The 269,703-nt window shown below is 35.8% G+C and overlaps 47 protein-coding genes, 2 non-coding genes and 3 pseudogenes across 72 annotated transcripts in view; 25 read left to right on the forward strand and 27 right to left on the reverse strand.

Annotated features, from left to right (window-relative positions):
• LOC18614284 (AT-hook motif nuclear-localized protein 22) lies at window positions 2,576-3,569 on the reverse strand. Its single transcript, XM_018120657.1, has one exon. The coding sequence runs from the start codon at window positions 3,567-3,569 to the stop codon at window positions 2,655-2,657; it is 915 nt and encodes a 304-aa protein (XP_017976146.1). The 3' UTR covers window positions 2,576-2,654.
• LOC18614285 (calmodulin) lies at window positions 12,282-13,793 on the reverse strand. Its single transcript, XM_007051971.2, has one exon. It carries the CDS (start codon window positions 13,498-13,500, stop codon window positions 12,910-12,912), a length of 591 nt encoding a protein of 196 aa, XP_007052033.2. The 5' UTR covers window positions 13,501-13,793; the 3' UTR covers window positions 12,282-12,909.
• Window positions 14,444-23,102, reverse strand: LOC18614286 (brefeldin A-inhibited guanine nucleotide-exchange protein 2). Its single transcript, XM_007051972.2, has 11 exons — window positions 21,922-23,102; window positions 20,772-21,089; window positions 20,319-20,664; window positions 19,802-20,224; window positions 19,424-19,713; window positions 18,810-19,083; window positions 17,858-18,363; window positions 17,444-17,765; window positions 16,971-17,349; window positions 16,165-16,850; window positions 14,444-15,374 (listed from the first exon to the last, which is right to left on the reverse strand). The coding sequence occupies exons 1-11, from the start codon at window positions 23,100-23,102 to the stop codon at window positions 14,763-14,765; spliced, it is 5,337 nt and encodes a 1,778-aa protein (XP_007052034.1). The 3' UTR covers window positions 14,444-14,762.
• LOC18614287 (pentatricopeptide repeat-containing protein At1g01970) lies at window positions 24,799-27,356 on the forward strand. The gene is made up of 2 exons (XM_007051973.2): window positions 24,799-25,513; window positions 26,137-27,356. The coding sequence occupies exons 1-2, from the start codon at window positions 25,043-25,045 to the stop codon at window positions 26,926-26,928; spliced, it is 1,263 nt and encodes a 420-aa protein (XP_007052035.2). The 5' UTR covers window positions 24,799-25,042; the 3' UTR covers window positions 26,929-27,356.
• LOC18614288 (LOB domain-containing protein 18) lies at window positions 27,514-30,016 on the reverse strand. Its single transcript, XM_018114356.1, has 2 exons — window positions 29,357-30,016; window positions 27,514-28,036 (listed from the first exon to the last, which is right to left on the reverse strand). The coding sequence occupies exons 1-2, from the start codon at window positions 29,690-29,692 to the stop codon at window positions 27,656-27,658; spliced, it is 717 nt and encodes a 238-aa protein (XP_017969845.1). The 5' UTR covers window positions 29,693-30,016; the 3' UTR covers window positions 27,514-27,655.
• LOC18614289 (LOB domain-containing protein 31) lies at window positions 39,977-43,349 on the forward strand. Its single transcript, XM_007051975.2, has 2 exons — window positions 39,977-40,492; window positions 42,754-43,349. The coding sequence occupies exons 1-2, from the start codon at window positions 40,208-40,210 to the stop codon at window positions 43,078-43,080; spliced, it is 612 nt and encodes a 203-aa protein (XP_007052037.2). The 5' UTR covers window positions 39,977-40,207; the 3' UTR covers window positions 43,081-43,349.
• On the reverse strand, window positions 55,466-57,999 carry LOC18614291. Its single transcript, XM_007051977.2, has one exon. It carries the CDS (start codon window positions 57,828-57,830, stop codon window positions 55,896-55,898), a length of 1,935 nt encoding a protein of 644 aa, XP_007052039.2. The 5' UTR covers window positions 57,831-57,999; the 3' UTR covers window positions 55,466-55,895.
• On the forward strand, window positions 63,436-68,229 carry LOC18614292 (65-kDa microtubule-associated protein 4). Of its 2 annotated transcripts, none has more exons than XM_007051979.2 (13): window positions 63,436-63,774; window positions 64,139-64,225; window positions 64,318-64,515; window positions 64,640-64,894; window positions 65,087-65,296; window positions 65,399-65,554; window positions 65,663-65,822; window positions 66,096-66,247; window positions 66,339-66,426; window positions 66,635-66,708; window positions 66,952-67,026; window positions 67,118-67,385; window positions 67,497-68,229. In XM_007051979.2, the coding sequence occupies exons 2-13, from the start codon at window positions 64,154-64,156 to the stop codon at window positions 67,937-67,939; spliced, it is 2,151 nt and encodes a 716-aa protein (XP_007052041.2). In that variant the 5' UTR covers window positions 63,436-63,774; window positions 64,139-64,153; the 3' UTR covers window positions 67,940-68,229. The 2 variants fall into 2 exon arrangements, with proteins under 2 accessions (XP_007052041.2, XP_017969854.1); XM_018114365.1 differs by having other exon boundaries at window positions 63,436-63,763.
• LOC18614293 (AT-hook motif nuclear-localized protein 1) lies at window positions 69,636-74,505 on the forward strand. Its single transcript, XM_007051981.2, has 6 exons — window positions 69,636-69,944; window positions 70,673-71,081; window positions 71,889-71,956; window positions 72,454-72,585; window positions 73,438-73,599; window positions 73,969-74,505. The coding sequence occupies exons 2-6, from the start codon at window positions 70,739-70,741 to the stop codon at window positions 74,248-74,250; spliced, it is 987 nt and encodes a 328-aa protein (XP_007052043.2). The 5' UTR covers window positions 69,636-69,944; window positions 70,673-70,738; the 3' UTR covers window positions 74,251-74,505.
• On the reverse strand, window positions 75,354-79,384 carry LOC18614295 (protein cornichon homolog 4). Of its 8 annotated transcripts, none has more exons than XR_001926789.1 (7): window positions 79,280-79,384; window positions 78,980-79,161; window positions 78,698-78,820; window positions 78,529-78,585; window positions 77,429-77,502; window positions 76,063-76,069; window positions 75,354-75,949 (listed from the first exon to the last, which is right to left on the reverse strand). XR_001926789.1 is itself a non-coding variant. In XM_018116202.1 (5 exons), the coding sequence occupies exons 1-4, from the start codon at window positions 79,349-79,351 to the stop codon at window positions 78,552-78,554; spliced, it is 411 nt and encodes a 136-aa protein (XP_017971691.1). In that variant the 5' UTR covers window positions 79,352-79,384; the 3' UTR covers window positions 77,222-77,502; window positions 78,529-78,551. The 8 variants fall into 8 exon arrangements, 1 of the variants encoding a protein (XP_017971691.1); XR_001926788.1 differs by having other exon boundaries at window positions 76,063-76,074; XR_001926785.1 differs by having other exon boundaries at window positions 76,063-76,112.
• LOC18614296 (proteasome subunit beta type-1) lies at window positions 79,522-82,462 on the forward strand. The gene is made up of 7 exons (XM_007051984.2): window positions 79,522-79,676; window positions 79,776-79,883; window positions 80,660-80,741; window positions 80,969-81,098; window positions 81,174-81,316; window positions 81,401-81,487; window positions 82,122-82,462. The coding sequence occupies exons 1-7, from the start codon at window positions 79,630-79,632 to the stop codon at window positions 82,194-82,196; spliced, it is 672 nt and encodes a 223-aa protein (XP_007052046.2). The 5' UTR covers window positions 79,522-79,629; the 3' UTR covers window positions 82,197-82,462.
• Window positions 82,533-84,240, reverse strand: LOC18614297. The gene is made up of 7 exons (XM_007051985.2): window positions 83,819-84,240; window positions 83,674-83,730; window positions 83,458-83,583; window positions 83,268-83,340; window positions 83,079-83,171; window positions 82,878-82,991; window positions 82,533-82,799 (listed from the first exon to the last, which is right to left on the reverse strand). Exons 1-7 carry the CDS (start codon window positions 83,971-83,973, stop codon window positions 82,746-82,748), a joined length of 672 nt encoding a protein of 223 aa, XP_007052047.2. The 5' UTR covers window positions 83,974-84,240; the 3' UTR covers window positions 82,533-82,745.
• Window positions 85,919-91,374, forward strand: LOC18614298 (ATP-dependent DNA helicase 2 subunit KU80). Its single transcript, XM_018121950.1, has 12 exons — window positions 85,919-86,108; window positions 86,348-86,440; window positions 86,581-86,632; window positions 86,766-86,897; window positions 87,300-87,703; window positions 88,512-88,798; window positions 88,915-89,110; window positions 89,225-89,431; window positions 89,958-90,125; window positions 90,208-90,534; window positions 90,930-91,060; window positions 91,156-91,374. Exons 1-12 carry the CDS (start codon window positions 86,094-86,096, stop codon window positions 91,217-91,219), a joined length of 2,076 nt encoding a protein of 691 aa, XP_017977439.1. The 5' UTR covers window positions 85,919-86,093; the 3' UTR covers window positions 91,220-91,374.
• Window positions 91,613-94,792, forward strand: LOC18614299 (glutathione S-transferase zeta class). Of its 6 annotated transcripts, none has more exons than XM_018122024.1 (10): window positions 91,613-91,755; window positions 91,876-91,969; window positions 92,195-92,251; window positions 92,338-92,423; window positions 92,699-92,770; window positions 92,855-92,923; window positions 93,006-93,081; window positions 93,380-93,441; window positions 93,900-93,976; window positions 94,379-94,792. In XM_018122024.1, exons 1-10 carry the CDS (start codon window positions 91,747-91,749, stop codon window positions 94,395-94,397), a joined length of 621 nt encoding a protein of 206 aa, XP_017977513.1. In that variant the 5' UTR covers window positions 91,613-91,746; the 3' UTR covers window positions 94,398-94,792. The 6 variants fall into 6 exon arrangements, with proteins under 6 accessions (XP_017977513.1, XP_017977520.1, XP_007052054.2 ...); XM_007051992.2 differs by having other exon boundaries at window positions 91,620-91,755; window positions 92,870-92,923; XM_018122014.1 differs by having other exon boundaries at window positions 91,628-91,755; window positions 93,917-93,976.
• LOC18614300 (methylsterol monooxygenase 1-1) lies at window positions 94,925-96,836 on the forward strand. The gene is made up of 5 exons (XM_007051994.2): window positions 94,925-95,569; window positions 95,685-96,007; window positions 96,202-96,349; window positions 96,450-96,482; window positions 96,676-96,836. Exons 1-5 carry the CDS (start codon window positions 95,090-95,092, stop codon window positions 96,688-96,690), a joined length of 999 nt encoding a protein of 332 aa, XP_007052056.2. The 5' UTR covers window positions 94,925-95,089; the 3' UTR covers window positions 96,691-96,836.
• On the forward strand, window positions 98,995-107,251 carry LOC18614301 (methylsterol monooxygenase 1-1). The gene is made up of 5 exons (XM_018122002.1): window positions 98,995-99,324; window positions 99,453-99,778; window positions 100,661-100,808; window positions 100,909-100,941; window positions 106,992-107,251. The coding sequence occupies exons 1-5, from the start codon at window positions 98,995-98,997 to the stop codon at window positions 107,052-107,054; spliced, it is 900 nt and encodes a 299-aa protein (XP_017977491.1). The 3' UTR covers window positions 107,055-107,251.
• Window positions 102,800-102,872, forward strand: TRNAK-CUU. Its single transcript has one exon. It is a non-coding gene; the product is annotated as a tRNA-Lys (tRNA).
• LOC18614302 (transducin beta-like protein 2) lies at window positions 103,053-107,664 on the reverse strand. Its single transcript, XM_007051996.2, has 10 exons — window positions 107,265-107,664; window positions 106,784-106,889; window positions 106,156-106,216; window positions 105,754-106,049; window positions 105,516-105,655; window positions 105,026-105,100; window positions 104,485-104,575; window positions 103,870-104,073; window positions 103,504-103,548; window positions 103,053-103,429 (listed from the first exon to the last, which is right to left on the reverse strand). Exons 1-10 carry the CDS (start codon window positions 107,463-107,465, stop codon window positions 103,344-103,346), a joined length of 1,305 nt encoding a protein of 434 aa, XP_007052058.1. The 5' UTR covers window positions 107,466-107,664; the 3' UTR covers window positions 103,053-103,343.
• On the reverse strand, window positions 108,109-115,813 carry LOC18614303 (protein transport Sec1a). Its single transcript, XM_018121956.1, has 21 exons — window positions 115,679-115,813; window positions 115,426-115,484; window positions 115,107-115,188; window positions 114,900-114,978; window positions 114,686-114,736; window positions 114,495-114,591; window positions 114,349-114,381; window positions 113,782-113,910; window positions 113,386-113,571; window positions 113,213-113,296; window positions 113,002-113,100; window positions 112,849-112,922; window positions 112,291-112,387; window positions 111,328-111,453; window positions 111,128-111,223; window positions 110,278-110,394; window positions 110,085-110,162; window positions 109,429-109,646; window positions 109,157-109,247; window positions 108,943-109,032; window positions 108,109-108,546 (listed from the first exon to the last, which is right to left on the reverse strand). Exons 1-21 carry the CDS (start codon window positions 115,755-115,757, stop codon window positions 108,484-108,486), a joined length of 2,028 nt encoding a protein of 675 aa, XP_017977445.1. The 5' UTR covers window positions 115,758-115,813; the 3' UTR covers window positions 108,109-108,483.
• LOC18614304 (vestitone reductase) lies at window positions 116,881-119,778 on the reverse strand. The gene is made up of 5 exons (XM_007051998.2): window positions 119,579-119,778; window positions 117,827-118,354; window positions 117,417-117,612; window positions 117,184-117,324; window positions 116,881-117,088 (listed from the first exon to the last, which is right to left on the reverse strand). Coding segments are annotated over exons 1-5 (987 nt in total). The 5' UTR covers window positions 119,700-119,778; the 3' UTR covers window positions 116,881-117,087.
• On the reverse strand, window positions 120,547-122,487 carry LOC18614305 (vestitone reductase). The gene is made up of 5 exons (XM_018121988.1): window positions 122,206-122,487; window positions 121,567-122,094; window positions 121,214-121,409; window positions 120,959-121,099; window positions 120,547-120,859 (listed from the first exon to the last, which is right to left on the reverse strand). Coding segments are annotated over exons 1-5 (987 nt in total). The 5' UTR covers window positions 122,327-122,487; the 3' UTR covers window positions 120,547-120,858.
• LOC108662311 lies at window positions 122,814-124,171 on the reverse strand (annotated as a pseudogene).
• LOC18614306 lies at window positions 126,722-128,247 on the reverse strand (annotated as a pseudogene).
• Window positions 129,780-133,481, reverse strand: LOC108661435 (annotated as a pseudogene).
• Window positions 131,233-132,731, reverse strand: LOC18614307 (plant UBX domain-containing protein 7). The gene has a single exon (XM_007052002.2). It carries the CDS (start codon window positions 132,715-132,717, stop codon window positions 131,422-131,424), a length of 1,296 nt encoding a protein of 431 aa, XP_007052064.2. The 5' UTR covers window positions 132,718-132,731; the 3' UTR covers window positions 131,233-131,421.
• Window positions 134,348-136,067, reverse strand: LOC18614308 (protein BRI1-5 ENHANCED 1). The gene is made up of 4 exons (XM_018118413.1): window positions 135,944-136,067; window positions 134,870-135,394; window positions 134,569-134,767; window positions 134,348-134,489 (listed from the first exon to the last, which is right to left on the reverse strand). Exons 1-4 carry the CDS (start codon window positions 136,062-136,064, stop codon window positions 134,348-134,350), a joined length of 987 nt encoding a protein of 328 aa, XP_017973902.1. The 5' UTR covers window positions 136,065-136,067.
• LOC18614309 (probable protein S-acyltransferase 14) lies at window positions 138,914-142,167 on the forward strand. The gene is made up of 7 exons (XM_018121994.1): window positions 138,914-139,535; window positions 140,076-140,295; window positions 140,396-140,487; window positions 140,760-140,883; window positions 140,966-141,051; window positions 141,174-141,239; window positions 141,623-142,167. Exons 1-7 carry the CDS (start codon window positions 139,326-139,328, stop codon window positions 141,746-141,748), a joined length of 924 nt encoding a protein of 307 aa, XP_017977483.1. The 5' UTR covers window positions 138,914-139,325; the 3' UTR covers window positions 141,749-142,167.
• LOC18614310 lies at window positions 142,757-146,092 on the forward strand. Of its 2 annotated transcripts, none has more exons than XM_007052006.2 (7): window positions 142,757-142,873; window positions 143,737-144,114; window positions 144,206-144,372; window positions 144,450-144,530; window positions 145,087-145,162; window positions 145,252-145,344; window positions 145,662-146,092. In XM_007052006.2, the coding sequence occupies exons 2-7, from the start codon at window positions 143,757-143,759 to the stop codon at window positions 145,829-145,831; spliced, it is 945 nt and encodes a 314-aa protein (XP_007052068.2). In that variant the 5' UTR covers window positions 142,757-142,873; window positions 143,737-143,756; the 3' UTR covers window positions 145,832-146,092. The 2 variants fall into 2 exon arrangements, with proteins under 2 accessions (XP_007052068.2, XP_017981095.1); XM_018125606.1 differs by having other exon boundaries at window positions 144,209-144,372.
• On the forward strand, window positions 148,167-149,298 carry LOC18614311. The gene is made up of 2 exons (XM_007052007.2): window positions 148,167-148,346; window positions 148,443-149,298. Exons 1-2 carry the CDS (start codon window positions 148,290-148,292, stop codon window positions 149,043-149,045), a joined length of 660 nt encoding a protein of 219 aa, XP_007052069.2. The 5' UTR covers window positions 148,167-148,289; the 3' UTR covers window positions 149,046-149,298.
• Window positions 150,509-151,565, reverse strand: LOC18614312. The gene is made up of 2 exons (XM_007052008.2): window positions 151,340-151,565; window positions 150,509-151,247 (listed from the first exon to the last, which is right to left on the reverse strand). The coding sequence occupies exons 1-2, from the start codon at window positions 151,397-151,399 to the stop codon at window positions 150,657-150,659; spliced, it is 651 nt and encodes a 216-aa protein (XP_007052070.1). The 5' UTR covers window positions 151,400-151,565; the 3' UTR covers window positions 150,509-150,656.
• Window positions 154,758-156,959, forward strand: LOC18614313 (pentatricopeptide repeat-containing protein At2g45350, chloroplastic). Its single transcript, XM_007052009.2, has one exon. The coding sequence runs from the start codon at window positions 154,817-154,819 to the stop codon at window positions 156,728-156,730; it is 1,914 nt and encodes a 637-aa protein (XP_007052071.1). The 5' UTR covers window positions 154,758-154,816; the 3' UTR covers window positions 156,731-156,959.
• Window positions 157,951-161,365, reverse strand: LOC18614314 (leucine-rich repeat receptor protein kinase EMS1). Its single transcript, XM_007052010.2, has 4 exons — window positions 160,778-161,365; window positions 160,015-160,275; window positions 159,009-159,878; window positions 157,951-158,702 (listed from the first exon to the last, which is right to left on the reverse strand). Exons 1-4 carry the CDS (start codon window positions 161,196-161,198, stop codon window positions 158,221-158,223), a joined length of 2,034 nt encoding a protein of 677 aa, XP_007052072.2. The 5' UTR covers window positions 161,199-161,365; the 3' UTR covers window positions 157,951-158,220.
• On the forward strand, window positions 165,616-167,667 carry LOC18614315 (40S ribosomal protein S13). The gene is made up of 5 exons (XM_007052011.2): window positions 165,616-165,740; window positions 165,847-165,919; window positions 166,835-166,973; window positions 167,060-167,246; window positions 167,388-167,667. Exons 1-5 carry the CDS (start codon window positions 165,718-165,720, stop codon window positions 167,419-167,421), a joined length of 456 nt encoding a protein of 151 aa, XP_007052073.1. The 5' UTR covers window positions 165,616-165,717; the 3' UTR covers window positions 167,422-167,667.
• LOC18614316 (tRNA 2'-phosphotransferase 1) lies at window positions 167,950-170,763 on the forward strand. 3 transcript variants are annotated; one of them, XM_007052012.2, is made up of 8 exons: window positions 167,950-168,424; window positions 168,513-168,620; window positions 168,721-168,868; window positions 169,239-169,328; window positions 169,460-169,514; window positions 169,619-169,741; window positions 170,168-170,224; window positions 170,442-170,763. In XM_007052012.2, the coding sequence occupies exons 1-8, from the start codon at window positions 168,252-168,254 to the stop codon at window positions 170,570-170,572; spliced, it is 885 nt and encodes a 294-aa protein (XP_007052074.2). In that variant the 5' UTR covers window positions 167,950-168,251; the 3' UTR covers window positions 170,573-170,763. The 3 variants fall into 3 exon arrangements, with proteins under 3 accessions (XP_007052074.2, XP_017969384.1, XP_007052076.2); XM_018113895.1 differs by having other exon boundaries at window positions 170,211-170,224; window positions 170,442-170,544; XM_007052014.2 differs by lacking the exon at window positions 169,239-169,328.
• Window positions 171,111-175,051, forward strand: LOC18614317. Of its 4 annotated transcripts, none has more exons than XM_007052021.2 (9): window positions 171,111-171,488; window positions 171,660-171,696; window positions 171,895-172,085; window positions 172,190-172,366; window positions 172,489-172,706; window positions 172,984-173,127; window positions 173,598-173,815; window positions 174,089-174,347; window positions 174,480-175,051. In XM_007052021.2, the coding sequence occupies exons 3-9, from the start codon at window positions 172,010-172,012 to the stop codon at window positions 174,606-174,608; spliced, it is 1,221 nt and encodes a 406-aa protein (XP_007052083.2). In that variant the 5' UTR covers window positions 171,111-171,488; window positions 171,660-171,696; window positions 171,895-172,009; the 3' UTR covers window positions 174,609-175,051. The 4 variants fall into 4 exon arrangements, with proteins under 4 accessions (XP_007052083.2, XP_007052082.2, XP_017969847.1 ...); XM_007052020.2 differs by having other exon boundaries at window positions 171,955-172,085; XM_018114358.1 differs by lacking the exon at window positions 171,660-171,696.
• On the reverse strand, window positions 176,858-179,072 carry LOC18614318 (UDP-glucuronate 4-epimerase 3). Its single transcript, XM_018126672.1, has one exon. It carries the CDS (start codon window positions 178,547-178,549, stop codon window positions 177,236-177,238), a length of 1,314 nt encoding a protein of 437 aa, XP_017982161.1. The 5' UTR covers window positions 178,550-179,072; the 3' UTR covers window positions 176,858-177,235.
• Window positions 180,996-184,843, reverse strand: LOC18614319 (3-phosphoshikimate 1-carboxyvinyltransferase 2). Its single transcript, XM_007052025.2, has 8 exons — window positions 184,318-184,843; window positions 183,991-184,235; window positions 183,597-183,750; window positions 182,637-182,851; window positions 182,428-182,545; window positions 181,924-182,134; window positions 181,546-181,607; window positions 180,996-181,449 (listed from the first exon to the last, which is right to left on the reverse strand). The coding sequence occupies exons 1-8, from the start codon at window positions 184,657-184,659 to the stop codon at window positions 181,231-181,233; spliced, it is 1,566 nt and encodes a 521-aa protein (XP_007052087.2). The 5' UTR covers window positions 184,660-184,843; the 3' UTR covers window positions 180,996-181,230.
• LOC18614321 (transketolase, chloroplastic) lies at window positions 188,824-192,541 on the reverse strand. Its single transcript, XM_007052028.2, has 7 exons — window positions 191,907-192,541; window positions 191,626-191,716; window positions 191,428-191,533; window positions 191,057-191,339; window positions 190,562-190,710; window positions 190,322-190,475; window positions 188,824-190,181 (listed from the first exon to the last, which is right to left on the reverse strand). Exons 1-7 carry the CDS (start codon window positions 192,399-192,401, stop codon window positions 189,222-189,224), a joined length of 2,238 nt encoding a protein of 745 aa, XP_007052090.2. The 5' UTR covers window positions 192,402-192,541; the 3' UTR covers window positions 188,824-189,221.
• Window positions 194,609-197,350, reverse strand: LOC18614322 (DNA repair protein RAD51 homolog 3). The gene is made up of 9 exons (XM_007052029.2): window positions 197,122-197,350; window positions 196,759-196,863; window positions 196,293-196,415; window positions 196,148-196,181; window positions 195,994-196,064; window positions 195,682-195,908; window positions 195,414-195,545; window positions 195,117-195,183; window positions 194,609-194,959 (listed from the first exon to the last, which is right to left on the reverse strand). Exons 1-9 carry the CDS (start codon window positions 197,231-197,233, stop codon window positions 194,784-194,786), a joined length of 1,047 nt encoding a protein of 348 aa, XP_007052091.2. The 5' UTR covers window positions 197,234-197,350; the 3' UTR covers window positions 194,609-194,783.
• On the reverse strand, window positions 197,440-201,233 carry LOC18614323 (probable tRNA N6-adenosine threonylcarbamoyltransferase, mitochondrial). The gene is made up of 13 exons (XM_007052033.2): window positions 200,782-201,233; window positions 200,672-200,716; window positions 200,501-200,575; window positions 200,328-200,424; window positions 200,112-200,202; window positions 199,888-199,937; window positions 199,290-199,480; window positions 199,059-199,144; window positions 198,888-198,963; window positions 198,678-198,761; window positions 198,459-198,573; window positions 198,139-198,227; window positions 197,440-198,029 (listed from the first exon to the last, which is right to left on the reverse strand). Exons 1-13 carry the CDS (start codon window positions 201,055-201,057, stop codon window positions 197,898-197,900), a joined length of 1,407 nt encoding a protein of 468 aa, XP_007052095.2. The 5' UTR covers window positions 201,058-201,233; the 3' UTR covers window positions 197,440-197,897.
• LOC18614324 (protein NRT1/ PTR FAMILY 7.2) lies at window positions 201,531-205,047 on the forward strand. Of its 2 annotated transcripts, none has more exons than XM_018116467.1 (6): window positions 201,531-201,879; window positions 201,990-202,046; window positions 202,199-202,322; window positions 203,065-203,282; window positions 203,433-203,995; window positions 204,076-205,047. In XM_018116467.1, the coding sequence occupies exons 1-6, from the start codon at window positions 201,823-201,825 to the stop codon at window positions 204,950-204,952; spliced, it is 1,896 nt and encodes a 631-aa protein (XP_017971956.1). In that variant the 5' UTR covers window positions 201,531-201,822; the 3' UTR covers window positions 204,953-205,047. The 2 variants fall into 2 exon arrangements, with proteins under 2 accessions (XP_017971956.1, XP_017971962.1); XM_018116473.1 differs by having other exon boundaries at window positions 203,065-203,267.
• On the forward strand, window positions 206,189-209,429 carry LOC18614325 (IRK-interacting protein). 2 transcript variants are annotated; one of them, XM_007052035.2, is made up of 3 exons: window positions 206,189-206,326; window positions 206,860-206,916; window positions 207,850-209,429. In XM_007052035.2, the coding sequence occupies exon 3, from the start codon at window positions 207,916-207,918 to the stop codon at window positions 209,182-209,184; it is 1,269 nt and encodes a 422-aa protein (XP_007052097.2). In that variant the 5' UTR covers window positions 206,189-206,326; window positions 206,860-206,916; window positions 207,850-207,915; the 3' UTR covers window positions 209,185-209,429. The 2 variants fall into 2 exon arrangements, with proteins under 2 accessions (XP_007052097.2, XP_007052098.2); XM_007052036.2 differs by having other exon boundaries at window positions 206,325-206,402.
• On the forward strand, window positions 210,638-211,288 carry LOC18614326 (21 kDa protein). Its single transcript, XM_007052039.2, has one exon. The coding sequence runs from the start codon at window positions 210,638-210,640 to the stop codon at window positions 211,286-211,288; it is 651 nt and encodes a 216-aa protein (XP_007052101.2).
• On the forward strand, window positions 212,238-212,310 carry TRNAE-CUC. Its single transcript has one exon. It is a non-coding gene; the product is annotated as a tRNA-Glu (tRNA).
• Window positions 212,345-221,255, forward strand: LOC18614327 (tubulin-folding cofactor D). Its single transcript, XM_007052040.2, has 17 exons — window positions 212,345-212,774; window positions 212,859-213,412; window positions 213,527-213,629; window positions 213,940-214,116; window positions 214,475-214,666; window positions 215,196-215,312; window positions 215,481-215,585; window positions 215,801-215,971; window positions 216,081-216,296; window positions 217,192-217,390; window positions 218,048-218,253; window positions 218,352-218,576; window positions 218,671-219,237; window positions 219,323-219,583; window positions 219,742-219,786; window positions 220,197-220,382; window positions 220,542-221,255. The coding sequence occupies exons 1-17, from the start codon at window positions 212,568-212,570 to the stop codon at window positions 220,824-220,826; spliced, it is 3,816 nt and encodes a 1,271-aa protein (XP_007052102.2). The 5' UTR covers window positions 212,345-212,567; the 3' UTR covers window positions 220,827-221,255.
• On the reverse strand, window positions 222,040-227,461 carry LOC18614328 (methionine aminopeptidase 1A). 2 transcript variants are annotated; one of them, XM_018125338.1, is made up of 17 exons: window positions 227,321-227,461; window positions 227,058-227,148; window positions 226,681-226,731; window positions 226,156-226,341; window positions 225,902-225,977; window positions 225,671-225,718; window positions 225,497-225,541; window positions 224,732-224,831; window positions 224,583-224,634; window positions 224,456-224,497; window positions 224,240-224,301; window positions 224,052-224,150; window positions 223,380-223,453; window positions 223,209-223,278; window positions 222,947-223,012; window positions 222,770-222,858; window positions 222,040-222,463 (listed from the first exon to the last, which is right to left on the reverse strand). In XM_018125338.1, the coding sequence occupies exons 2-17, from the start codon at window positions 227,123-227,125 to the stop codon at window positions 222,386-222,388; spliced, it is 1,206 nt and encodes a 401-aa protein (XP_017980827.1). In that variant the 5' UTR covers window positions 227,126-227,148; window positions 227,321-227,461; the 3' UTR covers window positions 222,040-222,385. The 2 variants fall into 2 exon arrangements, with proteins under 2 accessions (XP_017980827.1, XP_007052103.1); XM_007052041.2 differs by having other exon boundaries at window positions 227,058-227,151.
• Window positions 228,176-229,998, reverse strand: LOC18614329 (probable pectinesterase/pectinesterase inhibitor 36). The gene is given in 4 exon segments (XM_018118429.1): window positions 228,176-228,867; window positions 228,981-229,310; window positions 229,562-229,739; window positions 229,741-229,998. Coding segments are annotated over 4 exon segments (1,458 nt in total).
• Window positions 237,252-240,706, forward strand: LOC18614330 (pectinesterase 2). Its single transcript, XM_007052044.2, has 2 exons — window positions 237,252-238,231; window positions 239,876-240,706. The coding sequence occupies exons 1-2, from the start codon at window positions 237,367-237,369 to the stop codon at window positions 240,562-240,564; spliced, it is 1,554 nt and encodes a 517-aa protein (XP_007052106.2). The 5' UTR covers window positions 237,252-237,366; the 3' UTR covers window positions 240,565-240,706.
• On the reverse strand, window positions 241,705-243,866 carry LOC18614331 (cysteine-rich repeat secretory protein 15). The gene is made up of 3 exons (XM_007052046.2): window positions 243,015-243,866; window positions 242,037-242,144; window positions 241,705-241,937 (listed from the first exon to the last, which is right to left on the reverse strand). Exons 1-3 carry the CDS (start codon window positions 243,769-243,771, stop codon window positions 241,927-241,929), a joined length of 876 nt encoding a protein of 291 aa, XP_007052108.1. The 5' UTR covers window positions 243,772-243,866; the 3' UTR covers window positions 241,705-241,926.
• On the reverse strand, window positions 248,627-249,966 carry LOC18614332 (auxin-responsive protein SAUR36). The gene has a single exon (XM_018122230.1). It carries the CDS (start codon window positions 249,376-249,378, stop codon window positions 248,875-248,877), a length of 504 nt encoding a protein of 167 aa, XP_017977719.1. The 5' UTR covers window positions 249,379-249,966; the 3' UTR covers window positions 248,627-248,874.
• On the forward strand, window positions 260,253-263,757 carry LOC18614334 (Golgi SNAP receptor complex member 1-2). Of its 2 annotated transcripts, none has more exons than XM_007052049.2 (6): window positions 260,253-260,659; window positions 260,948-261,144; window positions 261,892-261,981; window positions 262,072-262,143; window positions 263,265-263,394; window positions 263,474-263,757. In XM_007052049.2, the coding sequence occupies exons 1-6, from the start codon at window positions 260,527-260,529 to the stop codon at window positions 263,569-263,571; spliced, it is 720 nt and encodes a 239-aa protein (XP_007052111.1). In that variant the 5' UTR covers window positions 260,253-260,526; the 3' UTR covers window positions 263,572-263,757. The 2 variants fall into 2 exon arrangements, with proteins under 2 accessions (XP_007052111.1, XP_007052112.1); XM_007052050.2 differs by having other exon boundaries at window positions 260,265-260,659; window positions 260,957-261,144.
• Window positions 267,969-269,703, forward strand: part of LOC18614335 (axial regulator YABBY 1) — a 3,037-nt gene continuing 1,302 nt past the window's right edge. The window contains exons 1-3 of the mRNA XM_007052051.2: window positions 267,969-268,347; window positions 268,488-268,640; window positions 268,797-268,917. Coding sequence (XP_007052113.2) covers window positions 268,252-268,347; window positions 268,488-268,640; window positions 268,797-268,917 — 370 coding nt within the window. The 5' untranslated portion in view covers window positions 267,969-268,251. The remainder of the gene's footprint in view (window positions 268,348-268,487; window positions 268,641-268,796; window positions 268,918-269,703) is intronic.

Genomic DNA, 269,703 nt, shown 5'->3' on the forward strand with positions numbered 1-269,703 from the left:
TTATTTCAGGACTAACCTATTATTTCATTCAAACTATGATATAAATTTTGGATCTTTTTTATTTAAAGAAAATATAGATGATAAAATTAATAAATACAGTTATTAGAACTAACTGTTACTAAATGAAAGTAATTTTTAATAAATATAAATTTGAATTTTTTAATTCTATCAATAATAATTTACTAATTTTTCTTAAATGAATAAGATAATAAAACAGCATCCTAATTTAAACGAAATATTAAGATGAATCCTAATATGAAAATTTTAACCAACATTAAATTCTAAACAGCGTATTTAGTCGTAAAAGAAAAAAATTAGCAATATAATATATACATATCTATATATATATTAGATAAACTCCATGTCATGACAAATGAAGCACATGTCAAATCGCAGGGATACCCTCCCAAGCCCGACTCACCAAATGTTGCTTTTGAACATCAACTCATTAGTGAATGGTTTGGCAAAAGCAGGGATCCTAGTCCTACCACTAAAAAACCTTTTTGTTATTGGGTTAAGTCCAATCTCTTACCCCTCTCTACCTCTTCTCAACCTCGCAGTAAGGTGGGGTGATGGATGGATGGATGTGTTAATGGCTAGTCTACAAAATGGCCATTATTATGCTTTGCTATTTGAGTTTCATGAGATATATGGCTACCAAAAAGGGAAAAGCAGAAGGTAAAAAATAACGGAATCTTAATATTTTATGCAGTGATAATCATTGAAGTGTAGTTCAAAGAATCAAAGAGATCGATGTTAATCATGAAGAACCGGAATGGCATTGTCTCAAAGCACATTAGACAGATACATGGTCCACCAAAATTATTACTTCCAACTTGTAACAAACTCTCAAGCTGATATATTCATTTTATATTGGCAGTTCGGATTAAAAACCTTGTACTCTGCAAACTTTGCAAACAAAATCATCCCCTAGGGTGACACCAAAAAATGTCAAATGGTTTTCTATCTCGATTAATTTATGAATTCAAAGAGCTGAAAAGATGAAGATAACTAGCTTTAAGATCCATCCAATGTTCTGGAATAATTTTCATCGGTCTTACAAGATTAAGCAAAACCCAAATTTAAGATCGGTTGGCTAGCTAGGAAAAAAACATACGTGAAAGATCAAATTTAGGGTTAATGAGAAAACCCAGAAAGCAGGGTTGATACATAATGCGCGTGTGGGAAACAAAAATGCATGCATTGTTAAGAGCTCTAGCAAATATTCAGATTAAGAAAAATTAGAACTGCAAGAGAACTCTCAGAAAATTATTTATAGATAAATATATCGTACATGCAATGCAACTGATGATGATGACCTCTGATAATGAGAAGAAATGGGGAAGTCTAAAAGATATAAAAGAACCCAAGGAGGAACTGGTGAAGTTTCAGGTTGGAGAACTTGCAGAGAGAGCTAGGGTTTAAAAGCTCTAAGAAAGCATAGCTCTAAGAAAGTATATCCATTACAGAATCAAGACAAACTCTTTGCTTTGCATAAGCAAAGAACTTACCTCCTACCCCTTTTGCTTGTATGGTGGCAGTGACAGTTTTTTTCAAGAGAAAGAGAGAGAGAGAGAGAGAGAGAGGAGGAGAAGGAAATNAAGAAGAAGAGAGAGAGAGAGAGAGAGAGAGAGGGAGAGAAGGGAAAACTTTAACGCTTGAGATCAGTTTGTCCTGGTTATCCGTATGTAAAATGGTCACCTCGAGAAGGAGCTTTTTTTTTTTTAACAGAGCAGCGCACGTGTAACCCAGTACCCAATGTTCATCTCTGATTCCATAATGAACCCTAGGCAGTCAGAAAGAGAAAAAAAAAAAGATACTTACAAAGAAAAAAGACAGCAAAACCCTAAGCCCATAACCTCCCATCACCTTGCTTTCTTCTAGTCATGATTTGCCATCTCCCCCCCGACCAACCTTCAAACAGCCACTAGATTAAATAAACCATATATTTTCATGTCCATATTCATCCAAATATTAGAATTTCTTCCATCATAATGTAAAAATAAAAACCCTTAATTAATTAATACTAATAAATCAGTTCTATAATCAGTAGTAGTAGTAGTAGTTTGTGTTTAGAGTGGAAGAAGGTAACTGCTAAAGCAAGGAAGAAAAAATACATTATGTTGTATAGAGTATAGTATTAATGAGAATTGCACCACATAAACTGATAGAATTTTATTCTAGTAGTATTATTTAAGGATTTGGATGGTGTAACAGAATCTGAAACTTAAAAGTATATTATGCACCAGAAAAGGAACCCTAATAAAAAGGTGGTTTTTTTTTTATTTGTCGGAAGAACAATTCTCATCAGACAAGGTGAAAAGGAATGGAGAGAGAGAGCCCTCAACTGGAGCTTCTTCATCGTTAAGCTACTATAATGAGGACAATTGGAAAAAGGCTATTCTTATAAAAATACTAGGAAAAGAGAAAATCACATCAGAGAGAAATCCATGAAATTTGTACATCCTTCTTCAAATCAAAGCCAGATGAATCCCATGATCAACAAATTTAAGACTTAATTAAAACATGAAACTGCTATCTTATAAAAGAAGAAGAATGAAAGGCGATCAAAAGGTCAAACTAACAAGAGGTGAAAAGGGAAAAATTAAGGAGAAATAAAAAAAGAAAAAAGAACCCGAAACTGTCTGTTTTTGTTAATAAGGGGGACGACCTGTGCCCCAGTAGGCCTCAGCTGGCAATTGGACTGAGTTTAGAAGATTTGGTGGCAACCCTTGAACAAACGATCCGTTGGGATCTTGCAATAGTTGCTGCTGCTGTGGTGGCTGCTGCTGCTGTTGTTGTTGCCCGACCATGCTACTAGGTGAGCCTAAGGGTCCACTTCCAGGAATCGGCGCCACCGGCTGCTCCTCTTCCTCCAATGGAAGCCTTTCATACGCCGCATTACCAAAAGAAGCTGCCATGATCACCACCGGACCTGAAGCAACAAGTGGACCCACCACGCTTCCTCCAACTACCTGACCTTGACCACCGGCTAAATATATGGTCAACCCTGATGCAGCCGGTGGTGCTGGAGGAGGTAAAAATGACCCAGAAAGTGATAAAATTTCGAATCTTCCATGTAAAGTCACGACTGCACCAGGAGCTCCAGGTTGCCTTAAGGTTACGTTCGTCACAGTTCCGCTCCCACTCAAAATGCAAACCCCTCTTTGTCTTCGTCTAGCAAAAGTAGAAACACTCTCCATAATATCACAGCCGTTGGCAATTTCCATAACATGGGATCGGAGGGCATTGGCACTATCACGGGTTATGATGATCGGTGGCTTAGGCTTGTTCTTGGAACCCGAGGGTCTGCCTCGTGGTCTTCTCGTGATTTCACCTTCCGTTCCAGGGATTATGGCTAGTTCTTTGCCTTCACTTGTGTCGGTAGTGGCAGTGGCCGTCGTGGTGGTGGCCGTTTCTTCTCGATCTCGTTTCTGGCCACGGTTCTGTTCCTCTTCAGAGTTTTCTTGTTGGTGGTGATGTTGAAATTGATGGTGTGGATTTAGATGAAGATCTCTTGTGAGGAAAGGAGGAGGAAGAGGGCGTCCATGAGCTGTTACTGGGTCCATTTCTTTTCTTCCCTTCAAAGTTCAAACCTAATTAACAATTAGCTAACACATACAAGAACCAGGTGAATTCAGATGCAGAAAGAGAAAACGAAGGATGATAGTTGTTTCCTTTGTGGCTTTGGGTTTCTTTTTTGGCTGGGTATTTTGAGTTTTGACCGGTTGAATATCAGCAGGTTTCACCAAAAAAGGGCAAGAGAAGGGCTATGAAGCATCTGCCACCAAATTTTCAGCTGAATCAAGCCATCTTTCTTCTCTCCACTCTTCATGTGAGTTGAGACAGTTTGTTTTTCTTAGGTAGCTTTTGGAAGTGACCTCTTTCTTTCTCTTGTATGAAGATAAGTTGTTGGTTAAGGGTTTGGGAGGAAATGAGGAAGAAAAGGGGTAAGAACATAGCCAAAAAAAATTTTGCTAGAGGGGGGAGGTGGTTTATGGGTTTGGGTTTGGGGCGTACCGGATCCTTTTGTGCTTTCTGGGGGTGTAGTGTTGTTGGGTTAGGGTTAGGTCAAGGCATCGGATCGATGATGGGTTTGGTTTTGGTAAGACAGCGTGCGCATGGGCGGTGTGTGGGCCCTCCCCCCTTTCTCTCTCTTTTGTCTCTCCCCACCATGGGGCCCCAACACCCCACGTTCTCTCTCTCTCTCTCTCTTCTCTCTCTCTGTCAGCGTCACTCTCTCTTAAATGTCTACATTACAGGATCATATTGTCCTTCATTTGGAGTTTACTAGCTCAAAGCCTCCGACTCTTTCTTTCTTTCCTCTTCGTGTCTTCTCTTCTATTCTCTTCTTTTCTTCGCCTTCCCCTTTCACTCTCTTAAGCCTTGACTACTATTCGTAGCACTAAAATTCTTTCTTCAGGTCCCCAAAAAGTTGTGTACTTCCACATACTCGAAACAGCTCGATGATGATGATGATGACAAGACTACTCCCCTGTGGCCTTCACAAATCTTGGAAATGAAAGCCAAAAAGTATAGAATGTTTGTCCATCATAAGGTCTCTTTCATGGGATTCTTTGTTTCATTGTCCCGACATAACAGTCGAAAAAAAAAACATAACCATGCAGTTCTCCAGGAGAGTCCATTGTCAAGAATAACACTACTACTATATAACAAAACCGGACCTGGAAAGAGTTTAATGTTACATGCAACACTCTTGGCTTGTTACAGGATTGAAAAACTGCAGAGATTCTTCTTCATGAATATATAATTCGGGACAATTCTGAGAGAGAAAAGTGAGAATATGTGGTGTGAAAAGAGGCGTTATCCTGGTTGGAAAATGACAGGAGAGAGAGAGAGAGAGGGGAAATCCCAAATAGAAACTGAAAGAGGCTAAGCTAGCGTTACAAAAAATATGGTTTGCTGTTGAGAGGAGTGAGTGTACTGTCATTAAAACTGAAGGAGAGAAAGAGAGAGAGAATGGCTGCCTAGTGGGGAATGAGGTAATTTTGGTGGAAGGAAAGAGGGCATTGATGGGGAGAGGGGGTGGTGCATGTGGGTCATGGGAAATTGGAGTTGGACCCACCCGAACAAATTGGGTCAGGGAGAGTCAGGGCGTGTCTTAAGGGGGACTCTCGTTTCTAGGAATGAATCAGTCTCTCTCTCTCTCTCTCTTCTTCTATCCTCGATCCCTCTCTCTGCCCCTTTGTCTCTACAATTTGATGTTGATGTTTGTATTGGGGCTTTTGCTCTCATCACATAAATTAGACGTCTCACCCTTCCCCTCCCCCCCCCCCCCCCACCCCCTACCCCAAGTTCCCTTTGTTTAACTCTTCTTCCCTCTCTCTTATCACTAAAATGGTGCAAGTCCCACACCTTGTTTTTGTCTTTCAACTTCTGTCTTAAACCAACTTGGAGGGAAATGTTCATATTTTATCTGTATTTTATTAGTGTTTGATTCTTCTATTAAAGTTTAAATCGAGTTGTAGCATGTCTTCTTGTCTATAAATTAAGTTAAATCATATAAGAAAAGATCTATTTGATGACATCTTTCCATTGCCATATATATCCTGTTTGTCATATTAAAGCTTTATTAATCCTTGTCTTAGTATCATTTATTCCCTAATTACATATTAAATAAGCACACTTGACTCACATTTAATTAACCTTCTATTAAGGGCCAACAATTGTCAAAAAAACCAAAAATAGAACTATTAAAACCGACAATACCTTTTCCTTGTGTGGTGGAAACAGAGAATTATATCAATGAGATCTTAAATATGCTAGCTATTTAATTAACAAGCATGCTGTCTATTTAATTACTTTCACTCTGAATTTTCTGTCATCCAGAGGGAGGAAACTGATCCGCTTCCTCATCATAGCTAGTTAGATTATAGACAAACCCGAATATAGAGTATATGTATCCGTATCTTATATAATTGGATTGAATACCTATTGTCATTTTTAAGCAATAAAAGCAAATATAATTGACAATTTTCATGCTAAAGTACCTGTGAATCACTAGCATTATTAATTGAACTGATTCGGATTTCGGCTAGTCACGGTAATGATATGACTTATGAGAGTATCAGTACAAAAGTATGAACAAGGAAGAGAAAGAAGGGGTCAGCAAATATTTATAACAGGGACGTCAGGAACCGTTGGATTTTGTCCCCAAGTTGCGATGCTTTTTTCACGTAAGCTGCCTACTCATGGCTGCACGTGCATAACCCCAACACGCACTCTCATGCCTTCCCTTCCCTTCCCCTCCTCACGGTTGAAAAGGGTTTCACAGTGTGGAATATTCCCTTCCCCCACCCCCCACCTCCCCCGGTGACCATATCTATCTTCTGCCATTCCTCTTCCTTCTCCTTGCCTTTTAATTCAAGCACAGACTTGCACAGTTCCTCTACAATATATACCCCATTATGCAAGGAAAGCACTGTAGCCTTGCAGCTGAAGCGAAGTGATCCAATGCTTCAACATTCACGTTTCCCTCTCTGCTGTATTCCCACATGCAATCTTGGAAAGTTATTAAACTTTGAATCATTGGATTTCATCTCTTTTTGTTGAAAATTGTATCTCAACAACCCTAAGTAAATAAATGGATTATATTGATTATGTGAGTGAATTTGAGAATTATTTTGAACAAAAAAAAAAGAAATTTACTAGTTGATTTGTTTATTAATTGATCGAGTGAATATCGAATTGAATAATTTTCTACTTCATATAAGTAATTAATAAACTTACGTGTCACATGCTTATCGATGATTTTCAATTAAATTGAAATGAATCTAATAATGCAACCAAAATTAATAAAAATAAGTTGGAACATATTTGTCACACAAAGGGTTCTTTCAAACCTTTTTAGATCTTGACGTACTCATTTTGACTTATCCTGCCATATTGCCAACAAGTAGTGGAATTAGCCATGGAAAATTAAGTCAAGCACGAAATTGGCATGATATTTTATTCTAATATTCTACTGTTTAATTTCATTTAGAATAAGAAGATGATGATCACTTGGTAAGTGGTCCTTTCCTACATCACTTCACTGAAAATATTGTCACTTGTTACAAAATTTTCGTCCTTATATATATATATAGTGTAATTTTACTGATGACGATGCCTCATCAACTAAATTGATTCCATGTTGATTCAATTGGTGAAGCTATAGTTAAATAACAAATAAAACCTAATGGTGATGAGAATAGAATGAATTTTCATTATGTAATTAGCAAAGAATAAGGTGCTTAATCTCTTATTTTTGGACCGTTTAAACACCCAGGGAATCAATAATGGACTACCCTTCACTAATAGGACAACGGGATGATTAGAATTAAAATGTTCGTGACCTAGTGCTGATTAAATGTGTTGATTTTTGAAATTATTTACTGATAAACTGAAGTCAAACTTAGTATTATACGTATTCTATAATTTACATGTTTTTAGGTACTTCAGCTACTATTGTGTACCAACCGGTGAATACTTATACGGTAATTTGATGTCAGGGCTTCAGAAGTATGAGCAGTTTAATTGTTGATCAAATTTTGTATTGTTATTCATTTCAATATATCTATTTAGTTAAAAAAAAATACTCTCTTGAGGAGTATTATTATTATGAATGTTACTATTTAATTACAAATTTCATATGTGCTGTTTTTTTTTTCAAAAAAAAAGGCATTCATATTTTCTGTTTAATCAGTGAAATTATAGTAAGAATGAAATAAGGGGCTGTTTAAATCACTTTTTTAATCATAATAATGTAAAAATAAATGTAAATCCTAATATCAGTTGTGGTGGCAGGTAAGAAAGTAGAATGAAACTTGCAAAGAAGAGGGTAGCTCTAGGTAAAGAAATCGACAAGGGTAGCTAGGGAGGGTGTTTAGGAGTGGAAACAAATCAAGCATTTGAAATCGACAATGGGATTTGACTGCATCGTCAATGGTGCTGTATGTTGAATCAGAAACTAGGGCGTGTGGGCGTGTGGGCGTGAATGAGATGAAAGAGGAGAGATAGCTAGCGTGGGAGGCGCTGACAATGCCCAGATGCCACCAACAAAGACTGACTCCCACAACTCACACCCTCAGAAAAGAGAATTGCAAATGAATCACCCCAAAACCAAAACCAAAACCAAAAAAATTAAAAAATAGGTAGCTGCACAGGCGGTCCTTCCATTCGCTCTACTCGGGTCCAATAAGAAGCAGGTGTCTGTATTTATGGCTAATGTGAAGAGATATTAGGTGTTTCTTTGTCCCTACGCCACACCCGTATTCTAAGACTCTACTCACTTACATCCTACATAGCCCACACCCTAAATCCTATGAACCCATTTGATGCTCTTCTGTCGGGTTTTCCAATTTCTCTTTTGCCATGTTTCGTTCCAACAGAACCTGTCTGGTTCCAAGACTAACTGGATAATCTAAAACCATGGTTTTGATGATTAATGTCACTCTACTTTACAAGCTTGTCTTACTTTTTCCGTGGAACGGAGTCCTTGACACATTTATTTATGGTCACTTGGATGATAAATTAGGAAAAGGTTTTCATTATCGTTGCAGTAATAGATTAGAAGTATCCTTGAATAATTCTGATTTAATAAAAGCTTAGTTATGTCTAATCTTATCCAAGCCGCACTTGGATATTGGAATAAATCACATGTGCTATACTACTATTAGTTGGTATCTACTGCTAAAAGGTCTTTTATTGACATATCATAAGCTGGAATTTTGCTCACATATTAATAAATTATTTCTTTAATTTTGCTTATTTAAAATAAGTATTGGATTGGGAGATTCAGAGAGATTAAACGAGTCTTGAACTCTTCATTATAGAACAAGTCTTGATCTCAAGACCAAGCATTGAATTTGGAGGTAAAAGGAACAAAGAGGATAAGTAGCAAGAAAGAATCCAATGAGATTTTGGATATGAATATATATAACATTACAAAGTATAAAAACAACTCTCCCTACTTGTGTATATATATAAATTCAATACATTATTAATAAACAAATGTTATCATCTCGCTATAAAAAAATTTAAATATTCAAAATGTTAACAAATAAATATTCATAGTTTTATATATACATTGTTTTAAATAGCTTTTACTATGATTTGACAGGCCGGGAATTGAATCTTCAAGCTATACCCGTACTCATTTGAAATTTTGATATTGCCACACATAGATTTATAGCTATAGCTAGTAAATTAATTCATTGGGTGCAAGGAAAGAAGTCAAAACTCACTCTAATTAATCCCTTTAGCTTATCATGTTCGTGAGGATTTAAATTAAGCTATTTTATATACAAAATAATTAATTTATAGGAACAAAATTAAAAGGTTTGGTGATTGGATGAAGGAGAATCTAAATGGGAATGGGTCCTTTCCGGAATGACCGGTCCGCCTTATCCTCGTCTTCACGTTACTTTCGTCCCTCTCATCGAGTTTAGCCAAACCCTTCTCTCTCTCTCTCTCTTACAAACAACCCAACAAATGAAAACTACCTTAATATTAAAAACATGAGGTTCATTGTCCCCCCCTTTAATCAATATAAGCCAGCAAACTAAGAGATATCATTGTATATATAAAACTAGAAAATTTGCACGGTTGTAGTAAAACGAACCATCGTTTTCTTAAGCGGTCATCGTGCCCTTTGATCATCTCCTTCACCTAGGTAAGGAAACCCAGGTTTTGTTCAACAACAACAGCTTTTCTTTGTGATATCTGAGCCTTTTTACCACCTCTTCATTCCATCAATTTTTCAATCATATATAGTTCATTTCATATTGTACTTTCACATGTGTGTATGTAATATTAAAATTACATTGACGCATATTTAATCGATGCAATCTTTGAGGATTTTAATTGATTGATTTATATTTTAAATTGTCGGTAACATTTGATTGATTCGTAATTTCATGTCAATGGTTTTATGATTAATTTATTTGAAATCGTTTTACCGTCAATTTTATCAAATCTAAAACAGCGTAGAGTTCACGGAGTTTACGGAGACAATTTCATTTAAAAAAATGAACCAACCAGTTGAATCTTGTGAAGAGAAGAAGAAGTTTAAGTCTTCAAAAAATTGAGACATAGTCTTCCCTTTAGAAAGAAGATGAAACGAATGAAAGAACTTAGAAAAACTGATGGAGCTTTGGTCTAAATGCAACACTAATACTATTTTAATCAAACCCCTTTTTATTAAACAAATCAAAACCCATTATCTTGTCCAAAATTAACAATTGTTTAAGTAAAGCTAATCCATCAAGAGAGTGGACCACCTCAACGGGAGAAAAAAAAAATGGGGGCTTTCACTTCCATGTGAGGGGCACCTATTGCTTCGAATCTAGCATTTGTGTTTGCATGTTCTCACTCTCTAAGAAGCCGCTTTATAGCCAAAGTGGCTTGAGATTGTTGCACCCATTTTCTTTGTCCTCCATGGGACGGCCAATTGAAAGCTTTCATTCTTTAGTTAATTAATCGAACCACATCGAGCACTGGGAATTTTTTAGGGGCTAATCTGCCGACCAAAACTGAGGTCGCCATGTGATTTTGATGGCGATTGTTTTGGAATCATTGTTGTCATCTCTTCACCTGCTTGTATGACCTCTTTCAATTCAAATAACTAAGTGCATATGGTATAGCATAATGTCAACGGCTTCATTTCCACATTGATTGCCAAATCCAGGGTTTTTTCATTTCAACCTATTGCTTCTCTTTGAGCAATCATTTTCAAATGAAATTTTTGTTCAAGGCTGGAAGTGACCCTTTTTCAGAATTCATTGTCTTTCCATTTCTCCATCTTAAATCTTTGAGTTTTTCAAACCTTTTTAACATAGTTTTCGACGATCTAGCTACCTTCGGAACCCATAAAAAATGGGTAGGGCAATCAATTAATTATGATTTTAGCATCCTAGAAACCTTTTTGGTCTTAATAATTTGTGCTAGGACAAGGTATCTGAAGTTCCTTTTGATTAATTTACAGGACAATAGGTTTGCAAGTGAGCCTTTTTAAATCACTAAAATGGTAATAAAAACATTATCCATACCTAGAAAATCAACTCTTTTATAAGGCAACGAAGTACAACTGAGAGGGGGGTCGGGATTCTTATATAAAATTTGGTTCCAACATATAGGGGAGTGCTGATTATTGTTAGGAACCTTCTGCAAGTAATATTTTGATTTCGATTGGAACAATTTTGGTAGATGGGCACTTGGAAAAATGTAGTTTTAATATTAAGAAAAAGATGGTTATAACATGCACATTGATGTGTGATGCTCACGCTAAGAGAAAAATTGTCTCTCCAACGACAAAGTATAATGATAACTTTGAGAGAAGTCACCTTTTTTTTTTTTCTGCTGTCTTTTGCATTCTTAAAAGGCTATAGAGAGAGCATTTCTTTTGCATTCTATCGCTGTTTGACAAGGAAACTGAATATTTAAACAAAAGAGAAACAGCATGATTGCTTTCAACATGGCTATTGCTAAAACAGTAGAGAAAAAGTACAGTTTTCGTGCCATGGCTTTCGACAACTCATTAAAATATGGGTTGAAACCAGCTTGGAGGACACTGAAATGATGGGATATTTTAAGGTAGCAAATCTACCCAAAAAGAGGGCTTTTGCCTAATGTTCTCAAAACAATGCCCAACGTCTCAAGTGTGTACCTTGGGTTTGAACAAGACTTCAGGGGGGAGAGCAAAATTAATTGGCAGCAAAGTCTGCAAGGGATCTTATGGTTTTTAGCAGAAATACTTAATTAGTTAAGCATTGAAATGTATAATTACTCAAGGCTAGGCCGGTTTAGCCCAAATGTTCATTTTAGGCTTTAAGGCTAGGCCTAGTTGGTTATGAGCTACAACTAGGAATAAACTTTTTGGCTCTGTAATTGCAAAACCTATGTCAAAAAAGCACTTCTTACAAAATTTTATTTTGTAACCAAATCAATCGAGCTCAGACTTAGAAGTGTTGCTGAGTCCTATCTCTGTCTTAATACCCTTTTGGGCTTATGGAGTCTGGCGCTTGGCTCAATTGGATTGGGTTAATGGCATCTGACCCTTGCTCAAGAGCTAGAAAAGGTGCTTCGAGTCAGGCCTACAGCATGGGATATATAGATCAAGCGATGAGCTCCAAATTCAGAGGTTTCATCCACAAGCAACATTCATGCAAAAATATCTAGTCGGCATTTTTGAATTGGAATGGATAAGATGCTGAATTTGGTTAATAGAAGAAGGTTCCAATTTCCAACTGTTTATGAGCTTAGCAAGGAAAGCGAAAGTGGGGTGATGAGAAAACCAATCATATATTAACAAATGGAGATAGAAAACGTGAACATTTCAAACTCATGTCTTTGTATTTTTGCCAATGATAGTGTCAAGAATTCTTGGGGTTGTCACAAAAGCTGCTGTTTCTGGTGGCATTGCTACTGTGCAATGTAGCTTTGAAAATTAACCCAATGACAAAACTTCCGAAGAGGCTATGTATGGACGAGACAAAGGATGGAGGACCCATACCCAAAAACTTGTCTTAGGCTTCTTGTGAGCAGTGTGGGCGTCGATGTGGATGTGAGGATGACAGAAAGGACGGAAGACAGGGACCAGCATTGATACCGGTAGAAGGAACAATCCAAAAAAACTTCTTACAAACTTGGAACTTAAGGGTCTACTTCAGTTTAAATTCTGCCCCATTGCTCACACAATCTGCTTCAATTCTGCTTTAATCATATGGCTATGGTGTTATAGAAAGCTCTATCAGGGACTAAAGCTAAATTACAGAGCTGTACTTTCAACTCATTACATTTAGACCAAGCTTCGAATGATAAGGTTGTAGTTCTAGACAGAACATTAAAGAAAAAGAATTATGGGTACCTGGAGAATATTCATGATTAAGCTTTATTGACTTTTCTCCAGCTTCAAGTTGTACCTGCGGCCATCATTGATCGAAATTCTTTGAAGTCCACAAACCCATCTCCATCCTTATCAACACCTCTGATCATGCGTTTGCACTCTTGAAGGCTACACTTTCTGAATCCAAGGCTAATCAGAACCTTACTCAACTCTTTGGCAGAGATTAACCCGTTCTTGTCAGTATCAAAGATGTGAAAAGCATCCATGAGGTAATCTTCCTCGCTATTGCTACAGATTGCTCCTTCCGTGTTAACTGCATGCATAAACTCATCCAGGTCGATGAAACCATCTCCATTGAAATCCATTTCTCTGATCATTCCTTCAGCTGCTTTGAAGGCTGTAGACTTTTCATGTCCAAGGCACAAAAGCACTTCACGGAGCTCTAAGGAAGATATCTTCCCATCCCCATTTGCGTCGATGACTTTGAATACTTGTCTAAACTGACCAGACAGTTCCATGGCCCCAAATGACGATGTTGTCAAATCAAAACTTGACGACAACCTGCGAAGGTTTCTTCTCTTGCATCGTTTGACATGAAGAAACAGTTTCGCTCTCTTGTACAGAGAGATCCAACAGGCTTTGCAAGAACTTAGCATAATCCAAAGAGAGAAACAAAGAAAATAACTGGTAAAAAATGAAAGGCAAGTTATGTTGGAGCTGAAAGTTATGGCTGTTTTCAAGAAGCTTAGTAATTTGTCACATAGCAATCATTTTATGGGGTACAATACCATGCACAAAGACCAAATGATCCCCTTCTGGAAAGGATAATCTCTTTGCCTTTTATCTTGAAAATTCGATAGAGAGCAAGGGCATGGATGGAGGATCAAGGATTATGACAGTCTCCTTTTAACGTTGAGTTGATCAAGTCTTGTCTGGTGGATGCCAGCTGAATTCATAATATAGCACAACCGAAAGGGGCCGGCATATTTCTTTTTCAACTACCCTTGTGTTTGTTTTTACACGTCGTGGCCTCCGCAGCAAGGGGAGCGATTGGCTCCAGTTCTTTTTTGGAAGGCAGGCTGTTATGAGTTCCCGTTTGTGTCCCAAAACTCGAATCCATTTGGTGAGGAGGAATAATGGTAACCGCTGTTTCTCTCTTTTCTTGATGATTTGGGATTTCACTAATCCCAAATAAAGCAAAGACAAAGCTCAGATTACCCCTAGTTTCTACACAACAGTAGGCAATCAATCTTGGAGAAATTTTGTTTGTTCGATTTGTAAAGAAGCTGGGATCATTGGTTCCGAAACAGAACTCCTAATTCTGTTCCCTAGTACCAACAACGGACGACAACATTTTTCTAAAAGTACATTTCCTTTTCCTAGTCTCTATCTGTCCAAAGATAAAATCTAGAAAGTTTAAGTTAAACAGAAATCATCTTTTTTACCTGTCTCCCACATTCAAGATAGGAGTTGCCTGGAAAGGCAGAAACTGTCCAATTGCTTTCTGAACTTTCGGGGCTACCAACCTCAAAATTGAATTGAAGTTTCTATACAACAAGAGGAGGTCTTCAATCTCACGTATTTAATAAGATAATTTTCTTACAGAAAAAATCATGTTCTGAAACTCATTTGACAGGAAAAAAAATTATTTTTTGACTACCATACAACACAAAATTCCCCCGATGATGATATCTATAAAATTCTGAAGAGAGTGGCTGTTCTCTCACATAAACTACAGCATGTTCAGAAGCACTAGCCAATTCAAAACCAACTCTAACTCTTCATACACTGAAAACTATACTTCCGGTAAACAATTATTATAAACTAAAGAAGAAAATGGAAAACTATGGAGTTAGATAAGAGGAAAAGAGAAACATATATATCATACATCCAAAACAGAGTCCATATTTCGCCAAGATCAACATGATCGAAGCAAAACGGGACCCACAGAGGAGCTCAGCATATCACTGAGAGCTACCTGGACCTCATTCGAACCATGCTCACAACTTATCAAGCTTGAAAGAAGTGGGAAGAACAGAGGTAAGTTCTTCTCGAACAAAGTGTCTCCCAAGCTACAAATGGCCTGGAGAGTAGCCACAATAAGAGGTGCACGGGCAGCCAATTCCCTTCGTTTTCCAGAACCTAAAGGAACCAACCATTGGGTTTGCCCATTGAGAGATGTTTCAGAAGTCTGTCCAGAGCGAGCAGTTTCCAAATAAAACAGTAACACCTCCCGGCAAAGATCAACAAGATGTGACTCAACTTCATCCTCCTCATACCTAGGAGGCCTATCCAATATCAGATTCTGCAAGAAAGTTAGGCAAAATTGATACGACTCATTCTCCAGACGTAATAGTGGAGGATCCTGCATTTGGGTCATGGGACCAAACTCTTGAAGCTTGGAACGTAGTGTAGTATTGTTGTTGATCCTGTGAGCATGGGATGCAACATCATGCATAGCATCAAAGAGGACTAAGGTGTTCTTAGCTGAAAGGTGAGTTCGATACATGTTATAAATTTCCATCACCGCCTGTCAAGAAAATAAGAACAGCAAAATCACACCCAAGAGTCGAATTAGACCATTTCAAACTCAAAATAAACATATTTTTTAGTTAGATATTCGGGCAAATATAAAGGAAATGAAAAAATGTAGGGTCAATTAATACTTGCTAATTTTGAAAATTTGCAATTTTAAATACAATCTTCAGAAAAATCAGCCTACGTTCTATAACTCTGACAATTTCATTAAACCTTTATAAAGTCCAAACGCTTGGGAGGAGGACTTAACTCCAGGAAGTTAAATCAGACAAATCATACTAGATCCAAAGCCATAGTCTAAGATATGGAAAGCAATCCATAGTTGCACTACTTCACTTTCCATCAGCATAGGATACACCCATAAATTAATTCCAACAGCAAATTGTCTTAAAAGGACTAAAAAGATTTAAATTCAGACAGTTTCAAATATCTTTACACAATAACTTAGCACTCTAATTTTAAAAATTTCAAAGAAAGAAAGACAAATACTATTCCCAGCACATCCATTTTTACTGACCCTGAAAAAACTCGTCTAAGTCCAGAGGTGTCAAAAAGCACTAGAAGAGACAAGTGCCCAAAGGCTTATTGTTTATATCACAAATGCCATTAAGCATTAGCAATACCTTTTGCAAGTCTGAACCCTCCCTCAACTCCAAAATGATATTAAATTAATTAAAGAAACAAAGAACTGAAAGACTGTATTTCCATTCTATTTCTTTACTAGTTTATGATATGAGAAAAGGTTTTCTAATCATTATTCAAAATTAAGATGAAAAGTCTACCTGTATCAATAAAAGCTGAACAGCAGCTCGGCACTTAGCATCAGATAAAGAAGCATAAAGACGCTGTGTTCTCAGGCTCTCTGAATCATCATGAGGTGTGTCAGAACCAGCAGACACCTCATTACTTTCGCCGTTCAAAGCATGTTCATTGCTTCCAACCATGCTATCTCCACTAACAATGTAGGAAAAATCAGGAAGTGTTGCATTAGCTGCTTCTTTTAAAGAAGAAACTACTTCCAGCCACTTTTCCTCAGAAAAAAGATCACCCGCATTGCTCATCAAACGGACAAATGCAGCAATACCAATACCAGCTAGGCTTTGGTGGGGACGCTTGATGAAACTTACAAGTAAAGAGAGAACCTTTCTCAAAAGTGGATTGACAGTATTATAAAAATTCACAAAAAGATCTACAACTAATTGGAGTGCCAATGTACATGTCTCATAGAGCCATGCATCTTGATCGAGTTCACCCACATCATTAACAATTCCCTGCTCAGGTGAGTCACCACCTGATGGATCAATAGCATGACGCACATAGTCAAATATTGGAAAAAGGACAGATTCGAACACCCTTTCCCACAAAGGCAGTGAGAAGAGGTGACCATGGTTGCGCAAAGTTTCAAACAGCACTTGCAAAGCACTCTTCCTAATTTCTGGCCTAGGGTCAAAGCTAAGTTCTGATAAACCTGCACAGCAAAATGTGATGTAGGTTTAGAACAGAATGCATTTCTAAAGTTTGAAGATAAAAAACTCAAGCAAATCCAAATGCCTTGTAACATTAAAACAACTAGTTCATTTTTCCTTACCAGCCAACAAAGGAAACCAGAAATAGAGATGACCATCCTTATCCATTAGCTCTCCATTATCTTGTCTTCCATCTTTTCCCTTGTGGGGTGAAGACGGAGAAATCTTCCCAGATTCCTTATCCTTACTCTTTGATGAAGAGCCAAGATCCCCTTCTGCAAGTTTCGTGGCACAGAAACGTAGAAAAGCAATTGCATTGAGGCTGATGTCTTTGTTGAATCTACTATTGGTGAATGCAATTAAGCAGTTCACACAATCTGTGAATGTGGTTGTTTCAGTTTCAGTAATGTATGGGAAATAGTCTCGAATAATCTTCTCCATTATTTCAAAGGCTAACAGTACAATGTTTTTGTGATCGTCATAAGCTGCAGTAGTGAAAACCTGAAAAAGATTTATCAGTTCAGTAATAAATTGATCAAAGATTAAGGTGTCAAAAGCTAGGGGATCAATATGATAGTTATTAAAAATTCAATACCATGAACATGCTCTTCCACCCTGATTTGACATGATTGACACGAGATAATACCATCTGTGAGACACATCTGATGATTAATTCTCGGATTTCAACAGCACTACTCTTACGCATAACAATGACAAAAGGCTTCATAAATTCATTCTGAAAATTGTAATTAGCCAACTCTTCTCGCTCCAAAAATTTCATCGATAGCTGCCGTAAAGAGTCCATAGCAAAAATTGCAATTGACAGGTTTTCAGAACAGCCAATGGTCACAAAGAAATCAGAGAGTACAAGCCAGATGCTTGACCATACAAGCCTGATCCGGTTCATGTTATAGTGCCTGTCAATTGATCACAAAATTTACAGTTAGAAACTATACACAAATATACTGCACTAAGTACACCAAAGAAAGAGAAGTGGAATGATTCTTACGCAATCTCAACAATCTTTGTAAGGCTAAAAACCCGAGGATCAGATGTAGATCGCAACTCCTCCATGGACACCTTGCATAAAGCCTTAACAAAATCTATGATAGCCTCACTATTCAATTTTTGACTACGTGTGAATATACGATTCATTTCAGAGCTTCCAACTTGCTCTAACATGTTGAGATTAGAGACTAAATTGTTCATCTGTTCAGATGTGACTGCCCCAGCAGTATTGCCTCCAATACCAGCACTATCATATGAGCCCCTCATCACAGCAGCAGCAGCATACTGAATTCTTCCTGGTCCCTTCTTCTTTAAAACAGGAAGGACAGCTGACTTAGCTTGCTTAGATTTTTCTGACTCATTCTGAGGAAAAGCAAAGAAAGTGGCATCTGGAGGAGCACCCTCTCCCAAGAGATGTAAATGCTCAAACCGGGACACACATGTCAAAATATGCTCCCAAGCTTCTTGTAAATAATTTCCATCTTCATCTGCAATTGTAACTATTGCCTATTAACAATGTAAATAGCAAATTCCATGTTAGATCCACAAGCAAATGGAAGTTTGCTTAGAGTTCAAAAATAAACTGTTCAGAAATTTTAAAGTAAATGGATCTCGTTAACGAGTGCATTAAGGCCACTTCTTAAATTCTCTATTCAAAGAATAACTTCATTTAATACATGAAGAATAATTGCATTCAGTTTGGGCTAGCCAACCATTCATTTTCATCTCTATACCAAAGGTTACAATGAATATCAGCAATGGCTAAAACAAAATAAAGTGTTCTTACTGATGTGAATATACTGCGTCACATAGTTTGCCAGATTACAAGCATTAGAAAGGGGTATAATAAAAAAGAAAAAATCACACAAATTAAAACAATATAGACTTTTTTAGAATACGAATAAAAAAAGATTACTAACAACATATTCAGGGCAGATGAGCAAATTACCAACCTTGATTGCATCTATATTTTTCTGCTTGATATCTGCAGGAGAGTGCAGCGAAGTAAACTTTGCTAATGAAGTCACAAAAGCATCTCTATGAGTCTTCATGGACATCACAGCAGTCACATGGATTGCATAACGGAAGCCTTCAAGACACAATGCTATCACTACTTCATCATCACTTTGGTCAAGAGGCACACTGAAGGCAGCCAACATAGGAGCCCAGCATACCTCAACCATGAATCTGAGAATCACCACATCTGTGGCTGCATAATAAACTGACCTACATATTGCCAATAGAATGGAAATCAAGGGGTTATCAAAAACAAAGTTTCTTCTTCAAACAGGAAATGCCACATTTCAGGAAATGTGTTGCTAACTGGGGAGGGGGGGGGGGGGGGGAAGAGAAGAGAGAAATCCCATTAAAGTACCACAAGGTTAAAGTGAAAAATATCTAAATTAGAATAGAATATAATACTTGTAACATCTCAACACATTAATGAAGCTTAAACCATTAAAATATTGAATGAAAATACCATCAAAATTTCAGCCAATTCTAGAGACAAAGATAGGATGGGTTAGTAGAGCATCAATATAAAAGCTTAAAAACCAGTTGATCTTACTCAGATTTGCGAGCTTTCTCTTTAAATTGTTCTTGCATGTGCCTGATAAGATCATCACTGGTCTCCATATGCTGGTCTTCATCACGCTTACGTATTACAATATTCAAGATACTGTCCAAACCTAATATTTTGGAGTTCACTGACTGCTTCTGTTGCACAGACAAATCATCTTCTTTCATTTTGATCTCATTTCTTGATATCCGTTCAAATAATGATCTCAAGTACTCTTCTGGCAAATCTTTTCCATCATCTATGCCACGATTGTTTCTTATGAAATCATCAGCTGACATCTGCATATTTCAATTTAGGAAAAGGGGGAACTTCATCAATATTCTTGCACTAAATGTCAATAGAATCAGATAGAGAATATATATGCACCTTGTTCTTGACCATAGGGTTATGAGCATCGGTATTGAGCATTATGACAGAGTAAGCAAGAACATAAGCTGTATCAGCACTGATGAAAGCCTTCGGGTTACATTTGCAGTACCGTTCAGCAAACTTTTCCATGATTCGATCAATCTTTTGTGCCTCACCAGGCAATCTAAAACCTTGCAAAAAGGCTCGGATTGCCTCATCAAACTCCATGCCTTGAAAGTCAAAGGAGTCAACATAGGCATGCATCACTTTAAGTGATAAATCCTCCCTTTCTCCAAGATAATCACCAATCAATGTTTTGTTCAGACCAGAAGCATTTTTTAGAAAAGCAGCTATCTCCTCGGGGGAGTCACCAACCTTATTTGCTTTAATTAGAAATTCAATCCCTTTCTTAGGTTTCCGATTAAAAAGAGATATACCTTCCTGCCACAAATTTTAAATTGGATGTCATGAATGATGATCAGCTAAATGATGACAAAGTTAGACCAGTTTACCATACATCATCTATGTAACATACCTGAAGTTCAAGCTTGTAAGCTCGACGTTGCTCAATTGTCAAAACATCAGACGCTTCACTAGAGGCTTCAGAATGAGAATCTGATCCTTCAACAGGCTCATCCCCATTCCCATTTGCCATGAGGACATTTCCAGGATCAGGACTATTCTCAACTACTTCAAATCTCTTGGTAGAATGAGAATCTGGAATACGCAACTGTTTGTTCATCCAGTCTCCCATTGATTTTAAAATAGCCACTAAACACTTCATAGCTTCAAGTTTCATGGTTGCTTCCTGGGGTGGCAACAGTGTTGTAGCTGTGCCAGGAGGAACACCTTGAGCTGTTTTCAGAAGTCCATTGACCATTCTGGAAAGAACCATAATGACAAAATGAGAAATATGCAAAAGTTATTAACTTCTACCAAAAAAATATGGTGTTATTGTTGATAACATAATAAGAGTACAGAACATTACCTCTCAAATATGTTTGACGAATTGACATCACAATCATAGTTGATAAAGATATCTACCAAGATCTGTGAATCAACACAAAGCTTGTCGAGAAAACGAAGAACTATCATCTTTTGCTGAAAATTAGGTTGAGCAACATTTTCCAAGACCCGGAGAACAATCATAGGAAAAAATACTCCAATCTCTGCTTTCAGTCCAGCTCGAAACCTTGACACCAGACTAATAAAAATGGAGCAAGAAAGCTGGAAAACAATCATAAGAGTAGAAGCACTGTTTTTCAATAGTGACAGACACAAGTATTGCTTTATGGCACCTAAAAACCTGTACCACCACAAGCATATCCACAAGAAGAAAATTTCAATATCAGGACAGGTGCTGAGCAAACAAAAAACTGAAATGTGTAATAAGCAATAAAATATTATGTCATTTTCAATCAAGGAAATTAAAAACATTATATGTACTCTCCCCACATGTTAAGGCATGGAATTTATCATTCAAAAATAAAAATAAAAATAAATAAAAGCAATCTCAGCATAAAAATAAAATTAAATCTTCCACAGGAATCAAGAACTAAAGGTGCTGCTGCAATACAAATGCAAACAAAAATGTAACTGAAAAACTGCCAACAGGCAAATACACCACAACTTTTCAAAGTAAACAGAGGTGAGGGAACTAAGTTGGTGAATAAAAAGACACATCAATAAAACACCCAGAGCAATTTGCCAAATGTTCAAGGGTCCATGCCCACAAAGATTACCTCACAAGAGGGTTTAAAATATCCAGTGAAATTCTACACCACTGAGATTTACTTCAATGTCACCTTCTCAGTAGAAGCCACCTCAGATGTTTTAAAATGCTATTATGTTTTTGCCAATCCTCCAAGATCACTACCTAAGTGCCTACACCTTACTATTGTTTCAGGATGTAACCTATAGCCAGCACATATTTATCCTCTAGTGCATACTAAATGCCTACATATGTAGCAAACTAATATTAAGAGGGCATATCAAAAGTTACATATCACATTTTCCATGAACACAAAGTAAAGCAAATGAACAATTAAAGCCCTAACCTGAAGGAACTTTTCAAAATGCAAATTAGAATAATCAAATAAAATCAGAGAAATATGTGCAAAAAGGAAACACTAAGATACCTTTCACTTGTTCTGAAAACAGCTCCAGCATTCTCCAACAAAATCTTCAACAACTCAAGTGCCACAATCTTCCCTCTCATCAACTGGGGATCTGCCAAAGCCTCTTTAGGCGGTGTCTTCATTGACAACTTGCAAAGTGCTCTAAACACCAAAAACGCATCCCTTCTCAACTTATTCCCAATCTGAACCTCCAAATCATCATCTCTCTCTACTTCCCCATCTGCCAACTCTCCTTTCCTCCCTTCCAGTGCTGTCTTATACATGCTAATCTCCCAATATTTCGCATCCAACATATCCTTATCAGTCGAATCCAGCAAATCAGCCGGATTCGTGGTTTCAACAGTGGTTGTTTCAAATGCACCATCATGGCCACCTAAAGAAACCTTACTTGGCGCCACTGGATTCAACACTCCATCAATGTCCTGCATAATCTTAGTTATAAACCCTTGAACAAACTGAGTCATTGATCCATCAGCATCTGATTTCTCAACCGGCTCCATCAATTCAGCCACTACAATAGGCTGAATTGGGACTGTTGATGAATCAGCCTCCATTCTCCTAAAAACAATCACTAACATTTGAATCAAAGAGGCTTTTGCCGTTGTTTGATTTACCACATTTTTACTCCCTAAGTAAATATCATAGCAAGTCCTCACAATTTGCAACAAACAGTCACCGTGAATTCGCAGTGAGATGGAAGTTACCGCGGACAAAAGCGTTTTCAAAACCAATAATTCAACGGCATCGTCGCCTAAATCGTGGCATTTACAGACGGATTCAATCAATTTGGATAAGAGCTGAGCCTCAGGGCCTCCGGTGGGGTCCGCTTCGCCACGTAGGTAGCCATAGGCGATTAACTTCTGGATGCAATCAACGGCTGGATCGACGATCTTATTGAAGGCAGTGGCGCAAGCGTTAATCAGAGGGCTGAGGATGGTCTCTGATTCAGCGAGGGAATATTCTACTGGGCCGCCGTCGTGGAGCGGTCCAGGGATCGAGCTGTCGGGCTCCGAATCTGACGGAGACACAGGCGACTTCGTCGGAGAAGTGAGTCTCTCGAGAAGAGATTTGCATTGGTGAGCGAGTTTCGAGTGCTTCCGCCACGAAGCGTTCTTGATGATCTTCTCTAGGGCTGGGGCTACCACTTGGCTCATGCGGGAATCGGCTTCCGAAGAAGCCATTCCCGAGTCGGATATAACACCTCACTCACCAACTCAGATCTAGGAAATGGACAACGAAATGCTAGGGTTCGTTTTATCTCTCTTTACTTGGGAGCTGAGTGAATTATCTGAGTAAGAAATGGAGTCGAGTCGACTCGGTGAGTCTACACGGTTGCTGTGGTTCGAATTGCATAAGAAATGGAGAAAAAGAGTAAAGGGTGCAAGGAGGAGAAGAGTGAACTGTTTTGATACACAGAGGCAGAGGGCTCGAGATTCAGATCGAGTTTTAGTTTGGTTTGTTTTTTTTTTTTTATCAAAGTCCAAGTTTGAAAGCCAAAAGACTTAAACGCCCTTTCTTGGCAACGGGCGTGAGCTGCAATAAGTGGAGTTAAACTTAAACATGTTCAATGGTGAACAGTGATATTACGACATGAAGGAGGGTAATTCGGGTATTAAAAGATTGAGTACATCATAATCTTTCTGGTGATCGGCTGGGGACTCTTGGACTAGCTTCCCGGCTGCTTCCTACGAACAAATGTCAATTAAACTCATAAAACAATATAAATAATAGCAATTAAAGTAATGAATAATTAATTAAAATGTAACATTAATTGTATTGTAATTCAATGTATTTATATGAAAGTAACATTAAAAAACTTATTACAATTATTTAAAAATATTGTTTCCTTTAATGTTAAAATATGTTTGTTTTTTTAGTATCATTTTAATTATTTTTAGTATTTTTACATTAATATATATGTTAAATAATAAATTATTCTTCTTGTAGTTAGTTAATTTTTGTTATTAGTTATTCACTCTTTCATGTATTAAGTTTGTTATTATATTATATAGCTCAAACCTTATAAAACTTCTAATAATCATTACATTTAAATATTATTTCAACTTAACAAATTATTTTTAATCAAACCACTTCTCAGACTCATATAACCTATCCACAATCCTACATAAATGCCAACCATGAACACATAGAAAATATCCAAATGATACATTACATAGATATATTAATAATGTATGATACAAGATAATTGATGAAATATATTGTTTACAAAATTATGAAACAAGACTCTCTTTTGTTGAATTCATGTCCTTTTAAATTGTTTTTTATCAAACTACTTTTTCAAATTCATATAACTAATAACCGATCCACAATCTTATCAATTTACAATTTTAGTAAAACATCAATCTTGAACCTTTTTAATAAGGAAAACTTACAATAATAATAACTAAAAGGGTATTAGAAATATACAAATATATGACTAATGCATGATACGAGGTAATTGATGAAAATGTACATGAAAATTTGATTCATTAATTGATGTATAATATACTTGCTTAAAAGAGGTGAGTTTGAATTTTTTTCTCTTAATTTAAAAAAAAGAAGATAATTGCTGAAAATAACAAAGACACCCTTTTGTTGAATTCATGGCTTTGGGAAAAGTCTTTTCCTTCAAAGGTTCAAAGGTTACAATAATAATTTTGTCTATGACTCGAGGGTTTATCCTAGGAATAGTATATTGTCATGTCACTTTGCACTTTCTTTTCATTGCAATATATATGCTTTGCTTCAACATATTGGATAAGCATATGCCTTATGAATATGACGACATTTTTATGAAATTGGGAAGGGGTTTCCATCTTTCGACCTGTTGTTTTACCATGAGTTTCGTTTTTTCTTTCTTTTCCCTGTGGAATGAAAACAAAATGGATAGCGATATCTTTAATTACCACCTTGTCCAATCCATTGAAAATCCAATGCTCAATGTTGATGGAGCCTTTGGGTTTTACTCTGGGCTTTAGCCCAAAGTGTCGTTCTTCCCCTGAAAATCCCAGAACTCATATAACATCCGTTCATCCCAATTACTTGTTTTTTTTTTTCAGGAAACTGTGAAGCTTTCTATTTGGTATTTGCTTTTGAATTTTCTTTGGTTTTGGTTGTACTGATGGTCACCTCTGCTTGTAATATACCTTATTGTTCTTACTCAACATACCCATTTATCAACAAAACCAAGAGGCAAATTCACCCGCAATCTCGGGGAAACAGAAACCCATTATTATTCCAAAAAAAAGGGGCAAAATTCAGTTCTTGTAAAGTCAACAACCAGCCGGAAATCGCCTCCAGCAATGTAGAAGAAAAGGGAAAACCAGAAACAAACGAAGAAAAGAGAAGGTATAAGTGGGTTGAGATTGGTCCCGACATTGCAGAAGAACAGAAACAAGCAATTACCGAACTTCCATTTAAGATGACCAAGCGATGTAAGGCTTTGATGAAACAGATTATTTGTTTTTGTCCTGAAAAGGGGAGCTTGGCGGATTTGTTGGCTGCTTGGGTTAAGATTATGAAGCCCAGGAGAGCTGACTGGCTTGTGGTTCTTAAAGAATTGAAGATAATGGAACATCCTCTTTATTTTGAGGTATGGATTACATCTATTAATCAGTTCATTCTCTTTTAGTATGATATTAGTGAGAACAATTGCTTGAGATTTATGTGAATTAGTTGTGTTGTACTGATTTATCAGCTTCCTTGAAGTAATAGGAAGTATAATGTTAGAAAACTGTACTTTCCATCGAAATTGTCAGTCCCAACTCTATTCATTACATAATGCTGAAATGAAATGGTGGTCCCCTTCGCCTTACTTGCTTGTTGCTCTGCTCAATCCTTAATTGAGGGAAGTGGAGAAGGGGGCATTACGTGAGCATTGCAGGTGTAATGTTTCTATGCATGTATGGTTAGTGGACTGGAATAATCCCTTGTATATACAGTACTAGGACTGGTTATTGGTCTTTACTGGTTCATTGACCTCTCTAGAATGATGGTAGTATAACTTCTGCCGGTGAACTTAATTAGAGATTATAAATTCAAATTGAATCTCAATGGCATGTTTATGAGAAATAAAAGCTACTTGTATCCCGTTACTGGTTTGTTACTTTGTTTGGTTCTGAATTCAAAGATCCTTATGTGCACATGCCAGTTAGAAGAAGGAAATGATGTTTGTGAAGCCTATGCTTAATCCATGTCTCATCGTTCTTTGTCTAGGTGGCAGAGCTTGCCCTACTTGAAGAATCTTTTGAAGCCAACATTCGGGATTTCACTAAGATAATCCATGGTTATGGGAAGCAAAAACGGCTGCAAGAAGCTGAAAACATTCTTGTTGCCATGAAGAGAAGAGGTTTCATCTGTGATCAGGTAACTCTAACAACCATGGTTCACATGTACAGCAAGGCTGGAAATCTTAAGTTGGCTGAAGAAACCTTTGAAGAGATTAAGCTGCTTGGCCAACAACTGGATAAAAGATCATATGGCTCAATGATCATGGCTTACATCAGATCTGGAACGCCTGAACAAGGAGAGGCTTTGCTTAGGGAAATGGATTCTCAAGAAATTTATGCTGGAAGTGAGGTTTACAAGGCACTACTGAGAGCATACTCCATGCTTGGTGATGCCAATGGTGCACAAAGAGTGTTTGACACCATTCAGCTTGCTGGTATTTCTCCTGATGCTAGGATGTGTGGACTCCTAATAAATGCCTATCAATCGGCGGGTCAAAGTGACAAGGCACATATTGCTTTTGAAAATATGAGGAGAGCTGGTCTTGAGCCTAGTGATAAATGTGTAGCTCTGGTGGTAGCTGCTTATGAAAAGCAGAACAAGCTTAATAAGGCCTTGGACTTCCTGATGGAATTGGAGAGAGATGGAATTGTGGTTGGGAAAGAAGCTTCAGGTATACTCGCTCAATGGTTTAAAAAGCTTGGGGTAGTCGAACAGGTTGAACTTGTCTTGAGAGAATTTGCTGCTAAAGAAACCAATAGCAAAGTTCCTGCCTCCTAATTATCTTGTTGCCAAGTTCTAAGAACTGGATACACCCTGAAATTTTCCTGACCCTTGGCATCTTTTAACGGTGATGGTTTATTGCCTGATTTTTGCTAAAGAGATTTGTCCATGTGCATATGACTATTTCGAACTTGGTTAATGTCTCGGTCCGAAACATCTGGACCAGTTGTGATCACTGTTAAGAACTTGGGCCTAATCTACATGGCATTTTTGGTCCATGGTTCTGGACATTTGGGTCCGGCTAAAAACTCTTCAAGGGTTCGAACGTCTCTTTCTACTCAGATCGACTGGCTGGAGAGCTGAAATGGGTTCGGTCTGATTTGGGCCCATATATCTGTGTTTAAAGCGTTAAACCTAAGATCGAAAATATATAACTTGTAATTATTACATTATTCAATCACAATACCGAAGTTTATACTTAGAAATGTGAATTTTAACTTTTTTTGTTGTCATTATATGATTATCATACTATAATTAAAAGAATTGCTGTTGAAATGTTTTCGTAATGGATATAATTTAGGCCTCCATAAATAAGACTAAATTTTGAATTTCACTGATATCTCAAAAAAGGAAGAAAAGGAGGAAAAAAAAATATAACCAGATTAGTTATTAAGGTTACTTGCCCAATGAAATATAACAGGAAAATAAAAGCTCCCTTGCTAGCCAGTTTTGGGTCAAGAGAGATTTTTCAAGGCAAGTAGACACTAAGGAAAAGGCTCAGTCTTCACTTTGAGAGAGATTGTGATGGTGAAGCATCGGTGCATGGCAAACAACCATGCTGTGGAGACCCTTGTCTGTGGAGGAGCTCACGAGCCAACGCTTGAAGATCGCCGCTACCGGTTAATGATGATGAGCCGCTCCCTCCAAATTGGCGTGGATCGATTTGCCTCTGCTGCATGCCCCATGAATGTTGCACCACGGGATCAAAAAGTGACGATAAGTCGTACGTGGCAGGCACGGACGTGGCTGATGGGAGGTCCGATATGGAGAGAGGAGGTGGTGCCATCAGCGTTGTTGACGGCGGGGGCGGCGGCGGCGGTGATGGAAGCTCTAGCGTAGCTAAATGGGCTTGTAAGTACGATAGCTCTGCTTGCAAATTCACCACCTGCCAAAACAGTCCCCCCCAAAAAAAAAAAGAACGGAAACAATGGGAATTAAACAATAATTTTGAGATAAATTAAATCAAGGCTTGGAGTCTTTGTTTACACTAAAAGGACGCTCGGGTTATGTGCACGAGAACATGGGGTTGCGAACAAACAAAGCTTTCTCATGGCAAAGGAACAAGAATGCTGACTGCACAGAATTTCAATGGCATAATTGCCGAGCTAGGCAGCAAAATGATGATTAGTCATTGCTAATCCACCATTAATTACACTTAATATTTTATCGGTCCAATTAAGATATTAAATTAGATTTGGAAACAATATGCTTCGTACGTGACAAAATATAATAGAAGTTTTTATGAACAGTTTCATCTATATATCAATTAATTAAACAATTAAGCTACAGCATCCGAGTCATCCCATTTTTTTTGGTCATCGATCGCTGTTGAAGAAAGAAGCAACTCCATCTTTTCGGGGAAGCCAGAGGGTTTATATTTGCATTAATTGATCTATTTACTGTACTGGAATTGGGAAGATAACAAATTCTTTAATGGGGAAGAGGAAACAACTTTTTGGCCCTTGACATAAACACAAGCTTGCTAGAACAAGAACTGTAGCTATGAAATGAACCCCAAACAAAATAAAAAGGAAAAGGAAAAGAAAACCGACCATTTCCTTAATACCTGCAAAATCCAGAATTTGCACAAAAACAAAAGAAAAAAATATATATGACTGGCTATATTCCTTTGAGGTAACCGCCGACCAAATGATTTGTTAATAAGGAAACGTATCTAGATTTCAGCAAAGTGTGCAAAAAACCTGCACCCGACGCAGCATGCACCCCATACATTTTTTCTTCTTTACCGTAAGTACCATTTCTTATCCCATCAAGTCCTTCTGAGCTGGTGTGAAAAGGATAAGGGTGTTTCGAGACTCCCTTACGATGGTCTATATCGGGTACTGCTTCCTGGTTTAGGTCAGATCAAAGCCAATGCTCTGCTAAAGCTATGTATAAACTGAGTCAACCTGATCATCCTTTGGGAAGATACAGTACAAGAAGAGGCTTAAACTAGATTGATTCTAATCAAAACGAAGAGAGTCAATGCCCTCAATGCCCATTTCACTACAAAGACAAAGTTTTAACTGAAAATGGAAGTTCTCAAAAGAAGAAAAGATTCCGGGATTTACTTGAAAAAGCAGAGGGTAAAATTAGACAGAAGACAAATAAGAGAAACAAACAAAACTAAACTGCCCTGCTAAAGGTGCCAAAGATGACAATCCTTATCAAAAGATTAAAAAAGGAAAACAAGACTGGTATTTACCTGTTGTTGAAGGGCAAAGATGTGAGCAACACAGCCATAAACAGGATCTCTAAGCCGAGCCTGAGCCTCGTAACATATGGTAACCACCGCATCAAGCCGTTTGTGAACAGGGATATGAAGAAGCAGCTTCGACACATTGCTCGCCCCAAAAACCTTATGAACCGCTGCAAAATGGGCTGCACCTTGCTCCGAGTCAAAATAAGGGGCAAAGATACAACCAGGCACACATTTCCTTCTCAAAAACTTGCACGCGCCACAAGGTCCACCACCACCACTACTGCAACTGCCAGCACCACCGCCTACACTACCACCGCTGCTGCTAGGGTTTGCACTCATGATTAGGAACTCTTTTAATTTGTTCTTCCTTTCCCTTTTAAAGTAGTATAGGTCCCATCATTAGGGTTTGTGGGGTTCTTCTAGAAGTCGAAATAGGTGAAGAAGAAGAATAAGGAGAGGAGATGTTTTTTTTAGGGTTTGGTTTGGTGGGTGTTGGTCTTTTTGGCATTTGGGGGTGGTGATGGGTATTTTAATGGGGGATTTAAAACGCTAGAAGAAGTCTTTAAAGCCACGCGAGAGAGCAAACCCTCCCCCCATTTAGCTGCTTGCGTGAAGCAAACATGCGATAAGCCTAGCTATATTCTCAACTGCCTTTTTTATTTTTATCTTTTTTTCTCCATATATCTTCCTTTATCTCGTGAATTTTCTAACAAAACACATGCTCTTCTTCCTCTTCTCTTTTAAAAGCTCCCTCCCTCTCTCTCTCTCTTAGTTTCTATTTCTATTGTGTCTATATATATATATATATATATATATATATAAAACTATTATNATTTTTTGGTTACAACTTTGCTTTCGCCTACATCTGAATCTGTCTTGCAATCAAAAGAGAATAGATTTTAGATGTCGAAACGTGTCATTGGAGTCTGTCTATTTTTGCCACTGCGTGTTTTAAGCTGCGTAGAGGGCAAAAGACGCCAACTCTCTCCCCCCCCCCCCCCCCCTCCTTCTCTCTCTCTACGTTGAAAATGACTCAGCCATTGCTTTCCTTTTCCATATAATAAGCCAAAATAAATCCATTGGATTTTTGAGAATGACCCACAGGTTTATTTTTCATTTAATTTCGTCTTAACTATTTATAGCAGTTCCTAATAAATGATGGGAGGGGTGTTTTTTCCAACTCAAAAAGAATATAGAACTTTTTCTTTAATGGATGAGGAAAATTACCAATAAAGTGATTAAACTTGGGGAACTGGATTTGTCTAATCCATTATATCCCTGTCAATTCTGAATAGGCTTGTGTTAAGGTTACTTTTACAAAGGGAAAGACATGATCACCCATCTCAAGCTAGCAAATTTCTTACGGCATAGATTTCAGTATCTTTGGCTTTCGATGTCAGGTAAGCTCGCATCAGGAAAACCTCGAAATGGAAGTGTTGATGAGAGCGTAATGAGTTTGATGATGACAAACAACAACAACAACAACAGTGATTTTGTGGTGTTGGCCATCATCATTCTCTTTTTTTCATTTTGTTCTTGCGTGACACCCTTTATATTATACGGCTAAAAGGAACCAAAGAAAATGGAAAAGGAAAAGCCTCCTATTTTTTGTTTAATTAAATTTCATTAGCATTATTTACTTAAAATGGAAGATGCAAGTTTAAAGTTTTTAAATCACGTATTACTTTCTTTCTATTCTGAACTTTACCAATTAAGCTCGGTAGACACTTTTGTAGATAATATTTATACGTAACTCTTAAATAATTCGTTGTTACTTGTATATATAATTTTTTAAAATCAAAATATAACTGATCAATAACCAATCTCATCTTGTAATTTAAATTATATATAATATATCAATAATGTGTAAATCATCTAACGTCATTGGTATTCAATTTGATTTTTTTATATAATTTAATATCACGTGTTTAATTATATACTATTTAACTCTTTTCAAAAGATTTGATAGATAATGTAGAATTATGTAAAATAAATAAATATTTTACCTTTCAAATAAAAAGTTGTAGTAACTTTTTTTTCATTCTTGGTATGTTTGACTCAAGAACTTATTTTTCCTTTTAAAAAGGTATATATGTAGCAGTAAATTATATGGTCTTTGGGTGATATTAAACCTTTGATAACTTTTACTTTATAAACAGGATAAAAAAGAAAAATGAAAATTTATGGTTATTGTCATCCTGGTTGATGTAAGGGATGGGAGCCAAAAAGCCAATGAAAAGGTCAAAACTCAATTTCGGCGTTCAAAGCAGCTGCATGAGCCATTCGAATGTGTGACCGCCACGTGTGAGTCCGTGACAAAGAACGTAACGGCTTGGTAAAAGTATGACCTCATTTTTTTGCAAGTGGGACCCATCCGCCGTTCACTTGAATGTAAAGTAACGTTCGTCTTTCTTCCCCTATTTCTCAAATTCTAATTTAAAAATAAACAGTTTTTCATTTTGTTTTTTTACACCTTTGAAAGTATTTCAAGTGACTGCAAATTCAAAAAATATAGGAAAAAATTAAGATTGAAAAGGAAAGAAGTAACACAGTAAATATCAACTAACAGTCCGTAACGGCGTGTCACCGCGCCGTCCGGCTCTTGTCCAATCTGTGTGTTGTGAAGAGGAAGCATTGACAGAAATCCTCTTCCAACCAGTAAAACAAAGACACTTGTCGTGAAAGTACGACATTGATGACCGACAAATGACGTTCAAACAGTTCCACATGATACATCTCCTGCACCTCCTACGATGGGCACTCCCCGCTGTTCAGAAGAACGACATCTACAGCATTCAATCCTAGGAGTATAGCTCGTGTTGTCTCATGTCTACTACCAAATTGTCCTTTCATATTCCCCCCTTCATTCAAGGTTTTTCACGATCAATTTAAAAGATTCTTAATAGATTCAAATGGAATCATAACTCAATAGTTTAATCTGTTCCTTTTAATAGTGGTAGATTTGGATTCGAACCTTATGTCTTCCCTGTGACATCATTTTTCTTCTGCAAATAGCAATAGTGCAAGTTAATGGCCTGTTTTTTTTTTGTTGTTGTAAATGGATTGGGTATTGTATTGTGATGGGATGATTCTCATTTACTGTTTTTTCAAACTTTTTTTATTATACAACGAGTACAGAAAGGTAAATACATTAATTAGTTTCATCTCAATTACAATTAGAATAAGTAAATTTATGTTCATATACGTAGACAAACGTAGGAAAGAGTTGCCTTGCCCCTCTGTGTGGTAGTCTTGGATAATTAAATCAAGTAATGAAATCAATATTTATGTTTTGTTTTAAATATTTTGACTAACAAATCAATATTTTTTTAAAAATTAACTATTCAAGCACACATATTTCAACGAAAACAAATGATAATCAACATGTTATAATAAACAAGTGGTTTATGATTATGATTTAACATGTAGGAAGTTCAAGTAACAAAGTTCCCACAAATTTCGGGAAAGCCCTCCCCTGTCCAAGTAATCAAACACACATTAACGTTAAATTTCTTTAATAAATTGTCTGTCAAAAGTGTTAATAATCAGGAGTTGTCTTGTAATTAGGCTCTGCCTGAACTTTAACTAACAGAAACAGTCTCATCAAAGCTCAATAATGTTAATTTATATTATTCTAATTAAGACCCCACAGGTTTTCCCACTCGTGCGGTCAAACACCTAGCGGAGGTAGGATTTATCTGATTTAATTATGATTTGCTTTTACGAATTTTATGATCATGGAAATGCATTATTAATTACAGGATGTCACCTTAAGATACGGCAAAGCCGCTGTCAAGTTTAATATATTAGTTTTAGACTTTATTATAGGATCAAAATTTCACATTATTAAATGAGAAAAAATGTTTGGATTAAAACTTAAAAAAGGAAAAGAAAAAAGTGTTTGGACCAGGCTAATCATGAAATCTAAGGAGTACTTTTGCTTTTGATCTTTAGAAGTCAGGCTGGTCAAACTAATTAATGAAACCATGCAAGCTGATTTTTATATTGAGAATAAATTTATTATAATTTTTAAAAAGTGGGTTTTTTGGCATTCATTATAAAAAAGGTTACTTCATTATTTTTTATAATTTTGTTACTTGATAACATATGCTTACTCATATCAAATTGATTCTCATTCTTAAAAAAAATATGTATAAGAATTGATTTCATTACATAAATTACTTACAAAATCTACCATAGAACAGTAGTATGCAGAATAGCACACAGGGGGCAAAGCCTCCTCTTGCACTTATCTACGTAAAAGAAACATAAAATTGTCTATTCTGATTGTCACCGAGATCAAACTAATCAAAATATCAGCAATCCCTACTCTCTGCACAATCAAACAAAGACCTTAAGAAGCACTAAAGCAAATTCATACCATCACAACCAGCTTAAGTATATCCCGTAAATCGATCCTTCGTAACTCAATTTAACCCTAGTTAAATTATCTAAAATTAGTAATTAAGTAAAATAAAAAACTAAAATGGAAAAACTTTTAGAGTAACTTTGAGTTAATTATCTAATTTTTATTAAATTAATTTGGGTTAGATGAGTTTATGCTATCAATCCTAAGTTTTAGAAAAAATTATGAGGTGGAAATTATTTTATTTTATGATTCCAAAAATATCAGTGTTCTAATTTCTTGCTACAAACATGAAGAACCATGCCAACTGTACTTGTACTGTAACCATAAAGAATTTGCATGACAACGAGGGGGTGGCCCCTTCAGCCTCCCGATTTCCAGAGAGATTTGAAGATTTTTCATCTTCTCTCCTTTTAAGTAAATGGAAAATTTTGACAGATCACTAGGTCTCAAATCTCGATAATCAACTCGTTCTTGAGCAGTTCTTGCAAATACAAAAGTAAAAGATTAAGGATTATTGGTTCATCTTATTTTGGAGCAGAGTTAACCGATTTTTATTGAGAGAGTTAAAGATAAAGAAAAATTCAAATTAAAAATTTTTAAAATAAATATATTATATTTAAATAATTATAAAAAAATTTATAATAGATAATAATTTTATATAACATGTAAATAAAAAAATTAATAAAAAAATTATACTCGATAATATTTTTTAGACTCATAAAATATAACATATAAAATATAAATATACTCGAACATTTGACTCAGTAATTGGTACATGATCTCCTCATTTAAATAATAGAGTTTGAATATCTTTCTTAATTTCAATAAAAAAAAAGAGAAAGAGAGAAAAAAATAAAAGGAGAGAAGCATGAATAAATTTAAGAATTAAGGTCAAATTGATTAAAATTTGAAGATTATTTTATTATTTATATTAATTATTAAATAAAATTTATTTTAAAGATATTAAAAATATATAATAAATAAAATATTTTAAAGTTTTTGAAGAATTATTAAAAATATATATATTATAACTAAAATTATTTCCCTGGGAAGAAAGCTTGAGCCCTGCAGGTTAAAAGATATATTTTCGTGTTGGATCCCTAACATGAAAAAGTACATCGGATTCCTGTATGTGCCGGTTCATTTCCCATCACGAAGCCGATCAGTTTACAGTGAACATGAATTTTCGGGGCAATGATGCCTTGATAACATGTCATTCCTGCAGCTGGAAAAGCAGCAATCATTCTATCATTTTGCACCAATTTCCAGACTACTTGCCACAGCAGTCACTCTCATGCACACATCTACTACTCCACGAGCTTGTTCCGACGGAAATTAATCATTATCAAGCTGCAAATTCCAGTGCAACTTTGGTCGAGGAAGACAAGGATTTATGTCACTTAATTAATCTATCATATATAATTAATAAGTAAGTATGTATAAATCCGATTAATGGGTGTTTATAGTTACTTGTTAAGATTAATTAAAATTTTCATTTAATAGTATTTTCACCAATCCAAATCAAGAAAAGACAATATATTAATAAATGAAATGAATCAAATGATCCTAGCTACCTCCATCATATATTCTCTTTCCCAATTGGCTGATTATCACATGCTTGAGATTGTAATCAATTTTTTTTTTCTAAAAAAACTTGATCTTTGATTAATTTAGCATCCTCTTGCTAGTCTCAATTGGGTGACTAAGCAACTTTCTTTTTATTCTTTTTTAATTATCTTATGTCCTTTTTTAATTAGATATTGGTCAATGTAAATCCATTCATTTAGAAGATAACCTTCATTCTGCGATAAGGATATGAATTCATTATCTTTACAAATACCCAAGACCGCTTCTTAATTTTGTAATCATAGACAAAGCCTTCCAATGCACTCAAAAAGGTTGAATATTAATAGAATTTATTTGTCCCTGCTGCTGCTGATCAATACCCTTCAATGGCAGCTTCTGCTATAGATCGTTTCAGCCTTAGTACTTCTTAAACTATTTTAGCAAAGTACAAATATATTCAATTATGATGACCATAAATAAAGAATTTCACATGTTAATTACGACTTACTGCAACAATCTCAAACAAGTAAAGTTTTTTTGATATCAAACACTCATATAAGTTAAAAATCATACTATGAAATACAAAAAAATAAACTGAAATAATCAGTCATCAAAAAAATTGAAAAGCTCAAATTTCAAACTATAATAATATATTACTGTGTTTGTATTTGAACATTTAATTTATTAATTAGTACATAATTTTTTCATTTAAAAGACAGATTTCAAATCCTTTTTGGGTATTACATCACCAATACTTTTTTTCAAATCGTGAATTTCACTTAGATTTCTCAATTATACACCCAAGCCATAGCAACTTATGAATCTGATTTGACAATAAGAGTGTTCCTCTCAAATTAAACAGTCTTTCCCTGGGAGCATCCTCATTGACACGAAGGAAAGCACATTCAAATCAAACAGGTTACCATTAGAATGTTATTGGGCTAGATTACTGGCCCAGCTGCTATCGTTGTCTTTTTTATTATTATTCCTATTATTATCATTCGTCCTTTAATCTTCCACTTTACTGTCTATATATATCCATACATTTGATGATAATAAACCTTTCTGCATATTAATGTTTCAGATTTGGGTTTAATTCATGCATCTGAAATGTTTTGTAATTTATGATCAAAATCTAGAGATATATTTGTATGTAAACTACTGAATATTATAATAAGCTAACTAAGGTCAATATATACTCCAAAATTTCTCCTAGTTAATTAATTAATTGAATAACTTTAATTAATAACTTCTTGGTATAAATTTTGTCCACGTAGCCAAAAACTCTAATCGAAGAGAGGCATGCTGAAAACTGGTAAACGTAACATAACAATAACATGATACATGCATTACACCACTTTGGTTACAAGATTCGATGAACACTTGTAGCAGAAGAAAAACAGCTCAAAAAGCAAAATTGAAAAAATATATAAGAAGTGAACATACCTAATTAAAATACAACTTGGGTAAAATTTATGCTTTGGTAAGGTTAAGGTGAATTGGAAAAATACATAGTAGGCGTACCAAGAATTGTAGATGGACAGAGCGAGTAAATTATATACTAAGGAGAAGGCCAGTTTTTCTTCCCTACTTACTTCAGCGTCTCATGCACGCACCAGACAAGCGGCGAACGGCGCGGCTCTACTTTGCCAATTTTTCAAACACTACACTTTCTCTTGGCCTCTTGTATTTATTTCTCCTTTTTAATTACGTTACCTATGTGCCTTTTTGTAATCAACTACCGATTACCATATAATTAGACACAACCTCTCTTAATACAATATGAGAATGATTAATATTATATAAATTTGGGTTTAGAGTATTTGTACTATGTGCCTTAAATGTGTCAACACATTTAAGTTTAACTCGCATATGACATGTTTAATCTATTTAATTAATTATGTGATAATGTAAATTTGTATAATATGACTTATTTAACTTATGTATTATATTAATTTAAATATGTTAATCATGTTTAAAAAGATTTATCATGTCATAATCGTGTAATGTCATGTAAAATAAACATGTTAATTGTGTTACACTATATATCAATTATAATAAATGTATTTATGTATATATTTAAATTTTAAACTCATTTATTTAAAAAGGTTATGTTCTATTTATTTATATAATATTAATATTAATATTAATATTTTATCTAAGTACGATAGCATAAAATTTATATATAATTATACAAAGGAAATGAAGAATAAATTATTTTGATTGATAGTGATGGTTAGGTTTTGGAATTGGAGGTCGATGATCAATGTCAAAAGTTAAATAATCTTTCAATCATATATACCTATTCTTTCATCAAATTCTGAAAAATCCAATAATATATTGTAGTAGAAAATTTACGCCCTTTCTCCTACCGAGTTGTGAGTACTTTATTTATCAAAAGGAAATTCCCTTTAACTTTTCTTCAAAAACAACCTAAAAAAAGGGTGGGAGGAAAGAGGGGTAAAGGTGAAAGGCTGTTTGACGTCAGGAAGTGAACTGTTTGACTGAGTTTTGCTGACCATAGTCTTCCTTAAGAGAGACGGCAGAGGGAACACTGTTTCAGAATGCCTTTGAAGTTATGGTAATTTAAGTGAAGCGCATGGATTTTCGTGCGAGTCAGTGTGGGCTTGACTGCTTAGCTTGGCCTTCCTTGACTATTGATCTCGTTCATGTTGAGGTGTTGACCGTACTTTTTTATTTTAATTTCGCAAATGAAAATCCTTCTATAAATAAATCGTCATAGCATCTTAAAAGGTAGTACTCCATCTCTTTATTGTAGCATATATAGTAATTAAGTTCTAACATTGGCTACTAAGATAAAATAACATTGACTTTGGTACTTTCCCTTGATAATTTTGTGACTATTTATTGCTATCCATGCATGAATTTTTGTTCCTTGAATTTACAGAATTAATGTACTGGACTTTGAAGTTTGCAGAGTAAGCCTTTGAACAAGTCCTAATAATAATAATACTAGTGACAGGAATAATTGAATTCCGAATGCGGAAATGATGTGCGTATGTCATTTTCTGATGAGTGGCATGCCACCATGTCGCCACATGAATTAGAGGGCAAGTGACATCAAACCGTAAAGCTGGACAAATCATTGCCAAAAAAGGAAGAAAAAAAAGTGAAAAGTACGTGAGGTGAGAGACGGAGAGAGACACGTTTGGTTTGGACATATGAACACGATATCTCTCATTGAAATTGCTGGCCAGAGTGACCATCAGCTCAAAGCTATAATAAACAAGTAAAAACTCACCCTCCTCCATGTGACCCTTGGGACCTTGATCATTCCCCAAATTCTAACTCATTTTTGTTCTATGAAAATTACTTCAATTTCATGTACCAAAAAAAAAAAAACTCCATACGATGTCTTTGATAAATTAATATGAAAGAATGTGTAACGTTCTTATTTATAAATATGAAATTGAAATACTTTATCTGCAGTTAGATCAGTTTGGCTTGACGTAATTGTACTCTTGCCTTGTGAAGGGGTGAGTAAATAGCTGCCAGCAGCAGGTAACATAGACAAAAGGTGAAAAGAAAACCCAAGGGGAGGGCAATGGTGAAAAACGAGCTGTGGTCTATTTTCAGTGAGTTTTTTCGCTGATGGGGGAAGGCTGAGAAAAGCTGAAGTTGGAGGTGACAAGAGGCAGAGATGATTGGATGGGATGTTTGTCCCACGTGGGGTTCGCACGTGGCCTCAACTGCGGCGGTTGGGAGTTGAGGACTTGAGACCGCCACTCACCCGCATGTGTGTGTTTGCTTCACGCAAGCTGCTCCCACTACTACTACTGCTGCTTTGCCGTGGCTTTAAAGCTTGAAACAAAACCAATACACCCTCTCTCTCTCTCTCTCTCTCTCTTACTTATTAGTACTACTACTATTTACTTNCCCTCTCTCTCTCTCTCTCTCTCTCGTTTAATGTATACTCATATTTCTAATTAATTTTAAGTATGTGTAAATTGAATCTCAACATTAATCAAGTATTTAATAAGAATAATCTATTTCAAGCATGACATATACATGAATATTAAATCAAGGGATTCTATATAAACATCTTCAAATGACCTGTTTATCTTACAAAATTCTCATATTAATATAATTTATCATACATGTATATTACATTGCAAATGTAAAGTCATCTTAAATTTATATTTGATATATGACAAAGTATACTTATTAATTACTATGAATGAGTAAATTCTATTTATCATATCGGGAATTTTAATTTTTCTCACATAACATTTTATATTTTATTTTATTCAATTAGTATTTTATGATTAAGTAGAGGTTACACTGCTAAATTTTTTAGTAAAATTATTCAAATATTTTCAAATGTAAAGTAAAATTTACTGTGTAACCTTTTGTAAGAACAAAATTTATCCACAAAGGATTAATTAGGAAAAAGACACAATCAAGTAAAGTGAAGTTTACCTTAATTAAAATGTTATAGAAAAAGATGGGTGAGCTATTTTTCATAGAATATAATAATGGTGAGTTATATAGTGGTTAAGAATATTAGCAATATAAACTAAGTTTAAGGTTCCCTGGTTTTAGAAAAAGAGAATATGATTTGTATTTGATCACAATGGAAATATATAGATTTAAAAAGGATGGAACTACCAGTCTATTTTTTGCGCAATGACCCACCACCAGAGAGAGCAGGGCTTTCAACATGTTTCTTGTCTAAGACCAGGAAACAAACAAAACCCTCTCTGTTTGCTCTCTAAATACCCACAAATCCTCCTCTTTGTTTTTCTCTTCTCTTCTTTCTTTCTTTAGACGCCGCATATTAGCTCTATACTTGTCTGGTTCTGATCAAAAGCAGAGATAATCTCTGTAGAGAGAGAGAGAGAGAGAGAGAGAGAGATCATAGAGAAAACCATCAGAGACAGAGATAGATAGGAAGAGAGATGAGTGCAAACAACGGAGGTGGGCCTTGCGGTGCTTGCAAATTCCTGCGGAGGAAGTGCGTGAAAGGGTGCATTTTTGCACCATATTTTGACTCGGACCAAGGCACGGCTCACTTTGCTGCGGTGCACAAGGTTTTTGGTGCGAGCAATGCTTCCAAGATGCTGCTGCGGATACCGGCTCACAGGCGCGTCGATGCTGTTGTTACACTCTGTTACGAGGCTTTGGCTAGGGTTAGGGACCCTGTTTATGGCTGTGTTGGCCACATCTTTACCCTCCAACAACAGGTCAGCTCCTGTTCTCAAACTTTTCTTTTCTTTATTTTCTTTCTTTCATGTCATTCTTCGCTGATTAATGAGCATGTCACTATTTTCAGATGGGGAAACAGAGAATCCCTAAATTCATTAAATATGATAGAAAATTTTTCCTCAATTAGAGATTTTTGATTTTCAGTCTCAAGTCTTAGGGTTTTTCTTTCCTTCCTTCTCTCTCGTGGGCTTCAATATTTCTTTGAAGCCTTGGCAAACATGCTGGCATGCACGCACCTAACCATTTTAGAGTTTGTAAATTTTCTTCAAAAATTTCTTCCATTGAAGATATTGAATTGCTAAACTTAATCTTAGATTTTCCCTTTCTGTATATTTTCTTCTATTATTTTATGTCTTTTCTGTTAAGCTTCTTCTTCTGCTAATTATTAGGAAGGATTCCCTTAATAAATAGTGGTACTTGTTACTACTACATGTAGATTGTAGGTAAACTAGTAACTTTGTTGTTGGTACATTTAGGTACAACTAGTAATTGCATGCACCAGCGGGCTACAAGTTTTCTCAAATAGAGCGGTGGAAGTAATCTAGAGTTTATAGTTTATAGCCCAGTCCTAGCTAACTTAGAGTAAAATCTTATACCCAGATTTGGCATAAGAAACCAGCTGTTTTCACAGCATTGGCCTAGTAAAGCTCGGAATAAAATAAACGAGACATGAGGTAGATAATTTCTAGGCCTAAAACTTGAAAGTTCAGTGTTCATGCAAACGTGTGTCTTGGAGGCTGTAGCCGTTCGGTAAAAGTTTGACAACCGAATCATATTTTTTAGCAAAAGCAATCTAAATAGTCAAGGTTTTCACATTTGTTTACCCTGTTTATTTCATTAACACCCAAAAAAAAAAAAAAGAAAGTTTGTGATCAATCGCTAATGACATTGCACTTTCCTAGCGACACAGCCATGCCGAGGAGCGCCCTGGGTACGGTTCTCTTGGCTTCTGTGATTATTAAACGTTAAAACTGCGGCTGATCACGTAGGTTTTAAGCCTACTTAAATTTGAACAAATTTGTTTTTTATTACCCAAGGTAATATTGTTCACTATAGTTTCTCTTTTGGGGGTAAAATAACAGATGGTGAAACTCAGTCTAAAGTTTTGTACTTGGAAAGGTGGTGTGTTTTGGTTTGGGTAACTCGTTTTGGAAATTTTTAAGTTGAAATTGAACAAAATTCATGCTAAATTCCGTTTCAGAGAGAGAGAGAGGGAGGGAGAGCTGGCGGCTGTCAGTGGAGAGGTGAATATGGCTAAGTGGGTCTGGTTACTTGCCGGAGCCAACAAGCAAACTTAGCAACTCGAGAAATATTCAAATAGTTTTGGCTTTGACTTTGTTAGTTTTAGCAATATATTTTTTTTCTTCTTTATGATAAGAGATTAAGAAAATGTAGTAATCATATACCTAAAAGATATATGAATTGTTACAATACTGAGGATTGATGGTGTTTCTTCTTGCATAGACCCTCGTGGGTCCTACCATGTGTAGGTTCGATCATGGTGAACTTCCTTCACCAAAGTCAGTCTCTCGATTTACTTGTAAGGATTTTCTCCTTCATCAATTGCCGTTCGGGAAACTCAATCATGCCATAGGGATAACTATTTTCTTTCACCTCTTCATGAATTATGGTCCTCCTTGCTTTCTATGGGTTCAAGAAAGGAAGGGTAGGCGCAAAAAATTCACAGCCAAAGTGAGCATAAATGCTCTTCTTTTCTTTTCTTTTTTTAGTGGAAGATGGTCTACTTTCTACTTTGATGGGAGGAAGGTGGTCGGTCTACTTATGTAAACCATTTTGTTTACGGATTTAACCATACTGTTTCAAGAATTAGGACACCCTTCCTTCTTTTCTGCCCACCACGTCCATTTGTTGGGCAGATGAACACAAAATAGAGATATGGTATGAGCTTTAATTAGGTAGGATACCATTATCTTCTTACTTTTGACTACTTTAAACTCTTCTTTCAGAGAGATAAGACATAAAATTAATTTCTTCGGGTTAGGAAAAGATTACATTATAATTGAACATAATGCATGTTTTAATATATGTTATATATTGATATTTAACAGACGTTGAGGTTCATTTTGACTTTGTTCTGTCTGCTATCTGTTCTACCCGGTTTCTCCGTTCCACTGTCGGCTGCCTCTTGCTCTTTCGATTTGTGAACTTAAAATCATAGTTTATGTTATACTAGAAAACAGAGATAAGAGTTGAATTTGGATTTATGTTATGATTGTAGGTAGTGAATTTACAGGCGGAGTTAGCCTACATTCAGGGCCGTCTTTCGACGTTGCAGCGTCTCCCTCTACTGCCGCCATCTCAAGCCCAATACACTTCGCCAACGAGCCTTCATTCCTCATCAGAAGTAGGATCTGACTTGGTGTCTTCTTCTAACATGTCCATGAGCTTTGATCGGCCGCAACCACAACTGGCTTCTGTCGAATTGACAAGTTTTCCGAATCCTTTTGATCAAGAACCGGAGAATGAGGAACTTCAAGCTTTGGCCAGGGAGTTTGTCTCGAGATATCTCCCCGGCGTTCGATTCCGGCCTTCGACTTCCAGTTAAAACTTCTGATTGTTGTTAACTTTGCATAACCTTTGTCCTGGATAACTACTATTCATTCTGGAATCTAATCATGAAACCGTAGGTTTTTATTTTTCTATAAAAGAATATGATTCCGTCCAACGTCAGCGATAATGGTTCGTGTTTTCGGGCTTGTTTAATTGTTGCTGTGCTTCGGATTTATGTATATTTTAACGACTTACTTTTACATCACCAATGCAATTAAATTCATAATTCTTGAGTACAAATACAGTTAGTGACTTCGAGTTCTACCAGGATAAGAAAAGTCATAGCCAAAATCATTAATTAACTCTTGTACAAAGAAAGAAATAAAACCTTGCTCTTCGTCTACTTCATCATGACTCCCATGCAAGAAGACTTGAGGTTGGTTGGGGTAATATTGCAGGTGATCTTTTAAGATGCATTGCTGATAAGTTTCACAGATTGTGTTCAAATGGGCGTAGTTTGTTGATCATGGCTAGATTCGCTCAAAGATAAAAAAAATCAATTTCACTATTTGTTTAATGCTTATAGTCTATAGAGAAAGAGAGTAGTGACAAACGTTGTTTTAACATTAATAGAGAAGAAATCATTGTTGAGCTTGATTTGCCGGAGATCTGAGGAAGGAGATGTTGTACCACTCTTTTTGGTTAGTTGGTCACTTTCGGCCTTGATTTCAAAATTCGATTATTTAATCTTTTTTCGACAGCCAGCCTTTCCTTTCTTTACTGCACTCCTTCAATAATTTTCGATAATGATATTGATTATCTCCAAAAAATTTGCATTTATATTTTATAAAGAAAATGTTATTATCCTCAAGTCCAACTTCCACCGATTGCATTATTATGGTAATTTGTGGACTCAAATTTTTTTTATCTTTTCAATGGATGACGTAACTTGTTTCAATGGTAATTTCTTTGCAGTTCTTATTACAGGAAACTTCTTATATGTAAGTACTTAAATGGATCATTTCAAAAAATCGTTGAATTTGTTGTACCACCATCCAATGTTCATCTTGGTCATAAGAAATATGTTGTTGATTTAGGTGACGATCTTTGTACAATTACTCACGGTGTTGGTCGATACGAAATCAATTATGAAAGTGGAAGAGTTGAAAAAACTGACATAATGGACAAGTTTGAGATTTTCAAACTTGACATGCACACAAAAAATTGGGAAAAAATATTATCATTGGATGATCGCTCATTGTTTCTTAAAAATTGCTGAGTTGCAGGTCTAATTGCATTTATTTTACCGATGACAATTCTCATTATTATCCCAAGCTCGCGCCTTTAACGTAGGCATCTATAATTGTGATAATAAAAAGGATGTGAACTATATCGATGATGATAAAGTGCCAGATTTGCATTCTACGTTCTCCTCGCCGCTTTGGATCAAATTATGCTCTCATTAACAACACATTTATAAACTATAAGAGATTTTTTTATGATGTTTTATTTATCAAATTTCTCAATTTTGTGATCAACATGATTAAACTAGTGATTTAGGAAAAATTTTACACTTTGATTTTTTTTTTTCAAAAAAAAAAAATTAGTTGTGAGTTTACAAGGAGCATAACTTCTTGCATTCAAGAATCGAAGCCTAATCCGTGTTGTTCTTGCCATTTATGCACTTGTGTATTTAGATTTCAGACTTGGAATTTTCATGTTATCTAAGCATGTTTCTATGTTTGTTGTATTGAATGAAATTGTTCCAACAGTAGTTTGGCTCCTTCTGCCTCCTCTGATTGTTCTTTCTGGGGACTGCTTCGGGATCTTTAAGAGTTCTAATTTTGTAGAGATTCTATTTGTGGTTATTAGGCCCCTTGTACTCTTTGCTTCCAGAGGAAAAACAGTCTAATAAACCAAACTAAAAACTTTTTTGGTTCCGGCATACGGAAGGATTTGATTTAGTATCCCTGCTTGGTGGGGTTGGATTGGGGCTTTTACAAAACAAAGAAGAAAACTTAATTGTCTGCAAGTAGCTGCTGTTTGCAGCGTCTCCCTCTACTGCCGCCATCTCAAGCCCGATGCCCTTCCCCAACGAGCCCTCATTCCTCATCAGAAGTAGGATCTGACTTGCTGTCTTCTTCTAACATGCCCCTGAGCTTTGATCCGCCGCAACCACAACAGGTTTCAATTGAACTAACAAGTTTTCCGAATCGTTTCGATCAAGAACTGGAGAATGAGGAACTTCAAGCTTTGGCCAGGGAGTTTGTCTCGAGATATCTCCCTGGCGTTCGATTCCGGCCTTCGACTTCCAGTTAAAACTTCTGATTGTTGTTAACTTTGCATAAACTTTGTCCTGATAACTACTATTCATTCTGGAATCTAATCATGGAATAGTAGGTTTTTTTTTTTCTATAGAAGTATATGGTTCCATCCAACGTCAGTGATACTGGTTCGTGTTTTCGGGCTTGTTTAAGTGTTGCTGGGCTTCGGATTTATGTATATTTTAACAAGTTATTCAAGTCGTGCCATTTTTATCCCAGACTGAGAATAATTTAATTAAGCGATGCGCCCAAACGGTAGTAACTATTCTTGTTGGAAATCAATGACCTGAAACCAATTATGTAAATCAATGACACTAAGTGAATGCCCTGCCAAATGTTGGATGCAACAGCATAAGGGAGTTCCATCTCATTTAATCTGCTCCATTGAGCCAACATCCTGCGCAAAAATATTCTCAGCTGACCTGGAAAAAACTCCTGATAAACCAGCCATAGCGCACATTGCCCTGATTCTCATACAGGCTCGTAATATAACAAGCATGCCTCTAACCACCTGTGTCCTGGCGGACATGAGAATGTCACTATCTCATTCCCAGGGACGCTAATGAATAAGCTTGCCTGTCACGATTGCAGCCTGAGAGTTTAGCATCACACTGAGAGGATTGTTGTCCTCGTCCTCTTCAAAACTTTCAACTCCACCCATTGTGGCAATAAGTGAATCAAAAGCCAAGAAAGGAATGCTCTCCATATCCTCCCCACTTCCAAAAGTCTCAGCCCCACTTACAATATTCTTCAGCTTGTCCAAGCTTTCAGGCATCCTCATAATGGCAGAATACACTAATTGCAATAACTCAGGAGACGCATTCGGCATAGCAGCTTTTGGCTTAGGCTTTATTGGTGAACCAAGGGGAAAGTATCCAGAATCTGCATGAAAGGCAGAATCAAGACTAGTTACCGAGCTTGACTGCTTAATGGTATAATCTGTTTGTCTTTCAGGTCCAGTGCTTGAAGTAGAACGATCAGGCCGCGGCTCAGGCATTGAGGAAGAATCATACTGCATCCAATATGTCCTTGTTAGATGCTGGGAGTATTCCTCAAACCCGCCAGATGAGCGTCTCTCATAGTCTGAATTTGAGGATCGATTCAGATCTACCTGACCACCATGAGTGTTGAGAAATTACGAAATTGTCTCTAAAAAATTGTCCAATATCTAACTCAATCAATAGAATAAAGAAAGAAAGAAATCAAACACACTTACAAGAACACAAAAATTAACGTGGTTCGGTTTTTTGATGACCTACGTCTACGGACACAGCAACAGAGAAAAAATCTACTAAGAGAAAAATCAAGAGATTACAAAAACAGCCTCAAATTCACCACCTTTATCCTACGTAGACCTAAATCACTCTCTCTAAATCTAAGTGATGATTATTCTTTAACCCCATAGGGTCCTTTTATACTACCAAATACAATAACCTTATCCTAATATAATTAGGAATTGTTATTCTAGTCTAACTAGATTTAAAGACTAATTTAATGAGATATACTAATTTAATTAGAATTAAACAATCTTAATTAAATCACAATTTAAGACTATCCTAACAAATCTCCATCTTAAGCTTGAATTCACCAAGCTCCACCTTACGAACCAATCTCTGTCGACACCGCCACTGCCCCAATGGGCCTCAAGCACTACGAACACCGATCAAGTCCAAGCAATGCTTGAACTTTATCCCAGAAACTGACTTAGTTAGCATATTTACCGGATTTTCTTCTGTAGCTATTTTCTTTACTATAATGTCACCTTTTGAAATAATCTCTTGAACAAAGTTACACTTGACTTGGATGTGTTTGGTTCTCTCATGAAACATCTGATTTTTAGTCAAATGTATAGCACTTTGACTATCACAAAACACAACTGTATGTGCTTGTCCAAAACCAAGATCACTAACCAAGCCTTTAAGCCACAAAGCCTCCTTCACTGCCTCGGTCACAACCATATATTCAGCTTCAGTTGTAGACAAAGCAACGGTTGATTGAAGAATTGCTTTCCAATTGATTGCAGACCTTGAGAGAGTGAACACATACCCTATTCGAGATCTTTTACTATCTAGATCACTAACAAAATCTGATTTGGAGAAGCCAACCACATTACGACTAATGTTTTCACCTTCTTCACACACTAAGCCAACTTCAATAGTACCTTTNTTTGGAGAAGCCAACCACATTACGACTAATGTTTTCACCTTCTTCACACACTAAGCCAACTTCAATAGTACCTTTAGGTGTTTTCATAAGCTCCCATGTTTGATCCTAGTGTAGAGACTCAATCTTCTTGGAAGACTCGACATATGTAATTTCCTCATGATAAAAGTAAGGCTCATCAATCTTTACTTCCACAGATAAAACATAAGAATCAGAATCATCATCAATACAAGTAATGCTTCGTTGAGATACCAATTCTTGTACCTCTTGCAATTCATTCTGGATTTCACTATCATCCCGCATTGTCACAAGAGCATTGATTTCAAGCTCCACCTGCTTGCCAACTTATTGGTCTGATGTGTTTGCAATTCTAGACTTTATCCCACAAAGTAATGCAGACTTGTCAAAGGTAACATCCCGACTCACTATAAACTTGGGGAACTTACAATCAATACACCACAACCGATAACCCTTCACCCCATATACATAGCCTAGGAATATGCACTCCATCGCCCTCAACTCAAGTTTACCATCACTCACATGAGCATGAACAAGACAACTAAATACTCTCAATATAGAGTAATCAGCGGGCTTACCAGACCAAACTTCCTTGGGAGTCTTTAATTCAATTGTAGTTGATGGAGGCCGATTTACCAAGTAGTAAGCCTTGTTGATAGCTTTTGTCCAAAATACTTTGGTTAGGCCAACATTAAAGAACACGTATTTTGCTCTCTCTAGAAGTGTTTTCTTCACCCATTCTACCATACCGTTTTGATGTGGTGTTTTGACGATAGTGCGATGTCTAACGATTTCCTCATTCTTGTAGAATAGATCAAACTCACATTTGCAAAATTCCAAACCTTTGTTTGTTCGAAAGCTCTCGATCATTTTTTTAGTTTGCTTTTCGATCAATACCTTCCAATGCAAAAAGGTAGTTAACACTTCACTTATAACCTTCAGAAGATACGTCCACACCTTTCTTGAAAAATAATCAATAAAGGTCCACATGTATAATAATCCACCTTTTGATGCCATCGAAGAAGGACCCCACAAATCTGAATGGATGTAGTTTACTACACTCTTAGTTCGATGAGTTGTAGTGCTAAATTTTACTATATGTTGCTCATAAAAATCTAGCTTTTCAATCTTTTGACCACATAGAAAACTACGCTTACATAGTTTTCTAATCCTTCTCTCGCTCATATGACCCAATCTCATATGCCATAAATGTGTTGCATCATCTTCAGGATCATTAGATGAGATCACAGAAACAGTTTCAATGACTGTGTTTCCCACTAGACAATAAAGGTCATCAGATAACTTGCCCTTCATGATAGTTAAGGCTTCTTTAGATACATTCAAGACACCATCTTGGCCACTATATTTGTAGCCCTTCTTATCTAACAAACTCAAGGATATCAAATTCTTTTTTATGTCAAGGACATGCTTTACCTCAAGTGTTCTTACCATACCATCAAACATCCTGATTCGAATTGTGCCAATCTCAACAACTGAAAGAGAGAAATCATCTCCTAGTTGTATAGTGCCTATATCAACAGATTGATAAGTTGTAAGCCAATCACGCCTAGGACATATATGAAAGCAACAAGCCGAATCCAAGATCCATGTATCCATTAGGTTACCGTTGGTAATTGCAAGAACATTATCAGATTCTTCAAAAGTATCAAAGTCATCTCTAACCACATTTGCAGTATTCACAGATTTGTTGATATTTTCATCATCTTTGAATTTGGTACAGTCCTGACGAAAGTGCCCTTTTTAACCACAATTCCAGCAAGTTTTCCCTTTTGATGTAGATTTGCCTTTGCTGTCTATACCTTTTTCTCTATCTTTTCCTTTATTAACAACCAAACCTTCTGCTTGATTCTCATTCTGAATACCACCAACTTTCTTCTTCAATTCCTTGGAGTTTACAAATACCCTTACATCCTCGAAAGTGAGAGTGTCTCGATCATATAACATGGTATCCACGAAGTTTTCATACGATGGAGGCAAAAAACATAAAAGAATTAAGGCTAGGTCTTCATCCTCAATTTTAACATCGATATTCTTTAAATCAAGAATAACTCTATTAAATTCATCAATGTGGGTATTAACGGACGTAGCTTCACTCATATTGAGAGTATACAATCGTTGCTTCATATAAAGCCAATTCGTTAGGGATTTGATCATATAAATACTTTCGAGTTTAAGCCACACTGCAGCAGCAGATTCTTCATCCGTGACTTCTCTTAGCACCTCATCAGACAAAGCTAAAAGAATAGCACTATATACTTTTTTCATAAGGTCATCTTTTTTACCATCAGATAAATTCGAGAGAAGATGCTCTTTTCTCTTCAGTGCCTTCAACAGCCCTTATTGCATTAGCAATGCGCGTATTTTAACACGCCATAGGCTGAAATTGTTTCTTCCATTAAACTTTTCAATCTCATACTTGGTCTACGAAGTTGTCATAGCGAGATTCAGATTGACTCAAGACCTTGAAGCTCTGATACCAGTTTGTTGAGAAATTACGAAATTGTCTCTAAAGAATTGTCCAAGATCTAACCCAATTAATAGAATAAAGAAAGAAATAAATCAAGCACACCTACAAGAACAAAAGAATTTACGTGGTTCGGTCTTTTAATAACCTACGTCCATGGGGACAGCAACAGAGAAAAAATCCACTAAGAGAAAAATCAGGAGATTACAAGAACAGTCTCAAACTCACCACCCTTATCTGATGTACACCTAATAACTCTCTCTAAATCTATGTGATGATTATTCCTAATATAATTAGAAATTATTATTCTAGTCTAATTAGATTTAAAGATTAATTTAATAAGATATACTAATTTAATTAGAATTAAACAATTCTAATTAAATCACAATTCAAGACTATCCTAACAATGAGACTCTCTGATAGCTTTATCTTGACTTTCTAAAGATACAGGCTCAAATTGGTCCTCATCCCCAACCAGAGATGCAGAATGAGCCCCCTGTGAAACTGCATTATCATTTCTTAATATAGCTTCCACACCATCAATAACATTAACATTCTCCTGATAAGATTTTCCTATCCTATCCTCCATAGCAGGAGCTACTTCAGGAGTATCTGAACCCCTTACAGAAGCTTCATCAAACTTCTTTTCTTTCTTCTTCTTCTTCCATTGTATTATAACTTTAAAGGCTTAGCAAATAATCGTTTGAATTATTTACACTAAAATCACCTGCAAAAATGAAAAATCAAGCAGAATGATGAGAACAAATAGCCACTCCAATCAATTCTTAAACCACTATGAATCTCACAATTAAAAGATGGACAACCATCAACCAAGCTCGTCTAGTTTGTTAACCACTATGAATCTCACTATGAATTATTTGAGAATGACATTGCTTAAACTTTCTTCCCTCTGCTGAGGTTTCTTGGTTTCCTTTTTTTTTAGTGATTTGGTCAATGTTTGTAACTTAGTCAATTTCAAGTGAAATATCTAGGCAGAATCTGGCAGTGTTATACAAACGTAACAACTCATTGCTTTGTTGGGATTGTGCCAAAATCAAGGTCAAATATGTTGGATTGGGAAAATATGACCTTATACTGGGTGGATTCATGTTATTGCACTCTGTTTTTGGCTTTCCTGAATAATCCTTTTGTATGTTTCCTGTTTGAGCATCCACACGCATGCATTACATGTTGGTTAATCAAAACTTTGGGAAAATTGGTGTGCTTTGCTTTTGATAATGAGGCCAGACCATAATTTGCAAGATGTGAGGACCAAAATCTTCCCTCTTAAAACAAGAAAAGTGAATCCAATTACAGTGCCAACTAGAAGAAAAAAGAGATCACTTTGTTCCTTAGTGGTTAATGCCCCAAAAGGCTCAACACAAACTTCTATGACTGGAAGGAGAATGAAAGTTGTTGCTTTAGAGGTTCTAGTTTTTCAATAGAGAAACATGTTAATAAAGAGAGATTAATTGTTTCATAAAAGTTCTCAACATAAAAATTGGAGAAAGAAATGTAAAAGTGAAATTTTTTTTACATGATTTATTATACCACGTGGCAATCTTGTATTGGTGGAAAAAAATGCACTAAGTTGGGACAGGAAATGGAGGCAAGTGATTTTCATTTTTTTACATTTTTTTTACTTGATTGTTTTTTCAATTAGACCAAACATGGTTTGTATGAAACTCTAAAAAAATAATTTTTTAAAAAATAAAATAAAAAAAAGCTTAAAGAAAAGTTCTAGAAAAAGCTTTCCCTTCTTTTTTTAAAAACATGTCAGTTTTTCAAAAACATATATCTCTCAATCATTTTTCCCCTCCTCTCATTTCTTTTGCAAATCACACTTCTCCAATGCAAATTATTGTCTCCATTCTTTTACTTTTCTCTACAAAGACTATTAAAAAATAAAAATAGCAGACTCAACAACAAAATAGTAAAATCTAAATTTTTTTTCTTACAAGATTAAGAAGAAAATCCTAAATTTCAAAATTGCATTTAAATACTATTCAAAGGATTTCTCTTTTCTTCATCAAAAAGGATTTTAATGTCAAATACATTGTTTCCTTTTCTTGTTTTTTCTTTCTTGAAAAATTGATACATCATAATCTGATTACTTGTTAGATCAACAAAAATATAATATTATTACTACACAAGTTTGAGAATTGTTTCGTTTTTTTATGAATTTTTTTACTTTAATATTTGAAATTGTATATAAATTTCAAACAGACTTATTCCATTTTGATTTATTAGATGATTAAAAATGATATAAATATCAAAATTTAAGTTTATATGATTTATTTTGTTAACCAACTTACCAAACAGTTTTAAGTTAATTTTAAAAATTATTATTTTTTACAAAAGTTTCGTAATAATTTTTAAGCTAAAAAATTTAAACTAACCAAATTTTTACTTTTTTTTTCTTTCCTCTTTTTTCTTCATTTTTCTTTTCTTCTTAATTCAAGTTGATTACTCTCTTCACCCAAACAGTTTTAACTTAATTTAAAATTTAATATTTTTCGCAAAAACTCCGTAATAATTTTTACGTATAAAAATTAAACTAACCAAACTTTTTTTTTCTCCTCTCCTCTTTTTTCTTCGCTTTTCTTTTCTTCCTAATTCAAGTTGATTACTCTCTTCACCCATCAACCAGGTTAGCTATTATACATTTCTTTGGCTTTCTTAGACTTTCTTTTTTTGCAATTTAATAAATCTTTTTTAATTTTAGCAGTGGGGAAAAGAAGCAAGAACGAAAGATTGAAGAGAAAGAAAATTATCTTTGCACCTTGTGCAAGAAGAGCTTTGACTATTTCAATGGGATCTTATCACACAAAAGATAAGGATAAAACAGGCGTTCTGGAGAATTCTATTTTCTTTACCTTTTCATGTCTTCGTTTTGGTTTTTTTCTTTGAAGAGGAACAAATGAAGATGAATACAGAACTCATTTCAGCCCCAAAGCATTCTCAACGCCTGCTACATTATGTCCTCCAACCAAAAAACAGAGCACTTCAAGAAATGTGTATTCAACAGAATCAATGCTAAGATCATATCGTCAAATCATTCTTTTATTTTTCCTTTTGTTTTACCATTTTTTTCATTTTTCTCTTTTTTTTCTCTCACTAAAGTATCTCTTTTTGATTCAATACTCCAAGCATTGATCTGGCCAGACAACATCTCTGCCATCTATAAATGTTTAAGTGGTCTTATTATATCTGCTGTTTTTGTTCATTCTGTGTTGAGTTGCAGTGATGTTAATTTTTGAACAATGCATTGCTGAGCTATTGCAATAAAAGGGTTGTGTATTTTTTTTTTATTTTCTTCGAAAGCATGATTGGATTTTCATTTCATTGATCCTTTTACAAAAATACCCTGTATTTGGTAGTACGGCACTACTTCTCTGGACATAAAAGATCATTCCAAAGTGGTTGCCTATTGGATCAAATATCAAGTTTTATCACACGGCAACCAAACTCATTTCCTGTACAAATAACAATAATATTCCCCCAGCCGTGGTATTTCATACAACCACTTCACAGTATATATACCCCCGCTGCCCTTCACATGAAAATATATTGTGAGTCCAGCAATCAAGCCTTCCTAGCTGACCGGCATTATCAAATTCGCCACAATAGTTGGGAGCGGACAATATTGTAACTGGCTGTGATGTGTCAGGAAAGCAGTCTTGTCCATGATGGGCAAGGCAAACAGGGTCCACATCATAGTTTGTTAAGAAGTCAGAGACTCTATCTGGCCCAAAGGTAAATGGTCAGAGTACTCGATCATTCATACCCCAGCCTTGGCTCCAAAGATGGCCCAATCACCATCCCATCGAGCCGAACCAGAGACTTGTTCTCTTTTTGGCATTATATGTATCAGGAATTATGAATCCTAATTAAATACTGCATGGGAATTTGGATTAGGATTTGCACACTTGATATGCTGTTATGAATGGATTTTTACTTTTTATCAACTGCGCCGCTCCTTATTCTTAAAAAAAAAAAGAAAGAAAAATCATGCATTTTTTTCCTTTTTCACATGAAAGTTAGGCCTTGGCTTTAGAACCAAAAAAGGGAAAGAAAAAATTTCAAGCAACAACAAACATGAATTAACAAATTCACCCGCCTGCGTCCAAGAGCAAGCCATGCATATACTGGTACCGCTGAATTCTCTCCAAGGGAATTTTCCATTCAGACTCTTGGATTATACAGCAAATGATTTTGAAGTGTTCCTTTTCAAAAATTACTAGAGTATGATCCTTGTGCAATGCACGGGCCTCTTTGCAATACCTCTCTTTTCTTCAACATCTGTTCTCCACGTGGTAAACTCTGATCTCTTTGCACCACTCTCTTTCTCTCTCTTTGCTTCAACATCTTTTCTTTTTTACTCTCTCTGCCCTCCACGTGAGGTTCCTTTTAAATATGTTATAAATGTCTGTGACGAAGGTTGGGTCAAGGAACTTTGCCACAATAGCGCACAACTTATTATAGACATCACATGATTCACATCCTCAAAATTAATCAGAAGGCCCAAAGATGCTGTAACGACCTCAGATCTTATGAACGCCTTCGCCCATTTTCCATCAGTCTGCACAGGGTAGTATCTTCGAGATTCAAAGCCCCTCGTTGCTATCATGGGCTATCTAATATACCTATGTGACTGAGGAAACCGATACCGAGAGAGATACCAGAGATTTCACCCAACTTCCGTACATTCTCTGAAATATTGAGGCCCCTGTTTTATCCCTCACATTGAAAGCCACGGCTGCACCCCCTTCATTTTTTATCATTCGGTCCTAAATGTGAACAAGATTCACTCTCTCCATCTAAACTAGGTAATTTAAGCTGCAGTAATGAGGTTACAAGCCAATTAATCAAATACCGTAATCTAAGAAGGCTTTTATTGAGTCCCAACATACTAACATGATCTAGATGCCGGCATATTATCTCCGGCTCCCTCCTGTAACCAATCTTGTCCGTCTTCGTATTCTCTATCACTGGTGTAGTCTTCATCATCAAGACTGGCCATAGACACCTCTCCTGGTTCCAAAGTATGACTCGCGCTCTTTACGGCCATCCTCCATGCTAAAGGATACCCTTCTTTCTCTACTTTGATGTTCATCTTCTAACCCAAAAAATCTACCACCATCTATTCCCTTCCCACTTCCACAACTGCAACAACCTAAATTCACCTTTACACAGCAAAAAAGAGCCATCGAATGCATGATGCACCTAAAGCAATCACAGATCATCCCTTCTAAAATTCATAATACACATTTATAAAATAATAACAAAACAAAAAGCAAAGGAAGGAAGGATGAAGAAACATACAAATTAGAAGCCCCTAGATATCATCCACACAATTTGACCCATAATTCAGGCGAATGATTAAAACCACCAGTATCATCAAACCAACTAGTAGATTAACCAAACTCTTTGAAATTAGTAAAGAGACGTGAACCTTGTAATGTACTAATGAGTTTTCAAACAAGAGAAGATACAAATGAATATGAAAGAGAACATAACGGAACATAAATGTTATAACGACGGCCAGACCAGAAAGATTGGACATACAATACATTATACATACAAGAATCTAAAAGAAAGGTGATGAAAGAGTCACTGGTGTCCATTGTAAGAGGAATCCAGCTAAAAATCGTGAATGTCCACAACATGTTAACAAATAGTTATAATAAGGTATGTGCAGATGAGCCCAATTGGCTATACTTTACAGAAACCACACACAACAAAGACACCTAAAAGCATGTAAGTTCCAATCTTCAGTATACATAAATGTACAATCCAGTGCCAGCTGTGAGAAGGGATGAAGGGGGCAATATAAATTCAAGATTATGTTAGCGTGGGTTAACCTGGCTCTTCAGAATTCTACACAATCTCCCCATGTCTAAATCCACTATCACCACAATCTGTGCTGGAATCTAATCCACAAGGAGAATCATACCACTTAGGATTTTCTTGGTAGAAACTATCAACCTGAATGCCAACAAGACCTACATCTGTCACTATACCATCATCATGTCTCATGGGCTTGGTTAGTTTAGTATCTTCACAGTCAAGAATGCTCTTCTCATCAAAATCACTGCATTTCAACCACTTATCCGTCTTACAAGGCTCGCTTATCAGATCCTTCTGGCTCCTACAATCCGTCCTCATTTGGTCCCAAGGAACAACATCCCCAAGCGTTCTTCCAAAACTGTCTTCATCGTCTTCAATCAATTCAGCATCCTTGCCATCCCCATATATTCGATCATGGTGGTGATCACTCCAGTGTGCCAAATCATTCTCCCCAACCAACATGTCATCTGAATGAGGCTTGTCAGAAAGCAATCCCATTGACTTTGGACCCTCTTCCCCTAAACGTCTAACTTTACTCAAAATATCAAACAGCTCCCTAGATACTGAACCCAACAACTGACGAGGAATCTTGCCAATCCTCCCCTCTAACAACCCAATTTCAGCTCTTAACTCCTGCACCTGCTGCAAAATAGCAAGCTGCAAATCTGCTTGGTCCTTCCCCATCAACCCAAACCCCTCGCTATCCAAATCCTCACTTACCCCATATACCATATCCTGATCCATCAAAAACCCTCCCTTGTGCCCAACAACGCGATGCATAATCCTCGCATTCCCATCCGATGGCCCTGGCTCATGCCCTGAATGCACCGCATATAACTTAAATACTGCCATCCCTTCCTCTTGGTATACAAATGTCTTATCCTTCTCATTATAATTTGCAATTGGCACTATTGCCCTAATTCTAAATCCACAACCACACCTCTTCGATGCATAAGGTTCCCTCTTCAAAATCCTAGACTTCTTTGCTGCAGGCTCTCCTGCTCGATGACAAGCATAATCCTTCACTTCAGCCATAAAAGGTTTATACCTAATATATTTCTGCCTAATACAGAGCACGACTTTGTGCTTTGCGGCCAATTGCTGCAACCTATGAGGCACCTCCTTCGCAGGCACATCAAAAGACTCTGTGTACTCAAAACGACGACGTTTACTCCTTGAAGCAGACCCCGAAGACCCGTTGCATACAGGGCACGCCGCAACACAAACCCTAATGTAACTCTCGGGGATTCCATAGAACTTGGCACCGACGGTCCACACTTGCTTGATTCTCTCTATTGTCTCTTTAAGCCCCAAGTGCTTTAAATCGGCGTCGCCGTGAAAACTCATGACGATATCTTGCCATTGATTAATATGGGAAACGAATTGATTAGCATTATTTTTAAAGCAAAGGAATTCGTTACCCGAACTGTTGTCCACGTGCGCGGTGAGCTTGTCTTGGATTCGCTTCCACGCGGTGAGGTAAGCGGTGTCCTCGTTGCGGTCCTTCCACACGGCGCGCCACGATTTCAGAACGGAGCGAGGCGTGGCGGTTCGGATCTCGGCTGGAGTCGCTAGACGCTGTTCGCTGATGCAGCGGATCATGAGGGAATGGGACTCGGCGTTGAAGGTGTAGAACTGAGAGGAAATGTGAGGGTCGGGGCTAATGTAGCCCAGGGACTGATCGGTAATTTTATGGGTGGCGTTTGTTAGGTCGGTTGTTGTCGCGGTGCAGGAAGGAGCGGGGTGAGTAGTCGCGGCGTCGTCGTTTTCGGAAGAGGAACGACTGGGCGAGTCCGCGGAGGACGAGGAGCGGAAGAGGACGATTTCGGGGAGGGAGAAGGAGGGGTCCGGTGCGTCATCGTGTGGGGAAATGGACGGCTGTGATTGCGTTTGGATCATCTGGTGAGGTGGGCCCAGATCATGGTGGTGATGGAAGAGACCCTCTTCGGTTTTGTGTGGATTCATGGAGAAGAATGGCCGTTGGGGAAGATGACGATGAACAACGAAAGACAGAGAAAGGGGGGAGGGAGTTTCCCAGTATCTTCGTATGCTTTTGTGTTCAGTTTCTCTCTGACATTTTTGGAACTCAAGGGTTTCTACTGTCTCTCTCTCTCTCTCTCTCTCTAACTTAAAACTTTTTTAAAAAGTCTAGCCTTTGCCTTTACTCTCTTTCTGCTCCAATTTAAATTTTCCGAATTTTTTATTTTATTTTATTTATATATTTTGTCTTGGTCCTTGTTTTGTTTCTGTAGCCTGCTTCGTTCTTTGTTTTCTACAATTCTTTTTTTAAAAAAAAAAAATTGGAATGACCGGATTTTGATTGGATGCACTTTCGACAATGTTGGTAGTTAGAAGTTAGAATCACAAGGGTTGATGCCACGTCGGATTATTAACGCCCTCCGCCTCCCAATTAATTAAATTCCATACTCACGTAATGTTGATTTTTATTCACTTATGCATGCGTGTAAAAATACAAATAATATAAAATTTCCATGTCTGTTTTTTCTTTCATTTAATAGTATGACGAATCCATGATCAGTCGTGGAAAAGCGAAGAAAAAAAAAGTTTAAATAAGGTTACGTTGATTATCAAAATCCTCATTTTTATTATGGATAGTAAAAGTAGTAATCATATATCATTATCGTGTTTCAAGTGATAAAAAAAATTTTAAAATGCTTTAAATCTTTGTATTTAGATTTTTTGGTGTATAGATTTGAACAACCTTCTATTGATTAGATTGATTTGTTTATTTTATTTATTTTATATATATGAAAAATTATTTAATTATGATTGTAATTACTCATGATTAAGGTAATTTCATTGAAATATGTCAAAACTCATATAGAAACCTTAATCATGAGTTTAGATTCTAAAGATTAGGAAGGAGAAGATAATGACTTAAATTATCAAAATTACGACTTCAATTTTCTTTAAGTCTAATTTTTGTGTTCTCTATCAAAGGGAATAAATTAAAGTACTCCTCACGTGATTGTACAAATAAGTTCTTGAAATTTATGGAAAAAATAATAGCCTAAATTTATATTTTCTTCTATATTATTAAATCTCTTTATCACAACAAATAATAGGATACATCCCTATTGCTATGTTAGTTGTCTTTTTTTTTCTTAAAAAAAGTTTTAAATATATCTTTTTTATTTTTAAACACCTAATATTTTTATTTTTTTCTATATTCAAATTGAATTTTCATTTTTTTATTTGTTGACAATCAAAAATATTGTACATCAATATTATAAAAAAATTTTGAACTCATAAAATGAATTATACAAAAATCAATTTTCTTAATATGTGTGAAAATCAAAAAAAAAATTTACATGCGAATAGACTATCATATAAGATTAACTATGGGTTTTTAATATATATATATATATAAATGTCACATCTCAATTTGAGAGACATGATCAACATAAGAACTTACAACCTTTTAAATAATTCATTTATTTCATAAATTTTATCAAAATATGGAAGACATATTTCAACATATAAGTAATTAACCCAAATACATCTTATGAGTGACATTCAATATTTCAAAACAATCCATTTTCATTGTATGTAATTATCAATTAAATTTGTAGGATGTAATACAAACAAAATCTCAAGCCATACATTAGTCAAACATTAAACATTGTTTCAAAGTATAAAACCACACAACTGACGACTTGACCAACGGGATAACATGAGAAGGAAATCATAACCAATTAAGAGCTTAAATGTCTCTAAAAATGTCAACCAAGGATATATTGATCTAAAACGAAATAGAATTTGCGTGTGGTGAAATATAAAATCTCAATGAGCAAAAATGGGAAAAAGGAACAAACTAAATTAAGAAGTATTTGCAAACACAATTTTAATCAAATATGCACACTTCCTCAAACTAATACTCAATCAACCACAGCATTCTTATACCTTGGGACACTATCATAGTTCAACAAAACCTCTCGAGTGTTAGGAGATATAAACCAATTATGTACAAACTCTAAACCCCTTTGGGTGAAAATGTCAAATTTGCAGCTAAGGTATCGATACCTTTGGCAAAGGCATCGATGCTTCTTCGATAGAATGTTTTCTCTCTTTAAGGTGTTGTTACCTAGGGTAAGGATATTGATGCTTTCAATCCATAATGCTTTGCTTAAGCATTTTGTAGAACAAGAATTGAAACTTTCTTAACAGATATTGATACATTCTCCCTTATATCCAACCATTGACTCACTAATCCAATTCCAAACATCATTTAACCAAAACATGTGCTCAACTTTAGGTCCTTGAACCATTTACACCACACATGTATCATCAACCGAACATAACATGTTATACAATAAGATTGAACCAATCACAATTCATGCTTTATGGTTTATGCTTTATATGATATGCTCATTTAATGATGCTTTTGAAACATGTTGTAACACATGATCCAAACATGTGATGGCATGTATAAAATGTGGCGAGGTATGTAACAGAACAGGTTAGAAACATGTAACCCATAACAATATTCGAAACACATCAAGAGCGTGTGACTCATCCAAATATGTCAGGGACATGTAAGATGCTGATATTCAAAATATGTTATGAACATGTGAGTCGTAATGATGATGCACTCATGATATGCTAAAACACATAAGCCACAAGATTACCATTCAAAACATATTAAAAGCATGTGATTCCAATTATAATTCATATAATTCATATTTTAGCTCACAAGTCAAATAATCAAAAATTCAAAACATGTTAAAGGAATGTAATTCAATTATCAAGTTCTCAAAACATGCAAAGGCATGTAACTCAAGCATCATTCACTATCCCAAACTCGATTCACATTTTGAATAGCAAAAACATTGAAAGGTTTGTTCCCTACAAAGCCATTTTTATACATGTATAGGTACACTTATATATCATATACATTTTTGAAACCATATTTGAAACATGGTAGCAATCATCATTCATTCCAACATCTCATGATTTCATTAAAAAGATTCCTAATGCTATTCCAAACATTCTTTTGTATTTATATATCAAAATACTTTGAAAACACTGTAATCACTCATCTATTCTAAGTAGGGGTGAGCAAATATAAACCGAACTGAACAACCGAACAGAAATGAGTTCAATTTTTTTGATTTGGTTAGTTCGATTTTTCGGTTAGTTTGGTTAGAATAGTTCGGTTAATAAAATTATTTCGATTCGGTTTCGGTTCGAAAAATTTCTAACTGAACTAACCGAATTAACTAAACTTAAATAAGGATATTATGGAGATTTTATATGAAAAAATCCTAAACCTAAATTATTTATTGTTGTTTATATCATATAAATTATATGAGTATTCATTTTATTTATTATATTTTGTTAGGATCATTTTTAATATTTTCGTAATATTGATTTATTTTTAAAAATATAATATAAATAAATATATACAAACCAAAAAAATAAAAAATATGTTAAGTTTGATTTTTGAAAATTGAACTGCACTAATCGAATTAGTTTGGTTTTGATTAGTTCGGTTGGTTTCGGTTGTTTTTAAAAAGGAGTTCGGTTAGTTCGGTTAGTTCGGTTATTTGATATTCAAAACTGAACTAACCGTTTGCACACCCCTAATTCTAAACGTGCTTTATCCTTTAGCACCTTTTGACAAAGACTTGACCTTTCCACAACACCAACTTCTTCAATAGCGCCTATTCGTGATAAATCTACTATTAATACCTTGTCTTTTAAGCATAACCTTCACCCATAACCATTAATCCTTTCACTAACTTCATTACTTGGCCTCTAATGTGAAAATCAACAACTAAAAATCTAACCTAATTATGTGTTATACTACAATTAGTTAGGAATTTGAGTAATTTTACCTTGGTGAGCATAATAGTACCAAATTTACTAAAAAAACCTAAATTTTAAAGAGTAAAATGAATTTCTTAGAACCCATAAGTTTTGAAAATCAAAACCACAAGTTTAGATGTCTAGAATGAGGAAACCTTACCTTGAGAAGCCTTTAGAATCAAAATTTGCACTTGGATATGATTTTCAAATGTTTAAAAATACTTGTAAGTGATGACAAAGCGTTAAGAGGGAAGAGAGAAAAAGAGAGGCCGAGACTAGAGAAAGAAAATGTTTTTACCAGTTTGAGAAATTTGTAAGGTTTTACAATTTTAAAATATTAATGAAAAGTCTATATTGCCTTTATTTTTTTTTCTAAAATCTACAACTAAGGCATTGATGCTTTTGAGGTAAATATCGATACTTTTGTTCTAGATTTACATGTATAGATACGTGTTCATCGAGTATCGATACGTTATTCATCCGATGTATTTATGGGTTGCAAATATCAATATCTTATGAACATGTATCAATATTTTTGATCCAGAATGTAATTTTAAGTTTAAATCAAAGTCTTTAAACCCTTTCTAAATCCCATTTTTCAAATAAACTTCTTTTGCTATCAAAACATACCTTTTCTAGGTTGTAAATGTTCGAAAATATCATTGAAAATCACAAATTTACATGCACACCAAACTAAATTATGTTTTTAACCTTTAGTTAAAGGCTGGGGTTTCACATACAATAACCAGGGCTATAACTTAATGCCATTAAACTTTTCCAAAATGATAAAAGTTTGGTTCAATTAAACTAACTTCACTAATGTCACGTATTATTGTAATTTGTTAGACATGTTTTATTTTTTTTCTTAGGTAATAATGGCATAATAACTCCTAAGGAGAAGCGTGCATTAATAATACAAATTGAAAAATGTATTGTATGTCAAGATAGAAAAAAAGATCACATATATTTTCCCCCTTATTGCTTACCAATTATTTAAACAAAAACAGATAAATTGAATAATGCTCCTTGGAACATATGCATTGCTCACCAATTAAATCATATTTGCCTAATTGCACCAATTTACAAAGTAAGAGAATATCGGTGAGAGAGACTGACAAAGGTGACGGGAAGAAGGAAAATTTTGAATAATGAAATCGTAAAATTAATTTAAATGCGTGATTCAAATTTCTATTAATTAATTTGAAAGGTAAATTTGTTTATTTATTTTTTTACTTTAGATTTTCTAAATACAAATTAAGTTGAATATTTCTCAATTGTGAAACCAAGCCACTGGATTTATATGCTAATTTAAGTTTTATTTTTTTGATATTTTTATTATCTTTTTTTTGGAAAAGTTGTTGTACTTAATTATAAATAATTAAAAGTTGTTTTGGAAAATTACCAAGCCTAGTAATTGTTTCAAGCCAGGTCCAACGTATTGGAACGGGAAGGTTATGGACCTTACGGTAACTCCGCCCAAATGTGAGCACGGGTATGAGCCTGGGTCGGACTGCCCGCCTACATGATGGTTATTAATGTTACGCCGCTCTTTCTAGTTTGAAAGGCGCTGGACTTTCTTTGTCTATTCTTTAGTTCTTTTATGGACACTCCCTTTTTCTCAGCAATTTGCTTTACGTGGGAAGAAGATTTCGATTTGCAAATTACACCTATCCCGCATTTCGAAATTCAAAAACGTCTTTACGGTTCGTTGGACCCACCAGTCCGATCCCCACCGTCAGAAAAAGCAAAAGGTTTCATAAAAGAATTGTTCGCGCCCCCTGATTTCGCCAACGCCTAGGTCGGCCCCACCTAATCCGATGACGTGTCAGCATCAAGTTTTGATTAGTTTTGTTCCTAACCCCCAACATAACGGCTCCCTTTCCGCGCCCCTCTTTTCCCTCTCATAGTCTCTCACTCAAAATTCAAGCGTTACATTCTCTTTTAGAGTCACCGCTCACCCGAAATTCTGGATATAATCAAACCCAATCATCATCTGCGATAGGATCTCCGATCGTCGATCACCTTCGCAGGGTACTGAGCAAGAACACTTGCAATATCGAAAGTTCACGGTAATTTTCAGGTTTGCTTTTGCGTCGAATCTAAATTTACTTGTTTCTCTGTTCCATTTTAGCTTAATTATCACGGCGTCAGTTTGGTTGACTAGAAAATGAAAGAAAAAGTGAAGAACGATTGTTTTGAAGTGATGCATTTGATTACTCGATTGATAATTGAGTAGAAAGATCAAGAATTTCATTTTTTTTAGTCTTTTTTTTGGGAAAGAAACGATAAATCTGCAGAATATAGAATAGAGAAAGAAATGTATGTAAGCAATTTAATTAGGTTTTTTTTTTCCATTTCGAATTGTTGGAAATTTTCGCTATATCGCTTCGTACTTCGTTTTTTGCTCTTCTTTGTCAAACTAAAAAGGCTGCTTCTTGTTGCAGAATATTGCCGACTCCATGTTAAGTCATAAAAGTGAGCAGTTGGCGCGCATTGAAACAACGTGCGGGTCGTTGCTGTGTGAATTACAGGTTCTCCTAGAGATCTGTCAAAGCATATTTACTGTTGCCTCTTCGTTTGACATAACATATTTTGAATGTTATCTTCGCTTTATTTATAACAGAAAATATGGGATGAAGTTGGGGAGGCTGATGACGAACGGGATACAACGCTTTTAGATCTCGAACAAGAATGCCTCAAGGTCTACACGAGAAAAGTAGACGAGGCAAAGGAATGCAGAACTAAATTGCATAGAGATATTGCAATTGCCAAGGGAGAAATTTCAGATATCTGTGCTTCCATCGGGGAGAACCCAGTGCATGTAAGTGCGGTTAGTTAGTATTGCAATCAATAGATGAGCCTATAGATGCTCAGCAGTCAACATATTTGTATTAGTTAATTTGAATTTAGTGAGTAATTTTGTGTTATTGGGTATATGTATTCAGCCTGACTTGAAGCCTGGGGGTAACTTGAAGGAAGAGCTTGAAACCATCGGTCCGCTGTTGGAGGATATGCGTAGGAAGAAAGTGGAAAGAATTAACCAGTTTATTGGAGTTATAGATCAAATACAGAAAATATCTAACGAGATTTTGGGGTTTAAAGAACAAGATGGAAATAAGTTGCTTGTTGACGAGACCAACCTGTCTCTAAGAAGACTAGAAGAATTACACAGGGAGTTGCATGAACTTCAAAATGAGAAGGTAGGTCTCCATTATGATCATTTATCCCTTTATGGTGACAATACTAGTAGGAGTCTTGATAATTGAGAGCTTAGCATTAATGCATCAAGATCGCTGACTAGTCACATGTAATGTAGGATTTGTTGCATTTACATGAGTAGTACTATCAAAATTATGCGATCTTTTACTAATTTCACTCAATGTCACATGCAGATCAATCGTTTAAACCAGGTGCAAGGCCACCTAAATACTATAAACTCACTGTGCACAGTTCTTGGTATGGATTTCATACAAACAATTTGTAGGATCCACCCTACCTTGGATGATTCTAATGGAGCAAAAGATGTAAGCAACAATACAATTGCAAGGTTGGCTGCTCAAATTCAAAGTCTGCAAGAGCTAAAGATAAAGAGAATGCAGAAGGTTAGTACTAGTATAATATAGTTACCTTTTCATTTTCATGTTTTAATGCATTGAACATTTGTTTCTGCTTGGTATTTCTGATCCTTTGAGCCACTTTACCAGATTCAAGAGCTTGCATCCACCTTGTTGGAGCTTTGGCATTTGATGGACACACCGGCAGAGGAACAACACATGTTTCTGAATGTTACCAGTAAAATTGCAGCTTCTGAACCAGAAATTACGGAGCCCAATATGCTCTCCATTGACTGTATTAAAAATGTTAGAACACTATTTTAGACTCATGATTTTTTAGTCCTTCTCAATTGTACTTGTTGACTTTTACTGCTAATTATATGGGGAATGAATTGTATGAGCGATTTTGTGTAGGTTGAGGAGGAAGTTTCTAGGCTGGAGCAGCTCAAAACAAGTAAAATGAAGGAAATTGTTCTGAAAAAGAAGGTCGAATTAGAGGATATGTGCAGGAGGACTCACATGGTATTGGAAGCACTTATTTCAACAGATTATTCGATTGAAGCTATGGAGTCTGGTAAATACCTGAGCACAAACCATTGCTTGTTCTATCATTTGTATAATGTGAAGAAATTTACTTCTGTTACCCTGACTCGTGAGTTTTCAACAGCATGATTAATGGGTTACTGGAGATTCTGAATAATAGATGTGCAAGAGGATGCATTTTTTGTTATCCTTGGATTTCCAATTTTTGAGGAATGTCTTTTGATTTAATTCTAAAATGAACTTTGCATGAAAGGGCCATGATTCACGAATACTCTCTTGGTTATTTGTCTGAATTGTTTTGCAGGTGCCATTGATCCTCTGTACCTGTTGGAACAAATTGACCTTCAGATTTCAAAGGTTAGAGAGGAAGCTTTCAGTCGCAAAGAAGTACTTGAGAAGGTGGAAAAGTGGTTGGCGGCATGTGAAGAAGAAAGCTGGCTGGAAGAGTACAATAGGGTTGGAATCAAACTTACCTTGCTTTTGTGAATAATATACAGTCTTGGTTTTTACACCTAGGTTGAGGACTTTCATATTGTCCAAACTTTAGGATGACAACCGTTATAATGCCGGAAGAGGCGCACACCTCAGTCTGAAACGTGCTGAGAAAGCTCGAGCGGTTGTTAACAAAATTCCTGGTAAATTTCTCCACCAAACTCGTTTTCTCTGCCACAAGTGTATGCAGCAAACCAGCTATATAGCAGTGAAGGATCTAAAAGAAATTATTGATTGTCCAAAGGTTTTGTGTTGGGTTTAAATACTGGCCTGGTAATGTGTTCACATCTTTATAACTGATCTATGTTACTATTTATTTATTTATTTTTGTTTTGGTTGGCTTTGGTGCAGCAATGGTGGAGGCTTTAACTTTAAAAACCACAGCTTGGGAGAGGGAGAGAGAGACTGAGTTTTTGTATGATGGAGTGAGCACTTTTCCTACGTACTATTAAATTTTGGGACAAGACTATGCATCAAATCAAAAATTGATTTGTTCAAATCTTATATAAGTTGTGCACTTTGGCTTAATACTTGATTTGCTCAAAGTTAAGATGCCATGGCGTTGTTTTTTCTTTAAATACTTGTTATAGCCAATTGCCATTGCTCTGTTTTTCTAGTAATTGCTTTCTTCTAAGTAATCGTATGATGATATTTTTAATTGTATTTAGAGACGACTTCTTTCTGTACTCGAGGACTACAGCATCCTAAGGCAAGAGAAAGAACTAGAGAGGCAGAGGCAGAGAGTATGTGCTGTGATTCGATTAATCTTTTAGGCCTTGGTTTGATGATAACAAGTTTCTCATCTTAACTTGTGCTTGAATTTTTGTGTTTCAGGACCACAAGAAATTTCACGGACAGCTGATAGCAGAGCAGGAAGCACTTTATGGCTCAAAACCCAGCCCATCAATAAGCGGAAAGAAGGCTCCTAGAATGCCAACAGTCGGTGCCAGTGATAGAAAACTCTCTCTCGGTGGAGCAATGCTGCAGCAAGTAAAGCCTGAAAAACCTGCTACTCGTCTCCATCCTAATAAGAAGGCTGATTATTTGAATCAAAACAGCTTCCTAAATCACCAACGATCCAGTGGTTTCGCAGCAAACTCTGGTTAGAAGATGAACAATACTGTTTTCCTTGTTTAGGCGATTGATTTCGTTTTAGCCATCGAATTTTAGACATATAACATTGGAAACATATTCTCTGCCTTTCCTTTTGTAGTTAAGAGAAACTCTGAGGTTCCTGCTCGTGTAATAAAAAAGCAACCCTTAAGTGCAGCAAAGGTGCGTGAAAATGAGTCACCAGCAGTTCGAAAGCCTCTTTCTCCCGTTTCTTTTGCAGTGAACTCCAAAGCCAACATTGTGAATTTTACGGAAGATCAGAAGAAAGTGAAGAACGGACAAAGACTAAATCCTGGTTGCCAGACACCAACGGGAGTACCTGCCAAGCCAACCTTGATTGGTGACGATGAAAACAGAACCCCGAAAGCAATGCCGATTCCAATGCCAACAACTCCATCAACAGTGTCAGCTCCCATGCTTATGGCAATGACGCCTGCTACTCCAGCAACTTTGGGTGCTTACAAAGTTGAAAATGTGTTGGAACGAGTCCAACAAGTTGAATACTCGTTTGAAGAGTTAAGGGCTGGGTTTTTTCTATCCTAAAGCCCCAGCAAAACCCCAATATGACGTGCGTCAAGTGGGAAAGAACTCCTAGTCAACCTTATTCCTTCCTAACTTTCCCCTTTTGAGTTTTCATATTTACAGAAAAAAAGAAAAATAAAATAGCAAGGACTTCCTCCTTTCTACATGCGTGGTTACAAAGTCAATTTGATCGGCGATTTTAGTGTCAACCCATTTGACTGAGTGTTGAATTCGGATCATGCTTTGGACAGTAAGCAAAGGTTTGATGAATTGATGGTTTACAAATGTATTAAATGTTTCATCAGTGGCTATCGGGCACTTGTCAGGAAGGACGGCCCTCCATCCTTTTCGGTGGAGACAATTTATTTAGCGCGCAGACCATATCCAAAATTTCCAAATGCTGGTCAGTGTAAGTTGGGTACAGCTTATCTCAAGTAATCTTTGAAAAAGTTTCAAATAGTAGGGCCCCCCTGTCTTGATAGGCATGTCGCACTCCGTATCAACGTGGCTGTCTCTCGGACAGGCATACCTCGGACAAGTGTAACATAACTAGTCCACCAAACTTAGTTCAGGATTTTCATTTGACTGGCTCGCACATGACGGGGGCCTCTGCTGAAAATCACCAGCCAATCAGATTCTTGCATCTGTGACAAGAATTTTTCCATGAGTTTTTAATTCGAGTCGTGTTCTACAGCTTGCCATCAGCCGCGGCTAGTTTGGCTAGGCATTTTAATTTAATTTAATGAGAAGGATGCTGTCTTCACATCAACACAACTTCTTTTGCCTGGAACCTGAAGGGTTAGCGAATTTTAAGCCCCTTAGTCAAACTGAGGTGGAAATTTTGACTGCAGGCCTTTTTTTCGGAGTTTGAATATTGAAAAGGCAAACAATTTTGCCAAATTCTAACTACACACTCAGAAATCTTAAATTGGGGTAATTATTAGGTAAAGAGTAAACGAGTTGGATCCAAATTCATTTAATGTGATATAATTGAGGAACCCAGCAAATGGGGATTCAATTTAATAAATAATAAAATATATATTTAATGTAAATTTGATCCAAGATTTTCAAAAATTTTTTTAGAAATTCTTGACTGTCCATAAAAGGTAAAGATAACCTTACATAAGGCATCAGAGTCGCGTGCCAGAGTATCCAATCATATTCTACCATCAGAGATCTGCTTTTCACCCTCAGGTGACGCAATCACCACTCAATCACCAACCTAATTATTACCAGAAGGAAAATGAGAAGAAATTCCAAAAAAAAAAAAGAAAGTCTACACTCTACGGTGGCATAAACGTGAATAAGAAAAAAACCAAAGGGCAAAATGTAAGATGCTCATACTTTATTTGCCTAAAAAGACAAAAAGCAGGTCAGCGGCAAAAAAAAGGGTCGGCCTCCAACGCCAACTTTGCAGCTTAAAATAGAAGACGCAAATAATATTATTTTAGGAACGCTATTTGCTTTACTTTTTCTCCTCTTTAATTCCCCTATCTTTTTTGACTAAATTTACTATTTTACCCCTTTTTAATTCAATTTTTCAAAATTCAATTTTCCCCTCACGGACGTGAAATTCCCTCTTAACCAAATTTTATATATCGGGGTTATCAATTTTACCTACTAATGATTATTTTAACCACCTTATTATAATATTTTATTTATTCATATTTTGTATTTTTCACTTTTTATTTTTCCCTGTGTTCGTTCAAAGTAAGTCTCTGTTCAGACAAGGGAAGACACAAAAAAAAAAAAAAAAAAAACCCGGCCAGCGGTTTTTCTGAAACCAGTGTTTGTGTTTTTTTATAATCGAAAACAGTTTTTTTTTCTCAGCAAACAAACAGTTTCTATTTTTATTCTTTATTATTGTAGTTTAGATTTATATTTTTTTTTTGGAAAAAAAAATTCTGTTTGGTTGGCTAGAAAAAAGCGTTTGAAAGTACTTTGATTTCAGTACTGGAATAATGTGAAGCAGTTGAGAGGAACAGTGTCAGTGAAGAGTTTTCTGGGCTGTACTTATAAGTTACAGGTCATGATCTCTACATTTTAACATCTTTTCACTTCAAAGTTTGTTTGTTGTAAAAAAAAAAAAATTCCTCCCCTTTATGATTTTCTCTTTTATCATTTCTTTAAGATGAAAATTGAAGTTTTTATTTTTGGTTTGAGTTACAGTTTGATTTTTTTTACAGTCTTAGAAAAAATTTAAGTTAAAGTTAATCTGGGTAGTTTTTGGAAAGTTTTCATGTTTAACTATCGGCAGTGTTTCTAGTTTGATTATGTAAATATTCTTTAATTAGTGTTAAAAGACTTTGATCTTGTGAACAAGACAGAAAGCAAAGGTTTGAGTAAAGTAGTTTCACTTGTGACTGTTCATTAAATTTTATTCTGTAATGTTTTTCCTGAGGATCTTTGTGTTTAGAAGTTTTCAGCCTTCCTAATCTCTTAAAATTGCAACTTGGGTCAGAAGATGGTGGAGCATTCTTTTTTAAAGTAATTTTTTTTTTTTGTGTAGAAGTGTAAAACTTTCAGGAAAATTTTATCTTCTGACACTGTTTTACATCTTTTCTTGTTTCTGAATTGTTAATGAATTTCAAAGTTAGAGTAATCTTTGTTTCAGCAGCAGGTCAAAGAGAACACTGAATTAATCCCAAATAACTATTCTTTTTCTTCTGTTAATCAGTAGTCTTGGGTTTACTTTGAGAACATTGTGTTCATTGTCAGTTTTCTGATTTTGATTGATGGATTTCTGTTCTGTAGGTGGTTGGCTGTGACTCTGTAAGTTAGCTGTAGTTATTGTGAATAGTTTCTTTGTGCAATATATGCATGGAGTCAAATTCAGGAGTTACAGTGATAGGAGCAGAAGCTCCATCAGCTTATCACATGGCACCAAGGACAGAGAATGCTAACCAGATTGGTGGTGGCTCAACGACAGTGGACGCCTCGCCAGTTAGTGTAGGATTGACTGGAAGTACGGAAAAGAAGAAGAGAGGTAGGCCTAGGAAATATGGACCAGATGGGACAATTGCCAGGGCATTGTCGCCAATGCCTATTTCCACATCTGTCCCGCCCGGAGGAGGTGAGTTCTCTAGTGGAGGAAAGCGGGGAAGAGGGCGAGGCAGTGGTTACCAGATTAAGCATCAGAAGGGAACGGAAATGGAGAATTTAGGTAATAAGCCCTTTCGAAGAAAGTTATTTCTTACTTAATTCAAATTTTAGCATGTTGTTTTAGTTTGAGTTTTGCTATGTGGATTTGCTGAGGATCGTACAAATTTCATGTTATAAATTTTGTATGAATAGTAATGTTCCTGGTTTCGTTTTTGTTTCTTGGAGTATGCTTCAAACTAAGTCCAATTAGTTCTGCACTAGGGTTTTGAAACAGATCACCTGATTTATTTGGAATTTTCTGAATTCCTCTTTGAAAGATTCCATATAAGAAGTCACTCCCTAATAATACTTGTTAAACTTTTTGTGGGACCTTATCAAGAGATGCTCTTTTCAGATTTGGAAGTATAATGCTGGTTCTGTGAATGAAAAAGTGGCCTTTTTGTGGGGTTGTTGTGACCGTGTGAGGTTGAGGAATATTCTTCTTTTGGCTAAGATTTGTTTCTGCTTGCCTTTCCATCACGGATTTTTCAAGATGCTTCCAATGATAGAAACAGAATGAAACCTGTTAAAGCAGCAAGATTGCTTGATTGGTAATGTCTTTTACTTACCAAGGATGAGGAGACAGAAAATATATTTCTATTCCTGAACTTCTGGAATCTGGTTTCCTGAAGTATTAACGGGCTTTGTTGCATAAATACATTGCTTGTTCTGAGTTGAAATCCTTTGTTGAATTCATGCCAAATCTCAACCATGTACTAGATCTATATCGGTAGCTTGACAAACAGGGCTAAAGTGTATATTAGCATATAACTTTTTTACCTCAACAGCAAAATTCCATATTTACAGATGTTTATTAATTGTTTTGTAGGCGAGTGGGCTGCTACTTCCGTTGGAACAAATTTTACGCCACATGTCATCACTGTCAATGCTGGTGAGGTATGTTACATAGGGGAAACTGATAGGAGAATAGCTTTGTTAAGTTTTGAGGGAAACATTTTTATCATTCATTTCTATCATTGTCAAAGCCATATTCTGGGTCCTTTCTTTTTGTGGCTGTTAGTGATCTTTCAGATTGTGGTGGATCTTTTCCTTGTTCATAGATCTAAACCTTAGTCCTTGACACATGGCTACTGACAAATCTTGAAGTCTATTTCCAACCGGCTGAACTATTACAAGAATTAGTAAAATACTAAAATGGATACTCAGAGAATACATGAAGTTTAATTTTGTTGTGTGTTTGGGGAGAATTTGTTGATCTCTAAGGTGTTTGTTATCGTAGTTTTTCTTCTTGAACTATGAGATTCGCATTAAAGATAATTTTAATGGTGGGATTTTTATCTATTCTTTTCTTTCCTCAATGTTCAGGAGGGTATTCTTCATCACTAAATCTACCTTTATCCTAACTTCATCTTTGATATTCTGTGGTCTTTAAGGATGTAACGATGAAGGTGATATCATTTTCTCAACAAGGACCAAGAGCTATTTGCATTCTATCTGCTAATGGAGTAATTTCAAATGTTACACTCCGTCAGCCTGATTCTTCTGGGGGTACTCTGACATATGAGGTTAGACAAATTAGATATTACCATCACATTCCAAATTACGTGGAGTTTCAATAATATTTATAGTTTGTATGCAAAGTTTAGTATCTCACTAATGTATGCAAAGTTTGTTATTTATTAAAAAAAGTGTAGTACGTCAATGCTTGTGTTTGATTCTGGGATATGAATCAAGGCTTGTTGCATGATGTGCTTCAAACAAGGTTTGAAACGATACAGATATTTTAAATTGTAAAACATGTATGATTTTAATGTTTGCAGGAGTGTTTTTATGTGTATAAATTTGTCAAGCTATTGAAGAAGATATGATTTCTGAAGAGATAATTCTTTGAACTGGTACTCTTATTAATTTTAGAGGTTTATTTATGTCTACGATTGTTCAGAATGAGCTGGCACATTGAAAACGATGTATGCTGTTGAGAATTTACTTATAATTCTCTGGTGTAACTTGAAGTTCTACCTAGCAAGCATTTTGTCATGACCAGATTCAAATTATCAGTGCCTTTGACTGAGGAACTGATCATAAGAAGATGATTCATATCATTCTCCAAGACAAATGCTACTTTGGTGTGTGAAATAGTCATGCCACAAAGATAAAAATGTCACATAAAGATCAAACTGTTGCTGAATACTCATGAATTAAAATATCTAAGACAAACTGTTTGAAGGGACAGGAAGGGGCATAACTTGCAATTATGATGAGGAATTTTAGGATTAATCTTAGTAACCAGTGGCTCATCTATATGGGAGGAAGAAAGAGAGAGAAAGAGGATTTGTTTGTTAATGAACTTCTTATGGTGTTTTGATTTTCAAATTCTTTAAAAAAAGAAAATCCCTCATCCTTCTATTTTCTTGTAGGGTCGCTTTGAAATACTTTCCTTGTCTGGATCCTTCATGCCAACAGAAACTCAAGGAGCAAGAAGCCGCTCTGGTGGGATGAGCGTGTCTTTGGCAAGCCCTGATGGCCGTGTTGTAGGGGGAGGAGTTGCTGGGCTTCTGGTAGCTGCCAGTCCTGTACAGGTAAGTGGTTTGGGTGTTAAATTTGCCCTTAATATTTTAGAAGCAATAATATGCTTAATATGGGGGCTTCTCCTGCTGCAAGTGATGTCTGATTGATTGTCTATTGGCTCTCATACTGGTACTAGTCTGAGCAGCATGCTGAGCATCTGAGTAGATGCATCCTTGCCTACGAGAACAAGAATTTGCATGAGTCAACAAACATGCATGAGACTTGCGTCAAAGTTGTAGAAAAGTGGAATCGGTCTTTGCTCATTCTAACATTTCCAGACATTTATGTGGTTTCCTGAACAATTTAAGGAGAGTCTTTGAGTTATGTTGAAATGAATGCTGGTCTTGAACACTTTGCTTAATGTTTTGTTGAGTTATCAGGTTGTGGTAGGCAGCTTTTTACCGAGCAACCAGCATGAGCAAAAGCCCAAGAAGCCGAAAAATGAGTCCGTACCAGCTACCATCGCACCTAACTCAACTATAGTTGCTGAACCTGCTTCAAATGCAGAAAAAGAGGATGGCATAAGTGGACTTTCACAACAAAATACAAGTGCCCTGAAACCGAACCTTACGAACCCGGCCTTCCGAAGAGAAAATTGGGCCACCATGCAGGAGCCAAGAAATTCACCAACTGATATCAACATTTCTTTACCCGCAGGTTAATTTGATAAAATCAGAGTCAATTCATCTCAAGAGTCTGACTAGATCGATTCCCTGATGTTTCTTTACAACCGGTGGAGTGTATGTGTTCTTGAATATTACTGTAGGATAAAATAGGATTAGCATCCCTGATATCCAGCTAGGTTTATTATTCCAGGCAAGGAGACATCCTTTTTTCTGATTGATGAATTTATTGATGACAATTAAGGAGTAGTGAATTTTTAGTCATCTTTTCTTAATCTGATTTCATTGATAAAACCCATGATTAAAATGATTTTTAACATCCTTATTTGTTTCAATATATTAATGGAATTTTGGCAATGGCGCATGCAATGATATGAAAATGATCTCCACCAGTAGTGACTGACAACTATTTCTACCTACATTTGGGTTATGGTTGAGCAACCCACTAAAAGTTTTGTACAGTATGCAGCTCAGCACCTTTGCCGTACAATGATGCAAGATGAGTGACGATCTTCCTCCATGAATCAAGAGAGGCTGGAGATTAAAGAATAGAATGACCATCAATAAAAACAACTGCCAAAATGATCCACTAGCAAGACTTTTCAAAGTATTAATTTCCTAATTTTGTTGTTAATTGATATGTTTGTGTGTGTACATGTTTCTATATGTTATTATCTTCTGCTCCAAATATCAAATGAGACCAGACCAGGCTGGACAGCAAACGATTAACTCCGGAAATTAAATGAGGCTAAGATGAATCCATATGTTGTCACCGGACATCTGACCCATGTCTACAGTAAATTAATGAGAAAGCGAGAGACTTCATGGGTTTTGGATAAGTCTACTGCCACATAAGTAAACAGAAGACAAATTGACTAACTCCAGCTGCTAGTTTCCCACATATTATAAGTCTTAAGTAACCTTTTCTTTAAATATTTTGCAGCTTTCCACAAGATTCAGATTTCCAACCCATATCAAGTCACTTTCTTCTTAAAATTGTCGAGTACTGTAACCAATCCGTTTGGTTTCCTGTTCCTATCACAATGTGAATGCTGAGAAATATCCTTAACAACTGATCCTTTTGGTTTTAAAATGCAGATTATTTGACCGAAACTGACATAAGTAGATTGTAGAATTGATCATAACCACCAACATGGAAGTTTCGACAGAATGTGATTGCTGAGAAATTTCCTCGGCAACCATAAATAACTTATCCTTTCTCAACTCTGGTTAGCAAACCTTTTCCACTGTTTAGTGATTGAAGTCTCTCATTAACATCACAAATTACAACTGTTTATAAAGGCCATGAAAGAAAGATCTCCTTCCGCTTGGAAAGAGAGTGAAAATATCCTCTTCGGGCATGAAGGGAGCTAGGTTTCCTGCCTTTTGGTTTCTAAGTATCCCTTTCATGATCTTCTTCACTTTGTTACTCTCATCAGTCCCTAAGCACCATGAACATCTTTTCTCCACCCACGACTTCATCGACGTGCCAAAATCTAGGAGTACAGTAGCTGTGTTTGTCATGTTCAACGTTATCATCATCACTGTCTTTATTGGATGCCCTAAGCCATCTGATCATCATCAAGACGCTGGTCGTCATCAGCTCACTTCTCCTCCAGCTTTGGAATATGAAACAGATACAAAAGATGATAACTACCATGGCAGTGACGGCAGTGACATCGAGGATCTCGACGGGTATCATGGGTATGACGGTTATGACGAAGACAATGATGATGATCTTGATACAGAAGATGAGGATAGTGAAGAAGACGAGGAAGATAATGATTTGGAAAGAAGAATAGAGGAATTCATAGCCAAGGTCAATAGGAAATGGAGGGAGGAGTTACTTACCGAGAGCCTTCTCTGCATAACAGCAAGTTAATTAGTCTCAACTCTCAAAGCTAGCTTCCCCCCATGTTCATATAATAAAAATACATCAGAAAATGAAGCTGGTTTTTGTAAATTAATGTTGTGATCAACAAATTGTCCAAAATATGTGTATTTAGAAATGTAGCATGTATATTATACTTGTACCATAGTGAATGATGTACATAAAACACTAGCTATGGTCGATCTTTAACTTATTTATCTTTTAAGAACTGAATTTTAAATATTTTTTATGTAATTGTAATTTATCAAAATAGTTAATTATCGTAATTCTTTGTTTTTGTATAAGTTGTTTAAAGGGACATTTTGTTTTGAAATTACGAGAATGATACTTCTCTTTTTATTTTAATTTGATGTGAATGACTTTGTTGAGTGTAGTGTTGTTTTCTTTTTCCGTCTTTCATGATAGGAAATATGGAAAATTTTATGTTCAGTCCTTTTCCAATTTCTATAAAAAAAAAAAACCCTTTAATTTTCTTTTTATAGCATATATTTTAGATCTAAAAAAAAAGAGATAAGTATGGTGCAAAAATCTTCCAAAATTCAGCACTCAGACTTTTCCAAGTAACCCTTTTCTTTCGTGCTAAGCAGAAACTTGTTTAGAACCTAATTAATTTCATGCATGGTCTGTTCACAAAGGTACATAAGCCACAAAATTAAATTCCCAAAGGAAATTCCAAAAATTCAACACTTTAAAAGCAGTCAAAAAGAATCTTACTCCAAAAAGTCTGTGTGATGAAGGTGAAAAAGTCATCAAAAATAAGAGAGTAAAGGGAGCCCTATATTCCGATATAGATTTACAATCAAATGAGAAGTCATCTTCAGTTGAAAAAATTGAAAGAGGAACATGGAAATAATTCAGTGAATTAACTTGCTATTTCTTGATTACAGGGCGGGTCGGCTAGGGGTTAGGTCAGGTGATCCCCAGCCCTGACAGATATACAACTTGCTTAAGCTAATGTGGGTGTATCCAAGTATGAAAATAACTAAAATTCAATCCTATCAGCCAATCTTTGTACGACTGTAAATAACTATATCGATCATGCCAGTTTTTGGTAGGTTTAGGCTGCTTGTTTGACATAGTCTGAAGTTTACTGCAGAAAATTATATACTTAGACATAGATTAATCAATTGTATCAGTAGCTTTATGATTAATTTATAGAACTATTTTGTGTCCTCTTTTCACTTTTTGACTATTCAAAAGAAATTTTCATGTTTCTTTTCAATTTACCGTTCACCTAAAACAGTTCTCTAGAATATTTGCTTGGACTGCATGTGCCATGAAGCATGATCCTCTTTTGACTTCCCCATTTTTTCCACTTGTCTTTACCTTAATGTCCTAACCAACTTCCCAGCGTCATGGCTTCCAGAGCGGATAAATCTCCCATCTTTATCCACAAAATTCTGCATATTCAAACAAAAGATCAATGAATCCAAGTGAACAGGTGGTAAAGTGAGGCCTAATCACCCCAAGTTTCACATTGCCTTGTAACTTCATCAGCAGCTGATTTTAGCCTTGTTTCTGCTAAAAAGTTAGGGGGTGACACATTGTTTTTTCAAATCAATTTCTTGACAGCAAAGGCGGCAAGCCAAGTTGCCACCCAAGGTTTGGAATCTTTTAACCTCTAAACATACGGATTCTCCAAAAGGATGTAAAAAGTTGGTAAATCGTAAGTTTCATTCTTGTCTTAATCTTTGGTTACTAAGTTGTTAAAAAGTTTGGATTTGATTTTTGAGTTAGGTAGACTGCTATTTACAGATGGTGGCCACCATGCCAAGCTAGCTTAGGGCTTCGTTCATTTCTTGCATGTTACTCAAAGGTTGTGGAATTGTACCCATCGGCTATCTGACAATAGCAACCCCAATCCAGTAGGCTAAATAAATATTTAATATTTCAGTCGGTTAATATCCAATGCCATCAGCTCTGTCGCGGATTCTAAATGATGATCCAGGGCCAGTTCAGCCCACCTAAGCCCAAGTTTGACACCATTTATGGACCATTTGGGCACCATCAGATCCAGCTCGGAGCTTCTCCGAACTCAATCTCTCGGCCCTCCAGCCAGCCTCTCGGGCAATGCAACCTCTAGGGTCTAGTCCGAGGCCGAGCCAGCCTTTTGACATTTTAAACTTTGCTGAACAATTAATAATTCCGTGAACCAAAAATGAAAATTGAAATTAGCTTAAGATCCCATTCTCTATTAAATATTTAGCTTAAAATCAATTGATAATAGTTAGTGAGATTTTTGTTATACTTGTGTATGTAAAACATTTTCATCTTAATCTATACAAATTTTTTTTTACTATTTTAATATTAACGAGTTTCCCATATGATAATTTATCATAGAAACAAAAATAATGAAAAAATAATATTATGATCAATTTCAGATAATTTTTAAATATAAAATCAATCAATAATAAATGAAAACTTACGGAGCAGGGCCATCAAAGCCGGTTCAGTAATTATCATTTCCTACGGCCAAAATCAACCTGAAACGGATTACGAAGAACGGAGTTGCATGGTTAGCATGTACCTATACGTAGCTTGAAAATAGCCAAAATGTAATTCAACTATAACAAAAACTCTATATCTTCACGTTACCAAACTAGGGAAACAACTAAAAGGGTTACGAGATAGCCGAGTTTGATAAGTCGTTGCTTCTTTTCCCAGTTCAGCTGATTGAAGATCTCGGTTACATCAACCAAGTGCTCTCTCCTCACGTACCTGTTCATTGAATTACAGTTCATATCAGATTTTACAATAATTTGCCAAAAACACGACGCAATTTGCTAAAGAATTCGGAGAAATGTAACCGCTTTGCTTTGTTTTTTAGGGTAATGTGATTAAGAGAAAAAAAGAAATTATATATATAAAAAAACTTACAATCTGAAATTATAATATAAGTTTGGGAGAGACATGGAGAACATAAAAGAATGTCCTGTCGTTAGACAAACCAAACAGAAAACGGCTTGTATTACAAACTCCGGCATGACGGCCATGTTTATCCGTGCCGCCGAGTCATAAGGGTTAATGTAATCGAATTCCAGATCAGCGAAACAAATCAGCTGCAATGCAAAATGCCAATCATACCAAAATTAACGATTAAAGTTGGGAAATGAGGATTGAAGATTAATTAAATTATGATTAAAATGAAAGGAGAAACCAAAAAAAAAAAGGGTTGACCTGATAACCGATAATGGAGAGAAGAGATACGAGGAAGAAGAAGGTCATGAGCCATCCGAACAGATTCGCCATGGCCCTTCTTCCCCTCTCTCTCTCTCTCTCTCTCTCTTGCAAACCTCAATCTCTGTTTTTATTTAGTTTTATTTTAATTTAATTCCACTCGGATTGGGTTTGGGTCTGAATGGGCCTAAACCCGACCCAACCCCATATAAAAAGCTCCGACCTTTATTTTTCTTGTTGGCAAAGCTAAACTTAAATCTGAGGAAATAAAAGTTCTCCAAATTACAGTTATTTTCTCAATTTTTTTTTTGCTTCTTTGTCGACCTAAGTCGTTCTCTGCTCCTTTCACCATGACCAAGCAGCAAGGTAACTGGAGTCCTTACGACAACAATGGAGGGTATGTTAACCTTAAAAACATGTTTTCTTTTTTAATTTTTTTTTGTTATCGTTCGATGTCGCTGTTTATTGATGTTATGCTTGTTTGGTAAATTTGTAGATCTTGCGTTGCGATCGCTGGAGCCGATTACTGTGTTGTCGCAGCTGATACTCGAATGTCTACCGGTTACAATATTCTCACCCGCGATTACTCCAAACTCTGTAAACTGTATGTTCTTTTTTCATCCAATACTTTTGTTTTTAGTATCGAAAGGTTAACGAGAAATTGATTGAAAGTAATAGAACTTTGGGGTGGGAAATACCTAATACTTTCTTCTGAATGTAATAGTCTTTCAATTGTTTAGTTACAGAAAAAGCACAAAAGGCCCCTTTTTTTTGGTGGCATATAGTATCTGTTTTTGTCCTAATTAATAGAATTACCAAGTTTTAGTCTTTTCAAACTAGTTAGCTATATTGAATAAAAGGAATTGGACACTTATAGAGAAATTAAGAAATTTTGTGAAATTTACTAAAGAAGATTGTTGGTCATGGAATGTTTAAGGTAGTTATGCCTCTAGTGGTTGAAAGGATCCGATAGCTGATTCCATTTTCGGTTAAAATAAGGGTATAGAACTGGACAAGTTTTCCAACAAGCTATCATCATATGTTTGGTAGCTGTTTGAGTGATGTTAATGTTATGTAACTCTAGAGGAGAGCAACCTACATGTTTCAGAGCCAAATAGTTAAGGTAAAGGGAAAGATTATGGCGTAGCTTATTCTTTCTCCCATTAGACCAATATCTGTGGTATGAATATTTGGAAGACAATAGTTAATGCTTAGAGAATATCACTTTACTTGGTCCATCTTATTGTTTTAAATAAGTGTTAATGGAGATGGAAAGAGGTGGAATAATAGTTATCTAATGCTGGACTTGACTTTTTTTCAGCTTCTTTCTTTCTTCTTCGTCTGGGTTACTCATTAGTGTTTCTTACTTCAACATTGCAGAGCAGATAAATGTGTTATGGCATCCTCAGGATTTCAAGCTGATGTGAAGGCTTTGCAAAAGCATCTGGCAGCGAGGCACTTGGTAAGGTTTCAACTTTCAAAGATATGATGAAACAGTTTTTTTGAACATGGATGTAGGCTTCAATTGACTTTTGCATTAAAACTGTATTACAATAATTTCAAGAGCCAAAGGCAATTAAGTTTGATGTAGCTTAGAAACTTAAACAAAATTATGATTAGTAATACTTGTAATCATGTACTGCAGCTAATAAGGTAAATATAATTTTAATGGCGCTTCTCAAAATGCAGATTTATCAGCATCAGCACAACAAGCAAATGAGCTGCCCTGCAATGGCTCAACTGCTGTCCAACACCCTTTACTACAAGCGCTTCTTTCCTTATTATTCCTTTAATGTTTTGGGTGGTCTTGATAATGAAGGTAATCTGCTTTGAAATTGCTAGTTTTCAGCCTTTCTTTAGATTAAGAACTAATGTGTTTATGCTTAACCATTAGGAAAGGGTTGCGTCTTCACATATGATGCTGTCGGTTCCTATGAGAAAGTTGGATACAGCTCCCTAGGTTCTGGTTCGACGCTCATCATGCCTTTCTTGGATAACCAACTGAAATCTCCTAGCCCTCTCCTATTGCCTGCCCAGGTATGCTCCTAATTTTGTATATTTTATGTTTTGATTAATTTTACCCTACGCATGTCTTCATCTCAAACCCATGGCTTGTTGCAGGATGCTGTTACTCCACTTGTGGAAGCGGAAGCTGTTGATTTGGTAAAAACTGTTTTTGCCTCAGCATCTGAGAGGGATATATACACCGTAAGTTCTAATTATTTAGTTTCTATAATTTGGAAACTTAGCAAGGCTGTTTTATAATTCTGGAACCATACCGCCATGTCTCAAACCATCTGCTTTTGATTTATCTGTTCTTTTCAAATGACTTCTAACTTGCTTAGACACAAGGCTGTTTTAATGGCTGTTGCTGACGTCTCTCGTGTGTCCAGTTCCCTTGTGTCTTCTTTTATTGCTTACTTTCTTATGCTTAGAACATTTTGAATTAGATCTCTCTTGGGAATTCTGTTTGGATTTCTAGTAAAGGTGCATCAACTTTGAGCTTATTTTGGTCAGAATGCCGTGGGCTTGAGGCATGTTTAATTTATAGAGAATTTGAAAGACTTTATTCGTATCTGCACAAGGTGCTGATCCCAAGTGCCTCAGATGATATGAGCTCCCTTGTTACCATATGTGCTTTCTCATGATCTCAAGGTCTAGAGCATGGAAAAATCAATCACATATGTCCTACCTTCAAGTTACCCATCAAAAATAAATTTCCCCTCCCTAATCGGGCTTGGAGTACTTTACGTTATTGGTCTTGGTTGAATCTTGCTAAATGCTAATAATGTCAAGTCCATCTCTAACTCTTTTTTTTTTTTTTGTCATGGATGTGTAACAGGGAGACAAACTTGAAATTGTTGTCATAAATGCTGATGGTATCCACCGTGAATACATGGATCTTAGGAAAGATTGATGAATTACTACTCCAAAGCGGGATTAGGAGCTCTCTTACAGAAGTGGAATACTGGAATTGATGGAATGGTTGTTGCATTTTACCGTTGTTCTCATGTTAATGAGGTCAATGCTTGTTTTTAACTATTTTCATGTATTCAGACCATGATGAGACATTGATACTTAAATTATGCAGTTGATTTTATCTGATTTCTCTACTGTTAGGCAAAAATAGACTTGGATAATGGTTTTATGGATGGCATGACCACTTCTTGGTGTTCAAAATAACAGATATGTCATTCCACTTTGGGTTTTGTTTGACAAATTGGACAATGAATTGATGTCCAAAACCTAATCCTGTTGGAATGTGAGAGTATGATAATGCCATTGCTCTGCTGATAACAGCTTGGAAACAAAAAAGAAAATCTTGTATCCATGATTTAATGCAAAAGCTTGAGACTCTGCTAGGCCATAGGTCAATTCCAGGATCACTATTCCGTTTCTGTAAAACGAAACTCAAGAGTACAATGTTGTTTTCTCCTCGGATCAACTAAACGAGCATGCAGGCCCTTCAAAAGGTTTCTTCAGAAGCCCATCCTTTCTTCTCTAACTCTTGCCGCAATGCCTGTCAAGTAAAACATGGTAGTGCAAAGTTATTTGTGACCAAACTCTCTAAAGATCAAGAGATGTACGAGAACATTACCTTGATTCTCTTTCTGTTGACATCGAAATCAAAGCTTCCAATCCGCGATGCTGATCGGTACTCCACGATAGAATTCTTCCCCGGTGGGAACCAGAACTCGACATCATCAACAAACTGGTGAACCAAAAAGGTAAATCAGTTAAGCCAACCTGCATGTCGTGTTCATTATGTGTGGTAATAGAAGAAGTTAAAACTTATTACCCCTAATATAAGGCTTTCGTATTCCACACGCACGTAATCGTCCTTCTTCTCCACGATTTTGGGAGTAAATTTGTCTGGTTTTGTTGATTTTATCTGCAAGATACGGTATAAACATTTTCAGGTTTTACCCATTTTTCTCTGACTACCATGGAGTTGAAGTAATTCCTGCAAGCTGTTCGAAAATTTTACCACTTGAAGAAGCTCTTCCATTGCCACTTCTCGAGTCACAGGCTTTTTCCTATTACGCCCTCCGTTGTAGTTCCTGTTTAAGAAAAAAAAAATCACCGTGCATCACATTGTTTTTGACTAAGGTATTAAAAAGGTCGGCGCACGTTGTTCACACTACTTTTTTCTTCAAGGCAAGTGAGAGAGCTGTTACCATGGAGGAGTGTAGTGGGTGAGGTCGCTGACATTCTCAGAGGTCGATACGCAATTCTTGGTAGCAGGACAAAGCGCCAGAGCTGGCGGATTCTTCTGCACCCCAAGATAATCTGGCTTCTTCCCACTGCATCACAGCTTGGTACTCGTTAGCCATTTTCAGAACCCAAAAATTAGAAACGCGGATGAGGACAAAAGAGGGTGTGGACACAAATACCTGAAGCTAAAAATGGCGCCGATGACAGCTAATTCGCTGCTCCTTAATATTATTTCCCTTCAAAATTACAGCAAAAGTACAGCTTCAAAGCAGGCACGAATTCTGATGAATATTTTTAACTATTTATACCGAGAGGGGAACTCACCTTCGAGGAATTTGGTGGTCGGATTGGTTGTCGGACTGCTGGGATTGAGAAAGGACGATTCGTGAAACGGTTGAGATTTTCTGGTTGAAGGCTTTGTTTTTGTATTTGTTGTTGTAGTGAGAGTAAATGCTTGGTGTTGCTGCCATTGATGCCATCTTGTTATCTCTGTCTCGCTCACTCGCCTCCTAGGCTCCTAGCTGCGCGGCTAGTTTAGCATTTTATCGAGCTAAAAAGCCAGAATACCACCGGCCATGTTGCTTCAGACGGCGCCGTTTAATTGTAGCTTGCTTCCTTAGTTGACTAGTTGCGCTCACCGACCTTTTCCCTCTTTTTTCTTATATTTTAAAGAGTTTTTATTGCCCTCTAACCCAACCCTTCTATATTTCAATTCTGTCAGCATGCTATTTTCAATTCTACAAGGCATTAATTCTAGGACAAATGTCTCCATGGAATAATAGAATAGCCTTGTTGCTTCAATTTAAAGTTTAAACATTTTGTCTAATCTAGTAATATATAAATTTATGAAATGCCACAATATTCTACTAATCTGTTTTTTTTTTTAAGAAAATAAAGATAATATATTTATATCAAAATAACATGTAATAATGAGATTTTTATAATATCATTTAATAAAATTAAAATATTATTTTTTTATGATCAAATTGGGTGGAGACATTAGTGTTTACGGGTTCGGGTGGAAAGTTTAATCAATTATTAGATGGATTTTAGTACATTTCTTGATACATTGGGCAAGATTGAACAAAAGGTATTGAACTTGATTGAAATTTTGGGTTTTGGCTAGAGCTTGGATTTTGAGGTTTTACTTTGCTCTGGCCCAACTAAATAATTATTTTAATGGTCCTATATACTAATGTGCTCATTATTAGAACTTACTCTATGTTTTTCATATGTCAAGCATAGCCTTTAGGAGAAAAAAAGCTAAGCTTGGCCTATAGACACCTTTAGGAGAAAATAATAAAATTTTCAATTATAACACAATCTAAGCTACATTAAATGAATTGTGTGTGTATATATTTATGTAATATTACATATGTATACATACATATATATATATAGTAGTAAAAGAGAGAGATTTATGTTTCAAATTTACAATCTTTACCGATGTATTTAGATGCAATGAAGAATTACTATAATTAATCCCATATGGCATCCTCGGTTGGTTGTTGGGTAGTTTACTATTAGGATTTAATCATTGTTATGTTGATTATTTTAAGCACTACAATTCCTTTGAGTTATGAATTAACTGAATTAATCCTTGATAAATAAATGTTGAGAACAATAAGACCACTTTTTTTTTTTGTTTATATTTAATAGAATGTTAATGTATAATACTTATACATTATCACTTAATTTGATTTACGATCATTATGATCGCTAACCTTAAATATATATGCTATTGTAGGATCTTATAAGTAGAAGATGGTTTGAATTAAAAGCTCCTTGCGTGGACTGTGGTGCAAATCAAGAACAAATGTTTAATTTGAGTGAGAGTTTTCGACTTTGGTGAGAGTTAAATACATAGTCGGTTGAAAAATATGTAATGGTAAAAATTTAAAAGTCTTTTTTATATAAAATAAGAAAAAAAGTATAAATTTATTACATCATTCAGGGTCAAGAAACGCTCATACTGTTTGTAAATAAAATTGCACTAATATTAGATGGTGAAGAATCAAAGATGTGTAACCCAAAGGAGATTCTTATCGTGAGTAGCCATCCAATATTTACTTTACGATAAATATGAGATATAATATAATCCTAAGACTAGTGAAGTATTTTAAAATTATGAATATTTATTTTGTAAAAATTTAAAATTTATTTAATTACGAAATGATAATATTTGACTAATTGATAGTGTATAAAATATATACAAACAATGAATCAAATATAAATATTTTTTATAGCAATTGTTAGAAGTGGCATCATTGATCTACATTTCTATTTTGCAGTTAAAATTAACAAAAAAGAAAAAAAAGGAGCTCATAAGAAATGAACTAGATTGTGAGTGGGAAAAAACTAGGAGATGCTTTATAGATTGTCCAGATTCCTAAGGGACCATTATGTAATTTGGCAAAACTTGCTGACCTGGGGCGGGAAGAAGAAAGAGAAGCCGGGAAATGGTCAACAATTTTCAAACACTGTAAAATCCCTCCCCCACTTCTCGGTGTCTCCCCTTTCCTCTTCTTTCAAGTTCCAGCTTACGCCACAAGCTTTGCTCTCTCTCTGCCTGCTGGGGGCTGAGTTCACTCGCTCTTCAATGGCTCGAAACAAGGTGAACGCTGCTTCTCGAAATCTTTTACAAACATTTCTTATTTTCACTCTTTTCTTTCTTTTTTTTTTTCTATTTATTCATCTTTCTTCAAAATTCAAGACACCGCATCCTAACATTTCTTCGCTACCCGTTTCGATTTTCGCATTTTTGGTTTATTTTATACAATGTTATTCCGTTCAGGTTTTAGGGTTTTGTTATTCTTTTTCTCAGTAATTGAATTCGTAATTATGTTGGAACAGGAGAAATTAGTATTGTTGCTTGATGTCGGTCCATCGATGCACAGTGTTCTTCCAGAAGTTGAAAAAGTGTGCTCCATGTTAGTGGAGAAGAAGGTATTGGCCTATTGCTTTCAATTTTTAATTATTTTACTCACACTCTTTTTTGCAAAATATTTTGAGATTTTCTACTTTCATTGCAAAATTTAACGGGAAATTTGAGCACAATCATTTCTGATCGCCTTTTATGTACACAGCTTATTTTCAGAAAAAATGATGAAGTGGGAGTGGTGGTATTTGGAACCGAAGGTACCTCTTACCTTTTTTATGGTTGTGTTTGTATCGTTGTTTTTTTTTTTTTAGTTTTTTTCTGAGAATCTTTTATTTTTAATCCAATGTCAACTAGCGTTTATTTTGATGATTGTTTTTGTGGAATCTACAGAAACTAACAATGATCTCACGAAGGAAGTGGGTGGATATGATCACATCGTGGTGTTAGAAGATATCAAAGTTGTTGATGGAGATCTTATTGACACTCTACAAAAGCTGCCTCATGGAACTGTGGATGGTGATTGTATCCGCTACTTTTCTTGATTTCATGTTCTGCTAGATTATCTAATCTGAAGCAAGCAAAGAAATACTACTGCAGTAGTTTTCTTTATTATCGTTTAGATTATTTCTAAGTGACTTGTCTTTTCTTATAGAATATTATTTACTAATGCAATCTTTTGGGCCATATTTTTGGATAGAAGTATTATTGTTATTGTATAAAAGTGATGGCCTTTTTCTTTGTGAAAATCAAAATTTTCAAGTCCACTTTGTTATTATTTTGATAGAGTTTTGTGCTTTTTAGTTAACAGCTGTTGATATATACAGCTAAATGTAATTTTGTAATACAGTTTTTTTTAGATAAATACTATTTAAGCAGGCTATTGTTCTACTCATTGCTGCATTGTTGGTTCCTTAACTTTCGTAGTTCTTGATGCAATTGTTGTTGGGATGGATATGTTGATAAAGAAATATAAAGATATACACAAAGGAAAGAAACGCCTGTGCCTTATTACGAATGCAGTTCATCCTATTAAGGATTCTTTGGAAGGAACCAAAGAAGATCAGGTTGAGACCATTGCTGCACAGATGACTGCACAAGGCATGAAAATGGAAAGTGTTGTTGTGAGGGGAAGGTTAAGTCAGGATGCAAATAAGAGAATAATGGATGAGAATGATCGTCTCTTGAGTATATTTTCAAAGCAAACCCTTACACGGACTGTGTATGTTGATAGTCCAACTTCATTGCTAGGAGCACTCAAAACCCGAAGAATAACTCCAGTAACAGTGTTCAGAGGTGATCTTGAGCTCAGTCCCGATATGAAGATTAAGGTGAGACCATTGGCCTGTTGCAGAAGTTGTCAAGCATATACTCTTGAACTAATTAATTACAGTTTTTTTTGCCTGATCTCTTTCTGTTTCTCTCTCTCCCCTTGGCCTCTTTGTTTTTTTGTTTTAAATGTCAATGTCAGAGAAAAAGTAGTGCTTAGCTCTGTTTAAATAAACCTTTTTCTTTGAAGTTGCTACTCCACTATTTGTTATCGTCTACTCTGTCCATGTATCACTTATACATCAAATATCATTGGACCATATTGTAATTCTTTTGAACATATATTTCTGACAATTTTGTTTCATGGCATATATCATGTTCTCAAGTATTTTTCCTCATGTGATGCTGACATGCATGGACATGGGGAGATGGTACTTTCTGCTTAAGAATAAATAGGTCATGTTTAAGGAAATAAAACCATGACTACCCAGCATTTAGGCTTTTTGTGAAGCATTGTACTTGATGGTGCACATGTGCTTGGACATGCATGGTTGATGCATGTTTCTTAAGAGTGGATAGTGTCATCTTATTTGCATCAATGGCCTCAAAGGTAGTCATGCCTTTGTGAGACGGTCAAACCCGTTGTTTTGAGACTTGCAATGCTATTTCATCCTCCTATGCTTAAGTTCCCTGAGTCCAGCTAACAGGCTGCATCACATTGCCTTTTATCCATCATGGTTCCATAGTGTTGTTGAGACACTAAATTTACATACGATATAAAGCTCTTATGAATTTTTTTCATGTTAGGTTCTAAATTTCTAATTAGCTTTTGTTAAAAAGAATGCTGATTTAAATATTAATGATACATAGGTTTGGGTTTATAAAAGAACACAAGAGGAGAAGTTTCCCACTCTGAAGAAATACTCTGAAAAAGCACCTCAAACTAATAAGTTTGCAACACATCAAGTCAAGGTTGATTATGAGTACAAAACTGTTGATGGTGCCAGTAAAGTTGTACCACCAGAGCAAAGGATTAAAGGCTACCGTTATGGACCTCAAGTAGTTCCTATATCAGCTGCTGAATGGGATGCTGTCAAGTTCAAACCAGAAAAGGGTGTGAAGCTTCTGGGATTCACTGATGCTTCAAACATAATGCGGTAAACTTGAAGTTACTTTATCTGGGATAAATATATTATATTCAGGTTAAATTTAATTCAAATGAATATTTATTCAATCATGTTTTTTCCTTTCCTGCCTGGTGTATTAATCAAAGACACTACTACATGAAAGATGTCTATCTTTTTATTGCTGAACCGGGCAATACAAGAGCCATTCTCTCAGTTTCTGCCATAGCTAGAGCAATGAAGGAAATGAATAAGGTTGCAATCTTGCGATGTGTTTGGAGACAGGGACAACAAAATGTTGTTCTGGGGGTCTTGACACCAAACATTTCACAAAATGATAAAATTGTAGGTTTTGATCTCTTCTTCACTGCAGCTTTCACTTGAATTGTTACTTTACACATCCATGCTTGTATAATTTCATTAGCGAAACTCATGATGCTCTCTGATTTTTCTGTACAGCCTGATTCCTTTTACTTCAATGTACTTCCTTTTATTGAAGATGTTCGTGAATATCAGTTCCCCTCTTTCAACAGTTTTCCAGTTTCATGGCAACCAAATGAACAGCAGCAAAAGGCAGCAGATGAATTGGTGCAAATGCTTAACCTTGCTCCATCAGGCAAAGAGGAAGCATTGTTACCCGATTACACGCCAAATCCTGTTCTGGAGGTTGTTAAATATATGCATTTATTCTGTATTTATTCTTAATATGCCACTCTGATTTATTCCTTTTCATGTTTCTGATTGTCTCCTATGCTTGCTGGATTCTTTTATAGTCATTCTTCTGCTTAGTTTCTGCAATACAACAAACTGAATAGTTCCATGTGATGCACTGATTAGTGCAAATAGTTACCTGGTTGGCCTAGAAGTACAAAATGTTTGGTTTATGTTGTTCAGAGAAAGAGAGTGATAAGAGAGCCACTATAGTCAGGAGTCTTTCCACAGGTGCCATGGTCTCCCAACCCAGTCAGCCCCCAGGACTTAGTGCTACATTTGAGTTATTGTCTGACTAGATAGCATAGTAGCTGGATGTAGGCCTGTGAAAGGTGGCAGGGTTGTGAAGTTATTAGCATTCAGGAATAAGTAGTATTATTCGAAAGGCCTTTGGGATGATGATCGATAAAGGTGTTTCTTCCTTTTAAAAGTACCATGATTTTTTCTAATGGAATTAACGGTGAGTGTTATGCATTGCCAGCGTTTTTATCGTCATCTAGAGTTGAAATCTAAGCAACCAGATGCAGCTGTACCACCACTTGATGGAACTCTAAAGAGGATTACAGAACCTGACCCGGAGCTTTTTTTTGAAAACAAGTCTGTTATTGATGCATTACGTAAACACTTTGAACTCAAGGAAAATCCAAAGGTCAATTCTGCATCATGTAAAGTGAAGGAATTTATTTCTTTTCTACTTGTGTATTGAGGTATTAACTATAATCTGTTTGCAGCTGAAGAAATCGGCTAGGCGATTATTGCGAGAGAAACCATCTGGCTCAAATGACGAAGATGGTGATGCAGATGTATCTGATGCTCAAGCTGTCAATTCCATTGAAAAGGCGCTTGTAGTTAAGATAGAGAAAATTGGAGATTTAACTCCTGTTCAAGATTTTGAGGTCATCTTGTCTCGAAGAGATAGCCCAGAATGGGTTGGGAAAGCAATTAAGGAAATGAGAGATAAGATACTTGGCCTACTGTCAGATTCCCATGAAGGAGATAATCATCTCATAGCAGTGGAATGTATAGCTGCCCTTCGCAAGGGTTGCATCCTTGAGCAAGTATCTCCTTCTCCCTCCCTTTGTTTCTGTGCAACTGTCTCTGCATTTGCCACTGCAAAATGGCCTGTCATTGCTATTTCCTAAATTTATAATGCGTCTGGTGCCATTTGCTTGAACATATAATACTTGTGTCAACTTAATCTTAGTTTTTAAGGAATTATGCCTGAAGGTTAGCATGGAGAAAACATGGCAGTCTCCAATCAGTTAATAATAGGGATGAGAAGTCAGCATTTTATTTCATTAGTTACATAAGACTTTAAACAGGACAACATGTATTGCGAGCTGTTTTTGGTTCACTACATGGGGCATCGTGGTAATCTGTTATCTTATTGGTCCTAAGTTAACATTTTGTATTTTCGCTACACTGAAATTCTTGAACCTTTATCCTCTTGCAGGAGCCAGAACCATACAACAATTTTTTGCGCTATCTTAACCCGTATTGCCAGCAGAAAGGAATGAGTAATTTCTGGCAACTTCTTGCCTCCAGGGAACTCACTTTGGTCTCCAAGTCAGAAGCTGCAGACAGGTTCCATTCCCCTGCGTTCTCTGAATGCTTATCGCTCTCGTTTACTTTTATAAGCCATCTAATTTTACGTTTCCATATTTTGTTTTCCTGAGCAGTGATGTTACAGACAATGAGGCCAGACGCTTTTTCGTTAAAACAGAGCCAAAACCCAAGGACTAGAATTGTCTCTTATATATTTCGGTTTCCTATGGTTGGTTCTCAGTTCACGTGCAGTAAACATTAAACTTTTTTTTTGTTATAAAGTATGTATATATTGAATTTATTTTGTCCATTTTTGTTAACCAAGCTCAAGAAGCGCCTGAGTCCTTATTTTTTGTTTGGTTTGCGAGAACTTCCAACAAAACATTTGGGGGAAAATGAGAAAAAACACCGTGTGTGTGTATATATATATGTAAAAGTTAAAATAAATAAAATATATATATAAAATTTTCTTCTAACAAAACGGGGGCAAATCTGTCTGAGACGAGAAAGCAAACGAAACTCTCTTCGGCTCGTAGCCCTGTAAAAAGCTTATAGGAAAAAAAAAAATTTGCGGACATGGCTTAACCAAAATATTTAACTGTACCTAAAAATTTGACTCGTGACAACGACAAGTCAACGGCTTTAGGACATGTCGCTGAAGCTGGACTGTTTAATTCAAGCGTCACCATGTTCTAAACCAAGTCTGAAGCTTCAGCTCAAAGCCAATGGCACCGGTATGATTTAAGGACATATTTTTTCTTTATTGATTCCAGAATTCCAAGAATTTGGCTTTCAATTTTTCCTAAAAAGCAAAGCTTCCTTATTTAGTATTGAATAATTTTTTCTTTTGGCAGAAAGATGGTGGCGAGGCGTCTTCCAAGCTCGTTTTGTATTCATACTGGCAGAGCTCCTGTTCTTGGCGTGTTCGCTTCGCTTTGAACCTCAAAGGTTTATCAGTTGCAAATTCTGTCACCTTATCTACTTGAATGATGCAATGTTCTAATACAATTTTGCCCTGATTTTATGGTCTGGGTTCCACAAATGTTCACTCTAAATTCAACTAGGTTTCAAGTAATTTCTGAATTCTGCGCGGTTTTGATTAGAAATAATAATTTACTGGGTTTCATGAGTGGTTTTGATCAAAAGGGTATGGGTTTTCTTATGGATCTGTAGGGCTTTCATATGAGTACAAAGCGGTGAACCTTGCGAAAGGAGAGCAGTTTACTCCAGGTGAACTCAAAGAGCAGAGAGAGATGAGTCCTATTATATTTTAATATGTAGAGCGATAATCTAATAAAATTATGTCTTTATTGCAGATTTTGAGAAGTTGAACCCTCTCCATTTTGTTCCGGTTCTAGTTGATGGTGATGTTGTAGTCTCTGATTCGTATGCAATCTTGATGGTTAGTATTCTTGTATGGAATATTGCTTCCTTGGTTTCACTCTAAGCTTAGGAACCACAGGCCCATGTACTATCTTGACTAAAGGGAATTTGTGTTCCATCAAAGGGTTCAATTTGCTATTATCTTCATGTTATCTTGCTTTCTATTAAGGACTTGCTTTGAGTTTATTGTTTGAGATGATTTTACTTTTTGGAAAGGAGAGATGGTTTTACTTAGGTCTCCATTGTTCTTCATTTGAGCTGAAGTCTGAAGTTATTGTTGTTATTCTTGGTTAGTATTTGGAGGAAAAGTATCCTCAAAGAACTCTCTTACCAGCTGATCCCCAGCAAAAAGCCCTGAATCTTCAGGTAAGTGTCTTGGTAATTGGCTACTCTCTCATTTGGAAGTCTGTTGAGATTTTGATGACTTTCTTGCACTACTTCACTGAGTAGTTTATCATGCCACAGGTTGCCAGCATTATTAGCTCTAGCATACAGCCTCTTCTAATGCTGTCAATTCTGGTATATTCTGTTATATATGGATCAGTGCTTCTGATGTATTTATGCTTTAATCCTATGTCTTACCCCCCTTCATTTTTCTTAGAAATATCTTGAGGAAAAGGTTGGCCTAGAAGAGCGACTTCTATTTGTTCAAACTAATATTGAAAAAGGTTTCCTTGGTAAGTGTTTTTGTTCATGAGATCAATTGCTCCATTTTATCTTTTCTATTTCTCCTGTTGTTCTCAATGTTTTTATCTGTCTAATTTTTAATACTGTCATGTAGTATCTAAACAATTTAACTTTCATTCATGTATGTGTGATTGTGGATGGAGAATGGGGCTTTTGGGGCCGTAGTTTCATATTATATACGTGCAAAACATCTGCTTGATAATTGAATGTTTTTGTGTTTGCATAATATTGACTTAATACAGCTCACTTGGTGGTATTTGCATGAATTATTCTACCCCTGTTTTGCAGCTCTTGAGAAGTTGCTGAAAGACTTTGTTGGCAAATATGCCACAGGAGAAGAAGTATACATGGTATACTTTAGAGTCCTCTGTCCTCTTCATTTTCTGACTCTGCAAATTGTTGTACATTTCTGGTGGGAACTTAATTTACTTAGATTAGTGCCTCAACTAGAGGATGCATTACCATTCTACAAAAATGGGTTATATAGAAATTTAATCTCCTGATTATACATTAAACCTCCATGAAAATTAGTTCATCAAGACAATATTTATCTTGGCTTAGTCCATGATGAACTTTTACAAGCTAGGAATGCTGGTTTTATGTTACTTGAAGTTGTTTCTGCTTGGTTCTTGGAAGTAACTCTTTCCAACAGTTCTTTTATTTATTTCTCTCACGTATATCCTTTATCCAATGTAGTGATATTGTCCCTTAATACTCTGTGAATGCATGGCCATTTGGCTTTAGTTTTGATGCTTTATCTTAGACTGTTATTCTTCTCTTTGATTTTATTTCTTTATCAACAATTCAGGGTTTTGTCATTTGCAGGCTGATGTATTTATGGCACCTCAGATTGCTGTGGCTACAGAACGGTTTAAGATTGACATGGTAAAGTAGTCCTTCTCTCTAATCCTAACCTGTATTTTTTTTCTTAGGCCATGATTTATCACATTTAAATGCCACTTTTATACCCAATTAGTACTCAAAAGTTGTTCTGTTTAAAATTCTATGGCATGGTTAGTTACACAAACATGAAAATGTCCAGGTTTGTGCACATATAATTCATCCTTCTTTTCTTTTCTGATCCCACCCCCTTTTGACCAGATTTTAGTCACTGATAGCTACCTAACATAGTTAACTCCAGCTTGGAGAAACCTGTACTGAACACTGATATGGTGGTCCCAACTTAAGATTATGCGAGGCATCGCAGAGAACTACTGCTGCTTAATGTATGTTCAGTTTAATTTCTTTGCATACACGTAAAATAAACGTTAATGTTTGTTTATACAGTCCAAGTTCCCTACTTTAAGTAGGATATACGAGTCCCAGAGGGCATTACCTGAATTCTTAGCTGCCTCACCTGAAAGACAACCTGATGCTGTCCATTGATTATGGTGTTCCACTTGACTAGTTACGACCACAGCTTATTGCCGAGTAGTAGCGCCACATTGAAAGCAATTTGCTTTAAACTTTGTAAGATTTTACTGTGTCTGCTATTTGTATTAAGTTAGTCATTGGTTTTCAAATCCGATCTGAGGATTTTTCAGGAGACAAAAAACCCCTTGGATATCAAAGATGATTGTGTCTTTATTGTCCAAATATTTCTGGTGGTGGTAGTGTCAGCAGATTGGAAAGTTCATTTACATATGTAAGCTGCATATATGCATCAAAAGATTGCTCTCCTGCATGTATTTCTTCTGTTAATTCACCTTGTAAAATAATCTTGAAGTAGGCCGTAACAATGACATTTTAGTGAAATCAACAAGCAATGAGCGCAATAAATGTGAAGATTAAATAATAATAATAAAGGATAATCATGATATCTTAATTGCACAATTTTTTTGTCTAGTAGCAGTGCTCCATTCTGAGAAGAAAGCTCCTTTTGTTGCACCGTGCAAGTTTTGGGCCGATAGACGTGGCTGGCTGGCGGTCATGCTCGTAGTACTTACTAGCTACCTGTTCCGTGAATCATTCTTCTGTCTTTCCAAGTAGTAATAAAATATGCATTATTTTCAAGCTCCAAATAGAATATTAAATACTATTTTCTTCATAATATTATTCTTCCTTTCTCACGCTATATATACATCTACATATTATCTCCCTCTCTATAATCTATACATAGAGGTTTTAAGACGTCAAAAACCAGAGAAAATGCTGCCATATCAAACCCTGGAAGAAGCAGCATTGGTTCTGGGAAGAAACCTAACCTTGGCAGAGAAACTATGGTACAATTATTCAGCTGATAAATCAGACTTCCTTCTGTACGGTCACAATATTTTCTTCTTGTGCTTGGTGTTCTCCCTGGCTCCTCTCCCCTACGCGTTCATCGAGCTCAGTAAGTTCGAGTACATGGCCAAGTTCAAGGTTCAAACAAAGATCAACATATCATTCTCCGGCATGTTTAAATGTTACAAAGCTGTGATGAAGAAGTTTATCGTCGTGGTGGGTCCTCTTCAAATCATTTCCTTCCCTACCGTTAAGGTATGAATGGAAACTTTCAATGGTAAACAATGAAATCTGCACTGCACTTGATCAGTAGGCGGATCATAAGATAACCAATTCATTTCAAATAAATTTTTTGGATGTTGAATCGCAGTGGGTTGGAATCCATACAAGCTTGCCATTGCCATCATTCTGGGAGATTTCGAGTCAATTGGTAGTTTACTTTCTCATAGAGGACTACACGAATTACTGGCTTCACCGGCTGCTCCACAGAAAATGGGGCTACGAAAAGATTCACTACATGCACCATGAATACAGTGCCCCCTTCGGATTTGCAGCTCCTTACGCCCATTGGGCAGAAATTCTTATTCTGGGTATTCCCACTTTTCTTGGTCCACTCATGATTCCATGCCACATTATCACTCTCTGCCTCTGGACCATTTTGCGCCATGTTGAAGCCATTCAGACACACAGCGGGTAAATATGAATATGCTTAATCTTTTCCTTTCCTGCCCAACTTTTCTTGAGCCAAGATTTCAACACTTAAATCAACCCAAAAGAATTCCCACAACTGCACTTGAAAATCATAATTTGCAAGGCTCAAATTCTCTTTTTCTTCAAAATTTTGTAGCTATATTTTTGTGCAATTGAATCATAATTAATGCATGCAGGTATGAGTTTCCTTGGAGTCCAACCAGATTCATACCATTCTACGTAGGAGCAGAGTACCATGATTATCACCACTACGTTGGAGGGCAAAGTCAGGGCAATTTTGCTTCAGTTTTTACCTATTGCGATCGTATTTATGGAACTGATCGGGTTAGTGTACAAATTAATTCGCTTTTACTTTTACTTTTACGTCTGTTTGTGATTAATTCGAGTTCTTTCGACTAATTAGTTATTTATCTTAACTAAGCAGGGTTACCGTCATCACAAGCAAGCCCTTAACAAGGTATTTGCATGATCATAAGCACAATTTGCATTGTTCTTACTTCCAAGAAAAATTAATTTAATTAAAAGAATTGAAATCAAAAGTTTAATTAAGTTGAGGTTTTGACTAATTAATATTGCAAATTACTTATAGCATATTAATTTTTTTTTTATACAATCTGTTAATACATTTTTCTAATTTTATATTGGTGCAGCTGAAGGGCATGTGAAGAAGACGAACAAATTGGAAGAACTATATATGTGAATTATTATTATTATTAGTTTTTCGTATCAATTGCCTGCACTAATGTGAAATATCTGTATCTTTGTTTTCTAATTGCAAAATAATAAAGTATTCTATTTTCTCTTTTGTGATCAACTTCTTGTTCATGGCTGAAAGCTAACTTAATTAATTAAGACTCCTGATTTAAATTTACGAATAAAATCTTCATGTCACATTGTATATCTTCTGTTCCCTGCAAATAACTCAATAAATTTGTAAATTATCCATATTGATTAGTTCGGTTGCATTCAGTCTTCTGTATTAGTTCAAAGGTTAGAGACTCGATATAATTATTTATAAATAAATCCTAATTGATTAGTCAATACAAACATCATGCTTTTGAAAAAAAAATGCTTTTTGGGCCAATTAAGTGTTTGAGTGTTTTATATGCATATATATGATATGCACATACACATCGTCACATCGTGACCAATAAGTAAATAGACATTTTATCATGAAGCAATATTAAGCAATCAAATAGATATTTTTATATGCTTATTGTGGTATGACTTGTGCAACTATTGTAAGTTAAGCAGTCTTTGTATTGGACAGTCTTATGACTTCCACTTACTGTAATTTAGAGATTTATATAAATAAATACTTATTTTGACTGAGTAAAAAAGAAATTAAGCAATCAAATCATTAATCAGTCAAAGGTCTTGCAATTAAAAAAAAGCAAAAAAATAAAAAAAATAAATTCAATTAAACAATCCTGCGGGCGGCTCTCGTTCGTTGGTTTGAATGTTTCAAGTTAATTAGAAACATCACTCATCATTTAATTTCTAAATATGGTCAAAGGAGAAAATTGGCATTGTTGCGGCGTGCAAGTTAATTTAAGCTTTGTTTCAAACTTCAATTAGAAAATAAATGAAATAAAATGTAGAGTATGTATTCAGTTTGTTGCTCTTGTCCTTTTATGGTAGTAAACCAAGGGGAAGAGTATAATATTTCAATCGATCATAAATAGTAAGTGGAATATATAACTATATTCCGCCAATGTCTTTATCTAGTTACATATCAAATAATCAACCCAAATCTTCATCTGATTCAACCATGTGCTGTTGATTTATTCCATCGATCCATTATGGATTTTACTTCTAATTGAAGAATGTATAAAAATTTTATTGAAATTGAAAAAAAGAAAGAAATGAAAAAAAATAAAAAATGCATGATACATGTGTCACGGATCTCAATCAATAAAAAATTAATTAAATTTTTTATTTATAAATAAGGATTTTCTTGTACTTAACAAACATGTTAAATTTTTTGGATTGAAAGTGTAGACTTGTGACACATCAACAGTAGATGTCATGGTGCTAGCGAGGAGTTATGAATCTTACACTAACCATGTAGTAAGTGAGAGTGGACATTTAAGGATTTATATCATCTTCAACATGTGAGATGTTTTTTGTAAGACAATTGTGAAGCTAGCGAGACAAAAGAGACAATATTTTGCTAGTTGGTGTAGACCAATCGATAGTTAATGTGGACCGTGACAGTTGTAATAGTGAGTTTTGTTGGAGAAGGGAGGATGTCAAAAGTGTCCTTGTATCCCTTGTTGGTCGAAAATCAATGAATTTCAATACTACATTAACTGTGTACTCGAGTGTAAAATGAAATAGTAAATAGAATTAAATTTTTTCTCTCAAAAAATGCTTGAAAGCATGCAATTTTGCAGCCAAAATATCCAAATTTTTAAATCCCATATAAAACATAAAATAACTGAAGTAATCTTTTAATAGAATCATGCTTTTATTACAATCGAACCATCCTAATTTTTAAATTAAAAATCCATACAATGGGATATCAAAATTTCAAAACATACCATATATAGCATCATTCCAAAGAAGAAAAAAATTATCAAAAGAAGAAGATTGTAATTTCTTTATTTCATTTGATGTTATTATAGTATGTTTTATTTGATATGTTATCGTAAATGTCAATTTTTATTGATATTTAATAAAATTTTTATTCGATCCAGAATGAAAAATATAAAATCCAACAAGTCTTTTTCGTCATACCAAAAAACCTGTGTGCTAGTTCTCGTGGTACCTTCTGGGATGGAGCACTCCCTCAAGCGCTTGCCGTCTTTGACTTCTTAAGCATAGATTTTGTCTAACTTCAAAGCACCCCATCCGTTTCCTTCAATCTCTCTTTCTTCCTCTCACTATATATAAAATTTCTTGCTACAATAATCTTACATATACTGTTGTATTGCCAAGGTTAAGAAAGTCGAAAATTAAGAAGAAAAATGCTGCCATATCAGACCCTTGAAGAGGCAACGTTGGCTCTAGGAAGAAACCTAACCCTGGCGGAGAGACTATGGTACAACTATTCAGCTCAGAAATCGGACTTCCTCCTTTACAGTCACAATGCTCTTTTCATGATCTTGGTGTTCTCCTTGGTCCCTCTCCCCTGTGCGTTCATGGAGTTGAGTCAGTCAAAGAGAATGGACAAGTTCAAGATTCAACCCAACGTCAAAAGAACATTCTCCGACATGTTTAATTGTTATAAATATGTTATGAAGATGTTGGCTTTCGTGTTGGGTCCTCTTCAATTCGTTTCCTTCCCTGCCATTAAGGTATGACTGACTGTAGGTTGAAGCGACATGGGACAGTCAACGCTTTCTCTCGTACCAACACAGAATCTTTGTCGTTGTTGTTGTTCTTTCTTTTTGTTGTTCATTTACGTTTCTGGGTGTTTATGCAGTGGCTTGGGATTCATACAAGCTTGCCATTGCCATCGTTGTGGGAGGTTTTAAGTCAATTGTTGGTTTACTTCCTTATCGAGGACTACGCCAGCTACTGGTTTCATCGGCTGCTGCTCCATAGCAAATGGGGCTACCATAAAATCCACTACGTGCACCATGAATACCGAGCTTCGTTTGGATTTACAGCTCTTTATACACACTGGGCAGAAATTCTGGTATTTGGTATTCCAACATTTCTTGGACCGGCCATGGTTCCATGCCACATGATCACACTCTGCCTATGGACCAGTTTGCGCCTTGTCGAGGCCATCAAGGCACACAACGGGTAAATATTTATAATAACAATAATAATAATAATAATAATATATACGAGCTGAAATTTTTTCTACTAATTTTTCTTATTTTATTTGTTACTTTTTGATAAATTCATCATCACCCTTTTATATATATACACACACGTGATTTGATCATTGATTATACATTTTCATATAAGTATAAGTAATTGAAAAAAATTTTAATTGAGTGGAGACTAGCTAACCCACTTATACTTAGCTTATACCCTCTCCTTTTGATACATATTTTATTAATTTGACTTCTTTATAAAATATTTTGAACTATGACTTTAATTATTTTAAACTATTGTGTCATTAAATAAATTTTAACAATATATTATTTCTTTTTTTTTCTTTGTTCATTTTCTTTTTAGAATGTTTCGAATTGATTTTTTTCCTTTTCTTAAGACACTATTTTTACTCTTTTAATATAATAAACATATTTTTCATGATTTTTTTAATTTTTCATATTAAAAGGTTTCCAATGATTACATTATAAAAAGTTTTAACATAATATTTAAAAAAGTGTCTCAATTATTTAACAAAAAATTCAAATAAATTTTATTCTTTTATTATCTTCAATTAACTCTTTATATATCAAATCAAATAGGTCTTTATTACTTATGATTGACTAACTGTTATTAGTCAAAATTAAAACGTCATTTGTCATTTTAAATTACATGGTGCTGATATAACGTATTAATATATTATAGTAAATGATAACGTGATATATTAATATAGTCTGATAATATGATCATGTGGTTGACGATGTGACGATGTGACGATATGCTAATGTAATATGTTATAGTATATGGTGCTGTTTTCCTTCCTTTCCTTTTTGTATTGTGCATATATATTAACCATAATGATACAAGGTTTGAGTTTCCTTGGAGTCCGACCAAATTCATACCATTTTACGTTGGTGCGGAGTACCATGATTATCATCACTACGTTGGAGGACAAAGTCAGAGCAATTTTGCTTCGGTTTTTACCTACTGTGATTTTATCTATGGAACTAATAAGGTCCGTCTATATATATACAAATTATAATTAACATTTACTTAATTGTGTATGATAAATTATCTGACTTCTTGTCACTAATTAATGCATGAATTCAATTCAGGGATATCGCCATCGCAAGCAAGCCCTTGAAAAGGTACTCCATAACCACAATATGCTTATCTTGTTAATGAAAGATTTGGGATTGCATATTTATGTTGATAAATTAATCCTAAAAGGTTTGAGTAATATGCTTATCTTGACTGACTTGGTTTGGCTTTACTAGTAATTTGATAAAATAATTATTTTTTTTTATAATTGAGAGAGGGGGGATATGAACCCTACTCTCTAGGTAGGGGGATAATACACCTACCAATAAACCAAATGCTCAGTTGCATAAAATAATTATTTTATACATAGAAGATTAAATAAGATTTAAATTTAAATTAATTAGAGTAAATTGATATGTATTAGCTATAAACCTGTAAAGGCATGTATACTAGTCCAAAGAAAACAAGATTAATTTTAAAGAATTTTCAATTATAATAATTTTAACAGTATGGTAATTTACAGATATTCATGGTATCTAAAAGTGAAATAGCTAGCTACCTATGAGGAAAATGTGTAAGTTAACATTGCAGAATAATCAAATTCAATATAACTAGAAGATAATAATGTGGTGTTAGCTTAGTATCATTATCGTTTGGATTAAACTAAAGTTGTCAATTTTCGATTTGATGATGCTATATATACTTGTAGTATCTAATTGACTGTGTGTAATTGAAGGGCAAGTGAGGAAGTGGCAGTGAACATAGCGGAAATACTAAGGATATCTCTTCATTGAAAGGCTTCAAGTCAGATTCATTGAGTAAATAGGGACTCTCTCACCTAAATTATAGTCAGATCATAGACTTGTTCCTTTTTTTTTTTTTGAAAAAAAAAGATTATTTTTCCTCGGACATTTCTATATCTCAATATGTATATACCCCTTGTTTTGATTTACGGGTTATTATTTGCAAACATTGTTAAAAAAAATTGCCAAATAATGACTTTGCGCTACAAATGACATGCTAGAGTGCAAGGCTGGTGGGGGCTCGTGGGCGTTTCATCAAACTGTCATTAAGATTTATAAGATTGGTGACCCAGCTAAGCAAATTTAATAATGTGGAAATAATGAGTGGTTGAGCTTGGTATATGATTGGTGACCCAGCTAAGCTAAGCAAATTTAATAAAGTGGAAAATCCATTTTCTTCATGGATACATGATTACAAATCTTTTGGGATTCTTTTGATATCATTATCATTTTGTTTAATATATAGAAGATATGCATACAACATGGTTAACCATTTCAAATGTGTTCAAAAGTCTTGATTTTGTCTCAAAGGTGAAGATTTACATCAAATTTAAGCAATAACTTGTAAGCATCATCAGGGAAAAAAAAAAAAACGTAGCAGTAGAACTTTTGCCCTTTCCTTCTATTGCTAAAGGTTAGACTCTGATTTTTGTCAATTAAGTATCTCGCAGAAATTTGAGTTAGAGAATAGAGGAATTCAGAGTTTCTTTCCAACTAGATACAAGCGATTTTTTGTGTGGCAAGCACAGTAGGCAATTACAGGACCTTCTTTCGTAGGGATAAATGAGCAATCGTCGCACCAATTAAGGTTGTTGAGGTGATTTCAAGGGATAGAGAGTGTTCATATTTCATAACCTTTAGGGTAGCTTTGGCAACAATTGTAGTACTATTCTTGACTTACTACCCATTCTTCTCTGATAGTGGCTATCCCAAAGAAGTTGACATCGTAAATCATTAGTAATTTGTGGGTATGGCTTCCCTTGAATGGATTCCTACTAAATTTGTATCCATTTTCGAAGGTACTGATCTCAGAAGACTATTAAATTTAAACTAACATTTAGCTCTCCTTTGTCAACCTACCACAAATTTACCATTGCATTCGTGATTAAACACAAGTGATTGCGGCTTATGGGAGGAAAATTATAAATTCTAAGAAATGACAGCCCGTCTAGCTCAGTCGGTAGAGCGCAAGGCTCTTAACCTTGTGGTCGTGGGTTCGAGCCCCACGGTGGGCGTTCTTTTGTAATAGCCGCATCCCGCGGCAGCTGCTAAACTCACCTTTGAACATTGGAATGGCCCAGACCATGATACCATCAAGAGTCATATTGTAGTTTTGATCATTTTTCTTTACAAGAAAATTTGAAATTTTTTTCATATTACTGGTGCGTCGGAAAAAGAAAAGAAACCTCAAAACGTAAAAGCAAGAGAACCAAACACATCCCCATGACGTATAAATGTTTCAAAGTAAGCAAAATTTCAGTAAGATCATACAATGAAAACAATGTAAGAAAAGATTCTTTCTTTCTGCTCCAATCCTGCCTACAAGCATTCTACCTTTCTGGAAGAGCTAGCAACCTCTGTTTTCTCTCTTCAAGTTCTTAAAACTATTGAAGTTAGGACGGGTAAGCAGATCTAAAGTGCATCCACAACAATGTCCCGGGCTCCATGAAAATCCTTGACAGTGAACGAGAAGATTTAAGATTTGCTTATGAAGAATTTACTGATGGTGCCGCCCACAACTTTACTTTCTTGTCAACACTTGCCGTGGCCAGAACCACCACTTGTTCATTTCCTATAAAACAAGTTGTGATTGTAAGAAATATAAGCAACTGGAGATAACTCACACAAGTGGAAAATAAGTTTTACCTAGAGGTATTGGCTTAGGTGACCATGACATCCATGTGATATCACCTGCAGCATAAGACCGAGGTCAATGCCAGAATCACAAAATAGCATTTCATAATCAATATCAGTCAACCATGCAAAATAGTGGTGAAAAGATTGTAAGGATCAACAATTTCAAGCCAGGTGATAATCACCATAGAGCATCACCACAGCACTAAGAAAATCTTCAACACTGTGTTGTTAAAGTATGTACCGTGCTTAACAATTAGAGGGCAAAAACCTTAATACTTGGATGTAACATCATATCTATAGATTTACATGTAAGAATAAAATATGGATATAGGCAAAACAATAAAATAAAATAAAAATTTACTGCTCAGGATGTACCATCATGGGCCTTCTCAGCTGTATCCAAAACCTTTCCTGTATCCATGCATAGCCACTGCAATGTTGAACCATGTGTTGTCGCCAGTATCTTTCCATCAGGGGATAAACAAAGACGATCATACAGCAAAGTCGATCCACTTGAATCACAAAGTGGTATTGGAAACACCTTCAGAGTTTTTGGATCCTCATCAAGATGGTATCGAACTTCAACAAAGCATGTAAAACAGTCAGCAGGCACAAAGCAATAATGCATCAATACAAGAAACAGAAATAGCTAGCAAACTAGCTCAGCTTAGGCATACAATTTGTATATTAACTTCATTGAAAGCAAAGAATTTCCCAACCACAGGACCAGCATGATAATAACATCAACTGTGAGCTTCATCCGTGAAATCTTCTAAACATCAGTCAGGTCTTTAAAATTTATGGAGTTATTCCTCTTCCACCTCCCACCCCTGCCTCCCTTTTTTTCTGTTACACTTAGAAGGTAAAGAGGTTGGATGTGGAAAATAAAACATCCTTCATACAATTGATTTCTTCTTGAGTATGGAAGCCAATATGTGCATGTGTGTGCATTAAGAAGGGGAGAAAGAAGATAAAGGAGTGCAGACAAACCATTGATGTTCCAAATTCTTATTGAACCATCCTTGGATGCTGTAATAATTTGCTCTGAGCTTGGAGAAAAGCATAACCAAGTAACCGCACTCTGGACATTTATAAAAAAGAAACAAAAATGAAAGAAGAGGGTAGAAACAAACAACAGTTAGAAGGAAGATCATAGCACTATTACTTGAAAATATGCCAGGAAAAAAAAACAGACAAGGGATGCATTAGTCAATGAAAGTCCATATGAGGTAAAATTCTCTCTATTTGGATAAAATAATTCTAACGTGTTTGACAAAATGAATAATAATTCCAACAAGAGCAGGAATTTTTTCAATGCTAAGAACCATAAACAGAAGACCTACTAAAGGCAACCGTTGTGGCACTCATTCTCAACTATAAATTGCCATAAATTTTCAGAAAACCTCTCCCAGAGAACATTGCAACTTGTGACATGATAGAAAAGATGTAATTAAACAATATCAATACCTTGAAAGAGAAACAGGGTAAAGCATTTGATTAAAAAAAAAAAAGATGATAACAAATCACATGCCTTGTGCCCTTTAAGCTGCATAACGTTTAAAACCTCCTTGACAGAACCATCCTTTGAATATACAATCTCCCAAACCTGACAAAGAAAATACTACTTAGCACAATCACAAACCTGTGAGATGATACACAAAATAAATTAATGCTTTATGGCACCTAGTAACATATTACATTTCAGTGCTTCTAACATATATCAACAACATATACCAACCAAAATATTTCAACTAAATATAGATCGAGGAAATCTCAGTTAGCAGTCACATGAAATCAGTAATATATCTACAAATACATAATTGATTCCTGCAGTATGTGAACTATCAGTTCTATATGATTTTATTATATAAGCAGCACATTCATGCCCTGACTATCTGTACAGTGTAAATTGATGGCAATAAACAATTTTGAGTATTAAAATGCAAAAACTTTGAAATCTCCACATATTGATCATAATCCTGACATTTGTCACAAAGACAAGGGTATTTACGGTTTCTCACCTTTACATCTGCTGTAAAGGCTGCAGCAGCAAGAAAACGGCCATTGGGTGAAATAGTAGCCATGGTGTTTTTCAACTGATTAGTATCAACATGCCCTAAAACTTTCCCAGTTTTCCCATGCCAAAGTACGATATCCGTACCTGTGAAGTAACAGAGTTACTTAATACAGTTTCTCATAAATTTTTTATGATATCCAAAGTATACATTATCTGATGTTGATAAGATTGTCACTGCATACCTTCTGAACAAGAGGCAATAATCGTACTCCCATCTGCAGTGCCATAACTTGCAGTAGCTCCGGTTAAGGTCAAAATTGCTCTTTTTTCATGGATTTTGTGATGTTCCCACTTAATTTCTGGGAGAGGAAGCTTTGTCTGTTGCTTGGAATCATTAGTAGCTTTTTGTTTTTCTTCTCCATACATATACAAGGAACAACCAGTCAGAGTCTGAGAAGCCACAACTATAGAAGATGCATCCTCAGAAAATACAACAGCCATTGGATGACCTCCAGCAGGCACAGTAATTCTTAAAAACCTGCACAATGATGATACCAAATAAGATTAAGAGGCAAGGGAATAAAATATTCACACACAGTCTTTCCTAAGGTCATCGCTATATAAAATGTACTCCTGATTCGTACTTGAAACTTTTACTTGAAGCATCCTCCAACTTAAATACCCTAACCACTCCATCAGCGCAAGCTGTGCAGAAAAATGAGAAACAAATTTAAGTGTGAAACATCTCTTGAATGTAAGGGTGCGTTTGGTGCATAGGATGATTCTTATCCTATCCTGTGTTTGGTCTGCACTTAGAAAAGAGATAATTGGATTGCAAAGAGGATTAGTCATCCCCCTAGTCTAGTATCAACTTACTCCCAAGGGATTGGACGATAAATGCTTTACATTTCCCATTTTAACCCTAAAACTTACATCTAAAAATTCACTTAAGTTAATGGTAAGATGACAATGGTTATTTAGAAAAAAAAAATACACTTAAGGGTATTTTGGATCATTGAGAAAAATCATCCGATCCAATCCTTATTCTTACACACACCAAACATGGTATAACATAAAAATCGTCCTATCTTACTTTCAATTTTTGCACACACCAAACAGAGGAGAAGATGATATTATCTAAACACTTATCTTATTTTATCCTATCCTATCCATCATCCTATGCACCAATCACACCGTAAATAAATAAAATTATTAGTATTTAAATAAAACTATCAAGGGAGAAACATCCAACAAAAATGAAGACATAATTACCAGTTGCCAAATTACGACCATCAGAGGAGAAGCACAGCCCTGCGACTGAATCCGCATGACCTTTAAGAGTGTTCAAATCCAATGGATGATGACGCTTGTTTTGATCCTACATTACATACATAAACAGATAAAAGTATTTTCAAGTCAATTTCTTTTCTCTAGTAGAAATAAGTAGTAAAATCACCTGACTAAACCCTAGCAATATTAGATTACCAGAAAAAATCCCCAAAATTCCAAAGTGAATGGAGTAAAGAGTAGGAGAAATCAATAAATTACAACGAAATTAAAAAGCAAATCTAACTCTGGAATTAGTCGAGTCTTAGTTGAGGCGCTAACCACTTGAATAATTCAGCTTATTTTTTCGGTTTATATTTATACAGAAATCAAGGAAAGGAAAATCAAGAAATGAAAGTTCAAGTTCTGTTCCGATTCCTTTGTAATTTTGTTAAGCAATCAAACAAAGGAATGAGAAGGGGATTACCTTCGAGTGATGTTTAGCGTGAGACTTTCTAAAGATAGGCTGAGGAGGCTTCGAGGGCTTTTTGGGATCTGAATGGAGCTCAGGTTTCGCAATGGTCTGAACTTCAGATCTTTGTTTGAGAAAGTAGCTTTTGAAGAAAACGAAAACGATCACAGCTCCCAGAACAACTGAAAGCGCCACAACTGAAAGAATCGGATCCATTAGCAAAGGGAAGAAGTAACAATTCTTTGCTTGTGATCAAAGAGAGGAATTACAGTAGGAGTAATCGAAGCTTGGGGAAGTGGAAATGGAGGGGGGAGGCGTCAACTTTAGGCGACTCGTTTCGGCGTGGGAATATCGATATGGATGGATCCGTGGCAAATGAAATGTGCCAAAAAAATCAAACAAAGCCCTTACGAATAGTAGATAAATCATTTTATTTAGTTATATATTCTACTATTAGTTTTAAGTTGGGGATTTTGAAATTTAAAATTTAAAATTAAGAGAAAAAAAAATAAAAAAACTGTTTTCCTTTGTATGAATTTTAATTTTAATATTTTTTTATGAAAAAAGAAACTCTTTTCCAGAAAAGGTAGAATGGGAGGTAGTCAGATAACTTGTAAAAAGCCCATCCGTTTTTTACCAAAATAAACAAAGGGAAACCGATCCCTTAAAAGCCCAATGTTGTCTAGCCCATCCCTCATTTTTCCTGGTGGTGAGACTCATGCAGGGATGCTTTCTGCACCGTAAAAAGGCAAAGTCAGTCCGTGTTGCCCAGCCACATTCGTCAAGGCAACATTCTTCTCCTCTGCCCAGTGAATACTTTGAATGGGAACTGAAGATATTACCGCTTAACACCATGAATGAAAAAATTTGAATACTTTAATAAAACAATGGATATAATACATTATGGGCTATTCGAATTCCCTGGGGCATCCAAACGTCCCTAAAAAGTATGCGTAAATTTTGGTTAACGATAAACAACAAGAAGACTCGCTCCACTCCGGGTTGAAGAGAAGCAGGTCCGAGACTCGAATTATATTTTCAAGAGGCAATGACTGTACAGACAGGATAAGGGCCTTGTTTTCAATCTTTTTCGATCCACTTTTCTAATTACGCAGAGTAAAACTGCTCATCATTCAAATTGTAGAGTCCTACTTTGCAGGGTTATTATCAACTCCCAAATGAGGTATTCAACAAGCTGGCAATGGGCAAAAAGCATATGAGCCAGAGTTCGATCTCACCAAAAGTTGGGTTGTGGGGCACCCATGGATAGATCCTTTTCTGACAGCAGCTTCAGTGTCTGCAACATTGAGATAAAATCGTTAGAAGCAAAAACTAAAAAAGAAAACAATTGCTTCTCTTGTTCTGCAGTTTGCTGCACCCTTTAGCTCCATTTATAGCTCAGAAAAATGCTTCTGAAATTTGGACAGACTGCTCTCAAGGAAACAGGATTGAGAGATGAGAAAACGAAGTTCTCTTGTGGTTGTGGAACTTCTTTTTGATGCATGAAAATATTTAGGAAGTAAAAAGAGATCCCAGATGGGGTGTATGTATGCATGTATTTAGATACTTGCCACATTACAAATGGACTTGATCTTACTGTGAAGAAATGTGCAAAAAATATACCATAGACATATCCTCTTGTGCCAGGTTTTGTACTCTTACTGTGAAAACGATAGGAACAAAATCTATTTACCGTAATATATTGTGGAGGATCATCCAAACTAGAAGAACCCAGGACAACTTCCCTATTCAGTTTTGCTGTGAGTTTGTGACATGCTCGTAGCTGCCAATAGCAATAGAATCTATCAGGTTAACAATCACAACAATAAAAGGGCATCAATTTAAAACATCAGTGAGATTCAAATATTAACTCAAAGCCAATAAGAGAAATGCAGCGGCTATTTTACCTCAGATCGAGTTGCCCCACCAATGATAAATATAAAAATACGCTGTCCCATTCTCTTGAAATCAGCAGTTGCATTTTTCAGAACTGAATCACTGCAAAAGGCACAGAAGAGAGTTAGGTGTTGCATTACAGAGTTTGATGTACGGAGAAATAGAAGGGACAATAATCATTGAAGAGTAAAGAGTATGTCTATGATCTATCCAGCCAGTAGAACAACTACTGTTCAGAAAGGGGCCCCGCATAAAAAGATGAGATTTTGAGCTGAAAGGCTACCTGGAATATCCATCATCAGAAGAGTGAGGCCGTGGCCACGTTGCTGTTCGTCTTGATCTCATTGAATGAGCAGGCCTTTTCTCCGTAGGCGCAGCTGGAGTTGGTCTTGTCCGCATCGATCCATTTTGGGGTCTGTCCTGGACAACTGCACTTGGTTCATTCATACATGAATAGTCGTTCTTTGGCAGCTCACCTTTGCTAAGATTTTCAATAAGCTCCTGTCACGTGAAAAATGTCAACCAATACCATTTAATTATATGCATAAGGCATTAACAAGGAACTAGTAGATAAAATGAAACATCTTTCTCTTGTACATGAAATCATTTCTTATTTTGCAGTGTCTGTTAGTGTGTGCTTGTGTTCTTTTTAGAAGTTGTCTTTTGTAAACAAGGTGTAGTTCTATGAAGACTGATTTCATAAAAAATCAGCAAGGTGTAATATGCATAACTGGAGGAATAAAGGTATTTAACAACCATATATAGCACGTGATAAATCTGACACACATATTCTATAAAAGCAACCACAGAGGAGAGGAGAATGGGAGATTGGTCACTGAGATATAAATTAATCACAGAAGTTTTCCAAGACAAAATATTCAGAGATACATTGATATAAATCACACATATTGAGACAAGAAGATAAAAGATAGATCATACCTCTATCATGGGATAAAACCGAAATAGTTGCCAAGTTTCTTCCTCTCCAGTTCGGTCTTTTCTTGTTGCTTGTTTTGTCTGACATCAAACGAATGTTCATTGATTAGTATTCTATAACTCAAACCACTATGTTTTTGATAAAGGCAGGATCCTAACTGATCTTCGTTTATTGTCTCAAAGCTACTTGGCTTACCTTTTGGCCATCAAACTTGAGCGAGAAACCACTGGTTGCTTTTTTACTTTGTGATGATCCTCCAAGTAATTGCATATTGTTAATGACTTTCATATCTTCTGGTGATAATTTAGCCAACTGATGAACAAATAGTGAAAAGAAAAAACAAATTACAGTTCACTTGACTAATTCAGTTAAAATCATTGATTTGCTTTGATAAGTAAATTGTACACAGAGGTCTTCTAAACTGCAGTGCAAATCAGAATAAAGTTAAGAAGAACAAGTAGGTTGAATTACCAATCAACCCAATTGATCATTAATTGTCTACAAAAAGCTACACAAATCATCTATCAGTCTGTTACGAAATATAGGGAATTAAAACTTGAAACTCTTCAAACTGTAGAGCAAATGACAAACAAGTCTGGAAGAACAACTAGGTTGAAAACAAGCAAAGAAAAGCTTGCTTGTTATAACAGTTATCTGTCCAATCCACCATGTTTCAAAAGCTTGATCAAAGAAGTTGAAATAGGGAACATAAAGTTAAGCAACAAGCCATTAGTCCTAGTATTCTATTATGTTTAACACTTCTTGGCCAAGCAGGAGGAGCAGGATACAAGTCTGTGAGTTGAAAGTGCTTGCTTTGCCAGAGCAATTTGCACTTCTGATTGGTTCTACCTATCCTTAATCCTAATGAGGGAAGTACGATGTGGCTTACTTGAGTTTTGTTGGTACACATGACATTCACCAGTCTTCTATTTTAGTTCAGGAAGCGTTGACCGGTAGCAAAAGGGAAAGAAAATATTCTCAAATTATGCAATTACGAGAAGAACAAGTTGCTATTATTTACTTAGATAGGGTATACAATAGCTACCTGCATAAGCTTTGAAGCTTTATCACCCTCAAATTTCTCTGGATAGACTGATGCGTAAATCATTAGCAAACGCAATTTATTTTCTGGAGATGCATCCTGCATGGATTGCAACTTTGAATGTCATGAGATTTTAAAAGGAAAGTTAAAAAATTCCAATCCTACAATATTTAATGTTATCTAAGCATCAACCATGGCATCACCTGCTTTGTCCTCAGAAAGCTGATGACGTCCTTTGCTCCTGCATCTCCAAAAACAAGATCCTGTTCTAGTTGTCCAAGCTCACGAAGCCCCATTTCCCTGATATGTTTGTTGATTGTTCCAGCAATCTGTTGATATAATAGTCAAAACAATCAGCAGAAAGTGCAGTTTAACCATCTCCTTACAAGCCTCCACAACCTTACAAATGATGCTTGTACTAGGACAAACAGGATGCTCCACTTTGCATTTCAAGAGTGTAATACAAGCAACTTAAAAATGTATTGAAGTCTCCACCTTGCAGATGATGACTAGGACAAACAGAAAGCTCCACTTTGCATTCAAGAGCTACTAGCAACCTAAAACTGCATTGAATTACTGCTATTGCTATCTCAAATATTTGAGAATGTATCTCAGGATGAAGTTGTTCTTGATATCAAAACCATGCATGCTGTCGAGGATTACTCAACCTATAAGTTTAAGCAATAAGGTGAGAGTCCAAGAGTGGGTCTTAATCCCTAACATGTATCACATAAATTCCAGTGAACTCCAAAAAGCAAGAGTGTGAACACTTAATAGAGCTCAGGACTTTTCTTTCTTCCTTCAGCAAGAGTTTTAGTAGTTAAAACTTAGTTATGTTTATTTCCTTTGTTAACATTATAGATGTTGATATCAAAACCATGCATGTTGTAATCACTCAACCTAAAAAGTTAAGCAGATAGGTGAGTGTGAACACTTAAGGTAAGAGTGCTCAGATCTTTTGTTGGTTCCTATAGTAAGATTTTTAGTAGTTACAACTTGGTCATATTTATTAGCTTTGTAAACATTTGGCTGAATGACCACATACATCCCTGAAGCAAATGAATATCTATGGCATTTGACAAGAAAATGACAATTAAAAAAGAGATAGAGCTTAATTCAATAAGAAAGTGACAATTAAAAAGTCAGGCATTCAACAATAAACAAACCTCCACATGCAGAGAGAGCTTTTCAACTATTTCATTATATTGTGGCAAAGCTTGCACAATTTTCTGCAAGTCTCGAGTAGATAATTCACTTCCATCTCTGCAATGAACCAAACTTCAACAGAAAGGGTCTATGGAGTAGTTGCAAGCACATTTAACTTAATTCAGTTCATAATTCAGAGAGATTGTGACGTAAAGTAGAAACATTTTTAACTTTCATATGCAAATAGTCCTTAAAGGAAGCATCTAAATATTCCATTTAAAAAGTACCAAAAACAAATTCCTAAATGTGTCTACTTGTCTAGTTATATGATAATCGGCATTATATTTCACAAAATACTATGTGTCCTCCTCTAATTCAAGGCCATACTACTCATGAATCTATATAAAACTTAAAAATGATGTAACCTCTCCCATTACAAACAACCTTCCTACCAATTCATTACTAAGCTTAAGATTAGACTATACAATCATCATCTTCAAGTAATATGCTAATGGCAAAACTTCATCAGATACATAATTTCTTACTATTTCACAAAGTTCAGCAGTGAAGCCACTAACCTTGAGCTCTGAACCTGTGCGGCTTTGTTCCTTGATTTAAAGTTGGTCATCTTATCATGCAAGCGCTCACTTGCCTAACATGTTAACGGTGGAAAAGAGCATTATGGTTTTACTCTTTCCAGATAACAGAGAATATAAGTACATGAGACATACATCGGCTATGTGTGCATGACGAAGCTCTAACCAAACTGGATCGTGATCTTCTAAAAGGACCTCCTTTTTCTCAGGTGGGCCACCTGATTTGCTAGGAACCTAAGAAAACACAAGTTATTCTTATATGGGAATAAAATAAAATTTAAGGAAAAAAAAAAGGAAAGAAGAAAGAAAATGAACTCCTGGAAGCAATTTAACAAGAAAAACTTACCTCAAGCACATATTTGTTTCCATCCATATCAAGTAAATCATGGCACATAGCATCATATGTCCATTCATGTATCACAGGAGCAATCTAAACGTGCAAAGTGCCATCACTTTCAACAAAATCAACCTCACATTGCTCAAAAAAAGCACATCATGAATACAGAAATTATAGTTAACCTGGTCAACAGATCTATCCAAGATGAGCAGCTCGCATGTTTCAGTCTGTGGAAAGTTGGGAATAGATTTGTACTTCAAAAGAGAGTTCCAAACAGCTTCAGCAAGCTTAGAAGGAATTAAGTCACGGGTTGTCGCTGTAGATGCATCTTGTGACTTGACAGCACGATATCGCACAAATGGAAGCTCCTGAGAAGTCCAATCGCAGTTAATTATCTAACAATAAGATTCTATTTGATTTCAAAAGGAAGATTGCCATAAATAATGCAAATGTTAAGCCTTGAAGTCGTATACGGAATAAACTGCAGAGACTACATGTGACATTTGTACTTTACAAGTTTGCCCATATTTTCACTTCGTAGTATCATAGTTCTTTACCAATTTCTTATAAATTCATACCTTCAGTGAGGCAAAAACTGTGGCAATTCGAGTTGCCATTGTATTCAAACAAACTTCAAATTTGCGAGACTTCTCAGCATCTTCACTAAAGAGTTCTTCCAAGGCTGTTTCATGATCAGTGATAAAACCCTGCATCAAAAGGTCTTGGTGGATAACATATTTTAAATATTCTTCCTAATAATCATCTGGCAATCAACTCGCATCTTGGGCCCTAACCAAAACAAGTGAGGTCACAATTTATGTAACAATAACTCTCCTAGACCCTGGTACCTTATTGGGCACAAAAACATAAGCAATCTAGTCCTAGCACAAACTGGTTATACCTTCAATAATCAATCATCTGGTTCATGAGAACTCTAACTTTAAGGGTAATTACTTATGACAGATAAACAATAAAGAAATTTGCATTGAAGGTGAAATCTCCGTCATTTAGAAAAGATAAATTTTTAAAGATCATAATAATGCAAATACAACTGAGTCCAAAATTAGATGGATCATTAAGATTCCGTCATGAATTCGTTAAAAGGCATTCAAACGAAAAAAAAGGAACAAATGCTGTTGTCTAACCTGACTATCTATAGGAAAGTATTCCAAATTCATCTGCAAATTAACAAGCAACAAAAACCATAAATCAAACCAAAAGAATCTAAGTAAAACACCAAAAAAAAACCCAGTAAATGTTGCAAGAACTAATATAAATAGAAAATTCATACCTCTCTCAATGCACCTATGCGAGGTATCACACTTGTGTCGCTTTTGATGTGATTAACGAATTCCTTTGGAACAGGTGAACTAAAAAATACAAATGCCCTGGGAAAGAAAATCAGGATAAGGGGGAGCGGAGACAGGAGAACATTATCAGATCACATAAAATCAAAGTTTCTGGAGAAAATCGTTCACATACTTCTTGTATAAAGGCTCCCTTCCCGACATGTCAGATAAGAACATGATAATACTGCATGCTAGCAAAAGATGGGGTCAAAATGGGCTCAGAGTTTTGAAACATTGATATAGAATTCATAGAGAAAGATCTTAGTATAAAGACAAGCAAAGGTCGAAAGCAACGAAGGAATATGTAGTGAAAGTGAAATGAAATTTAAAAGAAATAAACAACATACTTTTCTTTTGATGGCTGGATAAAATATATAGCTTCCATGGATGGTAATGGCTGCCTTCTCCTGAAAAGGTCTTCCACCACTGCAATAGACAAGAATCTCAGGTAAGTTGCAACCAGCAATATCAACAACTATTTTACAACATATTGCTTCATGTTGTCAAAAGTAATATATATCAAGAATTTCTAAAATCAATTTCTATAAGCTTACAGGAAACTCCTTGATCTGTGATGTCTGCCATTTTACACGAATGAGACATGACTTTGACGGTCACTTTATCCATTATGAGTACCTGCCAAAACTCCATCAAAATTGACTAAAACAACCCTTTGGAGAAACTAAGTAGTCTCATTCTATTGTGGACTAAGCATACTCGAACAGATTAAATGACTGTAAAAACTTAAGATCAGTATAAACTATCTAGCGCTGAGAAAGAAAAACGCTAAGAAATGGGAAAAAAAATTAACAAGTAAAAGAAAATGGAAATCAAATAAGGAAATGCAAGAAAACAAGAATTATAAGATCGAACCTTCCAAGCAGATTTTGAACCTCCAGATGTCGAAGATCCAAGCATTTCATACAATAGCCCTGAAAAGAAAGTCATCAATATCGTAAGCGAAACAGCCAGAGACTCAACAAGCTCTCCAAGTAGTCGACACGTAAACCTCAGGGAATAGCACTTTCTCTGAGCGGAGGGCTAATTCTAACTTGACATTTTCAAGATCTTGAAAACAAACAGAAAAAAAATCTAAAAACAATGAGTTCAAGTAGAAAGGACATACGATCGCGGCTGAACTGTCGAAAGACCTTGTATTCTCTTTCACCACCATGAGAAGACGACTCAGAATCCGAAAACGACATCGCTAATTACAAATGCATCGATTTTGCGAACAAAACAAGATGATTTTCACGAACCAGAAAAAAAAAGTTGATTAAGAATTTTTTGAGCTAAAAAGGGAGAGAAAATTTTTTTGAAGAGAAAAAAGAGTGCATGCGTTTGTGCTTGTAATAAGATGAGAGAAAGATGGCGCAGTTCGAGAATGGCCGTTATATTGCGTGGGGTTGGCGTTTCAACAAATCGCGGATTTCGCTCCATGTAAGGGAAACAATACGTCCAAACGACGTCGATTTGTGACTCTTAAGCAGTAAACTTGAAGGTAGCTTGCGCTGCACGCAGGCTCCTAACGGTCATTCGTTTGTAAGCTTATGCAATATTACAAATCAAACCCTAAAGTTTGGAAATTTTTCAATTCAATCTGAATTTATTAAATTAATAAAATAAATGTAGTTAAAACGATTTGATTATTTTAATTATGCAATTAATTTGAAAGTAAACGTAGTTAAATCGATTAATTCAATCGATTTTTATTGTGAATTTTTTTTTTCATTAACCAAATTAATCAATTTAGATTTATAAGCATATAAGTAAGTATAGTTCATATTTGAGTCATTTCTTCTGTTTTAATGTTTTTAACCATGTTTGTTAGAGCATTTTAATATTATTAAGATTTCATGATTTAATTTTATTTATTTTTTAATTATCATAGAAAAATGAAATTAAAAAATTAGTCTTGAATGAATCAAGACTCGTAAATCCAAAAATTTTGTAATTTATTCACTGATTAAATAAATCAATATAATTCTGTTAATCAATTCATCGGCTCATTATTGAATTTTATCAATTCGATTAATTTTTAAGTAATATTCAATTATTAAAACTTTTTATTCAAATTAACTTCATTGACCATTTACTCACTCAAAGAAAATATAGAGAAGGAGAATGCAAATCTAAAGTTAATATTTATGTTTATAAAACCTATTTAAGGAGAAATTACATTTTAACTTATTTGTTATAAAAATAAAAAAATTAGTTAAACATAATAAAATAAAAAAATTATTTAAATATTTTTAAATAATTTAAGAAATTCTTTAAGTATTGTGCTTAAAATTTTGAATTCATCTTAATCAATAAAATGGACCGCAGTCATTCTAAATATAAGATAAAATGGACATATAAATTAAACTATAAATGCAGTGCACACTTCACAAGAACAACTTTGGGAACATAGAAAACACAAACTACATCGGTTTTGTGGCTTTTCAAGCTTATTTAGATATACATTATCACAAGCTTCCTTGAGCCTCTTCACTTTGACTCTCTGGATTCAACTACATCTTCAGGCCCTTGCTCCCTGCATTTTGCAGCATGAATTGAAACCGATTGGTTGACATTGTTTCCAGACATTTTCACCAAAATATACTGTTAGTGATGGTAGATTATACTTACTAGAGATAGCCTTTTTCCTTGCAGCACTTAATAGCTCCATCAAGCATTTCTTCAACCCCATATTGAAATTTGAATCCTGTATCCATGAGTTTCTTTGATGACAAACCAGGTACTTTCATACCTTGGACTTCTGCTAAGGAACTGCCCAGAAAAGAGGGAATTGAGGAAACTCTGCTGGTAGTCCAAGATTATTCTAACATAACTTTGAATTATTTGAGAAATACTTCACTCACTCTGCTGTTGGAATTGGGAACTCTGGGTACTTGGCAGAAAGAATTTCAGCCAACTTCTGAAGACTGATTGTGTCCGAAGAACAATTGTATCTCCCTTTTGCATCAGGGTACTCAAGCAGGAAAATATGTGCCCTTGCCACATCATCAACATGCACCATTGATGTATTCAGAAGAGTAGCATATTCATGCTGGTTCCCTGTATAAATATTTAGTTTCACTGAACTTGGTGAATATTCCCTACTGAAATTCAGCAGAAACAGTTTTCTAAAGCCCAATTGGATGCCTATTTAGGTTGAACAGAGCAATAAAACTTGTCCACATAACTTAATCGAAAACCTAGCCAATTGAAGAAAAGAGTTTTGCCTGAAGCAATTAAAATGGGAATTATTCATGGGAAAATTAGCTTGTACCTAAAACCAGAGCCAATGTCGTGCGCACTGAGCCAGGGAACTTGGGGCAGATGAAAGGACCAACAACAAAAGTAGGAATCACTGTCACGAGATCCAGTCGATGGTCTGCTGCAAATTCAAGAGCTGCCCTTTCTGTCAAAGTCTTGGAAATCATGTAAGAACGTACGTGCGGGTCCAATTTTTCTCTAACCAAATCCACATCCGTCCAAAAACTCTCATCCATCATGTCCAAATCCTTGTTGTTGAACAGAACTGCGGATGCACTAGAAGTATAAACAACTCTCTTTACAGTTTTTGATTTTAAGCATGCCTTCACGATGCCTAGCGCTCCACTGATTGCCCTTTCGATTACTACTTCCTCAGGTTCTTTGTTCTCGAAATCGACAGGAGTGGCAACATGGAGGACTCCCTTGCATCCTTCAATGGCTGCATCGAAACTGTCCGGATCATTAAGATCTGCACTGAAGATTTTGAGCTTTTCGGCTGCTCCTGGCAGACTGGTGAGGAAACTGGTGTCTCTTCTGTTTTCTGGTCATAAGTCACATATTAAAAGATTCAACTATGTAAGCAGGGCTGCTGCTAAATGGCCTGATGAACATCCTAGTGTGCTGAGCTTATTCTGTCAACCCAAGGTGCCGCTTACCAAGAAGGATGGAAGGAAACTAAGGGTCTCTATTGAATGGAAGAAACCAGAACAGTGATGAATGAAGTTCAAAGTTGATGGGGCTGTCAGAAGGTCACCGGAGGTCAATGATGCAAATACAGCAAAATTTCTTGCCATTAGAGAAGCGTTCCTGATATTTGCAGCCACTGAGTGGAAGAATCATATATCCTTGGCGATTGAAAGTGACTCAGTGAATACGGTAAGCTGGACAAACTAGCCTCAAACGACTCTATGGAAATTGAGAAGATGGGTGTTGCGGATAGAGAAACTAAAGAAAGAGGTTAGCAGATGGGAAACTATTCACATACGAAGAGGGCAATCAAGTTCATGATAAGTTGGCTAAAGAAGGGGTCAATAGGCAGCAGGATCTTCTGCGGATATATGGAACTGGTGAGGAAAATTCTAGCTAGTGAAGTATCCGACGTCTTGCGATCTGTGACCGGATGGCTGGTGTTCTGCTCTTGAATTGATGATTTTTGTGCTACTTGATTGTCGGTTAAAGTTTTTGTAGATTTTTAAGGGTAGGAAGGGTCTGGTTCTATTTTGTTCTGCTGCCATGACTTGATGTGTTTTGTATAGGCAAGATTGTGCATGTATCAGTCATGCGAAGTGCATAGTTATCCGATTTTTGTATAGCAGGTTCTTGTGGGTAACTGGGAGTAAGATTTGGAGAATACACCTGCTTTTTGTGCCCAGGTATAGCCCACAAATCACTGATTCTTTACTGATGTCTTTTGAAGGGGATTTTTCCATCCTTCTTTGCAATGAAACTACAATCTTTCAAATAATAAAAAAAAAAGATTCAACTATGTGGTTTGTGAAAACAGCTTGATACACCTAGGAACAGCACCACCCTTCAGGAATTTTAAGAAAAAAAATGGAAAGATAACACAACTAAATAATTCTCTGCAGAAAAGCTTCATTAATCCAACATAAATCTTGTTTATTTGTTCAATACTAATTCTCTCACCCTGAATTTGATATATAAATTAATCTGTCCTATAATTTGTAGGCCTCAAGAGAAAATAGTTCCTCTTTGTTATTAAAAAATTAAATGGTGTTCTAATCTTATTAACTTTACTCTTTACCTGGATCAGCTCTAACAGTGGCGTGCACAGAGTAACCCTCTTCAAGAAGCCTCTTGATCAGCCATGAAGCTATAAATCCAGTCCCTCCAGTCACACACACGGTTCCTTTATCTCCTTCCATTACCCTTTACTTCTCTTCTTTCAAAGCACTCTCTCGAAAGATTTAGGCCATATATTAATTGTGAAATGGCAACATTAGGTGAAATTCACATCATCCTTCCTCCTCACGTGGTTCAGGTGGTCCTTCATTGTCCACGTGCACTTTGCTGGGTGGCGTTAGCTCAAAAAGAAGAATTACGATTCCCCTCTTTACTGGCTGGTGATATCTTGTCGCTAACAGCAAGTCTGCAACTTCGGAGAAATGTACAATTTGACCCTGATTTGTCAATGCGTCTGTAATGACGCTACTATCCTTTTACGGTTAAGAACAAGAAAATTAGAGCCAACCATATCTGGATTTAGATGATGCTTGTTGACATTTTATTTGCTTTTCTGGGAATGCTAGCCACGAACCTAAACTTGATTTGATTAAAATATTCCTCAAGCCCATGAGCAGAGTTCTTCACATTTCAAGAATTAGTATAATAAAAACAAGAAATTATGTCAAATACTGGAAGTATGATTGATTCCAATATCAATCAGGCCTTCATATTGCCCAACAATTGCTTCAATTCCCAGATTTAGATCTCACCGAGGAACAAATTCAGCAATATCGTGAATTCCTATTGATTTTGTAACCTGATGCCAAACTATCTACAATGCTGGAGATGGTAATTCTGCTTACTAGAGAAAGCCTTTTTCCTTTGCAGCACCATTCATTAAACATTTGCTCAAAGTCCGCATCCAAGAGTTTCTTTGATGACAAACCAGGCTGTTTTTCTATCTTTACTTTCTTCTTCTAACTGCCAAGAATAAAACAGCATAAACAGTTTTGCTTTTGATCTCAAGATTAAGATGACACAAGTGCAAATCACTGAGAAAAGTTCATAGCTTTCTTTATTTCTCATTGAGTAAGAAACAACTTCTTTTTCTTATTCTTTTTAGTTTTGTTCTGAACGTTGATAAGAAAAACTTAGCTGCATACAGTTGCTCACAATCGTCAAGACATGAAGCACGGCAGGACATACATTAATTTTACAGTTATTTGACCAAAATAATGAGCTTTATGAACCTTGCCACTAATGCTTCCTTCTTTAGAATCCTAAAATCTTCACATGAAGTGCATCTTCATCCCTCAACTGATTGAATCATACATATCCTGAAGCACTTGGTCCTCGCAATCTAACAAATTGGAAACAATTAATCAGTTAAAATCGTTGCTGAAGATTTCGTACCTATGATGTCAAACTAGCCATGAAAGAGTGCTGTAATTATGCTTACTAGAGAAAGCCTTTTTCCTTGCAGCACTTGATAGCTCCATCAAACATATCCACAACCCCATAGTTAAATTTGAAACCCGAATCCAGGAGTTTCTTTGATGACAAACTAGGCATTTTAGTACCTTCAATTTCTGCTAGGGAACTGCCAAGAATTAAAAAAGTTTTTTTAAAAAAAATCGTCCCAAGGTTAAGATAACATGAGTTCTAAATTATAGAGAAACTGCTGGAGTCAAAAAGAAAAAATGCTTTTTCTCACTCTGCTGTTGGAAGTGTGAATTCTGGGTAATTAGCAGAAAGAATTTCAACTATTTTTTGAATAGTTACTCTGTCTGAGGAACAATTGTATCTCCCTTTTGCCTCAGGATGCTCGAGCAGGAAGATGAATGCCCTTGATAAATCATCAACATGCACCATCTCTACATTGAGAAGAAGACTATACTCATCCCTATTCCCTGAACAGACACCAATCTCACTGTTTTAGTAGGTGACCCGAAAAGTTAACACTAGTTTTGTAAGGATTTCTGTGATCTGTTGAATTTTTGTCTCTGTAAGTAAGAATATTTCCTGAAGCAATTAAAAATATGAAGGAAAACATTGATAGACTTGTACCTAAGACCGGAGCCAATGATAAGCGCACTGCACCAGGGAACTTGGGACAGATGAAAGGACCAACAACAAAAGAAGGAATCACTGTCACCACATCCAATCCATGCTCTGTTCCAAATTCCAGAGCTGCCCTTTCTGTCAAAGTCTTAGAAATTACATAGGAACTTAGGGACGGATCTAATTTATCTCTAGCGAAAGCCGCATCAGTCCAAAAACTCTCATCCATCATCTCCACACCTTTGTCGTTAAACACAACGGCGGATAAGCTAGAAGTGTAAACAAGTCTCTTCACTGTTTTTGATTTTAAGCATGCCTTCATGATGCCAAGTGCTCCATTGATCGACCGTTTCGTTAACACTTCCTCAGACTCTTTGTTTTCGAAATCGACAGGAGTGGCAAGGTGGAGGACTCCCTTGCATCCTTCAATGGCTGCATCGAAACTGTCCAGATCACTAAGATCAGCTGCAAAGATTTTGAGCCTTTCGGTTGCTCTTGGCAGGCTGGTGAGGAAGCTAATATCTTTTTTGTTTTCTGGTCAGATATCACAGATTCAAAAAGAGAAAATGGTAAAAACTCTGTTTTAGGCCACAAAGAAAAACAGAGTTGCAGATAACAATAAAAGGATGTGTTTTTTACCCTTACCTGGGTCAACTCTAATGGTGGTATGGACAGAGTAACCCTCCTCAAGGAGCTTCTTGATCAGCCATGAAGCTATGTATCCGGTACCTCCTGTCACGCATATGGCTCCTTTTCCTTCTTCCATCTTTCTATACTTCAATTCCTTCTTAGCTCTCTCTAAATGCAGATTTGCATCAGATATTAATTGGCTAAATTCAAAATATTCTTGGATATTTAGTTCAATCAAGAGAATATATTCCTCTATTAATTTTGCTAAAAAATAATTCTCTCTCCCTTGCGGATACATACTGCAATTATTTTCTTTGTTAGTGGTAGTTAACAATAACACTACCTGCCCCTCCAACCACCACACCTCTGTCCTGTCATGATCAAGGATTCTTTTCTCTATTATTATATCTTTTAATGATTCTGGATTATTATTTTAATTCCAAACGGTTTCGACTTCATCTTTGAAAGTATACCTTCTACTTCTGGGGATATCCATGACAGTGTACTTCGTTCTTTTATTTTAAAATAACAATTAAAAGAGCTTCATTCTTATTTATCCTATTCTGTCTCAAGCAAAGAAATATGCTACATGAGTTGAAAAGTACAAACAATAATCCCAGAAAACTCAGGTCATACTTCATGACAGCACAAGCAGCGAAGCATGAAATACGACAGAAAATACATTAATTCTCTGGTTATTACACCAAAATTTAAGAGCTTCATGAACCTCTATGCTAATACTTCTTTCTTTAGAATTCAAAAATCTTCAAAGGAAGTGCATCTTCATCACTCGGCAGATTGAATCATGTATATCCTCAAGTCCTTGTTCCTGGCAATGTAACAAATTGAAACAATCAGTTAACATCGTTCCCTTTTAGCACCATGATGTCAAACTAGGCATGCTAGAGAGCGGTAATTATGCTTACTAGAGAAACCCTTTTTCCTTGCAGCACTTGATAGCTCCATCGTACATATCCTTAACCCCATACTTAAATTTGAAACCCGAATCCAAGAGTTTCTTTGATGACAAACCAGGCATTCTAGGACCTTCGATTTCTTCTAGGCATCTGCCAAGAATTAAAAGAAAAAAGTTTAAAATTTTTTTCTTTTTAGTCCCAAGATTAAGATAAGAAGAGCTCAAATTATTGAGAAAATGCCCAACAAAAATAAAACTTTACTCACTCTACTATTGGAAGTGTGTATTCTGGGTAATTAGCAGAAAGAATTTCAACTATCTTCTGAGCAGTTACTGTGTCCGAGCAACAATTGTACCTCCCTTTTGCCTAAGGATGCTCGAGCAGGAAGATAAATGCCCTCGCCAAATCATCAACATGCACCATCGCTACATTCAGAAGAAGACTGTAATCATCCTTATTCCCTGAACAGATATCAATCTTACCGTTTTAGTAGTTGACACAAAAAGTTCATACTATTTCAGAAAAAACTCTGTTGAATCAATATAAAAACAAAATTTTAAGTTGTACCTAGAATCGGAGCCAATGCTGCGCGCACTGACCCAGTTAACTTTGGACAGATGAAGGGACCGACAACTAAAGGAGGAACGACCGTCACCAGATCCATTCCATGTTCTGCTGCAAATTCAAGAACTGCCTTTTCTGTCATAGTCTTGGTAATCGCATAAGAGCTTACGTATGACTCAAGTTCTCTAACGTAAACCACATCAGTCCAAAAACTCTCATCCATCATGTCTACGTTCTTGTTGTTGAAATACACTGAGGCAATACTAGAAGTGAAGACAACCCTCTTCACTGTTTTTGATCTTAAGCATGTCTTCAGGATGCCTAGTGCTCCGCCGACTGCCCTTTGGGTCACTACTGCCTCAGGTTCATTGTCTTGGAAATCCATGGGAGAGGCAACATGGAGAACTCCTTTGCATCCCTCAATGGCTGCACCGAAACTCTCCGGACAACTAAGATCGGCTCTGAAGATTTAAAGCCTTTCATCTGCTCCTGGGAGGCTGGTGAGGAAGCTAACGTCTCTCTTGTTTTCTGGTCATATTTCAGTAGCAATCATGACTTCATGAGTGGTAAAGTTTGACTTAACTCAGTGGTCCCATATTTAAGAAATTGAGAAATCCTATCCACCCCTTGTTTTTGATCTGCTGGTTCTTATAAATAGATTGAAATGCAACAACTGACACTAAAGGAACTGAAATAGCTAGTCACAAACTACTAAACCAGCAAGAGCAAGGATTGCTACGTATCTCCGTCCGGTAATAATTTCAATCCGTCCAAATACCAAACCTAACTCTGCTCACTTGTTCAACATTTTCTCAACCTGAAGTCCTAATTAATATTCTCAATTACTCCGTCCAAAAATTTCTACACTTCCAAAAACAAATGGGTTGGTTGGTGCACTTGTACAAATAATTTACACACAAACATTTATTTCATTGGTTAGTGCATAATCTCTCTACTAAAAGAGTCGAGTTCGAATCTCCCCTCCCTAATTAAAAAAAAAAAAAACCTATAAGTCAATTATAAACTAGCATGGTTTCTAGATTAATGTAGAAACTTATTAGGTTCCATAATTGTGGAGTTGTCAAAAGTAGAAAAATAAACCCAACTTGAATACTTTTTAGTTCCTACAAGAATTAAGGGACATTGAAATATTTGTATACTTTTCCGTCATTAAAGTACTATTTTATGTTCATTCTTTTTTCACTTCAAATTTGGCAAAAGTCAACAGGACGCACGGCACGATGGAGGCATGCTCGGACAAATGAAGGGCCCAACAGCCGAAGGAAGAATTATGAATAACCAATGCGCATGACATTTCTAATCCATGTCTTTTGGCAAATTCTTAAGGCTAGCCGTCTTTTTGTACCATGAATTTGGCGTGCTTATTGTATACAAACTTGCTGCTTCGCATAAGGATGATAGTGGATAGGATATTCGTAGATTTTGAAATTTTCAAATTTGAACTCGATTAAAAATTAATACTTAATATAAGAATCTTATTGTTAATACTCATAAAAAAAATTGAACTTGAATTCAAACTTGAAATCGAAATATATTTAAAATTAATTTATATATTATTAATGAAAATTAAGTTAAATAGTATACAAAATAAAATTTTAGTATTAAAAATTATTTTTTATGATTAGATCAATGTATTATCTTATAATTATTATTTAAATTCATGACAAGTAATAGTTTTATTATTCAAACTTTATCCAAATTCAATTATAAGATACTCTAAACTTATTTAATCCATCGGATCAATTAATGTAAGATATCCTATTATAATGTACATGTTTTCATCCCTGCTTCTTGCTCAAATAAATATCACTCCTTGTACTTAATTTCATCATGTACGATATTAAATAGACTTTTATTTTTTCTTGAATCTGTATGCCTCTCCCACTTATCTTAGTAATCTTTTCAGTACTGCTCGATGATTTTTTGTATGATGAAATGGAGGTGAATAATATCATTTTCTCTTAGTTTCATGAAAATTTTCTTTGGCTCTTTGAGTATGTTTGGCATGATTTTTTTTAACTTAAAAGTTATTATAAAACACTTATAAAAAATAATAATTTTTAAAATTAAATTAAAATTATTTAATAAATTTACTTTTTATAAATTTTTATTTATAGATAAGTAATACGAAAGAAAGGCTCCCAACCCACCCTCGAACGGCCTTTTTCGAAGCTAACAGGTTGATTAAGAACCTCATTCAATATTTGGAGCCTGTCTGTGCTGCCCTTGGCCGGTCTGCAAGGCACCCCATGTCTCTCTCGATATCTGCCGGTCCAGTTTGTAAATCCAATTGGGCTTGCGGTGAAAATTAGAATTAGAGTCCTCTTAGGGCACAGCCCGAGTTTAGATGATAACATTCTAAGAGTGAGTCTAGAATTTGGGCGTTTTGTAGGCTGAAGCCATGTTTATCACACGATGTTCCGTGTTCGGGTAGACCTTGCTTAACCCAAGCCAGGAGCATGCTTCTCCACTGTGGATGAAATTTCATCTTGTTCGGGTTTTTTGGGTAAAAAAAAAATTCTTTCTTAATGTATGATAAAGTATATTCTATTAGGACTTGAAACCCAATTAAAAGTGGCACTATGAATTCTCTTATGGGTAGTATTGCACAAATTTATGGAAAGATAAGCATTAACCGAACTTCGTTCTTATTTATTTATTCTATATTCTGTCCCATGCAAAGAAATATGCTATACAAACAATTATAAAAAAAAAAAAGGCAGTCCACACTTCACGAGAACACGAGCATCGAAGCATGAACTACAGCGGAAAATAGAATAATTTCCTGGTTATTAGACCAAAATAATGAGCTTCGTGAACCTCGATACTAATACTTCTTTCTTTAGAATCCCAAAATCTTCACAGGAGGTGCATCTTCATTCCTCGACAGATTGAATCACATATATCCTCAAGCTTTTTGTCCTGGCAATGTAACAAATTGAAACAATTAGTTAATTTTGTCGTTGCTATAGATTTCATACCACGCATGACGTGAAACTAAGAATGCTAGAGAGCGGTTGTTATGCTTACTAGAGAAAGCCTTTTTCCTTGCAACACTTGATACCTCCATCGTACATATCCTCAATCCCATACTTAAATTTGAAACCTAAATCCAATAGTTTCTTTGATGACAAACCAGGCATTTTTGTACCTTCAATTTCTTCTAGGGAACTGCCAGGAATAAAAAATAAGTTCAAAATTTTTTCTTTTTAATCTCAAGATTAAGATAACAAGAGTTTAAATTATTGAGAAAATGCCCGAGGAAAAAGCACTTTACTCACTCTGCTATAGGAAGTGGGAATTCTGGGTCATTAGCAGAAAGAATTTCAACTATCTTTTGAATAGTTACTGTGTCCGAGGAACAATTGTACCTCCCTTTTGCCTCAGGATGCTCGAGCAGGAAGATGAATGCCCTTGACAAATCATCAACACGAACGATGGCTGTATTGAGAAGAAGACTGTAATCATCCTTATTCCCTGAACAGATATCAATCTTACCGTTTTAGTATAGTTGACACAAAAAGTTCATAATATTTCAGTAAATATTAAATAAATAAATAAACAAAATTTTAAGTTATACCTAGAATCGGAGCCAATGCTGCGCGCACTGAACCAGTTAACTTCGGACAGACGAAGGGACCGACAACCAAAGGAGGAATGACCGTCAACAGATCCAATCCATGTTCTGCTGCAAATTCAAGAACTGCTTTTTCTGTCAAAGTCTTGGTAATCGCATACGAGCTTACGTATGACTTAAGTTCTCTATCTTAATCCACATCAGTCCAAACACTCTCATCCATCATGTCTACATCCTTGTTGTTGAAATACACAGAGGCAATACTAGAAGTGAAGACAACCCTCTTCACTGTTTTTGATCTTAAGCATGTCTTCAGGATGCCTAGTGCTCCATCGATTGCTCTTTTGGTCACTACTGCCTCGGGTTCATTGTCTTGGAAATCCGTGGGAGAGGCAACATGGAGAACTCCTTTGCATCCCTCGATGGCTGCACCGAAAGTCTCCGGATCACTAAGATCTGCCCTGAAGATTTTAAGCCTTTCATCTGCTCCTGAGAGGCTGGTGAGGAAGCTAACGTCCCTCTTGTTTCCTGATATATTGAAGCGCCAATCATGTTTTGTAAAGTTCATAATGAGTTTGTTTATTTAAAGCACTCATTTTTTTTAATCTTAATAATGTGAAATATTGAAATATTATGAAATATTAATATATGTCCAACAACATCTCAGTGTAATAATTTCAATCAATCCAAATACCAAACTAACTCTCCTCACCTTCTCAACATTTTCTCAACCTGAAGTCTTAATTCATATTCTCAATTACACTCTCCATAAATTTGAACACCAAAAAAAAAAAAGTACTGTTTTCAATTTCGATTAAACTTGCAAACACTAGTCTTACCTGGGTCAGGTCTAATAGTGGTATGAACAGCGTAACCCTGCTCAAGAAGTACCTTGATCAGCCAGGAGCCGATGTAGCCCGTCCCTACTGTGACGCAGACAGTTCCTTTATCTCCTACCATCTTATAATCTCTATATCTCTTCCTTCGAACTCTATCAGACTCAGTATTGTTTGTTTTGAGATGTGAGTTTCCTTTTAGCATCTTACTATATATATTGTGGTGAGTAGAAACTTCCAGTCCCACGTGCACGTTTGGAGTTGAGTTTTTCTCCCTTTTCCAGCCTGCTTTTGGGAGTCACAGCCATGCTTTTCTTGACCTGGATAGGTGTTCTTTCGACTGGTTGCAGTTTGAAGGCGTATACAATGACGATTGACGACACAAGTAATCAATATATTACGGCATTCGTATTTTATTTCAGAACATAACTATCTTTTTTTTCTTAATGGACCATTAATAGTGGATTTTCACTTAAGAATTTAATGTTAATTTTTTCTTCTTTTTTTTTTGTAAGGTATAAGTCTTTCATTATTATTATTTTCAATAATTCATGACTAACACTTGTCTAGTAGAAAAAAAAGACAACTCCTTTTATGGACATGTGATTCTAGAAGTTCAAATGTCATATTAATTCTACATGAACAACCCTAGGAAATTCTTTTTAGGATCCTAGCTAGGTGGGTAAGCGCTGAAATTGACCACGCCAAATTCCCAATCTCATGGCATCTAATTATTCAAAATTAAGAACCCTTTTTTCTGAGGAATATTGTTACTTTTTTCTAGACAAATTAGTATGATTTCTAGAATAATACTAGAAACTAAGAAGGGTCCAAAGTTTTGGAGTTGCCAAATTCGATTGTGGATTTTTAGAAAAATAACCCAACTTGGAACAATTTTTAAAATCAGAAAAATATATGACTTAAGCGACATTGAAATTTTTGTACACGTTACATCTAGAAATTTTTGTGACAAATAGGACCTAAACAATCCCTTTCTCTCTCTCTCTCTCTCTTTACACATTTACAGCATTGAATGGCTCTATCAAAGATTTGGTGAATACTTTGATTACGTAAAAGTACTTGAATCCTTTAAGTGAAAGGATTTTATGAAATTAATTTATTTCTGTATAGTTGGTTTTTAAAAAAACGATCACTTGATGTTAAGTATTTCTAATTCGGGATATTCGATGTGTGCCATTCTCCTTTTTGCATTTGGTTGTTCATGAAGAGTCTTTGTCTTGTTAGACATCATCAATGTGTACTTTAATGAAGGCATGTTTGGACAAATGAAGGGCCCGACAGGCAATATTGTCCACGGGAATGTGCAATATGAAAGAAAGAAAGACTCCCATGCAATGCATCCTTGAATGGCTTTTGCTTTTAAGCTGTCAGGTCGACTGAGAAATTCGGTTTGCAATGCATCCTTGAATGTTCAAATTCGGTTTGCAAATCCAATTGGGCTTCTAGTGAAAATTTAGAATTAGAGTCCTCTTAGAGGACAGCCCTAGTTTAGATGAAAACTGAAGAGTGGGTCTTAAAATCTGGGCGTTTTGTTGGCTGAAGCCTTGTTTATCACACTATGTTCCGGGTTTGCCCTGGATCTCGCTTAACCGAAGCCATCCTTCTCTATAGATTGAAGATGAAAATTTAGGATTGCACATATTGAAAATTTACTCACTCTGCTGCTGGAATTGAGATTTCTGGATAATTAGTGGAAAGAATTTGAGCTATCTTTTCAAGAGTTGTTGTGTCTGATGAACAGTTATACCTCCCTTTTGCAATTGGGATGCTCAAGCAATTAAATATGTGCCCTTGACAAATCATCAATGTCAACATTGATACATTGAGACTACTCATCAACGCATCCTGGTCAGTAAGATATTGAGTTATGATTTAAAAATTTGTTGACATGGTACTTTTAACCAAAAAATTTAACCATTAATTTGAAGTCTTGAATGTAAGAAAGACAACTTATATACCTAGGATTGGAGCCCATGATGAGTGCTAGAACCAGGAAACTTTGGACAGATGAAAGGACCTACAACCAAGGAAGGAACAACTGTCACCAGATCTAATCGATGTTCTGCTGCAAATTCAATAGCTGCCCTTTCTGTCGAAGTCTTGGAAATCACATAAGAACTTCCGAGTGCCCTTTTTTTTCTAACCAAATCGACATCAGTCCAAAATCTCTCACCCATCATGTCTACATCCTGGTTGTTGCGCAGGACTGCGGCAGTGCTAGAAGTGTAGACAACCCTCTTGACTGTTTTTGACTCTAACACTCTAAGCATGCCTTCAAGGTCAATACTGTCTCGGGTTCTTCGTCTTGGAAATCAACGGGTGTGGCAACATGGAGGACCCCTTTACATCCCTCCATGGCTGCATCGAAACTGTCCGTATCACTAAGATCTGCTCTGAAGATTTTAAGCTTCTTACCTGCTACCTGTAGCCTGGTGAGGAAGCTAATGTCTCTAATTTTGTCTTCTGTTCACATTATGCACCATGTCTTAGTAGATTTTGACTGAGCTCTTCGTGGTCTCATTCTTGGTCTTATGATAATTACACAATCTATTTACTTAGAGTTATTATAACTCTAAATACTATTGAATGGACATCTTCTGCCCGAGTTTGTGCCCTCTCTGTCCCGCCTACCAAATTTTGCCACGTTGCATAATTAACTTAACGTTTCCGTTAGACAATTTCTCCCAACTCAATACCAGATTTTTCTGTCTTCTCTTGATCTGATTGATCATGATGTGTTTTTGCCTATGATTGTCATGTTTTCTTTTTGATAGTTGTCTGTCTTTTTGCTTCTCCGGTCTTTTGATTTTTTCTTCGCTTGCTTGTATTCTGTCTTTTTGGTTTTCCTATGATTACCATGTTTTCTTTTTGATAGTTGTCTGTCATGTTTTATATAGCAATGTAAGGTTTTTTGGGTTACATTACGTTTCATTGAAATGGGAGGGAGCTAAACTTGTTTCTAAGAATGCTGAGAAAAAAAGGAAGTTTATTGTTAAATATAAAACCAGAAGATTTTAATTCAGTATTATTATCTAGTTACGATAACGGTATATTTTTTAAATAAATAAACAAATTGCAATTTGAAGAAATAAGAGTACTGATTTAAATAAATAAATAAACTACGCGCGTTAGTATTGAAGACATAAGAGTACTGATTTAAATAAACAAACAAACTGCAATAGTATGTACATAATAACGTTAATGGTTCCTTAACCCCCAATCATCATAATTAAACTCCTTGAAGAGCAACACAAATCAACAAACAGGGATATATATAGTGTCGGCTTCGCAATATTCATTCCCATGCAACCGAGATCATGGAATTGGCGAGCCCCGACTCCTCAAAAGTTAATTTACTATCATAATCCAGAGATTTTGAAGCTCCTGGTATCGGCTGGGTCAAGCGGAATGGCTTTGATTCAGCTTCACCAAGTTGAGCATAGCAGAATGACCACAGTAGCTGTATTGAATCAGTACGGAGAAAATTTCTCTGCACCCTACGTCCACCAGGAAGACGGACTCCAACCCTACATAGGAGGCTCCTATCACCCTTAGGTTCTTCAGGCAGAGGTGGATATGTAGGCTTCTTAGTTGAGCATGGTTCCTCCTTGTCTTTCACGTTCTCCAAAGAAGCTGCTACTGCTCTTAACATTTCCTCATCTTCCATGGTTTCATCTGTTGACATTTTAACTTTTTGTTGTGGAGTAACTGTGCTTCCTCTTGGACGTTTAAGAGACAGAGTTGCATGATAATCCCTTGGGCCACCATCCATGAATCGAAGCAGGTCCTCCAGCAAACTCTCAGGTTCAACCATTCCACACCGGGAGCGCATTTTCTCTCCGGTGATTGGGTCAATAACGAGCACTACAGGAATCGAATCTAGTTTGTAATAGGTGCAAACTTTCCTGCCCTCACTTGCATCATCATACGCCTGCCAGAAAATGAAGTTGGTTTTAATGGTTTGAGAAACTGTTTCATTTCCCCAGGTATCTCGATTAAGCATATGAGAGCTGAACTCCTTCGTAGATTGCAAGTTCACAACGAGCCACTTGTCCTCAAGAGATGCAGCAGCTTTTGCGTTTCTAAATGGTCCTTGAAACATCAAATGGAAAGGAGGACGATATAAAGAGGCAAGATTATCTCGAGGAGCATCTACTGTGGAAGAAGCACCTTCATCTGATTGCCAAACCCCTGGGCGTATCGTTTCCTCATCAAAATTACGGAATTCTTGGGGAGGATATCCCAACCTTGATGCACCATGTAGCATTGCATCATCATGAAGTGTCTCCCTTACTACAGGTAAAGGAGGGCGTACTGCATCTCCACCAGTGGATCCAACATTATCATGTTCGTTCAACGCACCAGAATTTTGATAGGCCCAAGAATCCATATTTTCCGCTTGTCGAGACACTGAAGACGATCTAACCACACCACCTTCATTACCCACATAAAACAGCTGAATAGCTTCATCCAGCTTCCAACTTGTTGCTTGCAAAAACTGCGTGGCGGTTTCGGCAGTTTGACCAACGGCGATCTCGAGAAAGGAGGAGACCATTCTCTGCTCATCAGTCGCAGACAATATTCCCTCCATTAGGTCAGGCTAGAGAGAAAAAAAGGGGCTAAATTTGGAAGAATAAAAAGACAGAAAAAAAAGGAGCTAAATTGTGTATGGTCTATGTCACATAGAGGTACGAATATATATAAAATTAATCCTAATTTTAATTTAATTTTGATTAAGTAACCGTATTTGAATATAACTCTAATAAAATACTATAATTGTATAATAACTCTATTTAAATAATTTATATAATTTTTAACATTTGGAAAAATGAAGTTTAACAAACAAAAAGAACTGAAATAGAAGTAAACCAGCAAAAGCAAGGATGGCCGTCCCTGTCCTGTAAAAATTCAAAACTAACCCTATTCAACATTTACTGAACATTTTCTCAACATGAACTTAATTTATACTTATTTTTAAATCTCAATTAATCTGCCCTTTACAAAATGATTTTGACCTAGCTATGTCAGGTCTATTAGTGGTAATGGACAAAGTAGCCCCGCTGAAGAATCATCTTTATCAGCCATGACGCTATGTAACCCGTCCCTCCCGTCACGCAGACAGTGAAAATATCTCGTTCCAAATCTCTCTCTTAATTTCTTCCTTCTTAAGAGAAATTGCTATTTTGCTTCAATGGCAGTTGTGAAATGTGAATTATATAAATATTCCTCTTCCTAAGTTTATAATTTTTCTGGTCATCCTTGATTATTCTTCCATGTGCGCTTCACTGTTTAGTGCTAATTTTTCTTCTTCCATTTTCCTGCCAGCTTTTGACCTGTCTTAATCAGAGTCACCATCGGTTTTACCTGTTTTGGTTTTCCTTTTACTCGTTGCTATGTTGGGATGGATTGCTTTCTTTTGGTAAATCTTATCACAATGACGATGGAATACGGCAATACATAATAAGGTTGATGACAAGTATATATGCATGGATTTTCAATTTAATTATCATTAATACGGCAAAACCCTGATCGATAGATTTTTATTTTGATTATCCTTATCATTATTGACAGTACTTGCCTCTTGCTTCCCGAATAATTTTATGGTCATGTAATTCTTAAATTTCAAATGTCTCGTTAATCCCACTAATTTCTTTTCTTTTGTAACTTGTGGAGTAATTAAGTATACTTTAGGGAAAATGGTGCTTCAATAATCTAGTCAAATTTGCAACCAGCTTGTCCCTGGGACATCCCCGCACTAACTTTCCAGATCCCACCTCTCTCTTTCTCTTGCTTTTTGACTTTCTTTAGGATTAATAAATAGAGACGTATATGAATAAATTATTTGTTAAATTTTAAGTATTTTTAATTTTAATTAAAAATATTTGAATCTTCCTATCTTAATATATACCTTAGACATTATTTGTATACTACCCAATCAATAGCCTTCTTTGTGAGAAATTTTCTATTGCCCTCAAGTCTTTTGCCATGATCTCAGTCAAACTTGCACCCTTAAGCAGTAATAGAATTATTTACACATACTATTAAATTTACAATTAATTGATAAAGAGCAATTTTGAAAAGAAATTTATCGTATCTCCAATATATGATCAGATAGTTTATCTCATTGTAATACTTTAAAGAGGAAAATCGATTACTTCTACATCATGATTTGTAATTATCTTGTACATGTTACATCTTCGAAATCTTGTGGCAAACATGACCTAAAGAATGCCTCTATCCTTGCAGCTTTGAATGGCTCCAGAGAAGATCTGGTCGATACTGTACTTAAACTTGAATCCGGAATTCAAGAGTTTTGTTGATGATAGCTTAGATCTCATCTGACCCTTAAAATCTTTTAAGCGACTGCAACAAAAAGATTAAACTAATTGGTACTGCTAGAAACATATGCAGTTAATTGCACAAAGAAATAATAGAAACTCACTCGATGGCAAGCAGTTCAAATTCGGGGTATTTGGTGGAAAGATATTCAAACATAGCATGAACCGATATATAGACCGATGAACAAATGTATCTCCCGTTTGCATCAGGATGCTCGAGAAGGAAGATATGGGCATTGGCCACATCATCGATGTGTACCATATTGTACGAACCGAAGAGATATTTATAATCATCCTGCTTCCCTGCACGATTAATTAGCCAAGGAAAGGTCAGGTTGAGTCATGGAAAAGAAGTTACCAATTATAGAATGGAAGAAGATATCATGATTAATTACTAAAACATACCCAGAATCATGGTCAGCAAGATGTACACCGATGGAGGCATGTTCGAACAAATGAAGGGTCCAACAACCAAAGGAAGAACGAGGGTGACAACTTCTAACTCATGTCTTTCTGCAAATTCAAGGGCTGTCATTTCTGCTACGATCTTGGAACCCAAATAGGACATGCTTATAAGCTCGTTGCCTCTGCACAAATCTAGATCGCTCCATATACTTTCATCATTTACGCTTAAACCTTTAGTGTTATACAATATGGCTGCTGCAGTAGAAGTGTAGACAACTCGTTTCACAGTCTTGCAATTCAAGGATGCCTTTAAAATGCCTTGTAATCCATCCACAGCTCGTTTAGTCACTATTTCTTCAGGGTCTTTGCCCTGAACGTCCATGGGATGAGCAACATGAAAGACTCCCATGCATCCTTGAATGGCTGCTTCGAAGCTATCTGGTTGATTGAGATCTGCATTGAATATTTGGAGCCTCTCTGCTGCCCCTGGCAGGTCTGTGAGATACCTGATATCTCTGTTGCAATCTGTATGAAGCTAAAAGACATTAGTTGATTTTCTAATATGACAATGATTGGAGGATTAGGGGGGGAAAACAAAAACGCCATTCAAGGATTGAAAAAAGGTATGCCTGGTAACAAAACTCAAAGTGTGATCTTTGACAATGGCCGCGCAGCTTCGTGACAACAACAAGCTATCTCAAGCATCAATAAGAAACTTCATTTTAATGGATGTTTCTTGTTACAACATATTCTCGACCAATTATATATAGAGAGAGAGTTGATTTTGAACTTGTAATCCAAGTTTTTTCTTTTTGTTCGATCTTTGGGTACATGAAAACCTATTAAAATTGACATGCTAAAGTCTGGTTAAGTCTAGCTAAGATTTCTAGGAATTATGAAAAAGAAAAAGAAAAAGAGATTCATCAAACTTGTATCAGATGTTTGATTTCAACTTTGAACATCAGTTTTCTGCAATTGAAAATTCACATGTGACAGCCATAGCAAAGATGTTTTCTCCTTTGTTTTTTTTTTTTTTTGGGTTTATATGAGTCAGTAGGAAACTCTCTAACTCACCTGGGTCTGATCTAACAGTAGCTCGGACAAAGTAACCATGCTCAAGAAGCCTCATAACCAGGCATGATGCTATATATCCTGTTCCACCTGTTACACAAACTATCCTTCCATCTTCTTCCATCTCTCTCTTTCTTGGTTCCTCTTCCTAATTTTTTGCTGATTTCCTTTCTTTTTCTCTGTTTGCTTTAGTTAACAAACGTCTATCTAGCTCTTAAATAAGCCACAATTCTCCTTAGCTTAGGATCATGCAGAGGTTTTAAATACAATATCTCAAGACAGCAATATATCGTTAGCAATATTGTCCGATAAATATAATAACGTTGTTTTAAATTGATATATTTGTCATGTACAACCATTTTTTCTTTATGTAGAAAATGAGAGATGTCGGGTCTAATTTTAAGTAAAGATACATGTACTTATTATTAAATTAAATATTCAAATATAAAACATAAATACCATGCCCATTCTTTCACTTCCTCTTGTTTTTTTTTCTTTTTTCTAATATATATATATATATATATATTATATATATATATCACTATTTTCTTTTGCAAAGCATAATGAACTTTAATTAATTAAAATATAATGATCGTGTAATTAGAATATACTAAAAATTGCAAATATGATTATTAAAACTATCATATATGTACTATGACAGTTACGTGTAAATATGTATATATATATATATATTATTTTTTTATTTTTATTTGAAAAGCATCATGGAATTTAATTAATTAAAATTTAATGATCGTATAATTAAAATATACTAAAAAATTGCAAATATGATTGTTACAGCTATCATATATGTACCATGATAGTTACGTGTTAATTATTTAATTCAAGAATGATATTTTATATATATATTGGTGGGACATAAACTAATTATTAGATGAATAAAGCTATCAAAGCTAAAATGGCATTTACTTAGTAATGGCATCCAACCTACTTTTATAACAATTATTATGAGGTGGATGAGAACTAATAAACTATTTCTGAATATAGCCCCCATTGATCTTGACATCTTTTCGTTACTAAAAGAAAAATTAGTAGATGTATCTTTACAAAAAGTTGATTAAAGTTGCTATTATTATAAATTAGCATCCACTATTAAGCTTCTGTGATTTGTGATTTAAAATCTCAATTTTTGAAATTTATTGTTAAAGTTAGTAAAAATATCATTTATTATGTTATGTCATATAGTATTAACTTGACATACTAACATGTTATAGTGTGTGATAACGTAACATACTGATATATCATGATAATATAATCATACGATATTTTTACAGCGTTATATGAGTAGTAAATGACAAGTAACATTTTAAGTAATGACAATTAATCAATCGTTACTCATAAAAATCCATTTATCTCTAAATAAAAATATAAGGGTTTGATATGATGCAATAGAATAATGAAGACCAATTTAAATTGGAATTGCCTTAAAAAAAGATTTATTTGAAAAAAATATTTATTTAAATTTTTTTAAATAGTTTAGGAGCATTTTAAAGTATTATACTTTTATTTTATTAGAATATTTCAAAATAAAATATTTTAAAATAGTTTTTTATCTTTTATATTAAAAAGTATTAAACTTTTTATGTTGTATTTTTTTTTAAAAATAATATAAAATATGTTCCTAAAGTCAAAAAAAAAAAAAGAGGCAGAGAAAATAAAAATTGATTAATAAATAATGAATTTTTTTTTATCTTTGTTCAGGCAAACTTTTTTGGACAATGTTGCAGTACCCTTGTCGTAATTCCCTCGAAGTTGCTTGAAACATTGAAATTAATCCAAACTTTACTTATGCAGAGAATTTTTGACGTTTCTCACAAAACCAACCTTCCATTTGCTTTGCTTGTTCCACACTCTTAAATTTTTCACGAGAAAGCAATTTGTCCAAGTCTCCGGTCAAAGAATAATTTCCTTTCTCTGTTTTTACCTTAGCAAGTGGCTTTAGCTTGATTAGATCCAACGGCAGCTTGAACAGCTTCACCGTGTTGAACAAGCCTAACTCCCCTATTCATAACTCATCATCACCCCCTCAGTCCAATATGATGATGCACCTTACTGGTTTGGTTGGTTTTTCCTGGACAACCTTACGAGTGTGTTGCATGTGCTGGACTGTTATTATAAAGTTAAAATAGAAAAAAAAAATTAATATTACTATTAGCGTTTTCTAATCTCACCAGAAATTAAAAAGGCATGTGAATATTATAAATAAGTGAATTTATAATTTAAAATTATTATATTCACGGAATGATGACGAGCAAGTATATTCTTTAACTTTAAAATATTTATATTTTGATTCGATTATAAAATTTAATATTTATATTTTATTCAAACTCGATTAATAATGCTTTTATTAAAATTTGAACTTGTTCTTGATCCGATTTTATTGAATTTAAACTAATTACGTTGGCAATTTTCTTTTTAAAAATAGAATCACTTATATTAGATCATTCCCAACAAATCCATGGATACTCAATCAAGTGCACCGATGCCGAATGCTGATTTGCTTTTATAGGGAACAAACAATGATGACTTGTTAGGACAAATGCTTAGTGGAAAGTTTGGAAAGTAAATTGTGTTTTGACTTTTATTATAGAATATATATAAATGGTCTTCAAGATTTTTCTATTAACAGACTAATAGTAAAAATGAGCCAAATTTAACCCCAATAACCAAAAACCAAATGAAGTGTTTGTCTATAGAAAGCAAAAGATAATTACAAAGGAGGTGGGGTGGTGGCTTCTAGAATTATGACCAAGCTAAAGTCTTCCTTCAAGTATAAAGCAAGCTGTTTATTGTCTAAAGTAACCAATACATTTTCTTTATTACTAGTAGTATTTATTTAATTTGAAATAGTTGTTAAAAAATACTTGTCTCGTTAAATTTTGTTTATTAATTAAACAAAATTAGTTTTTGTTTAACTTTAATTACTTCTTGCCATTTTTATTTTTGGTGTAGGAGAGGGGAAAGTAGAAAAAGAAAAGAGAGAAAATTATTTTTTTCTCTCCCTCTGGTGTTCTGTCTAGCAACATGGATTCCACACTTTACCTGGAATCCCAAGTCCCAGTCTATATCAAATCCCATAAGCCCTAAATTCACAATCCCACCTTTATAAAACATTTCAAGAAAAAAAAAAAAAAAAAGAACCCAGTTCCTTTTTTAGTTCTCTTCTTCTTTTTTTTCGTGACTCACCGTCGACTTGTTCAGGCTTCAGACCATTAACACCTCAGATTATTTCATCTTTTCGGTTGTCCGGACAACCTTAATTAGGTGTCTTAGTTTTGAAGCAGCCCAAAGCACTGTTATTTAAAATTAGAAAGAACAAAGGTCAGATTTTTAATCGTTTCTGTGTATTGTTCTGTTACCTGGTATTATGCATAGATCTGGAGCAACGATGGCGTGGAACGTGTTCAAGTTTTGTACGGCTTTGAGGGGTCTGGGCTCGATCATGATCCTGTTGGTTCTGGGGGTCGTGGGTGTCACATACTACTCTGTCGTTTTGAATAATTATGGCCCAGCTTTGTACGATGGTGGCCTTGATTCCATTACTGCTGTTGTTGTCTTGATCTTATTTCATTGTTTGGTATGTCTCCAGAATTAACTTTCTTTTGTTTTTCTTTGGTATTTCTTGTTGTGGGGTTTTGTTAGGTTTTTAGATATTGAGCCTCTGGATTAGAAACCTTGAAACTTAACATTTTTTTTTTGTAATTTCACTAAAAATCTACATTGAAATCATGTTCAACTAAGAATTTTGTAAGTTAAAATGATTCTGGAAATGTTCAAGCTTGTGTTTGCTATCTCATTAGTTAGAGTGGTCTTCCTGGATCTTAAATTTTCTTCCCTTTTAACAGTAGTTGTTATGAATCCATGAATTTTCATATTTCTTGCCAGTATTTGTTATACACCTGAAAAAGAAAGAGCAAATCCGAAGTCTTGTTAAAACGCAAGGCTCCATGTTGGGCCTTTTTTATATTGAATTTCAAACTTTCAATGCTAAAATAGTAATTTGGTTCTGGGATTGTGATTAATGTAATTATATTGCTAAAAGAATGTAAAAATAATGGATGATAAATATATGGTGGAAACTGACCCTAAATATGAAATTTTTTATGTGATTCTGCAGTTGGTGATGCTGTTGTGGAGTTACTTTTCTGTTGTTTTGACTGATCCGGGCAGTGTGCCCCCTAACTGGAGGCCAGCTATGGATGAGGAGAGAGGGGAGGTTGACCCATTGAATGGTTCAGAGTTCAACGGCTTGCAGTCAGACCCATCAAATCAAAGAATTCGGTATTGTCGGAAGTGCAACCAGCTGAAACCTCCTCGCTGCCATCATTGTTCTGTTTGTGCGTTCTTCATGCACCAAAATTCTTCATTTCTTTTTCTTGATTTGCTAATAGTAATTTTGTTATTATGATCAGCTCCTTATGAATTTCTTCGTTTCAGGTGGGCGGTGTGTGCTGAAGATGGATCATCACTGTGTGTGGGTTGTCAATTGTGTTGGTGCACTAAATTACAAGTATTTCCTTCTTTTCTTGGTATGTCTGCTTTATTTGGAATTAGTTTCTCATACATTTATGCTTTCTAGGTCCCAGTTGCTTTGTTCATCTTAGCTTCAAGAAGATCCTATTTTCAATTCTCTTTTGGAAGCATAAATTGAGTTGTGAAGTGCTTCTTTTTGCTCTGACTAATTTATTCCATGCATTGAGTATAGTAATATAGGTTAAGAATTCAATTCATGAGATGTTGATGAAGCAAAGCTCCTGTTTTCTTGGCATTCCGCTGACTATGATTTTAAACCTTGATGCAGTTTTACACATTCCTGGAGACAAGTCTGGTGACTTTGGCCTTATTGCCACATTTTATAGCTTTCTTTAGTGATGAAGAAATTCCTGGAACACCTGGCATCCTTGCAACCACCTTTCTTGCCTTTGGTATGGGCTGCTTGGACTTTTCTTGTGACCTATTTAACTTTGTGACTATGTACTTATGTATGTCTATGTTCCCTTGTCACAGTTTTGAATCTGGCATTTGCATTGAGTGTCTTGGGGTTTTTGATCATGCACATATCGTTGGTGGCTGCTAATACCACAACTATTGAGGTATTGTAATTCATCTTAAATTTTAGTACCATTTCATAATAGTCGGTGTTTTCAGTGTTTATGGTTATCATAATAAATGGGCTCAAATGTATGGACAAAATCTGTGATTTTCTTTTGAACAGGCATATGAGAAGAAAACTACACCAAAATGGCGTTATGACCTTGGTCGGAAGAAAAATTTTGAGCAGGTAACTGTTTTTGCAATATTGTTATTTCCCTTGTACTTTGACATGTATTTCTTGCATGAAAAAAACATTTCTATCAAGGTCATTTGATGATTGTTCTAGTCAAAATCAATTAAATCCCCTTGACTGTCCCATATGCCATTTCGGTTGTGTCCAGAACTTTTTCTTAAATGTTATGCTTGTAATTTTTGTTCGACTAGTCCTCGTTGTGTTTGCAACCTTTTTCATTCGATGCTAGATTTTTGAATATTTGTGCTAAACTATTACTTAGAAGTTGGAAGTTTGATTCTGTTTCCGGGTAATGGAGTTTGCAATCTTATAGCTGGCATTTCTGGCATGTTAATTGTCATCGGTGTACTCAAGTTCTGGTGTTTGTCTGCATGTAGGTGTTTGGAACAGACAAGCGATACTGGTTCATTCCAGCTTACTCAGATGAGGATCTACGACGGATGCCAGCACTTCAGGGTCTTGAATATCCATCAAAGCCTGATTTTGATTCCCAGGAGTTCTAAAAACCTCCTGCACGCCAGGAAATTTGGAAAATTTTCTTGTAATTATAGATACGGAATCCTCATGCATTCTTCCCTAGTATTCTAACAGGTATCGAACTGTGCAGCCACTTTCGGCTTCTAACTGTTCATTGCCACCGGCATCTTCATCTGGAAATAACAGTGGAGAGAGAGAGAGAGAGAGAGAGAGAGAGAGTATCAAGGAAAGCAGCATATGGCTGCGAAAATGGAGGATGGCTGATGGGCACAATTTAATTTTTTTTTTATGCACTAATTGTATTTTCGGAAATCTGGGAACAATAGGCATAGGGTGTGGAATGTAGCATTTCACGTTGTGATATTAATTTAGTTCTTGTAGATTTGTTCTACTGATTGGAAAAATATAGAGAGAATGCATTTGGATTAAGTATCTATTTTGTTTACGCTTCTCATTCATACCCCAAAATTTATGTGCTCATTTCATTCTTATCTAATGCATCAGCTGACAGATTTGATGAACGGTAGAAGGTTTTTGTTTTTGCCTTTCACGGTAAATATTGTTTCATTGAAATGACCGTTTATTTTGTAAACGGCCATTTTATGTTATTCAATCTAATTAAATAAAATTAAATATATTTTATAATGAACTAAGGCTCTGGCTGAAGTCTCTTTAGCGTATGATATTTTGTAATTGAATTGGGATAAGATTCAAGTTTAAAATACTTTATTAATCATTTTAAAAAATTTTAAAAATATATCAATATATTTTTTAGAAAAAAATCATAAATTTGAATGTTTTATCCCGGAAATAATTCTTCAGAAAGTAATTTCTGCAAATATTCTTTATTTTATACATGCTTTTTCTTAAAAATAGAATTTAGATTTCCTAAGAAAGTAGAAAAAAGAAATGAAAATCCAATGCTTTGAAATTTTTTTGTCATAAATAAAAACCGGAACATTCTAGCTTACAGAAGAAAGTGACTTCGAGGGGCACGTGTCGCCTTCTCAAATGTACTTAGTTACCGGTTACAAGAACAGGCTCTGTAAATTCGCTGCTCCACCTGTAAACCTCGCAGGTCGCTCTGGTTCCTTCTTTCGCACTTCGAAAATCTTTCTTCTAAAATTTTCGCAATCCGCTCGTTTCACCAGGTAATGATCTATCTCTTTCTCATTCATTTTCCTCAACCTTCTCCGCAGCTGTACTCGCTACTAAGGATACTCGTTAAGAAGTTACGCTATCAGTTTGATGATTTTTGAGTAAAGAATTCGAATCTTTTAGTATATATTTTCCTGGTAATGTATTTGTATTTGTTGCTTTCTAGGGACTGATTCTTTGATTTAGAAAGGTAGCTTTTGTGATAAATTTTTCTGCAATTTCTTGTGGATTATCTGAAGCTGAATTTCGATTCTTTTTCATCCATGATCGTTTGAATTGCCGAGTTAATTAAGAAGTTTTGGAAAATAATGAAACGGTTTTTATTGTGGGAAAGGAGCACTTCAACAATTAAAGGGTGAAAGTTTCTCATTTTGAATAGTTTTTGCTTTTCCCAATTTTGTTCCCCACTGCTTTTAAGCACTGGAACAGAGCATAAGTAAGCCTTACAGTTCTATGTAGTCTTTAGCTAGTGTATACTTAGATAGCCAACAAGTTTCCTACAAAGTCTTTGGCAGTCTTTTGCAGTTAAGTTGCCGATTTGGCAATCCCCTACTGAAGAATTCTCTCTTTGATTGTTAGATGATGGAATTGATCTCATTCTACTTTTTTTTAAAACTATCCTGTTTAGGTAATGTAGTAGATAGAGCATAAAAATTGAGTTTCTGTATTTTTATGTTTTAGTACCAGTAGTTAGTGTTGAAGAAACTCTTTAATATGAATCTTTTATTTCTTTTCCAAAAAAAAAACTCGAATAGACAATCACAATGATCTTTCTGTAATTGCATGTTTTGCTCTTTAACACTTAAGTTGTTCATTTGTTAAGGTTTTTTTTTTAAACTGAGTATGCTGCTTTCAGTGGGAACAGCGCATTACAAAATGCAGAAGGAAAGACAAGGCAGAAATGACCTGTTTGATATGGGTGAGCCATTTGATGCTTTCCGAAGGTTTGGTGGCCTTGGATCCCGTAGAACTATGATGCCTAGCCTATTTGGAGGCAGAGATCCTTTTGACGACCCATTCTTCACTCGTACTTTTGGTAGTATGTTTGAGTCTAGCATCTTTGATTCAAGTGCTACTTTTCGTGACACACTGGACAGCAACAGAGAAAAGGGTATAGTTATAGAAGAACTGAACCCCGATGGTGAGGAAGATGAAGGAAAAGATAAAGGTGCCACTGAGCATGCTGGGTCAGGCAAAGAACCATCTGTTGAGCACCCAGATGATGATGATAATGGTAAAGCCAATTTGATTTTGGATGAGTAGCATGTATATAAGATTTTGGTTTTAGCATGTATGTAATGATTGGTGTGGTATGGTATATCTAGCAGATGGGAAGATTCAGAATGTAAATCCTAGGAATGACTATGACAGGGTGGAAGGAACAAAGTCACAGGCTCCTGGTTTTAGTGTCCAGACTTGCAAAGTTACATATGGTGGTGTAGATGGAGCTTATTACACTTCTACGAAAAGCAGGAGGACAGGCAGTGATGGAGTAAGGAACTTTTTCTAGGAGTGGTCAATTATAATTAAAACTCTTCTTTGTTTTTGATGTCTCTGTTGGTGTTCCAGGTGGTAATTGAGGAGAGAAAAGAAGCAGATAGAACAACAGGTCAAGCAACACATAGGGTTTCCAGAGGAATTCATGATAAGGTGATTATTCCATTGGTGGTGTTACTAGCCCTTTCTAGGAAACAATTATTAAACGTGTCCAAGCTGAAGAATGCAGTTATATATGTCAATCATCTTATAAAATAACTGCAAATTTGGATGTGTTTTAAAGGAGCATATCCTCCATGAAGCTTCAAAATATACCATTTAGTGTACAGTCTGTGGTACAATTGCAAAGTACCAAATTCATTCTCAGTCATCTACTTCATTGACATGATTAATGACACTTATTTTAAGCTTTTCTTCAGAAATTTATATTAGTTATCAGATATATATTTTTCATGCATTAGCTGTCAGTTCTAGCATGAGATATGCCAGTTTGGAGTTTCATCCCATGAGTTTAGTATCTAACCAACAAGTCCTGGGAGTTAGTATTGCTTCTAGTGTTTTTCAGTTATTTGATCCTTTTCCTTTGCTGCCTATCACTGTTATGAGAAATCTGTAGATAAGATAAAGGGAAACGAAAGATTTAACTGTCACTTGCAGTAATTTGGCATCTAACTTTGCTAGGACTGTGAATGTTCCTTTGCTCATGCAGGGCCATTCTGTTACAAGGAAGCTTAATTCAGACGGTAAGGTGGACACAACACAAACATTACACAACTTGAATGAAGGTTTGTTCCCTGGTTGCTTGCTGTGACTATTCAAGAGCATTGTGCTTGAATGGAACTGATGTTGTCATATTGCATTGGTTCTTTATTAGATGAGCTTGAGGATTTTGAACAGGCTTGGAAAGGTAATAGTCAAGGTCATTTGCCTGGTTGGAGTGATGGATTTAGCATGCATGCAAATGCTGGTAAACATTTCTCTTAACCTTTATGGTTGGTTATTTGTGGAGATCTTTCAATTTGTTCTTTTCCTTTTCTTCATTTTTGAGAATATCACATTCCTTTTATATGTATAATACTAATGTTGTTCTGCAAAAACAAGAAAAAGAAAAAATCTTATAAGGTTTCGTTCCTTGGGATTACCTAAATATTGAGGTTCAACCTTCATTATCATGCCATTTGGCATTGGTCTGTCATTTTTTTTTTCAATCTATCATGCTGCAAATAATAGATGCCTTTTAGTTATCGAAGTCTTTCTCAACTTCTGCATCCAATGTGTATGTAGGATCTAGCAGTGATGAACATATGGGGAAGGCAATGTGGGACAGTTGGAGACTTCCATCTAGAGAGCACGCTCGAAACACGGGAGGTCAAGCTCAAGGAGCAGCAGACAGTGAAGCAAGAACCAATTCTGGGGGCAGAACCAAGAAAATTGTGAGGATTAATATAGAATGAACCACGGATGACCAAGTACTGCTTTTTGTCCTGTTTTTGGACCCCAGCCCCAGTGTTAATACGCTTGCAGAAATAATACCAAAACATGGATCTTTGCTCCGTTTTAGGTGAACCAGGTGCTAACCTGTTATATTTGTTTCGGATTTGGTCCATGTTCTGGTGACAGTGTTCAGTATTAGACATTAGAAACTCTTCATTATAAAGTTGTTTTGCATTAATTCTAGCAAGGGTGAAAAAAGTGAAATGGAAAAAAAAAAAAGAGAGACTTGCGGTGGTCCTAAAATCTATCCTTACAGTTCTTATTTGGATGTGTTATTTTGTTCCTCTGATGGTTCATATTTGTTGTGTGTGTGTGTGCACGCACGTATGTGTATAAAAAACCGTGGATTATAAAGTTATAAATTCAAATTTTTTGTAAATAAAATCTATTAATTACTGCATTATTTTTGGATAACGCTTAAGTCATGTGAGGAAATCCTTGATATTAGGTACAACAACCTAAATTGGTATTCATCCAAAACAAAAATACAGTAGTTAATAATGAAAGAATCAAAAATAATAGAAGGCAGGAGCTTTATTGCAATGTAAATGAAAAATCGTGCAGGTTGTCGAAGCCTCCTAATAGAACTGACAAGAAAACAAACTATGAACAGAAAAAGGCAGAGCCAGAGACAAGTTCAAAACCTGCTTTCAAGAATCCCAAAATGTAAGTGAGACCACAAAACAGTACAATATCATGGGTAGGCTGTGATTGTCAGTGCATATGCATAAAGAGCAAGGTGATCTAACTTAGATCCTGGTGTTGGCTGTTGTGGAAAAAACAAGCATTAATGTAACTTATTCTAGTGTTTTTCTATGTCAACTTGATTGGTCTTGCACGCATCAAAGTTTTCAATTTTGGAACCATTTTTCTTATTAGTACTAATAATTTATTTTGGCCGGTGGAACTATTTATTTATGTGGGAAGCAACGAAGGTAAACTCGACAACGATAGTAATCTTTGAAGGGTTAGTCTTGAACTTTTCTTGTTGGAAACTTGGGTACTCTGCTTCTGAAATTCCATTGAAACAGTTAAGTTTTATGAAGGAATTGGTACAAAATTCTCTCTTTGTTACCAAATAAGAGCATTACTATGTATTAAGCTAGCTAGGTGGTTTATATTGTTAAAGCTTCATTGCAAGTCTTTCTGCTTTAATGACCGTGGGCATGGCTTGATTGCTATGCTGCAAAAGCTTCTACATATGCTTCATATAAAAAATCCTGTTGCGGTTCTCAGAGTAGAGGTACATCACAGCTAATATGTGAATATTTTGGGAATGGCGATAGCAGAAACCAAATCAAATGCATTATCTGATTCAAAATTTGTACGGTTTGAGCTGCATCTAGGAAGGTCACAAAATCATAAACAAGAGCTGGGTTCACGAGTGGTGCGGGGAACTGTTCGTTGGCAACATGTGGGATTCATTGGCTACATGTTCGATCTCTGCTCCATGTTTTATTCATTAAAAAAAAAAACTAATTATGGATCTTGATTTTTTCAGAGCAAAACTCAAGTTAAAACAGCTTCAAAGACTATGGGCTGAGTGTGGTTTTTGATCTAAAGTTAGCTGTCACACTCCCCTTGTTGGCCTAACATTGCAAACGTAGGTCGGACAACTCAAACAACTACAGGGGGAATTGTTCTCCTCATTTCTGTTTTGTTGCTCAAAGGTGCTTTATCAAGTTAGGCACCAGATTTGAACATAAAAAGAAACTACTGCTTATGCTATTTTCCTTTTGCAGAAGTGTTAAATTGTGAAAGACGAAAAGAATAGAGAAAAAAAAAGCACTCTGAGGAATCTAATTAATGCTGCAGGCCTGTCCCCCATACATTCTTTTTTTTAACGTTTGGTAGTATCAGTCTCCAGGAAATTTCCTGTTCAACTTTATCTCCCAAAAATGTCAAAGTTTTATCTGTAACCCATGACCTGCAATCCAGAGCAAGGCGGCAAGATGTTATCCCCATAACAAGACAGGACAAGAGGCTGCAACCTGCTTCAAAGATATAATGATGTAAACGTCTGAGCTACGGAACAATTCTTCTTGTCCCATTTCTTGTAGGCCATAGGGAATAATGGACTAACAACTCAAGTCTTTTTCATGGCTCGTTTTCATAGCTTTGAATTTTAGTTCATTTGTCACTTACATGTAAGTGAAGTGAAGTTTCTATATGAATTAAGGACAAGAAACGTTATATAAAACAATTGCAAGTTGTCAATGGCAAATTCTCTTCAATGAGAACCTACCTTAGATGCTTGCATGCGAATATAATAATCCAATATGATACCAAGAAGGATGTCTCGTCGTGTATAAAACCAATGGCAATTTCTCTCTCTCGCAAGCAAAGGGTATAGTTACCAAATCTACTTTTTCTAAGTCTAAAGAAGAGAACCAAAAACCTTAACGAGGAAAAGGGAAAATGGCTTGTTGGTCTGCTGAGAATGCCACCAAAGCTTACCTCCGAGCCCTGAGAATGGTAAGCAAAAGCTACCCATCAATCTCTGTTGCAAATTCTTTTGTACTGTAAGTGTATTTTTTCTTATTTGAGTTTGTATTCTGATGTATTTTATAGGGAAAAAGAGGCAAAGAGCCTGACGTAGCCGAGTTCATATCTGCCATTGCGGCTGGCAACAACGCGCAGCTCATGGTGATGGCATGTGCTGGCGTTGTTGGATCCACCGCCCTAGCCTTGGTCGCGGCGTCTCGTCCAACCGGTGGCCGCGTGGTCTGCATCTTGAATAGTCTTGACGACTATCAGGCATCCAAAACTGCTCTAGGGAGCTATGGAGATTGCATCCACTTCGTCATTGGGGATGCCAAGAGGATTCTAAATGATTACAAAACTGCAGATTTCGTGCTCATTGACTGTAATATCAGTGATCACAAGGGAGTCATAAGGGCAGCCCAAGAGGGTGCAAAGCATGGAGGAGCCCTCATCGTAGGCTACAACGCCCTTAACAAGGGACCATGTTGGAGCACTGAATTTAAGACCCACTTTCTGCCCATCGGAGAAGGCCTGCTGGTGATCAGAAAAGGTGCATCCAGCAAGGCTGGTGATGGAGTTAGCTGCAGAAAAAGAAGCCGCTGGGTTGTTAAAATAGACAAATGGACCGGTGAGGAACATGTTTTTAGGATCACTTCACCACTCCCGGAAGATCAGATGATCAAAGCTTGAGGCCAAAGGTTTGGTTTTAGGAACTTTTTGGGAGCAAGAAAGGAAATTGATCGAGTAAAATTACGGTAAAAATAGTCCTTTCTTTGCGTTCTAATTTCCTAACCAAAGTTGTAGATAATGGAGACATTGATGAACATGTAGCACCCATCTGGCTCTGTATGTTTTGGAAGAAGTTAGATGTTATGTACAAATATGAAATTCCCCTTATCCATCTTTTCTTTTGGATAAAGGTCAATTAATTTCTCTTCCCCTATGAACAAATCTATATTACTAGTTACAACCAGGCCAAAATCAATATATTTCAGACATCTAAACAATTATATTGTCATTTCAATCAAATGATATCTAAGTTCTCAGCCCAAATGAAAATAAGATTACCCAAGCTCATAAATTTGTCTTAGCTTTTTTATTAGAAAGGATTATGCACCTAGATTTTCTATTTTTTTGTTTTACATATGATTTAGATTCTACAGTTTCAGCATCAACTGCATGTTGAGTTGGGTCAAAGAAAGAGAGACCAAAAAGCATAAAGTTTTAAAATACACTCAGATTCAGTAATTAGACGGATTAGGAACAACCTGACAAATACACAACCCAACAAAAATCCAAACATTTAAGAACAGAACCTGATTACACCAAAAAGAAAATTAATATCAGTAATTAGACAAGGTTAATTAACTTTTTCATTTCATAAATTTTATGTCCCTCATCTCATAATTTAAATCTGAAAATTTTAACATTATGTTTGGTAAGATGAAAAGAGAAAGGGACAAAAGGAAGTCAACGAAAAATAATATTTATTTCCTTTTTTTTTGTTTTTCAAAAAGGAAATAAGATGAGAGAAGGAAAATGGATAGATTTAGGCCTTTGTTTTTCTTTTAAATCTAAACTTTCTAAACTAAGAGAAAAAACAAACTCTTTTTACTTAAGTTAATGATTTAATTGATTAGTTTTATCTCTATTTTTCATCTTTTATACAGAAAAAACAAAAACAACCTTTTTTCTCCTTTTTTTTTTTCTCTCACTTTTTTTTTTCCTTTCCACCAAACAAAGAAAAAATTTAAAATTTTACATTCTACTCATGAGATATCTCATTGGAAACATTTTGCATCACAGATGTACAATATCAAGACAAAATTGGGATAAAGAGAAAAGGCGCCCCAAATCCAGAAACAAATGGGCACACTACAGTGTTGGGCCTTATGCTTTGAGGACCTGATTTCAATCCCAGAGTAAACCTTTTAGCTTTAATTTTTTTTTCCTTTCGTGGCCAGGCCCGGCCCACTGGGCATCAATTTCTTTCGAATCTCTCGCTAATGTTGAAAGCGAAGAGCAAAGGAATAATAACCCAACAAAGAGAAGGTAACTGTTAATCTGCCTGTCCAAATAATTATATCCGGAACATTGAATCAAAGATTAAAATCCAAAAACCATAAAGCTGCAGCAATTCGAGTAAGGTTGGATTGGGACAATTCACTAAACTCGGATTTAGGAGGACAAAAATGTTTCTGTGCATGGAAAAACATTTAGTGATATTTTTATAACTATTTACATTAGGATTTGCCCATCGTTTACTCCCCTAGAGGCTAGAGCTGCAAAGCAACACAAAATTTAGTCTCGGAAAACATGCTCCTCCCCTGATTGTTGATCGGTGTACTTGATCCAACGGCTAGGACTCTTCTTAGAGCCCACACCCCCACCCTGAGCCCCAATATGAGCAATATCTACTCCCTGCCCTACCGGCAAGAGCACAGATCTCACCACACGTGTCCCTCTTTGAAGCACCTCGTGCCATCTGAACCCGGAGAAGCCCTTGTGACATGCATTCTTGCATGCCAAAACTGCACCCTTGTGGTTCAATTTGGCGAACCTTATAACCCTGGCAAAATCCTTCCGCTTGGAGTCCACGACAAGGAAATCAACACCCGCGAGCCCCTCCATCACTTCCTCCGCTTCTCCGACGATCACTACCGTCGATGCAATCCCGGCTGCGTGCATGGCCTTGACGTAGCCTGACCTTGACCATTCGTCCGGGACTATGCACACGTGCCTGCCGCACGTGTGATGGGCTGCTATGGCGAGGCCGACGCTGGTTGCTATGGGACCACCGTATGACCATGACTCGACAATCAGCTTGGAGTTCCAGCCGGCGGCCATGGCTGATAGGAGCTCAGCTAGGCCTGATTCTTTGAAATTTTGACACTGCAAGTCAGTTAACGCAATCGCTATTAGAAGATCAGGAAAAAAATAAAACAAAATAGCAATTAAACAAAGTTGCGAGAAGGGAGGCTTACTGATTTAACAGTGTCTATATAAGCTTTTGAAGCTGTATCTGCAGACCAAACCAGCTTCATGGCGCTCTTCCTTTCTGGGTTTCACTTCACTTTTCTCTATCTAGTCTCTGATCAGTCCCTCTAACAAGGTTTTTCTGATGCTGGGCTGCGGTGAGTTGAGAGAAAGAGAGAGAATGGTAGTCAGAGTTAGATGTTAGGTTTGCTTTTAAATTGCTAGCAAGAGAAGCTGCTGACGGCCCTTTTTTTGAAGCCGTTGACATTTGCTTGCACAAATTGGAAATTTAAAACGTGTAGGTTAGCTAGGCTTGCTTCGCCATGATATGTCGCACTGTGCATCACTTACAAACGAATCTGGGATTTCAGTAATTCGTCTCTAATTTCTTTTTATATATAACAAAAGAAAAAGTGAACTTTCCATTAGCAGGATTATGAAGTTGATAGCACAAACGTCAGACTTTTAAAGAAACGAAATCGATCTTTTCATCCTATGAAAAAACATATGAATTTCGATTCATCAAACCAGGGGCCTGTACTGGCAGTTTTGGTATCGTACGTACAATCTGATTTGGTCAACTCTGATATTTGTAATATTACTCTCATTATCATCCTGTCTCTCCTCTACTCGTCCTTCGCCTTTTGTTAGCAGACAAGTTGCAACAAAGCTCGGTCCACTCTTCTGTCGGGATTGTTTATATGCGAAACACAGCCAAGTTGATAGACAAGTTGGGAAATAAAAGCCATTTAATTATAAATCTAATTTCATTTCCATCCATTTTTATCTGTTTGTCGGCTTGGGCAGAACGTATTTAAGTGTTTTAGTTCGATTTTAATCAATAATTATCGAGAAGAAGATGGCTAGCGAACCAACATTTTCAACTTGGAGTACTAGATAACATTGGTAAAGAATTTTTGTCTAAAGGCTCCAAGTGAGCTGGGGATTACGGTTGCTGAGCAAGCCATCCAGCTGCAAGTTGATGCTCATGGCGTATGCACTGTCCCATCTGACTTGCAACCCGGATTATTATTGCTCACAGCTCGCTTCAAAACTGATTTCTAGTCTTCTTGCGATCCTTCTTCGTGTACGGAAAGCTTCAACTTTGTCAATGATTAATAATTGAACTGGAAAAAGGGCTTTGATGAAATGATGAAACACGAGGTAGTGCTACGACTATGCAACCAACCCACTGAACTATTTTTCGGCCAAGTTAAAGCCAACCAACTAACATATATATATCTATGACTATATATGCCTCTTAATCCTTATCCATTCTTTTGAGAAATTCACGTAACTTTCATCATTCATGTTTTTTAATTTTCTTTTAGCGAAAACTCGAGTAAATAACATATAAATTTATTTAACATCATACTTTTTTTTTTCATTTTTAAATTTTTATTTTTTTTATTTTTATAAAAATTAAAGACAAATTTTTTAATTTTGATATATTTTATTAAAATTTTTAAAAAATTATAATATAAAGATTCAATTTTTTAATATAAACATTATGAAAAATAAATTTCTAGTTATATATTTCATGATGCTGAAAGTCAAAAAGTGAGAATTTCGAGTACTCCCGCTGCCTAATACTGATAAAATAATGCATATACACACCAGTTAATGTTGTAAAGCCATACATTGAATACACTGAGATGTACGAATATATTATAAAGAAAAATCTAACAATCTCAACCCTTTATTGTTTAAGATATTTGATTGATGACTATGATATAAGCTTTCAATTAATTAAAAAGCGAATCCAAGCTTATTTAATTAGAGTTAATTACTCTTTTGATGAAAACGCCTAATTATTGAAAGCCTTCATTGGGAACAAATTGCTAGTATTAGATGGATACAAATGGTACACATCATGATTATGACTTCCCCTAGGTCAATGCCCCCTCTACTTGCACTATAAAACGATTAATAAGTTTGGGATTAATATTAACAACATTGAGGTATTTTTAAAGACGTTAATGATTGAGTGGATGAATTTGTAAAAATTAATATTTAACGTCAATAAGATATGATATTAATATTTAATGGTGATTTGAATGATTTCTATTCTTGCTTTGGGATATTATGAACATGATACTTAAAATGATTTCATTTGATAGATCTCACTATCTATCGATAAAAAAAAAATGATTTCATTTGAACATTTCGGGCTGTCTTAATTTTATTGATTCATATATTTAAAAAAAATTAAAGGAGACAACGTTTTGTTGAAAGGGTCCAATACTGCGACAGGCAACTTATTTCTTTCAGCTTGCAAGCATATGAGGTAGGTGAATGCAACAGCTTGTCAGCTTCTGAGTAGTTAATTCATCATTTATAAGTAGTTGATTATTGTTTATGTTTCAGTGTCACCTGATAAGCCAAGCAATTGATTAAATTTTTGGCTTGATCTTATCAGTTTCAACTACTACTTATAGATAAGCTGTGTCCACCATTTAAAGAGTTGCATGTCTTTAATTAAATTTGTTTATTATTTTTTACAATATATATATATATATATAAACAAATAATCGAAATGTAACTTAATTTGTTAATATTACATTAATTAAATTTGTATATTATTTCTTATACTTTCTGCGAATAAAAATCATTTATATATCCTATTTAGTGTTTTGTTTGATTTTTTATCATAATTTCTAATGAATTTTTATATTAATATCATTTTTTCTGTTAAGTTATTTGCTTTTAATATTAGGTTTTAAAGGGGTTTGAGATTTAAATATAAAAGTTTTCGGTTGATAACATAAGAATAGAGACATGGTGTAAAATTATAAAAGAAATATCAAACGGAACACTAAGTGAGAATAAAAGATTTTTAATCTTTTGCAACCAAGCATTTGAGTATTTGACTCATTGATTAATACATCATTTCTTTACTTAAAGAGAAGAGTTTCAATCCCCTTCCCTCAATTCTAAAAAAAAAAAAAACATATTCGTATAAAAATTTAAGCTGTCACTCACAAACACAATCAGACTTTTACCTAATATGGTTTGAATGATCAAATGAGTCAAAAATAACATAAACTCCAAAATCATGGTACACTCACTTTGAATGGAGAAATATATATTTTTATAATTTGAAATTTTATCTAGCTATAAAATACTCAAGCTTGCATCAGCAAAATATTTTGCTTCACCTAATAAGCTTTAAAGAATGATTTTTTAATTAAAATTAATGTAAATAAAACAATTAGTAAAATTATAGTTAAATCAGGCTTGGGGCCAAATCAGAATAAAAGTTGATGTGGGCTTTTATATAGGCTTATGGGCTTTTGTGTTACCTCTTAAGGGCTTTAACTGGGCCTATCTGAACTTCGTTTTGTTAACGACGTCGTTTGATCTGTAACCGGTTCGGTTTATGGTCGTTGAAAACCGTTGAAGTGACGAAATCTGAAACACGGGAAATATCTAACAAGAGATTTGAAGAATCCAGAGCTGAAACTAAAACCCAGAAACCAGAGTTAATGCTTCTCTGTGCGAATCTAAGCCAGCCTTGGAACTCAGCGCTGCCAACTCTCGTTCTTCTCCCGAAATGCAAGACTTGGAACGACGTGAACCAAATCCACGCGCGTTTAATAACAACCGGTTTCATCAGAAGCCTCGCTCTCACCACCAAAATCGTACTCGCTTTCTCTCCTTCACCGTTCTGTCCCCTTGTCGACTTTGCTCGCCATGTCTTCTTCACGCACCATGCTTTCCGATCCCCTGAACAAGAAATGGACCCTTTTCTTTGGAACGCAGCCATAAAATCGTATTCGCACGGGCGAGACGCGAAACAAGCTTTTGTTATGCTCTGTTTGATGCTTGAAAATGGGGTTCGTTTTGATACGTTCTCGTTGTCTTTGGTACTTAAAGCGTGTTCTCGGTTGGGCTTAATGAAGGAAGGAATGCAGGTTCATGGCTTGTTGAGAAAGCTGAATTTTGGGTCTGATTTATTTTTACAAAATTGTTTGATTTCTTTGTATATACGCTGTGGATTTGTTGGATATGCGCGCCAATTGTTTGATAGAATGTGTAGGCGGGACTCTGTTTCGTATAATTCGATGATTGATGGGTATATTAAAACGGGGATGATTCATCTGGCAAGAGAGTTGTTTGAATTTATGCCAATGGAGGATAAGAATTTGATAACTTGGAATTCTATGATTAGTGGTTATGCGCAATTGGAATATGGGATGGTTATGGCTTTGAAATTGTTTGAGGAAATGCCTGATAGGGACTTGATTTCGTGGAACTCGATGATTAATGGGTTCGTAAAGTGTGGGAATATGGAAGATGCACAGGCTTTGTTTGTTAAGATGCCGAAAAGGGATGTCGTCAGCTGGGCTAATATGATCAATGGATATGCTAAAGTAGGTAAGATTGATCTAGCTAGGCGTTTGTTTGATGAAATGCCGGAAAGAGATGTTGTTGTCTGTAATGCCATGATGGGTGGTTATGTCCAAAATGGATATTGTTCAGAAGCTTTAGAAATATTTTATCATTTGCAAAGGTATGATAATTTGCAACCTGATAATGCCACATTGTTGATTGTTCTTTCGGCGATTGCACAATTAGGGCGCATCGACAAAGGGTTGGCAATACATCAGTATCTAGAGGAGAACAAGTTTTCTTTGAGTGGAAGACTTGGCGTTGCTCTTATTGATATGTATTCAAAATGTGGCAGTGTAAAGAATGGTATGTTGGTTTTTGAGAGTATAGAAGATAGAAGTGTTGACCATTGGAATGCTATGATTGGTGGGCTAGCCATTCATGGCTTGGGTGAATTGGCTTTCAGTTTGCTCATAGAGATGGAAAGGCTTTCTGTAGAACCTGATGATATCACATATATTGGGGTGCTGAATGCTTGCGGACATGCCGGCTTGGTGAAGGAAGGTCTGATTTGTTTTGACATCATGAGAAGAGTTCACAAAATGGTACCAAAACTGAAACACTATGGATGCATCGTTGACATCCTTGGCCGGGCAGGGCAGATAGCAGAAGCAAGAAAATTTATAGAGGAAATGCCTATTGAAGCCAATGATGTGATTTGGAGGTCTTTGCTTAGTGCTTGCAAAAATCATGAAAACATTGATGTTGGAGAACCAGTGGCTGAGCATTTAATTTCACTGGACTCTTGTAATTCAAGTTCTTATATACTTCTATCCAATATGTATGCTGGTCTCGGTATGTGGAGTGCTGTTAGTAATGTTAGGATGAGGATGAAGGAGAGAAACCTGAAGAAAATTCCCGGTTGTAGTTGGATTGAACTAGAGGGAACTGTTCATGAGTTCTTTGTGCAAGATAAGTCCCATCCCCAAGTTATGGAGATCTATTCTTTGTTGGGTAGTTTCTCAATATCCAATTCAGTGGTCACACCTTGTGGACATCATTGTTAGGTTGGAAACGCCGAACACCTACAAATCAATTGTGGATAACAAGGAGCTTGCTTCGTGTAGGTTTAGTAGCAAGGAGAACACCTAGCTTTACCAGCTTCACGAGCTGCCTTATTTAAAACATTTTGGACACCAACTGTATTTTGTTCAATTAATGTAAGTCAAATGTAAGTAATTATGGAAATTAATTTTTTTTCCAATATCATATTAGTGATTTTTTCTTCTTTTGTCTACCCCATTGTTCGAACTCTTAATGTCTGGCCTATTGACTATACTGCCATCAGCATTTTCCCTTCTGTCTAAATTCTAATTTTTCTTCAAGAGGAAGAAGATTGGAGAGAATATTCAGGCTCTTTGAGACATTTGGTGAAAACCCACGAGTTTTTTCCCTGCTTGGAGAGTTAAAGAACAACCTTGACTTGTCTGAACTCGCTTAACCAGATAGTGGCATTAGCTACATTTCCAGGATGAGCCAGAGATAAGCACCAGTTATTCTTGGGTTAGTAGTAAAAGGATGAAAAGGACGAAAAATGTTCACAGGTATCCAAAGGAAAATGAGCAAAGGCAAGTCCTCGTAAGAATCATTTTGTCCCTTTGCATAAATCCATCGAAGTTCGTAATAATTGTAATTGATTATGCTAATCACTCTAGTCCGCCAGCATAGATATAACTACTAGTACTGTAACAGAAGTTAAAATGTTAAAATGCAGACACATCATTGCTATGATTTCAGGGGTGGGGTTGCTTTGCTCTCTTTCTTTCCAGTCATTATTTGTCCATAAGCTAAGCTAGCTGGCCATTCTGGTGCTGCAACATTTCCCACAAAAATTCTTTTACTTTCTTTTTGGGTGACTGGGTCATCTTCCAGGATTTCACGTGTTCGGAGATGCAAATGATTCTGTCCTGAAAGAACGAATAAGGATGACATTCGCCATTGCCTTACCAACTGTGTGCATCCACTGTCTTTTCATAAAAGAAAGAAAAAGCACCTCACAAAAATGTCTTATCACGTGTCAGTACATAGAGGTTCAAAAGGTCAATATGCAGCTACCCAGATTCAAACTGTGCGCTTTCCGTGGTTCTGGAAGATCCAACATCTTTCATTGGAATCATTGCATTTCCCTTAATTATCTCGTAACTTTATTTCTCTTTTCTCACCTAGCTAATGAAGTAAATAATAGAAGAAACTATGATTACTCATCTAGAGGGACTGGAACAATCGCACATAGGAAACAGCCTTGCTTCATAACTTGAAATTAAATGGATACAAATCGGAAGGCAGGTTCCCCTAACTTTTGGTTCTCTCACATCCAATTACAACGTAATGATACGTGCTTAACATTCACATATAGTTCAAGTCCTCAAGGAAAGGACACTGCAGTTAGATAAGATCAGTAAAAGGAGTGCTTCGGTTATGACATCAACCAGAGGTTAGTAATAGCCGCATCCTGCCCCAGGCCACTTGAAAATTTGAGGCGATAACTCGAATTACTTCAAGAACTGCTCATTAATCCACTCAATTCTTGTATCACATTGTCCATGGATGGCCTGTGGCTAGGAGATTCGTGGGTGCAAAGCAGAGCAATTCTACCAAGTTTAGTGGCCTCAGAATCTGAGTACTTCCCCTCAAGATTCATGTCAATAAAATCTTCAACTTTGCATGACTCTGCACCAAGGCGGATCAGTTGAGTGATTTTCCGTTTTCCACTTAATATCTGAAACAAAATCATACCAAATGCATAGACATCACTCTTTTCAGTGAAACGGCCAGTTGTAGTGTACTCAGGAGCAAGGTATCCCATCGCAGCACTAGCTTTGAGAGTGGAGAAGACAATGTCGTCTGCACGGAGCTTGTGCAGGCCAGAATCTGAGAGCAAGGGATTGGATCGGTTGTCTATAAGCACTTTCTCTGCAGAAATATTCTGGTGAACAAGAGCAGGTTTGCTTCCTTTGCTTCCATGTAAATACCCGATACCTAGTTATGAACATCACATCCCAGTATGCATAAAATTGTCAGAGAGGAACAAGTCGAAAATCGTGTAATTGTTTCAATAAACTCCTCTATAGGATTTCCAAATCTTCCTCAGAAAAGATTACGTTATCCCAACCATAAATTCTATTAATTGAATTATTTTTTACCCATTTCCAGTTATCCGACAATTACATTAAAACTTTCCATAATTAAGAAAAGATGATAGGTTAATGTTTATACCGTATCATAGATCAGAATGTCTGAGCAAAAAATATTTGTACAATCTCAATGAGGAAGAAGATAACTGACCTTTGGCAATGCCATATATGATTGAAACTCTGGTGGACCATTCAAGAACTTTCCCGCTGCCCGGCTTTACATCAAGATGCTGCAACAGATTTCCATTGTGGACAAAATCATATATGAGAAAACACTCCCCCCTTCCCTTTGAACAGCAAAAACCTCTCAATCTCACAAGGTTTTCATGTTTCAATGAGGTCAATATCTTAAGACCATGCAGAAACTCAGATTCATCAGACTTGCAGCTTGTCTTGGCAATGCATTTTACTACAACAACAGACCCATCTCTTAGGAACCCTTTATAGATGGCTGAGAAATTGCTCTTCCCCAACAAATTCACTTCTGAGAAGCACTGAGTTGCACGCTCTACTTCTTCTAAATTGAACATAAAGCTCTCAAAAACCTCCTGAGAAAACCCATTCCCGCTCCGACCTTTGTCTAAAGGGTCCCACCCATTAGAATACTCTAAACTAATTAGGGGCGAGGCACTCCTCCTGTAAACCTCCTTGGCCTGGTCAGTGCTAAGCCGACCATCTGAAGTATCAAAAGCACTCCCAATTTTCTGTTTTCTGCGGCGGTACCATGCAAATGTGAAAAGTGCTGCAACTGTCAACACAAGAACAACTCCAACCATGCCGGAGATTACACCTATTGTTAGACTTTTGGATGACCTTGAACAGTTAGTTTTGCTACAATCTGCAGGTTGTAAATCGGCGGACTCTGGGATATCCGTTCTGTTAAGACCACTGGGCTTGAACGGTTCAGGTCTGTCTCTATATATCTTGCCCGAATCTGCACAATCTTTGAGGTCAGAAAACCCGACACCACAGAGGCCAAGATTGTTTTCATACTGGAACCCGGAGTTCAGTCTCTTCAGAACTGCATTCCATCCACAGAGACAGTGAAAAGACAAGTTAGAAAACTTAGAATTCCTTTCATCATGATTACAAAGCATTAAGACAAGACAAAAATGTGAAGGATGAGTTTCAAACAGAGAGAGTAGAGACTATATCACCTGGCGGTACATTGCCAGACAGGGTATTGTTGCGGATATCTAACACTTTTAGCATGGGAGCATCGGCTAACTTCACCGGAACAGGACCAAAAAGGCTATTAAAGCTCAAGTCCAGCCTTGTTAACATCTCTAAATCCCCCAAACTTGCAGGGATTGCACCGGTTAGTCGATTGTATTGCAAAGCAAGGACATTAAGCTTCTTTAGAGAACCTAACTGCGTAGGAATACTCCCAGTCAACTTATTGTAACACAGTTGAAGAACTGCAACCAAAAGATCCAAAGTGATTCATAGTTAGTTTATATCAATGGATTTATTTCATATCAGACAAGAAAAGCACAGAGACCCTGAAATTTTTCTGCAAAAATCCTTTCTTTCTATATGGAACCTACAAACAACTGATTGCTGCAAAAGCAAACAGATCTAAAGATGTTTATTTTACTTTTGAATCACATAAAGATGAGTAAAAGGATCAATCAAAGATGATTACTTTAGAAATGTAACTTTGTAGGCCAAACAAGTTAACAACATCAACCAAGTTAATGAAGAAAACCACATGAAATAAATCAAGATTTAAATGCCTCAGACAAGACTCAAACTTTTTTATGACACATAAGTACCCAAACCAATGCAATTAAATGCCAACTTAATTTATAAGCCGCCGGCAAAAATTCAAAAACAAACACACACACATAAAGAAAAGAAAACAGTCAACAAAATCAAACCATTTTATCTGTTTCTCCCTGCAAAACATAAGAATGATACCTTGAAGATTAGCCATGTTGCCAATCTGGGAAGGAATCTCTCCGGACAAGTCATTCACATTCAGATACAAATCGCTGAGTTGACTGAGAGTCGCAATCTCCTTCGGTATCCCCCCACTCAACGCATTGAAATGCAGGTACAAGCCGGTCAAGCTCTTGAGACCACCAAGAGCGGCCGGTATCTGCCCGGAGAGACCCTTTCCTTGCAGCGAAATGTTAGCCACGTGGCCTTCCTCGTTGCATGCCACCCCATCAAATGACCCGCTGCTACACGGGTCGGTGTAAGGAGTCCACGAGGACAAGAACCGGTTTTGTGGGTCCAACGAGGCCTTGATTTGGAGGAGAAGCTCACGTTCCGTTGGTGAAGCGAGAGAGAACGGGAGGAGAGAAAGCAGGAAGAGAAGGAAGAGGGGCATGAACATGATTGGTTGGAAGGAAAGAGAAGGAAAATGGGAGGGGAGAGTGTGAGAAAAACAAGGTCAAGTGAGATTCGAATCTGTTTAATCCTTTAAGGTAAGTTGCTTGAGTTTGAGTTCGGTGGCAGTGCAGAGAAATGGAGATAAACAAAACAAAAAACTATACTACAACAAGTAATAACCGCAGGGAGCTCAAGTACATAAAGTCGTTTCCTTTTCTTCGGTTCTACTTTCTTTTAAGTTTTTTTATTTACTTTTTTGGGGTAAAGGTGTAATTTTATTTCTAATGGGCTGCTGTTTGGTTAGGTAAGGATTTGAAAACCATGGGCCCCACGTCAGACAACACTTAGCAGTGTGATTCAGTGAATTATTATTATTATTATTTTTCATTTTAATTTTTTTCTCTCAAAAAAAGAATAAAATATAAAAAAAGTGTTAATAATTTCATCATTTTGAAAATTGATCATGCATGGCTGACTGTGGGCCTGTCCTGCTATAGACATGGGTTCTTCGTTGCAAAATAGCTCAAGAAAGAGAGCACAATAATTGGTAAATTTTCAAATGGATTTGTAATTAATGTTCTCCCAATATAATAATATTTGTACTCTGTATGACATCTCATTAATATGTAAAGTAAAAAATTTTTAAATTTTTAAAATAAATATTTTAAAAATTATGAATATTTAAATTTTAAATTAATTTATTAATAAAATAACAAAATTTAATTCTTGGATAGGATATGAAATTTATAAATTGACAAAATATCAAATATAAATCCTTCATAGGTACATAATGATAAAAAGATTAAAACACTTATTCTTTCCCTTTTTAAATGTTTGTTTTTTATTATTTTTACAAAAACCAAGATAAAAACTTTGACTTAATATATTTTATATTAAAATTTGAATTTTTTGTATAATATAAATGCTCAATAATTTTTAATTTTAAAATATAATTAATATATATAAATGAGTATTTGATATTTAAAAATTAAAAAAATTAATCTTGAAACATTCAAAAAATATTCTTTCATATTTTGTTTAAAACATTCACGTAGCTTGGAGAGTAGAGCCAAGCTAAACATTTGTAAATATCATAGGTGAGGACCACATGCATTGTAGTCCATAATTTAGCAATCAGTGGTTTTAGGATTTTGTGCTGACTATTTGTTTAAGCAAAGGGGAAAACAAAAACAAAGGACAATAATTTTCCAGATGTTGAGAATGAATTTGAGTAAAGCATTGGAACCCTTGGGGGCCACCGGCAAGCCTGAGTAAGGGAGTACTAGTCTTCGCATGAAGAGTCCACAAAGTCGGAGAGATCAATTAATGGTAGCTTAAATAGCAAATAAAAATGATAATACTTAGCTGTTAACAGAAGTGAAAATTTTTCTTACCGGAAAGGATTTGTTTAAGTTAGGAGATGGTCATTTTCAAGAGAACTTCATCCCATCCCTTGAATATTGCTGTCTGGAAAAATGATCAACATCCTGCTTTTCTTTCTATGCCCAACGAGGAAAAAAGGAGTAACGGTGGACTGGGATTCTTTGGAAAAGCTGAAGCTGACAGCCCATACCATGACAGCTAGATGACCAGATTGAATTCCCCCACCTCCCACTTACTTGCTAGGTACCCCTATGGCTTAATTCACTGCTTAGCACAAAAGGTGACTCTGCCTTCTCTGTAAATGAAATCGATCATGATTTCATGACAGGGTAAACCCGTGAGCCAAGACATTCTTCCGTTTCCCTATTCCATTTTCTCTTTTAGCTACGTAAATGGGAGATTGGTGTTGAATTACCCATTGTTCGGGTTTCATGTGAACTTTCAAAATTAATGCTTCCTTGTCCCATACTACTTGAGGACCAAGTCTCCCTCGTCCGAGCCAGTGAAACTGTGAAACCCCATTAATTCGAAACCTGTCTGAGCAAAAATCAAAGTGGACGGATTTTGTGGGGGCCTTCCACTCTCCACATTGTGTCAGTTCTCTCTGGGCTGGGGGTGACCACCATGACCACTTGCTCACCTCACTGTTAAGTAAGGCCAAAATTTCGTTCCTTTCTCCTTTTTTTTCCTTTTTTTTGTAAATTTAAAACCAATTGAAATTCAAACTTTTTTTTGGTGGAATTCAAATTCCTGGTCTTGTTTTTCCTTCATTTATGCTTTAGTTACTTGTATTTTAGTGTACTTATGCAGCCATCATTCCACCTTCTCAAAAAAGGGATGTGGGATTTGCCAATCATGATTGGATTTGTGAAATGGATGGTCAGCTGTGTCGAAAATCATAGCCTTTCATTCTCCATTTGCCATTCTCATCATTTAAAATCTACGCATCAGATGATGGAGCATACCAACCTATGCAGCCTTTTGTCTGAAGAAACTCAGCAACAGTCTCAATCCTTGCTGGACTGCTCATTTCATTTGCTCCTGTGTACTCCAGCTTTTCAGCTTTTATACTTCCTCCCCAAATTTTGAAATGCTGGGGACAACAAGGGGAAACGAAAAAATGCCATAATCGAACACTGTTTCAGGTCCGAGGGGCTTTGATTCTCTTCGGACAAGCAGTAGTAACGTGACATGGGAAGGAGACAAGCTGAACTTTAAAAGAACTTGTAATTTTCGAATAATGCACCAACGACCTAGGTTGAAGCAAATAATGTTAGACAAGACATGGCTCGTCTTTATCTGTAATCACACGTCCAACAACCTCCTCTTTTGATGCCTTTGGCACACCAAATCCTCACTGTTTAGGCATGAACCAACAGGGAATCGAAGTCAAGTCTCTAGCTTTTCCAACCCCCACGTTAACCATCTTTTTGTCTACTAAACCATTATCTTTGGAAGGTCACACAAATCTAGATTTTCTCCTTTTTCTCTCCATAATTATACTGAACTCTATCCTAATTGGTGAGTTGGAAAAAAAGATGTTTCGAATTTCCATGGTAAAGTTGAGCAAGTCAGGGTTGGGTTACTGATAAAAACAACTTCCAATAATTTTTTATCAGATCATTTTCAGACTGATTTTATTTTAAAATAATTCAAATTCGAGTCATTTTAATTCAAATAATTCCATTTTAAGTATCTTTTATTCAACTTATTTTGAGTTTGGATTATTCTCGATGTCAAGCCATTTCGTGTTTAAATTAAGCAAATTATTCAGCTTCAAACAGATGGGAACTAAGTTTTTTGAAACCAAGTCAACTTTGCAAAACTCTTTCATGGCATTAATATAAACAAGAAGGATCTCGAAGTCATGGTAACATTGTAAAGGTGCCTTAGAAAAAGAAAAAGCTAAGAAAAACAGTATAAAGGAATTTTGCCTCTCATTATTGCACTTTCCCAAACCCTTTTCGGAGACAAGACAACTCTCTTTTTATTTTTCCCATTTTATTTTTTTATATTTATATTCCCTCTTCCGATCATGTGAACAAACATCCACCGTCCAAGGGCAATTGGACACCTACACTGCCAGCAAAAGCGCCAAACCGAATTTACCAATGCTAATTGAAAGGTCTCTTTGTTTTATTGGGAGATGGAAAAGGTCTATTGTAGTTCTATTATTTAAGTTGGATTTCCTTCATCTCCAACATTAATCCTTTGACAAAAACAATAGTATTATATTTTTTTTATTTTTTTGGTTCATAATTAGGACGTTTGATATAATAATTAGAATTTATATTAAAACATTATCAATATTATATTTTATATATTATCCGTAAATCAATTATTATTCTTTGCTAATAAATAAATTTAAAAATTAATTATTTTTAAAAATAATTTTATTTTTATACATTTGAAATTAATATTTTATAATTAAAAAACAATATATAAGCACACTACAATGTCACTAAGAGAATGGATGAGTCTTAGATATATAAACATGAGACTTATCAAACATGTTTTTTAAGTTGAAAATATAAACCGATGACAAATGATATAAAAACATATTCAAATTTTTATTAATGTAGAACCCCATAAGAAATATGAAGATTGAGATAAATTCGAATTAGTGTAAGAGTTTTTCACCTTTATGGGTAAAGAACTAACGTAACAAAAGCGTTGCATAATTGGATAAGGTAAAATATCATAAATCCATATTAATTAGAGATAAAATGAGTCTTAGATATATAAATATGTATCTTTCACTATTTACCAATCATATCTTTTCAAATATAAACTTTTACTTAATCTAATTCACTTATTAATTAAAATTTGACCTATTTTAACCACCAAAAAGAATATGTGCCCTCTCTCTTTATAGTATAGCCCATCACTCTTTGGAAAATAAAATTCTTGGCCCATTTTTCCAATGAAACCTTTTCGGGCTAAAAAGACAATAACTTAACGGGCTATCGCCCATTTTAACTCTATCGGGGAAAGAGGCCCAATAAATCTCTAGCAAAGTACCAGAAGATTAAAAACCCTAGCCCGAGCCACCATTTTGATTCTAGGGTTTCTTTCGCTCCGGAGCAAGACAGAAGCAGAAGTGATTTAGAGAAGCAGCCGAGCTTAGAAACTCTGCAACCATGGGTCGTATGCACAGCCGAGGGTTTGTTCTTAACACTCGATTCATCATCGTCTGAAAACAATTCTATGATTATCTCGGTGAAATCTATTCTAACTGCTGTATGATTGATTTGACTTTCTCTGTGTAGTAAGGGTATCTCTGCATCTGCTTTGCCCTACAAGAGGACTCCACCTAGTTGGTTGAAGATCTCTTCACAAGATGTGAGTCACTTATTTTAGTTTTGCTCTTAATTTTTTTTTTGCTTTAGTTAGAAATCAATGATAGGATTTTTATTTTGTTTTCTATGTTGAAAGAGAATTTGTTTCTTTTTTTTTTTTTTTACATTTATGAGCCAAATTATGTTTATTAATTTTTAGTGAAGTTATTCTTTTAATCCGTTATGTAAATTGAATCCTAAAGACCTATTTGATTAGATAATGTAGTGGCAGAGAAGAGCTAAATGTTTGATCAATGGAAATTTCATTTTGTACAGGGAATAGTCGTTATCCACATTGATTACAACACAATGGCAATGCTCCGCTTAAAGTCTAAAGTTAATCTTCAATGTCTTGTAAAGCTAACATTTTAAACTGGTCTCTTAGTAGCATCATAAAATTAAATTTGCCGTGGTTTAAATAGTATAACAGCTAAAGATGGCTTGAGAGAAATCTTTTGCCGTGGGAGCAATTTTTCAATGGTTAATATTTAAGTTTGATGGTGCATTAGTTATGTTTCAATATATGTATTTCTGGAATGTTGAATTCTAACGGCCATTGATTCTTTCTTGTTGGTAGTTTGGTGGATTACCCCTCTTTTCTTTTTAGTGACATAAACCTTTTAGTTGTTTCAGTCTTCGGTTATTATGTTCTCCTGGAAGATATTATTCTGGTTTATCTATCCTACAAGTGTAGCCAGAAATTTTAGTGCTCAATGGATGCACTATTAATACTGGTTAATTAATTTTCCACTTACTATTTCTTATGTTTTGTCATTTATGTTCTAAGGGCTACTTTTTATTGTTGTACATACCTGCAATGTGGAGTTGAAATACCCCCGATTCTGTAGTTTATTCCCTCTGTATGAAAAGTTTGTGCTCTTTTTTGTTGATATTCATTAATCTTGAATTCATCTTTTAGGTCGAGGAGAACATTTGCAAGTTTGCAAAGAAGGGTTTGACCCCATCTCAAATTGGTGTCATTCTCCGAGATTCTCATGGGATTGCTCAGGTGAAGAGTGTTACAGGCAGCAAGATTTTGCGGATACTGAAAGCCCATGGTACATCTTCATTGACATTGTCTTTTGTTGTATTGTTCTTCAGGTTTGAAAATAAACATTCAATTCATCCTTTTTGTTTTTGTCAGGTCTTGCTCCTGAAATTCCCGAGGATCTGTACCACCTGATTAAGAAAGCCGTTGCCATCAGAAAGCATCTTGAGAGGAACCGGAAAGACAAGGATTCCAAGTTTAGGTTGATCTTGGTTGAGAGCAGGATCCACCGCCTTGCCCGCTATTACAAGAAGACAAAGAAGCTGCCACCTGTGTGGAAATAGTGAGTATTTGTGTCCCTGCTGCCCTTTGATGTTCTTGATAAACTTGCAAATGTGATGGTGTTTGTTGCCTCTAATCTGATTTCAGGATTGGTCATAACTCGTAACTTGCAAATCATAACATACATACTTTCTTTATGCAGTGAGTCTACCACTGCCAGCACTCTTGTGGCTTAGAGAAGGCACATTTTGGAGGAGCTTCCTGCGCGTTTCACTTGACATTCCTCTGGATATGCAGGAACTTTTGCTCTTACATACATTAATGCTTTTAAAGAACTTGTTCACTTCGGATTTCAAATTGAGATACTTAGAGGGGAAATTAGTTTATCAGAATAATTTTCAATTTTATTTTTTTATTTGAAATGTTTTGGTGTTTGGAATCTTATATTTTAGTGGTTGTTACTTGGTTTTGTTTCTCTTGCATCTTTTTGGTTTAGAATTTGTCAAATTGGGCCTCACTCAATATCCCTTCTTAATCTCATAGCTTTAAACGGAATTCTTTTATTATGAACTGACCGGATTCACGAATGGTTTTTGTTAATGAGGTTGTAAATTGATCACTAATGGTTTTTGGTATCAATCAATCGATAATAACCCATTTGAAAAGTTTTTGTGAAAAATTTGAATATTAATGTGATGTAAATACTTTTTTAATTATACATTGTTTTAAATTTGTTTTATTATAATTCTAATGTGTAAATTCATAAATAATTTAATTTAGATAGGTTTTGACAACTAAGAATTTTATATTTTTGGTCAACTAAATATGGTAGTGGTGTATTTAGGCATGAGAATTAAGTATGAGCATGACAAATTATTGTTACATTGGTTTCGAAATCTTTATAACCAAACACCACCAAAGGAGTTTGCGAAGGGCCACGTGTAGCGTAAAGACCATGCTTTCACCATTGCTCATTCTGCACCGCGAGCGCCCCGTATCATCATCACCAGCCGCCATCGTCATCATCTTCGTCTAAAGTAAGTTCCCGTAGCATCAATCCACCCGCATGTGGGCTAGCCTGACCAACGGCGGTATTCGAATTTTGCGCTATTGCGGTGGTCGTCTTCCACCTGTCCCCTCTCAGCTCCCCAGGTTTCGCGCCCTGCCTTTCATGGAGAATACGAACCTTAATAACACTACGTCGTCGTCTTTCTCTTCGTTTGCTCATTCCAATAGAAGGTATTTTAAACATTTGGGCGCAAATTCGTAGCCAAAATCGATTTAATCGTGTTGTAACGATGTTGTTTATCTTTTTGGGCTTTGCCAGCGGAGGTAGAGGAAGAGGTCAAGAGATGAAATGTGATCGAGGAGGATCCAGAGGCCGTGGTGGTGGTAGCGGCGGCAAGGACAAAATTGATGCACTTGGTAGACTCTTGTAAGCAACATTTCAGATTAACAGTTTCTCATTTTTTTTTCACCATTTCTTTTGCTTATCATTGGTGCGTATTCAACTGAAATGATTTTAATATCTTAAGGACACGAATTCTGCGACATAGGGCTACTGAACTAAATTTAAATATGCGGAGTGATGGTTATATCAAAGTTCAAGATTTACTGAAGCTGAATTTGAAAACATTTGCCGATATTCCATTAAGGTCACACACAGTCGATGACATCAAGGAGGTAAGTTCTGTGAAGTAATTCTCGTCTGCATTGATTGTTGAGAGTATTCTCTGTTTTCTGTCTTCAAGTCTCAGTATATTGTGAAAGTTAATGCTGGAGAGTGATTGAAACTTTCCCATTTCTGTCCTTGCAGCATGAAATTTTTGTGCTGAAAATAGCTTCTTTAGGTACTCTTAGTTTTATAAAGAAATCTTTAAGATGCCACCAGGAATTTACGTTCTAAGTCTCCAAAATATTAGTGGAAAACAGTATCACTAGAAGGAAAATGTTTATATTGCACCCAAAAAAGAAAAAAAGAAAAAGAAACTTTTCTAAATTGATATACTAATGATAATTCATTTTTTTGTGGTTGTTTATTTCTTGATTTGAGGCTGTTAGCAAGGATAATAAGCAACGATTTAGCCTTCTAGAGGAAAATGGGGAGCTTTTGATACGTGCAAACCAGGGCCATACAGTAACGGTGATGAATCCTTTAAAACCCCAATTCCTTTGTGCCCTTCCCTTTAGTTTATGGGTAGCTGTTGGTTTGAGCATCTTAATTAATGTTTTGTCTGCACTTTCTAAAAGAAGACTCTTATGTGCTATTGACAGACGGTTGAGTCTGAAAGCTTATTAAAACAAATCCTTTCAGCTGATGAAGTGCAAGGTAAGAATACCATGTCAATTATTATGTCTCTCAGTCTCAGGTTCATATTCTTGTTTTATGTCTTTTATTTCGCTTGATTCTCTTTATTTTCCTTGAGGTGGCAGTATGTGTACATGGAACCTATAAGAGAAATTTGGAATCAATTTTGGAGTCTGGTTTAAAGCGCATGAAAAGATTGCATGTCCATTTCTCAAGCGGCTTACCAACGGATGGTGAAGTAATTAGTGGTGAGAGATCATTAAAAGTCTCTTTGCACAATGATTTTAGTGACATTGCATCTTTTTTCCTTTTCTTTTTGATTTTCTTGAACCAATCAGATGTGATTGTTCTGGACTTTGACATATGGTCTTAGCAGCTACACGTCTGACTCTTCTTTTCACTCTTTGTTTTGAATATCTCAGCTAGGTATAAATGACAAACTGATTGGGTGTATTATGACTATTATGCATTATCTACATTTCACCAGAGGATTAATGCTAAAGCTTATTAAAGGATTATTAAGTTTCCAATTTTGTGATGTGATTTCTATGTGATGGTAGCTACTAGCAAATTTTGAGCATTATTTGGTAGTTTTTGTGATAAGACTGATCCAGTTCTTGGTGAACTTAGTGCTGTAGATGGCTTCTGATGATCTCTACTTTTATTCTCTTCAGGTATGAGACGAGATGTTAACGTTTTGATCTTTCTTAATGTCAGAAAAGCCCTGGAAGGTAACCATGCTTACTTCTCTCAGGTTTCGGGCAGTCAGCAAACTGCCTTCAGCGCAAACTAACTGGAGCAATAACCACGAATGATGCCTTTCTCACTCTTCTTTCAAGTCATAGCTGAACATTTACCATTCTTTGAAGTCATAGCTGAACATTTACCATTCTTTCTCGCTTAGCAAATTTATGTTTTCTTCTCATGTTCTTTCATCAATGACTGCAGAAGGAATGAAGCTTTACATTTCAGACAACAAGGTGATCTTGACTGAAGGTTTTGACGGGGTTGTACCTGTCAAGTACTTTGAGAAGATAGAATCATGGCCAGATAGACGACCTGTACCATTTTCACTGTAAATTGGATTACAAATGATCCTTTTTGGTACTCTCTTGAATCTGTGTGATGATCATTGATTCATTTCTATTTGATCTTCTTCCTTTACACTTTAGCTTGCCTACATTATTACATAGCTAAATCGACCCTACCTTTACCAACCGATGACATATTCAGGAACTGGGTAAAATTTATTGCTCGAGATTTTTCATTATGTAACTGGCAACTTAGTTTGATTTATATATTTGGCATCCATTTGCCTGAACTGTTCAAGCTGTGTAAGTACATCGATCTCACAAAATTGTGTTTAGGCAGCTAATTTGTCGGCCTGTAACAAACAAATCATGCCTCAAATACTTTTAGTAAATTTTCTATTCAAATTTCTCTCAAATTTAAAAATAAGATATTTTTATTTTATGTAATCGAGCATGAATTTTTAATTCGAATTTATCTCAAATTTAAATATAAGATATTTTTACTTTCTGTAATTTTCAAGTCGAATTTATCTCAAATCTAAATATAAGATGCTTTATATAATTAGATAATTCGAATTTGATTCAAATCTAAATATAAAATATTTTTATTTTATATAAACGAATTGAATAAATTTATATAATTGGATTGATTATTCGAGAATACTTAACAATTGCATATACCCATTATCTGCTCTAGCCCAAACTGCAATGCAACAGTTTATCTTAGCTTTATGAGTAGACCCATTTAAGTTTGAGGCTCAACTCATTCACATAAAAATCCTAAAAAAAAAAAGAAAAAGAAAAAGAAAAATGACACACAAAAACGGAATATGCCGGAAAGAAACGTAAAACCGGCGGACCAAAACCGGAAAACAGATTTTGGATGAACAGTGAACTCCTGAAGGAGAATTGAGATCTTTGCTGTCGACTCACCCAAAATTTAAAGCCAACTGGTTAAGTCCAGGTTTTGTAAATCTCTTCAATTTCTTCTTCTTCTTCTACTTCCTCTCTGTACTACTTGTTTTTATCTTCAACTGCCTCTCGTTGTTAGGTTTTTCTTGCTTCAGAATTTTCCTTTTTTACTTCCTATACGTAGCATGACGTCCTCTGACTCTTCTTTGAATTGGGTTCTCAGGGTTTTACCATTGTTACTTGTTGTGAATCTTTTGCTGGTACTGACTTGAACCTGATCCGAAATCCATATGATTTCTTTCAATATCATAATAACTTTTATTATGAGTTGTCTTAATGCTGGATTCACGAATGTTTTTGGTAATGAGGTTGTAAATTGAGCTTGGAAATAACTCATTTACGCAAAGCTGTAGCTTCTCATATTTTTAAATTCGTAATTCATAATATTTCTGTTGCAGCATCCGGTTTTAGTCTAATTTAATGGTGCCATTGAAAATATTTCCCCTTCGATCATGCAGTAGCGGTCCGCAATAAATTAAAAGAAAGTACCTATCGTTGAAAGATTGGTTAGGCATGAAAGCATGTGCTGGGTGGCGTCGTTTCCTCTTCTGCCTGCCACTTATTTTCATCCTTACTCATTTGTTCTCTGGTGATTGTTCCTTTTTGCACTAATGTATTCAGTTGTTGACCTTTGTGATGTCTTTCTTGTTTATTATTGAATGCTTTAGAATGACTGTTTTTGCATGTTTTCAGTTCTGGAATTGCTCCAGAACCAGACTGTAGGAGATGCCCCAAAGAAAAATACCAAGAAATTTGATGATCAGAATTTAGTGTTAGGAGATGTCCCCAAGAAAAATGGCAAGAAATTTGATCATCTGGTTCTTGGACCAGCTGCTGGAGAAGGCTTACCCAATCGTTTGCAATGCCAAGGTTCTTGCCAATTCCTTGTTGATAGTACATTAATTTGATAAAGGGGCCCAAAAACTTAGCTCCCAGCTCTTAAATTTGTTGCTGTAATATTCTTTGTTTTTGATGTTTTCAATTTGTTCCAGGAGTTAAAGCTCTCAACAAGCCCTATTTTTCAAACCCTTCTCATGCCTCTGGCGTTGGAGATGGCATTGCCTTTGTGACTGTTTTTACCATTTATAACAACTCACCTGACAGTCTTGTTAATAGGAGATCATCAAACTTGGTTACCGTTGGGAATGCTTCATATAGTAAGTCGGATAGGTCAATGGCCATTTTGAACACCTTCATTAACTTCATTCAGGTAAGCTCTTCAGTTAAGACCATGCAGTATTATGCATCTAGCTTCTTTAAGGAAATGTCTATTAGAAATCTCTGTTAATTTGCTTGAAGCGTCAGAACTATACTCTCTTATACATGAGTTGTTATTCAATGTTATAACTTATCTTCTTTTGGATCATGGAATAGTTTTAATGTACAGGATTTGTTCTAATCTGTATCATACATTCAGTAAATCGAAACTTATAGTCAATTGCTTGGAATCATTATTTAATGAGGAGTTCTGAATTAAAATCTTTCAGGTGCGAATGCCTCAAAGCAATGTTATCATTCTGACTGATCCAGAGTCAGATCTCTCAGTGCACCGAAACAGAGTTACTGTACATCCCATTCAGGGTGAATACTCTCGAGACAAGTTGATGCTTCAAAGAATCAGGTCTTACATTGTAAGGGCACATCGCATTTATATATAGGTAGAAAAGTTTTGCTGTTCTTTTATAATATGTTCTATTAATCATACCTTTAGGATTTCTTTTTTTCATTTTCTTAAGACCAAAAAATTTCCTAAACTTTCTTTTATGTGCTTTATTTTTAAATTTTTCCCTTTTTTTTCTTTCTTTTCAAATAAAGATGATTTTTGCACCCCCACCTCATCTTTTTTTTTTTATTCTTATAAAACATTATTATACACTTTCTCCTCCCTTGTTGGATGTTGATTTCGTAGCTTGCGAAACTTGCCTTTCTCTTTATATTGTTTACCACAAAAAAAGTCACTGCAGCCAGTAAGATTAGAAGACACACTATCTTACATAAACTAAAGTCGTGACAAACATAGAAGTCCAAAACCATCTGACCCTGTTTATTTATGAAATACAGTGTCCTAATTTATCTGTTAAACTACCATTTTTCTATGTAGACCTTTCTCGAAGCCAGGCTTGAGAAGCTATCTCAGGAGCAAGGGCATATAACTCATTTCATCTTTACAGACTCAGATATTGCTGTAATTGATGACCTAGGACAGATATTTGACAAGTACCAAAATTTCCACTTGGCTCTTACCTTCAGGAACAACAAAGATCAGCCTCTGAATTCTGGATTTATTACTGTGCAGGGTACACATGATGGTATTTTAAGGTTGAGAATCTGCTCTTTTATTCTCCTTTCATGGATGTCTTTCTTTGGGTTCAAAAAATCTGGTTTTCATAACTTATCTACTTAAACCTTAATGGGCCAGCTGGGCTGAAGGTGGTAGGGGAGGTATTTAACTTGGAATTTCTCCTTCCAATGAAGGGTATGATTTGTAGTGAGAGCTCCAGAAGAAACACTCCTTTTATTTCCTCATAATATTTAAGCAACATAGCATCAAAATTTTCACTGAAGAAGCTGAAAATGTGAAATTGCTTTCAGGGCAAAACATTTTTTACAAAAAGTATTCGAAGTCTATAGTTCCAGATACATGAAAGCTTCCCGAATGCTTGGTGATCAGTTAGCTCTTTCCTGGGTCATAAAGTCCCATCCCTCTTTTGATGCAAAAAGATTTAGTAAAGCACAGGCTTTTACGGAAGACATTGATGGTGCATCTGTGCTATTTTTACCATGTGCTATGTATAATTGGACACCACCAGAGGGTGCTGGCCAGTTTCATGGCATGCCTCTAGATGTTAAGGTAATTAAGTCTTTCCATGATAATTTTGGTGGCTGGCTGAGTCTGAAATTTAAAGGGATTAATTTGAGTATGTTTCATGCTGAAGGCGTTTAAATGTATGAACTGACTGGATTTTCACTTTACTGGGTATAGGTTGTTCATTTTAAAGGATCAAGGAAACGCCTAATGCTTGAGGCTTGGAACTTCTTAAGTTCTTCAGCTGATATTTCAGATATGTTGTGCCTCATCTTGAAGAGTGGGAGAACAAAGTATGACTTTTGAGCAATTTCATTTGGTTCTGCATAGCTACTGTATCTTATGAGACATTGAAGAAACATCTAATTTCATACAAAGGAAGGGGGTGGAAAACTTCTTTCTGTGGCATGCAAGATTACCCACTCGAATGGCACCTGAAATTGTTAATCAGTGGGGTAGATTCCCCAGTTTTTGGTGGAATCTGATATTCCTGAATACATTTTGGAAAGAGCTTGCAGAGAAACTCGAGATTTATACAGAAGCCTATATTGACAGGCTTCAATTCCTTTGATGTAACATTCATTTACTCTCTCTTCCGTCAGTTTCCTTTTCTTGGGGTTGAAACCTGGAAACGTAGGCTGGAATTTGGGACTTATTTTGTAGACTTTGCAAACGTTCCCACTTCATTTGAGTAAACAAATTTAGTACAACTTGTAGGTTTGGTTCAATCAGATATCCAAGTTCAATTTTCTTGCCACTTTACTTGATCAACATCAATGTTTTTCATCTTGCAATTATTATTCCCTGAAGTGATTAATTCCACGTCTCATACGGTTCTCTTTGTTTTCGGCCAACCCATGGCCCATAGGGTTGGGGGAGCATTAATTACGTGAAACATAGGTAAAATAACAGGTTTTTCCTGAAAAAAAAAATAATTGTTGAGATTTAGTTTGGGATTTAATTATGGTTTTAAAAAGAAGACAAAGCTTGCCCACACAACTTCTAGAGAAGACTAGGTAAAAGGGTACTACAGCATGCATCCTTTTGTTGTTTGTTCTTTGTTCAATCTAAGGTTCTTGCCATTTTAAAAAGTGAAAATGTAGTGAAAGTGGAATAGGTTTTTGAGAATAAACTCTTTCCAGCCCAAAACAGCACAACTGCACAAGTCTCAAAAGCATATAACAGCAACAGTGAATAGCAACAGATACAAGACAAATTAGGTTGCTAAGATACATACAAAGATGTCTTATCGAGCATCATTATTTTGCTCAAGAGCCAAGCGAGCTAACTCGTAGATGCAAAGTCAAGGCATGGCAAAAGCGAGCTAAGTCTTAGTTCAGCACATGAGAAACTCTTTGCACTATAGGCAAAAACATTATTGTAATTTAGGAATTGAACTAACAAAAACCATGCACGAGAGGGCCCATAGGAGCACATCAACTCTCATATCTGGTTAACCAGTGGATGTGAAGGCAGAACAATCCATAATACTAATTAATGGCCAGTTGCCGACTATAATAAAGGATAACCCCAAAAACACCCACCGTAAGTATTTCATGAACCTCTAGTTTATTGCCTTCAAGTTCATTGTTCAATGCAAGAACCCCCAATAAACTCTCAGTGCTACTGGAACTCTAAAAACATTTATCATACTTGAAGTAGACCAAGTCGACTATGGCAAATTGAAATCAAACACACAAGATGCAGTACAAGCACCTAGATAACCTGACCAAGTATTTCATAAATCCTTTAGTGAACAATCCACATAACTTTATTTTGGCTACATAAATCTTATTTATGTTAACATCATACAGCATGAGGTTTTCAATCTGTGAAGACTTATAAAAACATAAATTTTCATGTAAGGAATATAAATGAAAATGGACAAGTGAAAGTCATATACATCAAACAAATGCTTTGAAGCAGATGCTTTTCTATTGACAAATGATCTTTTAGTTGTTCAAGGACCAGTTTATTAAGGAATAAAACTTGTCTTGGATTGCTGAGTGTTCCACTACTTGTTAACCTGAATGATTCTTGGATCATGGACCACACTGTATAGTACTAATTCAGGGTGTATGAAGTTCCACAAATCATAAAACAGGTAATGACAGAATAAACATTCCTAAAGTTCAGTATCCCAGACAATTTATTCGAACACTAAATAGTCATGTTTTGTCAATTCTTAAACAGTGAGTCATATAAACATAACTCAGATATCATATTCATTAATACCTAGTTCAAAAAAGGAAAGAAGCAATAATACCACTATGCTAGAGAAGGAAAAATGCATAATACCTCAATAAATGAGCAAAGATCTAGCATAAATATGGAAATTATTATTAATACAGTAAGCATCTTTTTTTAAAAGCAAAAGAGCATAGCAAGATATCAACATCACCTTTACATAAATATGGAAATTATTATTAATACGGTAAGCATCTTTTTTCTTTCTTTCTTATAGGGAGGGGGGGGGGGGGGTGGATTATTCAGAAAACATTAAAAGAAAAGTCAAATTTCAAAATGTGAATTGTGACCCAATTTATCCACAAAAGAAAGAAAGAACATATTATCGTGTGCTATCTTATTGAAATTGCATAGCAATGATACACGTCCACCAATCAGCATATGCTCTATCAGTCATGAATTCTACAATTCCAAAACTACAACAATTACATTCCATGGGAAAGAAAGAGGAAAAATTAAAAAAAGATTGTTCCAATGTTCTTTTGATACAGGAAGTGCCTGCCCAGCAAACAATGTCCACTGATCACAAAACTTCTTCATCGTAGGACATGATATCCCCCCTTATATGGCATCATTAAAGATATATGAAATAACGATAATTGGGCAATGAACAGAGAAATGTTAAAAACAATGATAAGAATCGTAATGAAAGAATTCGGAGGATCCTACCACATACAAAGAATGAATTACCCAGTAGCCTTCTTCCCACCAGAATAGTAACTGAGATACCACCTGACAAATTTCTTCAATCCAGTCTGCAGATCAGTTGTAGGCTTATATCCAAGCTCCCTCTGAGCCAAGCTAATATTGGCATGAGTAAACTGAACATCCCCATTTCGTGGCAACTTCATAATATTCCTCTTTGCATTAACCTTCAAAAGCCTCTCCAAAATACTCACGAGATCCGAAACTGGCACAGGTGAAGTATTCCCCAAATTATATACCCTCAATTGAGCCGGACCCTTCTTCTTCCCTCCACTACCAGTACTCTTCTCGGCAGTATCCAATGCTGCCAAACATCCTTTCACAATATCATCAATGTAGGTAAAATCCCTAGCCACTGTACCGTGATTAGCAGCCTCAAATATTGGTATCGACTTCCCCTTCAAAATATCCCTAGTGAAAAAGAAATATGCCATATCCGGCCTTCCCCATGGGCCATAAACTGTGAAAAACCTCAGACCAGTTAAAGAAAGTCCATATATATGATTATAAGTATGTGCAATCTCTTCACCAGCTTTCTTAGTTGCAGCATATAAACTAGCAGGTTGGTCAGTCCTATCTCTCTCAGAAAATGGAACTTTGGTATTAAGCCCATAAACGGAGCTCGAAGAAGCCCACACAATGGCAGGCTGCGGATTAGCAGACTTACAGACTTCAAGTAAACTAACAAGACCAGCAATATTGCTATGCACATAAGAACCAGGATTTTCCATAGCATACCTGACACCAGCCTGAGCAGCCAAATGCATCACGTGGGTAAATGCAACAACCTCAAAGAGTTTCCTTAAAAGAGCGGAATCATTGATATCTCCTTCCACAATAAAAACTCCAGTTCGTTCCAAAAGCGCTTGCCGAGCCCGTTTCAACGAAGGGTCATAATAGTCATTGAAATTATCGAGTCCGAGAACACCATCTCCACGCCTCTTCAAAGCAGCCGACACGTGGGTACCGACGAAACCGGCAGCTCCAGTAACCAAAACGGAGATGCCGTTACGGGAACGGACACGGGCAGAGGAACGGACCCGTTTTTCCCAAGCGGGTCCACCCCAGTTGTAGGTGCGGAGAGAGCGACGCGAAGGATCTTGAGGAAGGGGATTGGAGGAAGGAGATCGAAAGAAGAAGATCAAGATCAGGCCCAAGAAGATAAAGGACCAAAATGTGAGCTTTGCAAGAGAGGAGTGCCACCTCAGTCTATTGTGGACGTACGGTGATTTTTCCATCTTGAATTTCCCTGGCGTTGATGGAATGTTGTCAAGATGAGACATTTGCTTTGACATTTTTTGACGTGTTATTGGAAGGCCCAGAATTTTGCTTCTTCTTTTTTCACTCTCAGGGTTAGGGTTTCGGAGAAATGGGTATTCGCGATTTGGGGATTTATTCAGCTTTAGACGGTGGTGGTGGTGGTGGTGCCGGACAGGGAAGTTCTTCCTCTCTTTTTTTTTCTGGGCTTTTCAGGGTGGTGCTGAAGTTTTCTCCTTTGCTACCTCTTTTGCATTTTCTTGCGCCAAAATGGGAATCTTCTGGTTTCTTGAAAGGATGGGTTGTTTGTTGTTGGTTTCTCCTTTTGGGTTTATAACTCTTTCAATGCCTCTAAATAAGAAGGGAGGAGGGATCAAGATTTGGTTTTTGCTTTAAAAAACATAGTGAACCTTGGGATATGAGAGACAAAGAGAGAGAGAGAGAGAGAGTTGGATTTTGGAATTGGGTGATGGACATCAAGAAGGGTCAAACCACTGTATTTATTGAAATGGGTTGATTCAATTCTATTGACTTGGTTAAATTTGGGGAGGGTTAAGATTTTTTGGTTATTGTTTTCTCTCTTTTTTTTTTTCTTGAGAAAAAATGGGTGATCAAGAAAGATAGTGCTTGTAAAAATCCGCTTGTCTAATTTTTATCAGAGAGGTAAGAGTTTGATTGGTTGGGAAAGCCTTGGGAATGGGGACCTCTAGATTCATACCCCTTTGTTTAAGGATAATTTTCCGGGAAAAAAAAACTCTTTATAATTTATGCTAAATTATAAACTACTCAAATAGCTTCCCCCATGATTTTCCTGCCATTATAATCTAAAAACCTCCGAGATTTGTGGGGATTACTGAAACTTGAACTTTCTCAATAATTTGAGGTCATTCATGATAATCATGATTATGCAATTAATAGTAACTTAAATGGGTATTTTTATCTGCATTATTCTGATAAATACAAACTTTTTTTTAATGTTAATCCTGGTCTGAGGTTTTTTTTTTGAAAGTTAATCCTGGTCTGAGTCATGCCCTGGCATCTGCACAAATCAATTCAACCATCACCACAAAATTATTACTTTATAAACTACATTATGATGCCACTGCAAATGTACTAGTACTGCTTTTGGTTGGCTTCCTGCTTCCTTTGTCTTTTTGTTTTAATATTTTAGAAATTAGTAGTGACAGTAATTATGTTATGGACGATTATTTAATTGTATTCTGACTATGATTATGCTGGAAATCTCCAGGATTTTGGCTCTAGCAAAATCCTAATATAAAATATTAAATGGTAAATTTTCAGATGCAAGGTATGGCTGGAAGTGAAGCTTATCAAAAGGGGAAGAAATCTGATAAGATGTGAACCAATTTATCTAGATAAACTAGGGTATGTACCTATTTTGTAAATTTATGGCAATGGGTATATGGTCTAATGAGAGAGAAGAAAAGAGTCAAAATTAGTGAGCGCATGGGCAGTGCAAACAGACTTGGAATGAAGGCAAAAGTAACTTTCCTGATGGAATTTGTCTTTTAGATATCTTAGATTGCAATTTATGTTAAGCTAAGCTAAGCATCATGTGGGTTTTAGATTGCAATCCACATGGTGAAGTTTGTAGAAGGAATCACAAAGCTCAAAACCAGTTTACTTCATTTGAAAGCTCAGGATGAAGAAGAGTGATCTTCAAGAATTACACCAAACTCTGACCCAACAAACTCCCCCTTATGCAGTGTCCCTCAACCATCCATCATCTTCATGCAAAGGATGATCTAGCTAATTGAAAACATCTAAGCATTTTCATGGCTTCTAAAATGACTAAAACCCCGGCTTTGTTCATAAACTTGGCTGACAGAAGGTGTTCTTTCAATGTCAGCAGAGTGTCAAGATATTTGCTTGAAGTAAGCTGCTTAATGCTCCACATTCTACAGTAAAAACCTTGATTTTCAGGTGCAAAAATTTTTCTTTTTTAAATATTTTTTTACTCTGACCATGGAGTCTTGAACAAATAAATTAATTGTGAGGGAAATTTCCAAAATTAAATTTGCTCGCAGCTTCCACCCAACCCCATGTGAAGACTGGTGGCAAAAAGTCGAGAAAAATCGTCCTGGTTATCCTTTCTTTATAGCTGGCAAGCGGCAACATGTTCCATGCCCTGCTAGTTAATGTAAGCTGGACTTGGACCGTTGGATATGATTGTGCATAAAGTGCATATTTTATTACTTTATGGAAGCTATCCCTATCAATGAAACATTTACTATTCTTTCCCCTTTTGGACCTTTGGTTGTGGAATACGCCGTGGTTACAATGTTCCACAGCACATTGTTGGCAGATGCAAGCTAAACTGCCGCTTCATAGATTCCTACTTTCTTCTCTTCTCTAGTTCCCACAATCATGGTTCCACTGAAACTCACCTGCTTGCAAACATTGGCCTCCCCTCCCCACTTGCTCTTCCATTTCCAAAAGAAGAATAAGATGGGCAAAGGAACATGGCAAAAGGTGAGCCCTTTTAAGTATTAATTGACTTGGAATTGCAAAAAGAATCAATCCTCAATTGAGTTATATATTGTTTAGTATTACAGTCTTCATGACAAGGATCAAACACCGAGTCATCTTTCACTATAGGTAGAAAATAAGGATCAAACTCTATGATTTTAGAAATGGTGGCATGAACCTTGCTCCCATCCTCTTCTTTCTCTCCAGTATTACAAAGTAGAAGAGCTGCTCAATGCTTTGTAACCTTCTCGAGAACTTCAAAGTAGTCAGGGAAGGTTTTCCGTGTGCAACCAGGATCATTGATGGTAACTGGAACATCTGCACAGGCAGCAAGAGAGAATGCCATGGCCATTCGGTGATCATCATAAGTGTCTATTGCTGTCACATTTAATTTCTCTGGTGGAGTGATCACACAATAATCTGGTCCTTCTTCAACTGTTGCTCCAAGCTGCAATATTAAGCCGAACAAAGAAGTAAGGAAAAAAAATGCCAAACTAGCACCACCTAAAGGAGTTTTACAAGCATAAAGCTAGCTAGAATCTACCTTCCTGAGTTCAGTGCATATAGCAATCATCCTTTCAGTCTCTTTCACCCTCCAACTTGCCACTGAATAGAAATCAGGGAAGATGTTATTATATAAACGAATAGTAGAAAGGCTGTCAAAAGTCTTTAGGTTGAGAAAAACAGGAAACAAGCATATTTCAAAATTTGCATACAATGTTCAGCACCAGAAATAAGAACACTTATTGCTCACAACTACTAACAATCAAAAGGTAAAGATTACTTTTAATCCGAATGCATTTTGGGGTTCAAATTTCTCATTAACAAAGATTCCGTCTATGACCTTTTTATTTTTTCCTTTGATGCCATTTGTACCTGCTAACACATGTTCACCTTAGAGAAACAAAAAGCAAGATCATACCATCTCTTATGGCAGTGGGACCATCAGCATAAAGTGCCACAACAGCGAGAGTCATGGCAACATCTGGCATTTTGTTCATGTTGACATCAATGGCACGCAAGTGTTTCTTCCCAGAGGAATTTCTTGGTGGCCCAGTGACAGTGACGCTGTTCTCAGTCCAGGTGACTTTGGCACCCATCTTCTCAAGAACCTCAGCAAATTTTACATCACCCTTAATCAAAAGAAAAACCAAGAAAAAACAAGTATGAGTTTATGTTCAGATTCAACAGAACATCCAAGGCAGTATGATAACTCTAGCGGAGAAACCATTTGGAATAATCAATTGAAAGGGATTTGAGATCAGCCTTGAATACAGACAAAACAATTCAACAACACTCTTGAAAGGCAGAAAGCAATGTTGTAAGAAATCAAAAGTAAATACATCCACTCACACAGGACATATCTGATATACATCTAATTCGGTTGGGAACTTAATAAAATTCATGGACTTCACAATAAAAATACCTGTAAGCTACTTGTACCACATCCTTCTACTGTGACAGTCCCACCAGTGACTGCTGCACCAGCAAGGAAGTAACTAGCACTTGAAGCATCACCTTCAACATAAGCCTTTCCAGGAGACCTAAAAGATTTATCAAGATGTGAATTTTAGTCCAAAAAGAGTATTAAAATTGAGCAGCTATGTGTGTGAGTGTGAGACCTAAGAAACCTACTTGTACTTTTGACGTCCTCGGATATAGAATCGATCCCAACTACCAGTGTGCTCCACACTGACCCCAAACCTTTCCATCAACTTTATAGTCATTTCAACATATGGGATTGAAATCAATTTATCAATTATCTCAATTTCCACATCCCCAAGAGCCAAAGGAGCTGCCATGAGTAAAGCAGTCAAGTATTGACTACTGATTGAACCAGAAAGTTTCACCTGCAAAAGGAGCCATGCCAGAAGTTTATTATGAATATGTACAACAACTTCCAGAAGTAAAGTCATATAGCCTTTTTTCCTTTTATTTTGGTCAAAATATAGTCTTTTTCCTTCACACAGCCTAGAAGTAAAAATAAGCAAAAGAACCAGAAGCTGAGACATCACAAATAGTCAAAAGTTTCAGACTTCTAAATTAATGAATGTGATGCATCTGATGAAATGAATAGTTAGAAAGACAGGAAAACCAACTTCCTTCTCCTTATGCATTTTCAAGAATCTAATATTATGGGTTCCTTGACCAAAAATGGCCCAAGGAAGATATGCATGACATTAATGATTAATGCTAATTGGTTAACAAGATTGATCATTCACATGCATACTCAAAAACTGACATTTGAGTAACACCTGGCAAGCAAATACCAGAACAGGAAAATCCAAAAAAAAAAAAAATCCCACAGAAAAGGTTCTCCAGCTGCCATAAGTCTTGTTCGCCTGATGCATACAAACGAATTCACATTTATACATCAAGGAGGTTAAAGCATTGGCTTTAACAAGCATGGGATTGACAGTTTAACTTAAATACACAATGACATGGAATGGAAGCTCATTTCTAATGGTAGCTTATGTGGCTCCCCATATATACCTTCGAAAAGCAATTTCTAAAGAGGTTCTAGGATGACCTTCATAAAAACAGTTTATCCAACAACATAAAACCACAACATGACAAAAATGATTTGAGCCCTACCTTTCCCCCAGGAAGACCACCCTTTCCATTTATAAGAACAGGGGGACAATTTGTGCCAAGAGTACAATCTACATCTGCACCCAGCTGCTTAAGACCAGTTACTAAGTCCCCAATTGGTCTCTCTCTCATTCGGGGCACACCATCAAGTATGTAGCTAAAAAGATTGGTAACATATATGCGTTAGCTCAAAAAGATAATAATACACAATATAAAAAGCATCAGCATATAAGCAAATAGTTCCATGAATATGCAACATTTTGTTTCCTCAACTAAAGAATACAGTGAAAAGCTGATGTCATTTCTAATCCCTTTTTAAGGAACAAATCACTGAAAAACGATTAAATGGTTACATTTCCACATTATATCTTTGGCAAATGCAGATAATTAAACAGACCTTGAATTGCCACCGGCAGCAGTAATAGCAGCAGTAAGTGGTCGCATTGCAGTTCCTGCATTCCCAAGGAAAAGCTCAATTTCTTGACCTTCCCCTTTCCCCACTGGAAATTGACCACCGCAACCTTCCACAATGGCTCGTTTCTGTTCACTGTCATGTTCCACACGTAGCCCAAGTTTTCCCAAGGCAACAAGCATGTGATGAACATCATCACTGTTCAACAAATTGTCCACCACAGTAGTTCCCTACATATCGAACAAGAATTAAAACTTAAATAATTGAGGAATTAGAAACACCAAATTTAAATAAGCTACGAAATTAACAAACCTCAGATAGAGCAGCAAGAAGCAGAATTCGATTGGACAGTGATTTGGACCCGGGTAACTTAACCGTACCCGAAATTTCATTAATTGGTTGAAGCACGATTTCTGATGCACTGGATGGCTTCTCTGCTGTTGCCATTGAAGCAGAAACCAGCAAAGGCCCAACCTTAATTGTTCCCAACTTACCGTTGCTCTTGAAAACCAAACCCCAAGAACTTGAAAAGCTTCCTTTGAGATTTGATCTGAAGGAAACCGAAGGTATACATTTAGGCTTCTGGGATTTTGAGACATTGGGTAAAACACATGTTTTTTGCGTCCCACTGTAGATTTTGCTAGCGTGTGCCATCTCTCTCTAACTTTTGCTGAAGCGAAGATTACAGGAATTTGTTTCTTCTGTTTCTCTAAAATGAGAAATGATTTTTGGGATTAAAAGGAGAAAAGAAAAATTTTAACGTCGTGGTAGTTGTTGAATTGACTCAGTGGAAGGCTTCACCAACCAACTCCACGGGCTACCAGAAAATGAAGGTGAATTTCCAATGCTTTTTTTTTTTTTCCTTATATTCGAAAAATTCAGGGTTGCTTTGGAGTAGTTGTACCTTGTGTTGTGACCGGTTGTGCTTGTTAAGTATACAACGCCGAATTGGGGGGTTGGTGGGAACTAAAATTTGCGTTTCTCTGACTTCCCTGGCCTCACCAACCCCGTTGTCTAAGGGGGTCCATGGGCAACCATTGACAATTTGCCACGTAACCCTTCGAGCCACCAGAGATTTGGGGTTATTTATTGGGGGCCCAGAGATATGGTTATTTTATGCATTTAGGCCCTCGACGATGAGCCCAAAAAAAATATATTCGTTGGTTGAGCTTGTATCAGGAGAATGGCGAATGGCACTGAACACTGATATCCAAACAAAGCTTTTCCTCAATCTTAGATCTCCGTTAATTTAATTGAAATAAAGAAAGGCCATCTTTGATTAAATGGAAATAAAGAAAGAAAGGTACTCACGGGGACTAGAATGGGGGTGACAGTGAGCCGCTTGAGGGTACGAATGGGACCAAAGACGTAGTAGGTATGTTTAAATTCAACACTCAAGACACCACTTGTGGCTTATGGGTAGGTAGAGGTAGGAGTTTCGTACTTCAAATCCAGCAATAAGCAAAAGCAAAGTTGGTGATGGTGAAGATTTAATTTTAGTTTTGGCGAAATTTGGTTGTTCGTATCTAATTGCTTGACGTATTCATGCTGATCACTGTGCTAAGTCGTGGTTCCAACAGTGTTGGACTGATTAATTAACAGGTGAACCTCATCTATAAATATTGATCATAATGGTTTTTGTTTATATATATATTTTTTTATATCGTTTTTGTTGATATATTTTTAAAATATATAAAAAATTATATTTTTTACATAAAAAGTTGTGATCATTTAAAAATCACATAAATTAAAAGATTATGTCATATAATGTGATTATTGAATTATAAGTAGTTTTTCATGTGAAAAGTTATGTATCTTAATAAAGTAATATATTAAAAGAATACTTTTAAATTCAAAAGATAAGAAACAACTGAAAAACACTACTATTTAAAAATTTAGATATGAAAAGTTAAATTTTTATATTGTAACTTAAATATTATATTTTATAAAATGAATAGTTGAAAGATAATTTTTGAAATAATATCTTTATTCAAAGATTGTATCTTATAATATGCAAAGGTGTTTTTAAGATATAGAGATATCTTGATGAAGTGATTGTGTACAAAAAACAAATAAAATAAGAATAGAAAAATTAAGAACAAGAAGTTATGTTTTGAATAAAATTCAGAAAATAAAAATAAACACCCTAAGGCCAAACAACTTTACACATGCTTAGCACCCTTCTCTCGTGCAAGACGAAATTAGATATTGGTTTCATTATATTTTTAAGATTATTCGCATTATTCTACTTTACATATCGAGTGACGAGCAAAATAGGTTTTAAAATATACCAACAATACCTCATAAAGATTGGTGTATATCATGACAGTTGGTATCAAAACATATTCAGGGGTATTAGCAATGTATCATTGAGGATAATAAGCTTTTGTTGAAGTGAAGTGAGAAGGATGTCGAGAATCATATGAATCTCATATCGAAAAAAATATATGCTATAGATAGATAGAGTCTAAGTCTCACATTGAAAAGAAACTCTTAAAGGAAAGGCAAAGGAGTATGTCGATGAGAAACTCTAGAGTGAGCTAAGGGAGGATGTCATATTCTAGAGGGGAGCTATGAATTTCACACTGAGTGTGCAGTGGAGTGATACAGGGTTCGCATCATGTTCAACCTCATGTTAATCATAGAGTGGTAAACGAAAGAGGTTAGATCATCCTGAATCATACCAGTCATAGATCGTGAGGAGGTTGCTTGTTGCCAAAGTAGCAGGCCAAGAGAGACCTATGCCATTCGAAGAGGTATTCTTCAACGCATAAAATTCTTGGAACCGTGAAATCTGCAGCCCTTTTCGTTGAGAACCACTTGCAACAACCCGGCATTTTCCTTCGAAGTATCAACCCTCCATATGTTGCAAACCCCGCCACCATGAAAGCGGTTGAAAGTTCCTACTCTCGACCGAGGCGTTGACGGACCTTTGCTTGATTACGATATTGCACGTCTTCCTGATAGTGGGGAACAGAAATCGGTGTGTTGCCGTTTTGATTCACAATTCGAGATTCGTCTGGTATGCACTAACGGTCGGCATTGATGATTCATGGAGAGAAATGGATTGTACACTTCCATGTCTCAAATATGCGAATGACAACCTTAATTCGATTTGTCAGTTTGTTGACAGGAGCCATTTGAATAAAAAAGACTGTCACATTATCCTCACGATGTGGCTGATGAAAGTCTTTCTAAGTTATCATTTCCGCATGGATATCGTTTTTCGGTAGTGTTTCTGAGGATGGGGATTATATTTCTTCAAATTCATAGGATTTTCAGTCAGGAAAATGGGAGCTCAATCACAAAATTGAGATGTGTTCGGTAAATAGAAGGAAGTTCAATTGTTTTACACAATATATTGGTTGGATTAACCAAGAATTGATCTTTGTGGTGACCAGAAAGTGCCAGAGTGGGATGCATTGATGGCATTGCTCGGAATGAACTTGTGCAAGTTTCACAGCAGCAGCCTAGTTTCATGGAAAACACTGACATCTTGAGCGATTCACGACAGTCATTTCATTGCTAGTCTGTAGTGTGCTTTGGTTTTTTTTTTTTTGTTTGATGGACTTTTGGGTTCTATTTGTTACAGAGGCAATATATGTAAAGTCACTTCATGAGGAGCACTCTGTTTCTCGTAATGAAGTATATTGTTTTAGTAATTTGCTTAGGTATGACCTCGTCTGCTTCTCTGATCCTGTTTCATGGAATTCAAAAATCCATAGCAAGATGTCAAATCATACTGGAACCTTGTCCGCTGTAATGATTAAAAGCTAGCCTCCTCCTCGTCCATTTTTGGATCAAAAGCTGTCCTTCCTCACGGAGCTTTGCCTTCCGAATCACACACTAATAAACCTTGAGATATATGTCAAAGTTCTAAAGCTGTATCAGCTCAGCAGAGTAGCAGAGGATTTTTTTTTTTTTGAATAAGAGTAGCAAAGTTTTTGAATTACTGTTCATCGGGATTGAAGATGGCAGATCTAAAATCAGTGTAAATAAAAAACTTAACCTTAATGGTCGGTTGGTGATATTAATCCCCATTTCTTTTAATTATCGTTGTCTGCATATGCAGGTCGAAGATTTGATGCCATCTTAAAAAATCCTGCACGTTGCAAAATGACAATAATAAAAGAAATCAATGGAAAAATTAATGCTGTCACTTTGTCCTTGTAGGTAAACCTTCCACCACCAAACCAACGGGGGCAGCTAAGCCCCTGTTCCTGGGGAAAGAATATGCTGGAAATTGGAATTAGGATATATATGTTGAATATGCTGAAGTCTCTTAATGTCCAACTCAAGCATAAGACCACAAGCCATGTTGGCAATTTGGGTCCCATGGCAATTCATGGCAAAAAACAATGAGATGTTTTTTTCTTTGGGTGAAAAGATTGAAAATTGATTACACTAGCCAAAGCTTGTCAAGAAACTTTAGGTAGTAGAAGACAATGAGGATAGGCCGAGTGAGGACAGGTCTCCACCTACCACAAACTTATCAATAGATCAATAGCTTTCCTTCTTCCCTGGTGGATCCCAGACAAAAATTTTCTCAATTCTTGGCCTCATTCAATTGGTTAATTGGTCCCACTCCCACCCCTAGCCTTTTTGAATGGCTTGAAACCATTTCCCAATCCGATTCAGTTATGTTACGCATAAGTTGAGCTTCTTCTGGCTGGAACCTAACCACAAATTTCAACCACCCATCCCTTTTTTTTTTGGTAGGAACATCCGACGCCTTATTGCTTGATCCATCCATTCAACATGTCAAACAAATGGATAGAAATGTGCAATTCGAGGGACCGGTTACTGTAGAAAGCGAAATTATACAAACTGGGTCCTACATCTTAAGGCCAAACATGTTCGAACAATAATAATTTTTGAGGTTCTCGACCACTAATCAAAATTACAATAGTAGATAACTTCCGTTCTAACGTGAAAAAAAGAAAATGTAAGAGGACAAGGGTCAGCTAATTTAAAGCAACAAGAAGTATTGCAAAACTCTGGGAGAAGTCCAAGAGGAGTTACAAATTCATAAGCACACAGAAACTCTACCCACCCTTTCGCTCTATGTTGCTATTGATGAATCATAAGCAACAGAAGAAGATTTAATTCTGCTTCTTATTAAAACAAAAGAGACTGTTATGATTGGAATGGCCTCTTCGTGTAATCTTTCACCCAAAACAAAAACCACAAGTTTCGCCGGAGGCTTCTAACCAAGCCTAGCAGAGTTCTTTCGCTGCTGTAACAACAGCCTCTGGGGTTAAACCAAATTCCTTGTATATTCTGCCTGCTGGTGCACTTGCGCCAAACCGGTCAATTCCTATTGACTTTCCTTTGGATCCAACTATCTTCTCCCATCCAAATGTTGATCCAGCCTCAATACTCACCCTAGCTGATACAGCAGATGGCAAAACACTTTCCTTGTAGGCATCAGATTGCTCATCAAAGAGCTCCCAAGAAACCAGGGAGACAACCCTAACAGCCTTTCCTCCATTCCTTAGTTCCTCAGCAGCTTTAGCAGCAATCTCTAGCTCAGAACCAGTTCCAATCAGAATTACATCAGGCTTGTTGCCTGAAGAATTGTCTGAAACAATGTAGCCACCCTTTTCAACTCCCTCAATGGAAGTTCCAGCAAGTTGGGGCAGCTTTTGCCGAGAGAGAGCAAGAATTGAGGGTCTCTTCCTGTTGAGGACAGCAACCTTGTATGCACCAGCAGTTTCATTTCCATCAGCTGGACGGAGCATTAAAATGTTAGGCATTGCACGGAAGCTCGCCAAGTGCTCAATTGGCTGGTGGGTTGGTCCATCTTCCCCAAGACCAATGGAATCGTGGGTCATAACATAGATAACTCCAGCTTCACACAAGGCAGAAATCCTGATGGCAGCTCTCATGTAGTCAGTAAAGACAAAGAAAGTAGCACAGTATGGAATCAGACCAGGGCTGTGAAGGGCAATGCCATTTGAGATGGCTCCCATTCCATGTTCCCTAACACCAAACCTAACATTGCGTTCCTCAGGGGTGTCCTTCTGGAAATCACCATACATTTTGAGCAAGGTCATGTTGGAAGAAGCAAGGTCTGCACTTCCACCAAGAAGACCAGGGAGTACTTTTACAAGGGCATTGAGATTTTGTTGAGAGAGATTTCTGGTAGCATCAGGTGGGCTCTCTGGAGTGTATGTCTGGAAATTGCAAACAAAAAAGGCTCAAATAACAGTTTTACACTCCAATGTCATACAGACTGCATTAATCCTATGAAGGAGCATTATCTAAGAATTTAGGTGTTACTCTGTTCACTAAGGACAATCAGAGGTCTACTCACCGGAAGTGCCTTCTCCCATCCAGCAGGTAGTTCACCAGTGATGATTGTCTTGAGCTCTGCAGCTTCCTCTTTGTACTTCTTCTCATATTCAGCAAACTTGGCATTCCATTCGGCTTCAAGAGCAGCACCCTGAGGGACATGGCGACTCCAGTGCCTGCAGAAATGGCAAAAAAGTTTTGTACACAAAACCAAAATAACATCATCAAATGCATACATAAAAACCTAGATTATTCTCCTTACGTTTTAACATCTTCAGGTACATGGAAAGGCTCATATGGCCATCCAAGATTTTTCCTAGTAGCATCCACTTCCTTGGCACCCAGTGCACTCCCATGTACACTGTATGAGTTTGCCTTGTTCGGGGATCCATAACCAATGGTGGTTGTCAGCTGCAAAGAATAAGAAGAATAAGCAACTTCAATGAAAATGACATCTTGTACCACAGTTCTCATGAGCCTAATTCTGTCTATAAAATCAATAACGAGGTTGACTGCAATATGAAGGGAGACACAAGATTTTTCAATTTTCTTTATTTGGTACAAGATTTTTCAATTTTCTTCATTCGGGACAAGATATTTCAATTTTCTTTATTTGGTAAAAGATTTTTCCATTTTCAATTAAGGCATTGTTTATGCTTCTAATATCATGCAGGGCCTTTCTCACATCAATGAATGAAGGCAAGCATATTACTTCCAAACAAAATGTAGGAATGCAAACATGTTGAAAATATATGACCTTGATCAAAGTGGGTTTGTCTTTAACAGCCTTTGCTTCCTTAATAGCAGCACGAATATCATCATAGCCAGTGTTTCCATTCTTGACCCAGATGACATGCCACCCAAGCCCCTCAAAACGCTTATCAACACTCTCAGTAAAGGCAATTTCAGTGTCACCATCAATGGAAATGTGGTTGTCATCATAGAAAGCTATAAGCTTCCCAAGTCCCCAGTGTCCAGCAAGTGAACATGCTTCATTTGCAATACCCTCCATTTGACACCCATCTCCCAAAATAACATATCTACAAATACAAAAGGCCCAATATAACTACAAGATTGAACATGAAGGCGACAAAAAAGAGAGAACTAGTGACTACTGAGTCATCATACGTGTAGTGGTCAACGATCTCATTGTCTGGCTTGTTGAATCTAGCAGCCAAGTGTTTCTCCGCAAGAGCCAGTCCGACAGCATTCGCAACACCTTGACCAAGAGGACCTGCACCACATATAAGTAGATAAATTTGCTTAGTATGACATTTTTGTTGATAAAAACAAATAAAATCACTTTCGCAAAGGAGTATCACTAACCAGTTGTGACTTCAACTCCAAGTGTTTCAAAGTTCTCAGGATGTCCTGGGGTTTTGCTACCCCACTGACGGAAATTCTTCAAATCTTCTTCCTAAAACATAATCCAATAATCATAAATTTTATTCATGTAATGCAAAAAATCAACTTTCTTTTTACCATAAATCGTCCTCAAAAAATTACTGCCCAACAATTAAACAAATCATCAAGAAAACATTTAAAAGAATAAAGAACTTTACCAAATAAAGGAAGAGAGACTCAGATCCAATTTAAAAGAAGCTTACCAGGACACTGTCGTAACCAGCGAGGTGAAGCAGAGCATACTGCAACATACAACCGTGACCAGCGGACAACACGAAACGGTCACGGTTGAACCAATAAGGGTTCTTCGGGTTATACCTCATGACTTCATCGTACAAAATGTGGCCCATCGGAGCACAGCCCATAGGCAACCCAGGATGACCCGAATTCGCCTTCTCGACAGCATCAATGGCCAGGAATCTGATCGTATTGACCGATTTCTCCACCAAGGAAGTCTCCGCGGCAGTACCAATTGTCTCCACGGCGGCGGCACGGACTTGGCGGTTCTGGTAGGAGCGCACGGGAGGGCGTCTACGAGAAGCCGAAGCACGTGAGGTAGTGGATTTGAGGCCAGAGAAGGTGGGGAGAGAGAGGGTGGAGAGAGAGACGCGGTGGTCGGAGGACTGGGTGGAGCCATGGTAAGAGATGGCGCGAGCCAAGAGGGCTTGGGATAGGGTGGTAGACGAAGTTGAGGCCATTGTTTTCTAATCGAGTGAGTGAGACGGCGAGTTTGGTGAAGAGACAGACCCCTCTTCCTTTGGTAATGTTGAAAAGAGAGAGTTAACTTTAATTGATATATTCAAGGGAGAGGATGCCAGAGTCAGGCAAGTAGGAGCCACCAACTCTCATTGATCTTCTCGTCTACACTAAGGGACAGGTAGATTGAGCTGACCGTTAGATTCGAAGATGACCACATCTACACCGTTGACTGTGGGTAGGAATTTGAGATTGCTCTCTCTGCCTTTCGTTTCTTTCTTACTTTCCTTTTTAATTTTTCATAAATCATTTCCTTTTTGAAGGTCGTCGCTCACCTCCAAAAATCATGTTCCTTCAATATTTTAGTGACATTTTCGGGTCCCCTTTACTGTTCATTTTACCACTTATATCGTAAAGCGATGTTTTATTTTTTCAATTAATGATGTTAATTCGATTTAATTCGGGTATTTTAAAAGAGTAGTTGAGTGATTAATTTTTTTTGGGTTAATGATATTAATTAGGTTCAGTTAAAGATTTAAAAAAAAAAGAAGTTTAATACCTAATTAACTGTTTGTACAATTATTTAAGCATGAAAAGTTATTATTACTGAAAATTGTGACTTTTCCATTCATAGTAAAGCATTTTTTGAATCGGTTACGAATCCTAACTTTGAATGCTGAATCCGATTAGAATTTAAATTCTTTGTTGATACATTATGAATTAGTTTACGATGATGAGATTAGGAAACCCAGACCCAAATTGGAAGTCAAAGCCGTAAGTTTAGAAAAAGCATATCTAAATGGATGCTGATAAGATTTGAAATTCAAATATCAAAATAATACTTTTAAGAAAAATACTACTTATTTTCCCGTCACCATTATTTAATAGTTAAGCCGCCTCTGGGAAATAATGTTACCGATGGCTTATGAAAGGTGGAAGGTTGTTGGGAAGTAAAATTCGACCAAGTTGGGTGGGAGTTGGTCAAGAACATGTAACTTGCTTGGAATCGAATATTTGTTCATAAATCTTGCAAAAGTTTTGATTACAAAAAGATGGGCTCCTGCCACTCAAATTTCAATTCTACGCTCATTGTTCACATTCAATCACTGTTTAATTGCAATGTAAGTAGACATGAGATCTGCATATTGATTGGACGTATTTTTAAAATAAAAAATTACAATTTTTTATATGAAAAATTGAAGATAAAAAATTATATTTTTTTTCAGATAAAAAATTACATCAATATCACATAATGTTACATAATATTACTATTGAATTGAAGATGATTTTTCATGTGAAAAGTTAACAAAATGACATTTGAAAAAAATATTTTAAATCCAAAAATTATAAAATATTTATACTTAAAAGGTTTAGATATAAAAAGTTATATTTTTATATTATAACTTATAAATTATATCTTATGATATGAATTCATAAAATAATTAATGAAACAATACTATATGATATCTTTAAAACATGGAATTGTCTTAATGAAAGAGTTGTATCCCTTAACAAGAGACACCTAATAGGACTTGCTGTCAATCATTTTGACATATCAAACAAACAAAATAAAAGCAAAAAAATCAAGAGTAAGAAAAATATTATGTTCTACATATAAATTCAAAAAATAATCATAAATATTTTGAATTCCCACTATCTACTAAAAATGTTCAAATTCCTTAAAATCTATTTGTTACAAAATATAAACTTTAAGATTCAACCAATTTGCAACTCGAATGTGTCTAATAATCTACTTTCGTAAGTGTAAAACAAAATTAAACATTGACTTTATTATATTTCTAAGACTATTTGTATAATTCTTTTTAATACACCGAGTGGCAAAAATGAAATAATTCTTAAAAATTACGGCTATTAAAGACAAGCCTTGAAATCAATTTTGATAATTTCTTTTAAATTTCAACTAAATCCCATTTGCACCTAAAGTGCATATATACTTAGTACACTTGACCAATGTTTAGAGTATATGGCTATATGCATCTAGCAGTCATACCATCTCTGTCCTTATGAGGTTGGTTCAATTCAAACTATGTGGATGGAATGGTTGCATAAGCTCTTTAATCATTCAAGATGTCATGCTGAGAATGAAGATGATATTCACCTTTTTAATTTGCTAAGATTTGAATAGTCATGATGTCACTTGGTTAATGTGTTACCTCCACACAAATAACTTTCTAACAAACCCATTCTCTAACAAAAGGAGAAATCTTTCACTATGAAGCATATTTTTCATGTTTAAATGAATAACAGGTGACATGACATTATACATTCAGAAGCATGGGAAACCTTAGTTTTGTCTTTTTTATCAAGCGAGAGAAGGCTTAAATGGAAAACTGTGTATAGCCTTGTCTAGTCCAATCTATATCTTACATCATTCTGATCCGTTTACAACTTGAGGAGGAATTCCTGATTCCCCTTGGTGTAACAGAATACGCTGCGGACGCTGATCGTAGAGAAGGTGACTTGTCAATATATGCATAGCGTTCATTACCATTCCAGTATAAAACAATCCGATTTGTGCAAGTATGCGACCAGCTATCACCTACTCAACATGGTTATACTACACATGTTAAGCACTGTAACTAAGGAAATGGACAAGAATACACAAATATGTTTGTGACTATGCATTTAGAAACTATAACAGCAAAGGCAACTAAGAGTTTAAGTGAGAGGCATAGATGATTGGGAGTTAATATTACCTAGTGCAAGAGCTAATTGAAAGGAACCTTCTGTATGCTTCGTGGTCACCTGATTCAATAAAACAACCTGCCAAAAGGGCGTACGTTGGAAACTAGTAAATGCACAACCAAAGGTGGAATCATTCATGTACCTTCTGAAACACTCCAAAGATTGAAACAACATATTATAGTAATAAGCACGATAAAAATGAAAAATAAAACAGCATACCAAAAAGATGCATTGTGATTAAGTAGATTGAACAAGGTTTTATGGAAGAAATAATATGAATTTTACAAAGAGAAGAAACTTGTTTTTACCGCCAAACTGAACTTTTTGGCCAGCTTCATCAATTTTAAAGCCATTCCACTAAGAACTCGAGTCCGAAGGGCCATGTCATCAAAATCTTGGCGGAAATGGAAGGTAACACTATCCACAACAACCACCTTCACCTGCAACAATGATGTTATATCTATTTACTGATCAATTAAAGCAGGTAATTAGCAGCACTTTTAACTAAACAAGACCCAAGACAGAAATTGCCTCAACAAAAAAGGATAGGAGCCAGCATACTACTACTATACCCACATCTTTATGTTCTGAAATGAACTTGTCTAAGTAATTTATCAGGGCAATTTGCTCTGTGTAACTACAGATGCGGAAATAAAATATGTTTCCAAGGATATCCTTTGGTTGCATTCTGATTTCACATGCTTGGAAATCCTTCCTTATGAATCTGTTATATTCTGACATGTCTCCAATGCACGCTTCAGCAATTTGTAAAGCACGCTCTACCATAAAACTGCCTTCCGTATCTAAATATCATATGATCACAATGTCAGGAACCTAAACCTAATGGCAAACCAGTACAGAAACTAGCAGTGGTTTTATAAAAGTTACCGATATATATTGCCTTTCCACCAAGGCCACCAAAACCATGAGGAATTTGAACATTAACGGCAATTTGAATCCTGTAAATTAGGATAGAATTAATGCCAAAATAAATCTCATGTAGCATGAAAGCAAAACCTGGATAACACGCATCAATCCCCACCCCAGCTGTGTTTTACCAATGCCCGGGACTCCACCTATCAGAATCAGAAAAAGATAACATCTTTACTAACAAAACATTAACCAATTTATATATGCTTTAAAACAAAATTAACAATTAGTCCAAAGAAGAAGAGAGTAAGACCAACCAATTTCAGTAACTTCTTTGCAATGTATTCCACCACCCAAGATGTTGTCTAGATCTGCAGAGGATGTAGTTATGTGCACCAATGACTCCTCTTCATGGAGCATATCCCAGGCATTCTGCGCACCTGCCAAAAGATGGAATTAAATAAGAAAAAAGAAACAACGTTAACAACACAGTACTTCTCTGAAGCTATAAGAAGATCAACTAACCATATAGGCATAAACTAATGATTGTTTTTCCTTTTTACCGAAGGGAATTGAAGGAAAAACAATATAGGCATAAACTAATGATTCTTTTTCCCTTTGTACCAATGGAAATCGAAGAAAGAGCAATAATAAGAAGAAATGCCAAAGGGACAGTTTCAAATTTCTATGAACATCATTGCGAATGGAACCCATTACTACTTCACCAAATATAAAGAAGCTTGGCTTCACGAAAGCTCTATATAGCAGAGAAATGATAAATACCCTCAAAAATTGAACAATTTCCACTCGACATTTCCGATCCCCCACTATGTGAATGTGATGCAAACTTCAGAATATCCAGAGCTTCACTTTCTGAAACTTTTGATTCTGTATAAGAAGATAGACAATGTTAGGAACAATAGAAAACACTGCAGGGACACCAATTCACGTAGCAAAGAAACTTTTCAGGTTCAAGTGTTGGAACGATAGAAAAAATAGGGGCAAATGCAGGAGTCCTTTGGTGTTTTGCCAAGTAATTCAAGTTGGATTGGCATTAAAAACAAACAGCTGGTAGGTTTGAATTGCTAAATATAGGTAAATCGTATCAAGGAAAGGAAAGAAGAAAGCAAAGAGTTTATCTATAACCTCGAGCAAGGTCAGATGAAGAGATGGAAGAAAGTGAAGATAGGGTAGTGTAGCCAGCTGATATAAGCTTCCCTCTTTGCGATGCCGAGATAGGAAGCCTCCATATTTCCATCTCTACCTTCCCTCGCTTGGCGCCCAATAAAAGCTTGAAAAGAGCACGCTTTTAAGATGGAAAACTCCGCCGGATCTTGTGTGGGCCTGGCGGGATTAGCCTGGCAAGCCAGCCACATAGTCGCTAACCCTAAATTTCTCATTTGGGCTCGGCCATGGAGGAAGAATTTTCTGTAAAAATGTTTTCTTTTTTACTCTTGAAAACTGTAATGCCAAATACAATTATCACATTTTTAATCATTTCAGGATCTTACAATGTACTATATTTTCCATCTTTCTTGTGTTGTATCCTACCTTCCTTGTTTTTCAGTTAAAAATTAAAAAAGTTAATTTATAGAAAAAAAAAGGAATTTAATGGCCCATAACTCGTTATCTACATGTACGTCGTAAGAAAGCAACAAAGATACCGTGCGAAGCTTATGAGATTTTACATAAAGCATTGAGGCAACATGCCCTTTATAATTGCTTGCGCCTTTAACCCAGAGGCTTTCATGAATATGTTCGATGCCCATCTTCGTATTCTGCACTGGAGCCACAACCTCCATTAACCATCAGAAAGTTAAGCTGAATGACCACTATGACATTTAGACTATTCAAGGATCTCCATGAAGATCAACAGGATGGAGATGTAAGCTCTGAGATGCTTTTGCATGTGCACACCCTTATCATTGTTGTTGCAGGGAGGCTTGTACGAGAGATGTAAGTGATGGATGAACCCGGGCCCTTCTCAAAGAACGAGCTTCGCTTCTGCCTTCAGCATATTCCTCCCCTAATGGCCACCTTGGCCGCAAATCATACTGGTGCAACACAAACGTGAAACTTTTATAATATGAAAATTCGAGTGACATCAAATTATATCTGCCTATAACCATGCACAATTTATGCAATAAGATGTTTCCCACATACCATGAAATCTTCTGGATCATTGGCAGGTGGTGGAGGATCATATCTTCCAACACGAAAGTTCTCGATGCCAGTCCAAGCAATCATCACACCTGTTTCACATGAAAATAAAAGCATTAGTCGCCTACTTTTATATAGCACATCTAGGCAAGTTCCCAAGGTTTGTACCTTGGGGTTAGGATTTTATATAGAGCATCTGAGCATGTCTATCTATCTATCTATCTATCTAAACACACACGCATATAGGCAAATGCACAAACTATCATATGCCTAGTTTTTTAAAATTTTATAAGGTTGACCAAAAATTACAGAATATGACTAACCATTGTCAGTGCAAAGTTTAGGAGGGGGACAGACAAGCTGCAGACTATACTTCTTAACAACCTGATCCAATCGAGCCCTAACATATTGATTTGATGCTACACCTCCAGATACTACCTGCACGATATGAACAAGGTCATCATACATCGAGTGGCAGATTAAATATTAAGCACTCGATACTATCAGGAGTAAATAAATTAACAAATTGTAATTTGCATCACCAGATGCTTTATGGAAGGCTCAATCTTCAATGCCCATTCAATTGCTCGTTCACACCTTTCTTCTAGATGTAATACTGCAACTCGCTGCAGTATGGATTTTAAGAGCTCAGAGAAAATCAAGAAAAATAGTTTGGAATTATCAACTTAATGTGCTGATTCTAGAATTAAGACTGTCATACAAAGAAAAAGGGAAAAGGAAAAATATGTGACCTGAAAAGAGGCAGCAATATCAGCTCGGGAACTCCTGTCTTGGCTACTTGCGCATGAAATGGGAACCTTAGCTTCACTTCAACAAATGGGAATCAAGTAGAATTCACCATGAGATAACAAAGGGGAAAAGTCAATCATCAATTACGGTAGGTAATGGCATGGTCTACATACATATTTCTGGATGCAATTGCTAGCCTCACTTGGGTCTTTAGACCAGCATATGAGAAATTGCAATCTTTATGCTGTTTCATTGGAATCTGAAAAAAAAAAAATCATACTGTGAAACTTAGGACACAACTACTCAAAGCAAAGATAAAAACCATACTTTAAAAACTTGTTAAACTGAACCATCAAAAATACATTCCAGTAAAGGTCAATACAGTTCTCAAGGGAAAGACCTACTGAGAATCTAACTGATTCTGCATCACCCTCTTGAGCAATTTGCTCAACAGCTGGCCCACCACTCTTCCTCATATCAAGGCCAAGCCATTTTGCTGTCTTGTCAAAGGCCTCACCAATTGCATCATCTATAGTTGTCCCAAGTTGAGTGTATTGGCCAAGATCATGAGCAAGAACTAAAAGATTGTGTCCTCCTACAAGAAACACAAGTGCAATCACCAATGCTTGTAACCCACAAAGCCACAAGAATATAGCAGGTAGTATAACTACATTTATGATTTGTCCATGTCACGTATAATCATAGAATTTCTTGATCAGATCAAAAGGCATTTCCTTTTGAGTTATTAGCCAATAAATTTCAGTATTCCATATCTTATGTGAAGCGGAAAATTTTAGGTGACAAAACTTTAATTACCCTGAGTTACAAAATACTGCAGAATAATACTTTGTAGCCCATGATGTTGTTACAGCCATTATATGTAAAGACTAGGCTACACACATCTCTCTATCTTCCCCTCTGTCTCCCTAACTAGCTTGCAAGCAAACATATGAATGCAGTGAGCATAAGAGACACATATGCCACAGAACCAGAATTTTTTACCTGATATAAGCAGTGCCATGAAAGGAAATTGCAACTCCTTTTCTATCAGCCTAGATAAAGAAGGAAGAATGTCACATACTGATAAACGTATGGTATTAAAAAAGCACACCATTTTTCTTGAAGTGAAACAATGTATGGCTAATTTTTAGCATGCCATAAGTGGATGCTACCCGTTTAGCAGTGCAGTCCACATTCTATTCTATAGATAGTCATTGCTTCAATACCTGGCTACTAGAGCATGAGCCTCCATGTGATGTACACTGATTATTGGTAGATTGAAGCTGCCAGCAACTCTCCTAGCTTTCTGCACACCAACTGTACAGAAATTTGCATCAAAATAGGCCATGAAGGGAAGGGTGACTTCGCCAGCAGTTTGAAGCACCGATGAAGAATGAACAATATAGATCAGTTAAAAAGAACAAAACAATATTCACAATTACCGCGAAGGCAAAGACTTAAACCAGGTCCAATAGTAACAGCAACGGCAGATAGGTCCCTTCCAGTCAAACCAGATTTATCAAGTGCTTCTTGCACAACCTGCACTTGATAATCAAAATGCCATTTATTTTTGCATTGAAATTAAAAAAAAAAACCTTATATTTAGATGTGATACCTGATCAATGACTTGTGAGTGTGCTTCTTCAGCCATTTTAGGCGCAACGCCTCCATATCGAGCTAGCAAATCTGCCTTGATATGGTCGATAGTTTAAGTGAGTAACAGCCATAAACTTTTTTCCTTTTTTGAAATAATGACAAACTTGCAGCTCAGAGAATAAGTACTTACCTGAGAAGACACAACTTGGCTGAGAATTTCGCCATTGCCTCTCACCTGAGATTCACCCAACGTATTAAAAATTAAAAAAAAAACCGTAAAGAAAAAAAAAAGGTACTCACGATAGCCGCTGCTGTGTCATCGCAACTCGTTTCGATGCCAAGAACAACCAAATCATCATGAAAGGGTTTGGGCGAAACGGAACTTCTCGAAGTGGAGAAATGAGTTGTGAAAGAATTGAGTGAAGAAAGCCGAGGAGAATTCAAGGATCTTGCTTGCTGTTGCTTGTGGGATTTTAGTAAATTGAGAGATTTAAATGCGAAGGGAATTGTTATTAAAGATTTCGGGACTAAATTTAGGCGGGAAAATGTTGAAGGTAGTGTTAACAGTGAAGACATGTTACCAGACCGAGAGAGATGAAGGGGAGAAGACAGCTGTTTAGCCAGTTAGAGAAAAGATTACGAACGAACGATGATTCAAGAAGGAGGTCATCGTTTGTCACTCCGTTATGTATCAAACGACACCGCATTCCAGGTTTTTGGACCTAAAACGACGTCGTTGTAGCTTTATAGACATCTGCTTGTTCTTTATACTACATATTAGAAATAAAAAAAGAAGAATAAAGAAAAACATAATTATTGCTCTTTTTGAATTAATTAGTGGGAGGCAAATACCATACTATAATTTGTACAAATACATTTCTTTTTTCAAGTAATAAGTAAGAATTGAATTATTGCATCATATCCAAGCCTTTCCAATGCAATATAATGAACTCACACAAAATGAGATTTTCATTTTCCATACATGAATTACAAAAAGAGCATTTAAGTAGCACCCATTTCCAAGAGGATAAAACGAAATTAATTGATCTTAAATGCTTGAATTTAATGAATATTACAACTTTAGCTTCTACATTTATTATTTGTATGACTTCTTATCTGTAAATCTTGGTTTCCAGCCATTTACAAAAATTGAGCAGCCTATTTAAGTTTATGTATTGAGATGCTAACTGTGCGTGGAACAATAAAAGTGAAGTTCTGACTACAAATCTTAGTTATAACAAAACTTTGAAAGGAAATGCGTGACAAGGAAAGCAAATCCAATCAGTTCCAGTTGTCAAACCTCGAATGCAGAGCATCCTGACAGGAAATCTGGAGTGAACAATGAACATCGTCTTGTGCCATGTTTTCATGCAACAATGGTCATGCCAAACCAGCAAGGTCAGGAAAAAGGAACTGTCATTTAATGCGGATACAACCTTTATTTATCTTCTCAAAACTCTATTGAATGTTCATATCCTCTTCCTTTTTCTGCTTGAATGTCGTACCAGGATATGGAGACAAGGCAACCATCCTGCTCTGCTTCTTCAGTTAGCTATGTTATTGAGGTACGTTGGTAACAGTTTTCTGTTTCGCTGTTTTCTCCTGCTTTTGTTGATCTGAGTACGACTTCCCCTGTTCTGGGTTTTTTTTTTTTTTCCTTTTCTCTGTTTCTTTCTTCTACTCTTGGGTTGCATGGATGATGGTTGGGCCTGATCAGTCAAATGACGAAAGAAAGAGACCTGATGAAAATGCGTGCACAAAGGATGGATCGCTTGATCGCCATGGCAAGCCAGCCACGAAAGGGAGAACTGGAGGATGGAGATGTGCAATGTTTATACTAGGTAAGAAGCAAATGAAAAACTGTGAAGTATAAATAAGGATTCCGCAGTTCAGACTCGGATTTGATAAATATCCATTTAATTGAATATATCAACTTCACAGTTAATGCTAGTTTTGTCAACAACTGGCCAAAATTGTTCTCATCACTCCACAGATATGTATTACAGCAAATGATAAGTATCAAGAAATGAAGTGAAACTTTACCACTGAGAATCTGGGATGTTTTATGTGTGATTAGCTGATAATCAGGAGAATTGACAATCTATCTCTGATAAGACACTCTAACAATTAGAACTTAGGTGATTTGCTTGTTCGGTTATTGTCAACTGCCATACTGATTTTTGGGTTCGCGGCAGTTTTGATGTATTAAAGGTTCTCTGCGCTTATACCTTTCTCTGCACCACACAGGTCTTAGGATAAGGGTAGAGAGCTTTCTTTTGTTTTTTAGCTCAGCTTAGGGAAGAAACTGCTCCCATTTTCGTCAGGCAGTGCTGCTGCTTTTTTGTACATTAATTATGCACAAGCCTCTTTATTATGCCAGCAAAAGTCCTTAGCAAAGTTCTGAAGACTTTAGATGGCATGAAGGCTTGATGCTAATAAAACAGCTTTTCAAAAAAAAAAAACAATTAGAACTTAATATTGACCATATGCACCATAAAACCAAGGAGATTCTGTTATTTTATCTTGACCACTTCTGAGTTACAATGCTCACATAATTGGGTTTTATGTACTGTTGCCTAACAGTGAATCAAGGACTTGCTACGCTTGCATTTGCTGCAGTGGAGGTGAATTTGGTTCTGTTTTCGAAGTCTGTTCTAAGGCACACTAATGCAGAGGCAGCAGACACATTTAGCAGATGGATGGGAACTGTTTATCTTTTCTCTTTTATGGGTGCTTTTCTCAGTGATTCCTACTTGGGAAGATACCTGACATGTGTCACATTTCAGGTTCTCTACCTTATTGTAAGCAACCTTCACGGGTTTATCTTTTCCATTTCTGTTTTCTTTGACAAAACCACCTATTTTTAATCTAAGCCAGTTTATGAGCATATTAACAGCCTTATTATGTAGACATTCAACTGTTTTTAATTGTTTTTCCTTGTTTTTGCACAGGGGTTGGTAGCACTATCCTTGGTGACGCAATTGTTTCTACTAAAACCTCAAGGTTGTGGCAAACTAGGACAGTTATGTGAACCTCATTCTCCAGCTGAAATTGCAATATTTTATGTAGCAATCTATCTGATTGCTTTAGGTAATGGAGCCCCTGAACCTGCACTTGCTGCATTTGGAGCTGACCAGTTCGATGAGGAGGATGATGAAGAAAAGCAATCAAAAAATTCATTTTATAGTTATTTTTATGTGGCCTTAAACCTGGGATCCTTGGTTGCTGAGACTGTATTGGTATATGTACAGAACACTGGCAACTGGATCCTGGGGTTCTGGATATGTGCCACTTGTGCAATGGTGGCATTTTCGTTGCTATTGTGTGGGACTTTTAGGTACAGACACTTCAAGACTGTTGGAAACCCCATCTCCAAGTTCTGTCAGGTGATAGTAGCTTCCATGAGGAAAATAAACCTTCAAGTACCCTCAGATGTGGAAGGGCTTTATGAAGTTCAAAGAAAGGAAGACAAAAATAATGGTGTCAGAAGAATTCTTCACACTGATGGCTTCAAGTAAGGGTTTTGTTTGAACATCTTGTGTGGTTTTTCAGTTAGGATCTTAATGTCATCTGTAATTCTGTTTTGAATGGCAGATTTCTTGATCGAGCTGCCATTATCACCCCCCAAGACATTTTCTTGCTAACAAACAAGGGTGAAACAGCAAATCCATGGTATCTTTGCACCATCACACAAGTTGAAGAAGTGAAGTGCATACTAAGATTACTTCCAATATGGCTCTGCTCCATTTTATCCTCTGTGGTATTCGTACAAATGCTTTCCCTCTTTGTCGAGCAAGGAGCTGCCATGGACACAACAATCTCGAACTTTCACATCCCTCCGGCCAGTATGTTTGCATTTGACATCGTAAGCACATCTGCTTTCATTCTATTGTACGACAAACTCATGGTTCCTTTATATGTCAGACTGACAAAAAGAGAGCCTAAGCCTCCATCCGGGCTACAAAGAATAGGGATCGGTATAGCCATCGCCATGGTGTCCATGATAATTGCAGGCACCGTTGAGCAGCAAAGACTAAAATATGCTAACCACAATGGTGAAGAGACAAGTGCTTTAAGCATTTTCTGGCAGACTCCACAGTATGTGCTCGTGGGAGTGTCTGAAGCATTGATATATGTTGCCCAAATGGAATTTTTTGCATCCCAAACACCAGATGGATTGAAAAGTTTGGGAATTGGGTTGTCCATGTACTCTTCAGCAATGGGTAGTTACATATGTAGCATAATTTTGGCAGCAGTGATGGCAATTACATCTAAGAATGGGAAGCCTGGTTGGGTTCCGCCGGATCTGAATGCTGGACATTTGGATAGATACTTCTTTTTGTTAGCTGCATTGGCTGCACTTAACTTGGCCCTTTTTGTTGCTTGCGCTAAGCGGTATAATCCCGTATCTTTTGAGAAGAGAGCTGAAGGGGTAGAAATGGAGGCTAGACATCAAGCCAGTGAAGCTTGAGCTGTTTTCTGTTTTTGGCCAAAGATCTGTTTCCTGTTCCAAAAGGAGGATTTATGTGACATCCGTCAAAATAGCTTTACGCTTATAAAAGAAGTTTCCAATATAGTATTGATATATATCTACTACCATTTTTTGAGCATATATACATTAATATCTATAAATTTTTTTAAAAAATAAAAGCAATACAAAAATAAGTGCAACATCATCCTCATAATGTTTTTTCAAAATAACTAGAGATAAACCTGTGCGTTGCACACGGCCTGCCCAACTTATAACTCTCAAGATGCAATCCACTCATCAAACGCAGCACAACTCTCCTCCTCTAGAATCCACATGACAAACTTTGGGAGTTCCATTGGAAGCCTTGTTTAAGCTTCATAACCCCTCTTAAAGCTTCCATGTGGCCAAGTGTGGACGCCCGTATAGACTTCTTTTTATATATAGTATAAATATATACATGTCATCATTACAAAAAATTAATTTATTATTGAGTAGAATCACCATTAAATACTTTAAATCTTTTCATTTATTTATTCGATATAAAATTATGTAATATTATTTCTCACTCGTTGCGAGTCAAGTCACCCTCCATACTTTACTTATTGAAGCACTTGGCATAGTATCAAATTTTGGTTTATGTTTATAAACCTATAACTTCTTCATTTATCTAATGTGAAATTTTGTAACATATTTACATATTATGTAACTAAATACATTAATTTATGATATCTTTCCTATTCTAAAATTTTGAACTTGTATTTTGATAGTAAAAGTGAAATAGTTTAATTATAAAATAATTTGAAAAAAAAGTTGTATTCTATCGATCTCAATATATAATTGTTCAATCTTTGTTTTTTATTTTAAAATTATTTGTTTACATGCATAATTCTTACTTTATTTTTAATAGTATTCAATTTTATTTGATTATTTTTATAAAAATCATTAAACATCAATATTATCTTGCCCAAAAAAAATAAAGAACATAAATATTAGAAAAAAATGTATGATAGATCAAAGGGTTTCTCTTAATTTTCATATTATGTCAAAAATGAATATTCATTCAGGCGAGAGATTATTGAATCTTTATTTCTCCAAAAACAAAAGGTACTAGTATTTCTAAAGAACTTTTTTCTATTAATGGTAAAAAAGGTATTTAAACAGTTAAGTTGGATAACAGAAACAGTACAAACAATAAAAAATAAATAAATAGTTACCCCATCATAGGGCTTGCTTTGTCTTGTCTGGTGGACCGTGGACCTACGACCAGAAAACACTTTACCAAAGTTTTCCTATTCGAAGGTTGCTTCGCTATCGCTGTCCCCTTTATTGTGTCTGAAAATATTCCCCATTTCGTCCGGCGAAATCTCCGGTCAGGTAAATTTCCTCTTCCACGCCTGTTTGTTTCCCGAGAAAGCTGGGTATATACACTAGCAAACCAAGATTTTACCGGGTAAACTGTGGTCATTTTTGGTCTTATAGTACTGTACCATCTTAGGTTTGAAGTTTCAATTTCTTGCTTTTTCTCTTTAAAGTAAGGGCATTTAACATTAATATTTATGTCGTTACCGTTTTGATTTGCTTGAATCTTGTTTAGCTGAAGAGTTTGTTGATTAAAAACGTGTTATTTACCCTCCCGAATGATGCATCGTTGCTTGATGTATGTGATCATGCATCGGAATCGCATTAGTTATTGAAGAATTCAGAGTGGGCCTTTGATTCTTTATGATTAATTTATTCAAAATCTTATTATTTATTTCTAAAGCTGAGGTCTGTGCCTATGAGATGGACTTCAATGACGAAGGACGGAGTTATTTTTTGCTGAATTTTTTTTTTATAATTTATTGCTATTGTTTTAATCTATCATTTTACAGAAAAGATCTTTAATTTATTTATTACTATTGTTTCAGGTTGAAGGGTATTATGTTTGCTGGATATATCCTGAAGAGGGCTCGTGATCTTTTCAGGTACCCTCAGGTCCTGTCATTTCTGTATACATGCCACAGTAGTGCTTGTTCTCGTGAGGCTGTTTCATGTATTTTGGTCTTTTATCCAGTGTTGTTCTTTGATTTCCTATTGTTTCTCCCTGCAATGACATTGTATAAAGATGTCTTCATAGTCAAGTGTTATGAAATGTGTATATTTCATATTTTGTGATAATGATATATTACCACGATGCATTGTCATCCATCGTACATGGATCTCCCTCTCCTCTATTAATCTAGCAGTTCAATCCTGTTTGTTTTGGATGTACTATGTCTCGACATGCTATTATATAAGAGCAGCCCTGGTTTAGTTGCTGCCTTGTTTCTTCTATTTCTCACTGTTTGAAAACTATTTTAGTGGCTTCTTTTCCTCTCTTTGTTGGGCATTGTTCTTGATTTAAAAGATAGATGTTAGTCTTAGAACTTTGTCCTTATTTTTGCAAAGCTTTGGCAATTAGTTGTACCAGAAACTCCTATTTATGATGAATATTGGCTTTCAATAACCGGTGTGCGTGTCAGATGGCCCAGCCCAGCCATGCAATTTCAACAGTATTTTGAGCCTCTATTGTGTCTGAGATATATCTTAAAAGTGGGAAACTCATTCTTCTGTTGTTTATAATTTCCAAGACCAATGAAGTAATTATGTGGATAGACCAGAAGTTAGAATTGAAACTAAGAACCTTGTTGAATTTATAATGTATAGAGATTGTTGGAGATTTTTATATTGCATCCAGATTTAATTCTCATACAGATTTTTATAATGGCTAGAATAAGAGAGCATGCTGAAAGCCAGGTGGTTTTATATACTTAATTTCATGTTAATGTTTTCGTGCGATATACCTTAAAAGTTGCATAAGGTTTACTTCCCTTTTAATACCTGGCAGATGCCATTAATAAAGTCCTCAAAACTTGCAGGTGTTCTGGTAGCAGTATTTTCTCTGAAAGATTCCATTTCAAGTATCCCCTGGGTTGGTAACAGCTATGCTACCGACGGGGGCAAAAGATACTCAACTCCGTGACAGCAATAACCAAAAAGTCCACCCTCAACCTATGGAAGACACCACGAACCAGAATCCAGAAGCTTTGGAAGCTCTGATAACTAAATTATTTACGAACATCTCCTCTCTCAAGTCAGCTTATATTCAGCTCCAAACTGCTCATACTCCCTATGACCCTGAAAAAATCCAAGCTGCTGATAAGCTTGTAATTTCTGAGCTGAAGAATCTATCTGAACTTAAGCACTTCTACAGAGAAAACAACCCCAAGCCAGTGTGCGTTTCTCCTCAGGATTCTCGCTTAGCTGCAGAGATCCAAGAACAGCAGAGCCTGCTGAAAACCTATGAGGTTATGGTAAAGAAATTCCAGTCTGAAATTCAGAATAAGGATTCTGAGATTCATCAGTTGCAGCAGCTAATTGAAGAGGCAAACCAGAAGAGAGTGAAACTGGAAAAGAATATAAAGCTCAGGGGCTTGTCTATGAAGGAATCTGAAGGCTCAGGAGAAGAAAATGGATTCTTTCCTGTGGATTTGACTCCTGAGCTCTTCACATCAGCTGTTGAATCTGCTTTCAAAGCTATTCATGATTTCTCTAAACCATTGATCAACATGATGAAAGCTGCTGGCTGGGACCTTGATGCTGCCACTGACTCAATTGAGCCCAATGTTGTTTATGCCAAGAGAGCTCACAAAAAATATGCATTTGAGTCCCACATATGCCAGAGGATGTTCAGTGGGTTTCAACAGGAGAATTTCTCCATTAAATTAGATAATCTTACAGTCACTAAAGAGAGCTTCTTCCACCAATATCTGGCTTTGAGGGAGATGGACCCTTTGGACATGTTGGGCCAGAATCCTGATTCCATCTTTGGGAAGTTTTGCCGGAGCAAGTACCTAGTGGTTGTTCATCCAAAGATGGAAGCTTCATTCTTTGGAAATTTAGACCAGCGGAATTATGTAATGGGGGGTGGCCATCCTAGGACTCCATTTTACCAAGCCTTTCTAAAATTGGCTAAATCTATTTGGCTTTTGCACAGGCTAGCTTATTCATTCGACCCTATTGTGAAAGTCTTTCAAGTTAAAAGGGGAAGTGAATTCTCAGAGGTTTATATGGAAAGTGTAGTGAAGAATTTGATAATGGATGAAAATGATCAGAAGCCTAAGGTTGGGCTAATGGTCATGCCTGGCTTTTGGATTGGTGGCAGTGTCATTCAGAGCCGAGTTTATCTTTCTGGAATGAAGGTTAACGAGTAATTACCAGCACTTCGAAAACCTTTGTTCCAATATGGAGTATTTATATATATAGTGTGCTGTTTTTCTTTGTGCTGTATTGTTATTGCTGTACTTTGGTAATTGTAGTAATTGTATCACGATATAAGGAGCTCTTCATTTTTTTTTTGACCAATTTCCTGTCAGTGTTTGCTTTGCATGGCATAACCGCACTTGTGGCTTTGATTGCGTAAGAGAATGCAACATCTTGACCATGATTTGAGCAATCATCCATTTCTTTGTTTTTGCACATGGTTACCTTAGATTACCGCATAGTAAATGTCAGGAAGAGGTCATGACTTTGAAGGTAATGATTTATCATAAAGCTTCTGTGATCTTCAGTGTATCCATTTCAGGTTTAATACTACCATTTTTTGTTCTATGTGACTGGATAGCTATAAGATATCTAGGAGCAGCCATTTTTTATTGCAGATAGTTGTTTAGGCAATGAGCAGCCATTTTTTGTATTATGCTAGGCCTAATATTTTCTTTTCCCCTTTTGTTGGACAATAAGCCTAGTCAAGTTTTGCCTTGTAAACCCCATTTTACGCATTGAAATTTGTTGAATCTTGAAAGTAAGTCTCATTCCCTAAATAAAGAACAATTCACAAAATCAAAGTAGAGATTATCGGTCCATTTCAGGTTTAAATTAGTAGCACGTGTAATCAGAGGCCATGTTGACCGTGGGTAAGGCTGATAAACATTACGGATAAACACTATGAGTATAATGATAGAGGATATCGTTTAAAATATATTCCAAGATTCATCCTGCAGGAAAGCTACACCTTTGATTGATTAGGCTTGATTTTGCGGAGAAACCACTCAATCACGTGATTTTAGAGGTGTCCCCACTTGCCTATAAAATCATGGGTCCCTTAAACGAAGGATCATGTTGCAGTCGGCCGTGGGCATCGCCGGTTCTCCTCAGTCCTCAGCCCCATGGCTCCCAGAAAAAGTAGTCCTTTATGGCAAGAGGGCTATCGCAATCCGTCCTTTTTGCTCAATCAAACCACCCAACGCAACCAAATGGACTTACTTCGTCTTATAGTCAAAAATATTTATGAACCCAAAAAAGTCAGAACGACATTTTTCACGTGCTCTTGTTCCATAACATGTTACAAACGTTGTAAGGTCGAATTGGGATTATCTTTGTACTAAAATTTTGTTATTACATTGTCGTAGTTCTACGAAGCTCTAAACAATGCGCGCTCAGTGGCAGTTTTAACATAATCTGACAGACAATTATTCATAAAATATTCTTATCTTATTCTGCTTCCTTCGCTACCTCGTTACACAATTATTTAATCTTAATTCACGTAAATTGCAAGCTAGCAAGCTTAGCATGTGACAAGCGCTCTCTCGTCTTCTATATCTAGTGTGCTCACCTCTTATCTTTCGCTCAAGTCTTAGTTTTCAACTATCAGCTGAGCATTGACCAATGGCGCAACACAGCCTCTCCCTTGTGCTCTTCTTTCTTTTCATCTTTCGCATTGCTGGCACATTTGAGCCATCCATGGCTAGACCGAGACATCCTAGGCATCCCGAAGCCAGGACCTTTATCGAGTCCTCGTGTCAGACCACCCGCTATCCAGCCCTATGCATCAAAAGCCTCTCCGGCCACGCCAACTCCAGGATTCGAAACGCACAGCAACTGGCCCAAGTCGCCTTGACGGTGAGCCTGTACAAGGCCCGTTACACAAGGTCATACATGTTGAAAGTGGCTAAAGAGCTCGAGGCAATGAAAGCTAGGGAGTATCCAGTCGTGAGAGATTGCTTGCAACAAATAGATGACAGCGTAAACCAGCTAAGCCAATCAATCAGAGAGCTCCGCGGATTGGATTCGAAAGCTGCGGTCATGACTGATGACGTGTTTTGGCACATGAATAATGTTGAGACTTGGGTTAGTGCCGCCCTAACTGATGCTAGCAGCTGCGTGGATCAGTTCCCGGGGCATAGGATGAGTAAGATGAAGGCCACCATTAAGGGCAAGGTCATGAACGTTGAACAACTAACAAGCAACTCGTTGGCCTTGTTTCACCGATATGCTGCAAGGTATGGTACTCCTGCCACCAAGAAGCCGAAGCCGTAAGGCTGGCCAATCCTTCGAGGATTTGAGAGCCTGCCTGTCTCCTGTTAGTAGGGTTTCATTTCTCGTCTTAATGTAATGTGGATACATGATATGTTCTATTCAATCAAAGTGTGAATATCAAGTTTTGTTAAATAAGATTATTCCTGATTTAATGCTAAATCATGAAAATCGAAAAGGTGACTTATTTTTCTCAGTTTAAAAGAAGAAAAATGACTCGCTTTGCTTTTTCATCAAAACTTCTCCCCTTATCTTCCTCTTTAATCAAAAGTCTGCCCTTACTTTTTAGTTAAACAAGATATTATCACATTAATTTGGAAATCTTTTTTATATTTTAAAAATAAATTAAATTAAATATCCATTATTATTATGATCCTCAAGTTGCTCGTTTTAGGTCCTGTTAACCTTTCAAATTACGTAATGCACATTTCAAAGTTTTAATTTAATTTTTTAATTGCAAAGTTACAATTACAACTATTTCATAGGCTCCTAATTTGATTGAAATTTTATTCTTTTTACTTTGATTCAAAATCCCCATTTTAAAGATTGAGACAAGAAATTAGTTACTCTATTTATTTGTCACTCTTTTCCATCAACATAGGTGTGAGTTCATTAGATTGATTAAATTAAGTATAATTGTTTTTACATGATAAAATGCACAATACCACTAGATAAATTCGAATAATAAAAAAGAGTTTATATTTGATATATCCTCCCTTTATATTATTTATACATTATTATTTAGTTATAGAGTATTATTTGATAAACATATAAAGTTTAAAGTCAAATTTTTTTAAATAAATATTTTAAAATTATGAGTATTTATTTTTAATGTTTATAAATTTTAAATTTATTTATTAATGAGATAGAGAATATTTGATTTTATGGTGTATAAAATTTATATAGTATTAAGTATAAAAATAATTTATTATAGGATTACGCTTCCAACAATTCCGTTGTAGTCTAGTTGGTCAGGATATTCGGCTCTCACCCGAAAGACCCGGGTTCAAGTCCCGGCAACGGAAGTCCTACTTTTTCTTTTTCTGAGCGCGGTAAAAGGAAAATAATACTACTCGGACGGATTTTCCCTTTTCGCCAGATCTGAAATTTGAATGTGAGAGCATAAAAAATGGTGGAGTAATGAAATCGTATGAGATCAGTCATCAGTGTTTTCAGTAACTGAACACTGACACTCTCAAGTCTCGGGAGTCAAGGCGGAATTTGGATTTAGGAAGTCCTTTTTTTCTTCATCGAGCTCTTTCTAGAACAGAAATAGGGCAGAATGGCGGCGAGAGAAGAACAGACTCGGAAGAAAGAGGAAACGGAAATTGCATCGAACGACGAAGAAGACGATGAGCACGACTCAAAGGAAAGAGTTCTGCAAAGATACTTTCTCCAAGAGTGGAAACTGGTGAAATCTCTCTTAGACGACATCGTTTCCAACGGCCGCGTCTCCGACCCTTCTTCCGTCCACAAGATCCGATCCATCGTACTCTCTCGCCCTCTTTTATTTCCTTTTATACTTAATGTGTAACTTTTAATCATTAATTAGTCGTATCATTTGTTTTCCCAGATGGATAAGTATCAAGAACAAGGCCAATTGCTAGAACCTTACTTGGAAAGCATGGTTTCTCCTTTAATGTTCATCATCCGATCTAAAACAATCGAACTAGGCATCGATTCTGATGAGATTCTCCAAATAATCAAGCCTATATCCATCATTGTTTATTCTCTCGTAACCGTTTCCGGTTACAAAGCCGTTATCAAATTCTTTCCGCATCAAGTTTCGGATCTAGAACTCGCTGTTTCTCTGCTTGAGAAATGCCACAACACATCTTCTGTTACCTCGTTACGGCAAGAAAGTACGGGAGAAATGGAGGCAAAATGCGTGATGCTTTTGTGGCTTTCGATTCTTGTTTTGGTTCCGTTTGATATATCATCTGTTGATACTAGCATTGCGGGTAGTGGTGGTGGTGGTGTTGGCGAGGATGAGTTGGCTCCTTTGGTGTTGAGAATGTTAGGCTTTTCTAAAGATTATCTTTCAAATGCTGGTCCAATGCGGACTATGGCTGGATTAGTCCTCTCAAAGCTTCTAACACGACCGGATATGCCTAAGGCATTTACCAGGTATTTTTCCTTGTCATGCATCAGACTTTGTCTTTGGTTATTATGCTGAAATTTAGGTTAATTGAGGTCCTCGAGTAAGCTAATCAGTTACTTCATGTTACCTTTGTTTTTCAGCTTTATTGAATGGACTCATGAAGTTTTATCTTCTACAATGGATGATGTACTAAGTCATTTTCGATTGATAGGTTCTGTGGAAGCCCTTGCTGCCATTTTTAAGGTTCGTTTTTGATACTTTTGTGTCTATAGCCTATACTGACTTAAAGATATAAGTTAAATAACTAACAGGTTTTTTATATGAAAAATCTTGTAGCTAAATCAAGTGTAAAAGGCTGCTGTAGTGGTATCTTTTTAGTTCTGTCATGATACAGAACTTTTAAGCACTTGAAAGTATTCTCTAGGTCTTCATTTATGCTAAGAAAATTAATATTTATCGCATTTATCAAATTACTGCTACTTTTTTATTGCGTTCTTAATCTTGGTATATCAATCCCAATATCAATCTCATTTGTACTATTTATTATAGTCAGGCTGGCAGCAGGAAAGTGTTGCTGGATGTTGTTCCTACCGTTTGGAATGATGTCTCTGTGCTGATCAAGTCAGGTACTGCAGCTAGGAGTCCTTTGCTTCGCAAGTATTTGGTGAAGTTAACTCAGAGAATTGGACTTACTTGCCTCCCTTATCGTTCACCATCCTGGTGCTATGTGGTCAGTATTGCTTAATGATTTACTTTCGGGTTGTGAACTACATATACTTGGGATTCTCTCCAGAGATATGGAAACTGTTAGACTTGTCTAAAGAATGAAGTTATGCCAATTTTTTGAAAAGTTGAAGTATCTGTTGGTTAAAGATCCTATAGAGCATGCCAAGTTTCCATGTAAAAATTGACAAATCTTGAAGGAGTTACGTGTACCATATAAGTAATTTGTGTCTGCTTTTGCATCATTGCTTGTGCTAGTTAACTTGTACTTTCTAATTTAATTTTTATAATCTTTAGCTATGTGATTTTGGTGAAGTGTTTTTTTGTCACCGTGTCTCTCACCTTTCTGTTTGCCTTTTATGTAGGGAAGAACCAGCTCACTTGGAGAGAATATTTCTCTGAATGCATCCAATAAGAATGATCAATTGAATCAAGGTGTGGTTCTACACAACTCCGAATCAGAAGAAAATTCCAACTGTCTACAGGATGAAGATATGGATGTTCCAGAGATCATAGAAGAGATTATTGAGGTGTTACTTTCCGGATTGAGAGACACGGTATGTCTTAAGGGTGAGATTCTGTTGTGTAAGCTCATTGCTTTCTTATGTAAACTAGCTCCTAGGAAAGCTTTGGATGATGTTGTTGACATGTTGTCATCTCTAGACTTCTATTTACCTTGTTGACTTTATCTTTTATCAATATATCATATCTGGGTACCCATGGTCTTTCCATAATGTTAACCAGTACTTGGAGGTACCCTTCATCTGAAACTTCAATATGATTGTAAATGGAATTCCCATTGCCCTTTGAAGAGTTTATGGTAAAAAAAAAATGTAGGCTCAATTGAAATGTTGTAAATATGAAATTTCATATCTATATATGTTCTCAAAATAGTTCCCTGATGACCATGCAATTGAAAGTGGCCCAGTTGTCGAAGCATCGTGATAGCATTGCAGGGCAAGCGTATGACCAAGCAATAGATAAAAGTTTGACATGAACTTATGGATTTTTTTAGATGAGCGATGCATTCATTTTTTTTTCTCTCTTTTAGACTGCTGGTTTGATTATTAGCGATTTGGTATGTAGGATACCGTAGTACGTTGGTCTGCTGCAAAAGGCATAGGCCGCGTAACTTCACGTTTGACGTCTGTGCTCTCAGAAGAGGTCTTGTCATCTGTATTGGACCTGTTTTCACCTGTTGAGGTATGCTGATATTGTTGCTCTCTCTCACTTATCCTATTCTCCCCTAATGGCATAACAAGCAATATCATATTCCATAATATGAATATTTCCATTCCTTCTAAAACTATTCTTGAACCATCTTTAGCTTGTAGACTATAGGAGTCATGCTAATATGTAATGATTTTCCAGGGAGATGGTTCATGGCATGGAGGTTGCTTAGCATTGGCTGAACTGGCACGGAGAGGGTTGCTCTTACCTACCAGTCTCCCCAAAGTTGTACCTGTTGTTGTAAAGGTTGTGTGGTTTTTAACCTTCGTAAAGTAAATGAACACTAGAAGAAGTTCTTCCCTGTATCCATGAAAGTTGATATGGTTGTAAAATTTCTTCCCTGATAACAATTGCATGCGTGAGCTTGGTTGACTTAAATTTAAGCAGTAATTCTTTGCTTTAAATGTGTTTAGCATCAAGGCTCAAATGTATTTGCTGATTATTAGAAGTCTTCTTGACAGGCATTACATTATGATGTTCGAAGAGGTCCGCATAGCATTGGATCTCATGTACGTGATGCTGCTGCCTATGTTTGTTGGGCATTTGGTCGTGCATATTATCATACAGATATGAGAAATGTATTGGAACAGCTCGCCCCACACCTATTAACTGTGGCATGCTACGATCGTGAGGTGCTGACCTTCGTGTATTTGTTCTGTGCCACATTATCTATTCTGCTCATGCATGTAATATTTTATTAGTCTTATTTCGCCATGCTAAAAATTTTGATGTATTGATTAGGTTAACTGTAGAAGAGCTGCTGCAGCTGCTTTTCAGGAGAATGTTGGAAGGCAAGGGAATTACCCACATGGCATTGACATAGTGAATACTGCAGATTACTTTTCACTTTCATCACGAGTGAACTCTTATGTTCATGTTGCTGTCAGTATTGCTCAGTATGAAGGGTATCTTCATCCATTTGTGGATGAGCTTCTGCATAACAAGATCTGTCACTGGGTATGGTCTGAACTTTAAGTAACGAGATGCCTTCTTCAAACTTCATCTTTTTGAAAATGAACATTTATATTGAGTTTCTAACTCTTCTGGATGCTGTTCTGTTGGATGGGGCATATGCTGCCATTTCTTTGAAAATCTCAGTGGACTTTATTTGGGTTAGATAGAGGAGTGTTGTCATTCTTATGTTAAGTTATGATGCAAGCTGTGCCTTCTCTTCCACATTTTAGATGTTTCAACTGGTGATGAGCCTTTGAGAAAACTATAGCCTTTGAGGACTTGTGAACAATGAATTGTTGAAGTGATGTTGCTTCCTGGTTTATCTTGGTGAATTTAGTTCAAAGTCATTCAACAAGTTGGATAACAGGAGAGCCACTTTGATGGATCTTGTTCATGCATTAATTAACTGACAGATCACAGGGGGAATTAACTGGGGTTTGAGAAGATAGCACAACTTATAATTTTATATAGGTTAGGAGTTCATTCATTGATCTAGGAACTTTTCATTATAAGTCTTAGTTTATTTTACCTATGATAATTCACATGATCCATGCTTGGTAGTGTTTCTAACAAGAACCAAGGTTTTGAAGACTTTTTTCTTATATATAATTGGAATCATGATCAACATTATCGTTATTTTTTCCTCTTGGTTGTTATTGCTGATACTTTTTGGTGTTTCTTTCTTCAAATGAAACTTTTAGTCATATATATTCATGAATTGTATTTAATTTCTTTTAGGAATATACAACTTGTTTTATTTCCTCTTGGTTGTTATTGCTAATACGTTTTGGTGTTTCTTTCTTCAAATGAAACTTTTAGTCATTATGTATTCATGAATTGTATTTAATTTATTTTAGGAATATACAACTTATTCATGAATTTTAATTAATTTCTTCAGGATAAGGGCTTGAGAGAGCTTGCTTCAGAGGCACTTTCTGCGCTTGTTAGATATGATGCTGCATACTTTGCAAACTTTGTTCTGGAAAAGTTAATTCCTTTTACTCTGTCATCTGATTTATGCACGCGCCATGGTGCAACCTTAGCAGCTGGAGAACTTGTTTTGGCTATACATCAGTGTGGTTATGATCTTCCCTGCGGTACGCCACTTTTCTGCCCCCTTAAGTATATAATTAATTAGTGGAAAATTCAATTAAATTTACCATAAGATAGACCAAAGAAGTGTTCAGGTTTGATTAGATTTATACTTTGGGATGCTTCCATAGATCATGTTATTCTTATCCATTCCTGGTTACCTTTAGAATGGAATAGTGTCCTGAATTGAGATTTCTCTGAGTGCATGTTGATTTTTGCTTGAACAATTCAATGTTTCAGAACCATTTTGGAAACAAAATAGAAACCGTCAAAGCTTAGTTGTTTGAAAATATTTAGAAACTTAAAAGCAAGATTTATATTTCAAAATGCTTGATTACTAAGTAAGTATCACTGGCAGTTGCTGCTGTAGGGTAGGCTTTGGTGGTTGAGTTGAGTGAATAGTATTCTATAGGTGTTTGGTAGAAGGGGGGTAAATTTAAAGGCAGATGCCACGAGTCAGAGCCTTCTTATGTTTCTTGATGGAAGCACAATTCCATAAAGATTGAGAAAATCAATTTGCTTAAAATAAGATATTGTCTGCTGCTTTCGTTTGTCATGTTAAATATGTCGTATTTTGTCTCAGTTTCTCATTCTAGTTGCTGTATTGTTCAAGCGTATAAATCCATAAATTAAGCCACAGTTGCTTGTGTTTATATATTCAGATAAACAGAAGCAAGTTTCTGGTGTTGTCCCTGCTATTGAGAAAGCACGCCTTTATCGCGGGAAGGGTGGAGAAATAATGCGTGCAGCTGTATCCCGGTTCATTGAATGCATCTCAATCTCTCGCCTATCTTTGACAGAGAAAATAAAACGAAGTTTACTTGATACACTTAACGAGAATTTGAGACACCCTAACTCTCAGATACAGGTACTTCTTTTGTGGATTTTTTTTTCTTAAAACAGATTTTTCCCCTAATTGATTTTGATATTCTGATTTGAGAATCAAAAGTAATATCTAATGTACAGAATACATCTGTGAAAGCCCTAAAACACTTTCTTCAAGCATACCTTGTTGCTACGGATAGTAAAGGTTCCATTGGTGTAACATCAAAGTACCTGCAACTCCTGGGTGATTCAAATGTGGCTGTAAGAAGAGGATCTGCAATGGCATTAGGGGTTTTACCCTATGAATTGTTGGCTAATCAGTGGAGAGATGTGCTTTTGAAGCTTTGCAGGTCTTGTGCAATTGAGGTGCACTTGCTACTACTTCTCACTGAGATTAATTTACTCATCTAAAGAACTGTCGATGTTTGACTGGATGTATGTGTATGTTTTCTATGTGCAGGATAACCCTGAGGATAGAGATGCTGAAGCACGGGTTAATGCTGTCAAAGGACTTATATCAGTTTGTGAGACATTAACTCAGGCAAGAAAAAATTCTGATATCCATTCTGGAGAGGAAGACATGTCTCTGTTTCATCTGATCAAGAATGAGGTGATGGTTAGTTTGTTTAAAGCTCTTGATGACTATTCTGTCGATAACAGAGGTGATGTGGGTTCTTGGGTTCGTGAGGCTGCTATGGAAGGCCTTGAAAGGTGTACATATATCCTCTTTAAGGGATGTTCTACAAGTTCCACCAGGGAATCAGATGTGCTTGGATCTGTCTCAAAGCTACCTAATAGCAATTTTGATGAAGAGGACCAAATGTGTTCATTTTTTGACATAAATCTTGCTACCAATTTGGTGGGAGGAATTGCTAAGCAAGCTGTAGAAAAGATGGATAAATTAAGAGAAGTGGCTGCTAAGGTTCTCCAAAGGATTCTGTACCACGAGGAAATATTTATCCCTTTTATCCCTTGTAGGGAAAAGATAGAAGAAATTGTTCCCAATGAAACAGAATTAAAGTGGGGAGTAAGTAATTATGTGTTACTTGTCCAGTCTGCTTCTTAAGTACTTTTGGATCTTACGTTAATGCCATTATGTGCTTTGCTTGTAGGTACCTACCTTTTCGTATCCTCGTTTTGTGCAATTACTTCAGTTCAGTTGTTATAGCAGACCAGTGCTGTCTGGTTTAGTTATTTCGATTGGTGGCTTGCAAGATTCTTTGAGGAAGGCATCACTGTCTGCATTTTTGGAGTATCTTCAGGTGGATGAAGACATTAATAATGAATCCAAAGGGTGTAAATTATCCGAGGACATCCTTTGGATTCTCCAAGAGTATAAGCGATGTGACAGGGTCATTGTACCCACTTTGAAGGTAACTGAACCTCTTGATAACATCTCCGCCGAGAAAAAAGGATATAACAAAGGCATTCCCCTTTATGTTGAAATCTTTAATTTGTCTTGCAGTGAGTTAATTATGGAATTTTTTTTTCTTATTTTTATTTTAATTTTGGTTGGTGATTTATATTGCAGACAATCGAGATCCTTTTCAGCAAAAAGATCTTCTTGGATATGGAGGTTAGTTTCACTCCCTCCCTCTTGCTCCACAGCATCTATAGTTGATGCTATTAGTTTCTCATTGTTCCATTCAGTTATTACCAACAATGTTTTATTGCTCATTTACCAAAACATGTGAATTGTGTTCCATGTTTATATATATATATCAAAATAGTGTATCTCACATCCTCTAGATGCAAATGGCCATCAGAAGGTCTTCTTTCTCAGGTGGTTGTAATAACCTGTATTACAGTCACTTTATTGTGGGAGATTTTTTGGTGGATTTTTGAAGTTTCATCTTTATCACTTTCTTTATGTGGAGAAAATTGAGGAATAATTGTGGTTTACTGATTGATTCGTTAGGTTTCAAAACTATCAATCTTTCTTTAGAATGCATTCTAAATTATACAACTCTGAATATTAATTTGCAGGCTCAAACTTTGATTTTCTGTGCTGGTGTTTTGGATTCTCTGGTGGTTGAAATGAGAGGGTCAAAGGACTTCTCTAAGTTATATGCAGGCATTGCAATACTTGGATATATTTCTTCACTTTCAGATCCCATCAACTCCCGGGCCTTTTCCCATCTTCTCACTTTCCTTAGTCATCGGTACCCTAAGGTTTGTTGTGGTGATTGCATTTGTTGAATTATAGAAACTCTTTTACTTATAGAATGAAGTGGTGTGCAGCTTACTTGATGCAACACCACCCTACATGAGTAGGAATTATGCTTATATCTTTTTGTTTGAAGTGCTTATAGTATATCTTTCATCTGCCAGATTCGCAAAGCTTCTGCTGAACAAGTTTACCTTGTCCTGCTCCAAAATGGAAGTCTAGTGTCCGAGGAAAAAACAGATAAGGCACTTGAAATTATTTCTGAAACTTGCTGGGATGGTGACATGGAAACAGCAAAGCTTATGAAGTTGGAATTGTATGCTATCGCTGGTCTGGATGTTGGACCGCTAAAAACTACTGACAAAGTACCAAACAAGGATGTTAAGAAATCTGCAGCTCCAGATGAGAATGAATCCTACTCTTCATTGGTTGAGTCAACTGGGTTTTGAGTTTTGACTGCTTCAACTGTATACGAGCCTCCTGTAGTACATTTTTCAATTTTTATTTCCTTTTAGCAATTAGCTTCTTCAGGTGAAGTGCAGAGAGAGATGCATCGTGTATTGCAGTTAGGTCATGACAGGCATTTAGGGTTTTGTTGAAAAGTATGTATATGCCAGCTTTGCTGATGACCTCCACGTCTACTGACGATTTGGTTTATGGCCCGAAACTGTTCAATCCGCTGCCATGCGTGTTACAGCTCTTCATGGGCCGAGTGGCCCATTTAGGCTAGCAAGCTCAGCCCCGTTTAAAAATGGACATGCGTCTTATAACGTGAGTGGACGAGTGGTCTTAATATAAAATATGGCTTATTGTTAATAAATTGTGTAAACAAATGGGCCTGGACTAATAAAGGCCCAATTGTTAATGGGTTCAGAATATACAGATAACGTCTTTTCAGGACCAAATTTGAGTGGGCTTCAGTGTCCACTATTTGAACTTTTTTTCTAAATTACATCAGTCTTTGAACGATAAAAACCCGTGACAATCGAGTCGTGTAAAAAGGTCCCACTAAATGGCTCTTTTTTCAACTTTTAATATCTCTAGTCATTAAAACTATAAAATTTTAATAATTTAATAATTTATTATCAAAATTAAAATATTTTTTATTTTTTTATTTGTATTTTTTTATTTTAATTTTTATTTTCATTAATTTTAAATATTAATGATTTTATAATTTAAATATTAATATCTTTTAAACTTTAAATTTTAAATATTGATTGTTTATAATTTATAATTAAAAATTTGAAATTTTTAATTTTCTTTTTTAAAAAATAAAAACTTTTTAATTTAAAGTATTGAATGGAATAACCAACATTATGAAAAGACATTAATAGAAATTTCGAAATTTTACCAGATTTTGAAAACTAATCTTTTTTATAACACTGATGTTTGACTTGGTAGTAACTTAACATATTATAATAGATATAAATATGTAACATATCATAATAAATATGAATAGATATTACGTGATATATTGTTGTGATATAATAATATAATTATATTGTATTTTTCATCCTTCACATGAAAATATAAAAAACCATTACAATTAATGATAATTAATTAATCATTAATTATAAAAATTTATTTAATTTAAAATAAAAATATAAAAATATATTTAAACGTAATAAAAAATAAAAACTTATTTAAATTTTTTAAAATAATTTTAAATTTTTTTTAGTATCATGCCCATAATTTATTATGATCCACAAACGTAAACAATATGACACTGCTTCTTGATCATGGTACAAAAAAATTATGAGTATTCTAGAACAAAAAGAAACAATTTATGATTATTCTTCAAATGAAAAAACCCAAGGGAAGAAAATCCATATTACACATGATCACACCATATGCTAAATGAAAATATTGCATCATTTTCTCACCCATTACTTAACAAATACACTGCTCTCATCCAACGGAAAGGGTACTTCATAATCTCTTACCATCAGTATAACGCCTCAATAGCTTACCTTCGATTTCATTATCTACTAGGTAAAGATGACACTGATTACTTACTTAGCCAGGGAAACACATTGGGAGATGAAGGGAGCCGAGCTGTAAGAACTTCGACTCCAGTTTCTGTAACCTGCATGATAATATTCATCAAGCAAGAAACATTCATGTGTTAGGTGTGTCAGGATTCTCCATCATATAACACAAATTTGATCACAACCATGCACTATATATCACGAGATCTTTTATTACTGATACTCATGAATGGGCTCAAATATAACAGATCATTGCAAGACAACCAAAAAAGGTTGCACTGGCAAATGGTTAACTCAGGAGCGAAAAGGTCATATTCCAGACGTTTCTCTAAGAGACAAAACTTCAAAACACGACTATCTGTAGAGATATCATGAAAGAAAAAGCACTGGTAATGCAGAGTTACCAAAAGAGTGTGCTCAAACTGAGCACTGCGTTTGCCATCTACAGTAACGACGGTCCATCCATCAGGCCACATTCGATCACGCCAAACCCCTATTGAGAAAAATCCAGCAAGACATAGCCGGTAAATCAAAAGGGTTTTAAACTACTATCCCCTATATCATCCAACTTCAAGAGTTACCTGCATTAATCATTGGTTCAATTGTAAAAGTCTGTCCAGCTTTCATCACCCCAACTGCTTTATTTCCTGCTTAGGTTAAGGCAAGCAGCATATACAGAAACAGAAATTACTCGCAATTAAGAATGGTTGAATCAATTTAATGTTCTCCCTGTTTACAACAGCAATTGATTCCTTATACTCTATTGTGGACTTTCCATGAAGCATTAAGGGATAGCTAACATAAAAAGCAATTGGATTGAGAAACTTGATCTTAAAAGGATACTTCCATAATGGGGAATATTTGGGGCACAGTGGAATAGCTCTCCAATACCATGACCGCAATATGATTTAACCTGTAGTAACAGAAGATAACAGAGCAAGAAATAAACAAAAACTGTAATTGTGTAATCTATGAACCAAAATGTATTACTGCATAGTCCAAATTACACATTACCACTGATAACCCCGACATTAAAGCATGGCGATTAATCACTTCCCCAATTTCACGAAATCTCACTCCAGGTTTAACTGAATTAGAGCCCAAAGTAAAAGAAAAAAAATGATTAATAGAAATCAAGCCTAAACTTAAGTCTTGAACTATCCACTTAAAAAATCAACAGACCATATTCAAATCTAATTAATGATTTCTAAATCAAGCAGTTAGCACCTGCCTTCTACATAGAACATAGAGCGCATGATGCACATATGTTTGAAGACTCATCCATGAAAATGAAATTCAAACCACATTATTTCTTGATCATTTTATCCTTTAAAAAAAAAATTAAAAGTAACAAATTATGAACACTAAGTTTAACTAATCCGGCATTTATGATAAAGGTCACCAAATTTAATGCATGACCATTCAAATCACATTAGAAGAGCAATGACATCATAGACATGGCATGGCATGCTTAGTGATTGCAGAAAGTTGTAATTGAACTAATTCTAGCAGCCATCAAAAGTCTTTCTTTCTTTAAGATGATCTCTAGGCCACCATACAATTTACAATATGTAAAACCCATCAACACAATGACTTTTTGAAACCTTAGCGGAACAAGAAAAAATCAGAGAAAAAGTGATACTGAAGAATTGCAATGTGCAAATAGAATATGAATCAAACACGTACCAATAGATATTGCTTTATCCAAGCACTCATATGTACACTGTACCAGCTGACGAGATGCTTCATCGACATTTCCCACAAAATATGTTTCATTTAAATCACCTGCATAATGAGTCACTTTGTCAAATATGGAGGTTTCATTAATTTTAGCAAGATTTGAATTTATATATAAATCTGCAGTAGATTCTTACCATGAACTCCTTTGTAGTAAACAGTGACATCAACATTTACAATATCACCATCCTCCAATTTCCTGAGGCAATTAAAACATATTTAGTCACCAATTTTGAGTTTAGGTCCATCCTAGTAATTGAAAAGGATTATGAATGAATGTTAAAAAATTGAAAGTCAAAATGGCGTTATGGATGAATAATTGAGGTCCTGAAGAATTAAAGCACGACTATTACCTTGCATCGGGAATTCCATGGCATATTACTTCATTAACTGACCTGGAAAAGAAAATGAAATACATTTGCTTAATCAACATTATAAATCCCAGCAAATTCAAAGAATATGTACAGAAGAAGTACCCACGTGCAGCAAGACTTTGGGAAGAAATAATAATTGAGAGGGGATGGATATCCTCCTGCAGGAGAGGACACATGTATAAAGTTAAACCAAAGAAGAGATAAATGATTATTAATATATTGTGCAGAATAAAAGCTCATTCAAAACCAATGGACCTGCGTCAATAGTTGCCTCATGAACCACTCGATCAATTTCATCCGTTGTTACACCAGGACGGATCATCCGAGCTGCAGCATCCAAAACCTCTCTTGCAATCTAAGGATAAAAATATATACACTAAGACTTTAAAATTACACAATGAAAAAAGTAATACTAAAAAGAAATTGGATTTAATTGCAATTGGAAAGGATTTCCAAGGACAATTGCACTTATTTGCAATTGGAAAGTATTTCTCATTGTTTCCTCCTTCCCTTCTAGCAACTATACTGTTAAGGTTTGATCACAGAAGAGAAAACTGGATCTACTTATCTCTATGTAGTTACTACATGACATTTATGGTGCCAATGTCATCATCTATGAGGCCATATTTAGGCCCAGTATGAAATTATCTTACTAAAAGAACTTTTATATGTAATAGATGCAGAATTCCAAAACCATTGTACAGAAACTTATTATTCCTTGAATTTGAACTTCACAATTTGACCATCAATTCTACTATCCATCGAAAAGTTTAACATATATGGGCAGCAACAGTGTGGTTAAGGTAAATCCTTCCAGTTGACAGTAGGGTTCTCTAAACCAAACTATTTTGAAGCTCATTTTAAGATGATAAGCTTCGTTGAAATGGAAGCCTTTATTTTCACATGAAGCAGAGCAATGCAACCTTTGGAGTAAAAATAGAAGACAATAACATAGCATGATAAACTCCCTCATAATAGTTGTAGAATAGAAAAAAAGAGAAAGAGGGAGAGAGAACTTACTCGACAAGTTTCTCGCATTCTCTCAATTTGATCTGGAGTTTTGATCTTCAAAACAGATGCACCAAAGTCAAAAAGAAAAATAATAATAATAAAGAAAAAACTATAAGGAGCATATAAAAATGTGTAGCTTAGTTCACTAAGGCTCAAGAAGAGATTTTACAATTATAAACTTACCTCAACAACATGCTGCAAATCACTATTGGGCTCAACTTTTGGGATTCCCTACATGTGGAAAGAACAGTTATACCTTGAGGATGCAAAAACCAGTAACCCAGCAGGAAAGGAGAGAAAAATAGAGGTTAATTATTCATTGAACTCTCTCTCTCTCTCTCTTTATATATATATATAAAATTCAATATGCAAATAAATATTCAATATGCAAACAAATAATTCAGAAAGACTCACAACAACAGCCCAGTCAGGTTTATCAATATGAGCAGGTACAATACGCTTGATAGATATGGGATATGGTCTGAGTGTTCTGCACAAAGAAGATAACACCATAACAACAATAAAAATAAGAATCAGGAATAACAAGGGAATTAACTATCCAGGAAAGAAAACACGAAAGCTTGAAAATAGCACAGGAAGTAGGAAATTGATGCAAAAGGAAGAAAGATATGTAGCATAAATGAGGAACTAAAATCCTAGAGAACTACCCTGTCCAATCAAAATGAGGAAGTTTTGGACTTCGACTCTGCCCTTTTCTCAAGCAATATAGCCAACCCTCACTAGCTAAATGCGAATCTTGTTCACCAGCAGCACTTGTCCCAAGTGCGGACAGCTTTGCCTTCAAATGAACTGATTTGTGTGAGCTCCAAGAAGCCTTGAAACAATCCTGAGTACTGTCAAGAAAAACATCATTAATACAAAATGAAAAGCTGAATCAGACATTTCAAAATTTTTCCTAAGAAAAGAACAAAGAAAAATCAATTTCAATCAACGACCAGACGTCTGAGCCCCACGTATTAATCCAAAAATATAAAAAACATCAACCAGGTTTAGGTCAAGGATAGAATTAACCACATCCCTTGCATTTTATAAAGCCTTGACATACAATATTTGGAAGAGTAATATGGAGGTGAAATCAGGCAATTAACTCACTACATCATATTATACACAATATTTCCCAGCATATTCAAGATAACAGAATTTCAAAGCCGTAGAAGAAAATGATTACAGACCAGAAAGCAGCACCTTCACGAGGAAGCTTTAACTCCACGCACTTTGGACACCTGCAGATAACAAGTTATATCAGAAACAAGCGATTCAACTCAACTCTCAAGTTATCATTATTGACCAAACAAAGTCTAATTCAAAATGTCTAATCTCACAATTCTAATAGTCTTTCTTTCAAAGGTTTTCCTTATTCATTTCCTAAGTTTCATCAAAATCCTCGATCGCAATGAGTTCTTTACCCTAACCTTTTCCGTGGAACACCGATTTTACATCTCTAACGGTTGCATGATACGCTAACTCAGAAACTTCTTTGATTCTAATGCGAGAATAAACAAGAACTAAGTAACCGACTATAAGCTAGAACAAGAAAATAACTACATACTGAAGATGAGCAGGCTTGCCGCACTGAGCACAGGAAAGCGCCTCCGCCACATCTGAGCCGCCGGCCATCGAACCTCAAATTTACTATTTCTCTTCTTTTATATGTAAAATTGAACAGTAAAGTCAAATTCACCGAAAATGAGAATAGAACCAGTAAAATAATTTAAAATATATATATATACGAGTAAAATTAAAAAAGCATTTTAGATCTTAGCAAGACAATAAAAACAAGAGTTTTAGATCAAAGATAATAACAGCGCCGACCTTACTGAATATCAATCGAAGGCGGTCGAGCTTTTTTTCCTTTCCTTACCAGAGTTCTCGTTTTCTGAGAGAAAAGAGAGGGAGAGCACGGGCTTAGCAGACTAGGGCTGGGGTGGGCGCGGTAAAACACATAGGTAGTGTTGCTGATGTAGATTTTCAATGTTTTTCCTTTATTTTTTTATTTTGACCTTTTAAAGGGCGGGGACTTTTATGTAAATTAAATAAACTAAAGGTATATTTGTGTTATTTTTTTATTTATTTTTTTTTGTTATGGTACACCTGATTTCATGGTTGTTGTCTCCGTCATTTGCTCGAAAGGCAAAGTCAAAAACGTCTTTGAATTTTTAAGAAGAAACTAGAAAAGTTTTGAGTTGAGAAATTTGCTAGAGTTTTTAGGGCACTGGCTTTTATATGGTTTAAATAGTATAAAAGTTCTTGAATTATGATATATTTTCAATAAAATCTTTAATCTTTTATCATAATTAAATGAATATTAATTTTTTATAAAAAAAAAAATTGTTATCAAATCTAATATTAATTGATATTTTTTATTTACATAACAGATAAATAAACAATTAACATAACTGTTTTAATTATATCAATTATTACATGATAATGTTAACTTACTAAATATGTTACGTGACATTAAATGTCAGTAGATATTAATTTAACAATAATTAATTTTTGATTTAGATAAAAGCTTAATTATGTATGACAAATATAAAATCTTATTTAAATACAATAAAAAGTAAGAAACTTAAATGGAGAAATGATCACATTAAAAGAGCTTTTTTACATTTTATGTCGTTTTACATATTAGCCATTGTCACATAGCATAAGAGCATGATAAACCCATTAGATTTGAGGCCAGAATGGCACACCAGTCTCTGGAATCCAGGCCTCTCCTTGTATGAGCCTGCTCACTGTAAAAGGGACAGCCTCTTGGGCACTGTCGAGCACATGAAAGCCAGGCCAGTTCACTCTGTGTGCAATCGAAGCACCGCTACCTGTATTCATGTACTCAGCATAGTATAGTGTTGAAAGAGCAAAACTGCCACTCCATTCCGTCCATTCCTTTGGATCGATTAAACCATCAAGGTCTGTCTTCAAAAACACTGTCCTGGAATATCTTTTCCATGGCCTACCTAAATAACTCTTGAACAAATGCTTGACAGAATCGAAATCAGCTGCTGGCCTTACGCGCGATCCTTGAATTGAAATCCCTGTGTTTTCATTAGAATCTTCTCTCCCTTGCGCAGTGATCATGTTAGCTTGTTGATTCATCGGTCTCTTTACGAATATATCACAGTTTTTTAAGACTACCGGGGCATCACTAAATATGAAATCAATTGTGCGATAAATGTGGCAATCGCGATAAAACTGCCTTAGGGACTGAACAAAGAGGGTGTTCTGGTAACCCTTGAAGCTGCAGCGATAGAACACAGAGTGGTCTGAGCTTACCCTTAATGCCACTGCTTGAAGTTTATTCGGAGCGGCTGTGTTCTCAAAAGTCATGTCCCTGGCCCAAAACCCATCACCTGATACGCCTGAACAAGATGAAATTAAGACCATGTATCCTCTCAAATTATTCAAATGGATACAAAGATTTGAATCCAAATTTTTTATGGAATCATCTAAGAAGTAAGGTCTTCATTCTTACCAAATGTTGCAGAGCCTAAAATGGTAGCACCATCGGGGACATTTCGGCTGCCTGTTACAATTGTTTTATCCATGCCATCACCAACCAACCTTACATTCTTCACATTCCTGTCTATGTCTACGTTCTCACTGTACACCCCTGATTTCACATAGATTATTACTCTTTGGGGGCGCCTATTACCCATCCTAGCAACTGCAGCCACTGCCTCATTGATTGTTTTGTGAGTACCGGAGCCATCCGTTGCGACGACAAAATCAGCCCTTGAAGTTGCTGGATTTCAAGATGCTAAAAGTCGCCCGCCTTGGTTGAATTTTGGTCTAGGCAGTAGCTCTGTCCAGTACCCCGAAAAAGCAGAGTGTGGTAATTTCTTTTCGGGAGGTTAATTGCCTAGTAAAGTTCTTCGGACTATCTTCAGCCAAGCCCACCATAATGGAAAAAATGAACTACGAACTACTGTTCAAAAAGTTTGCATGTTCTGACTTTTTATATATAATAAAAATTGAACTTCCTAAATTTTATTTTATTACAATTGAATCAATCTCAGCTCCCTAAAGCTAGTGACACCTAGGGGAGTAGCTTACCTTACTTTATGACAACATGCTTCCCATACAATGCCAAAGCTTCACTAAGCAAAGTTGTCAGGTTTTGGTGAGCATCTGCATGATCTTGAATAACAACACCCCTCTCGCCCAACCCCTCCAGACAAGTCCTGTGGTTCGCCGGCACGCCACTCAGCCATGTTCGAGCATCATCAAGGGTACGTATAGCTTTGACGAGAGAGCAAGAGCGAGAGCCTGGACTCGCTATCATCATACAGCTTAACGCAGTCACGTAGACCCATGCCATGATAATTTAAGGCACTACGGTCCAATCCATGCAGGGTCTCGGAAGCCTTAGCCCAGTTCCTCGATTGCACAACCATGGTTTTGGCCATTTGAACCACCTCTGCAAGTTCCTGAGAGCAAGAGGTGGTAGCCATGGCTAGGAGAAGGAGAAAGGTGGTGACACTAGCGGACATTTTGTTGACATGAATAAGGGAAATGGCTTGCATGGACTTGGTGCCTGGACTTCGTTTTTGAATATATGTAGCTCGGTGAGGAAGAAAACACATGGACCATTGTAGCCCAGGTGTCATTCGGGCTTTAAGCAGCTTATGGAAAACATCATGCAGTCATGACTTAATTGGTAGTTGGTATAAATTTCATGGCTCTGTCTCCACAGTAACATTTGTGTGGAACTGTGGAAAAAGATATTAAGGACTTCTCTTCTGACAGGATTAATATTTTAGTGACTTTTTTCGGAAAATTTTTTTAAATGAATATTAGAAATTATGCATAAATATCATAGAAATTTGAAATTTTGATATTGGTATTGTAATAGTAATATATTAAAAAGTTAATAAATATCAATTGATGAGTTAGGTTCATAGTTTTTTCATTGCAATATTGACTGTTGCAATGAGAGCTAGAAAAAAAAAAGTAAAAAAGAGCTTTCCGATTAATTAGATTAAATATGGCTTAATAATGTTTTATATAATATTAATAAAACTCGTATTTGACTGGAAAAAAAAAATAGTTATAACTAAAGGAGAAGGAGAATCATAGAACAAAAAACATGAAAAACGATACCCAGCAGAGTGTAAATTTTGGCAACAACGTGTTAGGAAAAAGGATTTAAGTGTGGGATATTCGGCATTTGGCCAGGCAAAAACAGGGGTACGTGTACGTGTAGGCTGCTATATACATCGGTGAAAGTAACGCTCAACGTTTGTGCCTTTGTTTGCCCACCGACGGTTGATAAAATGACAGAATAAAAAGACAACGGGACAATAATTTACGTACTAATTGAAGTCATAGCCACAGTCTCTAAGACACAACATGATGGAAAATGGGATTTGGGTCTTGTTCAATGTTTACACCCTTTTTGTCTTATTACTGTCTAAGTAGTCTTTCAAAACTGAAAAGGCCCAAAACTGAAGTGGGAATAACCCAAAAAGTTTGTTCTAAGAAATCTATAACATACTTAAAAGGAAACTCCAAAGGGCTTCCTCTTTTACCCAAGTGAAGGGTATAAGAAAAAAGAAAAAAATGAAAAAAAAGAGAAGTAGAAAGAGAAAAAAAAAAAGATAAAAAGAGACTCGTGTGCAACGCACAGGTCATAGTCTAGTATATATAACAACGAAGCCCGACACGTACCAAACATCTGGGTCTTTTGATAGCCTAACGAACCAATATTTTCTGATTTAAGACGTTTTCCTTAAAAGATGGGATCTCAAATTAACTTAGTGAGTACATAATTTTCACATGTTATTCATGCTTTGTTTGCATTTATCGAACAATTTTTAAAATTAGTACACATACATTAGCTAGTGAACTAGATGGTCGTGGACTAAAGAAAATAACATAATTTCCATAAAACAACCTACACAGAGTTATTTGCTTTGCTCGAGTTTGTTCATTTTAATCAGCTCGACTGTTCATCTTATATTCTTGAAGTATATGCGTACTTTGATTTAATATTTGTGTATAAAGACACCAATTATAAGAAGGCAGTTGTGCGAGTGTATGTATATATGATTCATGTCTTTATCAAAAAATTTTATAATTGATGGCTCTCTATGAAGAAAATTAATAAAGATCAAATTAGATTTGGTAATTTTGAATTCAGTCCATGATATGAAATTACGTAGGTTTCGTATTTTAAATGAGTTAAGCTTGTTTAACCCATATATGATATATTTAATTCTTAATGAATCATGTTATCATATTAATTCATATAATATGATATGTTGAACCCGTTTATAATACTCATTCAAATAAATTAATTATGTTTAAATGAGTCTGTCTTATAACAATTATGTCATGTTAAATAAAAATTAATTTGATTTATTTAAACGTGTCATGTAATACGTGTTTAAATTCTTAATTCATTTAATTAATAATTTAATCTTCATAATTATTCATATAATTGTTAACGCCCTACCTAAACAGCACGAATTTTCAATCTAGATGTAACCATACATAGATGTAACGAAACACTTCTTCAATCAAACCTTGTGTTACTTTACAAGTTATCCTTTAAATAATTAAATGCAAATAATGGAGATCATGAAAGCATATGATTAAAAATCATTTGTTTAGCATAATTTGCTAGATTGAATTTCTTGGATGATGTACTTTGAAAGGCTTGATTCGGCGGTAGCTTCCATTAAAGTGCCCTTCAGAATATTTTTTTTCTTTTTCTGAATAATAGAGTATATAAATTCGTGAATAGAGTCTCATCAGAAAAATGAGAACTCCTCAAAACAGATTCAATATAACAACAGCAAATCACCCAAGGGAAAAAAATATTTCGTTTAATATATAATCTTGCATTGAAAAAAAAATAGAGTACAAAAGTAAATGAAGTGTATATATAAGACTAATTCTATTCATCATCTAACTCTAATTAATTAGATATTGTATTCTAATTAGATACAATATCTTGATAAAAAAAATTATATACGTTCAAACTTTGACTCTAACTCTTTTAAAAAAAATATCTTCAACTCTAACTCTAATTAGATATTATAATCTAATTACAGGAACAAGAATAACAAGGGCAGGAACATGAGTAAGCTCATTGGAAGTATTCGAAGTAAAATTGGGAGAAACCTCATCAGTGTTTGTGGGAAAGAACTCCTCATCCGTGTTTGTGGGAAATAACTCATCAGAGGTAGGTATATGAGGAAGCTTGGGAAATAACTCAACAGATCGGTCAGTGACAACAACAACATGAACATTAGGGGCAGAATCAATGACACGAACAACAAGGACAGAAATATGAGGAAGCTCATCGGAATTTGTAGTAGCATTGGAAGATAACTTAACAAATAGGTCAGAAAGCAAATAAGAAGAAGTGCAACAGGAAGAAAAAAACATTGATAAATAAGAAAAAAAAGGGTCATCACAAAATCTAACATGGCCATAGATACGTAACTTAATAGGCACGTGGCAGAATATGCAGTGATTAGATAAAGTGGTGGAGCAGCACTTGCGGTGTTTGAGATCTACGTTGGTGGCTTGAAATTGATTCGGATGATTCTTCAGCGATGCCAAGAAACAGAGTTACACTTTGTTGTAAGCAAGCAAGCAACTCGTTATTATGAAAAATTGTGTATATTCTAGAGGTGAATGAGGTATATTTATATATACAAGATGAATCATATTCATATTATGACTTTGATTACATCATACAATCTAAGTAAGTAATAATAATTAGAATTATAGTTTAATTAGGAAACAATATTATAATTTTAACTAAATTCTTTACAAAATTATATTTAAGACTCCCGAACCGTGAAGGAAAAAACTTCATGGTAGGATCAGACGATCCTTTTTTAGTGTCAAAGTCATACAATCAAATGTTGGGTGATGATTACCGTCCATGGTTTTGTCCCTTGGACGCTACCGTCTTTTGCATGATCAAAACCAAACCCTCCTTCCTTTAGATTGAGTGCAACTGTGCAGGCAACTTGCTAGTCAAAATCAATTCCTCATAATTAACGAGGCTAAGGATGGCGTTAATGATGTTTCAAGCGGGATTAATTTGTCTTTTCGTGATTGGATAGGATTAATATTTTTGATTTTGACATGTTTTGTAACACGTCAACTCAATCTATAGTAAAGATTTCAGTGTTCCCTCTTCGTAGTTAAAGGTCAATCTCGAGTACGGAACTATCAAAAGAGTATACACTTTTTGCCGTAAAGTAATACTTGTCGCTATAATTCATTGTCATACCTTAATAAAAAAGAAAAAAAAAAAAGATATCAACGTATATAATAATGAATTTTACTCGAAAGTGATCTTAATATATTCTTTTAAAATTATCATATTAAATAAATATTTTATTTTAATAAATTGAAATTATCACACAAATATTAATTGTTACATTTAATGAAAATAGTATTGTAATTAACTCTGAACAGTGTCTTTATAACACTTGTCACATATATATAGGTATATGTATATATATAATTAAATTATCCATACATCTCACTCAAACAAGTAATATTGAGTCAAAAATTAGCCAAACCGAGTTAATTAATTGCCCTTGATATATACACACATAAATAAAATTGAGTTTACAACAACTACTCATCTGAATTTTCTACAAACACTATCAAAATTTTGATTAAAAAATTCTAAAAAAATAACTAGAAATAGTTTTCATGAAATTCAATAAAAATTCATCAAAACTTTATTGAAATCTATCGAAAAAAAATTTTTTTTTTAGTGAAAGTGGTGACCTTATAATCCCATTGATAGCAAAGTTATAAGAAGACTGAAGGTAATCGTCAACTTTATGAAGCTTTATGGGTGGGAAAAGAACCCCTTTGGATATATACAGAAATCCTTTGGATTTATCAATGACTAAATTCATTAATACCGTTTAAAACAAAGCCACCATTGAAATTCAAGATCACTTTCGGCATGGCATATTGATTAGTCATGGCATGACATTTGAATCTAGGTGTATGAATAGTAAAATTAAAGAATAAAAAGAAAAAAAAAATGTTTAGGTATATGCAGACATTGACTTGGGGCAATTATGACATTGAAATCGATCCTTCCATATGGATAAGTCAATGAAATTATTGGTGAGAATTATAATATAATCATGTCCTAGTAGTGTAATGAGTTTCGATACTTCTCAATGCCAAGCATGCATCCCCATTGATAATACATATACTATGTGAATTTAATTATCTTTGTTTTAAGTAAATAAACAATCTTAACTTTATATTTTAATCACCCTTGGAGGTTTCTATTTGATTGTATTCCAATACCTGATGAAGTGGGGTTTTCCACATTTGGCATTATTTACGGTGGAAAAAGATTAAGAACTTTCAACAAGGGAATTTGATTCCATCAGAGTTCTCTGCGTGATGCGAAACCTAACCTATAATTGAATTCTTTTTCTTATGAAAATTACTTACAAAGGACAATTTTGGCGTGGACTCTTATCATGGCAGGTGCAGCACTATATATTAATTAGTCGCATTTGGCATATGACTTGGCTTCCTTCAGGATTCCCCAGTTAACTACTCCCGGTTGACCAGGAACACTAGGAACCTGGTTTTTGAAATCCTTAAGGGGAAAAGAAAATTCCACAGACATGAAACAGCCAGATTAAGAAATTCAACGATTTCCAGAATAGAAACCTCACGAATCACACTAAAACTGTATCGAATGGACACGAAACTAAGTTCTTTATTGGCCTGCCGGCTTTCCAAAATCTAGCACATAACTATATAACAACACAGCTTCCAGTACAAATATATATATACCTTAATTAATTCGTTGCTTGGAGCACAACATTAAATTTAAAAATTGTTAAGTAATTAGATTCTGCATTCTCTTTCAACAAGATTGATGAATTGTTCAAACTTGTTTAGATTTGAAGAAACTTTTTGGAAATATTTGTTTAATTGCTATTTGCTAACCCAAAATTTTGATATATGCATATTTAATTATAAACTCTTAAGTTATCTGATAGGAATCTAACATGAGAATATAACAAAATCCACTAAATTTTACATTTTCATAACAAATGAATTGAAGTAATGGGTAAAGTAAAAAATAATATATAAATATCTATATTTAATCGTTAAACCAAAATTATAGATATAATATAGAATGTTTTTCCAATCAAATCTATCAATATATTTGAACGATGTATCGATAGAAATCACATTTACTTTTATGTTCTTCAAATCTATCAATACATCAAGTGATGTATCGATACATATTTTTCAAAGTGCCCTCCGTGTATTCTTCCTTCCTTCAATGTACCGAATCATGGAGCCCATGTATCAATACTTCTTGTCCAAAATGCATTTCTTCAGCACTTAGAGCTTTCTTAGCTCAAATTTCAAACTCTCATTTCCTTCCAACTTACCTCCTAATCTGAATTCATCAGAATTCACCCAATGATCAACACAGATAGTCATCATATAGCTCAAATTCTCAATTATGCACTATGTCTCATAGTATATCAATCAAAAATAACATAATTTATTTAGACATCACATTCATCTAGGTGCCAAACAAGGCATCATATCATTCATTTACCAATCATATGCACAACATCATTTTGAGCTTTCACGTGCTCATACATCACATAATCATTCTCTATGGATATAGGCATATCTTTAATCTTATTAACACATAAACTTATTAATATATATATATATATATATACACACGTCATCCTCTTAAAGTTCAACTTAACCCGTGTATAGACTTCACCGACATACATATTTATCATTAAAAGAGGGAGGTGTTATAGATTTAGTTGTAGAGAGGATTCTTTCCCATAAAATAATTCTTCCTTGTTTTATTTCTCCATTTGGCAGTCAAGCATCGTATTAGATCTTTAATGTGATACGGTAATTAATTTTTTTTTCCTTTGAAAACATAATTCCCAGAATGCTAGCATTCTATCATGCCCTAAGTCTTTTCATTTTAGTAATTAAATTTTAACACGTGGTGGGTGTTTTTGCAGTCAAAACAAGCGCCAACCACATATCTGAAGGGACAATGCCATTTTCAAATTAGGGAAAGTTCTGTTTAGAGCAAACTCCCACAAATTATTTAGGAATTTGTGGATTTTAGCCATTTGAGAAATTTCTTGTTATAAGTATTTGATCACTTCTACTTTTGGAAATTAGTGTGTCCTATTAAGTAGAAAATGATCTTCAAATTGTTCACGCAAAACATCAGGAACATGCTGTCACATGTATACTTTGACCACATTGAGGAGAAAAGAAACTTGTTTACCTCTTGTTTTCTGAATCCATTGACATTAAAGGACCAACAGTTTTTGGGCCAGCCAATTACGTAAAGAATTGCTATGAATGATCCAAACATCACAAAATGGCAGCTCGCTACAGGGGAAGGGCTTTTCCTGGTATACATGGGATTAGACCTATGTTAAATAAGCTTAATCCGACCACCTCGTTTAGCAGTTTGTTAATCTAAAATCTATTGCATGTAAATGAACAAGTCAATGACGCGTTATTATTTTTTTTATTTATTTTTCTTCGTCAAGTCGTCATACGTTTAGAAAAAAAGGTAATTATCAAATTCTTTTCCCAAAACTGAAACCACCATATAAAAAAATTACTTGCAAACAGTAATCAATTAAACGATTTGTAATTACAATTAGGAACAGAAAATTTTTCTTCCTTTAGTACCCAAACATCAACCACACCTCTTTGTTTAGCATCTATATAAAGAGGCCGAAGCTAACACTAATACTACACAAATGCAAACCCCAAAAAAACCCTTAAACTTGCTTTGATAATCATCCGTTTTGGTGTCTAAAAGCTTTGGTAAGCCATCAATGGCACCTTCTCAAATTTTCATAGCAATTTTCCTAGCTTCCTTTTTTCTTGTTCCGGCTGTTTTGGGCTATGGGACGAATGCTGTGAGGTCATGGTGCAGCAAGACTCCCAACCCACAGCCATGCGAGTATTTTTTGAGCAATGATCCAAAAAACACCCCAATCAAAGATGAGCCTGATTTTCTCAAAATCTCCATGCAACTCGCTCTAGAGCGTGCCGAACGTGCGCAAAGTCACACTTACTTGTTGGGCCCAAAATGCCGAAACAAGAGAGAAAAGGCTGCATGGGCCGACTGCCTTAATCTCTATGAGCTAACCATCCTCCGCCTCAACAAAACTGTTGATTCGAGCACCAAGCTCAACAAGGATGATGCTCAAACATGGCTCAGCACGGCTTTAACCAACCTCGAAACATGCCGGACGGGGTTCATCGAACTCGGGGTCCCGGATTATATTCTACCCATGATGTCAAATAACGTGTCCAATTTAATCAGTAACACTCTGGCTCTCAACAAGGCACCTTACAAGGAACCTAGCTACAAAGATGGGTTCCCAACATGGGTGAAGCCCGGTGACCGGAAGCTATTGCAGTCTTCATCGCCGGCTTCTAGGGCGAACATCGTGGTAGCACAAGATGGTTCAGGGAATTATAAGACAATAAAAGACGCGATATCCGCTGCTTCAAAGCGGTCGGGAAGTGGAAGGTACGTGATATACGTGAAGGCAGGTACGTACAAGGAAAATGTTGAGATACGCAGCAAGCTGAAAAATATCATGCTGGTGGGCGATGGTATAGGGAAGACCATTATCACCGGGAGCAAAAGCGTTGGACAAGGGTCGACGACTTTCAATTCAGCTACTGTTGGTGAGTAAGAAATTTGGTTTTGCATAATTTTGCTTTAGATTAGAGAGATCATTTTGGTGGGTAAGAAATTTGGTTTTGCATAATTTTGCTTGAGGTTAGAGAGATCATTTCTTACAGGTGGCGGAGGAGTTTTACTTTGGCAGAAAGCAGCCTAGGGAGCGGGTCATGCTAAGTACATAGAATGGTACTAACTACTAACCCATTTTATAACTCCAAAATTAACACAAATTAAAAGTCTTCATAGCTACAAGGAGATCACTGATCAGGAGCAACAAGGCAGGACCAAATTGTCACGCGCCAAACTTTAGACTTGAACTCCTGTGCCGTGACACTATTCACCTTGCTTGAATTTATAACTTCCTCTATCTTTAAATGTTTATTTTTTATTATTATTTTCATAACAAGTAAAATAATTTTTTATTATAATATATTTTATATCAAAATTTAAATTTTTTAATTTAGATATTAATAGTTTTTAATACGAAAAAATAAAAAATATGAAAAATAAATTCATAATATAAAAAATTAAGCATATTAAGTGTTTAAAAAAAATATTCATTTTAAGACATTTCAAAAATATACAAAGCGTAACACAAACTACCAGCTACCTTATACTTAAGATTATGCAAGAAGGTATATAATTCTTTTTATATCACTTGATAAATTGGACGTAGAAGGTGAAGAACAATTGACTAAAAAAAATCAAATCACATCGCCATAAATTGTCATTTATTCTCAAATTCAATATTTTGGTTTTTTGATATAAAGTGTGCTAGGTTGTACCTTGACTACAAGAGGTTTTTATTTTTCTCTTTTAATAAGAAGAAACTTTACATGTAATCCTAGCCACAAAATTTCAATTGTAATACTCTAATTAATTGCAAGAAACAAACTTGCTAGCTGCTATTGCCCTTTACCATTCATTAAATGATGCTTCTTAATTAGTATTTAGACCTTGGACACCACAATAAATAAAACAGGAGAAAAGAGATTAAGAAAGGAAACAGTATCCAAGGACCTAGGCTAGTTGACTTACTGGGTTAAAACAGAAGTTATGTCGTGTCCTTCTTTTAGTGGTCAGACAAAAGACCGTGAAGGAGACATGACGTGAAATTTTTACTTGCTACAACGTCATTTAGAAAGAGACAGAGTCAAGAAACTCAAAAGCCTGTCACGTCTACAGAAGTTGGGATGTTCCTCTCTCTCCCTGGCTCCCAGCTGGGTTGGCAAATGGCCCCTTCGAATCCAAACCGTTGCCCGGCAGGCTAGAAAAAGTTGTCTGGTTTTTATTGTCCTTAATAACGTCACGTACTCTCAATTATTTGCCTTTGCTAATACTTTTAAAAGGAAACCAGTTCTATCTTTGCCATGAGATCATTTGAATTTTAGAGGTGGGAAAAGCTTGGATTTGGGTGTACAGGCACCCAATCCTGGGTTTGACTAGAGAGATTCATGGAAGCTACATATTTAGCCGCTTAGTCAAGGACAGTTTGAATGATCAGTTTGGTTGATGTGATTGGATCATTAAGTTCCTTGACCTTCTTATTCTTCCTGATGCCCTTTGGTCAAGTTCTAGATAGAAACTGAAAGAATGGATTGATTAAGAGATTGTTTAATCCTTTTGTAATGTGGAATTTTTTTCAGCTGCTGTTGGAGATGGGTTCATTGCTCGTGACATTACAATCAGAAACACCGCAGGTCCACAGAATCATCAGGCGGTTTCTCTTCGTTCGGGCTCTGATCTCTCGGTGTTCTATAGATGCAGCTTTGAAGGCTACCAAGACACTCTCTACGTCCATTCCGAGAGGCAATTTTACAGAGAATGTGACATCTACGGAACCGTTGATGTCATATTCGGCAATGCTGCGGTTGTCTTGCAAAACTGTAACATATATGCTCGCAGACCCCCTAACAAGACCAACACCGTCACTGCCCAGAGCAGGACTGACCCTAACCAAAACACCGGAATTATAATCCACAACTCTAGAGTTACAGCCGCTTCCGACTTGAAGCCGGTACAAAGCTCGGTTAAAACATACCTAGGGAGGCCATGGAAACAATATTCGAGGACGGTTTTCATGAAAACGTTCCTTGATAGCTTGATTAACCCGGCTGGTTGGATGGAGTGGGATGGTAATTTTGCACTCAATACATTGTATTACGCAGAGTATATGAACACTGGCACTGGTTCATCCACATCTAACAGAGTCAAGTGGCGCGGCTACCATGTTCTCACTAGCGCAAGCGAGGCATCGAAGTTCACCGTCAGCAATTTCCTTGCCGGAAATTCTTGGCTGCCTGCCACTGGTGTGCCTTTCACCTCTGGCCTTTAATTTCTTGCATTTGTATATGTATGATTTCGAATTAATTCAAGTAATTTAATATCTCCCTGTGGTACCACCAATGCTTCTATGTACACACAAAGTTGTTTGTGTAATTTTAGTAAGAGTAATAAAGATGAATATCATTCTTTTCTGTTCGTACTGTACGGATATGTTCTTGATCTTCTCTCTTGTTTTGGATCATGAGGTTTTTTTTGATAAATAGACAGCCAATTCACACTTATTTAAAGGGTCAAAGTCATGCCTTAAGTAGTTAGTTAAGGTATCAACATCACCAATAATCAAAATATTTTTCTTGTCAAGCACTTCACCAAATCTAAAAAGCATAAGATGTACTTTTCACAATGTCAATATCCAACACTTTGTAGCAAACATCTGACTGGTTAAGCTTTCCTTCGCATCTGTCTCTTTGGTCATTTAATTTCTCATTATATATCCTCGAAAAAGACAACATAATTCGTTTTCAGCTGAAGGAAAGAACATGGTAGTTCACATCGCTTCACACCAAACCCCTTACTCTCTTCCCCTTTGGAAAAACAGAGAAGGCATTTCTTCTAGGACCTGATCTTTTTCTAGTTGGACTTAAGAATAAGAAGTCTATGGAAATTTGGGCACTTATTCAATCCTAGTCCTAGTATCAAACTTCAAATTTGGGCACTTATTCGAGGACCCTGTCTGTTGGCTACGCCGTCTGCTGCCTCATCGACTCCGGGTTCTTAATCAGGTCCAAACCAATATTTTTCCACCCACACCACAAAAGAAGGCTTCGTTTAATATACTTCTAGGGCCTCTCAAGGTTCTTCAGGAAATAGAGTAATGGCGAAAAAACATCCTTTAAAAATAAAAAGCATGTAGTTAAATATAAAAATGCAGTACGCTAGGCACTAAGCATGCTGACATGATAGTATATATGTCTACTTTTATGGGTAGAACCTCATCCTTACTCTATCTATCGAATCGAAAACGTTGATATGAAAGCCATTTCAGAAATACTATTCTTTGAGTCAATAATAACCACAATATTCTTTGGAAAAAGAAGGGTTCTTGAAGGATTATTATATGATCAACTTTGCTTACTATAATAGAGTTTATAATGGTAAGTAAAGGTGATGGATTTTATGACAGCAGCACTATTGAAAGTTGATGGAGATTAGGTCTCTATTTTATACCAGAAGATAACATTGCCTCCTTTTGTAGAAAAGAACATAACGTTTTAAAATTGACAAAAAGCAGGTGACAAAGTTGCCACCGTAATATGAAAAAACCAACACTAATTAGGTTCTCAAATCATGAAAAAAGAAAACCACATCTCTTTCCCAATGTGAACTTTCGAGCAGGGTTGCTTATAATCTGTCATTTTGATTCTGGAAAAAGAAAAAGGTCACTGTTAATATTTCTACAATTATGATGATGGAGAGGGAATGTGGGGGAAGGAAGTATATAAACTAGGAAAAGGGTTTTACCCATTGCTTTTCTGCAAAATGAGAGAAGAACAATGAGAACGGCTAGACCTGCTAATACACCGACGATTATGGCAACTGTTTTTCCAATATCATCTTCGTGGGAGGAATCTACACAAAACAGAAAAGCAAAAGTTATGAGAATTAGTCATATACTTGCATATATAACTTTGCATAAATTGACCTGGCAATGCGATAAGCAAGGCTGCCACTAGTTAATAAAACTGTTTATTTTTCCTCTGATCCTTCAAATTTTTTAAAATTTTCAACTTGTCGAAGTACTTTAGCTAGAGAAATTATTATGTTTTATGAAAGAAGACAGGAAAATTTTAGTAGAATCTTTCCACTATTTATCAGAATGATTATCCCAATATTCCACTGCTTTTTTTGTCAGCCAATAATGCAACTTTCAAGGCAACTCATATGGTTCTTATTCGAATGAAAGTGGGAGTTGATGGCTTCTCGGAATGTGGAATTGACCTTGTGGTGCACAGATTAATGGAATAATACCTTTTTCCATCCATCAATGGGAATTTAACTAACTGCGTGATTAGTACAGCAGAATAAAAAAATTACTACTTAGATAGATACTAGTAATAGAAAAAGAGAAAAGATGAGATCTGGAATGGAGGCATGACAGAAACAATGCAGCAGCCTAAAAAGAAAGCAACTAAAGTGCTGAGCCCCTTAATGCTTTACTTTATAAAAAGATTACTTGTTGACCCTTATGGCCTTTGTTTCTGAAAAAAATTTGAGTGGCCTCCCTCTCCCTCTCTGGAGAGAACTAAAGTGAGTCTATATCGTTTAACCATGTTTCTTTTTGGACTAACAATTTGGAACAATTAAGCTTACAATGACCTTATTACATACAGAAATGGCAACACAAAAGTTGGTGCAAGATATCACAACTTAATGACATTTGTTCCAGTTGTTCTGATAGTAAAAATTATTGAGTATTGTGAGTAAGGATATGAATTGCACCTGGAGAGAATTCACCATAGTAGCCAGATGCCCAGTAACGAGCATAACACTGCCCTAAGAAGACATCAGCTGCTGCAGCTGATCCACATACACTCTTCAATTTCCCCACAGCATCCCCAAGGCAAGAAGAGCAATCACTCGAGCTCAAGTCCCCCAAACACTGAGCAAACCCTTCAACCAAACCTGATGAACTGACTTTGAAACCAATAGCCGCCTGCAAGTCAGCTAGAACATCGTCTCTACGCCTAAAGAACTCAACATCGTTATTAACACTTTTACTGCATTTCTTGAACCTGAGACCCGTATCAGGCGTCCCCAAGAAATTAGCATGCTCATATCTTAAATAGCAGCCTTCTAGTTGTAAAGAAGCCCCATAAGAGTACGGACAAACCAAGCCTATCTGGTTAACAACACTTTCCATGCATCTCGAGCAGTCAGCTGTCTGCAAATCACCCCTGCACTGGTACAAGCCGTATAGAGTGCTTTCGGGCGGCGTTGAACTTTCATTTCCAATAGCATACGTATTATAAGAGACTTGAGAGGACGAGCTAACAACTGATGCTAGAAAAGAGTTGAGGTTACCTTCGAATGGGGAGTTTGGTGCGTACTTTTCCTGAGAGCATCCAGCATAGATGAAGATATGAGCTTTCACAAGATGACCAAAGTAACTGAGAGAGAAGAAAAGAAAGCAGAGTGTAGAGAGACCCGGTGCTTGGATAGTTTTGTGAGTGGAGTATGATTGAAGGCTCCCCAGCATTTTTTTCCCTTGTTTTTTCCTTCAATTTGGCTTTGCTTGCTTTTGTTTTTGTTTTGTGCTCTGTTTTGGTGGTGGAGAAGTGAGTTAGCGATTGCTTTTTTGGTCATTCTTTGAGATCTCATGTTCCACCTTTCCTATCAAACAAAGGGCCCATTCGGTCTTCATGGGTCCACTCAAAATTTCTACTTTATCTTCAGTTAATTGTTGAATAAAGTCGAGCATATCCCGTTACTTTTATTTCTGGGCAAGACCTCACCATTCCATTGCATCATTTGAACTCCTGCCAAGGTTGTTGGTTCGTTTAATAATTCTAGATCTTTTCAACACGGCTTTTGCATCCTTCCAACCCATCAAAAGTAAAAACTAGGCCAGTTTATGATTTGATGCCAGTAGGCAAGGGAGCAGATTGCTCTCACAGCAGAAAATCAGGTCAGATCCTATGGTCCGTTTCACTTTTAATAAAGGAGAGAAAGAAATCCTGAATGACCTAAACTAAAGCAAAACAGAACCAGAGAAGTGAATGTTAGAATACTCGATGAATATTTTGCAATAGACTGCCCAACACATCGGACAAATTTCTAGTATTACGGATGGACTTAGAGGTTAACATTTGAGAAACCAATCTGACGTTGTGTCACTATCTGGTGCTGGCGAAAGACGAGCAACCTAATGCGTTAAGTTTATGTGTTCCGCCTGATCAACAACAGCCCAGTCTTGCATATGGTCTTCGCAATGCAAGGCTGCACCCGAACGACCCCACTCAATTATAAGGCCTTCTTGTTGCTTATTTAGGACACAGAGGCTCACTATGTTTCAAAAGAGTGAGAGTTGGGCTTAGTCAAGTTGGGCTATCATTTACTAGTAAAAGCCTGTGCCTCAGCTCCTGGCCTCAGTCAGGCCGGATTCATCTGGATCATATACCCCAATTGATTAGGTCCAGCTTTGTTGGAGATTTGTGTCATGTGACCATGATTGAGAATAAACGTGTTAGTGGTGAGCAATGTATGAAGGAATATTCTTCAAAAAGTAAAATCCTCACGGTTTAACCAAAAGCATCACGTCTCGATGATATCTGATGGCAGGTAACGTTCTTTATGAATCTAAAGTTTTAGCATATATGATTGCAAGTAGCGTCTGGTTTTCCCTTCGTTTTCCTACCAAAAGAAGAAGCAGCGTCTAGATTCTGCCTTCCTTTTGCTTTAATTTACAACTCCATGAGGATTCTTATTTATTAGTACTACTTACCTAGAACATGGCAGTAAATACCTTCACCGCAAGCAAGACACTAACTATAGAAATTATTGAAGGCAAACAGGTAATCACAAGCGAGCACTCAGCCTCACCGAAATAATGCAATTTTAGTGGAAAAATATTATTGTATCTTAACCACACTCTAGGTATTTTGTTAGGAACAAAAATATTTGGTCTCAGTTAAGTCCGTTCCATAATTTTACGTCATTTCTTATATTAACTTCACTTTTACAATTAAATTTTTTATTTCTATTATTAGAGTTTAAAAATTAAAATTTTTAGTTGGTAATACAAGATTAAATATATGACCTAAAATTATAAAAAGATCATCAAGTAAAACGGAAAATTTTTATTCTTGCCTTATACATATACTTTCCAACAAGGGTTACGGGTAAAAAATTCTAAGCTCCACCCAATTTTTTAATCTTTTTACTCATCTTAATTATTAGAATATAGATCTACACACTTAAGCCAAGATCTATCTTTGGATAATATATAAAATATTATCATTTCATTTACCTTTGAATAAATACGTTAAGCATTATAGTTAAATAATTAACTAATACCTTCTCACAAATGATTCTTTGTTAGAATATTTGTAATTGGTATGATAAATGAGAAGTTAGGGACGGTTTCCCTTTTCTGCTTTCTTTAACTTTTTCTTGATAAGAATTTGATGCAGTTCTCTACCAATCAAGCCACCCAAAACCGAGACCCACTTCTTTCATAGTTCAATCTCTACTTTATAGTAAGCTAATCATTCATAAAGCCAACTAGTACAAATAATTTAGTGATCAATCACAGTCGGATTTTCACTTTCTTTTTCTAAGCGTACTGGCCCGCAAGAAAATGAACAAGAGCTGGAACAGTGCAAAGGTTCAGGTTTATTGGCCAAGTGCCTACGTTACTTCCTTTTCTCGTATGGCCAACTTGTTCAGTTTTGGTTGGAAACTTCAATGCAACAGGTCGTCTTAATTTTATGAGCACAGGTTATTAAGATATACATCCTTTTTTTGCTTTTATTCCCCGAAGAAGACATCCATCTTTCACGAAATAGACAAATCCCAACTGAGCATGAGATAAATCATCTAATATTTCTGACTTTTTTTTATCTTTCTTACTTTTATAAAAATTAAACTTAAAATTTTGATTTTATTAACACTAATACACCGGATTTAATTAGAATTCTGCAATTAATCTTTTTTAATAAGAATAGTATTAGAATAATAATTTGAAAACAAAAATTTTGATTTTGATATATTTTGGTATGTAAATATTTAATACTGAAAATCATGAAAAATAAATATATATTATAAAAAAATAAAAATATTATGTATTTAAACAAAAAAAAAGTTATACAATACTTTGCTTATAGAGTTTTCAAACTCCACCAGAAAGATTAAAAATTGTCATATATTTCATTAAGATATATTTAACAAATTTGATGTAGAATAATAGATTAAAAGAAATTTGGAACTGTGGCCAACGCAACCCGACTTTGATACGCAAACATCAAATCTAGGAAAATTTCCATCCAATCTTCTCCTTGGACCTGGTAGTCTATCCGATCAACGTTCACACATGATTTTGAAATTTTCAAGTTCCTGTTGTTGCCAGTGATGGACAGATACCCAATAGCTGTTTTGGCTTAAACAAGACTCAAACATCAAAAAGTAATCCCTCATCCTATATCCTCGATTCCACATTATCCTTAATCAATGGCTTTCTCCACGCTTCAATAGTTTCAATTGAATGTTAGATTGAAAATTATCATGTCAAGGTTTTATGGCATCGCCAGAACAAATACTTTGCAACTCTTAGACCAAAATAAAAGGTAGATCCCCTGTCTGCAACGTGACACCCGAAATGAGAATTGAATCACGTATGCACATGGTGTGGATCGACTAGTGCTTAATAATGGACCACATGGTCCAGGGGCCGGGGGGGGGGGGGGGGCCCGTGGGGAGCTTTATGTGGCAACTAACACAGGCCATTTTAAACCAGCGAAAGATCCATTTTTATACACATCGAAGTTGCGGTGGAATTCCCCTGCATTACTCCTTCATGTGATTTCCACTATAAGATTCGCCACTCCCACCTTCAAGATGCTGTGACAGGGACATTTATGGTGACAAACACTGTGCCGGCCCTATTTTTCTTTTCTTTTTTTTTTTAAATTATATATAGGAGTAAATTTAAAGGTTCTTTTTATTGTCAGTTTTTAGTCAATATCTGAAATTAATCTTTCAAATTTAAATTGATGAAAGAAAATCTGAAATTTCTAATCTTGCAAAACTCAGGCACCTTATACATTACCTAATTTCTACACTTAATACGGTCTTGTCCTCCCGATATGAGAAATCTTCTCTCAACTATACTGAGATTCTCTCTTCGGTAGTATAATTATGTTGGGAAGATTTGGTCATTAATTACAAAACAAATACAGAAGACACCCCGACAACATTAGAATATTGCATCCTTTAATATTTTTATACCAACCATTGTGTACTTTGTCCACTTGTCCTGTTGTACTACACCATTTCTTTTGTAACAAAAAATTTTTTTTTTTAAATGACATAAATTTTCTATTCCATTGTACTATATTGCTTTAATCAATTAACGTTCTTATCATTTATTAAACTAGTCTTTAAATTTTTTTTAGTTCCATAAGTTTTTTAAATTAATATAAATATAACTTCCTTTAAATTATATACATATTATCTTTTTTTACTCATTTGATGAATGACTTGATTAGTTAATGTAGTTACCTGATAGAATCAAAATCCAAAATGATGTCACTCGGTGTTGAAATCATAAAAAAAATATTAATTTTTATTCCTCTTTTTATCCTCTTTTATTAAATTGGAGTAATTTTTTAAAATTTCATTTTTTTTTTCAAATCTAAAAAATCTTAGATTTTCAAATTTTTTAGATTTGAAAAAAAAAATAAGACATTTTCAAAAAAAAATTACCCTAAAAAAAAGAAAAAAATGAATTAAAAAATGAATTTTTTTGTTTTGTGATTTTGGCATCAATCAAGAATCAACGTTTTTAAATTCTAATTCTATCACATAATCACATCACTAAACTACATTATCAACGTTTTTAAATTCTGATTCTATCACATAATCACATCATTAAACTACGTCATATATCACATGATAAGGTTAAAACCAACAACACTTTGTTCATCAAGAATCATAATTAAATTCATTAGAAAGATAAATGTATATCACTAAAATTGCCTGGTAAACAAAAAAAATTCCTTGAAAAGGTCAGAAATACAAAAAGCTGAATCAATTAAAAGTACCCATATCAAGTTATCAACATTTCAACATCTTCACCGAAAGAAAAACAAAAATTCGACATCATGGTTATCCGGAAGATGATCATCGCCATCAGAAACCAAAAAAGAATCCTGCAACTTGTTTAATCAACCAATTTATCACTCAAATCAACCGTGGGCCAGAGTTTGCCGAAAATGAGAGAAGAAAAAGTCGACTAGCAAATTTGGAATCCTCTGTTTATTATCACGATCAAAATCAATCACGGTTATCAGTACCATTTTCAACATATCTAGTAATTGTTTACTGTAATTTAAATATAAAATAAGTTACCAGTACTGTAACAGCATATTTAAAGAAAATTGTTGTCTATAAATGTACACCCGAAATTTCACTACACCAAGTCTTTCAAAAAGACCCCCGAAAAAGTAAAAAAAAAGTAAAAAGTAAAGGTGAATAAATTCTATCTAGTCAAAATTCGGAAAACATCATTATCGCATTCATTGACCAGAATAATTATCGCCATCATCAACAAATTTTTACCAGCACCACCAGCAGCAGCGGCCTCTCAATGGTGGCGCTTCCATATCAATTTCCTTCCACCGGTTCCCGCGGCGATCCGTGTCTGGACCCTCTCGAACTCCGAGAACCGGCAAGGAATCGTGATTCCACCTGGCTGCGTAAACCCATACTCCTCTTCGGCTTCTCTCAAGAGCTCGCAGAACAAAGGGTGGTTAAAGTAAATAACGGGCACAAAAACTCTGTGAAAGTCGCCGTCCTTTTGACCGACGTAAACGGCCAAGTGTCCTTTCGGAACTTCCTTCGGTTTTTCATCGACAGGGTCTTGACCAATGGGAAGGTATCCCGACCCTGGTTTCACCGAGCATATAGATTTGGCTCCGTTAGTTAAGCGGCGACCCCAACCGATGAGCTTGGAGAAAGTCTTTGACTTGCAGAACGATCCTGCTTGCGTCAGGTGGTGGTATCCACGTGGGTTCCGAGCTTTGCGAATGAACCATCTGGAAATCCGGACAAGCCGTTTCCCGATCTTGAAACCTCTTATCTTTCTCATTTGTTGGTGTCAGATTATGAAGTGAAAGAGGAAGGCTTTGCGCTTGTTTTTATTTTTTTGGAGCGTACGAGAATCAGACTGAAAAGGTTTCGTTAGAATGAGATGGAGTTTAGGAAAAGGGCCATGGATCGGCCATGGACATAGTAAGGCGAAAGAGAGTCAGGCATACTTCAGAGAGAGACGTTGGTATATTTGACATCCTTATTCCTGTCTGCAACTGAGTATTTCATGCGAAACCTGATTTAAAATTTCCTAGATTAAATAGCCTTCTCTTTTTTCCTTCTTCTTTCTCTGTTCAGAAGAACCAAACTAAAGATCTTTGGCAGCCGTAGAACAATAGCAGGCCGCACAGGAGATGAAGGGCCTGTCTACAAATATAAAGTGAACCACGAAAAACTCAGCAACTAGAAAGAGAAGGGAAAATTTGAGGGAGTCAACAATAAGAGGAAATAGAGTTTGTCTTGATGGGCGGCAGTGGCACGCGCAAATTGAGTGTTGAAACTTGAAACTAGTAAGAAGCGGAATTGTGATTTAAATAGGAAAGCCAGACAGCAAGAGAAAGTCGTAGGTCAGATAAACGAAGGGTCGTCTGATCATAAGTGGCTGCGGCTAGATTTTCACTGAGCTTCAGATTATTATATGGTTAATATAAAAGAAAAAACAATAAATAATGTTCTAGAGTGAGTCATCACCGTTTGATTGATATTTCTGATTCCCACGTTGACGAGGGACTGGTCTTTCCCGTTATCTGATTGGGCGGTTAGATTAGTAATAAAAATACTTGTTAATTTTATCAGCCATCACTTTCCTGGGTCTGGACTACTAAAAAAATGATGAGGATGTTTCGACGAAACCGTCAGTTTTGGCCACGTACGTAACTTGGATCAGAACACTTTTGATAATGGACAGAAGAGACAAAACACCAGGTCTCAGTGAGCTTTGGTGCAGCAGATCACCATTTAACTTTCTTGCAACCCAATCGTCCCTCGTCCACGTGGCCTCGTGACGCAGCCCAACTTAAGGGGTGAAGTCTTTGACGTAAGAGAAGAGAAGCTTCATATTCGAATTAAATTTTTTCTTAGGTTGTTTATCACGAGTTTAGATTGAATAATTATTCAATCAATTGACATGTGATTATATTTGCATAATGTATAGTAATAAATTATTATTCATTACGAAAAAAATTATTATAAATTAATTATATTATGTCGGGAATACTAATTTGTTATAAAATTACATTTTCTTATGTTTTGAAAATTGATTCAAGACTGGACAAAATTATATTAATGATAGACTTTGAAATTTGAATAGTTTTAGCACTTTTGATTATAAACCTTTTTCAATTTTTAAATTAGATTTTAAGTATCCTTCTAAAAAGAACAATAAAAATGTTTTTGTATTTTCCTTTTCATATATATACAAATATCCCTAGTCAAAATATGAAAAGTTCATCATAGCTCACAGCGACTACGAGATGCTAATTGTGGAGTGCCTTGAAAGTCATGGCATCGTAGCATTAAATTGCAAATTGGAAGCACGCGGAAGGCCTCGAAAGGAGTTGGTAGAAAGAATTTGAGGCTACTAATTACATTTTTGGTGAGGTTGACTGATCCAACCGAAAATTTATTTCTTTTTTGTGTGACCAATATATCTTAATACAAGTTTGGTATATATATTTTGAATCTTCGATATGTATTCAATTTTGGTCGGTGATATGAATTATAATTATATTTATTCTATAAAACTAATAAGGTTAAAATATTATAAAGTGCAATTTATTTTATTCTATCATACCATCAAAATATTTTGTCACAATTAATTCATTTTTTCTGCATGTATATATTATATACAAAGACATGATAATTAATAAAACAAGAATTGAAATTTACAAAAGGGTGTACAATGATAAATATATTTATTAGTTAATTTATAAATGAAAATTATGTAAAAAATTAAAATTAATTTTTTTTAATGATCCCGATTTCAAAATCAACAAATATTTATTTTTATAACTTTATTAACATTCTCACCTTTCAAATTGAAAAAATTTGTCATATACAACTAAAGTATGATATATATAAGCATATTCTGCCATTGGATGCTTGACAAGTGTTGGATTCAGAGATGAGGTCCACATTTCCTTTGGTATACCTTACAAACATACCAGCCCTCCTCCGTTGCTCGATGAAAACAAAAAAATCGGGTGGAAGGTTGAAGATTCCGTACAGGAAGGTCGTACTTTACCGTAATACGAATTCAACGACTACTTGTAGTCGTAACACGTGGGTCCATCTGATGCTAATTTGCACAGACAATTCCAAAATGGTGGGTCCCTTTTCCACGTGGTCAAGTCCCGACAAGCAACGCTTGCGTCGATCTAAATCAGTGAATCAAGGCTGTAACAAAATAGGGTAAAAGGCTTAAAATAATCTCAAATTCGTGGAGTTTGGTACTTTGCCTATCGCCATCTGTCACTAATCACGAGTCCTCTCAAATTCAAAGACAAAAGTTTATTGGGACAAAAATCTTTGTGACTCCTGTCATTCAAATTTTTGGGCTTAAAAATCGTTGTTTTAATTTTGAACATTAACCCAATTTCCAGACGTTTCTCTTTTTTCTTTTTATGTAATTCTTCTTTGACTACCATTTTTTAGTACTTTTTCCCCCTCAATCTCACTCTATTTTATTGGCTTTGACCAAATTACTTCTCACAAATATCTTGAGTTGATGTATTGATTTGTTGAAAATGTTGTTTAATCCATGAAACATGTAACTGAATAATTTGTGTCAGAAAATGAAAAATAATGTAGTGACATTGAAGTTCTTCTTGGTCTTATCTTAATGTCAAAAAAATAAATTCGTATGGGCATAAAGACATCATGCCATGATTATATATATATATATATATATATGAAAAAATTTTATTTATTCTTTGACATACGTACGTTAAATTCAATAATATCATTTAACATTACACGAAGTTTGATGTATTTTATTTTAAAAAATTCAAATTTGAAACTTTATCTATTCCAAATTTTAAGTAAGATAAAATTTATGAGATAGGAGAGAATTGTTGATAATTTAAGAATATTGTATGCATAAAATTCGTAAGTGGAGTAGGTCAAATTCATTACGGTTATTAATATTGTCTTGACTAAAAGGTTTTGTCAGTTTAACAGAAGGTTTTATTTTTTTTAATATCCATTTTCATTATTTCTAGTCAGAGGGAGGTTTGGTTATATCTTAAAGGTTATAATAGCATTAGGAGAATCTTCAACGGAGTTACCGACCTCGGAAATTACCATTAATTATTTTAAAAAAAATCAACTGATTGTTGAACAATTTTTTTAGTATTAGTAAACATGTTGAATATAGCAACTTGTGTGTGAAATGCTTATCGAACGGTACCTTGTTATCGTTTTTAAATACAGGCTAGTCACTAGTGGACCTTTGGATGTGTACAGAAGATATATATATACAAGCTTTGAAATCTAGGTGATCAGAAAAAAGGAAATATTCAATGGCAAATGGTTTACTTTTTCGTCCTTGTAGGACGTATACCGTTAAAATAGTTAGGTTTTAAAGTTCCCATTTGAATTTTAAACTCACCAATTGCTTAGTCAATCGTGGCGTTTGCATTCTTATCTTGTTCATTAGGTTTTTCCAAAATATTTGCAACTGCCACGCCAAATCTGGACCGAAAGCTCTCTTTCACTAGCTCCTTGGCTTGTTCTCATATGACATATAATATTCATTGTCTATAATTTAAAGCGCATTGGCAAGGGTTTGAAAACTACATCTTACCTGTTCTTGGAGCAATCCAACGATCTCCTGGAGTTTAATAATCTTAAAGCCGCCTTGTTGCTGTTGTCCTGTCTTGAGAAGAGAAAAGAAACTCATAAATTTTCTTTATCAGTTCTTGTTGTTATATGTACGGATGAGTGTACCACAGTAGCTGCAAGTTCCAGATTGACCTTGTAGCTGGCTCCTAGGGGCAGGAGCTTTAGCAACACGTAGGTGTACGATATGACTTTGCTTCGGTTGCAAAGTTTGACCTCCTTTATCAAAGTTTTGTTTGTTAGGTCATAAAAAATTTATGTAATTTCTGTTGAGCTGCTGATCGACTGAAGCTGGACCCAGAAAAAAATAAAAAAAATGTTTGCAACAGTTCTCTAGCTAAGCAATGAGGGCGCCTTTAATACTGGAAAGATGATGTTTTTGTTGCAGGATTTCACAACATTGCAGCTAAGCAGCACAGATCCCTTGGTGGAAATTGGAAGAGACGTTCTCGTTTCCAAGGTAGAGGGCATATAGTTAGACTTGTTGGAGAGAGTTTCAAGTCATTTTTAAATCGTACAAGAATTGGAAATTTGGCAGATGGCCTACGTAATTTAGTCCGAGTTTATGAGCTAACTCCAGTCAAGAATGGCAGCTAAAGGCCTAGCTCTAGCTGGTTGATATGTGCATTAGCAAATCTGTGGCGCCTGTTCATTTTCTTTTCGCTATCACTGATATGCAGCCTAACACTAAAACCGAATAATTATAGCGTTACCGAACTCAAAAATGACTATAGGCAAAGAAATTATGATAAACGATATAAGAAATGGGGAAAAATTACTAAGTAAATAAACCAAAAGAAACGAATATAAAATTAGACTGAAATACACACGTATAGGGAAACTTAAACTTGAAACTTAAAAATTTCAAGATATTCTCTTTGTATACGATGGGTGTATATAATGGGTCATTGTTTGGATCTTGCTTCAAGTCTCCAAATTCATAAGATCAACCACGAGATCGGTGACGGCGCCGGAAGGGACTCAAACAATGACACAGCGATTTTCTTCTTGGAAGCCGGTACCTAGTGGATCTCAATCTACCGTGACAATGGACGTGTATTGGATAGTTATGAGCTTGGAAAGTAAATGCCTCTAGATGTCAATGGTGGTGTTCCTAACAGTTGAGTAAGAAAGACGGAATCCATCTTTTCCTACATATATTGATTAGACATAATAATTTTAGATATAATATATTAATATGACACGAAAAGATACTAAATTAAATAAATTTTGATTTAATTTTAACGTATTTTATATTTAATTATGTCTGACATGTTTAAGATATAAAAATTTTCATGTGTTAACGTGTCAAATACGATTAACACATCTAAAATATGTTTAAATGTATTTAATTAATCGTGTTATCGTGTTCAAACGTATAAACGTGTTTAATCGTGTTCAAACATATAACGTGTTTAATCGTATTATAGTATTTAAACGTGTATACATGACATGCTTATCAACTTGTTAAAAATTAATTGTCAAAGATTGTTTTAGCTTTATTTAAACAATTTCAAATAATTATTTTGAAAATATTTTTAAATTTTATAATAATAATATAATTATGTCATGTCCAAATTTTAATTTTAAATTTTGTTTTGTTATATTTGATGTTATTGTCATTTTGTTTTATTATAATTGTTTTTATAATTATTGATTTTAAATTTAAATAATAAAATTATGTTTAATTGTAAATATTTTTATTTAATCGTGTTAAACGTGTCATGTCATATATTAACATGTTTAACAAATGTGTCTAAACGTATCGTGTCGTGTTACATGATTATTAAATATATACGTGTACATATTTCAGATTTAAGACATGATTAATATTTATATCACATTCATATTTAATCTTAATATATTTCGTATCTAATCGTTTCGACATATTTAAGATACGAAAATATGAATTACCAAGTCTAATATTGATCATAATGAAACATAACCACCATGACTACGTACTCTATGACTTTGGTATCAATGATAAAATTTTAGGTCACTCAATTAATTGCGGTCAGATTCAGCTAAATTATTTACATGTGCTAACCATGTGGCTGGAAGTTTCTGCATGCCAGGTCCTCTGGAAGAAGACATGATGCTCAATTTTCTGGCAATAATTAATATTGATGCGATGCGGCGATGGCAACTGGCAATGATGTTTTGTTAAAACAAAATAATAGTCATAAAGATTTAAGAAAGAACGTTTCAATTTTTCAACCACATAATTATGGAGTTAATGGAAAATATTGATGTTTAATTAATACATAACTCAAAATTCCCATTGTTTTTCTTTGTTTCTTTATTTCTTTCTACAACAAGAAGCACTACGAGACGTATAACTCAAGAATCTCATTCTTTTACTGCCAAGAAGCACGTATAGAAACTAACCTGATAGTCAGATGTCTAATCAGATGTATAAATGTGGAATTAATTTTGTATAAATATTATAAATGTTTTATTTTTTTCTAATTGTTTTTTATTTATTAGCATAGAAAGAAAATAGTTGACACTATGATGTCAATTTATTTATTTAATTATTGAGAAGAAAAATTGTTAATATAAAAAAAATTAAAGAAAATCAAGCTAACAATGAGATTTAAAACTAAAAGGTTAACCGATTTATTATGCCCTTTTATGGTATTTTGAGTAAATATTTTGCGTAGCTTACCAATGGTTAAATGTTTAGGTGCTTTTTAGTATATTATGCTGCATCAATTTTGTTGTTCATATGACTTTTAAATATCTCAATTTCATTTAATCTTTACTGTGCAGAAGAGAATAGTTGGAAGATGGAGGGGGAGGGTGAAATGGAGAAAAGAAATGATTTTGTTTTGGCATAATGTTTGAAAAAGTTGTTAAATTAATTAAAAATTTTAAATAAATTTTTATTTTTAATACGTTTCTTAAATCTTTGTATTTTTATTTTATATCAAATAAATTCTTATAATTAATAGTTGATTAATTTTTATTAATTAGAATGTCACTTATCGTTATATATATGATATTAATGAGACGTTAATGTGAAATATGAAAAATATTATATAATTATATCATTAGATTACATTGACATATCATGTCATTATTAATTATGATATATTAAAATATTATATTATCATCAATTATAATATTGTAACATGTCACGTAGTGCTGACATGACATATCATGTGAACATCTTCTGGCAAAACACAAAAGGAGAAACTTCTTTGCACCAAGATACACATTGAGGAAAGAACATTTAATTCTTACATGAGCTATGCTTCCATGGATGGCATATTTCTAATTTTTGGATGCTTCTAAACACTTTAAGATATTTATAAATGTTTCAATGCCCTCCTTACAATATTTTTACAAATTTTCAATCCCCTCCACAATATTAAAGTGCTTTAATTTGTAACTATAAGTTTCAAATTTCATAAATATAAATTTTAAATTTCAATATTTATCCTATAAAGTTTAATTTAGCAAAAGAAAAATAAATACATAAAAGCAAAACCTTTTCAATACAACATAAAAGAAAAATCTTTTCAAATGAAATTAAAATAGAATAAGGAATTTACAATTAAGTAAAAAATTTTGAAGAATTTTTATTTTAATTCTTTCTACAACTTTAACTTTTATATATATTTTCACAATATATCCAAATCGACTTCCATTTTTATTTCCCTCGTCATTTCTCGCGCAGGTCAGTTTTTGCCATATTAGCTACATTACCAAGAAAGGCTTACAGTGTCACGATTGGAATTTGATATAATTTAATAAAATATTATTTTCTTATATAATATAGTAAAATTTACAACATAATTGTAATAAACTACTAATTTCGGTTGAGCCCAATAGAATTTGAGAATGTGAGCTTAAACCCAACCTGAAAACTAACCGAGTCTAACTCCTTGGTTTTCGAAGCCTTACCCAAATTTTTAAAAAATTAGTGTCCAAAGTCCACCCAAAATCAATGCAGGTAGGCTCAAATTTCAACGGGCTTCAGTGGTCAAGCCCAATTACCAATGGGCCGAATCACAGCTTACTAAATCCGCCAAGGCCTGACTTGCATGTAAAAAAAGAAAAATGCATGATTTATTATAATTCACAAAAGGTAATAATTTGATATTGCTGCTTGATCATGGTGCAAACACATTATAATTATTCTAGAACAAAAAGAAAACAATTTATGATTATTCTTTAAATGAACACTACAAGCTAAATGAAAAAATTGTATCATTTTCTCTCCCATTACTTAGCAAATACACGGCTCTCATCCAACGGAAGGGGTACTTCACAATCTCTTACCACCAGTATAAAGATGACACTGATTACTTATTTAGCCAAGGAAACACACTGGAAAATGAAGGTAGCCGAGCTGTAAGAACTTCGACTCCAGTTTCTGTTACCTGCATGGTAATATTCATTTAGCAATATTCATGTGTTAGGCGTGTCATGATTCTCTGTCATGTAACAGATCACTTCTACAAGACAACCAAGAAAGGGTGCACTGGCAAATCGCTAACTCAGGAGCAAAAAGGTCATTTGCAAAACGTTTCTGTAACAGACAAAACTTCAAAACACGACTATATATAGCATAGATATCATGAAAGAAAAAGCACTGGGAATGCAGAGTTACCAAAAGAGTGTGCTCAAACTGAGCACTGCGTTTGCCATCTGCAGTAACAACAAAGGTTAGGTTTCGATTCTTGTATGCAAGATGTTATGATGGTGGATTGGATTATAAAAAAAAAATGTTTGCTACAGTTCTCTAGCTAAGCAATAAGGGTGCCTTTAATACTGGAAATATGTCTTTGTTGCAGGATTTTCCACATTGCAGCTAAGCAGCACAGATCCCTCGGTGGAATTTGGAAGAGACGTTCTCGTTTCAAAGGTAGAGGGGATATCCTTATACTTGTTGGAGAGAGTTTCAAGTAATTTCTAAATGGTACAAGCATTGGAAATTTTGCAGAAGGCCAAAGCACTTTAGTCCGAGCTTATGAGCTGAGGCCAGTCAAGTATGGCAGCTAAAGCCCTAGCTGGTTGATATGTACATTGGCAAATCTGCGGTGCCTGTTCATTTTCGTTTCGCTATCACGGATGCAGACTACACTAAAACTGAATAACTATAGCTTTACCAAATAATTAGATTGATGTCCCACAAATAACTACAGGCAAATAAATTATGATGGATAATAAATGAAATAGAAAAAGTTAATAAACAAATAAAACCAAACGAAACCAATATAAAATTAGGTTACATAGATGTATAGTGAGATTGGAACTTGAAATTTAAAGATTTTAGAATATTTTTTTTATTACTGAGATGAAGTCTCCTTGGTAGTAAAAGGATACAGTCATATAAATAAACCCAATCTCTAAATTGAATAAAAAATTAATTCAAATATAAATCTTTCAAAATTGGACACCAATTAAACTAGCCATTTTATATATTGGGTGTCCGAAAATAAATCATGTTCTTTGATTGGGGTCATTGTTTGGATCTTGCTTCAAGCCTCCAAATTCATAAAATCAAAACATAAGATCGGCCACGGTACCGGAAGGGACTGAAAACAATGAGAGAGCTAGCTTAGGCTGGAGATTTTCTTCTCGGAAAGCTTAAACAATGGATGTGAATGAGCACGTGTATCTGAAAATTATGAGCTAGGAAATTAAATTACTTCTAGATATCAACGATGGTGTTCGTGATATTGTGTAAGCATGACGGAACCCATCGCTCTCTACATATATTGATTATAACGAAGCATGATCACCCGGAACTACATACTATATGATTGGTATTAATAAAATCTTAGGTCATTCAATTAATTGCAGTCGGATTCAGCTAATTATGTAGCTGTGCTAATCATGTGGCAGGAGGCTTGTGCATGTCAGAGTCCTCTAGAAGAAGACACGATGCTCAATTTTCTGGCATTAATATTGATGCGATGGCAACTGGCAATGATGTTTAGTTAATACAGAATGATCACGAAGATGTAAGAAAGAATGTTTCTACTTTTCAGCTACTGCAATTATGGAGTTATCACAAAGATGAGAGAGTATGTGAATGACATGAACGGTGCTTTGAAAGATAAGTTTATTGCTTTGATCTTTTAATGCATTGCTCTGTTGAAAAACGTACTAAACTGCCACTGAAAAGTTGCCGACGGAATCCTCCAAAGCTAGTTTCTACTTGATTTATAGAAACAATTAGTTCTGAAAATCAATTTAGGAAATAGATAGAGCGAGACATTGGAAGAAGGCTAACAAGAAGCAGCACTTGGTCGATTATGGTTCTACCCATTTTTCTGCTCACCGAGGCCAGAGCCCATAATGGAAGTGAACAAAGCTTCCTCGGCTTCTGGGCCTCTATCGTTTTAGAGTTTACAACCCTTGTTTTGTTCTTGGTTTGGGCCATGCTCGGTTCAATCAAAGTTTGGATTGGGTTAGGGCCTTCCCCAATCCGCTTCTCCAAACAGCATAGATCTTATTATGTTTTTACAAAATTGTCAATTGGTATTCCTTATTCTTTAAATTTTATATATTTTATCTTGAATTATATTATTATATAAATATTTGATTAATTTTTTAAAATTATTATTCAATATTCAAATATCTTAGAATTATTCATTATATCTCCGCTTAAAATTAAATTAATAAATTAAAATTTATTCATAAAAGATAAATTAAATTGTTATTCAAATTCGTGATAAGATAGTAATTTTATTTATCAAATTCATAATCTTATTTAATCAGGAGTAATATAAGGTATCCAACTACAAGATATCCATTGTTATTTTTAAATTTTTGACATCTAACCGCTAACAATTTCTCACAAAGTTATATTCATTGCCAATAGAAGAAAGAAAATAATTATGTTTAAGCACATCATTATGGATGGATTGTTTTTATCAATGTTCTTTCTCACTCCTAAAACGACCACAAATATTATGTTTCAAGTAATTTATTTAATTTTACTATTTTGACTAACCAATCAGGCCCGAGCTTATCTATTCTAGATGTTCATGTTCAAGTTCAACGGTCCAGATACAATCTCCAACATGAAGTGCCCGTAGGAGATCCACTCTCCCTTAGAGAAACAGAAAAACAAAATAGGAAGATCGAAATCGGAAATCGAAAATCGAAGCAGAAGAACAAAATCAAGTAGTCCCAGCACCCAGCAGCATTTTCATTTCTCCAATTGAATGAGGGTAACTAACTGTAATAACTGAACCAATCTCCACCGTTGGATCCACATAAGAACACAACGCCAATAAGAGGGAGAAGCTGAAAAGTGCGAGCGATCCGAATTTGAAGAACGAAGATCCAAATGACGGATCCGATTCTGGATCTACAAGAATCGGGTTGGGAGGAACTGAGGCGAGAAGCTCGAAAGATCGAAGGCGATCTCGATGTCAAACTCTCTTCTTATGCTAAGCTCGGTGCTAGGTTCACCCAAGGAGGTTTGCTCATTTTCCTGCTACCTTTTTCCATGTTTCTGTCCCTGTTTTGAATTTCGTTCCCGTGATTGTATTTTCTGTCATATGCATTGCATTTTCGATTTTCTTGTGGTGGATTTCTGAAATTATGAAGAAATCTGTTGAAGAACTGAACAAACTCCAAGGGGTAAATAGATTGGATTTGTTTAAAACAGAGAATTGTTTGTTGTTAGCAAGATTTATTCTATTTAGGAATCCATAGGAATACGGTGAGCTTGCTTTTCCTTTGTGATGATATGTACTTACATTTAGGTTATTTAGATACTGGTTCGCCAACGGTTGGGTCAAGCAGGTCATGGAAGTCTATGGAAATGGAAATTCAATCATTGCTTGAGAAACTGCTGGATACAAATGATGCTATGAGTAGATGTGCTGCATCTGCTGCACCGACTACTTCAGTGACACAGAAGCTTGCAAGGCATAGAGACATACTACATGAGTTTACTCAGGTTTATTCCATTTGACTATGGTGTAATTCTTATCAAGACTTGTTTTTATAAGTCAGATTTCCACGTTTATTACCAAGTATTATGAGCCTCGAAGAGATATGAATATTTTGTGATATCTTGTCCTACCTTCAAATTATGAGTGTAGCAGTCACCTTTCTTCTAGGGCTTAGAATAGTCCCACAATTTCTAACCGTTCAAATTATTTATTTAAGAGTTCATGGTCCATGATTTTTATTTGCTTGACAAATAATTCAGGGGTTACCTTTTCTGTTTTCTATATGTGTACTTAAAGAAGCATTTTTTTTCCATGGGCAATTGGGAATACATAAAACCCCTTCCATGTACATGAAAACTTGCTGTAGGGATAACATGTGATTTGCAGTCTTGTTGTGTTTGACAACAAACTAGAAGTGTCCTTATCTCCTTATTTCGAACCATGAGAGAAGTGGAAGAAGAGCCTTGCAGTATCGCTGTTACCTGTTACAGATCCAACTAAGCCCCAAATGCATTCACTAGCTCTCAATTTCTGAACTATATATTCCTCCTTCATGCATTTACATTGCTGTAGAACCAAAACATAGGATTTCTTAAAGTGCTTTATTTGCTATTCTGGTTCATTGCACTATAAATTAATGTACCCATGTTCCATGGAATAACCACTGATTATTGCTGCTTTTAGATGTTTATCATTTGGACAAGTTGATTAGTATTTCTATCCTTTTGAAGTAATGATATAAATTTTGTTAGGAATTTAGAAGAATCAAGGGAAATATAAATTCAATGAGGGAACATGCAGAGCTTCTGAGTTCTGTCAGGGATGATATCAGTGAGTATAAGGTAGTCATATGATTTAAACTCTCAACTTTGTCACTCTCATTGCTAGTTCTATGTTGTTTCCCTAAGTTTACCTTATCTGCCTTCATGCAGGCATCTGGGAGTATGTCACCGAGAATGCAGTTACTCAGAGAGCGGGCAGCCATCCATGGAAGCATAGCTCATGTAAGAATTAAATGTTCTTTCATCAATGTGTATCTTGGTGCAAAGAAGTTTCCCCTTTTGTGTTTTGCCAGAAGATGTTCTATCTTGCAATTACTTAATGGCTTGGACGGGATGTTGATTTGGATGTGTTACTCACTTACACTTAACAGAAGAAAGATCCTAAAACTAGTGATTTGGTATGTAGAACCCAAAATCTCTAGTCTCAAAATCTAAATCTCAGTTACCAAAAGCTAACTCAAAGTTTTGACAAAAACCCTTTTTATATGAGATGCATAAACCTTGAATCAAGCCCATATAAATAAATGACAGCGAACTCTGAAAATACTACCCCAAATAACAAAGCCCTATTTCCTAAATTTTTTGCCTATAACAAGCATTCCTTCAGTTTAGATGATGGCCTTTGATCAGTTTGATTTTTGTTGCTTAATGATGTATACCCTTTTGCTTCTTGATCATCACCACTACATGTGTTCCTGATTGCTTTCTTGCCATGGAAGGAAGAACTGAATTTAATTCAAACACTACGCAGGAGACTCATGACCCCTGAAAGTTGATTCTTCTTAGTGTTATTATCTGCTATCATAGTTGGGGATTTATAGCAGTTCATACTTCATTCTAGCAGTGATGCCATGAATTTTGCATCATCTGCATTTTCAGCTCAAGTGAAACATAATATGTGACTAAGTTCTAATTTATGTACCCAAAAAGGAAACTTTTGTACTTGGGCTGGGAGGGAGAAAGAGGAACTCAATCGAAGTCCAAAACGGATCATGTAACCTCTCTCTCTCTCGTACACAGACAAAAACTTGTGCACGCTTGCACAAACACAAAAACAAGCATCCTTCTTTGCATACACATCCTTTTTTCTAGCTGTCTACAGGTAATTTAGGTATCTTAAAAGCACTTTGGTTCCGTTTTTACTTGACAAGATTGATGTGACACATGGAAGAACACTCTAGGCGTCCCATGGGTGTCATAATATTTTGTTTTGCTAGCTTCAGTGCCATGTTACAAATCACGTTTGTATCTTTATTTATTTTGGGTACTTTTTTTCCTTTTCCCTATCTGTCAAAGAGTTATATAATTTCCATCTTCCTGACCAATCTGTTTGCTTCCAATAGATAGATGATGTGATCAATCAAGCTCAAACGACAAGGGCAGTGCTGGGCTCCCAAAGAGCTTTGTTTGGAGATGTTCAAGGGAAAGTAAAACTTCTAAGTGACAAGTTCCCTGTTATCCGTGGCTTGCTTGGTACTTTTCAGTGTATCTTTATTATTGACTTTGTGTTCTTTATATTATTTATTACTAATTAAGTTCCTTTGTTTTCTAGGTTCTATCAGAAGGAGGCGTTCAAGAGACACTCTTATTCTGTCTGCAGTAATTGCAGCTTGTACGTTGTTCCTCATTATTTATTGGCTCTCAAAGTAACTAGAGATGCCATTTTACTAATACCCAAATGTTGAAAGTGGTTGTGTTTTGCTAAGAGAATTTTGCTTATAATTTGTTAGAACAGATCAAATATCTCTGTAGCTATGCTTGATCACAGAAAACTTTCATCGTTGTTTCATATGCAAATCTATTCATTGCTCCGACACAGAGGTTTGGTGGAGTCAACGGTGGTTCCTTGTCATGGTTCAATCGTGGGGTCAATTTCACTTTGTGGTCACAGGGTCTCGCCAAGTTTTTAGGTGCCCTTAATTTCAGCAATATGCGAGCTTTGCGAGCTTGATCTGTTAATGGTCGAGACACTGGCAAGGGGGCAGCGGTGACAAAAATCCAACTGGCATTTCAAACAAAATTATCAAAACATCATATACCATTGCTGCTGCTCTTAATTGAATATTGATTAGTATTAATTTACTTGAACCCATTCACAATTTTCTCAGTTGGAGAAGAGAAAAAGAAAAAGAATGAAGAGGGAAAGAAAACTTAAAGAGGCAATAAGTGATCAGAACTGGATCAGTAGATCCTGAATCCTGCTGTACCTGCAGAGGGGGGTGGACTTTATCTGAACTGAATCACAAGACCAGCTAAAAATCATACTTCTACCAATTAAGGGTGGAGAGTGGTGGGGAGGGGGGGGGGGGGGGTGGGGCAAGGGAGTCGGTACACGTGGCATTGGCAGTGCAAGCAAAAACAAAAGAAAAAGAGAGAGAGGGATGCATGTATCTTACTTTCATGTTATGTTGGCAACGTGCCTCGAGGCTACAGCCTGAGCGAGGGAGGAGGCCCATCTGTTTGCTTTGAGGGCTGATATGGCTGCCTCGACACAGTTTGCAGTACGTACAACGTACTTTGTTTTCACAGTGAAACTGTTCACTCCCTACTGGCTACTACGCTACTGCAGCAGCAGCAGCAGCTTGAGATGCCAAAAGAGGCTACACCCTTCACCCTCCCTATAAATGTCATCTTTATTGGACTTCTACCCCATCACCAGACTCAGAGCTCCACCGAGATTAGAGTTCCTCCTCGCAGGCTTTTTCCAGACACTCGCTGGATATCTACCGCTCATATCTCTCTACTGTTTTCCTATATTACACTTAACTTGTACTTTTTCTTATATCAAATGCTAGTTTCATTTAATTAATTACTCAAACACTAGCAACAGCCATGCCTTTGAATACAAATCTTTTTTGTTCTCAGAACATAATTTTATAGAGTATGCTTTGATCAGAATTGAAATAAATATGAAATTAATGATTATTGTAAGAACAACTTTTAGCTCCCTTTTTGACAAAACAAAAGAGGGTTAGAAAATGGGTCAATGAGGGTACGGTGGGAGGAGACAGGAAGGCTGCACAAAGGGAAAACAATTGGTTTTATTTTTGGCTTAGTGCTGGTCGACACCCCAACAATCAGTGAGGAAAACTATAGGCAGGGAATGAAGTCATTTTCAGGTAAGCTTTCAGCTAACTTCCATGTTTTTGTATTACTTCTCTCAACATGCTTTGAGCTTTCTTCCAAAGCTACATTCAACATTTCTTTTTTTTTTTTTTCTTTTTTGGGTACAAAATTTCAGCATTTTCTTAAATGTTCATAAAAGGGTTGGCTAGCTAGAGACGAATTCTCCATCTAATGGAAGCATTGAATGTGTCTACTGCCAATTATATATAAAATTGAATTATAGCATTATTAATGCATGATCATAGGTTTCATGTAAATTTGTCAGAGGGAGCTTTTCAAAGAGAAAAATGGTGGATGGAAGAAGAGAAAGGGCATTAAGTCCAAGTGTCCAACCAAAAGATTAAAATAAGACGAGATGTACTTTGGAAGTAGGCCATCGCTCTCTGATGGGTTAAGGTTTTCATTAGAGTGTCTTTTGTTTTTTCCCATAGAAGGTCTCCTTGGTCGGATCCAGTCAATTATATGTCTGAGTCCGATCTCCATCCTTGTGTCCCACAATGACTTTGAACGTACGAAAACGCCCATATGTCGAGAGCTATGTTTCAGCTAATATTTTTGTCTCCTTAACCCAATATCTGATATTAACAATATACTATACTATGCTAGTATAGCATATATATGTACGTATGATAAGTAGATTAATATATTCTTTTTTCTAAGTCAAATAAATGCATTCAATTCGAAAAATCGGTGGACAAGGTAGATTAATGTATTTATTCGTATCAATACAAAAAATGAGGGTCTTCCTTTGAAAATTTCCGCTAGAATTATAGCGAGATATATATTTTTGTACATATGTGTCTTTAGGTTAGCATCTTATTAATCAATCATCTTAACAGAGTTAGAGAAAAAGAAAAACCTAATTAAACTTGTATGCTTCTTCTTCTAGACAATTGACCAGTTAGTAGGAATGGAAATCACCCCATGGGATGTGTAATACGTGAAAAGACTCTGCCATATAAGATATATGTAATGGAAAATCGTGGGTAAAAAAGGACCTTTGGTTGCTAAATTTGTGACTCCAGGGGCCACCATTAGCCATTGTTCTTGGCTGTGGCTCCAAAGGCATACCATTAACTTCCAACAGAACCTGCCAGGCCAGCGATGCCCTAACTACAGAGAGACATTCAAAGCCTGCCCAAGGCATCCATACAGGACCCACGGTCATTTGTAACTAGGTGACTTAAAATTTTACCTTTAAGGGCAAATCTGGGGAAAACAAAACCCTTTTGCACACATGGGGATGGATGGTGATAGTTTTCAAAAATGTTAGAGAAATGACAGCCATCTTTTTCAGCAAAGTTAGGGTTACTTTGCAAACATCTAGCAACAAAAAGTAAAACCCTCCATGGAGCAGATGCAGCGTAGGTATAGTGGCCTAACCAAATTAGCTATAACACCAGCCAAAAGGAAAATAGAAGATAGAAAATCCATCTCTATGCAATGCAAGGACAAAAAAAAGTAAATTCGATTAAAGGATTTCTGTCTTCTGTTGTCACTGACAACTACCTATCTCTGTACATGTATGAGAGAGAAGATATCTGAGTGGTCAAATCGATATATCAAAAGCTTTTTAGTGTAATACTTTTTGTTTGATTTTGTTATTCTTTCTATGTACTAATAATTTGGCGGTGAAATACTGAATTCCCTCCCAAGGAGGCGCAGAGTATCTGAAAACGAGTCTCCCCTACCTATTACCAGCTCCCTCATGTAGCAGGCATACCTATCCTGAAAGCTGCCGGCGACGAAACTATAACTATTTGTCACATTACGAGGTCATATGAATGTTTATGTAGTGGTTTTATTTTAAGTGTAAACCTTAATAATTCTTCATTTTAAGAATCAAGTTCAAGAAATGGACTTGGAAGGAGTAATCAGGAAACAAGGTCAGAAACTAACGCGGCAATTGCCAACCCCTTGAGAGATAAGAAAACCTGATGGGTGACTTTGAGAAATTTTTGCTTCTTGTTTTCCTTCAGCTTGAACCCCACTGGTAAGTGCATTGGATTTAAAACCACCCACGATGCCATTTTAGCATGTTGATTCTATAGAAGAACTCGTGATGATCAGTACATGATTTTTCCTTATGAAATGATAGGACAACACTGGTATATATGTGACCCTCTATGTGCTAATATCTTCGATTCTATCACATCTTGGAATGAATGAATACGGATGTTCAAAATCATGAGAAAATAAGTGACAGGTTCAGCTTCTTCCTTGGCTTTTCTTTGGTTGCTAAAATTCAGAGTCCCTTTTTTCGGCTATTCTTTAAGCAGTAGTGACATTCATTTTATCCTTTTGGCCATGGCCGGTTAGATTTCACACGGCGCCAATGCACAGATTCTTCTTTTTTTTTTAAGGCTCTTAACTTACAAAACCACCATTTTTGGAGGGGCATAGTAAGGAAAAGACAGATGAGTCCCAATGTGTAGTGAGGTGGATAAGTTGGATTGGAGGTGGAAAGGCAGACCAGACCAGGTTACACAAAAGCTAAAGTAAAATCTATAGAGAATAGGTGCCCGGCATTTAGGGCTTTATTTTAACAAAAGAGTTTTTACAAAGATATGATATTGTGGCCCAGTTGGAGGCACCGTGGAATTGTAGAGAACCGAGAAAGGGCTTTCACAGCCCCTCTTAACTGTGAAAACAACAGGTGAATGAGCCAAAGCTAATCACTCCCATGCACACGTCCCTTTCTTACTTCCTCTCCCCCACCTCTGCCGCCTCTGCTCTCTCTCTCTCTCTTACAAGAACACATCCATTGGGAATGCCAACCATTCATTTTCTTTTGCCCTTTAACCTCAGCCGTTTATTAAAATTTCCCTCTCTCCCCTTTTTTTTTTCTACCGGGGCCTGTGTATGATACATCAATAACTTGTACAAACTATTGAAACTACAACCATGTACCAATGAGCCATATTTACAATACAACAAGTAGGGAGAGAGAACGAAAACACTTTCTGGCTCTGATCCATCTCCTAGTATATTAGTAGTATCTCTTATCTCTCCTTCTTTTCTCTCTCCCTCTCTCTTTCTCTCTTTTCTCTATCCTTCATCCTCTTCTTTGTATCTTTAGCAACTCAACAATCAAGAAGATCAGATCAAGGTGTGAGAAACCTATCAAAATCCACTGATCAGTCAATCTATCAATCAATCAAATCAAGGCCTTAATAAGAAAAAAAATTCAGGAAAATCTAAAGGATGTCGTCCTCATCAGCTGCTTTTTCACCGGACCACCTATCTCCCTCCGACCAGCTCTGTTACGTCCATTGCAACTTTTGCGACACAGTTCTCGCTGTATCACTTTCTCTCCCTCTCTCTCCCCTTTTCTTTTGTCCCCATTGTTTCGTTATTCCTTCCTCCAAACCCTTTTGGGCTTTTTATTTTTTCTTCTTTAGTTTTTACAATTGCATTCTTTTTTTATTTGTATCCATCAGGTGAGTGTTCCGTGCACTAGCTTGTTCAAGACTGTCACGGTTCGATGCGGCCACTGCACCAATCTTTTGTCCGTCAACATGCGTGGCTTGCTTCTTCCTGCAGCCAATCAGCTTCACCTTGGCCATTCTTTCTTTACCCCTCAGAATCTGCTGGTAAATACTATTCATTTTCGTTTATGAAGAAATTAGGGTTTCAAATTCTACAGTCACAATTAACCTTTCTTTTCTTCCTTTCACACTTAATTCTCCACACACTGTTCAAGTTTCCTTTTAAAATTTAGTGTTGGGTGACATTTACATATATGCCAGGAGGAGATCCGAAGTGCACCGCCGAACATGCTGATCAATCAGCCAAACGCAAGTGACACGGTTATGCCTGCTATTCGAGGAGGAGTTGAGGAGATCCCTAAACCTCCGGTGGTCAACAGACGTGAGATTCTTCACATTTTGTTTAGTGTTATTATTATTTTATGCTTTCACATGGTCTTTTTCCTAGCTAGAAATTCCAAGCTAACTAGCCACACCAAATCGATTTGGGTCTTTTTGTTTGAGAAAGTCAAAGTTTCTCACACCCTTTGTGCTTTAATATTGTATAGTTTAACTAGCCTTTTCAATACACAGAAGTCTCTACTCCAATTTAAGAAAGAGTTGAGGCAAAAAGTCAAGACCCCTATGCTTTACATGCCTACTTCCCCAGTAGTGTCTATGCTTTCGTCTTTCTTGCTCTTTGACCACCTTCTTTCCTTCTTGCCTATATGGTAGCAATACCACCAATTCCACTGGAGATCTATAGCTATTGTTTAGTTGCATTGCTATTCTTATTGCTTTATGGTTGAAACTTTTTCTTTTGGTTCACAAGTTTACTTTCTTCAGACAACCTTTTTTTTATGGTATAAGAAATCTTTTCCTTTTACTCAAATGAGTGATTCCTTTGCTCTCTTCTCTTTCTGGTTACCTTACCATCAAACCTAGCGTACAAATGTCACTAGCTAGCTTCCAGTTTTTGTCCATGTACATATATCTGAAATTAATTAAGAAAGAGAGGGTTCAGGTTTCTCCCCCGGGAAACTAGATGTACAAGAAGAATCCATGCAAAAGATAGATAGATAGATAGATAGATCTGTAGAGATGATGATGAGATGATGATGGAGAGAGAGAGAGAGAGAGAGAGAGAGAGAGAGAGAGAGAGAGAGAGAGAGAGACGAACGAACGTAAC

The sequence above is a fragment of the Theobroma cacao genome, chromosome 1 (genome assembly GCF_000208745.1).
Source record: "Theobroma cacao cultivar B97-61/B2 chromosome 1, Criollo_cocoa_genome_V2, whole genome shotgun sequence".
Classification (NCBI taxonomy): domain Eukaryota; kingdom Viridiplantae; phylum Streptophyta; class Magnoliopsida; order Malvales; family Malvaceae; genus Theobroma; species Theobroma cacao.

What these genes read in the sequence shown, in the direction of transcription:
- LOC18614293 (XM_007051981.2), top strand. Translation starts at nt 70,739, where the DNA reads ATGGAGTCAAATTCAGGAGTTACAGTGATAGGAGCAGAAGCTCCATCA. An exon ending in TCACTGTCAATGCTGGTGAG is followed by an intron (nt 71,957 to 72,453) that starts GTATGTTACATA and finishes GTGGTCTTTAAG; the next exon opens with GATGTAACGATGAAGGTGAT. An exon ending in GGGGTACTCTGACATATGAG is followed by an intron (nt 72,586 to 73,437) that starts GTTAGACAAATT and finishes ATTTTCTTGTAG; the next exon opens with GGTCGCTTTGAAATACTTTC.
- LOC18614324 (XM_018116467.1), top strand. Translation starts at nt 201,823, where the DNA reads ATGAACATCGTCTTGTGCCATGTTTTCATGCAACAATGGTCATGCCAA. An exon ending in CAGTTAGCTATGTTATTGAG is followed by an intron (nt 202,047 to 202,198) that starts GTACGTTGGTAA and finishes GGGCCTGATCAG; the next exon opens with TCAAATGACGAAAGAAAGAG. An exon ending in ATGTGCAATGTTTATACTAG is followed by an intron (nt 202,323 to 203,064) that starts GTAAGAAGCAAA and finishes GTTGCCTAACAG; the next exon opens with TGAATCAAGGACTTGCTACG.
- LOC18614322 (XM_007052029.2), bottom strand. Translation starts at nt 197,233, where the DNA reads ATGGAAATATGGAGGCTTCCTATCTCGGCATCGCAAAGAGGGAAGCTT. An exon ending in AAATTGTTCAATTTTTGAGG is followed by an intron (nt 196,416 to 196,758) that starts GTATTTATCATT and finishes ATCTTTTGGCAG; the next exon opens with GTGCGCAGAATGCCTGGGAT. An exon ending in TGGAAAGGCAATATATATCG is followed by an intron (nt 195,909 to 195,993) that starts GTAACTTTTATA and finishes TATGATATTTAG; the next exon opens with ATACGGAAGGCAGTTTTATG.
- LOC18614315 (XM_007052011.2), top strand. Translation starts at nt 165,718, where the DNA reads ATGGGTCGTATGCACAGCCGAGG. An exon ending in TGAAGATCTCTTCACAAGAT is followed by an intron (nt 165,920 to 166,834) that starts GTGAGTCACTTA and finishes TTCATCTTTTAG; the next exon opens with GTCGAGGAGAACATTTGCAA. An exon ending in CTGCCACCTGTGTGGAAATA is followed by an intron (nt 167,247 to 167,387) that starts GTGAGTATTTGT and finishes TTCTTTATGCAG; the next exon opens with TGAGTCTACCACTGCCAGCA.
- LOC18614286 (XM_007051972.2), bottom strand. Translation starts at nt 23,102, where the DNA reads ATGGCTTCTTCGGAAGCCGATTCCCGCATGAGCCAAGTGGTAGCCCCA. An exon ending in ACAAAGATTGTTGAGATTGC is followed by an intron (nt 17,766 to 17,857) that starts GTAAGAATCATT and finishes ATCAATTGACAG; the next exon opens with GCACTATAACATGAACCGGA. An exon ending in TTCAGCTTTTATTGATACAG is followed by an intron (nt 15,375 to 16,164) that starts GTAGACTTTTCA and finishes TTTTCTTGACAG; the next exon opens with GCGGTGATGGAAATTTATAA.
- LOC18614289 (XM_007051975.2), top strand. Translation starts at nt 40,208, where the DNA reads ATGAGTGCAAACAACGGAGGTGGGCCTTGCGGTGCTTGCAAATTCCTG. An exon ending in TCTTTACCCTCCAACAACAG is followed by an intron (nt 40,493 to 42,753) that starts GTCAGCTCCTGT and finishes TTATGATTGTAG; the next exon opens with GTAGTGAATTTACAGGCGGA.
- LOC18614313 (XM_007052009.2), top strand. Translation starts at nt 154,817, where the DNA reads ATGCTTCTCTGTGCGAATCTAAGCCAGCCTTGGAACTCAGCGCTGCCA.
- LOC18614330 (XM_007052044.2), top strand. Translation starts at nt 237,367, where the DNA reads ATGGCACCTTCTCAAATTTTCATAGCAATTTTCCTAGCTTCCTTTTTT. An exon ending in TTTCAATTCAGCTACTGTTG is followed by an intron (nt 238,232 to 239,875) that starts GTGAGTAAGAAA and finishes AATTTTTTTCAG; the next exon opens with CTGCTGTTGGAGATGGGTTC.
- LOC18614308 (XM_018118413.1), bottom strand. Translation starts at nt 136,064, where the DNA reads ATGGAAGAAGATGGAAGGATAGTTTGTGTAACAGGTGGAACAGGATAT. An exon ending in CTTGCTGACCATGATTCTGG is followed by an intron (nt 134,768 to 134,869) that starts GTATGTTTTAGT and finishes TTAATCGTGCAG; the next exon opens with GGAAGCAGGATGATTATAAA. An exon ending in TTTGAACTGCTTGCCATCGA is followed by an intron (nt 134,490 to 134,568) that starts GTGAGTTTCTAT and finishes TTTTTGTTGCAG; the next exon opens with TCGCTTAAAAGATTTTAAGG.
- LOC18614318 (XM_018126672.1), bottom strand. Translation starts at nt 178,549, where the DNA reads ATGTCAAAGCAAATGTCTCATCTTGACAACATTCCATCAACGCCAGGG.
- LOC18614325 (XM_007052035.2), top strand. Translation starts at nt 207,916, where the DNA reads ATGCTACCGACGGGGGCAAAAGATACTCAACTCCGTGACAGCAATAAC.
- LOC18614305 (XM_018121988.1), bottom strand. Translation starts at nt 122,326, where the DNA reads ATGGAAGAAGGAAAAGGAGCCATATGCGTGACAGGAGGTACCGGATAC. An exon ending in CACCATTAGAGTTGACCCAG is followed by an intron (nt 122,095 to 122,205) that starts GTAAGGGTAAAA and finishes ATATCTGACCAG; the next exon opens with AAAACAAAAAAGATATTAGC. An exon ending in ATCATTGGCTCCGGTCTTAG is followed by an intron (nt 121,410 to 121,566) that starts GTACAAGTCTAT and finishes GTGTCTGTTCAG; the next exon opens with GGAATAGGGATGAGTATAGT.
- LOC18614292 (XM_007051979.2), top strand. Translation starts at nt 64,154, where the DNA reads ATGTTAAGTCATAAAAGTGAGCAGTTGGCGCGCATTGAAACAACGTGC. An exon ending in TCGGGGAGAACCCAGTGCAT is followed by an intron (nt 64,516 to 64,639) that starts GTAAGTGCGGTT and finishes ATATGTATTCAG; the next exon opens with CCTGACTTGAAGCCTGGGGG. An exon ending in GGTTGTTAACAAAATTCCTG is followed by an intron (nt 66,427 to 66,634) that starts GTAAATTTCTCC and finishes GCTTTGGTGCAG; the next exon opens with CAATGGTGGAGGCTTTAACT.
- LOC18614327 (XM_007052040.2), top strand. Translation starts at nt 212,568, where the DNA reads ATGGCGGCGAGAGAAGAACAGACTCGGAAGAAAGAGGAAACGGAAATT. An exon ending in TCCACAAGATCCGATCCATC is followed by an intron (nt 212,775 to 212,858) that starts GTACTCTCTCGC and finishes TTGTTTTCCCAG; the next exon opens with ATGGATAAGTATCAAGAACA. An exon ending in ACCTGTTTTCACCTGTTGAG is followed by an intron (nt 215,313 to 215,480) that starts GTATGCTGATAT and finishes ATGATTTTCCAG; the next exon opens with GGAGATGGTTCATGGCATGG.
- LOC18614321 (XM_007052028.2), bottom strand. Translation starts at nt 192,401, where the DNA reads ATGGCCTCAACTTCGTCTACCACCCTATCCCAAGCCCTCTTGGCTCGC. An exon ending in ACAAACCCACTTTGATCAAG is followed by an intron (nt 190,711 to 191,056) that starts GTCATATATTTT and finishes TATTCTTTGCAG; the next exon opens with CTGACAACCACCATTGGTTA. An exon ending in GTACCTGAAGATGTTAAAAC is followed by an intron (nt 190,476 to 190,561) that starts GTAAGGAGAATA and finishes CCATTTCTGCAG; the next exon opens with GCACTGGAGTCGCCATGTCC.
- LOC18614309 (XM_018121994.1), top strand. Translation starts at nt 139,326, where the DNA reads ATGCATAGATCTGGAGCAACGATGGCGTGGAACGTGTTCAAGTTTTGT. An exon ending in TGATCTTATTTCATTGTTTG is followed by an intron (nt 139,536 to 140,075) that starts GTATGTCTCCAG and finishes GTGATTCTGCAG; the next exon opens with TTGGTGATGCTGTTGTGGAG. An exon ending in GGAAGAAAAATTTTGAGCAG is followed by an intron (nt 141,240 to 141,622) that starts GTAACTGTTTTT and finishes GTCTGCATGTAG; the next exon opens with GTGTTTGGAACAGACAAGCG.
- LOC18614314 (XM_007052010.2), bottom strand. Translation starts at nt 161,198, where the DNA reads ATGTTCATGCCCCTCTTCCTTCTCTTCCTGCTTTCTCTCCTCCCGTTC. An exon ending in CAACATGGCTAATCTTCAAG is followed by an intron (nt 160,276 to 160,777) that starts GTATCATTCTTA and finishes TTTTGGTTGCAG; the next exon opens with TTCTTCAACTGTGTTACAAT. An exon ending in CATATATGGCATTGCCAAAG is followed by an intron (nt 158,703 to 159,008) that starts GTCAGTTATCTT and finishes GTTCATAACTAG; the next exon opens with GTATCGGGTATTTACATGGA.
- LOC18614301 (XM_018122002.1), top strand. Translation starts at nt 98,995, where the DNA reads ATGCTGCCATATCAGACCCTTGAAGAGGCAACGTTGGCTCTAGGAAGA. An exon ending in TTATCTATGGAACTAATAAG is followed by an intron (nt 100,809 to 100,908) that starts GTCCGTCTATAT and finishes AATTCAATTCAG; the next exon opens with GGATATCGCCATCGCAAGCA. An exon ending in GCAAGCAAGCCCTTGAAAAG is followed by an intron (nt 100,942 to 106,991) that starts GTACTCCATAAC and finishes TAGCAATATTAG; the next exon opens with ATTACCAGAAAAAATCCCCA.
- LOC18614307 (XM_007052002.2), bottom strand. Translation starts at nt 132,717, where the DNA reads ATGGAGGGAATATTGTCTGCGACTGATGAGCAGAGAATGGTCTCCTCC.
- LOC18614317 (XM_007052021.2), top strand. Translation starts at nt 172,010, where the DNA reads ATGAAAGCATGTGCTGGGTGGCGTCGTTTCCTCTTCTGCCTGCCACTT. An exon ending in CCTTCATTAACTTCATTCAG is followed by an intron (nt 172,707 to 172,983) that starts GTAAGCTCTTCA and finishes AAAATCTTTCAG; the next exon opens with GTGCGAATGCCTCAAAGCAA. An exon ending in GCATGCCTCTAGATGTTAAG is followed by an intron (nt 174,348 to 174,479) that starts GTAATTAAGTCT and finishes TACTGGGTATAG; the next exon opens with GTTGTTCATTTTAAAGGATC.
- LOC18614297 (XM_007051985.2), bottom strand. Translation starts at nt 83,973, where the DNA reads ATGGCATCAATGGCAGCAACACCAAGCATTTACTCTCACTACAACAAC. An exon ending in ACCCACTACACTCCTCCATG is followed by an intron (nt 83,341 to 83,457) that starts GTAACAGCTCTC and finishes TTTCTTAAACAG; the next exon opens with GAACTACAACGGAGGGCGTA. An exon ending in TGGAAGAGCTTCTTCAAGTG is followed by an intron (nt 83,172 to 83,267) that starts GTAAAATTTTCG and finishes CGTATCTTGCAG; the next exon opens with ATAAAATCAACAAAACCAGA.
- LOC18614302 (XM_007051996.2), bottom strand. Translation starts at nt 107,465, where the DNA reads ATGGATCCGATTCTTTCAGTTGTGGCGCTTTCAGTTGTTCTGGGAGCT. An exon ending in GCTTCAAGTAAAAGTTTCAA is followed by an intron (nt 106,050 to 106,155) that starts GTACGAATCAGG and finishes ATCATTGTGCAG; the next exon opens with GTTTTTAAGAATTACTGTGC. An exon ending in AAGAATTTGGAACATCAATG is followed by an intron (nt 104,074 to 104,484) that starts GTTTGTCTGCAC and finishes GCTTTGTTGAAG; the next exon opens with TTCGATACCATCTTGATGAG.
- LOC18614298 (XM_018121950.1), top strand. An exon ending in TGGAACTGTGGATGGTGATT is followed by an intron (nt 86,898 to 87,299) that starts GTATCCGCTACT and finishes TAACTTTCGTAG; the next exon opens with TTCTTGATGCAATTGTTGTT. An exon ending in AACTCAAGGAAAATCCAAAG is followed by an intron (nt 90,126 to 90,207) that starts GTCAATTCTGCA and finishes ATCTGTTTGCAG; the next exon opens with CTGAAGAAATCGGCTAGGCG.
- LOC18614285 (XM_007051971.2), bottom strand. Translation starts at nt 13,500, where the DNA reads ATGCTAAGTTCTTGCAAAGCCTGTTGGATCTCTCTGTACAAGAGAGCG.
- LOC18614326 (XM_007052039.2), top strand. Translation starts at nt 210,638, where the DNA reads ATGGCGCAACACAGCCTCTCCCTTGTGCTCTTCTTTCTTTTCATCTTT.
- LOC18614334 (XM_007052049.2), top strand. Translation starts at nt 260,527, where the DNA reads ATGACGGATCCGATTCTGGATCTACAAGAATCGGGTTGGGAGGAACTG. An exon ending in TACTACATGAGTTTACTCAG is followed by an intron (nt 261,145 to 261,891) that starts GTTTATTCCATT and finishes AAATTTTGTTAG; the next exon opens with GAATTTAGAAGAATCAAGGG. An exon ending in TGTTATCCGTGGCTTGCTTG is followed by an intron (nt 263,395 to 263,473) that starts GTACTTTTCAGT and finishes TTTGTTTTCTAG; the next exon opens with GTTCTATCAGAAGGAGGCGT.
- LOC18614311 (XM_007052007.2), top strand. Translation starts at nt 148,290, where the DNA reads ATGGCTTGTTGGTCTGCTGAGAATGCCACCAAAGCTTACCTCCGAGCC. An exon ending in ACCTCCGAGCCCTGAGAATG is followed by an intron (nt 148,347 to 148,442) that starts GTAAGCAAAAGC and finishes TGTATTTTATAG; the next exon opens with GGAAAAAGAGGCAAAGAGCC.
- LOC18614331 (XM_007052046.2), bottom strand. Translation starts at nt 243,771, where the DNA reads ATGCTGGGGAGCCTTCAATCATACTCCACTCACAAAACTATCCAAGCA. An exon ending in CTATGGTGAATTCTCTCCAG is followed by an intron (nt 242,145 to 243,014) that starts GTGCAATTCATA and finishes TGTTTTGTGTAG; the next exon opens with ATTCCTCCCACGAAGATGAT.
- LOC18614328 (XM_018125338.1), bottom strand. Translation starts at nt 227,125, where the DNA reads ATGGCCGGCGGCTCAGATGTGGCGGAGGCGCTTTCCTGTGCTCAGTGC. An exon ending in TTCCCAAAGTCTTGCTGCAC is followed by an intron (nt 224,498 to 224,582) that starts GTGGGTACTTCT and finishes TTTCTTTTCCAG; the next exon opens with GTCAGTTAATGAAGTAATAT. An exon ending in GGATAAAGCAATATCTATTG is followed by an intron (nt 223,454 to 224,051) that starts GTACGTGTTTGA and finishes GCTCTAATTCAG; the next exon opens with TTAAACCTGGAGTGAGATTT.
- LOC18614310 (XM_007052006.2), top strand. Translation starts at nt 143,757, where the DNA reads ATGCAGAAGGAAAGACAAGGCAGAAATGACCTGTTTGATATGGGTGAG. An exon ending in CCAGAGGAATTCATGATAAG is followed by an intron (nt 144,531 to 145,086) that starts GTGATTATTCCA and finishes TTGCTCATGCAG; the next exon opens with GGCCATTCTGTTACAAGGAA. An exon ending in TAGCATGCATGCAAATGCTG is followed by an intron (nt 145,345 to 145,661) that starts GTAAACATTTCT and finishes ATGTGTATGTAG; the next exon opens with GATCTAGCAGTGATGAACAT.
- LOC18614284 (XM_018120657.1), bottom strand. Translation starts at nt 3,569, where the DNA reads ATGGACCCAGTAACAGCTCATGGACGCCCTCTTCCTCCTCCTTTCCTC.
- LOC18614332 (XM_018122230.1), bottom strand. Translation starts at nt 249,378, where the DNA reads ATGAGAAAGATAAGAGGTTTCAAGATCGGGAAACGGCTTGTCCGGATT.
- LOC18614287 (XM_007051973.2), top strand. Translation starts at nt 25,043, where the DNA reads ATGGTCACCTCTGCTTGTAATATACCTTATTGTTCTTACTCAACATAC. An exon ending in AACATCCTCTTTATTTTGAG is followed by an intron (nt 25,514 to 26,136) that starts GTATGGATTACA and finishes TTCTTTGTCTAG; the next exon opens with GTGGCAGAGCTTGCCCTACT.
- LOC18614323 (XM_007052033.2), bottom strand. Translation starts at nt 201,057, where the DNA reads ATGTCTTCACTGTTAACACTACCTTCAACATTTTCCCGCCTAAATTTA. An exon ending in ATGACACAGCAGCGGCTATC is followed by an intron (nt 200,717 to 200,781) that starts GTGAGTACCTTT and finishes GGTGAATCTCAG; the next exon opens with GTGAGAGGCAATGGCGAAAT. An exon ending in ATGATCCAGAAGATTTCATG is followed by an intron (nt 198,030 to 198,138) that starts GTATGTGGGAAA and finishes GTGTTGCACCAG; the next exon opens with TATGATTTGCGGCCAAGGTG.
- LOC18614299 (XM_018122014.1), top strand. An exon ending in ATTCGTATGCAATCTTGATG is followed by an intron (nt 92,424 to 92,698) that starts GTTAGTATTCTT and finishes ATTCTTGGTTAG; the next exon opens with TATTTGGAGGAAAAGTATCC. An exon ending in TTCTAATGCTGTCAATTCTG is followed by an intron (nt 92,924 to 93,005) that starts GTATATTCTGTT and finishes CATTTTTCTTAG; the next exon opens with AAATATCTTGAGGAAAAGGT.
- LOC18614300 (XM_007051994.2), top strand. Translation starts at nt 95,090, where the DNA reads ATGCATTATTTTCAAGCTCCAAATAGAATATTAAATACTATTTTCTTC. An exon ending in GCCATTCAGACACACAGCGG is followed by an intron (nt 96,008 to 96,201) that starts GTAAATATGAAT and finishes TAATGCATGCAG; the next exon opens with GTATGAGTTTCCTTGGAGTC. An exon ending in GTATTTATGGAACTGATCGG is followed by an intron (nt 96,350 to 96,449) that starts GTTAGTGTACAA and finishes TTAACTAAGCAG; the next exon opens with GGTTACCGTCATCACAAGCA.
- LOC18614316 (XM_007052012.2), top strand. Translation starts at nt 168,252, where the DNA reads ATGTGGGCTAGCCTGACCAACGGCGGTATTCGAATTTTGCGCTATTGC. An exon ending in CAGTCGATGACATCAAGGAG is followed by an intron (nt 168,869 to 169,238) that starts GTAAGTTCTGTG and finishes TCTTGATTTGAG; the next exon opens with GCTGTTAGCAAGGATAATAA. An exon ending in ACCAGGGCCATACAGTAACG is followed by an intron (nt 169,329 to 169,459) that starts GTGATGAATCCT and finishes TGCTATTGACAG; the next exon opens with ACGGTTGAGTCTGAAAGCTT.
- LOC18614291 (XM_007051977.2), bottom strand. Translation starts at nt 57,830, where the DNA reads ATGAATCCACACAAAACCGAAGAGGGTCTCTTCCATCACCACCATGAT.
- LOC18614288 (XM_018114356.1), bottom strand. Translation starts at nt 29,692, where the DNA reads ATGAGTGCAAACCCTAGCAGCAGCGGTGGTAGTGTAGGCGGTGGTGCT. An exon ending in TCTTTGCCCTTCAACAACAG is followed by an intron (nt 28,037 to 29,356) that starts GTAAATACCAGT and finishes CTGTTTTGGCAG; the next exon opens with GTGGTGAATTTGCAAGCAGA.
- LOC18614319 (XM_007052025.2), bottom strand. Translation starts at nt 184,659, where the DNA reads ATGGCACACGCTAGCAAAATCTACAGTGGGACGCAAAAAACATGTGTT. An exon ending in GCTGCCGGTGGCAATTCAAG is followed by an intron (nt 183,751 to 183,990) that starts GTCTGTTTAATT and finishes CAATCTTTTTAG; the next exon opens with CTACATACTTGATGGTGTGC. An exon ending in GTGGTCTTCCTGGGGGAAAG is followed by an intron (nt 182,852 to 183,596) that starts GTAGGGCTCAAA and finishes CTCCTTTTGCAG; the next exon opens with GTGAAACTTTCTGGTTCAAT.
- LOC18614304 (XM_007051998.2), bottom strand. Translation starts at nt 119,699, where the DNA reads ATGGAAGGAGATAAAGGAACCGTGTGTGTGACTGGAGGGACTGGATTT. An exon ending in GACATTGGCTCTGGTTTTAG is followed by an intron (nt 117,613 to 117,826) that starts GTACAAGCTAAT and finishes ATATTTATACAG; the next exon opens with GGAACCAGCATGAATATGCT. An exon ending in TTCCCAATTCCAACAGCAGA is followed by an intron (nt 117,325 to 117,416) that starts GTGAGTGAAGTA and finishes TTTTCTGGGCAG; the next exon opens with TTCCTTAGCAGAAGTCCAAG.
- LOC18614312 (XM_007052008.2), bottom strand. Translation starts at nt 151,399, where the DNA reads ATGAAGCTGGTTTGGTCTGCAGATACAGCTTCAAAAGCTTATATAGAC. An exon ending in ATATAGACACTGTTAAATCA is followed by an intron (nt 151,248 to 151,339) that starts GTAAGCCTCCCT and finishes ACTGACTTGCAG; the next exon opens with TGTCAAAATTTCAAAGAATC.
- LOC18614303 (XM_018121956.1), bottom strand. Translation starts at nt 115,757, where the DNA reads ATGTCGTTTTCGGATTCTGAGTCGTCTTCTCATGGTGGTGAAAGAGAA. An exon ending in AGCTCTCTCTGCATGTGGAG is followed by an intron (nt 111,454 to 112,290) that starts GTTTGTTTATTG and finishes TTATATCAACAG; the next exon opens with ATTGCTGGAACAATCAACAA. An exon ending in AAGCTTCAAAGCTTATGCAG is followed by an intron (nt 110,395 to 111,127) that starts GTAGCTATTGTA and finishes TTTGTTCATCAG; the next exon opens with TTGGCTAAATTATCACCAGA.
- LOC18614295 (XM_018116202.1), bottom strand. Translation starts at nt 79,351, where the DNA reads ATGGCGAATCTGTTCGGATGGCTCATGACCTTCTTCTTCCTCGTATCT. An exon ending in TCTCCATTATCGGTTATCAG is followed by an intron (nt 79,162 to 79,279) that starts GTCAACCCTTTT and finishes TTTGCATTGCAG; the next exon opens with CTGATTTGTTTCGCTGATCT. An exon ending in TTAGTTGTTTCCCTAGTTTG is followed by an intron (nt 78,586 to 78,697) that starts GTAACGTGAAGA and finishes AATCCGTTTCAG; the next exon opens with GTTGATTTTGGCCGTAGGAA.
- LOC18614296 (XM_007051984.2), top strand. Translation starts at nt 79,630, where the DNA reads ATGACCAAGCAGCAAGGTAACTGGAGTCCTTACGACAACAATGGAGG. An exon ending in ATCTGGCAGCGAGGCACTTG is followed by an intron (nt 80,742 to 80,968) that starts GTAAGGTTTCAA and finishes CTCAAAATGCAG; the next exon opens with ATTTATCAGCATCAGCACAA. An exon ending in CTCTCCTATTGCCTGCCCAG is followed by an intron (nt 81,317 to 81,400) that starts GTATGCTCCTAA and finishes GGCTTGTTGCAG; the next exon opens with GATGCTGTTACTCCACTTGT.